This window comes from Drosophila willistoni (genome assembly GCF_018902025.1).
Source record: "Drosophila willistoni isolate 14030-0811.24 chromosome XL unlocalized genomic scaffold, UCI_dwil_1.1 Seg141, whole genome shotgun sequence".
Taxonomy (NCBI): domain Eukaryota; kingdom Metazoa; phylum Arthropoda; class Insecta; order Diptera; family Drosophilidae; genus Drosophila; species Drosophila willistoni.
Window position 1 is genome coordinate 14,329,375 of NW_025814052.1, and position 288,358 is coordinate 14,617,732.

General features: G+C 38.9%; 14 protein-coding genes and 1 long non-coding RNA gene across 23 annotated transcripts; 10 read left to right on the plus strand and 5 right to left on the minus strand.

The window, feature by feature from the left end:
• Window positions 1–4,468: 4,468 nt before the first annotated feature.
• Window positions 4,469–20,839, minus strand: LOC6641185 (uncharacterized protein DDB_G0271670). 2 transcript variants are annotated; one of them, XM_002064374.4, is made up of 7 exons: window positions 20,686–20,839; window positions 11,602–11,656; window positions 6,174–6,269; window positions 5,670–6,105; window positions 5,057–5,603; window positions 4,807–4,980; window positions 4,469–4,647 (listed from the first exon to the last, which is right to left on the minus strand). In XM_002064374.4, the coding sequence occupies exons 3-7, from the start codon at window positions 6,220–6,222 to the stop codon at window positions 4,537–4,539; spliced, it is 1,317 nt and encodes a 438-aa protein (XP_002064410.2). In that variant the 5' UTR covers window positions 6,223–6,269; window positions 11,602–11,656; window positions 20,686–20,839; the 3' UTR covers window positions 4,469–4,536. The 2 variants fall into 2 exon arrangements, with proteins under 2 accessions (XP_002064410.2, XP_023031060.1); XM_023175292.2 differs by having other exon boundaries at window positions 4,801–4,980.
• Window positions 8,880–10,862, plus strand: LOC6641186. The gene is made up of 2 exons (XM_002064375.3): window positions 8,880–10,533; window positions 10,595–10,862. Exons 1-2 carry the CDS (start codon window positions 9,124–9,126, stop codon window positions 10,718–10,720), a joined length of 1,536 nt encoding a protein of 511 aa, XP_002064411.1. The 5' UTR covers window positions 8,880–9,123; the 3' UTR covers window positions 10,721–10,862.
• A 728-nt stretch (window positions 20,840–21,567) lies between the features above and the next one.
• Window positions 21,568–23,466, plus strand: LOC6641187. The gene is made up of 4 exons (XM_002064376.4): window positions 21,568–22,025; window positions 22,525–22,576; window positions 22,639–22,781; window positions 22,842–23,466. The coding sequence occupies exons 1-4, from the start codon at window positions 21,726–21,728 to the stop codon at window positions 23,319–23,321; spliced, it is 975 nt and encodes a 324-aa protein (XP_002064412.2). The 5' UTR covers window positions 21,568–21,725; the 3' UTR covers window positions 23,322–23,466.
• Window positions 23,467–24,218: 752 nt separating this feature from the next.
• On the plus strand, window positions 24,219–35,929 carry LOC6641188 (nucleoprotein TPR). Of its 5 annotated transcripts, XM_023175204.2 has the most exons (12): window positions 24,219–24,549; window positions 24,630–24,816; window positions 24,883–25,527; window positions 25,611–25,717; window positions 25,815–25,922; window positions 25,993–29,256; window positions 29,371–30,807; window positions 32,074–32,169; window positions 32,246–32,607; window positions 32,683–32,785; window positions 33,267–33,566; window positions 33,928–35,526. In XM_023175204.2, the coding sequence occupies exons 1-12, from the start codon at window positions 24,511–24,513 to the stop codon at window positions 35,437–35,439; spliced, it is 8,160 nt and encodes a 2,719-aa protein (XP_023030972.1). In that variant the 5' UTR covers window positions 24,219–24,510; the 3' UTR covers window positions 35,440–35,526. The 5 variants fall into 5 exon arrangements, with proteins under 5 accessions (XP_023030972.1, XP_046867262.1, XP_023030975.1 ...); XM_023175203.2 differs by having other exon boundaries at window positions 24,220–24,549; window positions 25,993–30,807; XM_023175206.2 differs by lacking the exon at window positions 33,928–35,526 and adding an exon at window positions 35,580–35,929 and having other exon boundaries at window positions 24,221–24,549; window positions 25,993–30,807.
• A 1,821-nt stretch (window positions 35,930–37,750) lies between these two features.
• Window positions 37,751–40,862, plus strand: LOC6641189 (tyrosine aminotransferase). The gene is made up of 4 exons (XM_002064378.3): window positions 37,751–38,551; window positions 39,449–39,963; window positions 40,023–40,316; window positions 40,377–40,862. Exons 1-4 carry the CDS (start codon window positions 38,185–38,187, stop codon window positions 40,740–40,742), a joined length of 1,542 nt encoding a protein of 513 aa, XP_002064414.1. The 5' UTR covers window positions 37,751–38,184; the 3' UTR covers window positions 40,743–40,862.
• Window positions 40,764–41,996, minus strand: LOC6641190 (plasminogen receptor (KT)). The gene is made up of 3 exons (XM_002064379.4): window positions 41,581–41,996; window positions 41,267–41,507; window positions 40,764–41,206 (listed from the first exon to the last, which is right to left on the minus strand). The coding sequence occupies exons 1-3, from the start codon at window positions 41,773–41,775 to the stop codon at window positions 41,073–41,075; spliced, it is 570 nt and encodes a 189-aa protein (XP_002064415.3). The 5' UTR covers window positions 41,776–41,996; the 3' UTR covers window positions 40,764–41,072.
• A 122-nt stretch (window positions 41,997–42,118) lies between these two features.
• On the plus strand, window positions 42,119–51,010 carry LOC6641191 (sodium leak channel non-selective protein). Of its 2 annotated transcripts, none has more exons than XM_023175293.2 (16): window positions 42,119–42,242; window positions 42,603–43,842; window positions 43,899–44,011; window positions 44,070–44,180; window positions 44,248–44,391; window positions 44,453–45,985; window positions 46,052–46,183; window positions 46,241–46,606; window positions 46,667–47,417; window positions 47,483–47,782; window positions 47,884–48,078; window positions 48,267–48,453; window positions 48,639–48,893; window positions 48,960–49,233; window positions 49,293–49,455; window positions 49,516–51,010. In XM_023175293.2, the coding sequence occupies exons 2-16, from the start codon at window positions 42,688–42,690 to the stop codon at window positions 50,335–50,337; spliced, it is 6,501 nt and encodes a 2,166-aa protein (XP_023031061.1). In that variant the 5' UTR covers window positions 42,119–42,242; window positions 42,603–42,687; the 3' UTR covers window positions 50,338–51,010. The 2 variants fall into 2 exon arrangements, with proteins under 2 accessions (XP_023031061.1, XP_023031062.1); XM_023175294.2 differs by having other exon boundaries at window positions 46,268–46,606.
• A 451-nt stretch (window positions 51,011–51,461) lies between these two features.
• On the plus strand, window positions 51,462–59,531 carry LOC6638091 (mucin-2). Its single transcript, XM_047011209.1, has 3 exons — window positions 51,462–52,438; window positions 53,159–53,313; window positions 53,530–59,531. Exons 1-3 carry the CDS (start codon window positions 51,462–51,464, stop codon window positions 59,394–59,396), a joined length of 6,999 nt encoding a protein of 2,332 aa, XP_046867165.1. The 3' UTR covers window positions 59,397–59,531.
• Window positions 59,532–59,569: 38 nt separating this feature from the next.
• LOC6638011 (antigen 5 like allergen Cul n 1) lies at window positions 59,570–60,640 on the minus strand. The gene is made up of 2 exons (XM_023175660.2): window positions 59,999–60,640; window positions 59,570–59,941 (listed from the first exon to the last, which is right to left on the minus strand). The coding sequence occupies exons 1-2, from the start codon at window positions 60,592–60,594 to the stop codon at window positions 59,647–59,649; spliced, it is 891 nt and encodes a 296-aa protein (XP_023031428.1). The 5' UTR covers window positions 60,595–60,640; the 3' UTR covers window positions 59,570–59,646.
• An 18,131-nt stretch (window positions 60,641–78,771) lies between these two features.
• Window positions 78,772–197,824, plus strand: LOC6638049 (zwei Ig domain protein zig-8). Its single transcript, XM_047011299.1, has 9 exons — window positions 78,772–78,947; window positions 106,771–106,793; window positions 137,906–137,974; window positions 158,389–158,560; window positions 167,781–167,950; window positions 184,685–184,895; window positions 192,207–192,334; window positions 193,728–193,896; window positions 197,373–197,824. Exons 4-9 carry the CDS (start codon window positions 158,512–158,514, stop codon window positions 197,678–197,680), a joined length of 1,035 nt encoding a protein of 344 aa, XP_046867255.1. The 5' UTR covers window positions 78,772–78,947; window positions 106,771–106,793; window positions 137,906–137,974; window positions 158,389–158,511; the 3' UTR covers window positions 197,681–197,824.
• On the minus strand, window positions 125,439–127,727 carry LOC124460464. Of its 3 annotated transcripts, XR_006954365.1 has the most exons (3): window positions 127,324–127,727; window positions 127,207–127,260; window positions 125,439–127,145 (listed from the first exon to the last, which is right to left on the minus strand). It is a non-coding gene; the product is annotated as an uncharacterized LOC124460464 (long non-coding RNA). The 3 variants fall into 3 exon arrangements; XR_006954364.1 differs by having other exon boundaries at window positions 125,439–127,122; window positions 127,207–127,727; XR_006954363.1 differs by having other exon boundaries at window positions 127,207–127,727.
• Window positions 128,889–130,195, plus strand: LOC111518562. Its single transcript, XM_023175763.2, has 2 exons — window positions 128,889–128,984; window positions 129,084–130,195. Exons 1-2 carry the CDS (start codon window positions 128,944–128,946, stop codon window positions 130,075–130,077), a joined length of 1,035 nt encoding a protein of 344 aa, XP_023031531.1. The 5' UTR covers window positions 128,889–128,943; the 3' UTR covers window positions 130,078–130,195.
• Window positions 130,933–132,301, plus strand: LOC111518567. Its single transcript, XM_023175770.2, has 2 exons — window positions 130,933–131,010; window positions 131,106–132,301. The coding sequence occupies exons 1-2, from the start codon at window positions 130,976–130,978 to the stop codon at window positions 132,154–132,156; spliced, it is 1,086 nt and encodes a 361-aa protein (XP_023031538.2). The 5' UTR covers window positions 130,933–130,975; the 3' UTR covers window positions 132,157–132,301.
• Window positions 197,825–211,738: 13,914 nt separating the features above from the next.
• LOC6638050 (extensin) lies at window positions 211,739–214,906 on the minus strand. Its single transcript, XM_002061099.3, has 2 exons — window positions 213,674–214,906; window positions 211,739–213,600 (listed from the first exon to the last, which is right to left on the minus strand). The coding sequence occupies exons 1-2, from the start codon at window positions 214,904–214,906 to the stop codon at window positions 211,873–211,875; spliced, it is 2,961 nt and encodes a 986-aa protein (XP_002061135.1). The 3' UTR covers window positions 211,739–211,872.
• Window positions 214,907–235,864: 20,958 nt separating this feature from the next.
• Window positions 235,865–237,032, plus strand: LOC6638038 (glycine-rich cell wall structural protein). The gene is made up of 3 exons (XM_002061100.4): window positions 235,865–236,027; window positions 236,319–236,561; window positions 236,914–237,032. Exons 1-3 carry the CDS (start codon window positions 235,943–235,945, stop codon window positions 237,030–237,032), a joined length of 447 nt encoding a protein of 148 aa, XP_002061136.1. The 5' UTR covers window positions 235,865–235,942.
• The last annotated feature ends 51,326 nt before the right edge of the window (window positions 237,033–288,358 follow it).

Sequence of the window (288,358 nt, forward strand, 5' to 3'; positions counted from 1 at the left end):
CAAGTTAACTTGATCGGAAAATATGAATTCCTGTCGATTGGGCGACATTATATCTAATTTTCCGACTTTGAATACTTATTTTTTTCTTTTAAGGCTTTTCTTTAATTGACTTAAGCAGAACATTAAATAATTAACTTAGAAGAAAAAGCTTTTTCTCAATTTATTTTAGACACTTTCATTGTGAATCAATTTCTCACAGGTTTTCTCATTCAGTTTTCGAAAAGCAAAGTGCACTGTAAAAAAATAAATAAACAAAAACAAAATATACAACAAAGGACACAAACGACAGCTTCAAACGAATACGCGCAAAAAGTTGATCAATAACCAATTATAAGAAATAGAAATAAATAAAAAATATGCTTGTATATACATACATATACAAATCATACATACATAAATATGTATGCATATTAGGAGATGAAGTTATTTATATATATATACATACATATGCCTAAAAACCAAACATGCAAGAAAAAAAAAAGATTAAAAACCAAATATTATATACAGATTGATATACATACAACATATGCATATACATAGAATCGGATAGTGTATATATATATATATACATATATTTATTTGTTTGATGAAAAAAAAACAAGAAAATTCAAATAAAAATCGTAGAAACGCTACAAAAGGTGTTCTTTTAACTAATAAAACTTGAAAAAAAACAACAACAAAATTTAAAATAACTAATAATATTTATACAATATACAGACAACAAAAACAAAATGCAAGAGGCATGTTGAAAGCTTGAGAAAAACCAAAAAACTTATATTATATATATATATGTATAAAGACATAACAAACATTTTTTTTACAAAACGCTGTAAATTTCAAAGCCACGAAAAGAAAAACAAAATAATGTAGAAGTAACATACGTGTTACATTGTTTCATAACCTTGCATCATCAAGCTTAGCCAGAGATCTTTAATACCCCTAAAACATTCCCCAACCCATCCTTTGCTGATGATCCCATCTCATTGCCAAACGAAGGACATGTCCGTCTGATTGATAACCCATTGAACATTTGCATTCAAAAAAAAAAAACTGGCTAGCCATATATTTCACATTCCTTCATATCTGTATGATCAGCTAAATACATGGCTACAAATACAATTTTTTTATAAATTTATTTGGGTTAAAGAACATTTTGTTAAATTAGGACACCATAAAAGAAATGATCCTTCGTTCATTATATATGGAAATCGGAACGAATTACAATACTAGAAATTTTTCATTAACAAATACACATATACTGCCATATACATAGAATCGAAATCAGGTGATCACATATGTATGTATATTATAAAGTTACTGTAGAAGTTGGTTCCCTGTTCCTTCGTATTACCTTCAGCCCGCACAGAGCTGACCTAAGAGCTAATCCATGGTTGAATCTTGGTATATACATATGTATATATACGATCAATAGTTTGGAAATTGGACAAAAACATTTGGACTATTTTGTCCGCGTTTTCCACTCATATAGGTGCACATTGCGTATACGTAATTTTAGAGTTCCATTAAAGTATTTACGTACACCTTCAAGTTAGGGGAAAAGGTGTGTCCAGGTTGGCTCCTTCTCCAATCAATGGCAGCCATTTGAAGAAATGGCCAAACGGAAATTGATATCACTCAACTATGTAATATTCGATGGGTAAAAAGTTGCGGTAAAGGAAGTTGCATTGCATAAAAGTTTGATTCTCTATTAAGTCGATGTATCCTTTGAACTTCTCTCTGTCCTTTCGCTTCCAAATCCAACAAGAAGGAGATCCTAAGAAAAGCTTCACTCCCCTGCCCCTCCCTCCTCTCCCCAACACACTCACAGCAATACTAAAACAATGTGCTTTAATATTAAAAAGAAAAAAAATTAACAAAACAGAATAATAAAAAACATAATACAAAAATATACAATAATGATAATAAAACAAATAAATAAACCAAAAGCAACATTAAACAAATAAATGAAAAGATTTAACTTTGTTAGATGCAAAACGAAATAAACTTTGTTTTCTTATGAACAAATAGTAAAATAAAGTTGAATACAGAAATAAAAACTATTATTAACACGAAATACATATATATATATATATGTATTTGTATAGGTATATCATATGCATATATATCCCGATATGCTTCTTTTATACATCATTTGAAACATACAAACAATAAAATTAAATAATGACCATTTAAACAAATTATTTATATATGTATATTATACATATATCTACAAAAACATTGATATATATAATATATATATCTACAAAAAATAAACTAAAAAACCAAAAAAAAAAAAAAACAGAAAATGACAAAATTTGTTCAATAGAACATATTAATTATGATGATTTTAAAATCCTGTAAAGAAATTCAAGGACAATTCTTAAGTTTTTGAAATTAAAATGGTTATTTTGCCGACATGAAAATTTATAAGAAAATTGCTAGAGGAAAACGCGCATTATTATTAACTAATTTACAATGAAATATACTCTCTATAATATATATACATATATGTATATATACACACGCACACACACACACACACACACACACACATTATGAGTATAGTATATACATACATACAAATACACATTATATCTATTATATTGCAAAGAAAACAAAAAGAAAAGAAAAATAGTAAGAAAAAAAGGAAATCAAGCGAAATAAATTTTAAAACAATGAAAAGAAAAAACACTAAAATAAAAAACAACAAAACAAAAAACAACAAAAAAAGAAGAAACAAAAAAAAAACATAAACAAGTATTTTGTCTTTTTAAATTGGGGTAATTACAAACAACTTATAAGTACATAGACAAATTTAGAAAATATCCTTTTTAACTTAAAAAGGATTAACAAAGGAAATCAAGCTTAAGATTTAGAAATTAAAGCAGTCTTAGAGTTAAACTACAAAAAAGTATGAATAGTTATTGCCAAAGGAAGTTTTGAGGCTTCATGAAATTAAGGTCTAATGGAATATTTTTCAGTTCTTTGGCATTTTTTGATGTCGCTGGAAAAGTTAACTTGATAACTTTCGTAACTCAGAGCTGAAAGCCTTTGCTAATCCTGCTATTCAGCTAATCCAGCACTGGCCCAATATGGTCTTATCCTAATTACTGTTATCATTGAAGCTCTTGTAATAATAAGTATACGAAACATACAGTTATCTCTGTCTGAATGTGAGAGAGAAAAACAAAGACATACATCAAGGTCATCTTCATCTCCTCCGTCAGCATCAGCATTATCACTATCATCTACTTTTGATAGATACTTTATGGCATTTAATCATGAACCTCTTCCCTTGCTCCCTCAATCATAATAAGATACTTAGCCGCATTGGAATACTTACGATTGTTTCTACCTATTATTGCTTTGTGGTAATTGGACTTCAGAGCAACTTATGGCATAGCTTCCTTATGAAATTCAAACAGATATAGATCAGTTTAAGATTGTATGTATATTTACCATTCGATTTTGACATAGTTTTGTTGTTGTGGCGTATGCAACGAGTTTTCTCTGTGTGTGATGTGTGTGTGTGTGTGTGTGTGTGTCCGTGGATTGGTGGTATAAAACTTTGTATGAGCAAAATTGACAAAGAGACTTTGTGGCAGTAAACAGTTGGTATTTTTGTTCATATAAGTAAGTATATATTAAATATTGAAACAATTTCGTGTATTTATTTTGTTTTCTCTTTTTAATTTCTTTCTTTATATATATATATATCTACATATACAGACATAAATGTGGGTGTGTGTGTGTATGTATGTTTTAGCTTTTTGACGTTGCATTTGCTGTTTAAATTTAATATAATTACATATATCTTTGCACTATATGCTAAACTGGAAGGAATGATTGCATTTTAATTGTTGGACACACAAAAATTTTAAAATTAAATAAAATATAACTAACATATCTATAGTTCTTTCTGTTAACATAAGGAAAAAAATTGACAAAACCAATTAAACATAGTATAAAAAATAAATTAATTTTCATGCATAATGTAAAAGTAGAGAGAGAGAGATATGGATAGAGAGATTTTCAATGCTGTTGTCATTAAGTCATTCTCGTTTTGAGTAGAAGTTTCCTCCTCTTATTTGCAATCCAATCAACGAGGTTGACAGCAAAACTCAAGAGATATACATAAATAAAAACGAAGAATACAAATTTCTGACAATGAGTAAAAACAAACATTGCTTACTTAAACATAGTTTTGGTAGTTTTCTCTTAAAACTAGTTGCTCGGTTTGGTTTTTTTTTGTTTGTTATCTGTTTCTCTTCTTTTGTTTAGTTAATTTAGTTTGTTGTTTATCTAGTAATAGTAAATACATACATATTTCCTTTTTTTGGGATAATCCCATTTAGACTTAAATGCTACGCAGCTAATGATTATGATGTTTATGTTTTAACGGGGAGGAGTATAAAGAAATTAAAAATTGGGAGCAAATAATAATACTAATAATAATAATATAAAAAAAATGATGGAGGATTTTTTAAATCGTTAAACAAATATACATTCTAACAATCGTCGGCCGATGTAGATAAATTAAAGCTTTGTATGTTTGACAGTGTCCGTCCAATAGTTTTGTATTGTCATCGCCTCCAGGGAATTGAGAAACGAATCATTGTCCAGGCTATACATCTCATCCGAGTTATCCTATACCAAAGAACAAAGAGACAAAAATATCGTTGATTAGTATTCACATTTACACATAGGCAAAGGCATTCAGGAATCGATTGATTATGATTTCTGAGCGTGATATCGATTGGTTTTCTGAGTGCCTTTGTTTGTTGTTGAACGAGTCCTTACACTCACCCGCATCGTGCTATCGTCAATATAGACACTTGAATCGGGTTCACTCAGTGCTTGTGGTTTATTGAGATATCGCCTGCGATATAGGACAATGCCAATGGTGCCCACTGTGCAGCAAATGCCAAAAACTGTAAAGCAAATGGCTGATATGGCCCCAGCATCCAGAAAATAGGTTCTCTAAGGGCATAAAACACAAATATTTATCACTCTCTCTCTCTGTCTTGTTAGTCTTTCTATCTGTAGTTTGCCTTACCTGTATGGCCAGTGCCTCAGAGGAAATGTTACCCTCATCGTTGCCGCCACCATCATAGCCGGATGCGGCAGCAATACTTGGGGCTGCCGATGCCGAACGCGTTAACAGACTTTTGGTATCGCTGGAGAAATTGATGTAACGATTGATGTGCTTGTATTCAGCGGATAAGACTTTCGATTTACGCGATCGATGTTCACTTTCGGCCCGTCGTAGTTCATCCTCTTTGTTGGCATTCTCCAAGGTAAATGGGGCCTTCTCACCCAACAGTTCATCGCTTAGCCATTCGGTATTGATTTTTGGTGTTGATGGAGTTGCCGATCCCCCACTAATCAGTGGTGATATTTTTGTTGTTGCTGACGTTGCTGCCGTTGTTGTTGTTGTTGTTGTTGTTGATGTAGACAACGATGAATTTGATGTGGATGATGATAAGGGGGAAGATGATGATGAAGTGGCTGATGTTGTTGTCGTTACAATTTCTGATGCTGAACTGGTTGCAGCCAAAGTTGTTGTTGTCTTTGAATTTGAGGTATTGCTGCTGCCATTTGTACTGAAAATTAAATGTATTGTTTACTACCTTGTTAATGTTATGTTTTATAATAACTTGATAACTTACCTAAAATTCGTATAATTGTTGAGTTGATCTAATGTAAAATCAGCTGAGCGCTTAAACTCATACTGAGACAATTGTTGTTCATCGTTTAGCTCTACAACGGCTTGATCCTCGGACTCATTGTTCTCGTCCTCCCCGTCCTCGTCCTCCTCCTCCTCCTCGTCTTTGTGATCAACATCTGAAAGTGTCTCTCCCATCGACGTTGTGACCATTGAAGATCGACTGGCTGCCGTTGTTGGCCTTAAAGTCAAATCCATGATGTTACTCTGTGTGGCCGTTGACCAAGTTTGGCTCGCCGTTGTCTGATATAATTTTGTTGTATGTAATAGACGGTCTTCTGTTTGTCCCATCTTAATAATCTCTGAACTGGCATCATCTCCTTGTCCCACTTTAATAATCTCTGAACTGGGATATGTGTGTGCGGCAGGCAACAATTGGACTAAGTCAAAAAAGAAAAAAGGAGATGATTTGTACTAAATTCTTCTCAAGAATAATGAGATCACTCACCACCTAGCCAGGTTATCCAAAACCAATGTGACCACCAATAAAACGTCATGATGCGTTGCGTACTACGATCTTATGACAACTATATGGGAAACAACGCTGTAAGAGATAAGGAGAAAAAGATTCGTCGTATAACTAAATGAGTCATCATATCAATATGCCTGATGCCCCCTGCCCCCTGCCCCCTGCCCCCTGCCGATGCCCATGCCGATGATGAAGTCATCGACAATATTCTGTTTTGCTCACAAAAAACGAGTTTCCAGACACGATCTGAGAGGAATTGCCTTTTTTGGCCACGGGGATAACCATTGCTAAAACTGTTCGAAGGTCGTCGACTTCCTTTTGTCTGCCATCATCTCTGTGGGCTCATCTTCTTATGCCCAACCCACATACAGTAACAATAATAATAACTAAATTAAGAAGTTGTTGTAACTTTTGTGCTTAATTATAATTGTTACTTGTGCTATAAATGGCATTTACCATTTTTGGAACATACCCCCTCCACCTCACACACACACACACACATACACACACACCCCTTAGACCCAGCTGAAGCGTCTTTATTTGCGTTTCAAACGAAACAAACGAAACGTTTCATTATTAAGAAAAAATTGGTATCTCCAACTTAGTATTTGGGTTAATGTCGAGACCAGGCATAAAAGCCAAACTGAACACGGGACAACTGAACCGTGGATTGAAGTGTTCTAATTTTTGGTTGTTGGTCTATTTCTCGTGCTATTTTGTTTTTAGTTTTTTGCCAAGCTGATAAGATATTGTATAGATAAAAAACAATAGGTTGATGTGTCGACAAGACTATGAAAACGAAACCAAAATTGCACAAATAGTTATAGGGATTTTATTTAGAGGTAGAGCCCAGTGTAAAAGCCAAGTTTAGAATTAATATAAACATCTAATTCATTTGGAGGACTGGGATTTACAATGGATTACAATGATTCAATAAAGTTGAGTGACTATTTCGAATCAATTCTCAAATAAGGAAAGCTTTTGAGATATTAAATACTACTCTGAACTGAACACTCGAAGAAATGCTCCATCAATGGCTGGGATCACTTTTTTTATGGCCAAATTATGAACTCTTTTTATTGACCTAGGCACTGCTTACATACATTTGTATACACACATGTATGTAGGTACTTATTGTTGGTTTTTATGGGCTCATGAATATTGCGTATACGCCACATGGTCCATGAAAAAAAACTGCGACACTTTGTGCATAGCATGAGGCGTTAAAGGTCAACCCGAGTGAGTGTGTGTCTCCCTCTTCCTCTCTCTCTATCACTCTCTGTGTGTCTATATTCTGTTCGCTTTTTGTGGCATAATGAAAATTCTAACAGTTGGTTACAAATTGAAAACAAAAGCCACAAGAATAAACAAAAAGAGAGGGACAGAGAGAGAGAGAGAGAGAGAGAAAACGCACAAAGCATAAATTAAAAAACTTGCGAACCGTAACGAATGACACCATACTCCGAAATCTTGAATCTAAAAGTTGGATTCGGAATCTGAACCCTGCTTTAAGCATGAAACGCTTGAGCAAATTGACGAAAAGCCAAGATTTTTGTGGCCAAATGAAATGGAGTTAAAGATGGTTAACTAAATAATAATGGTTAAAGCACAAAGCTCATCATTATGATCATCATTAGATCATCTGATGACCAAGCTGAAGGCAATGAATAACAGACTTTGATACATGATACCCATAAGACTATTTGTGAAAACGAACTCAAGGCTAAAAACTTCTCTCTTGCCCCGTTTGCCACACAAAAACAAAAACCCTTTGTTTGTGGCTCAGAGGCTTCTCTTGTGTCTGAGACTTTTTGCATAATGGCAAAAGCGAAAACCAGGCAAGAAAACTAGAAAAAGTCTAGCAAAAGCAAAAGGTATGTAAAAACCAGATGCACTTTCATATGCGAAAGTTAAGTACACGAAAAGTGGAACAACTGGCAAGTGAGGAGGGGGCACAGTGCAACAACATTCATTCAAATGGTAGAAACAGAAAGGGAAAAATTAAGGCAATGCAACTAACAAACGACGACCACCACCATCGGTAGAAAAGCCAACCAACCTTCAAACCTTCAAGCGACACACAAAAATGAAAACACAAGCAAAAATTGAAAAGGCGGCAACCAAATTGAAATAATTAGTTGCAACAGCACAATTATTATGCAAATGCCAACAACAACAACAACTTGGGAAAGAAGGGCCTTAAAAGGGGGGAATGGTGATGGTGGGTGCGGGACGGGGGCGGGGCGGGGGATGGCCATACATACATATGTTAGATGTCGTATGGGAAAGTTCACGTTTACTTTCTAATGCCAGGCCAGGCGGCACGCGATGTCACAATGGAAAATGAAAATGGGAATCGGTTTGTATGCACATATATATGATTGGCAGTAACTTGGCTAACTATCTAACTGCTAACTAGAAACGTTAATCTCAATTTAAGACAAAAACTAATGTGGCTTCTTAATACAATATTAAATATTAAGGACATTGTTGAGTCTATTTTGATGATTATGATGATACCTTGATAGAAGAAAAGATTTCCAAATTAGACCCCAAAAGGAAACAACACTTGATTAAGCATTTTCTCGCCACAAAAAAATGTATTTTCAAAAACAAAAAACAAGCAACCTCTGAGATCTAGTTAGATTTGGAATAGTAGTCATAATTTCAAAAGATTTTTAGGTATAAAGCTGGGTGGGTTTGGAGATTTCAATCAGTTCTAGATACTCTTTAAATACAATCGGTCAAAAATATATTGTAAAACCTTCTTAACTTTTTTTTGGGTTTTTTCGTATGCAAACTTTTTGCTTGTTCTCACCTTTTAAACCGCGTTAACACGAATATTTCTCACCAAGTGAAACCGCAATTGAAACAAAAATCTTCTTAAACTAGGCTAAATTTATAGATTATATTGATCCATTCATTCAGAATGCAGAGCGTTGCTAAACAAATACGAAAATCATCAATTGATTCGCGACATTCAAAATCTTCATCCTCAACGGGATGGCAGACGATTTCCGTTTCGGATACAACAGCACAACAATCACAAGCCGAAACTCAGGTCCTTTCCGAACTGGATTCACCCTTGCCGAGTGCCATTGACGAGGAGCCAACCACTGTGGAGGATCAGAGGCTAAAGCAATTGTTCCGGAATCTATCCATCAACGATCAATTGATATTGTACAATGAATTTCGACTGTTGCCGCAGGCCTGCAATGCGCTGTGGCGTGCCAAGTACAAGAAATTGGATTTTCGTGAATTGGAAAAGAAACTGAGTGGCGGATCTTTATGCTATTTTCTCAACTATATGATGGATCATTTCAAGTATGTATACTTTCAGGCCGATCGTTTGCAAGCCAATCTCAATGTGCTAGAGAAGGCCGGGGTTAAAACTTTGAATAGCGTGCAACATTGTGAGCTCTTGTTGGAGCCATCGGGAACGCGATCCGCGTCCGACTCCGAATGCGAGTCTGTGTCATTTCTAAGGTCCAAGTTGATCAAAGGTGGCGATGGCGAGGGCGATGTGGCAACGGAGAGAAACTCATTCACCATGGCTCAATGGCCATTGCATGCCTTGCCGAAGCTTCTGCGCAATTTGCGCCGTTTGAAAGTGCACTGTGACGTCCAAGTGCATTTCATAGAGCACTTTGAGAATCTGCAGCAACTTATTCTCTATGCGTATATCTCCCAGACGGCCCTTACTGGCATATTGGAACGCTGCACTCATCTGAAGCGTTTCTTCCTGAAGGCAGACACCAAAAATCTGCATATCCACAACATTGGTAAGTGTCAGGAGTTACAGGATATCTCGCTGCCCACACGCATCTTCCATATGGAGCGCGAGGCTGTAATGGCTCTGCCCGATCTCCAGCTATTGGAGCTCACACACTGTGAACGGGATCCCAATGAGACATTGGAGTGCCTCCGTTTCGTATTGGACGAGCAGCGGACTGCGAATATTGAGATAATGCAGTTGGATTGCAGTTGCTTTGACGGACCCCGTTGGATGCGGCAGGTGGGCCTGAGGCAGTGCAGCCGTCTACGTGGCCTAGTTCTAATCAATTGTCAGTTTAATGATCGTGAGATTGCTGACTTAGAGATGCCCGCTGTTCAAAAGTACTTGGTCTTTAGCAGCTGCCACGATCTCAAGGAATATCAACTCTTGGACATGGTCAAACGATGCCCAAAGCTATGTGAACTCTATCTAATCGATTGCCCTCAATTGACTGGCCAAGTGCTGCACGGTATCTATCGCATACGCCGTAGCGAGACTGTCGATTTTCCTCTCAACATTGTTCTTAGTCGCTGTAACCAATTGCGTGAAGACTATCAAAAAATGGTAAGTCAGTCATACAATATGGCCAAAAGCCGATTAACCTGGCATTTTCTTTATATTGCAGTATGCCAACTATTGGTACTTTAAGTTGCCTTTTATTAAAGTGGAGCGCATGCAAGAAGAGAATCGAGCCATTGAGGATATACAAATTTTCTTTTACAAAAAGGATCAAGACATGCCAAGTCATTAAAAATGAAGTTTCATCTTTTAGTTAAACCAAAATGCCTGAAGAACGATTATCTCTTAACATTTACGTTTTATTGTTAAACTTTTGATCTCAATGGATAATTATCCTGAAATATAAATTAGTTAAATAGTTCCAGTCCAAGAAATTCAAAACTTTATTTATTTTCTAACTCAATTTTCATCAAGGTAAATACATGCCATTATGCAGTTTCAATTACAATTACTTCCTCTACTTAAATATTCATGTTTCTTTCTTTTCATAATTATTTTGAGAGTATTTGGTAATATTAGAAAATGAAATTGTCAACTCACTATGCAATGAAGATGATGGACACAATTGATTTCTTTCTTGAAAGCACTTTCTTTCACATTGAAAAGTGAAATTTTTTCATTTTGTTTATTGTTTGTTGGTGCTGAGATTTATTTCCGATTTGTTTTCTGAATGGAGTAGAAGATGGGGGGGAGGGTGGAATCTACGATTACAATGAAGCTAAAAGTAGCAAAGCAATTCAACACTAAGACATTCTTCTTTGATATAACGATAGATATCATTTTTCTGAACTAAAGCCAGCCCACTCACTATGTAAGATCTAGTTTGATCATTTTGCATATGGTTTTTGCTCGTTTTTGTATTATTTCGATTGCCGTCTGAACAATGCTTTTGTCTAAAGACTGTCTGGGCATAGCTACATACATACATAGTTTTTGCATTTCACAATTTTTGGCCTACACCATTGGAGGAATGGAGGAATTGTTGCACATATTGTGAGGTCTTTGTTTTTGCATTGCCGGATTGGACATCTTCGCATAGTACGACTCAGATTATGTATGTATGTACATACGAGTATATAGTCATATACATATACAATATAGATAGATACTTACAAATTTTTCTATTAGTTGGTAAATCTCTTTTTTAGTCCTTCTCTTTGCTGGCCAACTGCAAGGAAAAATAGAAAGAAGAAATTCGATGAGAATAAGAATCTTGAGTAGAGAAGGAAAGGAATGCAGCTGAGTTGATGTTGGCCAAAATGTGAATATACTCAGTTTTTACAGAGTATAGATAAAAGCAGTCTATCATATAAGTATGTACATATTTATGTAGACAAAAGTAGATTCGTCTAACAATCTAAAGGGGCATGCGTTTGTATAATTTTTGTTTTTGCTGCTGCTGCCTGCTGCCTGCTACGCCAACTTTGATACACTCAGTTGCGCTACACTGCGCTCGGCTGCGGATTCTATTAAATTCAATGATCTTCACCAGCCGGTATAATACTTAATTCCATACCGTGGAGCATATGTGTCAGCAGGCAAAAACTAAAGACGCAATAAGGTAACAAAAAAAGTTAATAACGAAAACCAACGAGAGAGAAAAAAAAAAACCACAAAAAACGAAGGAACGTCACACCTTTTGTTACTTGAGAAAGTGAGCCAATTTTTGGTTGTTCTACTGCGATGACTTTAAACATTGCTGCGAGTCAGGCGAACCCCAAAACTGACTTGGACGTGACTAGAATTCTATATAAGGTGTGCCAGAGACACGCCAATATATATATATGTATATATATACATGTGTATATATAAATAGAAGTGGAAGTAGATATGGAAATGGGTTTGGGTTTAGGTCTGGGTTTCGGAATGAAGATGTTCGCTCATAAAAATAAACACTCAATTTATAATTCTTTTGGTAAGGAAAAGGCTTCTTCCACCCACATAAGTTCAATTCTCGATGTCTCGATATCTAATAGTTTTCTAAGAAACAAAATATATATACACAGCTATGTGTTCAGTGTAAAACTCTCATTTTTGAAATTCAATCTTGTTTGTTTTCTTACAATTTCAGAGTCTTATTCAATCTTTATGACTAATAGTTAGTCATGCCACTTAAGGGCATGGGGGATATTTAATGCGTAAACAATTAAGTTTACAGCAAGTCTGATCTCTTGATCTGGCAAATATATTATATTGTAGTAAGAAGTTCATCATATAGCAATGATGAATCGACCATATAGACTTTGTAAGCTAATATCTATATATATTTATCGTATATAGTTGGATCCAAAATGGTAACAAGTGACATCATGCAAGAATAGTTGTTGAATGCGTTAAGTATTGGGTATTTGCTGTACTTTAGCAACAACAACAACAACAACATATACTCATTGTAAAACAATTCACCAACAAAAGTATGCATTGTAACACAAATTTCAACATCATCAACATCACATAGCGTTAATTTGTGAATTTCTGTATTCCATAACCTGATTTAGCACTAAACAGAGAGCACTAAATGGAAAGCCAATGCCCTGTACACATGTGTACAATGGGACGTATGGGTAGAATGTCGCTTCCGGGCTTTTGCCCTCGGCCTGGGCCAACTCGAATCTTTCCCCATAGTAAATAGACTCTGTTTCATTTTCGATCGAAAAACAAAGGGTAGCAAAAAGTGAAATTCTAAGTCATCAGAAAACGACAATACACAAATTTGAGAATGAGAATGCAGAGCACGTTCGTTCTTACCCTAGGCACCAGCACCACCTTCAACACAACAAAAACAAAACACACCAAAGTCGTATCGTCGTCGTCGTCGTCGTCGTCTGTGCTTCCAGCTAAGTAAAGAAGAGCCAAACCATCGAGCACTTAATGTCAGACGTGAGGCGAGATATGTAAAACTACTTAAAACCAGAGTTTATTATTTTTTCTCTTTTTTTTTCTTCTGTGTCTCCATCTCAGAGACTGGAGACTGAATTGAGTCATTTAGCGCGCTTTGTCATTATTATTTTAATTTGTAAATTTGAAATTTTTGCATCTCTTACTGTTTGGTGGCTAATACATAGTATTGCATTGAATGGCAATAGCCAATTGGTTCATTCAACTTGTTAATACGACCGACGCGGCACGCTAATGATTTGGCAACGGTAAATGGCCTTAAATAGTCTCCCCTCAACCCCCCCGACACTTTATCTTACACTACTACTAAACAGTTTATATTTATGGAGTCAAGAAGAGTATATTAGGATTTCTGAAATTCTACTGACAAAAGATTCGGCCATTTGTGGAGAATCAGTTTTATAAAAGTAGGAAGTTTTACATAATTTTCATTCCTTAGGCTCACTCCTATTAATATGGCCAAGAGTGTATATTAGAAATTGCTAAGAAACTCTAGAAAATTGAAATACTAGGTATTTTAGTCGTCGTTAATGGCATTAAGGTTTTTTTTTTGTTTTTGGTTTTTTATGTTTTTTTGTTTAAGCATTTGCCAAATTTTTAATAACCATATAATTAAGACAGTGGTCAGTTGCATAATATGTGTGTTCGATAGCCAAGTACATACACACATATGTATGTATGTATGGGTGAGTGAGAAGTGCCTAATACATTATTCTATAACCCTGTCCCCTCTTTGATTCTGTGGCTAACACAAAAACTTTCATTTGAAAATGTTTAATAGTTAAATGACTACTTGCAATCTAATTAATGAAAAGCCATTGAATTGTTTGATATCATTTGGCACGCAAGCACAGTTCAACCTCAACCTCACCCCTCCCTAGTACCGACTCTCTATTATATTTCAAATTGCAATTGAAATTTGATGTTATGCAAACCGTAACAGAAGCAACTCTATCAGCAGCAGCAGCAGCAGCATCGATGGCCAAAAAAAGTAAAGAAAAAAAAAACCTTTCTACTGGAGCAGACTTTTACTTTCGGCATTTCGTTAATTGCACTACTTAGCCAGCGGGCGGTCGACTTTCCCAACAGCAACAAACACAAAAAAAAAAAAGAAGAAAAAAAAGAAGCACAATGAACAATAATACATAAATTTGTTGGATTGTAAAACTTGTCAATAGTTTGTCTTTGTGCAAATTGATTGATTTTAAGTGACATAATATGAATTTGCCCCTCCTGCTAGACATATCCCTCTCTCTCTCACTCTCTATCTATCTATTATTATTAATTATAATTAATCAATTTGCCATCTCATGCCTAATCATAATCATAAGGCCTATACATGATTTCCTAAGTAGATAATTGCTGCCCCCCCCAAAGAAGAGGAGTGAAGAAAATTAAGTATGAGGTGAGGGGGATGGGTATATAGGGGGTATATCAACAACTTGATCATTAGTCAAAATGGTTGGTAAACATACATCACAAATACATAATGTATAAGCAGATATACATATATATTTAGTTCCTGTTTTACGGTTTTGGCCTTCTCCATCTGCGTGTTTCTTTTTTTGCCTTCGCATCCCATTGTATTCCGTTGCGGATATAAAACTTTAAACTGTAAATTATATACCTAGATATGAGACACACACACACATAATATCAGAGATGTATGTTTTTTTCTTTCTTCCTTTTCCCAATTATTGCAACTTCAAATAAAATTTGCCGAGATTCACATGGAAATTTTGCATACATCTGCGAGATCTATCAATATCAATTATGACTTGTATAATAAGTTCTGCTCTTAAGGACATTATGATATATCAACAAGTGAAGGTTCACATTGATCAGATCTGTCTGAAAATATACTTAAAATTCCATCTAAAATATATACTTAAAATGTCTTATATCAACAAAATACATCAATAAAGTAAGGTTCACCGATCGTTGAATATATCCTGCATATTTTGGATGGCGTTTTGAGATCAATTGGATCGACAAGTGTCCTAAAAATAAGAAAAAAGTAAGCTGTACGCCCACTTTGAAATCTTTCTTCTGGAATGGGAAAAACGTCTATCAATTGTGGGGAAAATTGTTGCTAAAATATATTTGCATATGCATATTGATTTGAACATTAATTTTCATTATTATTTGATGTTCGATTTCAATTTTGGACCAGCTCCAAGGCACGATGGGTGGAAAATGTTGACCCATGCACGAACACTCATATGAAATACTTAAAAATATGTGTATGACTTTCTTTTGACTTATTTATGATTCGGTTTTTTCCTAGGCAAGTGCAAGTGAAAGTGTCTGCAATTGCAAAAATTATGTAAAATAATCAATCAATGAACAAATAAATCAAGCAGTCTCCTTCCTAAGAGAGGCAGAGAAAGACAGAGAGAGAGAGGCCTTAGCTAAACTATCTAATAAAGTGTTTGGCGTTAATTTTTTTGCCATTGTTTTTTAGTTTTTTTAAGGGAAGGGGAACAAAAGTACAAACAACTAGGCAAAAGTGTCATGGATATGAAAAAGCACACACACACACACACCATAAACCCAAGCTAGGCTAGATAGATAGAAAGAGAGAGAGAGAGAAAGACAGAGAGAGCGAGAGCCAAGCGCAGTTACATCCGCTGCACACAACGGTACGTATGAATAACGTCAATTGAATTGACAGTTTAACAACAATTACATAAGCGAAAATAGGTTGGGAATGGAATGGCATGGAATGAGATCGAATTATAGAAGGGGGTAGAGTGCAAAATTTTCATTCACGGACTTAGCTAGGCCAAGTGGTCAAGTGAAATTCAAAAGAACTTTATTCTAACCCGAAAACTTGCAACTGACTAGACACAAAGAAAGACCATTTGCCCCTCCGCCACAACGCCCATGGATAGGGTTGGGGTTGGGGTTGGGATGGGACCTCATTAAATGCTTTGAGTGAAACGTAAATTAAGCTAATTTTTAAACCCCTACCCTACCAACCACCCCATGCTTCCCTTGCGATCTCCATTGCTGTTTGTTATCTAATGCTGTGCAACATGTGTATGTGGCACAGTGGTTCAAACTTTAGGAATCAAATAAAGTAAACGCCTCATCCAACTTCTGAGCACTTTTTAAATGAATGAAATGTGCATCTTTCTTTAAGAAAATAAGCACTTTAGTATAAAACACGATTCTAAAACGAATGCTGGGGCTAAATTCAACTTTTTAGATATGCTGTTTATCTTATGTTAGATTTCCTAAATCTACAACTTCTTCAAAGAGTACACATATAATAATAACTGAGACAGCACAAACAAAAAATAAAAGTATATTTATAAATGATTCTAAAGTTATCATTAACTAATACAAATGTCTATAGAAATTTACAATAAGCAAATCTAATCTTGCCCACTGTAGCCTCATTATAATTAATAAATTGTTTACAATTTGTAACCAAAAGAAATGCAAAACATAAAATCTCACACAGGTGACGATTGTTACACATTTTCTATCCCCTGTCCCCGCCTACTCAAATTGCCCTTGGAATCGAATGGATTTTAAAACCGTATTAACATAAATTTCCGTCCGTCGGGCAGATCCAATCATTTTTTGTTTTCCATAGATTTTGTGTGTTTGAGGTGACAAAGCGATTAATCGTTACAATATACAAAAAAAGATAACAATAAATACCATAAATAAGCATATCATTGCTTTGATGGAAAAATTATGATGAAGACATCAACAAAGATGTCTTTCTGTTGTTGTTGTTGTTGTTGTTAATGCGATTTGGCAATACTATTTTTTGTAAAGAAAAAAAAAACCCAAAAGACAATGAATATTGTGCATCTTGCACCTTTAGTGCAACGGCATTTTTCAAGGCTCTGTCAAGTTTTCCCATGAAGCCCCATGATGATGGCCAAATAAATTTGACGGCTTGCTCGGCTCGACTCTAGTCAGTCGGAAAAGTAAGTAAATGGTTATTAACAAAAAAGAAAAGGCTATATAGTTGTAATATTGTTTTTACTTTGTCACCTGACAATGACATTTGAGTTCGAATCGCAAAACGTTAGTTAGTGTTTCCTCTTAGCTTTTTGTATCAATTTAGCATGCGTTTCATTACTGCAAATCATTGTTGTAATCTCTGAAAGTTAATTTAACTTTATATGTGAAAGTGTTCATTAAAATCCCTTAAAAATCTGAAACATTAAACCTATGAATATATTTTCATTATATTATATAGATATTTGAGTTACTGATCTGGCTAGACAGACCGAAAAGTCTGATGAAAATTAACAATACATATGTTCAAAAAATGCTTTTTTCGAGAATGTCAAATTTACATTCGATGTCAGCTAATAAATATACAGGTTTTCATTGTTGTTGTTTGTGGTCTTATCTTGGCGGCATACACCTGTACGAGTAAGTATTAATCAGTTATGACTCAGAATCGGTATTGGGAAAGAGTAAACTTTTTATCTCTGACATGCATATATAGATTGTGGATTAAATCGATTAGATTCGATGGGGCCTAGTCAAGTACATAAACATACAGATATGTATGTATGTTCCTTTATGTACATATATGATAAAAATGCATGACTTTTATGGCATTCGCGTAACACAAAAACAGATTTGGTTCATCAGATGGCACGTGCTTTTGTTATACATCTCAGGCCTGACACAATTCGGTTTGGAAAATTTGTTTGATAATAAGGCGGCTTTTGTTTTGGATGGCGTCTTGAATTTTTTGGTATTGTTTTGTTTTTTTTTGGATAAACGGCCTTGATGAAAGTGTAGCCCTATTTGATATTGATTGCAATATCTTGAGATGAGTTGAACGAGGTCAATATGAGGAGATCCCACTTTTGGCCAACATCTCAAGTTCAAAGTCGAGGAGACGAATAAGGAAGTTTACTTATGCGCAAAGTTAATAAACAATAACAACAACAACAAAATTAAAATTAAAATATGGAAGTGGACACGGCTGTTGCTGCTGTTTTTTTTCAAAATTTGTTCACACGATTGAAGAATTGAAATTTGAGAGATTTAAGAGTCAAACCTTCAGGCCATATGATGTATGTTCATATGTACACAGTAGCGGATCTACGGGGGGTGAAAAAGGGGAAATTTCCCCCCCCAAAACTCCGAGTCGGATAGACAATCAGAGTTTGGTTATGAAATTTTACGTGGTCAAACAAATTTTTGACTTCGATTTCCCCTCCCAAAATCGAGCGCACGATCCGCCACTGTATGTACATATGTATAATTATGATTATTGATTTTGTACATATTTAACAGTTAACAATTTGCTTATTAAACAATTCATGCATTCTTTCCAATTGACGGCAATTGACGGCCTTGGCCTCAATTCGGGCACGGAAGACAAAGCATTAGGCAAGCAAAGATAAAATCAGGACAGAAATATATTGTCATTGTCCATAGAAAAGGTTCTTAATCAAAAAGGGTCATGACTGAATTAACCCAATTTCATAGTTTTAATTTCAATTACACTCAAACTTGGCTGGATTTTGTCGGATATCTGTGGGATCTAATTGCTCTAATTTCATCAGAGAATGTAAAGAGAAAACCAAAATACGATCGCGATAGCGATAAATATGTCCAAATAGTTATTGGATTGTAATTTGTTTGGCAAAATGATCTGCCTAGAATAAGTGCATTATTTGTAATTAATTGTAAGACAAATGCTGCTTAATAAAATGCTCCATTTGAGGAAGCCAACTATGTTATACTTGGCACGCTCCAGCAACGGCAGCGGCAGAGGCAGAGGCAGCAGCAGATCTAGCAGCTGATTCAGCAAACTGTTGCTTCTATTTACTTGACTGGCTGCCTGCCTAACTGAGTGGCGTCTATAGAGACCCGGCCCAGTCATAAACTGGTTTAACGACTTTTGGTGTTTGTTCTAGCCACACATATACATATATATGTATGTATGCTATTAGACTATAGTAGAGTACTTGCTACACACACACACATTCTATTCTCTAGATGGCGGCAAAACATGGGGATCTATTTCTTGCTATCTGTCTCATTTTTGCTTGCACTATATTGCACTTGGACTTGAAATATATGTAAGTGAATTAAATGAATGGCAGCTAGAAGCATTTATAATGATGACTTGGAACGATTAACTTCAAGTTAACTCTCATCATCATCATCATCATCATCATATAAGTATCTACTACTAAATGCACCCATGTATATGTGTATGTATGTATGTTGCTCTCTATGTATTAAGTTTAAAACAGAATCAGTGCATGGAAGTTGGCAAAGTGTAAATGATTTAATAATACAAGTAATCATTTTTAGCTTTAACGGTAAAATCAAAGGCTAAGCAACAGACAATTGCAGTTAACGTAAAACAGTTAACAATACTGTAAAAGCAACAAAAACAAAACGAAATAAAAGTTCAAGTATATTGTCGATCGTTTAACACCTGCAACTAAACTATGCTGCACCCTCTCCCTCCACCCCCCCTCTTTCCACTCTATTGATTCCGGTCTGTTGATTGATATACTTATTTACAAACACTCAAAACATTCGTGAATTGGAATATTAGGCCAATTATCACAACTACGTTCTAGAATATAAACTATTCTCAATCTATTGCTGGGAAAGTAACTAACTACTTTAACCAAAAAATTAATTTATCTATCGAATCCTTGTTTAACTAAGCTTTATAAATTGCCTACAAATATATGTACTGATAGAGGTTTAATCTTATCTATTTAAAAGACATAGGTACATATATTAAAATAGGAACAACTACGCTCCAATAACAAAAATGTTAATTATACGCATATATCAAGAAAGTAGAACTTTTTTTCCCTTGTCTTTGCAGTTATCAAGTAGTAAGAATAAATTCCTTCAGGCATTTCCTTGTACAAAATGTTTAATATAAATTAACGTTAATTCTGTTTTTCTGTGTTAATTGTTGAATTTGTTAATCAGGAGCAGTCTTCCTTACGCACATGCACACAAGGACATTGGCACTTTTGTTGTTTGACTTTTGACTTTATTGATTTTTTGTTTTTGGCTAAAAGACAGAGACAGGTTCACAGCCCACACATATACACACACACAAACACGCACACAGTGACAGAGAAACACATACATACGCAAACGCATGCAGTGGCAAACACACCCTTTATAGCCTGTGTATCCCTGGGATACCAAAATTCTCCAAACAGGCCAATTAAATGCATTTGCGGTGTCAAGTATCAAAGAAGAACAAAAAACAAAAAAAAAAAGGATAAAAAAAATAGATTCCTTTGTACTCGCCAATAAATTGCAACTCACTTTCTGCTATTGTTATTGATAACGCTTTTTATTTCGGCTTAACCCCTTTTAGATATTCAATTAACACACATCGCGAAATAACAATAACAATAATAATATAATTTGGTTATTTTTTCGTAACAACAAACGCGCGCGCACCCGTGCGACAATGGCAAATAAACAAATAAGTAACGACTAAAACAACGTACTACCAATCGATTATAACGACACACAAGTGTCGATACATTATCGCCAGGCATCGATAAGTATGTGAAAAGTCGATTGATTATCGGTGCAATCAGGCTTATCGACAATGAATTATCGACGTGTGCATATTTATCGGTTAGGTTATCGATATAAATTATCGGAGATGGTTATAAATAAATGTAACATACTTTTGGGCAGATGGTCCGCTATCACAAGGTGGCGTTATCATTGTAACGGAAATTTAAAAATCAGAAATTCTTGTAGATTTCTTTAAACTAACTATTTATTTATGTTGTTACTAAATTCAATGAATATAGGTATATTTCTTTATGGAAAGTTCGTTAACTGCTTATGGCTGTGCAAAAATGTAACAAATATGAATACAAGTAATTTTTATTTAATAACAATTCAGATTCAGCAATGATAAACTTAAAAGTATGTACATATATACTCGCAAATGTATAATTGTTGCGAATTAATAGACTCATATATACAATCGCACAGACACACACACACATGTATAAATTATTTACTGTAATGTAAATAAACAAAACCTATTCGAAATACTTAGCAAAATGCTCTTTTACTCTCGGGGTCGGCCCGTAGATATTTCACACGAATGGAATCGCCAAAAACGAAACAATAACAATTTCTGGAGGAGAGAAATACGCTGCTTTTCTGATTTTTCACTCGATCCATGATCATTGGCCGGTCGTCATCTCCATTCCAAAAAAAAAAAAAATATAACAAATTCTTGAGTTTCGGGATTTTCCATTTGTTGTTGTTATTGTAATTTTACATACATATATTTTTGTTCGCCCCCTTTTCACAACCTGCAATTGTTGGTAATAATTATGGCCATCTCCATGACTTCTGCTGCTGCGTGGCATGCAACAAGTCGCCTCAAGCGTACCCCAAGAATAACCGTTACAAATATGGATCGCAATTATAATGGAACAATGGCAGCTGCCGTAGCAGCACCAACAGCAACAAGTGTCGGAGGCGGGGGAGTGGTTAAAGCAGTTACCAGTGCAGTGCAACCCAAATCTCCTGACAGCCTGACAGCTCTAATGGCCAAAAAGAGTATAACATCCATGTCCGATGAGGAGATCATACAGGAGAATCTTAAGGAAATCCTCGATTTGAAGTCACGGGTGAGTAGAGTTTCGATTTGAAAATGAGTCATCATGGAATATTGGTTTACCCTTGGAGATCAGGCGAAAGAGAGATTTGATATGCGCGCTCTGGAAACATTAGGGAATGTGGCTGCAACGTTCGTGCACGTTCCCCGTTTCCATGTCCATGTCCGTGTCCGTATCCATGTCCGTGTCGATGTCGGTGTCCGTGTTCATGTACAACGCCATCGTTTTTGCAATTTGGCGCCGTATGCAAAATATTTACTATATCTATACCTATTGTGTGTATATTTGTATATATGTATGTATGCATGATCATGATTTTCAACTATAAACAATACAATTCGAATTTGGTTTTTATGGCTCGCACGGTTAGCCAGCTAGCCAGGTCCACTCGTTGCATGAAATGAGTCATAATTCTGAGACATTCCCTGCCACAAATTTTTCAGCAGAGCATCAATGAGAAAAACATATCAAACAACTTTTTACTATCATCTATTTTTTAATTTACCTTTAGGAGGAGCGGAAGGCTAACGGACGTCTGGTGGCCGTCATAGTGGCGTCTCTTGGTATTTAGCAATTTAAACAATTGATTTTCATGTATATATATTCCTGGTAATTCCATGTTTAGTGATCTTTCTGGCCATTTATCACGCCTGGATACAAAATTTGGGAGCCATGGCCGGGGTTTTAGTGCCAGCTGGAATTATGCTCTCGTATGGTCTTTGGGTTGTTGTTCTGGCCAAGAGGGATAAGCATAAACGAGCCATGTTTGTAAGGAATAAAACCTTCAGTATTATTGGCAAATCTTAAAAACCAAAAAAACTCTTGCAGGAACGGCACATTGAGGAGGTGGCTTTGAAAAACAAATGCGAACTGGAGGACAAACATTCACGTCTGAGACATTCATCCCCGGAGGCAGATGCAAGTGCGTCCAGTAGTTTACACTATGTCAATGAACTGTTGCCAATGCCAAAGAAACAGAAGCATAGACGTCACAGGCAGCGCCAGAGGCAAAGAGATTTAGCCGGAACAGGCCATGGCCACGGAAACGGAACCGGAACGGATGCTTCCTCGTCAGAGGTCACTGTACATCGGAGCGGTAAAAACGGAGCCAAAAGGCCAAGTTTCAGGCAAAAGCTATTCGGACAAACCATCGCCCATGTGAAACTAGTTGAGATGCAGGGCGATAGCATTGATTCGAATTCTACAACGGATACAAATTTGGATCCGGCAGAGAAGCGAAAACGATTGCAGCGTATGGACACAATGCTGCCCATGCCGCAGGTGGTGCGTATGAGTTCAGCGCCGTAGAACGATTACCTACGAGAGGTGTGGAGCAGGGGTCGCGGGGGACATGGCCTTGCTATTGTATCGAGAGAGTAAATAAATGTATTGTAAAAAATATAAACAGGAAGTACGATTTTATAAATAGACAAGAAAAAGAAATAAAGAAACACACAACAAATAATAATAAAATGAATCAAAGGAAGGAAATTGAATCAAAGAAACTAAAAAATTAATTCCTAAAAGGAATTTTGTATATTTTTGAAGTGGCAGATTTTATTTTAGTTTTCATGTTCTTCTATCTTCTTGGCAAACATTATTTATTTAATATTGGCATTACAATAGATATTTTTATAATAATACAATAATTTACTATTAATAAGCTGTTAAATCATTTAATTACTAACAATAAGATTAATTTGTTTTCTAATATTAATTAATAGTTTAAAAATTATTGATTCTATTTTTGCTTTAAGTGAGTTAATAAGATTTCCATAAAAATTTAGTTCCTCAATTTCCTTAACTATAATTATTAATGTTTGTAGCCTTTTGTAATTTAAACAATTTATTAATTATACAAGCAATATTATTGAAACACAATTATCAAAGGCAATCACACTAAATGCATGATATTTGAATAAAATAAATACATCAACATATCGCACATATTCGAATTTAATTTTAGACCTAGTAGTTTTGATTAAAAATGTTTAAACAAATTTAATTGTCTTTGGAGTACCAATGTTTATCGATAACACATTTTTTGAGAGTATGTACTCAATTTCGCGTTTGCGCGCTCATCTATCGGTTTATTTAGCCTATCGATAACAAAGTCGAGTGAATTTTCCGCCTTTATTTTGAGCGTCCTTTCATCGGCATTTGCTTTTCTCATTTTGAATTAAAACGAAGTTTCGAGTTTAATGTCGGCATTTTTTTTTTGTTTCTGTTTGCCGTTGTGTTGTTTGTCAAAATCTAAAGTCAGAAAATTTACTTTTTAAGTTAGCATTTGATATTATTTAGTATATGCTAACATTTCAAGAGAGAAGGGTAAAATAAAAAGAAAAAAGGATATAGAATTATTAGTTTATGTAAAACTCGTGTGTGATAGCTTCATAGTGGACAACATAATATTGGATTGCAGCGCAAGAGACTCCGTTGCAATTGCGCACTTCGAATCTTTCGTTTATTTTTCACATTTTTTTTCGTCGCATTCACGATGGATTTGCGTAGCTGGAAAAAGGTTTTATTAGAATGGGTAAGTAGAAGCATCTCCACTCTTTTGATCTCTACTAGATTCTTGCTTCTTCATTTGTGCATTTGTTAAATTTCTGCCAGGTCAAAGAGTGCAACTTTCTAAAAAAGAGTTTCCGAACCCTGGAAGAATCGGATTTGGAAGCGTTCTTTGAAATATACCTCCAGCAGGATGAGGTGACCCTTATGTTTCAGCAGAAGCAGCAGGAAAAGTTAGCTCGGAAATATTCTTCCAGCCAGCACCTGTCCTTGCTTGCGACCTTCCTGCGATGTAAGCAAAAAGAAACTGGAATCCGTGAAACTTTGTATATTATTATTTTTTTTTTTTTTGGTATAGCAATTTACCCCGATTTCAACCCGCATTTGGAGAAGGGAGTTGTTGTGGGCTCAGATTACCTATACGTGTATACGCTGCTTATGCACTATGCCTGCGTTAAGAATCCAACTGAAGTTTTTCACAGCATCTGCAAACGATTGCCCGATCGTACGCAAGAATGCATTGCGAAATTCTTTGAGCAGACTGTGGAGAAGCCACAATTGTCTCGGGAGGAACTGCGGCAGGCTATAGTCAATGTGTCTGTTGTTTATCGCCGAGGTGACACGGAATCGCCCCAAATGAGTGAAAATAGATCGAGACGTCAATCCACTTGTGGTTCACCAAAGAGTCTTAATACCAGTACCAGCAGTAACCGTAGTCTCAACTCAAATGACAGCATCCTGGAGATTCCTGAAATAAAACAGATTGTGCGTCTACCAGAGGATATTCCATCACCACCGCCCCCGGATAGCACTCCGGTCATTCAGCAGCGTATGCAATCTAGGACGCAAGTACCGCCGCCTACGCCCAAATCCGAAATGCTCGAGCTGCAAAATCGCGAACTTTTGGGACTGAGGGCTGAGTTACAAACAAAGGATTATGAGAACATTGTACTGGAGGAGCAGATAATGGAAACCAAGCACTTGGTTGCCTCACTGATCAAAGGTAGGTGATAGCGAATTGCTTACTTTTGGATCTTGGAGAATAATGATTCGGTATATTCTTGTTTTATTTTTTCTTTGGTTCAGTCAATAATGAAAAGCAACAACAACTGGACGATCTTAAGGCAAGTGTGCAAAACGAAGAGGAAGGCAACGGCGACATGCACAACCATGTGCCAAATGAGATCGAACATGTAGGTAGAAAGTAGGCCTTGCTACCTGCTTCAATTGCTTTTAAAAACTAATGTATTACCTGCTTCTACTTAATCCATTATATTTATATATTTCCAGCTAAAGCGTAGCCTGGGCAAAGAAATTGCTCAAAAGGAAAACGTTATCACCGAAATGTCTGATCGTATACAGGATTTGCAAAGCGAAAATTGTGAATTAACCAGCAAGGTAAGCTGCCTGTAAATATAAGAAAGTCCACGAATAGATTTTGTCAATTCCTCTTTCACTTTTGTTTTAGTTGAAGATATCTGAAACACATTTAAATGTCTGCATGGATCGTATTGGTGAGCTAGAGACTCGCTTGGATGAAACCTCCGAAGCTCTCAATATTCGCACAGAGGAATTGAATTGCCTGGAACGCGATAAAAAGGAGCTAGAGGAATGCCTACAGCAGACTCGTGATGAGCTCCATCAACGTCGCGAGATACTAAATTCCTCATCCGACTTGCTAGATACTAGTATTACTGCTTCGACCGGTTCGCACAATATTACACCCGAAAATCTGGCCACTTCGGTCATTGATAAACAGTTGCGTGAAAAGCAACTGCAGAATGACGAGTTGGAGTCTCAATTGCAGACAATGATCGCGGATCGTAAAAAATGGTCAGAAAAGCTAAAGGGACTTCTGCAACACTTCTATGAATCTCTGGACATAGATGAAGTGCCAACAGGGGACAATCTTGTTTTGATTGAGAAAACCTTATCGCACCTGGAAGTGAATTGGCGTCATGAGCAACAACGGACGATGCAATTGGAACAGTTGCGCGATAAGCAGTCAGTAACCCAAGCCCAATTGCGCGATCGTATTCAAGAATCGAATAGCAAGGTTAAGAAGCTGGAGCAAATGTTGAGCCAGGCACAGCAGGATTGCCAAGAACATAATCAGCGGCATAAACTCGAGTTGGAACAGAGCCGTAGCCAGCATATCAAAGAGATGAATGACTTGCAGGAGAAACTAGAGCATGAGGCGACCAGACTCGAGGCTCATCAGAAGCAGTTCGACAATTTGTTATTCCGCTATGACGAGCTGCATGCCAATGCCGCTGAGGCGGATCATCACCTCTGCCAGGTGCGTCAAGAAATGGCCGAAAAGGAGCAGCAAATTGGTCAGGTGGGTGCCGAATTACTTCAATTGCGTAGCAAGAATCAAGCCCATGAAGAGCGCATCGATTCGCTAGTAACGGAGCGTTCCAGCGAGAAGCAGCGATCTGAAAAGCAGATTGATGAACTGAATAAACAAATAGAAGATCAAGAGCGTGCCATAAAACATGTTCGCTGCAAGTATAAGCAGTGCAGGAAGGAATTGAATCTGCACTCCGGTAGAATGGATCAATTGATAACGGTATTGCTACAGGCAGATGATTGGGATGAGGCCATTGCGAAGGTTGATGCTTTAGTTAAATACAAAGCCGAAATGGAAGAGAAATATACGACTGAAATAGCCAGTTTAGAGGAACGCCTGCACGATGCCATGTGTATGTCGGTAATAAATGAGCAACAGATCAGCGATCTGCGGGAAGAGCTGGCCTTGACCACCGAGCGATGGGAAGACCAGCGCAACCGTTATAGCGAGTTTAGGCAACAAGTTCAAACGGATCTCCATAATCGCGAAGCCCAATTGGAAAAAACGATAATGGAACGTCAAGCTAGCAGTGATGCCATAGTGATAAATTTGCGAGAACGTCTTCGCAATACAAGACTCCAGTTGGAAAGATTTTTGAACACAGCTTCTAAATTCCTCCGTGTGCCCAGAGATGACGATGGCCTCGGCGGCGGCGACGACCAGGACAATGTCGACCAAGATGGCGATGATGGCATTGACAGTGAGAGTGATAGTGATTCCAGCGGATCTCGATTAACAGTATATCAGAATAGAATCGATGAGGTAACGGCTCGAATTGAGCGCAATATGTGTAGTAGGAAACAATTGCTGGAGAGTATTGATGAGAAGACGGCAGAAATCAATGAACTGACCAAGCAGCATGCATTGGCTATAACCGCGAATCAGCAATGGACTGCCAGAGTAAAACAGGAGCAGGAGGCGAATAGTGAACAGATGCGCGTTGCAATGGCAGAGAAAGATGAGGAGCTGGATGCCAGAGATCAGCGTATCAGTGGCTTGCAAGATGAATTGAGTGAAGAGCGTTCAAGGGTCGAGCAATTGATGGCCAAATTGGCTAAAACTATGGAGAAAATGGAGTCTCAGGATATAGCTGCAATTGAAATGGTTGCCAGTCTTAATAACCTAATGGCCAATAATTCAGTAACATCCACTATGCAATGCCAAACACCACCACCTACTGCCAGTTCATCGGAGTTAAGCTGGGCGTCCACTAATTTCTCTCAACTGCGTAACAGACTGTTGCATTTCGAAGCCGGCTTCGAGCAACTGGAATCCAATCGTCGATTGTTGGATGAACAATTGGCCGAGGCATCTCGAGAGGCCTCAGATTTAGCCAGTGCGAAGGTTGAGCTAGAGCGACAGGTGGTTAGCCTGGAGGAGAAACTGAAGATCCAGAATGATCTTGTCAATTGCAAAATGGCCAATCAACTGGAACATCTTAATTGCTCTCTGCAGAATATGGAGGAGGCCAATGAGAAACTGAGCGCTGATAATGAGCGTTTGCAAAGCTTGCTCTCGGAGCTGGAAGAAACTCGATCCGAATCTCAGGTTCAGATGGCAGCCTTGCAAGCGGAACTGGATCAGCGTAACGAGCAGTTAGCCGATTTACAACAGACGCTTCAATCAAAGGCTGATGAGATTGAGAGCGTTCAGAAACAGTTTGAGGAAAAGGCCAAGGTAAGCAATCAGGTCAATGTGGAACATGAGCAACGTCTCCAGTTGGTGCATCAGCTGAAAGATGATCTCGAGGTGTTGCGTAACCAATCGTTGAAAAGTACACAGCAACGCGATGACGCCAATTTTGCTGTGGAAAGACAACAAAATGAAATACGGAGATTGGAACAACACAACACCGACACATTGACACAACTAGAGCAGGCGAATGCCGAAAAAGAACGTCTGGAGCAGGAACGTAAGGAATCGGAAGCTCAGGTGGTCCAGCGTGACGAACAGATCGCGAAGCTCAACAACGATCTTAAAGAGAGCGAGCTTCGCATTATTGCGGAAAAAACAGAATCTGATCAACAATTGAAAATATTGCGCCATGAAATGGACCTAGTGCAACAGAAATGGGAGCTTTCGTTGCAAACGAAATCCGCTATGACCGAGGAAATTGAATCTCTGACCACTAAGCTGAAACAACAGTCTGAACTCGTAGTCAATGGTGAAAAGGAGTTGGAGAAATTACAACTTGAGATAACCAAGGAGCAAGAAAAGACCAAAGAACTGGAGCTGCAAATGGCTAAACTTGAGGAAGAAAAGAAGGCTTTCGAAGAGCAAAAAGGACGCTTGCAAGCTCAACTTGGGAAAAATAAAGAACAGATTGAGAAGAATCATGATCAAAGCCAATTATTGCGCCAAGAATTGTCCAAAGAGCAGATGGAGAATGAGCGACTACAGCAAGAAACGTCACGGCTTGAGGATGAACTGCAAAACGTTAAATCTCAGATTGAGAAGAATCATGATCAAAGCCAAGAATTGTCCAAAGAGCAGATGGAGAATGAGCGACTGCAACAAGAAACGTCACGGCTTGAGGATGAACTGCAAAACGCTAAATCTCAGATTGAGAAGAATCATGATCAAAGCCAAGAATTGTCCAAAGAGCAGATGGAGAATGAGCGACTACAAAAAGAAACGTCACGGCTTGAGGATGAACTGCAAAACGCTAAATCTCAGATTGAGAAGAATCATGATCAAAGCCAATTATTGCGCCAAGAATTGTCCAAAGAGCAGATGGAGAATGAGCGACTGCAACAAGAAACGTCACGGCTTGAGGATGAACTGCAATACGCTAAAACTCAATTGGAGACGAATATCAATCGAAACGAAAAAATGGCCGTTAAGCTGGGCGAACTTCAATCCAGTCATATTAAAAAGCAAAATGAACTCGACCAACGCAATAAGGCTCAAGCAGAAACAATTGTCATCTTGCAGCAGGAGAAAGACCACATGCTTAAGGAGCTGGGCCAGCTCAACGATCGTTTGTCCAAGACCGAGCAACGCGAAGCCATTCAGATGAAACAATCCCAAGAAGCTCACAGCGAAGCAGTTGCTGAAATGCGGCGTGAAATCGAATCTCTGCAACAAGAGCTAAATGAGGCTTTCACAAACTTGTACAAGTCCAAGACGGAGGCTCAAACAAGGATTGAGTCGTTGCAAGAGCAACTAGACGGTGCTCAGCTTTTGAAACAGAATGCAGAAATCGAGCGAGCCACATGCAATGAGAGACTTTCCAAGTTGGAGAAACTGCGGGAATCCCAGGAGAAAAATATTCGTCATCTTAACCATCAGCTGTCCACGGCCGATGAAGTAAAAGTGCAGCTAAATTATGAAATTGGAGGCCTCAATTCCGAGATCGAGCAGCATAAAAGGAAAATGACTGAAGTAAACGCCCAGCTTCAGGAGTCCATCGAAGCTGTTGGCGATCTGCAAATGCAATTGAAGGCGGCTCAATCAGAACGGGATCAGGGCAAAAAAGAGATCGCCGAATTGAGCGACAAGCTCAGTGAGCTGCGCCAAGAGGTTGTCGGAAACCGACTAATCCATGAATGTGAACTAGAAGAAAAGACTCGTGAACTAGAAATAGAACGTCAGGAAACTGCCGAACGTATTGCTCACTATCAAACTCGTGTAGATGAACTGCAACAGCAGTTGGCTGAAAGGAACCAAGAGCTAAATGAACTCAATACCAGCCGCAATGATCTCTGTGCCACCTACACTAAGAACAGTGATCAGGAAACAAATGCCAGAGAACTGGCATTGGAGCAATTGCAGCAGGAGCGCAGTGTTAAACAGCAACTCGAACTCGATTGTCAAATACTTCAGGCCAAGTATCGTGAAGCCAAGGAGGAAGTAATTCGATGTGAACAAAAAATCAAGGATCAGCGTCTGGAAATGGAGGGCAAATTGGAGAAAATGAAAAATAAAATGGTAAGTCCCATTAAAAGGAAAAGAGGCAATAGAAAGAAGAAAAGAGTAGATGGGAAAAGTATGTATGTATTTTGTTGCATGAGCAAAATTTGTTGGTGTCATCTCCATTCGTATTGTTGTTCTTAGTGTTGTTGTCCTTGTTGTATGTCTGTGTGGTGTGTGTTCCAACCGACTGATTCATACCTACATTCAATTATGCGTCTGCATTCTCTTTGAGTAGATACATTTAAATCCACGCCCAAAATAAAATCAGGCACAGCGAAAAATTCTTTAAAATCTTATATCGTTGCTTCTTCGAATGGCTATGCATAAACCCATTTAAATGCATATTTTCTCTAGAGGATCACACCACATGCCATGTAAGGTTGCTGCAATAATTACATATTAATAGTGTAGCCCAAAACTAAAGATACATTTTTTGCACTTACTACCATAGTCATATAATTCAATTTTTGTTTTCTCTATTCTGTCTTTTTTCTTGTCTCCCTAACCACCCACCCAATACCTTATATATACACACACGCACATACACACACCTTACATATCCCGACTACACGATATATAAAAAAAAAACGAATCGGTTTCAATCGTTTAGGTCCAAACCAATCTTTCTGCTTTTCCGGTTGATTCTGAATGCGATGTGGAAGAAATTGCCACAACAGAGGGGTCACACAACACATTGTCAGATACAACAACACTAATTCGGGTAACAACACCGGGAACATCATCAGGTCGTAGAAATCGATCCTCTCCTAGCCTTGGTCATTTACTTTTAATGGCAGGAGTTCAGGCATTCTTTTTGGGCGTTGTGCATGTGATTCTATATAGTAATGAGACAGATATTGAATTACGTTCTCGTAATCCAACTGAGTTTTAAGATTGTTCCCCTTTTTTGTTTTTGTTTTTACCCAATCCTATTTGCATATATATATATTTTTCTACCTCAACACGATATGCAAACGTGTCACAAATTGTACTTGTTATATTTCTGGTTTATGTATATTTTGTTTATGTAACTTATAAATTGGCATGTGTCCTGTCGATCCGTTTTATAGTTAAGTATTGTTGATTAAGCTAAATTCTAGTATCAATTAGTCGAAACAGTTTTTATCATATATAAAGATGCATCATTTATGTCAATGTTGTCCTGTTGTTCTGTTGCCATTTAACACACACCACATTCACACCCACACAACATACATACACACCCAAAACCTACGCTTACACACACACACACAAACACCAAAACACATTTGACAACTATAGCGTACCCTCTATACGGCGGAAGTCACTCGCATGAAAGAGAAACAGGAACGAGATGCATCTAACCATCAAGCAAAATTGGATGTCCTTAATACACAGGTAAGACAGGCCCCCGCATCATCATTTCTTTGTGGTTGATTAATTCCTCCTTTTGTTTTTAACAAAACATGTTTAGAACGCAAAATATGAGGAACACACACGCAAACTTTCCAATCAGATTGTTCGCTTAAATGACAAAATTTTGGAACAACAGAAACAACATGCCATTCTTAGCACCAAATTGCGTCATCTGCAGACAACAGCAACAACCTCAAAGACCTCGACATCACCGACGGGAACACTTAATGGTGGTGAATCTCTAAATGGAGCCGGAGGCGGTGGTAGTGTCTGCGATGATTGGCAACCGTTCAAGCGTCCAAATATACCATCCTCAAATCTGGGAACTAATTTGGCAATGGAAGATGAGGAAGGGGAGGTGTTCAATAATACGTATTTAACAGATTTAAAATTGGGACGTGTTCCCGACTCAATGATGACGTGAGTTTCGATCTGATACGATTGAGTGAGATTTAGTTTTGATTTTACTAATGTTTTTTTTTTTTTTCATTACAGTGCCGAGGAGTTAAATTATAGAAATTCGTTGCAACCGCCACATTTGAGGAGCACCTATGCGGCACAATATGATTTGGGTGGTATTCCCGATGATGATCTCAGAGTAAGCAACAATGGAGCAGCAGGATGTAGCAGTAACAACAACAACAACAACAACAGAAGTACTCCCAGACATATGAAAGCTAAGACACCGCAATCGGCAAAAAGAGCTGCAATGGAACGTTTCTGGCTTAATCGACGCAGACGATAGTGATGAAAACAAAAAAAAATCAATTCTAAACAAGAGTGACGCGAAATTTTTCCATAAAATTTTCAAAATTAATCCCATTTTTACACATAGTCGAAAAATTCAATACTTAGACATAACACTGTAAGAGTTTTGTCCTTTTGTTATGGCGTCCAGTGTTGTTGTTGTTGTTGTGTATGGACATGTTTTCTCAATGTTAAATGTTTTCATGCCCTTTTTAACCTTTTTTCGGCTAATGCTCTAATTAATTTCTTCTAATATTTTCTTCTCTTTGTTTCCTTTTCTTCCCTATTTATGTGTTTGTGTGTGTGTGTGTCTGTGTCTGTGGTGTTTGTAGGATGGTCCACATAGTTGTAGCCTGGATGACAGCATGAGCGCTTTACTGAGCACAACGGGCACAAGCACTGGCACACGGAAAAAAACTATTGGAACCCATTATAAACGTCCTGGCCCACCGACACCTAGTAAAAATGGCGGACGCTTATCATTTGGCGGCACTTGTGAGCCGCCTCGAGAAATTCTAAGGGAGACTTGCGATAATGGTACATCAAAGACGCCAGCACGTTTCAAGATTTTCTCATCACGTTTCAGTCTCGGCAGCAGCAGTAGCAATAGCAGCGCCCTGCCACGGGATGAGGTGAGTTTTGTGGAAAGAGCCAGAGAGAAAAGTGTTTCTCCTGCCTCTAGCTTTTGTGTCTGTGTTGTAGAAAGTGCATTGCTTTGTGTGTGACAAAAGGTAACACTACTTAAATACCTAGATGGGAATATTTAAAGCGAGAGGAAGATAGAGACCACCTACACTTAATACCTTTTAGGCCATCATGAGGCATTTTGGTAGTGTTATCTTGTTAGTGATTTAGTTCTGTGACGACTAGAAAATGTGCGTTCTATTAGGTAGAATCTTCAGTGTGATCCGTATTCTAGTTTCATGTGCCCAATTTATGTTGTTTGCTCAGCTAATTTGACTTAACCAACCGCCCACCTCGATCATCGTTTAGCCACCGCGTCGTAAGCGCCAAAATCAAAATCTTTTAACCGGCTTGCATCGTCGTAAGCTTCAATTGCGTGCCATGAGCGATGCCATTCGAACATCAACACCAAGGAAGAGCCGCTCGTACTATGATCAGCGGCGTCTGATCTCTATCAGCGATGCGGTGTCCGATGAAGAAATGGATGTAGAGCCAGTCCAGAAAAAGCCGCCAGAGAAGGCGCAAATACAAGAGGGGGAGAGTACCACCCCGCATTTATCAAATGCAGATCTGCATGCCATGACTCGTGGTTTGGGTAGACGTTTAAGCACAAACCATGGCTACACGGGGCAAAGCAACACTACTACCACTTCCGGCAGTAGTGGCCAAGTGATGGCCAATGCCAATGCCAGTGGCCATAGACAAAGAAAAAAGCGCATGGGAAATTCCAGTAGACGTGTCTCTCTTAACCTGCATGGCAACATATTTGCCAAGATGACCTTTTCAAGGAGCAAGAAAAAGGTAGTATCTGCCTTTTATGCTCAACGGCAACAGCAACGCAAGAAGATCAGGCAACAACATTGCTTCGATCGGGCTCGTCAACTGAGTCCCAACAATGCTACATATAATGTGGATGATATCAATCCAGTTGAAAGCCAAACAAAAACTATTTCACCGGATAATAATAATTATAGTCTGCATAATCGGAATGAGAATCACGAAATGATGGGTCTGGGTCAAACTGTTGTCGTGAAGAAGCACGAGCAATCGGAATTTGATGTGGCCTCATCATTCAGATTGAGTGAAAACAATGTGGCAGCCACTTTTAATGTAATGGAGTCGTCGCATCAGCAGTCGGTATTTGGGGACAGTACAAAACAATTGCAACAACAATTTGAAGATGAAAATCTGCAACGCTGTTCGTTCTGGCTGGCATCAAACACGTCTGCTGCTGCTGGCGACGAGATTATTGACGACAACACCAATCATGATTATCATTTTGAGCAACTTTGCAAGGAGACAGCTTCCACAGCTCCCTTTCACCTGCAGCCTCTTTGCTATAACGAGATGGAAGAGGAAGAAGAGGAGGAGCAGGAGCAGCAAAATAGGAAGCATCCCCCTTCAGACTTAGGGATGGAGCTAGAAATGGAGCTGAAGGAGCTGGAACTAAACGAGAACGATAACTATGACCATGAAATGGAAACCCATCATATATCGGGAATCACCAATGGCAGTTGCGCCACCAATGTAACTACCATGACCAGTGCATCATCACACAGATCGTGTACAATTTACTCGCTGGGCAATATTCAGACGCATCGCTTGCCACAAATCAGTGTCACCCAAGTGCAACGTTTAAGCGGTTTGGTAGAGCAGCAAACGAATAATCAAATCGTCGATAACAACCAGCCCATTGGACCAAACAATAGCATTTCCCTGGGCGAACTTTTGCAAATGTTTCGTCTTCTTAATCTCACTGGGCGCCTAATGATCACACTGATGTTGTCCCTTATAATCGTATTATACTGCTACGGCAAATAGAGCAGTAATAGAGACAAGAAGATCACAAGTCAGAAGTCACGCCACAGGATAATTGCATAATCCAAATTAAATTTCTAATCCATTGTCGGTTTTTTTGTTTTTGTTTTTTTTTTTTTTTGTTTTGTTAAATTTAATTGCAGAATTCGCCGCCCAAGCGACGTCTAAGCAGCATGTTTAAGCGCAAGTAACCGCAAGCCGGATATGCAGAGAGAGAGAAAAAGAGAATCCCTCCCCTGCCATCTTCCCCATCACATCGTTTCGAAATAAAGACAACTAAATAAATTTAATGTTTGTACAGTAACCGTGCATATAATGTATTGATAAGCTTGAATTAATGGACAATCCTTGTGTTTTTTTCTTTTTTTTTTTTCTTTTGTTTTCATTGTGAAACATGAAACCACATTAAATTAATATGTATGTACCATAAAGTCCAAATATATATTATAGTGTTGTATGCTTAAAGAAAGATATGATATAATGTGTACCTAAGCAAATCTACCGACTATCGACTACTAACTACAATATACTCTAATTGATGTTACTTTGTATTTGGGCCAAGTCAAGCAAAGCGATTGCCAAGAGGCAAACCTAAAACGTTATGCAACAATAAATCCATATATTACTAACCAAATCAATGTAAACACACAAACACACACCTACAAAAAACACTCATTTGCATATAGAAAAAGATATATAACTAAATACACTATTTGACTATATAAAAACATATAGTGAATAAATTCAGAAAGTAGTTTTTATTATGCTTAATTTCTAAGAGAGAAGCACTTGTTGTGTTTGTGTTATGTCTATATGTGTGTGCACATACATATGTATGTATTTTCGTTTAAACCAGATCATGGCAAGGTGAACAGGAGGCTCGCTTGCTCGATTGAGCGAACCATCCAACCAATGCTGTTCAACTGGCCGGTTTGAACTGATTGAAATTTTTTGTTATGATGGTGCAATGGCGAGGCTAAAGACATACATACAATATGATACAAAAATATTTTTGTTTATCGCAAATCGTTGCAATGCCAGCAACAACAACAACAACAACGACAACAACAACTACTCTACTCTGAGGGAGGAATAACCGGAAGACCCAGACCCAGTGCCCGTGGCAGCTTCGTCACTGGTTCAATGGTGTATCGGGGCCCGTGATGATGATTCGTGGCCAGCAACAATCCGGTTACTAGATTCTCTTTTATTTTTTCCCTCGTTCGCTTCTTCTTGTTTTGTTTTGGGCTCAAATTTCTAGTTTTTCCCTATTGAATTGCGCATGCAATAGACACTTGTGACGCACTGCATCCTAATTATTCCCATTTATTGCGTTGTGGTGTATGTGAAGGGTTTGGGACTAATTAATGCATATTCATATATGTATATAGATCTGGTGAATGAGCGCGTGTAGGGACCAGATGTTACAATTGGAATGTTGTAATCGAGTAGGGAGATTCTATATGGAAAGATGATTTCCTGATATCATAGAAATAGATGTTTCAGATGGCGACCCCAAGGTCCAGCTTCGCCCTCATGTAACTTGGATACTTCTAAGGCGATTTTCGTGATCTTTGGTAGAATTTTAAAAACTGAGAAGTGCCGAATTTGATAAGGATAGTTTAAGTATTACGGAAAAAGGGAAAACGGGAACGAACGTGACTAGATCTACTCGGTTGTTGATGCTGATCAAAACTATATATTTATGTCTATTATGGAATCGGACATCTTAGCGACTTTAATATACCATTTAATTCTTTGGATGCTATAAAAACTGCTCTGGATTTTCGAGGAACTTCACATGAATATGTATAACTAACATGTCGAAAAGAAGATCCAAATGATTCCGAGAATATATCATGGCTTCGAAGAAATATATATACTAGAATAGCATCCATAACTAATCTTTCGAAAATAAGAGATTCGGCATTCTAAGAAGGAGATATATAAAATATATTATATTATATTTGAAAGATCAGAAAATGGAGGGGATGGAGAGGGGAGGCGTATTATTGTTGTTGTCTAACGACGTTATAGACAACTTTTAACATATTTTAAATAAAACTGTTGTTGTTTATCATATTGAAATCTGGTTATGAATATACATATATATGTTTATAGTTACTTTCGTCTCGTTGTCGGCAAGTATTCAAATCAGAGTTGTTGCTGTACGAAGTGAAACCAAAGCCAGGCGCGTGCTAAATATATTTGTATGTGTGCCATATAAGCCAGCACCTATATACATATATATATATATATGTATATATATACATCGGTGTAGCCAAGCGACAAGTCAAAGCCAGAGACAGAGTCCGAGCCAAAGCCAAAGCTAGCAGAACCGATAAAAGCCCAAAGAGATCAGCAATGTAGATCAGTTTAACTCAGAATTCGCAAAAAACCGCTTTGATAACCAACAGAGAGATTTTGTTTTTATTTCTCGAATAACGAAAGGAATTTTCCTATATCCATACAAACGTACATATATCTCTCCGGAACACGCTTACCCACACACTTATATCTAATGCTGGTCTGGAACGAAAAGCAGGATACAAATTTTACCTTCATTTGAGCATTTGCCGAACGCAATTCGTTGATTTCGGATGAAACTAAAACCCCTTTTATAGGATTGGATTTTTTGAGTTTTTTTTTTGCGTTTAATAACCCCTTTGTGGTTGGTTTTTATTTGTGCGACAAGTGATTTATACACATTGAGAACTACGGATTGACTTTTGTCCTTTTTTGGTGATAATGCCCAGTAGCGTTGCCAACGAAGGCTTCAAATTTCCGACACGGCGGCAAATAAGTGATTCGTCTGCCGGATTGCCAGCAAGCCGACAATTATCGATTGGTAGCCCAATAAATAGCCCCCAACCGCCAGCGGATGTGGTGGATGAGGCTCAATTGCAATCGGAGCAATCCGAAAATATAATATTGCAGAAATCTTCATCTTCATCAACGACTTTGGCAACATCTTCGGGCCAAAAATGTCGTCGAAATGGTTGGCAAGTCAAGGGATCCAAACTATCCCTAAATACTCATAATCGTATAAGGAACATTGTGGAATCATTGAAAATAAAGCCGAATCCAGCTAAACCTATGATACCTCTGTCCATTGGTAAGTATAAAGTGCAGGTCAGGAGAACAACATTTTTATAATAATTCATTTAGAGGCAGAACTAAAACTTTTTGCCTTACACCTGTCATCGGCCAATTTACCTTCTATAGATTCTCATCCTCTTAAAGTCATTTGAAACAATTTTTTTTATTGAAAAACAAATTCTTAGTAAAAACTTCCCATACATAAATACATACGTTTTTTTTTTGTTGTTTTTCTTAAAATTTTTAATTAGCTAATTTGCGTAAATTGAAGTGAAAAACTTGCTTGGTTACATGAATCGAATTCCAATTCATTGGCCTGTTTCGTTCCTGTTTTATATACCTACCTACATATATAAATTTATGTGAATATATATAAGTATATGTATGTATATAGCATTTCATGATCCAGCATATGGACTTGTACACACCCACAAAAACTAGCCAATCAGCGAACGCTAAAGATTCCTGATGAAGTTCGAGAGATCGATCGAATGATCGGCCGATTTGGCAGAGATTTGGTCAAGTGTATCGTGTGTGTATGTGTGTGTGTGTGTGTGTGTGTGTGTAAGTCGGTGGAGTAAACAGATGAATATGCATTATCTTCTTTGGAAGATTTCTATTTCTGAATTTAATTTATACATTTAACTCGATGTTATTCTCGTTCTCGAACCTCGTTGTTGTTGTTGTTATTATGAATTTAATTTTCGTTATCATTTGCATAAAATGTAGTTCCACCTGTTTTTTTTAATATTATTATTTCCCCCCACATTTATTTTTGGGCCGGCATGATTTGATTTGAACCCATTAAGATGCATGTGCTCGACATGCCATTGGGCCAATTCTGGCCATGCAGTTATCACATGCTGTAATCTAATTGTTCTTCCGTTCCGTTCCGTTTTGTTTGTTTCGCCAGGTGATCCAACAACATTTGGCAATCTCAAGGCCGCCGATGAGACCATGAAGGCCGTATTGCATTCGCTGGAGAGCGGCAAATATAATGGTTATGCCCATACACAGGGACACGAGGCATCACGAATCGCGGTGGCCAAATATAGTGCACATCAGCGTCCCGATGGTGAGATCGAACCGAACGATATTATCCTATGCAGTGGCTGCTCCTCGGCATTGGAATATTGCATTTTGGCATTGGCCGATCGTGGTCAAAATGTTTTAATTCCACGTCCTGGCTTCTGTTTATATAATACCTTGGCCGAAGGCCTCGACATTGAGGTGCGTCACTATGATCTGCTGCCGGAGCAGCAATGGCGTGCCGATCTTGTCCAGCTGGAGAGTCTTATCGATGAGAATACAGCAGCATTGCTTATTAATAATCCAAGCAATCCCTGTGGCAGTGTATACGATGAGAAGCATTTGCGTCAGTTGATTGCCATCTGTGAACGTCACTATATACCCATCATAGCCGACGAGGTGCGTTTACTTGTCTATATCGTAGATCATCACGTAACTAGATCACTTTAATTTTCTAGATCTACGAACATTTCGTATTTCCGGGCTCACGTCATGTGGCCGTCAGCAGTTTGACTCGTGAAGTGCCTGTCCTATCGTGTGGTGGTCTAACCAAACGTTTCCTTGTCCCTGGATGGCGCATGGGTTGGATTATAGTTCATGATCGTCAGCAAAGACTGGGTGATGCCCTCCATGGCCTCAAGAATATGTGCGGACGTATTTTGGGCTCCAATACCATAATACAGGGAGCTTTGCCTGATATATTGACCAAGACACCGCAAAGCTATTTCGATGGCGTTATCGATGTGCTTTATGTAAGTTCGATTGAACATGTATGTATATATAGGAGCCATTTCACAATTGTATATTTGTAGGCGAATGCTAAGCTGGCCTATAATATGCTGAAACAGGTGCGCGGACTGAATCCTGTGATGCCCAATGGAGCTATGTATATGATGATTGGTGTGCTCATTCAACATTTTCCAAAGTTCAAAGATGATGTACATTTTGTACAGGAATTGGTCAATGAGCAGAGTGTATTCTGTTTACCCGGCAGTTGTTTTGAACTATCCGGCTATGTGAGAATTGTGCTCACTGTACCCGGACCCATGATCGAGGAGGCATGCACCCGTCTATCGGAGTTCTGTGAGCGTCACTATAAGAAAGAGGATGATACAAATGATCGACGAATTATTGAGCATGGCTTACTTCTGGATGATGATGAGGTTACTCCCTACTAAAACAGAGAGAGAGAGAGAGAATAAATGTTTCCAACTGGGAGCTATATATTTTATTAGATTATCTAAGCTACAATTGTGTTGTTCAATCATTAACTATATATATATATATATATACTTATATTTGTATGTGTATATATATTTCATATAAGAAGTATTGTCTTGACAAAAATTGCTGCAAAAACTACATATAGACGGATAGAGAGAGAAAGTTATGTGTAGTAAGAGCTAGATAGATGTAGGTACTATATATCATATATATATATGTATATAATTATGCGTATGAGCAATTCAGTTTAGATCAGATCAGTAAGAAAGAAACAATTTTTAGTTCTACATGTGATGTGGATGCATTTTCTTCTCCATCTCAATCTCAACTCTGGCCTCGTCTATACTAGAGACGGTTGGTAGACCTCCAGGCCAATGAAGTAATTCCTGTTCATGCTCCATTATCATATTGGCCTCAGCTAAAAAATGAGAGAGCTGATAGTCGACAGATAATGGTAAATAGTCTTACTTTAACTTACCCTGAATCCGATGCAATTTACTGCCATAGGCCCAATCTGTATAATAGCCCATGACAAATGTCAGTGGCAGTAATGGAGCCAAAGCTGAAACCCGTTTAATTCTCTGATAATAACTGGCACAACCATAGACGGCGCTTAAATAGAAACCGCCTAGCCAATAAAAGAGTTCTCGATGTTTGGCTATGGCCAGTGCTTGTTCCCGTTGCTTCATTTGATAGTGCATCTGTATCCAGCGCTCCATCTAACGAGTAAGAGAGGGATAGTGGGGGCTATTTTAGCCTTATGTAAATATGGTTGACCCCAATTAGACTTACCTTCAGCTCCTGACATTTCCGATACGCGGGATCATCGTGCTCGGGATAGCCACTGCCTGATGAGTTCTTACACGAGGCTGTGGCACCCATTTTTTTTGTTTTTAAATTGCTCCTTATTGGGTGTCTATGACGTTCTGTAATGCTAAATAAATGCCATCTGTCTGGTTTTGTCATCGACCCAGGATTCTTCACCATTTCCCAATGCGCAGGCGCTGCAATTTTTTCACCATTTTTGACAGCTGTGCGTTAGACAGAGAGGGAGAGAGAGATAGAGAGGGAGAGAGAGAGAGGACAACTGACAGGACAATGTCAGTTGCCATAGTTGGCTGGCTGAGGCACTGCCTTTGCCTTTTGCCCGTTTGCCTTGCCGTGTTTAGAGTACAAAAAGTGAAAGAAAATGCAAAATTTCAACTAGGCCTTCTCAGAAAATATATATATATATATATATTTATCATAAAAGTAAAACTAACTCAAGGCAATATTTGTTTGTGTTTTTTGTTATTAACATTGTTGTCTGTTTGTCGTTGTTGTTGATGTTATTATTGATGATGATGTTGTTTGTTAATTGCGAAGGCTTCTTTTTTGAATAATGTGGCCTTTGTTTTAAGAAAACTCTTCTCGGTCTTCAACCTCCTTTACCCCTTCCACCAAATAGGAGGCAAGTGAGTAATCCTTCGAAATGGGGGAAAATATATGTTATATACTTGAAATGATTTCGCGTTTTGTCTGAAGTCAATACTAATCTATACTGTGTATATATATAAGTAGGGATAAAAATTGGGGGTTGCAAATTGTGTGTGTGTCTGTGTGTGTGTGTGTGTGTGAGGGGGAGGAGGTGTGTGTCTGGACTCCCACCATCCCTATTTCCATGCCCACTTGAGTTCATTTGCTCTTTATGTGGGGCAGCTGTTTGAACTTGGCATGTAAATATTGGCCAAAGGTGGGATATATAACTAATGGGTCAGCATTGTGGGTAAATTCATGCAAACGGACATTCAATTTCCCGTTTTCTTGTTTTGCAGTCAGCAAAAAAAACGAAATTCATAAAAGAGGAAGAAAAATTTGTCACGAAATAGCAACCCAGGAGCAGAATGCACTATAAGATTGATGATTGACCGCTTACAGATACGTCGCTTAGGTGCAGCTGCTAGAAACAAACGCACAGGAGGCAGCGGAAGCGCCAGCGGCAGCGGCGTTGGTGTCGGCGTTGGTGTTGGTGGCGCCGGTGGTGGTGGCCCTGGTGGCGGCAACGGCAGCGGCAGCTTTCATTCTCATACACCGCATTCCGCTAGTGGCATCAATACGCCGGCCACGGCCAGTACCAGCTCCTCCAGTGGCAATAGCTTGACGCCGCAACAACAGCAACAACAGCAGCAGCAGCAGCATCAGCAGCAGCAACAGCAACAGCATCATCCCCATTCGCATCTGCATACGCATCCACATCCACATCATAGTCACGGACAACAACACACGGCGCATCATCAGCATCCCCACCAGCATCAGCATACCCATCATCCACACCAGCGATCCTCGCAAGCACCGCAAGCCTTTAGCTTTAATCCATCGCCAGGAAGTAGCCCTGGTAACGGCTTGGAGGCAACATCACGCGGCGGCCAGCATGCGGTCAGTGCGCTTAACAGTCCCATTGTGAATTCGGCCAGCAGCACAGGAATGCAACAGCAGCAGCAGCAGCAGCAGCAGATCGGAAGTGGATCATCGACAGCAGCCACAGCCGCTGTAGGTGGCTCCAATGGAGCGGGAACGACAAGCGGTGCCTTGCCTGTGGGTGTCGGTGGTGGCGGGCTCAATCTACTCGGCGGCATTGGCGGCCTGGGCGGAATGGGCGGTGGGGCAGCTGCTGCCGCCGGAATGGGAATTTGTGGTGGCATTAGCAGTACGGTGGGCAGTGCGGCAATTACGGGTGTGCCACCGCTTGGATTGGGCATTGCCACGGGCATTGGCAACAAAATTATGCTGGGACGGAAACAAAGTCTCAAAGGCGGTGAACCTTTTCTCGCTGATTATGGACCGGAGGAGTCTCTCAACGAGAGTGCCGACATCGAATGGGTCAATAAGCTGTGGGTGCGTCGCCTAATGCGTATGTGTGCCCTAATATCGTTGACATCCGTCTCGTTGAATACCCCAAAAACGTTTGAACGATATCCGGCATTGCAGTACATTACTTTCGTATCGGATACGGCAGTGACGTTACTATTTACGGCGGAAATGATTGCCAAAATGCACATACGTGGAGTTCTGCATGTGAGTAGAGTGAGTGCGTCGTTATGTAATCCATTGTAAGTGCTTCTTTTTTATAGGGAGAGGTGCCTTATTTGAAGGATCATTGGTGTCAATTCGATGCTTCTATGGTTAGCTTTCTGTGGGTTTCCATTATACTGCAAATTTTCGAAGTGCTCGAAATAGTGGCCAAGTGAGTGGAAGAAACGATCTTCTTACTGTGAGTGTTTTTTATTTGCATACTTTTGTAGATTCTCCTACCTGTCGATTATGCGGGCACCACGCCCTCTCATTATGATACGATTCCTGCGCGTCTTTCTTAAGTTCAGCATGCCAAAAAGTCGCATCAATCAAATTTTCAAGTAAGTAACAGGTAAAAGCATATCCATAATTTATTATATGGAATTTGTTTTCTATTTATCCGTACAGACGTTCAAGCCAGCAAATCTACAATGTGACCCTGTTCTTCTTGTTCTTTATGTCACTCTATGGACTGCTGGGAGTTCAGTTTTTTGGTGAACTCAAGAATCACTGTGTGATGAACAATACGGAATATGATGTTCTGGGAAGACCGTAAGTAATGAGCTCTCTCAATCACCGTTCATCTTCAATTGTCATATTTTGTTTTTGGCAGTGTGCTGACCATCAATTCACTGGCCATACCGGATACATTCTGTTCAATGGACCCCGATTCGGGCTATCAATGCTCACCGGGCATGCGATGCATGAAAATGGATTTCTTAAGCAGCTATGTCATTGGATTCAATGGATTTGAGGATATTGCAACGAGCATTTTCACAGTTTACCAGGCTGCCTCACAAGAGGGCTGGGTATTCATTATGTATCGTGCCATCGATTCGTTACCAGCATGGCGTGCGGCATTCTACTTCAGTACCATGATCTTCTTCCTGGCCTGGTTGGTGAAGAACGTTTTCATTGCCGTGATCACGGAGACCTTCAACGAGATACGTGTGCAATTCCAACAAATGTGGGGCGCTCGGGGACATATACAAAAGACAGCTGCATCGCAGATATTGAGTGGCAATGATACGGGATGGCGTCTGGTCACAATTGATGATAACAAGCATGGTGGACTGGCACCAGAGACATGTCACGCCATACTGAGATCTCCGTACTTTCGCATGCTGGTGATGACGGTGATATTGGCCAATGGAATTGTGACAGCCACAATGGCCTTTAAGCACGATGGACGACCCCGTCATGTGTTTTATGAGAGATATTATTATATTGAGGTGGTTTTCACTTGCCTCCTGGACTTGGAGACTCTATTCAAGATCTATTGTTTGGGTTGGCGTGGCTACTATAAGCATTCGATACATAAATTTGAATTGCTACTCGCTGCTGGCACTACCTTGCATATAGTTCCCATGTTCTATCTATCCGGATTGACATATTTTCAAGTGCTGCGTGTTGTACGCCTGATAAAGGCTTCACCCATGTTGGAGGGATTCGTCTACAAGATCTTCGGGCCGGGAAAGAAATTGGGTTCGCTGATCATCTTCACAATGTGCTTGCTGATTATTAGTTCGAGCATTTCAATGCAGCTATTTTGCTTTCTATGTGACTTTACGAAGTTCGAATCGTTCCCAGAGGCATTCATGAGCATGTTTCAGATCCTTACCCAGGAGGCCTGGGTGGAGGTTATGGATGAGACAATGATACGAACGAGTAAAACATTGACACCGCTGGTGGCCGTTTATTTTATCCTATACCATTTGTTTGTCACTCTCATCGTGCTCAGTCTTTTCGTGGCTGTCATTTTGGATAATTTGGAATTGGATGAGGATATCAAGAAGCTGAAGCAATTGAAATTTCGCGAACAGAGTGCCGAGATCAAGGAGACATTACCGTTTCGTTTGCGTATATTCGAAAAGTTTCCCGATTCACCGCAAATGACGATACTTCATCGGATTCCCAATGATTTCATGTTGCCCAAGGTGCGTGAGAGTTTCATGAAGCATTTTGTCATTGAATTGGAAACGGAGGATCCATCTTTAGTGGAGAGTTGCAAACGACCCATGTCCGAGTGTTGGGAATCAAATGTGGTTTTCCGCAAGCAGAAACCGGTGAGAATTATGAACAAAACGGCCAAGGTACGTGCAGCAGGCAGTAGTCTACGTAAGCTGGCCATAACCCATATAATCAAGTGAGTAGTCACATCATCCATCAGGCCCAACTTCCGCCTATTAACAAGTTTATTCTCCGTTTACAGTGATAGCAACAATCAGCGTTTAATGTTGGGCGATTCGGCAATGTTGCCCGTGGTGGGTACTAAAGGAGGCGGCGGTCTGAAGTCCCAGGGCACGATAACACATTCGAAACCATGGAGAGTGGATCAAAAGAAGTAAGTGCATTGGGATTCTGGTAATCCGTTTGATTTGTGTACGCTACAAATTGACAGGTTCGGCTCACGTTCAATTCGTCGCAGCGTTCGCTCCGGTTCGATTAAGTTGAAGCAGACGTACGAGCATCTTATGGAGAATGGTGATATAGCAGCAGCTCCACGTGCCAATTCGGGTCGGGCTAGGCCACATGATTTGGATATCAAGCTATTGCAGGCCAAGCGTCAGCAGGCTGAGATGCGTCGGAATCAGCGGGAGGAGGATTTGCGTGAGAATCATCCGTTCTTTGATACACCATTGTTCCTGGTGCCACGTGAAAGCCGTTTTCGTAAAATCTGTCAAAAGATCGTTCATGCCCGCTATGATGCCAGACTGAAGGATCCCCTGACTGGCAAGGAGCGTAAAGTGCAATACAAAAGTTTACAGTGAGTATGGATAGAAGCAACGCTTTCCAATTCCTTTTGTAATTCTCCTATCTGTCTTAGCAACTTCTTGGGACTGGTAACTTATCTGGATTGGGTTATGATCTTTGCCACCACACTATCCTGCATATCCATGATGTTCGAGACGCCCACATACCGTGTGATGAATCATCCGACTTTGCAGATAGCTGAATATGGTTTTGTCATTTTCATGAGTTTGGAATTGGCGTTGAAAATCCTAGCCGATGGTCTCTTCTTCACACCGAAAGCATATATCAAGGATGTGGCAGCTGCTCTGGATGTGTTCATCTATGTGGTGTCGACATCGTTTCTATGCTGGATGCCGTTGAATATACCGACCAGTTCGGCTGCCCAGCTCCTGATGATATTGCGTTGTGTGCGACCTTTGCGGATCTTCACATTGGTGCCGCACATGCGAAAAGTTGTTTACGAACTGTGCCGTGGCTTTAAAGAGATCCTTTTGGTATCCACGCTGCTTATCCTGCTCATGTTCATCTTTGCCAGCTATGGAGTTCAACTGTATGGTGGTCGCTTGGCACGCTGCAATGATCCGACAATTGGTAGGCGCGAGGATTGCGTTGGTGTGTTCATGCGTCGTGTCTTTGTGACGAAAATGAAGTTGACTCCGGGTGTGGATGAGTCCTATCCGGCTATGTTGGTGCCACGTGTTTGGGCCAATCCCAGGCGATTTAATTTCGATAATATCGGTGATGCCATGCTAACACTCTTTGAGGTATTATCTTTCAAGGGTTGGCTAGATGTTCGTGATGTATTAATCAAAGCTGTGGGTCCGGTAAGTCTATCAAATCTGAACCAAATTTGAGTTAAATGTTGGAATAACTTATGCTCCTTTCGTAGATTCATGCCATCTATATACACATATATATCTTCTTGGGCTGCATGATCGGCTTAACTCTGTTTGTGGGCGTTGTGATTGCCAATTACTCGGAGAACAAGGGCACCGCATTATTAACTGTCGATCAGCGACGTTGGTGTGATCTCAAGAAGCGTCTGAAAATTGCCCAGCCCCTGCATTTGCCGCCACGACCCGATGGACGTAAGATACGGGCCTTCACCTATGACATTACACAGCACATTATCTTCAAGCGGGTGATTGCTGTTGTGGTATTGATCAATAGCATGCTGCTATCTATAACGGTGGGTTACACTCTACTACATGGGCCAATGTCCTGTGTGTGTATGGGTGTGTGTGTGTGTGTGTATGTTCGTTCGTGTGAGTTAATCTATTTCCTCTACAGTGGATCAAGGGTGAGGTGCACACGGAACGTTTGGTGATTGTCAGCGCGGTGTTGACCTTTGTGTTTGTGGTTGAGGTGGTGATGAAGAATATAGCCTTTACGCCGCGCGGTTACTGGCAATCGAGGCGCAATCGATACGACCTCCTTGTCACCGTGGCCGGAGTCATTTGGATCATTCTGCAGACCATACTGAGGGTAGGTTTTTCAGTTTAATTTTTTTGGTTGGTTTCTTATTGTTTTAGTTGTAGTTTTTTTTCTTTTTTGGATTAGTCCGCATTACATTTTATATATTTTTGATTTTCTCAATTCACTCAAACTCATATTCACAAGAAATATATGTATGTGATGTATGTATTTATGATGTTATTCACTTGGTCTGGCAGAACGATTTGTCCTACTTCTTTGGCTTCATGGTGGTCATCTTGCGTTTCTTCACCATTACCGGCAAGCACACCACACTCAAGATGCTAATGCTGACAGTGGGCGTGTCTGTGTGCAAATCATTCTTCATTATCTTTGGCATGTTTCTGCTCGTCTTCTTCTATGCACTGGCGGGGACCATACTGTTTGGTGAGCTTTCATTTTATTTATTGTTTTTTTTTTTTTTTTGTCGGGGCGATACTGGGAAATCCTTCTCTGTTTCTCCCCCCCCGTCTATCACACTACCATTCTCTCTATTTCACTCTCTCACACACTTTCTCGCAGGCTGTCTCTGTCATTTTAATAATATATTCTTATCTTCTTTGCAAAAACAGGCACCGTGAAATATGGCGAGGGTATTGGACGACGTGCCAACTTTGGTTCACCTGTCACAGGAGTCGCAATGCTTTTCCGCATTGTCACCGGCGAGGATTGGAATAAAATCATGCACGATTGTATGGTCCAGCCACCATATTGCACTTTGGGTGGCAACTATTGGGAAACGGATTGTGGCAACTTTACAGCGAGTCTCATTTACTTTTGCACCTTCTATGTGATAATCACATATATAGTGCTAAATCTTCTAGTGGGTGGGTTTTAAAACAGATCGCTTGAGTATCGTATGGTTGTCACTTTGTTTTTATATATTCCCATAGCTATTATCATGGAGAACTTTTCATTGTTCTATTCAAATGAGGAGGATGCTCTGCTCTCGTATGCGGATATACGCAACTTTCAGAACACATGGAACATTGTGGATATCCATCAACGCGGTGTTATACCAGTGCGTCGAGTGAAATTCATTTTACGCCTTCTTAAGGGTCGTTTGGAATGTGATCCGCAAAAGGATCGTTTATTATTCAAGTACATGTGCTACGAGCTGGACAAGTTGCACAATGGTGAGGATGTGACATTCCATGATGTGATCAAGTAAGCGCAAATACCACTAAAAGTTAGAGGGAAATAATGATTTTATGATTTGATTTCAGCATGCTGAGCTATCGTTCAGTTGATATACGTAAAGCACTGCAACTGGAAGAGCTTTTGGCACGTGAGGAATTTGAATATTTGGTAGAGGAGGAGGTAGCCAAAATGACCATACGCACTTGGCTGGAGGGCTGTCTCAAGAAGATTCGGGCGCAGAATGCAAGTGTATGTATCATTTAAGAAACTCATCTCTTTGAGTCAAAAATAACTTGTCATACCTTTTAGAAGCAACAAAACTCTTTAATTGCTGGATTGAGGGCAACCAATGAGCAGCCTGTAATGCGCCCCAATGTATCACAAGAGGACAAGGCGCCAAGTGGTGTCGGTGTTGTCGATAAATCGGCCATAAGTACAATAAGCGGCGCCGTGGCTGGCACCTGTCCACCCACCAGTGATGCCTTTTCACCCACCTTCAGTTCGACGGAGAACGAGGAAAAGGATGGCAGTAGCAGTGCCGCCGTCATTGTTCTGCCCCATGCGGCTCATGCAACGGATACGGCCATGGGATCCCAGGCGGCTGCCGCTGCACGCCACGCCATTGCGGTGGGCAAACGGGCCTATGCTTTAAATCGTTCCGATTCGACGGGAAGTTCCGCGGGTCGCAAGTTTTTGGCGCCCACTTCCAGTGATCCCCAGCAGCGTTCGACACTGAGTGATAAGGAGCGCTTGCATATCAGTAGCCAGCAGCGTAAGAAGAATTCAATGACCACATTGCCACACTCCCAATTGGGCCAATTGGGTCAGCTGGGGGGAAAACAGCGTGATGGCAATAAGACGACCAATTTCTTTGCCCAACTGAACAGCGAGATCGCCAGTCAGTTTCATTATCCGACAATAAACGCAGCCACCGCTGCCGCATTGCATGGGGATCATCAGCATGTGCACCATCATGGGGCTCTGGGCAGTCCATCGGCCATGATGAGCCAATTGATTGGCAGCAGTGGGAAACTATTGCCCTTCAATAATCAGGCGAATGCAGTCTATGAGGTGCACGATTGGTGGCAAGAACAGGTCCTATGCACCCAGACAAGCGATGATGAAATTTAGCCGAATGTAGCATCCTCATGTATACCTATATATGTACACATATATATTATGTAGTTAACTGCTGGTGGCCTAGATTTTAAAAATATACACATCTGTAAATGTAAATTACATCGACTCATTCAATATTGAGGCCGATTTGCCTAGATCACTGCAATACAATCGATTGGGTGGGTGGGTGGTTGGGTGATTTCCGATCGATTGTCTTAGCATCATGAATTTTGTTGTTGTTTATCAGATCAGTTAGTAGTAGGTTTGTTATAGCTTAAATCTATAAATAAAAGTTTATATATAAATTTATAAATAGATATACATATGTATGTAAAGTGCAAATTAATGTGCCAAACGAATGGCATCCAATACCTGTACCATTAACTAGAAACAATTACAAATTGCCATAGGTGAGTCAAAAACTATCGAATCTAGCCAAAACATTTGTATTTCCATAATAGCAAAAACCTTTATAGTCTCAATTTGATTCTAGATATAGCCAAAAAAAGCAAAAAGCACAATATTATGTTTAATGTAATAATTACCTAAATTATTATATAATTAATTTAATTGTAAGCCAAACCCAATTACATGCAAAACAACAAAAAACACAAGAAAAGTGCACACACAAACACAAACATAAAGAAAAAAGAACACCAAACCCAAAGTCGTAATAAAAAATCGTTGAAATTGCAAAACGTTTTAAAAAAAAGAACTTACAGTGTGTGCGGGTGAACGTGTTAGGCCCTATAGTTCAGAAAGGTGTCTGGCAGTTGTAAAGCACCAGAACACAGACATGTCGATTAAATGACGACGTCCCAATCTCACACCTTCCGTCTCCGTCTCCGTCTCGACGGCTTGTGTGAGTGTCGTCACGGCAGGCTTACCGGCTAATTGAACATACGCGTGTCATGGACAAGCGTACGCATCCGTCTTATTTTAGGTGGAATGCAAATTCCCGCACAAACCAAAAACCTGACTTAAAAGTGACTCCTCAAAGCTCTAGAATTCGATTAAAATTCTGTTTAAATACTAGGCTTAGTGCGTGTGGCGAGGCAGTATAGAAAGTTTCGTTCAGCTGCACTGATCGAACACAATTCAGGATACTTGAAATCTAATAGCAACACGTTGACAAGATGCAACTGTTTGTTCTATTTCTGCTGGCGGCTAGCAGCGCAGCCTTTACTCTCTTTGGGCCTCACATTCGCATAAGTCCTGGCCAACAACCCAATGAGATTATTTTGCATTTTCGTAATCCTTGCAATAACAAAACTAGCTCAACAACACTGAGGCCACCACCACCGCCATGTAAATATCATCCAACCACGCCAGCCTGTGAGCACCGCATCACCAGCCCTGCTCCAACAAAGTGTGGCCACCAAACGACAACACCAAAGGATTGTGGCCACGAAACAACTACGCCGCACAATTGCGACCACGAAACAACAACTCCACATAACTGCGGCCATGAAACAACATCAACCAGAGCAACAACTTTGAAGCCAACATTTCAAACAACAATAAGCACTAAAGAAACAACAACTCAAAAGACAACTCCAAAATCTACTGAGTCAACCACACCCAAGACGACAAAGCCTACTACAGTAAAGACTACGGAATCTACAACTCCAAAGACCACCAAGACTACCACAGAAAAGACCACAGAGTCTACAACTCCAAAGACTACTAAGCAGACAACTCCAAAGTCTACTGAGTCAACCACACCCAAGACGACAAAGCCTACTACAGTAAAGACTACTGAATCCACAACTCCAAAGACCACCAAGACTACCACAGAAAAGACCACAGAGTCTACAACTCCAAAGACTACTAAGCAGACAACTCCAAAGTCTACTGAGTCAACCACACCCAAGACGACAAAGCCTACTACAGTAAAGACTACGGAATCTACAACTCCAAAGACCACCAAGACTACCACAGAAAAGACCACTAAGCAGACAACTCCAAAGTCTACTGAGTCAACCACACCCAAGACGACAAAGCCTACTACACTAAAGACTACTGAATCCACAACTCCAAAGACCACCAAGACTACCACAGAAAAGACCACAGAGTCTACAACTCCAAAGACTACTAAGCAGACAACTCCAAAGTCTACTGAGTCAACCACACCCAAGACGACAAAGCCTACTACAGTAAAGACTACGGAATCTACAACTCCAAAGACCACCAAGACTACCACAGAAAAGACCACAGAGTCTACAACTCCAAAGACTACTAAGCAGACAACTCCAAAGTCTACTGAGTCAACCACACCCAAGACGACAAAGCCTACTACAGTAAAGACTACGGAATCTACAACTCCAAAGACCACCAAGACTACCACAGAAAAGACCACTAAGCAGACAACTCCAAAGTCTACTGAGTCAACCACACCTAAGACGACAAAGCCTACTACAGTAAAGACTACGGAATCTACAACTCCAAAGACCACCAAGACTACCACAGAAAAGACCACAGAGTCTACAACTCCAAAGACTACTAAGCAGACAACTCCAAAGTCTACTGAGTCAACCACACCCAAGACGACAAAGCCTACTACAGTAAAGACTACTGAATCCACAACTCCAAAGACCACCAAGACTACCACAGAAAAGACCACAGAGTCTACAACTCCAAAGACTACTAAGCAGACAACTCCAAAGTCTACTGAGTCAACCACACCCAAGACGACAAAGCCTACTACACTAAAGACTACTGAATCCACAACTCCAAAGACCACCAAGACTACCACAGAAAAGACAACGGAATCTACAACTCCAAAGACCACCAAGACTACCACAGAAAAGACCACTAAGCAGACAACTCCAAAGTCTACTGAGTCAACCACACCCAAGACGACAAAGCCTACTACAGTAAAGACTACGGAATCTACAACTCCAAAGACCACCAAGACTACCACAGAAAAGACCACAGAAAAGACCACGGAATCTACAACTCCAAAGACCACCAAGACTACCACAGAAAATACCACAGAGTCTACAACTCCAAAGACCACCAAGACTACCACAGAAAAGACCACTAAACAAACAACTCCAAAGTCTACTGAGTCAACCACACTCAAGACGACAAAGCCTACTACAGTAAAGACTACTGAATCCACAACTCCAAAGACCACCAAGACTACCACAGAAAAGACCACAGAGTCTACAACTCCAAAGACCACCAAGACTACCACAGAAAAGACCACTAAGCAGACAACTCCAAAGTCTACTGAGTCAACCACACCCAAGACGACAAAGCCTACTACAATAAAGACTACTGAATCCACAACTCCAAAGACCACCAAGACTACCACAGAAAAGACCACAGAAAAGACCACGGAATCTACAACTCCAAAGACCACCAAGACTACCACAGAAAAGACCACAGAGTCTACAACTCCAAAGACCACTAAGCAGACAACTCCAAAGTCTACTGAGTCAACCACACCTAAGACGACAAAGCCTACTACAGTAAAGACTACGGAATCTACAACTCCAAAGACCACCAAGACTACCACAGAAAAGACCACTAAGCAGACAACTCCAAAGTCTACTGAGTCAACCACACCTAAGACGACAAAGCCTACTACAGTAAAGACTACGGAATCTACAACTCCAAAGACCACCAAGACTACCACAGAAAAGACCACTAAGCAGACAACTCCAAAGTCTACTGAGTCAACCACACCCAAGACGACAAAGCCTACTACAGTAAAGACTACTGAATCCACAACTCCAAAGACCACCAAGACTACCACAGAAAAGACCACAGAAAAGACCACGGAATCTACAACTCCAAAGACCACCAAGACTACCACAGAAAAGACCACTAAGCAGACAACTCCAAAGTCTACTGAGTCAACCACACCCAAGACGACAAAGCCTACTACAGTAAAGACTACTGAATCCACAACTCCAAAGACCACCAAGACTACCACAGAAAAGACCACGGAATCTACAACTCCAAAGACCACCAAGACTACCACAGAAAAGACCACTAAGCAGACAACTCCAAAGTCTACTGAGTCAACCACACCCAAGACGACAAAGCCTACTACAGTAAAGACTACTGAATCCACAACTCCAAAGACCACCAAGACTACCACAGAAAAGACCACAGAAAAGACCACGGAATCTACAACTCCAAAGACCACCAAGACTACCACAGAAAAGACCACTAAGCAGACAACTCCAAAGTCTACTGAGTCAACCACACCTAAGACGACAAAACCTACTACAGTAAAGACTACGGAATCTACAACTCCAAAGACCACCAAGACTACCACAGAAAAGACCACAGAAAAGACCACGGAATCTACAACTCCAAAGACCACCAAGACTACCACAGAAAAGACCACAGAGTCTACAACTCCAAAGACTACTAAACAAACAACTCCAAAGTCTACTGAGTCAACCACACCCAAGACGACAAATCCTACTACAGTAAAGACTACTGAATCCACAACTCCAAAGACCACCAAGACTACTACAGTAAAGACTACGGAATCTACAACTCCAAAGACCACCAAGACTACCACAGAAAAGACCACTAAGCAGACAACTCCAAAGTCTACTGAGTCAACCACACCTAAGACGACAAAACCTACTACAGTAAAGACTACGGAATCTACAACTCCAAAGACCACCAAGACTACCACAGAAAAGACCACAGAAAAGACCACGGAATCTACAACTCCAAAGACCACCAAGACTACCACAGAAAAGACCACAGAGTCTACAACTCCAAAGACTACTAAACAAACAACTCCAAAGTCTACTGAGTCAACCACACCCAAGACGACAAATCCTACTACAGTAAAGACTACTGAATCCACAACTCCAAAGACCACCAAGACTACCACAGAAAAGACCACGGAATCTACAACTCCAAAGACCACCAAGACTACCACAGAAAAGACCACTAAGCAGACAACTCCAAAGTCTACTGAGTCAACCACACCTAAGACGACAAAACCTACTACAGCAAAGACTACGGAATCTACAACTCCAAAGACCACCAAGACTACCACAGAAAAGACCACTAAGCAGACAACTCCAAAGTCTACTGAGTCAACCACACCTAAGACGACAAAGCCTACTACAGTAAAGACTACGGAATCTACAACTCCAAAGACCACCAAGACTACCACAGAAAAGACCACTAAGCAGACAACTCCAAAGTCTACTGAGTCAACCACACCTAAGACGACAAAACCTACTACAGCAAAGACTACGGAATCTACAACTCCAAAGACCACCAAGACTACCACAGAAAAGACCACTAAGCAGACAACTCCAAAGTCTACTGAGTCAACCACACCTAAGACGACAAAGCCTACTACAGTAAAGACCACGGAATCTACAACTCCAAAGACCACCAAGACTACCACAGAAAAGACCACAAAATCTACAACTCCAAAGACCACCAAGACTACCACAGAAAAGACCACTAAGCAGACAACTCCAAAGTCTACTGAGTCAACCACACCTAAGACGACAAAACCTACTACAGTAAAGACTACGGAATCTACAACTCCAAAGACCACCAAGACTACCACAGAAAAGACCACAGAAAAGACCACGGAATCTACAACTCCAAAGACCACCAAGACTACCACAGAAAAGACCACTAAGCAGACAACTCCAAAGTCTACTGAGTCAACCACACCTAAGACGACAAAGCCTACTACAGTAAAGACTACGGAATCTACAACTCCAAAGCCCACCAAGACTACCACAGAAAAGACCACGCAATCTACAACTCCAAAGACCACCAAGACTACCACAGAAAAGACCACTAAGCAGACAACTCCAAAGTCTACTGAGTCAACCACACCTAAGACGACAAAACCTACTACAGTAAAGACTACGGAATCTACAACTCCAAAGACCACCAAGACTACCACAGAAAAGACCACAGTAAAGACTACGGAATCTACAACTCCAAAGACCACCAAGACTACCACAGAAAAGACCACTAAGCAGACAACTCCAAAGTCTACTGAGTCAACCACACCTAAGACGACAAAGCCTACTACAGTAAAGACTACGGAATCTACAACTCCGAAGACCACCAAGACTACCACAGAAAAGACCACTAAGCAGACAACTCCAAAGTCTACTGAGTCAACCACACCTAAGACGACAAAACCTACTACAGTAAAGACTACGGAATCTACAACTCCGAAGACCACCAAGACTACCACAGAAAAGACCACTAAGCAGACAACTCCAAAGTCTACTGAGTCAACCACACCTAAGACGACAAAACCTACTACAGTAAAGACTACGGAATCTACAACTCCGAAGACCACCAAGACTACCACAGAAAAGACCACTAAGCAGACAACTCCAAAGTCTACTGAGTCAACCACACCTAAGACGACAAAGCCTACTACAGTAAAGACTACGGAATCTACAACTCCAAAGACCACCAAGACTACCACAGAAAAGACCACAGAAAAGACCACGCAATCTACAACTCCAAAGACCACCAAGACTACCACAGAAAAGACCACTAAGCAGACAACTCCAAAGTCTACTGAGTCAACCACACCTAAGACGACAAAACCTACTACAGTAAAGACTACGGAATCTACAACTCCAAAGACCACCAAGACTACCACAGAAAAGACTACTAAGCAGACAACTCCAAAGTCTACTGAGTCAACCACACCTAAGACGACAAAGCCTACTACAGTAAAGACTACGGAATCTACAACTCCAAAGACCACCAAGACTACCACAGAAAAGACCACAGAAAAGACCACGGAATCTACAACTCCAAAGACCACCAAGACTACCACAGAAAAGACCACTAAGCAGACAACTCCAAAGTCTACTGAGTCAACCACACCTAAGACGACAAAACCTACTACAGTAAAGACTACGGAATCTACAACTCCAAAGACCACCAAGACTACCACAGAAAAGACCACTAAGCAGACAACTCCAAAGTCTACTGAGTCAACCACACCTAAGACGACAAAACCTACTACAGTAAAGACTACGGAATCTACAACTCCAAAGACCACCAAGACTACCACAGAAAAGACCACTAAGCAGACAACTCCAAAGTCTACTGAGTCAACCACACCTAAGACGACAAAACCTACTACAGTAAAGACTACGGAATCTACAACTCCAAAGACCACCAATACTACCACAGAAAAGACCACTAAGCAGACAACTCCAAAGTCTACTGAGTCAACCACACCTAAGACGACAAAGCCTACTACAGTAAAGACTACGGAATCTACAACTCCAAAGACCACCAAGACTACCACAGAAAAGACCACAGAAAAGACCACGGAATCTACAACTCCAAAGACCACCAAGACTACCACAGAAAAGACCACTAAGCAGACAACTCCAAAGTCTACTGAGTCAACCACACCTAAGACGACAAAACCTACTACAGTAAAGACTACGGAATCTACAACTCCAAAGACCACCAAGACTACCACAGAAAAGACCACTAAGCAGACAACTCCAAAGTCTACTGAATCCACAACTCCAAAGACCACCAAGACTACCACAGAAAAGACAACGGAATCTACAACTCCAAAGACCACCAAGACTACCACAGAAAAGACCACTAAGCAGACAACTCCAAAGTCTACTGAGTCAACCACACCTAAGACGACAAAACCTACTACAGTAAAGACTACGGAATCTACAACTCCAAAGACCACCAATACTACCACAGAAAAGACCACTAAGCAGACAACTCCAAAGTCTACTGAGTCAACCACACCTAAGACGACAAAACCTACTACAGTAAAGACTACGGAATCTACAACTCCAAAGACCACCAAGACTACCACAGAAAAGACCACTAAGCAGTCAACTCCAAAGTCTACTGAGTCAACCACACCTAAGACGACAAAACCTACTACAGTAAAGACTACGGAATCTACAACTCCAAAGACCACCAAGACTACCACAGAAAAGACCACTAAGCAGACAACTCCAAAGTCTACTGAGTCAACCACACCTAAGACGACAAAGCCTACTACAGTAAAGACTACGGAATCTACAACTCCAAAGACCACCAAGACTACCACAGAAAAGACCACAGAAAAGACCACGGAATCTACAACTCCAAAGACCACCAAGACTACCACAGAAAAGACCACTAAGCAGACAACTCCAAAGTCTACTGAGTCAACCACACCCAAGACGACAAAGCCTACGACAGTAAAGACTACGGAATCTACAACTCCAAAGACCACCAAGACTACCACAGAAAAGACCACTAAGCAGACAACTCCAAAGTCTACTGAGTCAACCACACCTAAGACGACAAAACCTACTACAGTAAAGACTACGGAATCTACAACTCCAAAGACCACCAAGACTACCACAGAAAAGACCACTAAGCAGACAACTCCAAAGTCTACTGAGTCAACCACACCTAAGACGACAAAACCTACTACAGTAAAGACTACGGAATCTACAACTCCAAAGACCACCAAGACTACCACAGAAAAGACCACAAAGCAGACAACTCCAAAGTCTACTGAGTCAACCACACCTAAGACGACAAAACCTACTACAGTAAAGACTACGGAATCTACAACTCCAAAGACCACCAAGACTACCACAGAAAAGACCACTAAGCAGACAACTCCAAAGTCTACTGAGTCAACCACACCTAAGACGACAAAGCCTACTACAGTAAAGACTACGGAATCTACAACTCCAAAGACCACCAAGACTACCACAGAAAAGACCACTAAGCAGACAACTCCAAAGTCTACTGAGTCAACCACACCTAAGACGACAAAACCTACTACAGTAAAGACTACGGAATCTACAACTCCAAAGACCACCAAGACTACCACAGAAAAGACCACAGAAAAGACCACGGAATCTACAACTCCAAAGACCACCAAGACTACCACAGAAAAGACCACTAAGCAGACAACTCCAAAGTCTAGCACGTCGGGATCTACGAAATCTTCATCCACAACGGCGGCAGCTGAGACTACTTCATCGTCTTTACCTCCATTCAACATTTTTGAAGTCGAGACATCCACTGTGGAAAATGACGAATCCGATTGAAATGATTATTAATCTGTAAATGACATAAATATTTATAGTTCGAGTTTTCTTTTAATGATATTGTAATGGTATTGTAATGTATTAAGATTTGTAAAATACTAAACTAAAAAAAATATATCTGTCTTATTAAAATAATTTCTTGATGTTTTGATATTAGTAAAATTTAATATGTCATGAATGTGTGATGTTAATGAAAAAAAAAATTACATACATATAATACAGATATGAAATCATGGTAAGATGGTGATATTTAAAGGGGTACATTGTTGTCCAGCATATTTTCATCTTCGAGACTTTCCTCGCTGTCATCATCAACTTTCCAATCGCATAGTGATGGAAACTTCTCACTGACATGATTCAATTGACACTTAGAGGCTGGGGGACCCGTCTGATAGATGGGCTCATTGAAAATGTTATTGTAGTCGTAGTTGCAAGTCAACATGAATTGGAAACGATTGGATTTGGATTCAAGGAAATGCACTGCAGCACAGCCAACACGATGCGCACGATCCGAGACCAGCATTGTAAAGTGTCCAATTTTTTTACTAAAAGCAAATATTTTAGATAATCGGCCGAATTTAGATGTTGCATTAAGGACTCACTTTTCTGGATGCAAATGATAGCTATCAATGAAACTTTGATCGGCATCCAGATACTCTTTAAACCAATTGAGCACGAACGATTTCATGCGCTTGGAATGCGACTTGAATTCCCGTCCTATCCAGAAATAACCAATATTTTGTCCACTGATCTTAAAACGAGGTGTATTCCGGCATTTATCATGAGCGAACTGACAGCGTTTGGCATGTAGTCCGGCCAGGTATTCCAGTTCGGAGTCCCAGCGCATCAGCGGCATATGAGATGCGCTCTTATAGCCAGGTAAATCACCGCTAGCTATTTTAGATCTAGCCAAATTATGCATATCCAGTAACAGCTGTTTGCGGCGATCACTCATGTCCAATAGCTTTGGCTGGGGGCCACAACGAACGGCATCAAAGCTGCCATTATTATGGCAGGCAATGTGTGGCACTTGCACCGTATGGGTTCCATTATACAACGCGCACAAAGAGTCGAGGCAGTAATCGGAAGTCTGGCCCTCGGTTAAATTGATTGCTTGAAGGATTATTAGTAGCACTGCAGCCGGGACGAGGAGGTGGTTAAAGCCACCGGCACTGCACTTGCTCGATAATCTCAACATCTCGACGTTTAACCAGCAACTGAGCTTAGGTCGTATGCCGCTTTGGGCTTATGAATGAATGAATGGGCTTTTAGATGTACTAAACTCACCTGCGTTGACGATTTCTACAACGACGCGTCGTCTACTGCTGCCGTGTGTTGATGCCAATGCTGTTGCTGCTCTCTGTTTCGGCTTCGTCTTTGGACCTCTGATTAGGGCTGGGAAAAGTGGTAACCGTCCCTGGCTTCGTTAGAATCTCTTGCGTAGAATTCCCCTTAGAGCTCCAGGCGGTGCACTAAACCGGTCGGAAGCAAAATCGCGGCGTTCGTTGTAATCAACACCCAGTGTGGGAAAAATGCTTGCTTCAAGGCAGTTGGTTTTAAGTGGTCAAGTTGGGGGAATTATTGGCCAGTCAGCGATTACAGAATAGCGCAAACAAAAAAAGTAAAAGAAACATAATAATGCCAAAAGAATAATCAAAAAGAGAGACGTCAGAAAGACCGAAACAGAAACGTGCCTCACACCTAATCGGCATTAATTAATGCTTCGCCTCATTCACACTAAAAATAAAAAGCTACAAAAAAAAAACAAAAAAAACAATAACAAAGTATGCATAATAAAAATAGTAATGAAATGAATAAAAAAAGCATACTAAAAAAATATATATATGAGTATAAATGTATGTATATATAAACATGAATAAACCCTCGAGTGACAGACGACTCGAGAAAAGAAACGGTTCATTTCAATGATCCACATACGATCAGATCGTAGGGCATTGCCATTGATGCTTAACGAGATAACTTTCAGCATTTGTTTGTTAACCTACTTGTTAATCATATCATTTTACCTGTTATTTAGTTTTCTTCCTATCTTTATAAATAGTCAGACAGTAAATCATAAAACTGAGTAAGTTGTTTTTCCATCATATTTCCCCATCGTTAGACCGTAAATAAAATTCTCATTATTGAATTCCCATTTTCAATGCAATATTCAATGGGGTTTTTAATTAATGTTTTTTTGCTAGCCAACTGTTACCCTGTATATATGGAATGTTGAATCATTTGAAATACATATTAAGCTCGAAATTGAAATCAAAATGTTAAAAATTAGCCAACTTGTCGTATGGGAATACTACCATAAAAATATGTAATTTTTGAAATCGACCTATTAGCTAGTTGAATATGTTCTTAATTTATGATGACTTGGATAAATAGATAAACTATGCAAGATTCAATTGCAATTTTCAATATGAATATATGAATGGTTAATCGATCGGTTCATATTATTAATATATGATCAATAAACAATCACTTTAATTGCTTTAATTAACTTGAATTAAATCATCTTCGAATGGGTATAAAAATGTCGACCAACAAATAAAAATCAACTTGACAATCAACTCCAATATGAATTGATCAAGTCTTAACCATAGTAATCATACTGAATACATATGTACATATATACTTATCGTATCTGTACATGTCCAGATTATCACCGCTGCTCATAATTCATATGAAAAGTTTTAAGTACTAATGCTTTTTAACTGCTTTCACAATAAACTTTTAGCTAATTTGATATTACTGCAATTGCAATTAAAGATCTCTTTTTAAATGACCCCCGCCGACTTGACTCAACTTTTAGCTGAACTCACACCGACTCAACTTGACTGACTTGACTCGGTCAAATTAGCCAAATGTGGAAATGAGACTGAGTGAACAAGCTAATGAGTGAATGCGTGAGTGACTAAATGGGCATGTGGCTACTGACTACTGACTACTGACTAGGGTATATAATTTGCATAAAAAATGATTAATCACGCAACAATTAATCGCTGACGGCGCTTTCTTGACGCTGCAGTCTTGTACTCGTACATATGTACATACATACATACACATGGCAAAATTTGTTAAAGTTGTATAAAGAATAAGATACAATATATTCTTTTGCTGTCTCGTTTTAGATGATATTTGGTTACCCTCGACACTTTATCATGGCTCTCCTACTCTTGGTAAGCCGTACATTTTGCCTATTTGCAGTTATTTCTTTAAGTGTATTATTAGCTATTTATAGAATTTTCAAAATAATGAATACATAGAGAAGATTTCGGACAGAACAAACAGTCAATATGTATTGTTGCTAGTGCTGAATGATTGGCAACATAATCTTCGTTTCATGTTTTAATAAGTGGCAATCAGCATATTTTGTGTTTTGTTGCACTTCCTTATTTGTGTAAATTGTGAAGAAGGCGGGAAGCTCAACGTCACGTTTAGCGTTTCTATACAAAGATTGGTGATGGGGGAAGTGGGGGGTTGAGGCAAGAGAATAAAACGAATAAATAACCAATTGGCTGACCCTTTCCCTCGCGGGAGGGATGGGATATTCACGTACTTGGGTAATTAGTAAAAATATGCCAAATATATGTACATTTTATTGCTGTATAAAAATATATTACAATTCATTTTGAAATTTTTACTTGACTAATGCAAATTTATTCAATTTATAAAATAATCCAACACAACTTGGCCCAGTGATTAGATCAGTATTTTATTCGTTTCAATCATAATTACATGTTTGAAATTTAATTCATAGATTTAAATGGGAACGAGGTCTTTAAAATTTAAGTATGTAACATTTCGTTTTGAAATATATATCAGATAAATATCCAAATGATGAGATATTGAATGATTCTCCAAAGGGATTCTGTTGATTAAATTTGGCTCAGTCTAATCACAAGCAAACTAAAAGGTATTCTAACAATAAAGTTAGGGTAAAGACTTTTCAAAATCACTCATTAAATAATAAAATAACAGATTTTGTCCGATTTTCATACTACAGAGGATGAAGAGTTATAGAAAAATGCTTAACCGAACATTCTTTGATCCCATTAACTATATTAATTTTCGATTAGCACATCAGTCCCTCTGTCCCTTGGGATGTATGACCACTTAGATCTCGGAGACTTTTGGGAATTGAGTAAGAGTAATGGTTAACTTCCAAACAATGACTTATGGATCGAGCTGCTTTTGATTTTGCGCAACAATGTGGCGACATAACGTGATGTGTTTATGCAGTTACATAGTATTTATATAAATGGTAGGTTGTATGTACATGCAAGTGTGTATATGTATGTGTGTTCTTACATAAATGGCAAATTGCTGGCTTAATGATGATTGACAGCATAATTAGCATTGTTTGCCTTCGATGCTAATGATCATCGTTGGTAGTAGCAGTCAACAGCCAACAGCCAGCAGCATCTGCACTTCCTTGTTTTATCATCATTATCGACTTTGTCATGGTCGTGGTCATGTATCGTATCGTGTCGTGGCCTGTGACCTTAGCAATTAGCCGCCAAAGCTGCCAAGACATAATTACACTATGCGGCCCTCTCTTGTGGTCCTTGCCACCCCTTCCCTTCCCTCCCTCTCTCCACTACATAATACAACTGGTTGCCTTAGCATAGTCTTCCCTGGAGAACCCTTTCCTTTCAAGCATTACCCATTGGTTAGTTATTTGTGTGTGTGTGTGTGTGTGTAAAAATTTGTCATGGGTTTTGCACACACACACACATAGCAAATTACGCATACGTCAAGTGGGTTTTGTGCTGCTGGTTTTCATATTTAATATTCCAAACCCTATGTATATTTTTCGGTTTGCTGGTTGTCAGCCAGTTGTCAGGTGTTTGTTCTTTTCCCAAAAAATGAGAAATTTTTGTTGGCTGCATTTCATTTTCATTTCATTAAATTTAATTTAGCTTTGTTGTGTCCGTCTCTGGATATGCGTATGTATGTGTATGTGTGTGTGTGCGTGTGAGAATTTGTCTATTTGCACTAATTAAATTCATGCTAAAATTTTTCTAATTAAAAGTTTACTAATGAAATTTATGCAGCTGCTGTATGTCTGTAAGCCCAAAAGTCGCGCTTTCAATTAAAAATCGCCATGGCAAATATATAAAAATATGTGTGATGAGTGGTTGGTTCGTTGGTTGGCTGAAGAGAAAACGAATGGATGGGGTTAAGGGGATGATATCTTACACACCAACACATACACAAATTAGATTTGTATTAAAATTGCATTTTTGTGGTTAGCATTTTGCACTGCATTTTTGCAGTTTATTTCATTTGATTTTCACAGGCCACGTAATGTGCTGGATGTTGTTTTTCCTTTTTTTTTTATCCACGTTTTTTTAGTGTTTGTGTTTTGGTTATTTTTTAATGGTTTTTTTTTTTTTGTCACTGTCGTTGTTTTTCGTCGAGTTAATGCAATCAAATGTGGCATAATTAAAAACTAATATCATAATATTAGCCGTCTGTAAATAAATGGCACTGAATTTGATTTTAATTTGCCATACGACTGGCACATAAATCAATCACAAAACTAGAGAAACAATAACTACAAAATTGGTAATTACGTTTTTAGAGAAATAAAAAAACAAATATTGGTCAATTTTAAACGCTCTTTTATCATGGAATATTTCAAAGAATTTCCTTTAATTTGTGAAGAACATTTATTTCGTAGGTAGATTTTGCTTTAATTGCTTAAAACTAATTCTTAGCTTTGTAGATATATATACAAAATGTTATAATGTCGCTCGTGTTGGTTTTTTTTTTTTGGTTTATATTCTATCGTTTTCTTACATGAATTTGTACATACTTTTGATCAACCAAAAGGGAAAATACCTTTTATTCCGTAATGTCGAGAGGGAATTACGCCTTTTCTGTCTCACCACCGACTCACCTCCTCCTCCTTTCCCCACCAACACCATTTTATATGTACGTATGTCTGCTCGAGTACGTGAGGCAGACAATGGCAAATGTATATTTCACAAAGATATATATGTATAAATCGAATAACAAAATCTCAGCCATTATTTGGTATTATTGGTTGTAAACGAATTTTTCCAAATGCAAGCCAGCAAAATGTCTTTAAAATCTGTCCCTTTCTCTTTCACTCTCTCTCTCAAGAAGAAAAACGAAAAGGCATAAAAAAAGAAAAGCTAAGGGAAAAGAACGAGTTTAGATTAAAAAAAAAATCAAAATGAAACAAGGGCGGGAGAGCGGTAGAGCGGTTGACCGGTAAGGCGCTGGAGCGCTGGGCATTGGGGCAGCCTTTGCACGTCTTTGGCTTGTGCCAATAAAGCGCAACAAGAACCTAAACTGGCCAAGCTCAATACCAACTACAGAAGCAAGTGCAAGACTGAGACCCCATACCAGACCAGACTCTGTACAAAGTCGTGTCAATATTTCGGCATTGGTTCTTAGTATGTGTGTTTTCCTGTCTCCGTTTCCCTTTTGCTCTCTATCTCTCTGGAGGCGTTTGCTTCTTGTCCAGCATCAGGAATATTGATGCCTGCGAAGCGTGCCGCTGGGAATGCCATGTGCCATGTGCCTTCAGCTCGTTTCCCTCCCCAAATACACCGGGAAGGACTAAGGACTAAGGACTCTAAGACTACTGTCTGACCGCAACACTGGGCTACATAAATTAGCGACAGGCTGTTGTTCTTGCCTCGCTGTCTTGTGTTAAATCCATGTGCCTGTATGTTCATATACTTAATGTTTGTATGTTTGCATCTAGAAACGATGCGTAAAAAATTTTGCGGCCAGCTAGGCAGCTGCCTTATATTGCGGCAAGTAGTTTATCAAAGTGTCGGTGTTGGTTGTTCATGATGATGGTGCGTTGTGTGTTCTGGGGGCCATCACTGCGTATACGTTACGTTATGTTATGTTAGGCAGCAGAGCGCTGCTGTTGCACATCACGTGACTTGCCAGCCAAATGAAAGTTACTTTCAGTTCCGCGTCAGATGGCCATATAACCAAAACATAGCCAAAAACTATGCTGTAATTGACTTGCCCTCTGTCTTTGAGAACCTTCATTCGGCGTGTGAACAGAATGAAATAGTAGTCATACTTTCTTTAATCGTCCGTTTAATTTCGAGAGACTGATCAAATCAATTGCCATTTATCTAATAATTGCTACTTATTCATATTTTTGAATTTTTACTTTGCCGCATTCAAAAAGTAGCTATGAGTCGATTAATTCAAGTGATTTGATTGTTATAATATAATTAATAGATTATCTAGTAGTAAAAACTAATCCTTATGAAATGCCATTAAATTAAATAAGCATAATTAATACGCACATAGAACAAATGAAAATCATCTGTAGTATGATGCTTTGGTCTAATTTAAGTTGATGGCATAGTTTATGCGTTGACAGAGGAACTTATTTGGCTTCTTTAGTGAGGCGGACGCGACGTTAAGGGGCAAGCTAAAGAAATAGAGTCTGTCTCTGTGTAATAAATATGACTGTGAGTCATAAAAATGTATGAGACGCAGTTGTCAGTCAGAGGGCATGAATTTTATGGTAAGTCTGTGTGTGTGTGTGTGTATGTGCGACAAGGACAATCATTACGTGTTGGCGCTGTGGAGCAGCTGAATACTCCATCTCTCTACATCTCTCTCTCTATCTCTCGCCCATCTCTTCTAGTCTTAGAAGTGGCCACGTGTTTACATGCGTTCTAGCCATAAAGTAACGCCAACAAACGCACTTTACAGCCGCCGACACTTCCATCGACACCGCCTTCTTCTTCGTCCTTCCTTCGAAATGACCGACAAATGGTATACGGAATAGGGATAGCCTGGCTGCTGTTTCTTACTGGTGTTCCTTAGGTGACTTCTCAGGGTTCATGTTAAATTTTTAATGAAAAGTCGCAGCATAGAAAATGGCAAAAGTTAAATTTATGACAAGGATCTGCTAGACACACACACACACACAATCAGAGGGAGAGACACAGAGAGGGACTGAAAATCTTTTTTCACCGCTTTTCTTTTTTTGTTTTTTATATGCAGGTCATGACCAGCTTTTGATTAGTTGCGATTGGTCGCAGTTGTTGATGGAGGCAACAAAATCCAAAATAAAGACTACCCAAAAGAAAATTGTTGATGAAATGCGTATAAAGGGAGAATCTTAAAGGAAAATCCTTTACCCTTTATCACCAACAAAAAAAAGACATGAATTGAATATCCGTGGAAATGTTCTTCAAATGGTATCAAATGCAATCTATAGATTGAAGATATTAAAATACTGAGTACTCAAAAAATTAATTTTAAAGATTTTTAAAAAAAAATTTTTATAAGTTCATTTTATCTAAAAGTTATAGCTATTTGTTCCATAAGTCATAAGGATATAAAAAAAAAAACTTTGGTAACTTTTCCGTATCCAAAAGTTGTGGGCTTATATTTATCTTCTTATACACTCATGACCTTATGGACATTCTCTCTTGTTATATATTAACCTAACAAAAGATTTTCGATGAAATGTAGATCTTAAATCGAATTTATTGGTAATTTTTTTGATGATTGATTTTTGTATGGGCAAAAGCTTTATCACGTTTTTCGATTAGGTCATAGGTCAGGAAAATTCAAGAGCTTCTCCCATAGCCGCTTTTCTACTCTTGGAATTTCCCGAATGAATGAAATGAATTGAAATGTCTTTTGCATTGTTTGTGTGTGTTTTACCCAAATGTGCCGCAAATTGTAAGCATTTTATGCACTCGAAGTTGCTCATTAATACACACACATATGTATACACACATACGTAGAGCTACACAGATTATTGGCAACTTCACTGAATTTGACAGTGAAATATTCTAGTTATTATAAATCATTTGCCATTTGTGCCATTGTTTTTGTTCTTATTATTGGTTGTTGTTAGTTAGGATATTGCATTTTGAGTGCTAGGCACATCAATGAGAAATTTGCTTAGCCAATTTGTTAAATGCGTCAGCACACACACACACACACACACACACACACACACATGATGTATTTATGTATTACATACACATATCGAACACAAAAAGGAAGGAAAATCGGTCAAAATACCAAAAAGTGGACAGGCTGCGGCCAGGCACTGAAGTCCATCCATGTCCATGTTCATGTTCGTGTCCTGGCTGTTAAGTGCAGCACGCAAATAAATCATAAAATATTTAGTTGGGAAATTTATACACAACCTGTGTGTGTGTGAGCGAGTGAACGATAGTGTGCGAGCGAGAGTAACATATAGCAATATTTTTGGCAAACAGCCAAAGAGGCAAAAAACATTAAAATCTTTGACTTTAAGCTTATATTGTTGCTATTGTTGTTATTGCTGTTTTTGTTGTTGCAATTGCGTTAAAGCAATTAAGTGCAACTTTGATGCACAACAAACACACACACAAACACACACACACACACACGCTTTTGAGCAATAAAACGTGGCCAGCATATGGCAGCATCCGTGCCCACATCTTTGCGGCAAATGGAAAATTATCAAGACGCATATCGTAAAAACAAACATGTGAAAATATGAAGATAAATTGCATGCCCCACGACCTTAGGGCGTGTCATACAGTGCCACCTGTCACAGTCCCACCTCTCACCTTGTAACCTTTCCTTGGCGTCTCATCAGCATCAGAAAATATATTCTGAGTTTGCCTTACAAATGCAAATTGTATAATGCAGATCTTTGTTTTAAAGTTTCATTAATCGATTAAAATCGGTATATCATCAGTATATAACTTAACTTACACTTCAACTGACAAGTTTGTATACTTCTCGCACAAGACCTAAAGCATCAAAGGGGTGAAAAGAAGTCTGGACCAATGTTATAAAATGAAAACTGAAGAAAAGGCAAATCAAAGCATTTTAATCTTTCACAATAAATCTTCGTTGTCGATAATGTACAGTGGCGGATTCAGGGGAGGAAGGAACATGGCAATTATATATAAAATTTAAGAGCTTAAAAACTTAATAAGCCGCTCTCAAGAGCAGATATCCCCCCACCCATTTCCCACACCTGAAAAATGTATACTAGTGTTTGCTTCTTCTTTTTCTCTAGCACAAATGCATTGACATTTATTTTGGGGTTTTCTTTTTGTCCTTCTCTGATTCAAGTACTTGAAACGTATTCGTATGACTTTATATTCACCTCAAAGACTAAATGGTCAATGACTCCAAAATCGACGATGGCTTCTTTTGGATATTATTTTTGATTAAATTGAGTTTCAATCAACTTTAAGTCATTTAGGTATGCGTGGGAAATGTGTGTGTGTGTGTGTGTGTGTGTGTTGGTGTCTATGTGTGTGCAGATTTAATACAAAAAGGGATCAAAAATGGCGACAATTATCCACTTCGTCCGTATATATGTATCTATGATGTGTGAGTGAAAGGCTGTATGTGTGAGTGTGTGTGTGTGTGGGCATAGTCAATACCGACTAATTGCGCTTAACAAGCCAGGGGTGGGGTAAAAACCGATGTAGAAGTAGAAGCAACCACAGGCAGTGGGCAAAAAAGTAACCAAAGATGACCAAAGATGACAAAAAAAAAAAAAGGACACGAAAAAAAGAAATGGGTAGAAAATGGAGAGAAAACTGGCCACAGTCTGGATAGAAGAAGCAGCAGCAGCAACTGTTTGGTCATGCCAAAGTGGGTGTAGATGTGAGTGTGCGTGGCTGACCAGTGGCTCTACGGTGGTTGAATGGAGCGGGGTGGGCAGGAGGGGGTGGAGGTGGGGTCGCACTGTTGGCTGGCCAGACTGATGATAACACGCTCCTAATGGACTTGACATGCAAATTGTCATCATCAGCAGTTGCAGCTGCAACAGCATCAGCAGCATCAGCGTGGGCCAAGGGGCGTGGCAAGTTGGCTCTTGGCTTGGATTTTCGATTGTTGATTACCTTGTAGTAGTAGCAGCAGCAGCAGCAGCAGAAACAGCAGCAGCCATTCCAGCAGCATCTGCTGGTGGCAAATTGCATTAGGCAAACAATTGAATCCAGTTTCGTGTTCTTGAGTTTCTCCTCCTGACATCGCCAAAACGTTCTGGTTTTGGTTTAGGTATTCGAAGCGTTGGCAACTTTTAATGCATACATTTTGTGGGTGGATGTGGGTGCTAGTGGATGGGGTGTGGCATATTCAGATTCGATTGGCTTAACGAAGTCGAAATTTCATTGTGGATGAAGGGGCTATTGTTATGGTATGCCAGCGGCAAGGCAATTCCGGGCAAAGATTAATTATAATTGCTGCTTAGCATTTGAAATTGGTGAGCGAGTTGGGTCTAGGGAAACTATGGCCCTAACTCAACTGATCGATGTATCCAGTTGCAGTCATCGGTTTTAACTTAAACACTTTCAGTTAACTCAATTTATGCATTCTGCCTTGGCCATGTTGTTCCCAGCTCATTTAAAACGCATTTGAAATTTAAATAAAAGATTCAAACTTAAAATAACCAAGCTAATTAGGGTTAATGCGCAGTGCTTTAAGCTGCTGACAGTTATTTATTCACCATTATATACACGTGCCCATATGAGCGGTTTAAAGAAGGACACAGATACGCAAACATGCACACACACACACACACACACACACACACACAGAAACACACGCAGGCATATGTATGTTATTATGTGAAGGGCTGTTTGCATTGAATTTGTTTCATTTTCCAGGTGGCAAAAGAAAATTTCAATTAAAAAATTGATACCATTAATTAAAAAGTCAAAGCACCAGGCGCCGCCACCAGTAAATGAAGCTGCAAACACCATCAACACGCACACACGCACAAACACATTTACTTCCAGTCACATATATGTACGTATGTATAGGTAGACACACCTAGAGAAGATTCATTTAAGGATTTGCATGAACACACAAAGTGAAAGCAAAAGAGCGAAAGAGTGCGGAATCGATGTCAAAAGAAAAAGTTCAAGTAAAAGTAAAAGCTTGTTGCTTAATCAAGACTCTCCACACGCACACACATATACGCAGACACACACGCACACTTGTATGTGGTTAATGTTCAAATGGGCATCCATGTGGTATACTTAATATGTTTGTAAAAACAATCTATATCAAGATATGTTAAGCAAACTGAATCTGAATTTGGATCTATCGACTAGATATTATTTGTCAATTATTTATTTACTTTACTTCTGACTAAGAAACCATTATTTACAGCTTTTATTTATATGGGGAAAAATAATTTCAAATGCAATTATAATTCGTAGAAATGTGAAGATAATTAATCACCTGACAGTTTTGAGAAATGAAGTTTCCAGCTAAAGTTTCAAAATCAATTAAATGATATTTGTTAACGAGTTGTTACTTGCTACAATTCTCAGTTATTTAATTAATAATTCATTTTTTTTAATTCATAACATCAGACTCTTTACGAAGAACTATATCAATTCATTTGAAGTATTCTAAGAACCTGAGTTTCGCTCTCCGAAATGAGGACTCAAATTGGTAGCTCCTCTCCTTCTCTTTTGCTACAAGGCTTTAATCGTCTGTGTCTTCTAGTTTGTCAACGTTTGCCTGATTATTTCCTAAGCGGAAACTGGTTACTTCTCCCACCATCAGCAACAGCAGCAGCAGCAGCAGCAGCGGTGGCAATTCCTTTCCCCTAGGCCTAGTCCGGCTCTAAGGTGTGGCGACCTCGCCCCGTTGTTTCAGCAATGGCAGTGGCAGTAGCAGGAGAACCTTCGCTTTGTTCTAATTGAAAACGAAAATGTAATTAGTTTGCCTACAAACGACAAACGGCAAAACGACAAAGCGACACTGACAATGTCGACGACATACAACGATTCAGGGCGACGCTCTCTTCAAACGAAAAACGCACGCAAAATGTCGCAAAGTTTGTTTAAAAATTACCAAGGCAGCCAGCAAAAAAGAAGAAAAAATGAAAGAAAAAATAAAAGAAAAAACGAAAAAAAAAAAAACCTCAAACCAAACCAAACCAAACCAACAGAAAGGAAGAAAAACCATGTAACGAGTCAAGGCAGTGAGACAGTGAGTTTGTGGCAACAATTAGCAGCAAACAGCTGAATGAAGCGGCAAGAACAGCTTATTAAGGAGCAACCTTCAGTCCTCCTCCTTCACTCATCACTTTTTCCCTGGTTAACCAAAAACGAAATTTACTTTAGACATATGGCGGCAAATATTTACTTGCATACGTAAAGTAACCAGACTAAAGCTAATGCCAACTAATTTTAAACGAGGACCCAGAAAGTATGCTACATAAATGGAATCTATTGCTTAAATAGGAAATTAAGAAGAAAAAAATTGATTTAAATCGATCGTGAGCTTAAGTAATGTTGAAGCAGAGTGCTTTAGTTTCCAATTTAATGTTCTGCAACTTCTTTTAAGGCAGCTCTCTGGATTCTGTTCTCGGATCACGAAGGAAATGAGCGGGATAGGCATAGAAACAGGGCAAGGGCACGTCGAATGCCTTTTGCAAAGTGTGTTATGCCAACAATTTAGCTCTGGTTCAACATCATCCGAGAGCTATCTACGCCTATGGCTTATACTGGGAAGCCAACAAAAGCTGACTTGCCTCAACCCCACCATTTTAACAGTATGCAAACAATTTTCCAAGTTTTGCAAGTGATAGGCACCGGTTCGGCATTGATTTCCGGTAGGGCTACCCACCTACCTACTTTTTCAGCTTGATGATGATGCTGGAAAGCTGCTTTGAAGTCAAGTAAGTAGATGGTGAAATTGTGCAAAACAGTTGCAAAGAGTGACCAAAATTAGAAAGCGAAATCAACTTGGCAGCTGTTGCTGTTGCATTTTGCCAAAAAAAAAAAACTACTACATACATATATATGTATGTATATTGGAACTGTCGGGTATTGATGCCGCTAGGCAATTAGTGAAAAATATCAATTTCAACGTCAATGCCAAAATGGGGAACATTAGAGACAAGAGAAGAGCGTCCAGAGACCGGAGACCGGACAACGAAGGCTCCTGAACTCCGTTGTAAACCCGTGCTAAGCTATGGGTAAACGCGGTCATAATTATGCGATGCACATTGCCGATTGCCTTGTGCGGTCTATGGCTATCATTTTGCCGGGCGAATGAGGCGAATGAGGCGTGGCATGTCCTGGTCAACGCTACTGACCACAGAACGCGCCGCTGCGTAAATGTAACAGCAATGAGCGGTTTTACAGTTGAGTGAATTAATCCAACGTATTCCACCATATTCACCGATTACACTCAGCGCTCAAATACATGAGAGCAAAACTAATAGTCAAATATTAAATAAATCAAAATTAATCACTAATTATAAGTGTATATAAAAAGAGTGCTTCAGTTTTTAATTCAGTTTTTTCGCACAGTGTCAGGACTATTGATGTGGATTTTAAATTTTTTAGCTTTAAGAAATTGATTATATTTTTATTTTAGCTTTGTACTTTATTTTCACACTTAAAAAAAGAAAGAATATTGTGAGTCTGTGCTTGAATTTGCTATAATATTTCTTCAAGTGTACATTCTTGCAGTCTCCCTCTCTCACCCACACATACATACGTACATACATACACATGCGCCTCATATATACTGAGACCAATTATCATGTTTCAATTTGCATTTGTAAGCACTGCAGTTGCAGTGGCAGTCGACGTTGCCGTTGCCGTTGCTGTTGCAGTTGCAGTTGCAGTTGCAATTCAGGTCTCAGTTTTCACCATGCAGCACAGAGAGTAGAGTAGAACCGATTGCCGCTAAAGTCCGGACGTTTGGTCCTATATTGTGCATTGGGCATTTGGCATTTATTACAAATGGTCGTAGAGTCTGTCGTTGGGTCGGCCAGTCGGTCGGTTGGTTGGTTCGCTTGCTGTTGGGTCTGTCAGTATGTCAGCCTGTTTGTTGCCTTCTACCTCCTTCTTTCGCTCTCTCCGCCTCTCTGTCTCTGTCGTGCATTCATCGGAACACACCGAAAATGGCGTCATTTCCGCACCTGACGCGTTTTACAAATCAACGCAAATTTCTCAAAAAACGTTTTTGGCGGGCCAGTTGGGGAGGGTGATGCGGGGGGGTAGTTGGAGGCGGCAATTTTGTTAACGAAAAAATATGCATATTGCCCTCCCCGTCTCCTGTCCCGTCCTACCCTGCCCTGTCTGCCAGCCAGCCAGCCAGCCAGGGCATTCGTTTAGCATTTTGTTTGCCGTTGTTGTTTCTATTGTTGTTACTATTGTGGTTTGTTATTGGCCGCTGATAAAATCATCAATAAATTAAAAATGAAACTAGGTAAAGTTAACCAACAACCCCCACCCACCCCCTAAACAACTGGTGGGCCTCATAGGCCGTCTGCCACTTGGCACAAGCCAGGGACACGCCCCTCTCCTCTCAGTCAGTCTGCCGACCATAACATCCGTTGGCAGTTAAATGCCAGAATGCTGCCTAGTGGCGTCTGTGGCCGGCGTCCATCTGTGTGAATGTGTGTGCATGTACTTGTGTGTGTGTGTGTTGAAAGGCATTTGTATTTGACCAAAAGGTCGTCGCCATCACAAAACTTTTGGATAATGCCTGGGCCCAAGCAGTTGTTGCACTTGCCATATGCATAAAACTACCAGTTAAGGGCGAAAAGAAATATTTCCAACAATTTTCTTTTCTTTTTTTTTCGTGTTGAGGGCATATTAAATTTGCCATTAAATTTAATGCGAAGAATTGAAGTTAACTTACGAAATTTGATTTACCTTGATTTGATCATTGCAGCAAAATTGAATCTTTGTGATAATCAGCCGTGCCAACTATTATTTAGCAAATTACTGTCAAAAGAGGTAACTAACTTAGCTAGGTATCCTTCAGTGCCATACGAGCGGATAAATCTGGGCAATTTGATAAACCATATCCACCACATGATACATAACTTCAAATCAGATTGCCCAAGAATCAAAGACTATAGTATATATTTATAAGATGTTTATGTGTGTGTTTAGTCATTGCATTATATTTAATTTTAATAGATTTGGTTTTTCTTTTGTTATAATTACCGTAAATTTGAATTTTGCATTGATCATCTACAGATTTGATGAAACATTTGAGAAAGCGTAAAATTTAATTGATTTACATACAACAAAAAGTAAAACAGACAAAAACCAAATGGCAATTACTTGCAAGAAATGAATGCAAAATACAAATTTGTCATTATGCTTATCTAAGTACATATGTATAAGTATATGTATATGGATTTGAATAATTAAAGTAATTATAATGATTACTATAAACACATATATGTATATACATAGTCATGGTAGAATCTTTTTGTCTCATCGACAATGGCCAAGTAAGAAATGAGAATTGGTTGGCCTAGTTCTTTAGCTGCTGTTGTAGATGCTTTGCTTTCTGTTTAATCAAACCTGAAACGCAATTAAATGTGCGCATCGTCACGACGCGTCGTCCGCCAAAAACAAAAAACACAATGGACCAACCGACAGGGCGACCGAAAGACCGACCAACCGAGCACCCAATCCATTCCATTTCAAGTCCAAAAATGTTGCACTAATGAGGCGCATGCCTCTGCGTTCTACAACCGTTTCGCCTCGCAACCGTTTCGCAGTCGTGGAATTGTCAACAGCAAAACAATATACAAATAAATTGTATTTTATTTCACTTAAGTTGAAAGGCATAGCGCGCCAAGGAGTAGAAGAAGAAGAAGCTCGTCCAGCTCCTCTGTCTTTTGGCATCTTCCAAAAATAAGTAAAGACACTGTAGCAGAGTAAAACGAAACGAAGATGTTGCTATAGTAAGCTATTGAGGATAAGGATGGGTGAGGGGTGGTGTAGTGTAGAGGCGGTGCGGGAGTATTCTGAGCGCGTGAGTACTGAGCCATAGAGTCATGGTCGCCAAGGCGTCCAGGTAAGCGCCAGTTGCTGACAATGCCATGTCGTCGGTTGTCGGTTGTCGGTCGTCGGTTGTAGTTGCATTTCGTGGCTGTTGCATTAAGACAAAAGAGGCGGCCAGAACAATGACAATGGATGGTGGCACTACCAGCAACAGCAACAGCACCAGCAACAGCAACAGCTCCAGCCACGCGCTACAGATAAGCAACAGCAACAATGCAAAAGTCAACGGCAGCAACAACAACTACAGGAACATTAAGAGGCAACACAGAATGTTACCTGTTATTCACAATGGCAAAAGTGGCATACACTCATAGAAATGAATTACAACAATTTGCTCATTGAAAATATTTCGTGATTTCAGATAACCCCTTGACTGGCATCACAATTTAAGATATGCAGACAGATGCTGTTGCAATTCTCGACAAAATGTCAAAGTTTTATGTTCTGTTTTTAAAAAGTGGAATTCAATAACAATAAATCATCTCGTTAATTATTAAATAAATTATTTTCACAAAAAAGAAAAGCCAAATGGGCGAAATATTAATACTCCAGTTTATTTTAATCGCGCCAACTATAAGAAGAGTAATCCATTTCGATATATCAATCACCGGTATATACATTTCAATATTGACATGACAAATTAAACTGTTTAACAAGCTTAAGTCTTGGTATTAGGCAATTTTCAAAGGGCGAATTGAAGACAGATCTCAGAGTGTCAATATTATTAAGCAATTGACTTCGATTAATAGTTTATCGGGACTCTAAATGATCGTTTTCTGCAGTTACTTTCTGTTAAGAATAAGTGTATTGCCCACATGAATCCGAAAGTCAAGTGAATTTATTGCGGTGAAACGCATAAATGTTGAAAGTTTTCTTCAATGTTGCCGATGCTGCCGCCCTTTTTGCATGCATTCAACTCCTTAGCGACTTACCAGCAACAGAGTTGCTCAAGTTGCCAAGTTCTCAGGCTTTTCGCAATTTTCTTAATGACAAACATACTGTGGGAAAAAAAAAAAACACAAAACCAAACGTGAAACAAAGTGAATACCCTGCCAAAAGGCTTAGGAACCGGTCAACTGAGGACCCCTGAGATGCATACGCAAAGTGAAGTGCGCAGTGATATATAAGAAAAAGAAACAACGTTTCCCCCTCCCTCAACCACCCCTCACCCACCCCTCACCATCAATGCAATGAGCAAAAGTGGGCGTATAAGTGTACTAGGAGGTGATGCCTGGCATCTTAATTTGCATGCCACACATACATAAATGTGTACGTGTGAGCGGGTGAGCGGGTGTGCGTGTGTGTAATTTATTTGTTGCCGCTGACGCTAAAAATTCCCTTGAACTTGCCCAGCCAACCAACCAGCCAGCGAGCCAAAAAGGAAGCCAAAGGCGCGACGACTCCGCTATCAATGCTAGCCATAGTCATGCTTCCCGAAATGTCCTAGACGCACTGAAGCCAATCGGTTCCACATAGGTTCCACAACAGAGATGTTGGTGTTTAGATGGTTAACATCTTTGATAAGACACCGAATGTAATCTATAGAGTGAACTAGTTTTTCCAAATTCCGAGTTGATAGTCAATACAAACGATATTGTCCACTTTCAATATGCTCTACTTTCTGAGTTTTTGTATTCACAAAATGAAATATGCGAATGTATTCGTTAGGTCGCTCATCTCCAATGTTAAATGGCATCCACAGTTTGGCCTGTTCACGGCTGCGCTGTAAAACCCAACGCCCACACGATGGCCATTCGTTATGCATATGACGAGCCAAAAACCGACGACAACAAGGAGTCGCAACGGCCACGATGAGGACGATAAGGACGACGACGCTGACGCTATGATGACGAAATATAACGACGATGCTAGGGGGCCGCCAAAGTCTCTCGACCTGAGCGGCAAAGGTGCACCATATACACGTCCGTGAACCGGACCGATTGTGTGGAACGCATTACGAGCCGCATGCCGCGCTGCCATCATTGTACCCATTGGCCGAGTTTTGTGTCTGCACGACATTTCAGTTTCGTTTAGGATATCGAACGTAGCGGTTTGCCTTCCATGAGACGAGCCCGACATTCTAATATAGAGTATTGCTTGCAGTCAGTCAGTCAGACTAGTGTGTGTCATCATATATTTCAAATTGCCGCCGCAGTTCGTTCGTTTGCTCGTTCGCTCGCAGGCACGCACGGATATTGTTAGACAGTCAGTCAGTCAGTAATTCATTTCCTCGGTCAGTCAGTCAGTCATCTAATCGGTGTTTACGGTGTGATTGCCGTGTTACGGTTCGTCGTTTCGGTTGCTTATTATCGTGCCGTAGTTGTTCTTGTTGCCAATTCGTAGCCGCCTTTTCTTTGTTGTGTTTGTTGTTATCTCCACTGTTTTTTTTTGTTGTTGTTCTTCTTCTTCTTGTTTGTTTGCTTGTTTGTTTTGGGCAAAACAAAACAAAACAAAAAAGGCAATAAATTAAAAAAGCCAAAAAAATTCCAAATAAATAAAATTAAAAGCCCTTCTAAAAAGCGAAAATAAATATAGAATAAATAGAAAGGAAAGTGAAATGTAAACAACAATGAGAAACGGCAAAAAAGTGTTAAAGAAATTATTGTTGTTGTTGCTGCACAGCAATTGCCGCCACAGCCAGAGCTTTGAAGAGTGCAACGACCATCCGCATCAATTGCAGCGAGAAGACAGCAACAAGGCCAAGGAGAAGATCTAAAACAAAGTGTGTAGCATACTTTTTTGGGCCTAGCCCAATGATTATCTTATTCCATACAGGCAAACTAAATGTGGGGGTGTTTCTCTCTCTCTCAAGTTCTGTGTGAGTTTGTATGTGTGTGCATGTGTGTGTGTGTGTGTGTGTGCCTGACCAGGCCCAACAAATTTAATATTGCTTAACCACTTGAATAGAAATTATAAACAAGTTTATATTTATACCAAACCCGAATCAAATCAAAAGAAACCAAATGAAAAAATTCATTCATTCAACTGTTTCATGGAAATTGTAGACCCACCTGGGAACCCTAAGGGCATCAAAAATCAAGTAACTTTTTCTTTAGCATTGCCTACTTTTTGTTTTTTTTTTTTTTTGCTCTCTTTCCTTTTTTTTTTGTTCCACCATTTACTTACTTGTGTCGTTTCGTTTTGGGTTTCTTCTTTTGTTTTGTTCCATCTTTGGCTACTTTCTATAAAATTGAAGGCAAATCCGATTTTGAGGCAACAACTTTCAATGAATTTATTCGAACTTTGTTGGCATTGCTGTTGTATTTCATCGAATCAACAACGATAGCAGCCAACAGGAGCGAAAAAAGGAACAAAAAATTGTGATAATTTAATCTGGTTTTCGAGGCCTCCGAGTCAGGGAGTCAGGGAGTTAGACTGAGTCGTCCTAGCCAGTCATCCCCATGGGGGTTGTAGGCCCAGACTTTTGGTCGCGTCTAAGCAAATTAAAAACTTTTGCTCCCGGGGTTTGCTCTTTTCTTTTCTTTCCACTTTTCTTTTTTTTTTCTCTCTTTATTTTATTTTATTTTTTATATTTTATATGCTGCCAAAGACTTTTGTCATGTCGACAAACAGACAGAGAGACAGACAAATACATACATATATATATATTATATATATATGGTTTTATTTGGTGTATATTGTATATGCATAAATTCGTTTGGTTTATGCCAAAAAATCCAGTCAGGGGCCATAAACTCCGCCTTCAATTTGAAGCAATAAAATAAGCAAAATGTGAAATAAATGCGAGGCAGCTGACGAAATATGTTGAATAGATGACTTTTGGGTATTCGTATATGAAGTGCAAATGTTAGGCAAAAAAGAAAGAAAGAAAAAATAAAAAAAACAAAACGAAAATAAGAAACACCAGCAAATATATATGAATGTATGTAGCCACATTTATACATACATATATCGATATAATATACATTTTTGCACTGCCCATAAAAGTCACTCCCAACTAGAGTGAGTCAAATGATACGCTTACGCATAGATATCGCAGCAGAGGCATATAAATATGCAAGAGGATTTTATGGCCCCGAAGGTGTTCAACATACTATATTCCATTCCCTTCCTTTCTACCATCCCAGCCATCCCCCTTAACATTTACAACAAGAATAACAGCAGCTGCAACACCTGCTCAGTCTGCTTAGATTGGTGTTAGCTTTAGGCTTGCTCTGGGTATCATCCTTATTCTTATCCACCGTTCATTTGCTCTTTTCTATAGGATAACAGCTGGCATTGCCTGATTAAAGTGCCAGTACGGCAAACACACACACATACATACACACGCACACATACACCTTACATACACAGAATCGCAAATTCGCTAAAGTCAAAACTCAAACTCAAAACTCGAAACTTTTCCAACCGCGCGTTGACGTTACGCCTTCACCAACGCCTACGCCTATGTCTAGACCCTTGTGCCCCCTCTTGCCGCACTTTGAAAAGCCACGCCCATACGGGCGAAAAACGCAAAAGCAAAGGCAAAGAAAGGCGGCCGCTAAGTAGCAGGTAAGTGCGGCAATAAAAATAAATGGCAATCGCGAGATGTGGCATCAAATTCTTGTTACGCTGCTTTCTCTTACTTACCCACTCACTCACTCACTCACACTCTCTCTATAACTTTTTCTGGTAGAAGAACCGAAAGGCGAAGAGTCATGTAACCTATCGGTTGTTAGATCAAAGCGTTTTGGGGAAAAACCTAAGACAATTCAAGTTGAAGCTTCCAATTCACGAAAAGTTGACACAAAAAATAGTTGAAAGGCTTCGCATTTCGAAGGACCTAATCAAAATCGAATAAGCTATATACTATCTATAATGAATTAAAACTGAAGAACTATATATTCGTTTTAGTCAATACAAATGTCATGGATATGGAAACAAATATTGTTGACAGCCTCTAACGGTAACACATAGAGATTAGAATTCATTTTTTCATATCTCGGTACTTAAATTTTCTGCTAACAAATTCTGTGTATGAAATCGTTTGAAATTGCGTCATTGTGCAGCTATGTTGGCATGTGGTTTAATCGGTTCCACTATATTTTTGATCCACTTTGTCTTGCATTACCGATTGTCAGATATAACCACACACACACATACACACACACACACACACACACAACCACTCACACAGGCTGTTTGTGACGCAGTTTTAATGCCAACTGAATTTATTTCGAACTACAAATGGAAACGGCACCTTAACCTGGCCACAATCGACAGTTGTTATATACTCTACCTGTGCGTCAGACAAAACTGACTAACTGACTGACTGACTGCCTATCTGGCATGGGTTTTGGGGTTTTTGGGTTTTGTTTTTTTGGCTTTTGCTTATATTGTAAATGCCATAAAAAGTTCCATTATGCCGCTAAATGTGTTGCCGTATTTCGTATTTCGTTTGTCGAGTCGAGTGGGGGCCAACTGGAATAGCCATATGGGTAATAACTGTCTGTCTTCCTTTACCAGACTCTCTCTACCTCTTATATGATTCAACTGCTCCGCACTTATTTGCATTGTAATGCCAAACTGTGTGATCACTCATACATACAAACATATGTACATACAATCGTCTCTCTTTTCAAATGTATTTCAGGTTTCGCAGGTGTCGACAGTTTATGTCCTTTATTTTCTTTTCCTTTTTCTCTTTTTTGGAATCGTATTATTTGAATTGTGATTGCTGGCGATTATGACTGTGGCTGTGGATATAAAAGATCCCAAAAGATTTATATAATGCATGTATTTGTGAGCCAGCAAATGAATGTGTGAAATGTGAGAGCTCGGTGAATGAATGTACAAAATCCTGAGAAACTAATAAATTACATTTCTAGAGATATATTTAATCAATTGATACATCCACTTAGGATTTGATTAAATACTAATTGCATAATTAAACTTATTTAGGTGTCAATTTCATTTTTAAATTAAGATTCTATTTTGTAATGAGATTCTCAAATAATTTGAATGGTTGAACATTTATTTGGTGATCATAGTTGCTTTTATTCGAAAATATTCATTTTGCTTAGTTTAATTATTTTTGCCTAGAAGTATGCAAAGCTTTTTCGACTGTTGTATAAGTACGACAAAATGAGTTAATGTAGTCATGTTATATAGAATTGACTCTGAATTATAGGAATAATAAATAGCTTTGGATTAATAGCTTGTTCGTTATTTTTTCAAACGTGTAACCGATTTTTTTTTTTTAGAAATTTGATATACATATTTCGCTCTTTTGACACAGAAATTGATGATAACACCAAACATTGTGCGATAGAATATAATAGTCTAAATTAATAGACATGGATCAATTAAAATAAGAACTTTCAGTATTAAAATGTCATCTTCTCTCTCCCTGATTTATCTGATTTTTCTCAAATAATTTGATAGATTTGAAAATCAGTATTTAATTAAGATAAATTAATCGTTTTTGCCATAATTTCATAATTTTGTATACCTGATATGTGTTTTTATCTAGCATTACGCCTTCTGCTCTTCATTATGGATCAATCACTGAAGTCATTTCATTTCTATTCTCATTTTACTCATTTGCTGGAGAATATGCTAGAAAGACAGATGGGCAGTCAGACTGAACAAACGAATGAATGAATGAATCAGTGAATGAAAGAACGAATGAACGAGCAAACGAACGAAAGAAAGAGAGAAAAAAAACCAATAAACTTGTTTGTATTTGTATTGCACTTATGCGCTGATTGCTTTTCAGCGCAATTTGCTTTTAAGCGATTTCAGCTGCCCCACGCAAACCTAGCGAACTAAACTGTTTCATGCATTTTGGTTAGTTAAGACGAAGCTCATCAGCGCTTTGCTTTCACTTTTTTTTGTTTTCTTCTTTTCCTTCTCATCCTTATCCTTTTGCCCTTTTTCTGAATCTGCTGTTCACTGCATTTCTCTCTCTCTCTCTCTCACGCATTTTCTACCTCTATGTGTCTCTGATTCCGCCCAACTCTATCTCATTACGAAGTGAAGTGAAGTTTTTTCAAGACAGCTACAAAAGCACAAGGTCCAACCCAGTTTCTGGCTATGACCTGTTGTTTTATACCCTTACCAATTGGCCATTGTTCTTTTGATTTATATAATATTTAATAAATTGTGTCTTAACTTATTTATTTTGCAATAAAAATTTGATTAGTAGGGCTTTCAAGTTTCCTTTCACTCTGGTCAAGTAAATCTATATTTTATATAGTCGATGATGATTTCGTTGTAAAATTGCAAGCTTCTAGCCAAAGTGAAACTAATCCATTTCGGAACGTTACAAAAGTAACAAAAAAAGCATTGATAGAACACCTTACCACTTGGCGTTGTTTGCTAACTCACTCCCACTCACATATAGTATAAACAAACCTCCATCCCTCCCTTGATCAAGCACACAAACACATAGACAAACACAAACTCTCACTTATATGCTATGCACTGTGTCTATGTCTATATCTATGTCTATGTCCATGTCCATGTCGGTGGCCATGTTCACTTCGCTTGTTCATTTTCAATTTCGTTTACAGCATGAAGAGAATTTTAGTTGTATACCCTAACCAAAAGGTATATTCATTACTTTATATATTTATATGCTGAACTAATTCCAGTTTTCTTTTTCATTTCTTCTGTTTGAAATCATCTGCATACCTACTTGATATATATTCGACATAGACATTTAAAAACTAACTTTACAATACTTATAGATGTCAGGGTATAAAAACAATGGCACTGCGTTATTCTATCTTGTTGGATTTCTTGTACGTTTTGTTTCATTTTACTTCATCTTCATTTTCTTTTTTTTTTTTTTGCGCCAACCGCTTGCCGTCCATCCTTTCTTGGTTGTCGTCGTTTTAGTTTCAGCCCAGCCTGTCACTGCCTAGTTACTTTAAAACATATCTATCTTTTAGATAGAAAAACAATTTCTCTTTTTTATTTTTTAGTTGTTATTCTTGTGCTGGTTGTGTCTCTCTGCTTCAGCTTTTGCTATTTCTGTCCGTGCCATATTGTCAGTTGTTTTTGTTGCTGGGAATAGCAAATCGAAATCGGATCTATAATTTAACTCTCTTTACCATGATTTCACTTATTTGACCGATGTTGATGCCCCTCGGTATCGACCATGAACGTTGAATTAATGAATAAAATCAAACTGAAATGAAAACGAACACTAGCGGCGAAGCGTAAGTTTGAAAAGTTCGTTTTTTTTTTTGTTTTTTGCAGTTTTCATAAATGCAACTTATGTATGTTGCCACATTTTGTTGGCCCCGAAAACAAAATTGCACAAAAATTTGCAATTACATTTTCTTTTTCCTTTTTTTTTTTTGTAATTAGCAACGATTTAAATGAGTGTTGAATTGGTTACTGCAGGGCTTGACAAGGCACAGCGAGATAAGAGATGTAGAATTTATGGAATGAACAATATAAATTAAATTTATGTATATCTTTAGTTAATGGAACAATCAAATTCCAACGATTAAACATTTAATTTATGTAATAAATGAAATATTTTAGTTAGCGTAATATGGTAATGATAAAATATTTTTCATTCAATATATTTATTTAACATTATTTTATTTTCATTGTCGATGTTCGAGCTCATGCAGTGGCTCTAATCGAAGTGCTGATGTTGTTTGGCCCAAAAAAGTATGCTATAAGAAATTGTTGCCATTGCTGTCATTGTTGCCATGTTGCGATTTCAATAAACGGCAAATGCAAAGCGAAATGAAATGAAATGAACGCGAAGAATAAGAGAGGCAAGAATCGCAAGACCGAAACGGAGCGGGTGAGAAGAGAGAGAAGTCCTACAAAATGAAAAAGAACAACATTTCTGTCATTCCAATTGCTATTACTTGCCAACTTTCGCTCTTCCACTTTCTCTCTGTCTCTACATATTTCTATCTTTTTTTTTTCACTGTATCTCCTTCTCTCTCTCGATCTCCGTCTCCATTTTCGGCATTTTTGTTTATTGTCATTCCTGTGCCTGGACTTTTTAGTGCTGCAAAGAATGCTGGTGGAAAGCAAAAAGAAGGTTGCAATTCCTGCTGCATTATCCTTTATTATATTGCCGGCATTAACGTTTCCGTTTGTGGATGCTACACATACACACACACACACACACACAGACACACAGCCCTTCGTGGCTTATTCTTGCCAAGGATTTAACCAGCTTGTATGTTGTATGTTTATCACAAACCAAAAAAAAAAAAAAGAAGTGGCCACATTTGGTTAGAGTCTACATTCCTTTCTACTTTGTTCGTTTTCTCTCTCTCTCTTTCTCTTTCCCTCTCTTTTATGCTCTCTATCATTGCTTAAACACGCAATTGCCGTCTTTAAATATTAAATAGGCCAATGCACGCACACAGCATGAGGCCAAGATATTCATAACCTCGACCTCATCTTCCCTATCCACACACTTTTTCCTGGGTCCAGAAGCCGAGTCACAAAACACACAGAGAACGAATCCGTGAGAGAATAGTCCGACGAGCCCGTCTATTGCTCAGCTGGAGTCTGGGTTAAGTGCGGCATTAACAATCAATTACAAGCATTACGAGCCGTAAAACTGACGCATTGACCAAAAATAATTGCACTCCATCGAGTGAGAAGTCTGTTTGTGTGTGGGAATGTGATCTATATATAGCTACATATACATCGAGAAAGATGGAGTGGGAGTGGGAGTGGGAGAGTGAGACAGAGAAGGGACATGAAACAAAAGGGAAGAACTCAGCAAAGTGAAAAATGTTGCGTGCTAAAACGAACTTATGAATGCCTACAGTATGCCCTCCAGTTGGTGTACATTAGGTAGCCAACCCATATGAAACACAAATAATTCAACAACTGCAAACTCTTTTTTCATTCAATGTATTTCAGATTACAAGATATGAGATAATATATTTTCTTTCAACCCTTTGATACATATACAATCCCTTGAGTTACATTTCAATTCAGTTTTGTAGAAACTTTTTCTTCAAGTGCATTTTCTATTCGATGATAATGATGATAATTATGATGTTGTTGCTTTTCCTAAAACGGCATAAAAATAAACGATGTTGACCAACAATACAAATAAATTTTGTTGTGGCCACGTTAACACACACGTAATATACCAGCAGAAGATGAAAGCAACAAAGAGAACCGAAAGGACACAGCAGATGAGACAGAGAGAGAGAGAAAGGCAGTCATCTGGCTAGAGTTCCTTTGGCATTGTGTACAGATTTATGTCTGCTATGATTCCGTCTTCATCTTGGACTTCAGCTTCAATTCTGTCTGGAACTTTAACTTCAAACAAAGCTCCACATATGTATCTACCCCATCGTCGCTATTCCTTCTTAGTCCCTAACAAATGACTCCTCCTTTTTCTTGTCCATGTTTTCTTAAGCCATAAAAAAATGAGTTGCTTTGCTTAAGTTTGGACCAAGCAACTCGGCCACTTTAATGGTCACTCTCTTCTGCCCTGTTATGTTGATTATAACCGGGGATGATCCCCGCTTCATCCGCACCATCTAAAACCAGGCGCCGTGACAGCTTCTGACGGCTTTTTTATTCACAAAAATTGTTAACAAAAATACAACAAAAAAAAAAAAACAGAAACGGAAAAGAGAAAAAGACCCAATAAATAATTTAGGAAATTTTAAATATTCTGACTGACTGTGCGGAAAGGTGTAAAGCCTGATGAGGGTTAAGCGTTCCCTTCATGTGTGTCTGCGTGTTTCTGTGTGTGTGTGTGTATGTATATTTATATATATTTGTATGTATGTGTGTCTGTGTGTGTGTCTGTATGCTGTGCCAGCGGAAATGTTTGTTCCGCTGACAGAGCACAAACCAGTAATAACAACAGTCCAAAGTGCTCGCACTATGGGACAAATTTTGCGCTATATTTTCATATTGCATATCTTTTTGGCTAATAGTTTCGATCCATGGTAGCTGGCGAGGCAAGGGGGCCAGCTAAGCCTAGATGTAAGAGGTCAACAATGGCGTCCAGCAGTTGGTTTTTATACCCTACATAAAACTCAACTTATAGAGTATACTAAATTTGTCATCAAGCATATGTATCTTTGGGAAATCTTTAACTTATATGAAACCATTTCAATGTTCCCCTTTTTGGCTATAGAGTATCCAAACTTCACTTAATTCCATGGAATGCATACAATTTTTTGTTTCGCTCTTGGTTTTGTTTTGTGTTTCATTTCGGTTATATTGAAATATTTCTTTCGGGCCTCATGCAAATTTAATGCGCCGCATACCAAAAGCCAAAACCAAAAACCGAAACTGAAGCCAAAGACCGTCTCTTGGCTCATGTGTGCTAATTGGCCGTTCCAACAGGAGGGAGAAATGCCGTGAGAGAGAGAGAGAGAGAGGGATGCGGAGGGGCAGCTAGATGGTTGGATGGGAGGGTCAGTGGCTAGGTATTATGAAGCTTCAGCCAAAGTCAGTTAATTATTTAACATTCTGCTAAGCCGTAAAACGGTTACATGCAGTTCGACCGCAATCGACCAACTAAGCAGATTATAAACCCCTAAAATACATACATATATGTTTTGTGTTCCCTACCTAAATCGGTATACCTAAGAGATGGAGGTGCCTAAAATATTTCAATATCTTTAAAGTTTTTTTAAGTTTTAATTCTCAACTAGTTTTTGCATTGGCAATGAGTCATTTGCCTAAACTGTGTTATCGGTTATCGATATGAGCAATTGTTGTTGTTGTTGCTATTGTTGATGAACAAGTTGAACAAGTCCTTTACCCTTTAGATCACAGATAACAAAGCTGGCATTTAATTCTGTCATAGACACTCCCGTACCTTTTGGCCCACGCCCACGCCGATGCCCATGTCCATGTCCACGCCCACTCCCACGCCCCTGATTATGTTCTGTTCTGCGGTTAAAGAGGACAAACAGGACATTGGGGCAAAGGCTGCCAAAAGCTGTGCGGTTTTCTTTGCTTTTCGGTGTATTTTTATATACTCTTTTGTTGTTGTTTGTTGTTGTTTGTTGTTGTTTGTTGTTGTTGGCCTGTCACTATCAGTGAAAAGGAAGCAAATGGTAAAATGCTTGAAATGGTAGGACTGTATTTTGTTTTTTAGCCTAAGTAAGGCAACCGGAAGCGCAGCACTGCGTTTACTTCCGGCTGCCTTATCCGCATCACCATCACCATCATCATCATCATCATCATCATCATCATCATCATCAGGCATCTGCTTTGCCTTTGCTTTGCTTGGCTTTGTCTTGTTCAGTTGCTTGGTCTCTGACTGCACAGCTCATTTAACATGCCATTTGTTGGGCAATGCCAAAAATGGATTTATTGTTGTAGTTTTGTGTTGCATAAATCATGTCGCTCTTGCCACTTGCCATTTGCCACGCCACGCGCCACGCACTTTTATGTATGGAGCCTTTTTGTTGCCACTTTGATTGATGCACTCTTGCAAAATGTTTATCCTTTGACCATTTCTCTTTGTCAAATTTGTTTAGCATAGTTTACAAAAGTTTTGTGTGTGTGTTCTGTAAGCGTTTGCTAAACTAATTAAGTATTATTTTAATGCTTTGGCATTAAATAAAAGTTTTATTTTTATATTTCGAAATAAGGAAAAGCAAAAAAAAATGGGTGAGGTAAATCCGAAACAGATTCCAAATCTATTTAAAAGTTATGGCCGCAACTATTTGTGGCCAGCAATGGGAAGCTGCCCACTCATCGTGAAGAGAGCTAGAGATACTTTTTGCAGGACATGGTGAGATATATATACATATGTGTGTGTGTGTGTGTGTGTGTATCTATGTGCTGGATAGATAGAAGTGATGCATGTATATTTGACCAGGGGCTAAAATGCAAAACTGCGACATGGACTGGACACGGTCTCAAGTGTTGTGTCCAGTTCTAGTTCACTTTTCTCTTTCTCTCACTCCCTTTCTGTCTCTCTCTCTCTAGATTTGAAAGTGGCGCTGTTGATGATGCTGGGTGACGTTGCCAAAACTTTTTGACACTTTAAAAACTTTGCTTAAACACACACATGCTCATACCTCCAGTGCGACAATTCACATATTTGCCTAGCCTGGTTTTGAAAGTTAACGTTAAATGGTTTTAAAGGTTTCGGTTCTACTACATACACATATGTATATGCTAGGCCAACTTGTTGGTTGGTTGCTTGCTTCGTTGTTGTTGCTCTCATGTAAAGTTGTCCATTAGCAGTTGCCTCACCTTTTACCCTTCTTTCTCTTCCATCTCCTCTTCTCTTCGTTCCATTTCTTTTTGGTTATTCGGTGTTTTTTTTTGAGTCGACAGTTTGTGGCTTCTTCCCATCGGCTTCTGTTGTGTACTCCTCCTCCTCTTCCCGCCGCTTCACACAGCTTCTAGTGTTTCCTGTGCCCATGTTAGTTTGGTTTTACCCTCAACTGGCACATTTGCCAATAACTTTACCATGCAATGCGACAAATTTTTTTCTATTAGCCAACCCCAACACAAGAAAAAAAAAGAAAGAGAGGTAAAAAAAAAAAACAAAGTGAACCAACAAAAAACACACAACAAAACTAAAATTTTGTATACTACAAGCATGTTTCTTTTGCTCGTTTTGGCATATTTGAAGGCTGCTGTCAGGTTTCTTGACTGGCCTTTTTTTTTTTGGTCCTTTTTGGCCTTTCGGTTTGTATGTAGCAGCTTTTTGTCTCAGCTTTGGTTTTGCCTAATGAGTTGAGTTGATGTGTAAACGCGGGGAGGGGATTTGTTTAAAGTAAATGGCTTATGCCCTATTTAAGTCTTCACACATTTTTTTGATTAAAAAAATATCCTTGTTCCCATGATACAATACAATTTCTCGTCCTCGATAAATTTCTATTTGAATTATAATCCGGAAAAGTTGCTAAAAGTTAAGCTGACTTCAATCAAACGAATTATTTACCTTTATTAAAAGAATTTTCTTCATTTTACATTTCAATATTTCCTTAGATATCTTTGAGGTAGTTAAGTTAAATAGTGTGATCTATGAAATGCATTCCTTACACTATCATAATGAATGGGAACAGAATGGTTCATACATTACTCAAAATATAGTCCTAAAAGTAATGTAATTATAATAAATTTCTTTGACTTCCTTTTCATTATTCATGATCAATTCCCAGAACTCTTTAGGCTTTTAGATTAGTCTATAAAATATTGTTGGTAATTTTTGTATTTTGTTTTTTCATTGTTCCGCGTTTTTGTTTTTGTCCTTTTTGTTATGTCTATATTTTCTTTTGTTTTGACTTCTTGCTGTTGGGTTTTTTGTTTTGTGTGATTTTAATAAACTTTGACATTTTTCTGCGTAATGAAAAGCAATAACGTTTTTATAATAATCCCCCACTTGCCATTTGTCTGTCCCTAGATGGCTCTCAGTCATGTTGTTGTTTGAACATCATTCAAATATTTGCCTCAATGGTTTGTTCGTAGGTTGGTACGCAAATACCCAATGACCATATATTTGTCCAACAGGGTATAGTCAGCTATATAGAAATGTTTGCAACAGTTGAGGTATTATAACTTTTGAAATCTAGTGACCCAATGGATAAGGCAATTGAATGATGAGAAAATGGCAGAGTATCCACAGGTCTAGGCGTCTTCTTTCATTCATACATCACTAAAAATTTCCATGTGCCGATATGATGTATTTTTTTTCCTTCGATTTTACAGTTTATTCAGTTTTGGCCTGGACACATCATAAAAAAATGTTTATACATGACAAGAGCGAGCGAGAGAGACAAGCAAATGAAATCTCGCAAATGAATCGCTTTATTATGGCCATGTCCTGTTGTTGTTCTGCCTCCACAATAACACAATAACTACTCTACACATACATACATACATATATAGTAGAGTATACATGTATGTAGAATGGTGGCAGTTTTTTTTATCGACTACCATTTATTATATATTATTTATTTTTGGATATGTTGGACTCGTTTTTTGTCATCTTACAAGCATTTTTTTGTTGCCTTCATTTCTTGATTGTTGGTTTTGGTATGTTTGGTTTTTTGTTTTTGTTTTTTTTTGGTTGGTTTGCTTGTGAAATTTATGCTCAATAATTTAATAGGACATCAGTTTTATGGCTTTGCTGCATGCAGCATTAAAATGATGGCAAGGGGTTACACCCAACTGCCACGCACCTACCCACCTACCCACCCCTCACCGAGCCGATATGAGGCGCCTACGCATTCGCTTTGCCTATCAATTTTATGAGTGAGAAGGCTTTGGCCAATTTTGCGAAACGCAATCAAACAAATAAACAGCAATGGCAATAACAACAACAACAACAAGAGCAAATAAAATATATTATATACATATACATACATATATATATATATATATATATATAGGAAGGAAAGGCGAACAAGCTGAAGATATACAAAGTGCTAGAATAAAGAATGTGCGGGATGAGGTAGGGGGAGGTGTGAAGAGGGGGATGTGACCTCGACAAGTTGTAAATTCACGTAATTTACTTGATTGCCTTAACACCCTGGCAACCCTGGCCACCTGCCAAGTTACTGGCGTTGCTGTTGCCGTTGCCGTTGCTGCTGCCATTTTCTGTTGATAAGCTGACAATGGCCCATAATCAACGAAATCGCGCATTATTAAAATTGTGAATAAAAATATCTTACGACTTTTATCTGCCTCCTACACACTTACACACACACACACACGCCGACATATTCATATAAATAACATTTACACTGAAAGAAAATGCATTAGCTTAGTTTCTCTAGCTAATTGTAAACCTCTCATATTGTCCTCCGTTGTGCTTGATTACAATGGAATCCCATAAACCTTTAACTCAATTTTCATTACCATTACAAAATGGCCAAAGACACAGAGGGAGAGAGAGCGAGAGAGAGAGAGGATGTGAGACAGATAGTAAGCGGAAACGGAAGCGGGATCTTGTATTAGCGGAAGTTGTTCTACAAGCGACAGACACTACGTGGGCGTGTGCTACACATTATCATGGCGTGTCACTCCCCTTCCCCATCCCCCGTCACCAACTTTGCTTTTCGTTTCGTTTGTTTTTGATTTTGTTTTCCTGTTTTACTTTTTCTTCTTTTGTTTTTGTTTTTGTTTTTGTTTTTGGCAAGTTAGTATCAAGCAACTGATTGCCAAGACACCCACACACAGACACAGACACACATGTGCCCCCATTTCGATTTCCACTTTCTCCTGACCTACCCGTTTGTCATATTCATAACAACATTTAAACATGTGCGCAATTCAATGCCAATGTTTGGGAAAACAAAAGAGCATATTGGACCGAATCTCTTGTAAGAAAGATATTCTTACAAACTGTTTCAAACAGAATAACTTTTATTTTGCATTAAGTCTTTGATATTTAACAGAAAAGATTCTCTTAACCAAAATGAGAAGGACAACCAAAAGGTAATATGAAGGATATGCATAGAATCAAAGATTCAAAATTGATCTTCAAGTCTTCTGTTTATGAATATTCTGACTTTCTTCCAGTGCTGTTGTTAAATGTCTCAATTGATTCCTTTGAAGCCGCCTTTATTACCCGAGACTAACATCTTCACACATTTAATTTCATTTCTTTTAGTTGATTCCACTGATTACAGGGTATTCAATTGTCTAGATGGCTATTTAGTTAAAAAAAGACAGCAGCATTGCCGGTTTTGATTTCTTGTGCCTTTGCTTTTTTATCCCCTCCCCACCTCGGCTCCCACCGATCCTCTCTTCATGCTGCGCTGAGGCTGCTTTTGACACGTGCAACGTTGACTACCACAATTCCCAGTCCTCTTCCAACATACACACCATGCCACCATGCTACCATTTCACCAATCCCATTCCGTTTATTTATGATGTTCATTTGCAGAGCTTAGCATAACTGCCGCAGAGACAGAGATAGAGACAGAGACAGAAACAGAGACAGGGACAGGGACCAGCAACAGTAACAGAAAGATTGTCAGAGAAACAGAGCAAGCAAGAGGCAGTGAGAAGAGAGAAAAGAGGGAGTTGCTGCTGCTCATAACTCAGACAGAAGCAAAAAAGGGAACCAACTCCTGCTCCTGCTCCTGCTTGAGCTCACAGGTAGTACTATAAAAAGAAGTAACAATGCCGCAAAACAGAAAAAAAAAAATAAAATAAAACGCAACAACATGCGGCATGAAAATGGGGAACGTTGGCAGTAAACAAAAGGCAAATTGTTGTTGCCTGTTGTCCTTGTTGTTGCCGTCGTCGCCGTTTGCCATCGCCTCTAAATTATGTCACGTAATTAAGCTGCATTAATATGATACTCGTCTATCTCACTTGGTCTCTTCCCATTCTCATTCTCATTCTCTGTCTCTTCTGTTCCTTTTTTGGCCTGCCATTATTCCAGTTTCGCATTATCTGCGTGTAGAAATTGTTGAGCCCCGGCCTCGGTATTTAATTAAAATATGCTCATGAGTAAAAGCCTCGAGTAATTCTGCCATCTACAAAATTTCAATATTATACCTACAATACTTACACACACACACACACAACACATACATATGTAGTATGTACTTGTGTATGCATGGTCCTTTCACTTAACTGCATTCTGCAATTGAAAACATTATTGTTGCTGCTGATTTCCCTCTCGACAAAGTGGCCAATAGTTAGATTCAAATCGAACAATAGCTAAATGCAAAAAACACCCGAGGTGGTAGATACAAACAGTTTCTAACGAAATTTCTAATACCCCAAACAGTAAACAGTTTCCCTCATATAATATATTTTGGGAGGAGCAAACACACAGCTGATGTGAATGCTGTTACTTCCCTTTTGTAAGGGTATGTTAAAAAATTCGGAAATGATTTCAAATTTGAATTACATGTCAAACAGAAATGCATGCAAACAAATAAATAAATTATCATCCTAATGCAAAATTTAAAACAATCAACAAAATGGCAATATGTTCAAATACACTCACACGTACACACACACACACACACACACACACATAGATATGTGGCAGTAACAAGGACAGAATGTTCACAAGTCATTTAAAAACTGTCAAAGAAATTTTCTAATGGAAACATGTTACCAATGGCCAAATGGCCAAATGGCCAAATGCCCATAACCTATAATAGATACATACCTACATATATAATTATGTCAAGTCCAAGCAAGAATGAAAGGTGGTTCGGAGAGGGTAAGCAAAGGAAAGGAAAGGAAAGAAGGTTCAGTGGAAGAGGTCAATGGATATTCCTGGCATTTACGTGCCTATTGTGACAGTTTAAGCGGTTTAAGCGGTAATTTAACAGTCTATTTTATTCACACACACACACACACTAACACACACACACTCTCTATTTTTAGTCAACACCAACTCTGGTTCCAGCCTCAGTCCCTATTTATTTATGGCCCTTACCAGAACCGGCTGGCTTGTATTCCCAATAATTATATTCTATTTATAGGTTTGATTGAATTAGATATTAAGGCGTTTCTACTTAAAGCAAATTGACACGAAATGGTTAAGCCACGCAGATGGCAGTAAGAATAGACGAAAGGGTATGGAATTGATGACTGAAAAGCTAGAAAATAACGAAAGACCAATTGAATTGAATTAGATGGCTTTCATATAATTTTATTTAATCAATATGATTCCAATGGTGAAGGCAGAGTTGTTTCAAATCAGATGAGTGGAAAAGGGGAAAGAGAAACGGAAGGAACGGATGGGAATTTTACAATCAACAAATAACAAGCTTTAGGCTACATGGTTGGTAAATTATAAACCAAATTGAAATTAGTTCAAAATCATTTTGTTATGAGCTCTTGAAACAAGACTATACATTTTTGTTAACATTCATGTGGATACTAAGCAATTAGTTACCAGTTCGTTGCCAGGCACATATAAACTTGCCATTCAAACTAATTTGTGTACTTAGTATATAAATTTTGTGCGTTAGTCAGATTATACATACATATATTGCCTTGTTCTCATTTTGAATTAGGTAAATGGAAATAAAAAGGGTTTGAACATTTTTTAACTTTTCCTATCAGATTTCTAAATGCATGGCTAGTTTCCATTTCTAAATTCTAATATTAATTCTATGTTTTTTGATATTTGCTTTGCATCAGCTTTGAGCTACATACACACTTATATACATTACAAGTGTACATTTCATTATCAATCCATTTTGATATCCCGCCCATTAAATACGCCCCCCCCTCCACTGATATACCCCTTCACACATCATCATCTCATGTGTTTGTATTGCTCTAACAAAATAGTAATAGCAGACACTTCATTATTCTATCTAGCCACCTTTATTACCATCATTCTGTCTTGCGTTTATTTTTTCTCTCTTTTGTTTTTACTTTTGAACAAAATTTCCATAGCATACTTATGAGGGCGAAGAGCTAGCAAAGTTGACTGTGGCGTTGCCGTTGCTGTTGCTGCTGTGTTTGGCGTAAACTAAACATTGAAATTAGTTTTGAAATTTGTAACAGAAAACGCAACGTACACACACTCAACTCCACCCCCCTCGCACCACGCCGACAGCACACACACACACACACATAGAGAAATTCATTGTCTTTCAATGTGAAAATTTAACTTGGAACGCAGCTGAGTCAACAGCGCGAGAGAGTCTGTCCGCTTGGCTGTGTGTATGTGTGTGTGGCGAGTGTGTATGTGTTTGTGTAGCCGCGTAATTTCGCTCGAACTCCCCTGCCTCTGCCCCTCACCCACAACATCCCTTTCTAACGACACACACACACTCTGGCTGGGCAGTTGGCATTGTATTTTGATTGTAGCTCGTTTGCTTTAGCATTTTTCGCTCCCTTTTCTCTTCTATCTATTGTATTTTTGTTGCCTTCTCTGTGTTTTTTTTGCCTTTTCTATAACAGTTGCATATTTTATTAATTTTCTTCTTTCTTTTGTCCCAAGCGAGTGGAATAAAGATATGTGCAGTGTGTGTGAGCGTGTGTTATTTAAAAAAAAAAATTTGTTTAAATTCCATTTTAATTTCCATATTTTTGCCGTGTGTAACAAAAATATTATCACTGTTGATTTGCAATTTAGACGTAGCTATTCACAAAATGATGAACTGAAAAATAAATCGAAAAATAAACAATAACCACAAAAAGAAAAAACAATTAGGTGAAAAATATTTAAGAGAGTTCTGTCCTGTCCCCTCAAAATAAACGAACCGATGTCAGGACTTTCATTTAGTCCATGTCTGGCTGTGCTTGGACTGGCAGGTGAGGAGTGCCAGGTGATGAGCTGGGCTTGAGATTATCCAAAGATGCTGCCCTGCAGCTGCTTATTTGTCAGACTCTAAATGATTTTTAATAGCGCAATTGACAGAGTCGCCAAGTTGACTTAAGTCAAGTCACTGGCCCCGCGGGCCAAAAGCAAGAAACACGAAATTGTAGCAAGACACAGGGAGCACTGTTAGGTGGAAATTGAGGTGGGGGGAGGGGTTGCCATTGCTGCTTTACAGTGTTTGTCCTTGAATATGAAATGGAAAACTCAATGGCGCAAGCAAACAGACAAACAAACAAACAAACAAACAGACAGATAGACAGCCAGACAGATCGACAGACACGAGTGGAAAGAGAGGACAACTGAAACAGAAACAGAAGTAAAAGCAGACAGGATGCACCTCAGGGTTGTCAGGTCGTTGTCGTTGTTGTCGTCGTTGTCCTCGTCCTCGTCGTCATTCTCGTCGTCATTCTCGTTGTTGCATTGTTTTTAGCTTTGAGTGGCTGTTGTTTTATCATCCATTTCTCCATTACCCATTCCCTCATCTCCCCATTCATCCTCTAGAGTTTTTCTATGCGCTTCTCAAGCATGCAAGCATCCATATCATCCAGTCATGAGTTTGACATTTGTCGGTTTGGATCACTCTGTTAACTGAGTTGACTTGGATGCGCCCGATTGTCGATAGCATCACCTGATGATGTCTTTACCAATCGCTAAAAATGGCATCGATGGCGAATATGATATATTCTATAGCAATTATTAAGTTCGCGTAACACGAATGAAACATTGCAATAAATTTAAAGCACCCAAAAAAAAGAGAGAGCCATTTTCAAACGCTAATGAGCTGTGATGAGCGATGGTTATCCATATCTCAGCAAACGAAATGAAAACTCATGCATTTCGTAAAGCGAGATGTTCAAAAACCATAGTCAAGTTGGCATTCAGGATTAAGAAGCAACGTGACAAACAAACGAAAAACGAAAAAAGGAAAAAAATGAAAATGAAATTTCCTTTTCACATCGCATTTCTCTTAATTCCTAGACAAAAGGCCTGCAGCAGGAGCGCAGCAGATGGTTTGATTGATTGATTATTGGCATGCTTGATTGATGCCCCCTGTCAGGAAGGCGCTGATTGACAAGGTGTGAGGGTGTAGACTGAAATACGGAGAAGCCAAGCTGAAATAAAGTCTAGACACTTAAGCTGATGACAGAGGGGGGGAGGGGGAAAGAGAGTGGGAGAGAGAGTGAATACTTTCTTTTCCTTTGCTTTTTTTGCCAACTGTCATTCCTAAATGGCTTGTTTGAACGCCGTTAAGTGCCACCAAGAAGGCCCACAAATAAGACTTTGGATTTAATGCAATACATGGCAGAAGGAGAAAGAGGAGAAAGCAGAAGAAAGTGAAGCAGACTTCTCTCTGATGACAAATAAACTTCTGGGTCATAAGTAGGCGGTGATATGTAAGATGTGCGCCATATGCGAGATATGAGATGGCATCGTGACTCACTCACGAATTTTATATGTACATGTATGTGTATACCAGCATGAGCTGGAACTCAAGGAGTTGTCCTCCTCCGTCCCATGTTCAATTCTTTAGACAGGCAATACATAAGCTTGTCGCTTGTCGCTCATCTTTGTTGCCATTGTTTGTGGCAAAGACAAACACAATCACACATAAAATAGCTTCAGTCAACATACTCAAACTCAATGGGTGGATGGGTGGATGGGTTGGACGGAATAATGGAGGGGAATCAGGATCCGGGCTGGGCTGGGGACCGAAACTTTCCACTTTTCACCGAAAAGTGGTAGCAAGAGAAGGAGGAAAATAAATAATAAAAGCAACGAGCCAGACAGACAGGCAGGCAGAGAGTCAGTAAGGCAGCTGCACAAACAGAACGAACAAACGAATGGAACGCGAAGCTCAAATGAAAGCAGAGGAAGCCTTCTGGCAATTATATGCCCACATGGCCACGCCCCAACCTCAGCTCCAGCTCCACACACACACACACAAGTTAAACCAAAGTGTTAAAAATGTTGAAAGAAATGAAAGACGGGACGACGAGAACAGAACAGATGAAATGAAACAAACGAAAAACTAAGTGGAAGATGAAACACAAGTGGACAAAAAAGAATGGCAAAGCCAATCTAAAAGATTGTTTTGTACTGCAAAGTAAACCGATGACATTGGGGGTCCTCCCAAAAAAAGGGATTAGTGTGTGTGTGTGTGTGTGCGAGTGTGTGTGGGGAGGGGAAGATGGTAAAAAAGAACATTTGTTAAGTCATACGCTCGATTCGGTTGTAACAAGCCAAAGGCCGTCTCCCTAGCCCACTCTCTACGACACCAACTTGCCCCATTGCGTTTCAAGTGTTAATTTGATATCCCTGTGGCATAACACACACACACACAGACAATCACCAAACGAATATATCTACATGGGTAAGGGTTAAGGGGGAGCCTGGGAATAGCGTTGCCATTGTCGAAGCGTGGAAAGCAAAAAACGAAAAAACGAAAAAAACGAAAATGGGAAACGAAACGAAATGAAGAAACACAAAGAAGTTGAGTCAACTTGAGTCGTGTTGAGGTCTTTTCAGCTCAAACGCTGTCAACGGCTTGGCCATCTTCCACAACCTTCGACATTCCCATCATTGCCTCTGCTTTGCTTTGCTTTGCTGTGCTTTGCTTTGTTATTCACGTCACTTTGTCCTCTTCCCCTAACATTTCATCCCATATACACACACACACACATAAACTTTCAAGTGTCCATCTCGTGTTTGAAGTATTTTAAAAGCTTCAACATTTTGAATTGACCAAAAGTCTTTCTTTTCCTGTGTGTGTGTGTGAGTAGTTGAAGGAGCAGCAGTAGCATTGATTGTTAAGCATGATTTCTAATTGGGTAATTCAATATGAGTATTGAAAAATATGGTTATAAAACTCATGAGAATGGTTAGCCACTCGCTAGTGATTTGTGTTTGGTTTATGCCAGGGAAAACTGAAACAGGTAACAAGGTGCCCTCTAGGCACTATGAGCTATGTATATCTATGACAGGCATGTCGATATTGTTCTAGCCTAGGCCTTTTCTTTCTCTCTCTCTCTAACCTCTCCTCTCACTCTCCTCTCACAATCAGTGGCAAAAATTCTTTCGTTTGACAGCGATTCGGTCAGCGGTTGCATTATGTTGACGTTATTGTTTTCGTATAATGGACTACACTTTGAAGTGCATTAGCGCGTAATTGATTGAATTGAAGTTCCAGTTCCAGTTACACACACACACACACACACACACACACACACCCCCACCACAAACACACACATACGCACGCACACATTGAGTCACGGGGCAGCCATTTTCGTTTATGGCACATTTTGTATGTGCGTCGCATGGTAAAACAAAAACTTGGTCGCTAACCAAAATGAAACTGGTATGGAATTTAAATTATGTGCATAAAGAGTGAAAGAGCCAAGAGAAACACACAGAAAGCGAGACAGACTGTGAGGGAATGAGGGGGTGAAGTAGAAACGCAGTGGATTGAAGAAAAATTTAGGTTATCTATATAAAAGCAAAACGAACAATCAAATGCACTGCCATTCAAACAAAAAAAAAAAAAAAGTAGAGAATAGAGAAACATTCAAATTGATTGGATATTTGATAGGTTCTTTTTGTATATTTTCAAACAATGCCCGAAAATCAACAATTATTTAACGAATTTTTAATCGATTGAGAAAGAAAAACAAGCAAATCGCTGCAATCGATTTCATTATCGAACTGATATTTTATGTCAACTGTAATCAACTCTTCACGTTCTATATATATATATTCCTCATAAACAGAGTTTTCTGTATTGCTCTTCACTTACCGTTAGATCGAGTGTAAAAAATCGAACCTATTTATCGATAGATATCGCCTTTAGATTATAACCCAAATGATTTTGATTAACGTAAATCTCGTTTCCTGCTCAAATTGTATTGGAAAATCATTATACCCGTTGTGTGGTGTTTGTGTTTTTTTCGGTTGCAAGTTTTGGTTGGCGTTTTCCGCTGCCGTTGCCGTTGCCATTACAAAAGGTTTTGCTTCAGTGCCAGGCAAAGCGTTAATATTAAACGACGCGTCGGTTTGTTTGTTGTTGCTGTGGCAGGTCGTTTTAGTTGCTGTTATTGTTGTTTAACTTGACGCTTTCGTGGTGGTCTTCGGGTTGAAATGTCAAAAGGCCATATAGAGGAAGGCGAATGGCAAAGGATACCCGCCTTAAGGATGAAAACGTTGAGAAATTTCAAAATCACTTAGGGGAAAATTCAAACATTCATATATAGAAACTAACGTACGACCTTGACATCCTTTCGATTTGTATTTGCCTTGAAGGATTTGCTCTGAACTTTTTGTCTGCTGGTTAGCTGGTGTCTGGTTTTTTTTTTTTTTGATTTTTTGTTTTACTTTGCTATAAGTCTTTTGCTTAATTTGACTTATCTTACTTTTCCATTTCTTCGATTGATGTCTAATCAAGGCAAATTGCCGCAAATTGCCTCCACACACACACACACACAAATACATATACGAATTGCTTAAGTAATTAAGTGGTAAAAAGTTATAAATGGATACAAAGTTTTTATATGGGTATTTATTAAACAAATAAAAAGCAAAAGTTGGATTTTAAAACCAAAGAAAAAGAATAAATTTTTCGATAAAAAATAAATAAATAAACTTGATAGAACAGAGAGAGAGAGAGAGAGAGAAACAGAGAGACAGAGAATGAAGAAGGGGGAAAATCGATGTGTGTGTGGATGTATTTTTAAGGCTGAGGATTCATATGTTGGTAGGTAGGTGAGAGGCGTGGTCAGGAAAAGAGAATATTTCGAACGTTTTATCATAACCGTTAAGCACATAAAGAGACAGAGAGAGAGCGAGTGTGAGAGAGAGAGATGGCACGGAAGGGGTTCAAATATAGGTAAAATCCTGCGTTTGCCTTTCCTAGTTAAAAATAAATAATTAAGCCAATTTCTCTGCATATACGTATATATATATATATGTGACCATGTGAAGAACTTTCAACAAAAAACGCCAAATTAATTCCGCCCACCTCCCACGTCCACACACACACACACACACACATGGACACACACACATATCACGCTCTAACACAAGGATATCCCATTCGACACACAACATAAGAGAATATTAGTGTGGGCAGAGGTAAAACTCAATTAAAAATCCATTGAAACACATACATACATATATAAACATTTATATATATATGTATATATTTATATATAACAGTAAATAAAATGGAAAGGACAAATCTATCAGAGGCTTTCATGGCATAGACAATAGGTAAATGTAGATGAGTAAAGGCAAATGCGAAGGATTTCTTGTCAAAAATTTGTTTTTATTGGAATCTCATGTGCTTAATTGCATTTAGCTTTAGTCTGAAATTAGCTTAATGACTCTGGGATCAAATCTTGCAGCTCGAGGTCTCTTCTGAAGTAGATTGTTTCAATGGCAGCAGCAGAAGAAAGTAGACTTTGCTAATAAGTCTCTCCAGAATTGCAGAATCATATAGTTTAGTTATCGATCTACTGATAACATATGATTTTCAAAGTTTACAGATAATAAATGTAATAAATGTTTGAGAATATCGAACTTTGCTTAGAAAATGTTTACTATACCGATTGGTCAAGGATTGGGTTATCCAAGTTTAACGATCTGAACTATCTCCAGTTTAAGTAAATAAAGTACAGACGGAAATTACTTATTTATATTTAAATGAATACCATTATTTATTACGCTGCAGATTTTGCTTAAATGACGAGTTGCGTGTTGTAAAGATAAAACGGATGTAATTGAATCTTTTGTCCGAGCCATCGGGAACATTCAGCTGCTGTGGTCACTGAGGCGTTCACTGAACTTTTCTTTACTTTGCCTCTCTTTCTGTTTCTCTCTCTGGGGCCACTTTTGCTGCAATTTCATAGGCATCATCATATGGCAGGCAGGCCTGACAACAGGCCAGGGCAGACATTCTGGGACCTTTAAGTGAGCACTTTTCTCCTCCTTTGGCTATCCCCTTTGCCTTGGTGTTGGGTGAAATAATTTTAATGCGCTTGCCACGCCCTTCACACCCAAACCAGAGTGTGCCCTTGGACCCGGACGCGTAACCGCATCATGTAAATAAAAATTATGAAAAGTTGTCGCAGCAGCAGCGGCAGCAACAGCAACAGCAACAGCGCGTGGCAAAAATCCACATAAGTATGCATTTAAAAATAATTTATGGCGAACGAACGAAGAAGCAGAAAAAATGATGAGGAGCAGAAGGAGGTGGAGGAGGCGGGGGGGTGGGGATGTCAGTGGCAACCAGCGAAACGCCTTTAAATGGACAAACCGCGGCAGAGGCAGACAAAGTGCGCTTAATGAGGCTCAACGCAAAGGCAGCAACAACAACAACAACAACAACAACAACAACAACAACGTGCCACCAAATTGCGGCTCGTTCGTTCAAAGTTAGCCACTCTGCCTCTCACCTCTCACCCACCATCAAGTTATATGCAAAAAAATAGGAATTATATTCATATCAAGTAAATACTATATAGTATTCTTCTATATATAGTAAAAATGATTGATTGAGGCATTGGTTTTTTGTTTTTTGTTTTCCTTCTAAACTCGTCGGTTGGTTGCTCCGTTTTTTCTCTTCCAAAATATTAAGCAATGTGCGGCAAATAAACATGGAAAATGTTTTCTCTACGCCTCGCTAAATCCGAGAGGGAGTGGGATGACAGCAGCTTTCTCTCTCTCTCTCTCTCCATACCACATCATTATCATCTTTATGATCGTGATGATCATCAACATTTTGGCGGGCTTAATTAATGATGCCAAACAACGTTCTTCATATCCTTCTGTTGTCGGTTCAAGCTGCTTTCCACCATATGAAAAATGCGCATAAAAAATGGGCATAAAATATTCATAAAACAACAACAACAACAAAACACACACACACGCAGAGAGAGAGAGAGAGAGAGAGAGACATGCACTCACACATGCGTGTCCAGCAACGTTAACTGTCATTGCAGTTTGTGGCTCTTTAAAAAATTGCTCAGTCTTTAAAAGGGCCTGTCTGCCTGCCACAAACAAGGATTTGACCCACTCAGCACCAGCAACATGAGGTGGAGGAGGAGCAGAGGGAGGAGGCAGAAGAGGCGGCAACGACAGCAGCATTATTAAGAGGCAGGCAGGCGAACATGGCCGGGTGTGTGTGTTTGTGTGTGTGTGTGTGTGTGTTGCTTGTCCAGCGTTGGCCTAGAGCCGGCAGCGTAGAAATTACATTACATTTTACAAGTGAGGACGAGGTCCTTGCCGAGGTCTAACCACAGCAGCAGCAACAGCAGCAGCAGCAGCAACAGCATATTGCTGCTCTCACAGTTTGTTCGCCCACAGTTCAGCTGCCAACATAAAAATTTAAAATATTAACATAAATTTTTACAATGAGGCAACAATTTTTGCCATGGGCGTCACTCTTGTTCACCTCTCTCTTTCTCTCAGACACGCCTCTATGTTGGAGGAGTACGAGGGGGAGGGGTCCCCTTAGTATTGCTGGTGTTAAATATTTTGTAATAAGCATAAACCAAAGGCGAAACAAGTTTGAAATTTATTCATGTTGGCGCAGGAGAAGGACATACAGACACACACACAGACCAAGGCATTTGACGTGACGAAGATGATGATGATGATGAGGTGAGGAGGCAGTAGACACACACACACCATGCCATGGTGTTGCTGCTCCTGCTCCTGCTGCTATTGCGGCTGCCTGATAATGGTTCAATTATTTTTCCGCCCTATTTAACTGCAAGTAAAACGGGCAACTGCCAACCGACAACGGACAACGGACAATGGACAAGGGGTAACGAGCAACTGAAATGTAGAATAAAAGTCGACCTGCTGGCTGCTACCGGTTGACGGTTGCCTGCTGCCTGCTGCCTGTTCCCTGGTTTTGGATCTGGATCACTCCAGTGGCCACCACAAAAAGAAGAAGAAGAAGAAAAAAAACACAATAGCCAGCCAACCTCATCGCTCCCGGATATGTTGAACAATTTTCCGGCCATAGACGAGAGAGACGTGCAACACATTTGACCGACCCGACCGCTTCTTTCTTCTGTCTCCTGTTCGCCTCGTCTCTGTCACTCCCTCTCTCTCTCTGTCTCTCTTACCCCACCCATTCCGTTTATGCCTTCAGTTACAGTTCCAGTTCAGTTCTATGCTTCATGCTTCTGGCTTTGTCCAACCGCAAAAATTTGTCACACGTCATATGGCCACGCCCCATTTTTGCTGAATGAACGAGGGGCGTAAAGAACACACCCATATTCTGTGTGTCAGAGAGGGAGGGGAGGGAAGTGGTGAAGGTGGTGTGGAGTAGAGTGGAACAAAGGCTTTTTATGTATGCCGCATTGTCAGCTCGTTTAATGTGTGAATCGTTTGTTTGCCAGTCCTTAAGGCACCACAACTGGTTAGAGGAAAGGAATCTCTCCCAAGGTGAGCTAGAAGCGAAGAGGGGAGAGCTTCAGAATGAGGATGAGTGGCGGGGTGGGAGGGATATCACTGAGTGTGAAAAGTTGATGGCAGAGTTAAAAACAGTATTTGTATAGGAGGAAGACCATAATTGACCCAAAAGATTGACTAGAATATAAAGAATTGTTTTGTTAACAACTCTTGGATTGGAGGGGGCGGGTTTGGGGGATTGGGGATAGCGCATTGACTAAATCGATTGCCAAGTGAAATGGAAATAAACAATGTCTGTCAGACAACGAGTCCTGCGAGCAGTGTCTCTGCTATTTATGTCATTGGCGCCCAACGTTGGGGCTAATTTCAAATTATTAATGATGTCCTCGATAATGATGATGATGACGATGCTGCTGATGGCCAATTGAAGGCATTACACAGCCACGCGCAGTTTCAAGCCAAAGAAGACGCAATGAAGCCCCAGACAACTTCGGTGGGTGACCCACTTTTCAGTCTAAACGGACGAGCGGAAGAGCCCAAGCAAATGATTTTCTTTACTGCGTTCAAAGTATTTAACATTAATTAACATTAATATAGCTATCTTCCGCCCTTGGAAGCAAATCGACTATCCAGATCCTGTAGTCGTCCTCCAACTGGCTGCACCTTTAGAACGTTCAGTCGTTCGGTCGTTTAGCCGTTCCGTCGTTCAGTATCCGCGACCTGAACTTTAATAACTCAGTTAAACAGCTTATGGTCAATTTGATGGGTGAACTGCCCCCTCGATGGGAGGATGGGAGGAAGGGAGGGGTAGCTGAACAGAAGATGGAGGTGGCCACAAAGTGTTTTCTGAACAGCCGTTGTGGCGGCACATCCGTCCGTTTGTCCGTCCGTTTGTCCATCGTTTCCTGTGTGCAGGTTTTTTTGAAATTCTTCGCGGATACCGAAATTTAATTTCCTTTGTAGCATTTTTTTTATTGCTATTTATTATTATGATTATTATGTAGTTGTAGCACACACACACACCCACACACTCCCACTCACATACATCTATACATTTTGGCCTCGGTGTTTGTTTGGTGTCGAACGTTGGCTGAGGCCCGGGTTTTGGTTTTGGCCCTGAATTGGCCAACAACGGCCGTCGTTGGCCGTTGTTGGCTGTTAGCTGTTAGCTGTTATGATGGTCATAAATTTGTTTGCTCTCGTCTTGCTCATTGTGTGAACGACAACGAACGGCCACCATCAACATCATGATTATGATGATGATGATGATGACGACGGCGAGAAGGGTTCGATATGCAAACAACAATATTTGTACAAATTGTTTGAATCCTGCCTTTCTGCTCAGCCCCATCCCTAATCTCTCCATCCTCATTTCCCCACACATTGATTCGCCAATTGAAGGCTGTAAAATTTATGTCCACTGTTGCTTCGCCTGATTATACTATTATGTATGTTTGGTATTAAATGTCCAACTGCTTGTAAAACTATAAAATTTCATGATTTATTTCAGAGACAAAAGCAGTGAGCAAGACGCTGTGGTAGGAATGTGAGAAGTGGCGGGGTGGGAAAGTGAAATCCTTGCCTTGGGGTGTCCTTAAATCTAAATTTGAAAGGCAGACCCGAAACCCCTTTTCTGATTGCCGGACCTAAGCTTAGTCTGGCTTGGGGCGCTGTAAATGAAACCACAAATAAGCAGCATATGAATATTTCCCATCTCTCTTTCTCTCTCTTTCTCTCTTTCTCTCTTTCTCTCTCTCTCTCTGTATATCTATCTATTTATCTCTCTGCTTATGTTATTGTTGTTGTCTCGGGGCTTGACGTTGCCTTGTGGTAATCTATATATTTATCTTACTCTACTTCTTTTTCTCATTCGTTTCTTTCCCTCTCCTTGCAGGGTATCGAACTTAGCTGAATCGGGTAAGTGGAATCATGCCAAAATGTCCAGCCTTTTTTTTTGTTTTTTTTTTTGTGTTATTCTTCTTGACTGGAACCTAGTCGATAATGAAGTTGAATGTGTTGACAAGTTTATTTGCTTAATTTCTGCCTGGCACGACATCGTTTTTTTTTTTTTTGAGTTTTTCAGGTTTCTAGGCTATTTCCACCCCTCTTACAATACAAAAAGAAACCGAGGAAAAAACATAACTGAAATAAAATACCAACAAAAATTGTAATCAAAAAGATGCCACGGGGAGTGGTCAGTTGAGTTAACGCCCACCTCTGTTCCCACCGGGGCGTATATGTCGGCAGGGTGTGTTTCATCACGAGTAATTTGAATTTCCAATTACCAGCAGTTGCAAATATAATTACTTTCCAACGTAAGCCTACCGAAATGATTGTAGTTTCAGAAAGATATAAAAATTTAAAAAAGGATCTTGAAGATCTTACAAAAAGGGAAATAGAAGCCATTTAAAAACACGAAATGGGTTTAATTATAGGAGAAGTTAAGTTCATTTAGTTATTAAAATTGCTGAAATTTTCAATCACTAGCAACTACCCACTGAAATATATGTATGTGCATAAAGTAATCCACAATCTTTGGTACTTTGATTCCCAAATTTTGTTGTTCACTCAGCGCACGCAAAGGCTGTTGATTGGATTTGGGGGAGTAGCCAGTTCTTTCTGCCCTTACGCCCTCAAGTCCGCGGACTACTTTGCGTGATATTTGCTTATTTATGCCTTTGAATTTCATTTCATTAAAATGACGCCCATAATGTTGTAGCTCCCGCTCGAGCACTTGATGTTACTTGGAACAGCAGGGAAGGACTATGCATGAAATTTCAATTCAGAAATAAAACATTTTCACTATTAACTACGTTTTGTTTTAACCCATTGGCAAGAAGAAACTACAAGTTCGTCAAACTGCAAACATTTTCCATTCATTCTTCTCAGTTCTTCCCAGTTTTCTGAGTTGATCACGTGCTAGGCAAAAAGAAACATTTTCCTACCATGGTGGGTAACATTTTCTAATCCTCCTCAATTTCATCATCATCATCATCGTCGTCGGTCAGTACTAGAAATGTTGAGGGAGCAATGGTCGCAACTAAGTAAGCTTCCCTCTCTCTCTCTGCTTGCCTTTTTACCATTTCAGCATTACGGAAACGGAAATAATTTGTCATTTTATTTCTATTTTATGATTATTTATTTTATTATTGTTTTGTCCTGCACCAACCAAAATAAGGAAGAAAAAAAATGTATAAAGACTTCGCTTACTCACTCAACGTTTGGCTAACACACATAACATTAGCATTCTGTGGCTGTGAAAGCGAGTGTGTGTGTGTGTGTGTGTGTGTGTGTGTGTGTGTGTGTTGTATTACCACGCTAACGGACTTCCGTCAGCCATCATGTTGGCGGGAAGGGGTTGCAACGGTAGGCACTGTGGGGCAAATTTATTGCGCAAAGCACTACAAAAATCGATGTAAGGTTTAATGAACTTTCTGTCAAATGCAAAACGATCTCTTGAGACTTTTTATCTTGTCCTCAATTCACCATTCTCAGTATTTGTAAAAACGTTTTTGATCACCATATATGTATACCATAAGCCATATTAGCTACTTTTAACTGTTTCGAAAGCAAGTGGGAAATACCTAGTTAAGTAAATTAAATTAGTAGAATGCTCTTTTTTTAGCTCCGATTTTGTTCTACTGTAGATAAAGCCGTTCTCTTTTTTTTTTGTTTTGCCTGGTTGGTCCCTTCCGTCTGCAACATTTGCCTTGTCTCCGTTGACATTTGCAATGCTCGTTGGCTCAGTGACTTGGGGCCTCGGGTCCGCCATTCTTCATAGCATATCGCTTACTTGCGCATACTTAGTGAGTGGCCAGTGACCAGTGGCCAGTCACCAGTCACCAGACGCCTCCTTGTTTGTTGTACACACTACATGTCACATTTTGTGTCTTTTTTTTTTTTTTGGGTGTTTCTCTTGTTATTTTCCTTTTTTTTTGCTGGTTTTTTTCTGTTTTGTGTCCTGTTTTTTCGTCATTCCTGTTTGTTGGCTTGTTGAACAAACTTGTGCGTAATTTTCGTTTAGAGATAGCCTCTCATCCCAGCTAACGTACTGTCTCTTTGCACACGTTTGTTTAGTGCGTGTTGTCACTTTATTTATGGGTCTCAGCTTGGCCAATCTCTCTCTCTCTCTCTCTCTCCCACCCATCCAATCCTTCGCATAGACCAAAGTCTATGCCTATGCCCAAAACGTATTCCTGTTAGTGTTCCCTCTTGTTTCTGTTTCCACTTCAACTTCAGCATCTGCATCTGACCACTGATACAGTGATTTTTCATGTGATGATTAATTAACTCAACCTCAGTTTTTCATTTTTCGTTTTCCGTTTTGGTTTTTCGTTGGTTTTTGGTATTGTATATACTCTATCGAAAGTGGCTATATACCTTTTAGACAGAAGTTTACAACACTATTAGTAAAAATTACTCTCTTAGTTGTTGAGATTATTATGTTCATCGTTCCCACGATTCTTTACTGTTTATCTATTTAATATACATAATGAATAATGGACAGAAAGGAAAGCAGGTTGTCTGTGTAGCAAGTTCTATCATCAGCAGACTTTGCTAAAGAACTCCAGAATTGCAATAGCCATATCATGTCGTCAACGCAAAAACTAGTTGGGAATTCTTTATCAATTTTGATTTATGGTGACTGCTTGTACCGTGGGGCAAAACTAGCCAGAAAGGGTATTAAAATTTCAGTGTTACACATTCATTAGTTTTGGTTTTTTCATTGTTGAATTTTTTTTTTTTATGTATATATTTGTGGTAATTTATTTAAGCCCCGAAGCCCAGCCACATAAATAACTTGTTGTTGTTGTTTAGCCAGATTTCACCTGGCTGAGAAGTCTGCGTGTGTTTAATTTCCACACGAGCACCTTTTTGAAGGCAAAAACAGAAAAGTACATAAATATTTATTCTGCCCGGAGTATAAAAAGAGACGAGGAACAAGAGACGAGAGATATGTATCCATATATATATAAAGTAGTCTCAATGAAAGAGAGAGAGAGAGAGAGAGGAGAAAAAGTGGTAGTATATAGCGAATTACTCTTAATGAGTTGGAAAATGCAAACAAAGCACTGCATAAAAACCAAGACTGTGTGAGACAGAAGGTCAACTTGAGGCCAAGTAGGGATACTCACTAACTTCTATTGCTCCTGCTATTGCTCATGCTCTTCTGATCCTGGGCCTGGGCCTGGGGAACTCGACCAAAGCAGCGGCCGGATATTACAATATAAAATGCGGAAGCTAGGCAAAGTAGTCGGGGAGCATTAGGCAAGGTAACGCCAAAAGGGAATCAAATTAATGCAAACAGTTGAGTCAAAAAGAAAAAAAAAAAAAAAAAACTATGAGCTATATTTAATCCGAATGGAACGACGGCATGGAAAGCTGTGAAAAGTGAGTGACTTTAGGTCTTTGTTGGCCATTGTTTGCATTTGATTTGAATATTATGAAAAAAGGAAAATAAAATGAATGAAAATGGACATTACATGAGCAAAGGAAAAAACCCGAAAAAAGAACGAAGCAAGGCAACGACTTGCTAATATCCTAAGAAGGGCATCAAAATGATATCCATTTTAATCCGTGTTAGGTCTGGCGGCCATCAATTGCAGGAGAGAAACTAAAAGATTTATTAATGATCAAATGACCATGATGGTTTCATTTCCCAACACACTTTTCTTTCATCTCTTGGCAAATGTGAAGGTTTCTTAAGCATAATATATTTCCTTTAAGGGGTCGGGGATGTTGGTTGAACGGAGATTCAAATTGGCCAGTCATGGTCAGTAACAGTAACAACAGCTTTGGCTAGTTCATATTTTGTTTTTTTTTTTTTTTTGGTTGGCCATGTTTAATAAAAAAGTTAGGCGAGGCTCTCTAACTTGAGGGAAACAGCTGTGGCGGCTGTTCATAGTTGATATCAGTTAATTATGTGCGAACATTTTGTGGTCTGTATATGTGTGTGTGTGTGTGTCTGACTGAAGTCATTTATAATGGGGCAGTGCTTATGGCCTAACCGTTTCGTCCTCCCAGCCAAAAGCAACAAGGTCATACATTCTATGCCGCTTCGCGATTGCCGCAATGTAAATCACAAGACACTCAATTGGGATAGAATGAAAGGAATAGGACATCGTCTCTCTCTCTTGCTCACTCACCCCCTCATTCGAATGGCAATGTGGTAATTTCTGGTCACACTGTGGCCATGAAGCAATTAGTCTCGTGCATGGCTTGTGGTTGACCAAAAAGAGGCCAAAAGACGACAGAGACGAACGGAGATTGAGAGACAAGCCACATGAATAAATAAAAAGAACAGATGAGATGAGAAGGAAGAGGGTCCAGAGTATAGAGGGCCAAATGAATGTGGTTGAAAGGCTAAGAGAAGTAAAGTCTTGATGGAGCGTTGAAATGAATAAAGTCAAAATAATCAGAAACGAACAAGTCCGATTTGCAGGGAAATTTGTCAGTGATTCGTCAAATAGTCGGAGTAACAACTAATCTTTATATAATCTATGTATTAAACTCTTGAACTCAACTGCTTACAAATCTTTAGGTTCTGATAGTTCTCTTAGACATTTCGTAGATACATCTGCATATGACTAACTGGCATAGCTTCGATTTAGCTGAGATAGATGAAGGATATTTGAATCTTTTAGATATTTCACAAAATATTGAAAGCATCTATTAAAGCAAATTGAAACGAAACTAAAACCAATGCATATTGTATATCTATGGAAAGCAATTTTTTTTGGCTTTTTATTTTCGCTCCACATTTTCCGTCCATCGCTGCAGCTATTCAAAAATGAGAAGTGAAATGTCTCCGGTCTACATGTACATGCCCTTACCGTATACTCCCTGACCTCCTCCCCACACCACCACCCCGCTTTCCGCTCTCTCTCTCTCCCATTTGCCGTCTGTGCCATGTTTTTAGAGATACAAATTTTATTTGCGCTTTTGTTCTGCTACGTGGATGATGATGCATTTACCACAGCCACATTTTTACTGCTTGCAACGGGAAAATCTATATGTATCTATATATACATATATATATATAAATATTGTGCATACAAAAACAAATGGAGAATGGCAAAAAACGAAAGGCGAAAGGCGAAAGGGCGTGGCACATGGCAAGCTATTCCATTACGCCCTGCTATGGTTTTATCCATTGCCGATGATGATTGTCGAGTGCTTTATTCGATTTTGGTCTCCTTGCCCCTTTACCATTTCCTCGCTCCTCATTTTTATGCTCACCAATGGAATGTGTTTCGGGTTTTTGATGTTTTAGTTGTTGGTGTTGTTGTTGCTATTGCTGTTTTTATTACTATTTGTTGTTACTTTAATTTGCAATGGCGTGGCAAATCGTTCATCATAAATGTCAAGAGACTTTCAACAAGAATGAGGATTATAATACCAGCGAATGCGTTTCACTGGGTTAGGACTAAAGAAACAAGGTCAGTGGCTGGAGTCAGTTACAGTCAGTTAACCCCACCCCCTCCCTAGGTTTCTTAGTTTGTTTGTCCAGACCAGAATAAGACCAAATCAACATCGAAAATCAGCTTTCTTTTGCTTTTCCCTTTGCGGCATTCGAGCAAATACTCAACAAAATACAAGAAAATGCAGTGAAATATATAAAACTTTATGTAAACTCCACTTAAGTGCATTTTAACTAAGGTTTTCAAGGGATTTGATACGGCAAACTAGCTCAGCTAGAAAGTGTTTAAAAGTGATATCAATTTTAGCAAATAGAAGGCAGGGGAGAGTAGAAGGGGCGACCTAGAAAATGACAGATGTAAAATGAGTCAAATATATCGCCCGTAAATTTTTATTAATTCTACTTCTATAAAATTAATCGAATATTTTGATCCTCGTTGCAAATATTATTTATAGGCATTATCTAAGCCTGAAAATGAATTCTTTGATTGCTTATTGCATATATAAAGGGGCATCGGAAGGATTCTGAAAAAAAACCAAGTTTCACATAAAAATCTTCAGGGCATATTTTGATTTTTGATTTTTTTTTCACATCACTTAAATTAATTTTTTAGCTTCAATATCTTTCCTATTTTTGGAAATATAAAATAAAGCAAAAACTAAACAAGAAGCAGACAGAAAATCAACAAATATATATATACATGTGGAAGTGTATACCTACATAGATATACATACATACATACATATATGTATATGGAATACTTTTTGATGGTTTTTTTTGGTTGTTGGTGTGGTTGTTGTATTTTTTTTTTTTGATGAGGAGGAGGAGGAGTACGAGATGGAGTAGGTGGAATGGAATGAGCAGAAGGAAGGATTCGTGCGTGATGTTTGCGGCCTTTGGCAGCTTTGGCTCTCGGGCCTCATAGCGTTTGCCGTAATTCAACTAATAAAATATTTACAATTCTCGGCCTGGGACCCGCAGCATACAAACAGACACTGACACACACACACAAATACACACGCACATACACACACACGCCAAGTGAAACAATCGACGCATTTGTGTTTATTTTTACTTTCAATTTTCTCCCAGTTGCCCTTTTCCTTATATTTTTCCTTATATTTGGTTACTTTTTTTTTTGCGCTTCTCTTTTCGTTTTGTTGTATACCCTTCAAAAAAAAAAGTATGGGGTAATATTGGTAGTTCAAAACTCGCTGCGTTTTAACCTGATTTTAAAATTTATAGTTTTAGATCCATTTCAAACTTGTATTTCATTTACATTTGATGTGTCATCTGTTTTGGAGTGAATAAAATTTGTCAGCCAATCTCTATTCGATGGTTTTTCAAGCTCAATGACAGAGTTGGAGTCAATAGCAGTCACTTGAACCCCCTTTTGATATCGATAACTATTCTATTTCGTCATTGTTTGCTGAATTTTATTTTGTCCAAATATTCAAGAGTATTTGTAAGTCGATGTCCAAATGAGGAAGTAAAAAAATATATTTTCCTCTTCCTTTTTGTATTTGGGGCATTTCATTTGTACTTGTTGTGCCTTTTTTTGTTCGTTATTCCTTTTCTGTTTCATTGCCGTCGTTTTATAATTATCAACGCATTAGTGGGCGGTTGTCCCTCCTCCTTTTTGTTTCCTTTTTTCCATTTCGGGTTTTCTTTCTATTTTTTCCTGCTGTCGCTACCTGGTTGTGTGGGGTGGGGTGGGGGTTGGGGGACCAGCATTGAGGAAATGTTCTTGGCCGCTTAATTATTCACGTTTTGGCTTGTAATTTCCCGTAGGAAGCCCACGGTTCAAGAGGGGCGAAGGGCATGTCGTAGAGGGTTGTGTGTCTGTGTGTCTGTGTGTGTAAGGTAGGACACTTGTTGCCATTGCGGTTAGGCGATTAAACACGGAGCTGGGTGGACCTACACCCATAACAACCGTAGCCAGACTCGGACCCGGACCTGGACCCGGTAAAACCAACATATTTAATTAAATTCTAAATGCAGCAGTCGAAGTCTCTAAGAAAAAGAAACGTGGAGAAAACCTAAAAGAGCACCTATTTGCATATGTCAGATACCCACGAAGCCGGCAGACAAAAGGGGAAGGAAGAGAGACAGAAAGTGTGAGGGAGAAGGAGCTGTAAGAGTGTAGTGAACTCTGAAGCTACCGTTTTCATTACTTTCTTCCTTCATGTTTCTTTTTTGTGTGCCTGAACTTATGCAGAGAATTTTTTTTCTCTCTCTCTCTCTCTCTCTCTCTTCTAGAACAAACATTTTCACTTAATTTCGCGGGCATCGTTAGTAGACCCCCCCCATGTTGCCCCCCGCACATTTAGCCCGCTGAAATCTGCAACTGATTTTAATTACATTTAATGTGAGACAAGCTTTTTTTCCTCAACTCGGTCTGTCTTGCTCTCTCTGACTATTTCTTTCTCTGTGTTTTGTCAGTGTGCTTTACCTGCAGCTGCTACTGTGGACAACAAATTTTTATTAATGTTAAACGCTAGTTATGTGCCAGCGTACCACTCTCAGCCTGCCTTTTTAACTCCCTGTCCCTCCCCTTTGTCCACCTCTTATCATGCCATTATGGTGCCACAACTATTACTTCTTTTATTCTTTTCTTTTTTCCACTTTTCTACCTTCTTTCTCTCTGTGTGTCTGTCTGTCTGTCTGTCTGTCTGTTCGTTTGCTCTGCATCTGCAACTGCGACATCTGCATGTTTGCATATTTATGGCGTTAACAACAATGTAATGGGCGTGGTGTGGGCGGCGGTGGGGGAGGGGTGCAACTCATCCGAGGATGCCTTCTTGTCCGTCAAGTTAATGGCTCTGATAGAGTTCTGTCAATGTAAATGCAAATGCAAATGAAAAGGTAAAATGTTAAATGTTAAATGTTAGAGAGCATCAGAAGAAAAAGTTGCCCAACTTTATAAATATTATGAATGGCATTCAACTTTTGCATTCATGATTTTTGTAACATTCACTCCAGCATGAAACTTAGTTCATCCATCACGAGTCAGGCAAGTTGTGAATGATTATGAGTAATGCTGATCATGGTAAATACACGGATTGATAGCTTTGAGTGTATTCAAAGAATGCCTCAATCGAAGTAAATTAATATTCAGGCAGGGTTCGTAGCATTTGCTAATCTTGCTATAGGGATAAAAAATTGCCTACTTTTAGGCTGTTGTATACAAAACTAAACTTTAACGCCATTTAAAACAGAATTCTACAAATAATTTCAGACTTTCTACTACAAAAACGGTTAATTACAGTTGTTGTTGATATAACTGTGACATCTGCATGCTACTATACAATTTGAACATGCTCTGAATACAACTTAGAACGTTGACAGTTCCGACATTTGAGATCCTCCTTCAGATTGTTGAGCAAGCAAGTGAACACGCCCGAAAATGAATATTTAACAAGCATTCATTTCAACCAACTGTCAGTTAAGTGGCAGTCAAGACAAGCCAACATTTTATATGGCAATTGGTTGATATTAATCAATGCAACCAATGAATGCCAAGTTATAGAAAAATGGTTTGATTTTCCCTTTATTTTCCACTGAAATTAAACTGAATGTGTGTGTGGGTGTGCGTTTTTATTGCTTTGTATTAGTGTGCGTGACTGTGGATGCATTCAATTTGTTTTCACACTGCGGTCAATGCTCATTACAATCGCATTGATTCTCCTTTAACACGCTTTGATTCGGGCTCTGATGCGGATTCGGATACGGATTCGGATTCTGTATCTGATGTGATCCACTTTTTTTTATTTGTGTATTCTTTTTCACACATTGCATTTGCAGTTAAATGGTTTTGGTTTGCGTGTGGCGGGTCAGTGGAGGAGGCGTGGGGTTTTTGTGGATTGATATTGGGTGGTCTTGGCAAATTATATTCTTGCACAATGGCTGCTGAATGACAATGAAAATGGCGGCGAGAGAAAAAAAAAAGCTTAATGCAAAATAATGAGCTACGCGCGGCCACTGGGCCAATTTTCAATTTGCCATTGCCAATGCAATGAAATTGTTTCAATGATGGGATGATGGGGACTCAATCGATTGATGGCAAATGAATTCATTTGGGAACTACTGTGAAATGTTGCATTTTGTGCCCAAAATTTTGGTTGTATGTATAAATGAATTGGAAATCATTATGGAATTGGCTTTTGGTGTGATTTTTTTGTTGTCAGTTTGTTGCATTCATTTTGCATTTTGCCCATTTTGTCACTCATTAAGGGAAAAGGGGAATCATTTCACAATAAAATGTATGTATATATACATATATGAATTGGATCCTTTATCTTTCGAGTAAACCCAATTAAAATGCGTACCAAGCTCCAAATGTATCCGTTGGGCTGAGCCACTGGCAACATACACATACAAGACATGGCCAGGATAAGGACACGGAGAGAGAAAGGATATTGAGGCATTGCAGCTGTGTTGCGTGTGCTTCCATCTTACCGTGACTTACGAAGCGAAGTTGGTGTGCGTGATTGGAAATGAGTTGGAATTAAATTGCGGGCGGCAATTAAATGAAATGAAATTTACTTCTTTTTCTGTTTTGTTTTTTTTTTTACCCCCACTGAAAAGTCGGTTGCCGTTTAAATTGAACTCACCCATACATTCAAAGATGCACACAGATGCACTCACTAAAAAAACCGACATGATTATACCCTAACTGAAACAATTTGTGAGATTGTGAGACATAAAATTAAAAGCCCATTTTTATAATAAAACTTTAATTACCAAAAAAGAGAAGTGCTAAGAGCAGTTTCTGAAGAAAATTTAGATACAAAAAGTAACATTATTTATATATTCAATCAAACAGTATAGCAAAGAGTAGAATATTTATAGATACCCCTTTGGAGTAGGGTATACAAAAAGATAGAGACCAAACAGGAGGCGAATACTAAAGAGAGAGGGAGAACAGCAAGAGATAAACTGAAATCAATGACAAAAATATACACAGCATTGAAAACGAAGAAAACGATAAATGCAGAGAGGCAGGCGGGGAGGCAGAAAAGCAGAAAGGCAAAAAGACAGAAAGACAGGTGGAGTGTGGCTTTTTGGATAAAGAGCAATGCCATGGAGAAGCGGAGTGGAACGAAGCAAAGAGATAGGGATAGGAGAAAGGTAACAGCGATGATTGCCGGCTTCTCCATGAATTTATGTAGTTGTTATTGCTGCTACTGCTCTTGTTGTTGTTGTTGTTGCTATTGGGTATCTGGTTGCCGTGTTAATCTGCTTCCTTCCGCCATATTTGCGCGGCATATTTACGCGTCGTGGCTTCGCTGTTGGCGTCGCTGATAAGTGCAGGCAGCGTCGCAGTCATTGTCGACAAACGTGCTGACAACACAACAAAATCAACAAACAGAGAGAAACAGAAAAAAAAGTGTGAGAGAGAGAGAGATAGGAGCCTAGACAAGGGAGAGGGCTGAAGAGATAGAGTAGGACTGGCTCACTCATATCCAAGGACTGGCTACATCTGCAGATCCTGTCGCCGGCTTTTTTTCTTTTTGGCCTTTTGGAATTGAATTTTATTTTATTTGTCTGCTGTTGTTCTTTTTTTCCCCCTTGTCTCTGCTGGCTATGGCTAAGGAGGTTTCTGTTATCCACCAGGGCAGACGAGAAGCTGCTTAATTATACATTAGATTGCAGACCCCATCGCTTCGTCTGGCACTGCAAAAGTCAAACAAGAAAACAAAAATGATAAAACAGATGCGGGCGTTTTATTCTTGCCATCTTCTTCGAAATCCGCTTTTGTGTGACCAAATCAGATTCGGAGCATTAAATCACCCTCACCTAGAATGATTGATGGAGTACACCAGATGCAATCGATTCTCCAATACTTTTGCCAAATAGACGCATGTCTTTATTTTTCAAGCTCGATATCCTTAAAACTTCTTATTAAATGACAAATACAAATTTATGACGGGCCATGCCCCTCAAATTTCACTTTCTTCAGCCGGTCCTGGCAAGGCTAAGACTATGTTTGGGGCTAAGGCTAGCTTTTAAATTAGGAATAGAGAAAATAATAGAAACAAATTGATTGTCAAGGTCGGCCAGTAAGTGCAAGGAATAAAGAAACAGAGAGAGAGAGAGGAAGAGAAGGAACTTATCTACTCACTCATTCGTATAAGTCAATGCATTATTCATTGAATGCTTTTTGGGGCATCGGCTCATCTAAGTAATTCAGTTGTGGCTTCACTTTTTGGCTTTGGCATGTCAATATAGGACATACTTTTATATATCTTTCTTTTATATGTATAGCCTTGTTGATTTTGGAGCCAAAAAATCGATCGATTTCTCGAGGCCTTATCTCTGTAGGCCATAAGCTGATTTTTCGATGACATACCTTTTTTGGGTTCTTCAAATTTAAGTCTATCGATCTCCATTCAATGATATCCTTTTAAAAAATACTTCTCGGCAGTTGAAAAAGAAACAACCTTATAACTCAGATTGTCGATTAGATTGACAGTATAAGTTACTGAGAAGTTCTTTGGGATGCTGAGACAGCTCCAATAAGAAAATTAAGACGCAACCTTTCAAAATTGTAAGAAGTTCAATCGAAATAAATTGGACACATTTAATGCAAATTTCGTTGTATTTAAAGACATGAATTAAAATATTTAGTTAATTTGATATGCTGCCCACCTGCGTAACGTTTATTCAATAATTGAGAGCTCACTGAATGTTTATTGATATGTAAGCGTTTCTTATTCTCTCTGTTTGGTGTGTGTAGAAAATGTGTAAATTTAATTACATTTCGAAGGTTTGTTAAGTAATTAGTCTCGTCCTGGTTTTCGTTCTTGTCTTGCCTTGTCTCCCGGCACCTCGTTTCCCCCTTTGCATTGACTTTCTTTGCCTGCTCACATTACAATCCAGTTATTTGTCTTAATTAGTTTATAATGTTCATGTCTGGTTGGTGTTTTTCTTCTTCTCATTTTACTTGCTTCCTTTTTTAGGTATTTTTTTTTTTTTTGTTGCCTGGCACGCGTCAAAATTCTTTGTTACACACACAGGGACTTAAATATTTTTGCGTTACATCAACATTTCTGCTGCTGTTGTTGTTGTTGTTGTTGTTGTTGTTGTTGTTACTGTCTTAGCTAAAAACTTCCCTATCAACTTTTTTTGCTGTAAAATTTCGAAGAATTTTTTTTGCTTGCACAAAATTGTGGCATGTCGTTGGATGGGTTGCTGGGTTTTTGGGGAAGGTTCAAGGGTTTCTTTTTGGCTTCCATCAACCTTGTTGCACAACACAAAGAGTCAAGGCCATCTAAAACCACCCCTCTCACCCTTCTCACATAAACCTACATATGTTTGTTCATATGTAGGAATATGTACATATGTGCGTATTAACTTGCCCCATTGGCCCCCTTTTTACATTTTGCCATGACATGTGCTTAATGTTGGCACAAAATTAAAATTGCGTTTTAATAGCAACACAAGCATCCACACACATAGACACACACACACACACACACACACCGTGGAGAGAGAAACAGGTTTTTGGGGATGGTAAAAGGGAGGGTTAAAAATAAATAAATGGGTAAACAGATTTTTGAAAAGTTCTCCATATTCTCAGGCATACATAATTTACACACAAGGACAAGGACAAAAGAGAAATCAACAGAATCTTACACTTATGATGAGGCCCTTCGATAAAAGTGTGTATCATCTGGGTCTATGGTATATTGATTAATGATTGGTTTATAATTAAGACAAAGTTCATTAAAGATTTTTTCATCTTGTTCCTAAATATAGAAAAGTATTTCATTACTTTAAGCATTTTGTTTGCATTTTTATTGTACAACATGTCGTATGTGTAATGTACTAATACCATTGAATTACATGTCGTATGCGTGATATTAAAAAAATTAAGTCAGGACTACATTTAATTAAATTTATTTTCGACTAATTGCCAAATGTTTCTACATGCAGGAGCTTTGGAGAGAAAGGAAAGTTTAAACTTTAGCTTAGTTGGCTCTGAGCTTGAAAGAGTGAACAAAATAAATAAATCTACACGTAGTTTACAAGTTCATCCAAAATCAGACTCTAACTAGAAATAACATTGAAACTTTGCAGTTAAGTTTGTTACCATCGTTGTTACCCACTTCCGATGATTCCATTGCCACACCCCACACCCCACTCCCCCTTCAAACGGCACAACATGCCAGTTTATTAAATTAAGTTAACGCAAATTTTGCAACAACACCAAGGAAAAGAGTGTGTGCATGAGCGAGAGGGGGGAGGGAATGCAACTAACCCGATCAGTTCGGACCAGACCCAGAACCAGACCAAGCAATGCCCAAGCAGGATGGGCCAGTGGAACTATGTACATGAAATGGCACGCATACTAATGCAAAATTGCTGTTTGTCTGGTTGCCTGGTTGCTGCTGTCGCCTGGTTGCCAATGAACGCATTAGAGAAGCCAAAATGTTCTTGCAACAGCAACAACAGCGATAACTACTTAACAGGGGGCAAACGTACACACACACACACACACACACACACACAGCATGTTATAAATACACTCTACGAATACACTCAGCATTTACATTTACATTTACATTTTTGTGGCAAGGCAAGGCAAGAACCAAGACGATGAAGCACCATCAGAGCCAAAAGTGGAGTCGAGTGGAGGATATGAAAAGGGACATTAACCTGCTTGTTTGTTAGTTTTCGCCTGTTTTAGTCCAAAGTGTTTGCTTATGTATTTGTGTAAGCAACAACAAACAGACGAACAAAATGCCCCTGCAAAGTGATTAAAGTTGTCCTCTCTCAGGAAGTTGCTTGTACACCAGAACAGGTCATTAGAACTAGAAAATGTTCAAATTAAGTACCAAATGTAGCAGAACAACATTATAAACACACTCGTACACATCTGATCGATAGAATCACATTATTATAACTCTGCTCAACATTTTTAAATTTACAATTTGATTAAAAACTCTGTCAACAACTGTAACAACAGCTGCACAAACAATCGCTGAAAGTTAAAGAGAAATATTTATAAACAAATTTGTTGTGTTTACTTCAATTTCAACTACTCCATTTCGGCACGAAAACTATTTGCAATTTCCCAACATTTTTACAATAAATTAGAGCCTAAAAAGGACTCAAAATTGGATAAAAATCGTGTCCTATTCACCATGCAGGTCATAAAATTAACAAGGGCCAAATTTAACTTTCATCCTACAATCCTTTTTTTTCTTTGCTTTTAGCTTCGCTTAAATCGATTTTATCGGCTAACAGTAAAAGTATTTATACATAGATAAAATGTAGGTACATACATACATACATATGTATGTATGTAAAGGTTATCTGCAAAGCATAGAGGCACACAAGAAGAACATATTAGATAGATAATCATAGCTTTAGCTTGACTTTGTATAATACTTGATTCCAAAATGTTTCTTTGTATTAATGTACCAACAAAATGCATATAATTTGGTGATAACATTGCCTAATTTGATGGATGAGTTTTTCTTATTAAATTTTTTTTTGTTCAAAAGTTTCAAAGCTCCTTTTCAGTTATTTTACTTGGAATTTCAAGAAATATGTCCTCGTAGGACCTGTCATATGCAGAGCAAATAAGAAAGGGTCCTTTATTCTCGACGTGTGAAAGTGTTAGCCAAAGCTTTCTGAGAATCCTATGATAATACCTCACGAAAATCGGCTGAAAATATTTATAATGGTTATTATTATTATTGAAATTGTTATTTGTAATTTTAGATTTAGTATTGAGGGAAAATGTATAAATACTTTGGCTCTCTGAATATTTATGTATTTGTTTTTATCAATGCTGTATCCTCATGGGGTATTGCGTTTGTATTGGTTATTGGTGTGTTGGTGTGCTGCTGAAATTTTTCAGTCAATATCAATATGTGGCCATCCATTATATGGAAACTCCCCAAACTCCCAGCTATATCCGTTTCTTCTACCTCTGCCACATCAGCCCCTAAAAATATTCGTTTTTCCACATGCAAAAAAAAAAATAGAGAAAAAAACCGAAAAAAGAAAAACGGAATTCAAGCGACGCCGTATGGATAAGAGGGGAGAGCGAAGCATAAACAGAAGTGGATAAAGAGGGAGGGAAATGTGAAAAGGAGGTACGAAATGGAGGGCGGAGGATGGTAGATGGGTTGGGCAGGGCAGGATGATTCTATGACAGCACTAAAAGCGCATGAAGCATAAATTTCGCATTAACGTAAAGCGCGAGCGAGCACACGGTTGGAAAGTATATACACACACACACACACCCAAACACACCCAAATAATCACATATGTGTAGATGTGTATATGTGTGTGTGTGTGCATATATAAACCGAAGCGAACAACACAAAATATGCAATAATAATACCGAAAAAAAATACCAAGTAAATAAACCAACACAAGAGCAACAAAAATGCAAGGGAATGATACGAGGTGAGCATGGCATAAGGATTGGAAGGATGCAGGGAATGGTGGAGAAGGGGAAAGTGCTGTGAAGTGAGCAGAAAGCGAGGTAAATGCAAATCTAGTGGCTGCCTAGTTCACTCTGCTTCAAATATATGGTACACAAGCGTATACAGTATGAAGGTAAAAACGACTAACACGAGAAAGAGGCAGACAGACAGACAGAGAGTGAGAGAGGGAGATGCAAAATAACTAACTTAAATGGGCGTCAGCCATCTTGAACTGTGTCTTGAACTCTCTCTCTCTCTCTCTCTCTCTCTCTTTCTGTCTCTCTCATTGTCAGTGAATTTGAATCACACTGAGATCACAAACGTGATTCGAAGAGAGCTTATTCCTACTTTCATGCTAAACGATTCTTACCGAAGGACAACACCAGCATCAACACCAAACTTGGCCCATGATACCCTTACATAAAGGGTATGTGGATATTTTTTAGTGTATTTTGTCCTCTTGACAAACAACAACAACAGTTCTTGCAATAATTATTCATCCGCCATGCGAGAATTTTATCGCGTTCCTACTACAAGTGTATAGTAAATCTTTTTGAAGTCTCTTTCAAAGCTTTATGGCCTCAAATTATGCACGTTTAACTTTAAGTAAACTAACTTGCCATAAAAAAGTAGTAAGTAGACTAAAACTTTTTTTTATTATTCCATATTTGCCCAACATTACACAAAAGTAAGCAAGGACTTGACATATAAAATTTAATGGCCAATCTCTGAAAGGATATAACTGTCTTTGAATAAAACAGATTACAAATATTTGAAGAATCTATATTGTTAATGTAATCGATTACCAAATAGATTTTTTCTGAATCACTTGATATATTTTGTTTCGAGCAACTATTGTTAGTATATATCTCTCACCATAGGAAATGCAAATTAAAGGAAAGATTTTTCAGTTTATTTTGTCCTTTGTCTGGGTTAAACATTTTTATACGCTGCCTTTTCCAACCAAATGTTCGTTTTGCTCTGTTCTTGATAGTTTTTGGAGCGCATTACACACTCACACACACACACTAAGACTGGACTGAGGTGAACTTACATATATGAATAGACATACATACATACAAACTCGTATGTGAATATTTTGCACTGCCTTTGGTTGTTGACGTTGTCACAGTTGATGCTGCTGTTGCTGCTGCTGCTGCTAATGTTGCTGATGTGGTTCTCCACCGACCATTTCTGACTTTGCCCTTTGCCCTGCTCTAACCACGTATGATAAAGAACAACATGCCCTGGAGGGGGGGACGGGCAGTGGGGATGGAGAGGCATGATACGCTTATGTTTAAGTTGGCAAATAACACGCTTTTTATGTTGTGATATCGTTATAAATGTGCTGCAAATAATATACTCAAAGTGATGCATACAGTGGCAGCGTTGAACGCGGATGAAGGACATGGATGGAGGGGAAATGTGGTGGTGGTGGTGTGTGTGTGTGGGTAGGTCTCGTGCGGTAAGTAAAGCTCATATAAAAAGAGAGAGAGAGAGAGAGAGTAAGTGAAAGAGGGAGCTGAGTTACAGTTAAGCTGAGACTTTGACTACACCTAGACGCAAATATCAGTGGCAGAGTCAAGCGAAAAGAAGCAGCAGAAGCTGCTTTGTATGCAAATGGTTGTGTGTGTGTGTGTGTGTGCTCTGCATAATGGCTCACATGTTGTCTTTAAACATTAATGGGCCACACTGCCAAAGTAAACGACAAAAGCAGAAGGAGCCCACCGCAAAATAATTCTCTTTTATATATTTTTCATAAGTCTTACGGCCTGACTTGCTCGACCCACTCACACAATGACAAAAATGGCAAAAGACACATTGATTTGACTTTGTCATTAAGTCAATCAGTGAGCTTATTACTTGTGGTTTTTATTTATTTTTTTAGCTACTAAGCATATTTCCAAGAAGCCTTCACAAAAAGTGTTTGAAGTGAACAGGTGTCATTTACCTATTTTTTGCAAATTAAAAAACGAATCATGTATTCCATGGGCGATAACTATCAAAACCAGAAAAAATCATTATAAATCGGCAAGTGCTTAAAGTGAGTCTTTTTTTTCGATTGTTTCTATGGAAGCCACTTAAAAGGATATTTTAAATATATTAATACAAAGAATAAAAGAATTCTTTGTGTGTGTGGATCAATTTTTGACTTCTGATGGAATGGTAGGATAGACATTTAGTTTCTTTACTTTTAAATACTTTTCCAAGTAATATTAGTAATAGAATATATAACATCAGCTTCGGATGATTGAATAATTATCCAAAATTTAATATTGACTGACATTTTTTTTTGATTTTTTAATGTTTTTCATTTGCTGCTAACTTTTGTAAAACTTTGATTGCTCTCGCTAGTTATCATTATTTCACATATACATAATGTCCTTCACACACACACACTCTCACACAGCCACAAATACAATTTGCTTAACTTTGGCCCATATTTTTATTCCATTTAAAGCTTCACCCTCCCAATCCCTTTCCCTTTCTCTTAGCTCGTTCTCTCAGTTTCCACTTGTCATGTTTTATGCCGATTTCTGTTTCATTTGACTCGCCACACGCCACGGCAGGGCTAAGTGCATCAAGCTGAGTGTGTGTGTGCCCCATTTTGTAAACTTTTCAAATACACACATACACACACCTAGACACACACACACACACACTCCCCTCTTGTCTTCCCTTGCAAACCCCTTGAAATAATAATAAAAAGCGGCATTGGAAAATTTATTAAGAAACTTGGGCACTAAAAATAGTTGCTGCTGTTAGCAAACGGATATATCAAGGATGTTTTCTCCTTGCTGCCCCCGTTCCTGACTTTTGCCACCATAATGAAGGCATCTTTTGATTGCCATAGATACGATCCGATTTCGACATGTACATATATATAGATTAAGCCAAAAAAAAAAAAAAACAGACCTTGACAACAAAAAATCTGCCGACTTGTGTGACGGTTTCTCTTCCTCTCTCTCTGAACAATTTTTGGCATTTCTTAGGCAAGTTTAGGAAGTTTTTTTTTTGTTTGGCATTTGGCAAGGGTATAAAAATGTAGAACATATTTTTGGCTTGCCACGTTCATTAACCAACCATTGCCCGAGAGGGGACGACGGAGGGGCGAGGTGGAAGTTTGACTTCAGTCGTCTGTGAAATCCTTTTAATGGCATAAATGGGTTAAGTATTTCTCTGATGGTGACGTAAATATAAACAGATACAGCAGAAGTAGTAGCAGTAGCAGAAGGTCGGTCCAGTTACGTTCTGCATTGGTCTGGATTCCGGATTCGGAATCCGGATTCGGGATTGTGTAGGGACTAAAAACCCTTCTCCTTCCTTGCCGTTGCTTGTTTAGCCCATTTTGTAAGCCTTTTTGCTTAGCTTTAAAGCCTGAATTTCAGTTATGGCATAATCGTGAGAGCTCTCCCACACACTCTCCCTTTGCACTGTGTGTGTGTGTGTGCATTGGGCATTTTTCAAAATGGCAAACAAAGCGCGCGTGACAGCAAAAAACGACCAGTTCTACAGAAATCGCTTCTCACACTCCATGTCAGTCCCTCTCACGCGCCAAGCCTCAGGACTCCCAATCCGAAAAACCATTTCCACCATTTCCCACTTCAGTTTTACTCTCTTTACAGTTCCCTTTTGTCTTCAATCCTTGGGTGCGTGTGTGGGCATGTGTGTGTGCCTCTGTGTGCGTGTGCGTGTGCGTGTGTATGTGTTCCAGACAGTTTGCCAGCATTTGCTTAATTTAATTTCGGCTGCCTCAGCGACTGCTCTAGCCCAGTTGGAATCCTGTGGGATATTTACTCTTCTCTCCCTTTTTACGCTTTAACGTTGGATTTACCGTGCCAAAATAATCGAATATTTTAAGTATTGAAAACATTTACATTAATTTCTCTAGCAACTATTTCGGTTTGTGTTGTGTTGAAAATTTTGCAATTAATCAAGTCCTTTCTGTCACAATATATCTCTCTCACTGTCTGTGTTTGAGTTAAATGAATTTTTTCTCATTTTGGTCTTCTCTTTGGCCGACTTGAAGATGACGCTTTAAGATGCCAAGCTAAGCCATAGAAAAACAGTGATTACTTATACATATCGTATTAGATATATGACACCTTTCTATTTCCTGTTGCCATTAAAATTGTTGGGATTTCGTTCAAGATGAACGAAGCCAAGTGAAGCCAGAGAGTGGTGGGAAGGGCCAGGAGACATTATGTTCACTCACTTGACCAAACCCAAGATGTGGCTTCTTCTTCGATTTAGCCGTAGCACTTTGGCCAGTGGTCAACAGAATCAAGCTGCAGTCATTGGATAGTTGGCACCACCGAATACCAACGTCCCAGCCCTCTTCATACGCTTCCATCTCCTTCTCCACCTGTGCATCTCTGGGCTGACAGGCATTGAAAACACAAACTGTAGATTATGCCAACACTGAAAGACCGTTTCCTCTTTCGCCCTTGTCTCGCCTACTTACCTATATATATGCACAAGTTTCTTCTCCCTCTCTCTCTATCGCTCTCTACGTTCTCTGGAATAAATCACAAAATGGGTAGAAAATAGTGAAAATAAAACAAAAGGAAAATCATCTAACATCGTTTGGAAATTGCAACTGTGTAGTAGTAGTAGTAGTTGTAGTTGCTCGTAAAATGGGGGCGTGGCATGGCCAGGTAACTGGTAACTGGTAACTGGTAGCTAAATGTTGCCCAGCTTTCTATTCTCGGTACAAAACAAAAACTATTTTCAGCCAAAATGCCGAGGCTGAGGTCAGTTCCTTTTGCCTTTCTGGTCAGTTTGGCAGTTGGTAATGCGGTCAACGCCACCTCGAGCATCCTCCTTCTACATTTCGTGCAAGCCGACAACCATCTCTAACGGTGTGTGTCTGTGTGTGTGTGTGTGTAAACGTAAAAATGACCACATTTTGCTTGAATTTTTCTTTTTCTTTTTTTCTAACTTATATGTTTCGATACTCTTTGCCAAAAAGTTACTTGTCATTGACTCGAGAGATTTAGATTTAAAATGTTAAACTTTATTTTGTTATCGATGAGTAGAACTAGTTCTAGTCTCAGAAGCTAGAAGTATTGAAAGAGTATTTTGAATTCTATATTACCCTACCTTTTAAATAGTTGAGCCACCAAAACATAACAGAAAAAACAAACTGAAATAACCGAATTCAAAATGCAACAACAAAGTTAAACTTCTCCTCCGACGACTATTGACAATTTTTGCAGCTTTTGTGGATGGGCAAGGAAAGCGATAGAGCAAAAAAAGGACGTAATGCATGAATCTGTAGGTGTGTGAGTGTGTGTGTGTGTGTGTGGGGGGGGAGAGGTATCTCACATTCACACTTACATTCACACTCGCACTCAAGCACTGACACACATAAAGACCCAGTCAAATGAGCAGCCCAAAATGCCGGCAGCATTTTAACGCGGTCGACTGCAGCGCCGAGAAAAGCGGCGAACAAACGAATGGACAGACCGCAGGATAGAGAGACAGACAGACGGACAAATGGACAGACAGAAGGCAGCGGCAATGTAGGCGATGAAAAAAGCATTCCGTTGCGCCAAGTAAACAGCCAAAGGCCAATTGAAGGAGCATTGGACGGCGGGTTGGACGGATTTCTGCTGCTCTTGGGCCAGCATCAAGCCGAGATGTTGGTTGCTCGTTGCTTGGTTGAGCAACCGCATTAAAACAAATAAAATCAAATAAAATGTTTACAAGGCGAAATTAAATTCACGCTTTAATAGGCCCATTTGCCGCAGCCAAAAGAGGCATAAAATTGGGGAAATGGGGAATGCGAATCAAACACAGAGAGAGAGAAAAAAAGAGAGACAAGCTGAAGGGAAATTGAATTGTTAGGCAAATAGAATTAAGCAATCGTCATGATAAACAAAATTAAAATAAAATTAAGTCTAGTGCACATTTTCTTCAATTGATCCATTCACTGGTTTTACTTTGGCCTATCGGTTAATAGAAAACTTATACCGTAATCGCAACCATTGTTTACCCAAACCGTTTGGCCTCGAAAAGCATTTCGATTAATCATGAGACTCACCTCAATCGATTAATGCTTCCGATTTGCCATCACTAAGACCTCGACAAATCTAGTCATCATTGACTCGAATAGTTTTTGACTTGAAGGTGGAATACTTTCAAGGTAGCTCATTCGACGCTTACATCTGAAACGAGAAAGATTAGTGAGAGAAAAATTATGGAGAAAAAGAATTATTCGAACAGAATTCCAATTGCTAAGTAAAGTATCAACTTTTCTTATATACAATTGTGTTTATCCTTCTTGTGTCTACGTGTGTGTGAGTATCTTTTAATTTTTATATATTTTGTAAACTGCAGAAAACCCGAGAGCAACGACAACAATATGATGAAATCTGCTAAGCTAAAGAAACTTGAGGATCAGGTACGGATTGGTGGTAAGGGAACGGCTCGTCGTAAGCATAAGCACGTCCAGCGGACTTCAGGCTTTGATGACAAACGTTTGCAAAGTACATTGCAAAAGTTGGCTTTGACTCCAATAAGTGACATACAAAACACTACCTTAACTCTGGACGATGGCCGAGAAATGGTTATCAACTCGCCCAAAGTTCAAGGGTCGGTAGTCTGTAATATGTATACCTTTAGCGGTGAAATGTTCGAGGTTCTGATGAAAGTACCCAACAATGATTCCATAACTTATAAGGATGAGCTACAACGCAATTCAAAGCAGAAGAAGCAAAAGCAACTACTAGAGGAAGATGATGAAGCCGAAGACAAAATACCGCTGCTGGTGTCAACTGCAAGAAAATTGGAGACCATTCAAGAGGAGGATTTGATGTCAAACGAGGAGATATTGAAATTAGCTTATACCAAGAAAGTCGAGATAAACTGCAACAAGGAAGGCAACTGTCAGAAAAATAATGTGCAGCAACAACAACCACAACAAGAGCAACTTTCAAAGGACAAGAAAAAGAAGAAACCCAAAAAACCACGGAATCGCATCCGTTCACGTAACAAGACTGTGGCGGATGGTTTCGACAAGCCAAATAATAATGGCCCGGACACTAAAAGCCTTGTCCTATTGGATGGAGCCGGCGATGGACCAGCAAATTATTTGAACCAGAATCAAAGCAATTTAGATTCAATTGATTGCATTTCGCTAGGTGATTCGGATAAAACAAGTATTTTTTCCGATAGTTCCGACAGGGAACAGACTATAGTCGGTGATAATGATTCATATATCACTCTATGTCCCAACGATGAGGGCGATGATGAGATCGTTTCTAATGGTGAGAAGCAGATTATGGGTAAATCCACTTCCCTAGATGCTGAGGAGGTCAATGAAGCCGATTAGACCTGTTGTCGAAGAGGAGAAGAATTGCAAAAAGCAGAAAAGACTCGTTGGCGATCCAAAATAAGCGTATAAATATTGAATTTAGAGCAAATTAATAAAATCAAATGAACGCAACATATTTAATATCATAGCTGTACTTTTTCTTTAAATGAATACATTAAAGGACAATTCTCATTCACACACACTCATTCTCACACACACACACACATTGAGCTTTTGACTTATCAGTAGCTGTAAAAGAATGCCAGAGGGGGGGGAGGAGAGGTGGCTGGCAGTATGAAACTAATCTGGGCTCCGAAAAATGTACGAGAAATTAATCAGCACATAAATTAAGAATTAAAATTTTATATATTTGTCTGTCCTAAAAGTTAGCAAAATCTGTGTATTTAATACAACTACAAAACAAATAAAATCAAAAAAAATGTTTACAAGGCGAAATTAAATTCACGCTTTACCAGGACATTTGCCGCAGTAAAAGAAGCATCAAATGGGGGAAATAGAGAATGGGGATCAAACACAGAAAGAGAAACAAACGGAAAATTAAATGGTTAGACAAATAGAATTAAGCAATTGTCATGATAAACAAAATTAAGTCAAATTCACATTTTCTTCAATTGATCCATTCACTGGTTTTACTTTGGCATTTCGGTTAATAGAAAACTTATACCGTAATCGTAACCATTGTTTACCCAAACCGTTTGGACTCGGAAAGCATTTCGATTAATCAGCGATTGAGACACACCTTAATCGATTAATGCTTTCGATGTGCCATCACTAAGACCTCGACAAATCTAGTCATCATTGACTCGAATAGTTTTTGACTTGAAAGTGGAATACTTTCAAGGTAGCTCATTCAACGCTTTCATCTGAAACGAGAAAGATTAGTGAGAGAAAAATTATGGAGAAAAAGAATTATTCCAATAAAATTGTTAAGTAAAGTATCAATTTTTTTATATACAATTGTGTTTATCCTTGTGTCTACGTATGTGTGAGTATCTTTTAATTTTTATATATTTTGTAAACTGCAGAAAACCCGAGAGCAACGACAACAATATGATGAAATCTGCTAAGCTAAAGAAACTTGAGGATCAGGTACGGATTGGTGGCAAGGGAACGGCTCGTCGTAAGCATAAGCATGTCCAGCGGACTTCAGGCTTTGATGACAAACGTTTGCAAAGTACATTGCAAAAGTTGGCTTTGACTCCAATAAGTGACATACAAAATACTACCTTAACTCTGGACGATGGCCGAGAAATGGTTATCAACTCGCCCAAAGTTCAAGGGTCGGTAGTCTGTAATATGTATACCTTTAGCGGTGAAATGTTCGAGGTTCTGATGAAAGTACCAAACAATGATTCCATAACTTATAAGGATGAGCTACAACGTAACTTACAGCAGAAGAAGCAAAAGCAACCACTAGAGGAAGATGATGAAGCTGAAGAAAAAATACCGCTGCTGGTGTCAACTGCAAGAAAATTGGAGACCATTCAAGAGGAGGATTTGATGTCAAACGAGGAGATATTGAAATTAGCTTATACCAAGAAAGTCGAGATAAACTGCAACAAGGAAGGCAACTGTCAGAAAAATAATGTGCAGCAACAACAACCACAACAAGAGCAACTTTCAAAGGACAAGAAAAAGAAGAAACCCAAAAAACCACGTGATCGCATTCGATCACGCAATAAGACTGTGGGCGATGGTCTCGATAAGGCAAATTATACTAAAAGCCTTGTCCTATTGGATGGAGCCGGCGATGGACCAGGAAATCATTTAAACCAGAATCAAAGCAACTTAAATTCAACTGATTGCATTTCGAAAGGGAATCCGGATAAAACAAATATTTTTTCCGATAGTTCCGATAAGGAACAGACCATAGTCAGTGATAATGATTCATTTATCACTCTATGTCCCAGCGAAGGTTCCGATATGGAACAGACCTTAGCTGGTGATAATGATTCAGTTATCACTCTATGTTCTCACGATAAGGGCGATAATAAGATCGTCTCCAATGGTGAGAAGCAAATTATGGGTAAATCCACTTCCCTAGATGCTGAGGAGGTCAAAAATGAAGCCGAATAGACCTGTTGTCGAAAAAAGAAGGGAAGAATAGGAGGTGCAGATGGGTGGGTTTGGCCAGCTAATCAGATGACTCACTGGCGTTCCAACAGAAGAGTATAAATATTCAATTCGAATCAAATGAATAAAATCAAATGAATGCAACAAATTTAATGTCATAGCTGTGTTTTTTCTTTAAATAAATATATTAAAGAATAAAGGTCAGTCACCCATTCTCACACACACACGCACACACACACATACAGCTTTTGACTTATCAGTAGCTGTAAAGGAATGTCAGAGGGGGGAGGAGAGGTGGCTGGCAGTATGAAACTAATCTGGGCTCCGAAAAATGTACGAGAAATTAATCTGCACATAAATTAAGCATTAAAATTTAATATATTTGTTTATGGTATGTCCTAAAAGTTAGTAAAATGTGTGTGTGTGTGTGTGTGGAAGTAGAAACAAAAAGGGCAAGTCGCCCCCTGTGTGTTTGTGTGTTTTCTACGCATGTGTACATATACGCTCAGTACTAATAAATAGCAAAAGGAAGGTAATAAAACGGGGGCATAGCTACCATAATAGACAAAAGAAAGTTACTGATAGTGAGACGAGGACAGGCACAGGGACAGGAGGATAGAGCGAATGAATGCCCATTATCCTATTAGCACATGCCGTCAGTCAGTCAGTTAGCCAGCCAGTTTGCTGATCATTATGAAGTATGACCTTTTGGCCCATCCAAATACCCCCAATCAAGAGCACATCTCTTTGCATGTGAGTCTAATTAATTTTGCACCAGACATGGCTACAAATTGTCTGCATCTTGACCTAATCCCTCCCTCCTCCCGCCACTCAAAGATTACTCGAAGTTTCATTTTGTAGATTTTCCTAGTTAAGTTTTCATAAAAACTATACAAGTGAAAATATCCGATTGTTAATTATTTGTAATACATTTTGCTCTCTCTCTCTCTATCTCTCTCTCTCTCTGTCTCGTGCATTCTCTTTCTCGCTTTCTCATTCTCTGCTTTAAATGAAAAATATGTCATACATGTGTTGTCTTCTCACGCTTCCTATTTTTCATTACAAATTTCCGTTCGTCCGCATCTATTGTCTTTTTTCCTCCATCCAACTGTCCATTCATCCATCCAGCCATCCATCCATTGGGCTGTGTATATGTGTGTGTGTGTCGTTCTAATGAAATACGCATTATTTGGCAACCGTCTGGGACAAAATGAATTTAATATCTGTGAACCAAGGGCATCTAGCACCATCCGCAAAACGATGTCATTCATTTCGTATGTCACATGTGTGCGTGTTTCGTGTATATGTATGTGTGTGTGTGTGTGTGTGTGTTACCATCATTTGACCATACATTGATCCACTTTGGACAGAAACTCGATGTTCCATTGTCTTGTGGTTCGGCACGGAAAGCAATGTCCTAGGTTGCCCTGCTTTGGCCTGGGTTGGCCTGGACTGGGCTTAAGTGTTTATTAATATCGACTCGTGCGAACCCGGACATGTGTTGTCGGTAAATTGACTTTGCCGTAACTGATAAGGCCACCCCAGCTCCAGATCCAGCTCCTAGACCCCCAACCCAACTATTCTCCAACTCTCGTTCTTTATTTTGTTCTCCAAAGAATTTCCTTTAAAGACAGAACTCAAGTAACCATCTAGTTAGAAGTAGTAAATGTAGTCAAGTTCGTTTTGTGATTGCTATCGCAAAGTGTACCTAACCAAACAAAGAAAACAAATTCCACAATGTTTGTATGTAAACAGCTGCTTCTAGTTATTAGTGTACCCTTTAATATGCCCTATTATCCTTTAAGTAAAGGGTATAATTACTGGAATTGGTCACCCAGTATACTTCGAGTACATGAAACATTTTCTTTGTTCAGTGGCTCTTGTTTATGCTTGAACATAAGCTTATTGAGGACCTTTTATTCGGAAATCAATTTGAAATTGAATTAATCAAAAGCCGCATAGTCTCATTTAGGTATTAGATGCAAATATACTCAGGTTATTCAATTAAGATTCATATGCATCTAGTTTAAAATTATAATTAAACTTCCGTTACACCAATGACCTGTGCAGTCAAAAAACTTATAGCATATTTTGGTTAAAAGAAATGTTTAATTCTGCAGTTCTTTTGCTTGCCAATATATTTTTTTGTTTCCAAAAAGTTTCGTTTTATTTTTAACTTATGTCTCGAGCATCTAACAACTAACCTTGGCAAGTCCAACACAAAGTATACTGCACCATACTTTAGGCCTTGGCAGCTAACTCTCACACACACACACACACACACACACACCCAATATCTTTATACATTTTGAAATTGCTTTGCTAAATAAACGCCGCGACGCGCAACTTATAAATTTTGTTTGAGAATCAAGTGATACAAAAGCAATGGCAGAGCAAAACGGTCTTAGAAAGATAGAAAGGAGAGAGAAGGAGAGGGAAGGAGAGATCAAGCAGTTACCTAAACTGGACCAAAACTGGAAATGGGGACAAAAAGAAGCCAAAATAAAGGTGAAATGAAGAGAGAACGAGAATCGAGAACAAAAGCGTAAGACAAACACGAAATCTCTGCCATGCCCTGGATTGGTTGCCACTGTGAAAATAGTAGGAGAAAAGAGGAAAAGGGATAATAAATTTAACTTTTACTTCGCCATGTGTGTGCGTGTGTGTGTGCCACGATAAAAACAAGGCTCTCTCAGGGTCATAAATAGCAATGCAGGGAAATTTTCTTTGGGCAATCAACAAGAATTTCTTTTTTTTTTTTGTCTTGTGCTGCTTTTGTTATTGTTTTTGTTTTGCGTTTTTTTCCTAAGGGATCTTTTTGCGGTTGCGACTTTTAATTTAATGCCCAAGGTTCTTTCGATGGTTTGTGAAAATATTTTGCTGCATGCATGTTTACGTACAGACACATAGATATATGTATATCCCATCTGTCGGGGTCAATTGTCTGCCCCGAAATATGGGCGGGTGGATGGGCTAATAATGGAGTTCAGTCGAAAGGAAAAATACAAAATTAAGTTCAAAAGTTTGATTGCCTACATAAATGATTGCCCCAATCTCTAACCCCTAACCCGCCCCTGTAATACTATTTGCCAATACGTGCATCATACATACATACATATGTAGGAGTGTGTAATAAATTGTCTGGATTTCGATCAGCTAATTTTCGTTACTCGCCCGCATAAGTATGCTATGAAATAAAATAATCTTCTTTACTCTGCATTAGGAATATTCAATTTCCTTTCATACTGACAATTGATTTATGCTAAATGGTCATTATATATTTAAATAAAAGGAATGTAAAGAAAGTAAATTGCATTTCAATCTGTGTATGATTTTTAACAAGCATTGTTTTAAAGTTTTCCTTTCCCAGTCTCATATGCTCATTGGCAACTTAAAACCACTTCGCTGACGATGCGTTGGGGTGGAGTTTCTTGTTCGTTTCAGGTTGCCAGGATTGCCAACGCATTTACACAAAATTGATATCGGTGTCTTAATGAAAATATTTCAAGTGAAATGTCTTTCCATGTGACATGCTCAGCAGCAGGCAAAACCTCGCACCCCGCACACGGCACCCCCACTTGTATTGAACCATTGAACCATTTTTCATTTAAATTTAAACATTTCAATTCAATTTCGTTTGCTTTTATTGTCATCAATTGAAGTCCTCGTCTTGTTCTTGTCCTTGTCATTGATAAATGTAAGTAAGTTCAGCTCGCTCGCTGTCAAATGAAGTTGTTGAAAAATTTCAATTTTTGTTTTCTTCATTTTGCGATCGAATAACTCACACACAAAAACTCCAAGCTGATTAGCCGTTTTATTTCCTGTTTCTTTCTGGTTATAGTGGAGCTTGCCATTTTGTGGTTCATATAAAAGTCAACTGAAACTTTTTGGCCCTCCACCCTACGCTCTCTTCTTTTGCTTTGGTTCTTTGTTTGTTTTGTGTGTGCTTAATGTAAATTCATTAAGCTCTTAAGCCTAAGCTGACTGCGGCTTAGTTGCCTACCTGATGTCCCCCAACTCCAGTGACTTCGCTTCCCTCCGCACCGCTTTGTGCCGTGCTCCGTGCTCCGTGCTCTTCTTGGGTGCTTGGCCAAATGGCAAACAGCAGCAAACAAATTGATAGCCTGACGTCGACTTTTACCTTGCATATTCTCACAATGGCGTGGAAAACTTTTGCATTATGCATGTGCAGCAGGAACTTGGCAAACAAACCCTTAGTTGTGGTGCGGTGGATTTGGGGTTTGGTGGGGTTAGTTTTGGAGAGAGAGTATAAAACTTTGCCTTAGCTTTGGCATAATTAAAATGTTTATGCATTTAATTGCAAATGAATGGAAATGGAAAACTTGCAAAGAATCGACAAAAGGAATTGGTGTATCAAATTGTTTTCCGGCTGTTCTTTTACTCGTTTTGTTTTGTCTTTGTGTGTTGTGTGTCCTTCATGGCATAGGGCAAGAATAATTGGCAAAAAGATTGCTCAAGTGGAAAATTGTCTTTAAAATTTAATCATCTGTGTGTGTGTGTGTGTGTGTGTGTGTGTGACAGTTAACCACAATGAAGAGACGCTCATGTCCAGCCTCTGCTGCTGCGTTAATTTATGTGTCGCTAATCCTGACACCAAGGACTCGACAACAACAGAAATGACTTAAGCAGTGTTCGGCTTGCCGCACCATTTCTCAGAGTTGCCAACTCCTAAAACCACACAGACACACACACACACACACACACACATATATATATATAGAAAACCCAATGGGATAACACACTGATGAGATGACACGCCTACTTGAAGGAGACATATTAAATGGCTTCATTACCTGCAAATTCTCAAATAGAAACCACAAGCCGAAAACTTGGCAAAAATGTCCAAATCCCCAAAATGAACATAATGGTCAGTAGGTGTCCAAAAGCCACCAAAAAATGAACCAAAGAGAAGCTGTTTAGTCTCAACTCTACTACAAACTGACACTTACAATTAGACAGACTGGCAGACCAGATTTATGATATCGATCTATCGATATTGACTATCAAGTCAAATCGATTGGTTTAAAAGAAAGCTAATTGAGAAGGATTCATATTTAATTCACTTGTCAAACACAGACACAATTGATTATGATCTATGCATTCCACTCGATTCCGTTCCCATTCCCATTGCCAGTTCGCTTCGTTTCGTATCAGTCTCGATGGACATTAAAAAAGAAACATTTAATGCATTTTTCTGTGTTATCATTGTAAGCCAGCAAAAAACTTTGCCTATTCCACCTGTCCCTAAACTCCCGTGCGACTTTCTAAGATAAGTCTCTCTACCTCGGCCTGTCCTAGAAGAAGATGGAAAAGGAAATGATAACGACGAAAAGAGCATAAAAGTAACAAAGGGAATAAAAATGGTGACTGAATGGCAGTTGAACTCAAAGTGAAAGTCAAAGTCAGAGCCTGAGCCTGAACCTGAAACTGAGTCTGAGTTGAAATGAATTCATCCCAGGGGATATGTTTTTTGGTTGTATTTTCTTTTTCTTCTTATTTTATTTTATTCATTTTGGCTGAGCAAAATTTGTTTATGGAATTGCGATAGAATTTACTTTGCTCTCCGCGGGTTGTCTCTAAGAGCTGAATAAAATATGCAAATAAAATTTGTAAAAGCAACAAGGAAGCATTAAGTTTTGTGTGAGAGTATAAAAAAGAAAGTGCGTTAAACTACTGATATGGCAAATGTTTGAATCCGACTTCTTTTCCATTTGGTTGCTTTCATTTACAGAAAATACAGAGCTAAAAACCCAAGTAAAGGCAAATAGCAGCAAACAGCCAGCAGCTAGCACCCAGTCAGGTAAGTACAATAAAATTAACACAAAAGGTAGATATTTTTCGGCTCAAACTTTTTCTAGGCCAGATGGAAGGGGGGTTGAAACTTCAAATTCAAGGGAATGTGGCCAGACGAAAGGAAGCTCTCTCCCAGCAAGTTGAGCTGCGTTCAAGCTTTACTAACTGTCATGTACTTCAGCGACGCTTCAACTAAGCCACTTAGTTTAGTTCAGGAGAGCAAGAAAAAAGTTCAACCAAAAAAAAAAGAAGTAAAAACTAGCGGAAAAAGGAAGAAAAAGAAAACCTTGACTAAATAGAAACTATAACATGGGCTTAGTAAGCTTATAGACTTTAAAGTACCCTGCACTGAACATCAAAATTAACTTGTTACTATCTTTGTAGATTATTTTCTCAAGTCACCAAATCCTTAAAAAAAAGAAGTCTGTCAGAAGAACGATAACATATCGATAATAATCGGTTTGTCTCTAGGGAAATGCATTAGGCAAATGTTTTCTAATGTCCAAGAGTAAACTAAATTCCATCCGTTCTATAGAAACTTTAAATTATTTGAAGCTTACAACAAACTAATTTTAACTAATCTCAAAAATTTCACTGTATTGTGGAAAATATAGATTATCCAGGCTCGGGAAATTGATCTTCTTTAACACAAGGTGCACAAGGCAAGTGGCAAACGGCTATAAAAAATATACTTATAGCTAATTTAGATACTTTTCCGATATCCTTAGACATATAATAGCTTTATCTGTAGAATACTAGAACTTGTAGTGAATAGGAATCAGAGAAATTTCCAAACTCTATCATCTATTTATATCCTTATATCTCTCTTCCCCTCTTTTTCTGTGTGTTTCCTTCGTCTTCTTCTTTTAGAAGCGGCAATGTAGTCTATGTAGTTTTGTGTTGGCTCTCCATTTATCCCTCTCCATCCACTACGCTATCTAGTCTGTCCTTCAGTCAGTCAGGGAGACATACAGTCAGAGATTTAGCTGCTTAACGAGGTGCACTTGGTGGGGGAGAGGATTGAAGAAAAAACTACTTTACCAGCGGGCGTTTCGCCTTTTTTTCTCTCTCTCTCTCTGACTCTCAATATTTTCCTTCTGTATGCTAAGTGAAATTTAATGCTGTGGAAAATTGTAAGATTTCAGTACTAATATTTATTTTAATATTTCTCTTTGAAGAGCCAAGGGAGAAGAAGAAGGCTGGTTGGTTGACTGTGTGCAATAATTTCATTTGCAATTTTCCTTTTACTGACCGAATTTGCTCAACACACAGATAGACATACACACACAGAGAAACACACACACACACACACACACCTTTATTGTATTTGAAAATTAGTTTTGGTTGGCTCGTTTTGTGCACAAGTTGATGGTGAATGGTAGTCGGCGGTAGCGGCGGGGAAAACTAAATTGCGAAATGATATTACCACAATATTATTACTAGTTTTTCATTGTTATACCAAGGGCGTGGCAGAAAGACTATGGGAGAAATCGCATAGGAGAGGGCCAAGAGACGCAAAACCAATGAACACGTATGAAAAACATAAAGTACACAAACCAAAATGGTCAAATGATCGCACCTCTCCAAATGGAAATAAAAGATGAGAGCAAAAGAGAGAGAGAGAGAGAGAGAGGGAGAGAAAAAACACACGCGAGGTGTGCTAACTGAAATTGAAATTGGCTGCAATTGGATTAGATGTTAGTGGTGGGGGAGGGCACAAGTTTAGACAGAAATTGGCTAATGGCTCATGACAACGTGACTGAATGGTGGGTCCGGGTCCGGGTCTAGTTTTTGGCTGTGTTTTGGTTTCTTTTGGTATGCCTGATGCCCATTCGATGGGCCATTTGGTTTCAGCTCCGTTGAACAATTTTGTTAAATTTCAAATTCAATAAATAATAATTATAATAATTCCATATGCTACAGCCATACAGGAATCGACCTTGTGTTATCCTGCATATATGTAATTTTAACACATTTCATCTCAGACATCTGTTACTCTTTGATTCCTAATCAAATTTCCTTTTTCCTTCCGGCATGACAATAAATAAATTCCAATTATCTTCGATTTTGGCATTTTTCCGACCTATCTAACTGCGTAAATTGAGGTCAAATGTATCCCTTTTTGTTTGTTGTTGCGTTTTGTGCAGGATATGAAAATAATTTCAATGAACAATTAAATGAAATGTTGCAACCGCAAAGTGTGTGGGAAGTAGCAGAAGTAATTGCAAGTTTAAAATTCATGAAATTCATCAAATAATATATAATTAATAATACCCGTTCAACTGACACCTGTATAAATTGATCAATTATATTTTAACGGCTACTGAAAACGCCCGAAAACTTTCTACAAGTTTGGAATACAAAATATAACAGACAGATCTGAGTAGTTTTCAGCATAAAAAGTCTTTAGGTAGAGAGCATATAATCTTTATATAGTGCACCACTCAATGGGGAAATGTGTGCCGAGGCAATATTTTTTGTACCATTTTCATTATTGCTTTTTCTTTTCGTTTGCTTTATTTCGGACTGATTTTTTTTTGGCACTTGCTTTGGCCAACAAATATTTCTGCTTTCCGTTCTCTCGCTCTCGCTCTTCTTTTGGTCGCACTTATGCTTGTTCACCTTCAGAGCTTACTGGCTGAATTTTTATAAATGCATTACGTATACGCGGCGTATGCAATGCAATCACGCCGAAAATTCGTTTCTCTCTACACACACACACACACACACACATACACAGAAAGATAGTGGAAGGGGGGTTCACTGAAAAAGAGATATGGGTAGGAGTTGCAAAAATGCTTTTGATTGTTTGGTCCTGGCAGTTATTTATATTTGTATTGACTGCATTTTTGGTTTATGCTGCAAAAAGGGGGAGGAGGCAACCCATTTGGGCAGTGGAGAGATAGGGGGCAAAAAGTATTTGTGGGCAATGCGGACGCTCAATTTCGTTAGCTCTGGCAACAACAAAAAAACTGCATACATATATATGAATAAACCGCCTCTTACTCACAAATCCTTCTTCCTTGAAATTCTTCTCCCTATGCTGCTATACCATTTTTTCGCACATTTGCTATATATTTTTCATTTGTAGGGTAGATGCAGGGTATATTTGATTAAAAATTTGTTTATGCTGAAATATGTGTAAATCATTTCTGAGGCAATGTTATTGTGTGCAGGGTATAGTAAAAGTCGTTGCCATCTTTCAACTTAATATACATATTTTCGAATTTTCCAAATTGTTGTTGCGCTTGTGTGCGTTTTTGGCAAATTGGTTTACATGGTAGCTGTGGTGCGATGTGGGTGGGGGTAAGGGTGGGGCTGGTGCTGGTGGTGGTGGGGGTTTACAAGAGGAGCAAGAATAATAATAACAAAAAACAAGAACAACTTGCCGACGGCTAGAAAACTGCGTCAGAATTGCCCTGGTTGTTGTTTTCCTTATTGTTGTTGCTGTTGTTGTGGTAATTGTTGTTGTTGTGTTTGAGATTGCAGGCATTATAATTATTATTTTTGGCATCGCCTCCCCCCATACCACTTGCCATTTAACCCCCTTCGATTGGCAAAAGCTTCATCAACAACAACACCGCCAAATTCTCCTTGAACCTCGACATTTTTCACTTGCTGAATTTGAGTTCAATTCGCAGAAACACACAGAATATACACACATACATATATTCGTTGAAAGTTGTTGTTTTTTTTTTAGGCAAATTCTTAATCACAAGTAAAGTGTGTGTGTGTGTGTGTGTGTGTGTGTAAGGCTTGTGTGTGTGTATCAGTGTGACTATGTGGTGCTTTGTAAAATTTGACAAATTTTTCAATTAAACTTTTATTCGCATCACCATGCTTATAAGAGAGAAAGAAGGGGATAGGAAACAGAAGAAGAAAAAAGATAAACCCGAAGATTAATATAAAATTCGAAGAGTATATTAAAAAAAATTCTACATTTTTTTTGCTGACTTGATTACTTTAAGCCGTTTTTGAAATATCAACATTAAGCTAAAATTATTGGCGTTTCGCTTGTCTTTTTTTTTATTTAGAGTGCAAAATTTGTTATACTTACATATATAACTTCATAACTTTGCTTTTTTTTATAAAGAATATTTTTTCACTTTGAAATATCAAAGACATTAAAGCAAATCAATGACAATTAACTTAAGCTAATTCGTTGAATGAAATCTACTTCTAGTTTTAGCAGACTTTCGGGAACTTTTGAATCAAAATTGCTCAATTTCACTTAAAGTGAAGTCTTGTAAGATCCATTTCAACTTAACTGCCATGTTGAAAGGTCATTGACCCAATGAAAGCAGATACAAAGGGGGTTCAATGACCCATTTGAATTTTATATTGATGCGACTAGTCAATCTCCATCATTCGCATCTCAGATTTCTTTTTGTGGATGAAATGACCATGCTATTGAATGGCCAGCGGTTTCATTAGCTAATATTGTGTGTGTGTGTGTGTGTTTGTATTCGAGAGCGGTACAATACAGTGCATTCAGAAATCAGGACACTATAAAACTACAATTTGAAATCGATGATGACACAAAACATTTGCGCTGTTTGGCTTTACGCTAGCTATGTATATTCAATTTTCAGTATATTGGAAAAGTATGTATGTATGTAAGTGCCTAAGTTTGGTTGTCAGAATGGCAAAACTGAAATCAGAGTCAATATGATTAGAAAGATATTCAGGGGGAGAGGGGGAGAGGGGAATGAAAATGGTGTAGAGCGTAAGCGTAAGGCCTTCCCTCGACCCAAATTCAAATTGGAATTGTAATTTTATACAAATCGCAAATGTTGGAATCAAATCGTTGCGAGGCCAAACAGCAAAGCGATGGCATGCAGGACTTGAATTGGGATGCGATGGGATGGGATGGGATGGGATGTGAGGGGAGTAAGATGGAACCCAAGAAAGCAGGAGGAGTCACTATACGTGCTTTGGTTCTTACCTTTCGTTTTGCCTATCTACCGCTCTCTCCCCCTATCACTCCGTCTCTGTCTCTCTTGGCTTGTACGTGACAAAGTAAATCTTTGCCGCGCTGCCTACCTTAGATGTGCTCCTACTATTTCTACCTCCTCCTGATGACCACAATTTGTAGTCATTGAGTGTGCCAAGAAGGCGACGGCCATGACGACAAATGGCGGCAACGGATTTCGCCAAAGAACATTGAGCGAACGAAACGAAAGCGAAAACGAGCCACTTGTGTTGTTCACTTAAATAGTTGCAAGTTAATTAAGTTAAAATATGGCCAAGCAGTGCCAGCATCATGACTACTGTGACTGCTGGAGAGAAAGACAGAGAGAAAGAATAAGAAAAAGAGAGAAAATAAGAGAAAGGAAACGGAAGAGTGTCTATTAAATGAAAGTGCACAACTTGAAAAGGCAAAGTTGGCTCAGTGCGCTCAGCCATCTTAGTATCCTTGGTAATACTGTGTCCTTGTGTACGTGTGTGTGTGTAAACGTGTATGTGGGTGTGTTGTCTCTTGCTGACTAATAGCCAAGATGTATTTAAACATCCAAAGGCAAGAGCAAGATAGATTTTATTACTAAAAGACTTGACAGAGAAATGGATGTACTTATATATATATACATACATATATTTATACTGTGTCTGTGTTTGTATGTTATATGGCCTGCATTAGACATATCATAAGGCGTAAATTAAAGATGATTGAGAATGTACGTATATATATATATGAGTATACCCATCTAGAAGCAAGCAAAGTGAATGAATGACCAAATGAGTGCTAAAACTACAAAAAGCAGCAGCTTGAAGCAACTTCCACCAGCTGATGATAAGCGCAATCAACTTTTCAAGGACCCTGTGCACTTAGCTGCTCGACACAAGTTAGATAAAGAGAGAGAGAGAGAGAGAGAGAGAGAGAGAGAAAGGGAGAAAACGCACAAAGCGTGAGAGAAATATATATAAAACTTGTAGGTGGAATACGCTAAAAAGTCGTAATAGAATAGAAGAACAAAGACCACAAATGGCAAATGTAAATGAACATAATTAAAAATCTGAACATAGTCTCTAAATCAATTAAAGTATTGACATTTCCCCATCACAGTTATCATATTTACATATATGTAGAATTCAAACTGTAATAGTGATTAGTAATGTGTATTATTGAAACTTGACTTGATTGACATATCCCTTGCCAATGTCAATTGTGATCAGAAACGAATAGAAGAAAGCTTTTTTGATCAACTAAAGGATATAAATTCTTGATCAGCATGACGCGACGAGTTTATGTAGCCATTTTCGTGTGTCTGTCTGTCTGTTTGAACGTCCATTTAGATTAACACAGAACTCCTCTCAGATGTCTGAAGCTATAGCGTGAGGGCTTTATATCATGAGTACCTGCCATATGAACATACGACAAAATGGCTTGCTATGGCATTCCTCCAGCTCGAGTTTGTGGGGCAATTTGTAGATAAAGGGTGTACAAACTTCACCACGACCAAAGTTAGCCCTCTGGACCTTTGTTTTTTCTTCCCCCTCTGCCTTGGGAAAAATATTTCAATGTAAAAGATTTTCTCGAAATATTTTTTTGCAAAATTCTCAAAGAATTTTATTTACACAATTTTCCTTCGAGCACTTAAGGGTAAGTGTTTTCTACTTTTACAAAATGAAGAGAAGCAACATTTTTGTATTCTCTTGTTCTCCAGCTATTCAAGTTGATTGAACTGTAAACTTATAGTTGATCCATAATTGCCATTTCCTAATTAGTATTTAAACAAACACACACACACACACACACACACGCACACAGCTACACAGACACATAAAGAGAATAACAAAGTTGGTTGAAAGAAAATCAGAGCACAGACAACTCAAAAGTTTAATTAGTATATGGCATAGATATATGTTTATGTACATAGATACATACATACATACATACATATATAAGTATTTGAATGTAACTGTATGGAGTGAAAAGTGTAGTAGAGAGCAAGAAAGGTCACAGAAATATTTGCAATTTCAATTGAAATGCGATCAAATCAAATCAAAGTGAATTAGGGCTAATTATTATTGTGTGTGTTGTTGTTGTTTGTTTTATTTTTACTTTCTGGCCATTGCCTAAAAGTAAAGAGAAATGGCCCCCCACCCACTCAACCGATGGCCTCTTTAGTTCTTGGCTAAAACTTTTGCGACATAAAAATAAATGTGACTATTTTTATATGTTTGTGTTTGTGTTATTTTTCCTTTGCCGTTTTAGTTTCTCTTTTTTTTTCTGCTTGTGCCTCGGTTCGGTTTTGTTCTGGTCTTTGTTGTTTTGCGAACTGATAAAAACAACGTTTGGCATTTGACAGCCGTTTGATGGTTCTGTTCTGGCTACAAAATTTGCTGTGGTTAGCAGTATTTGCCACCCTCCTGCCCCTGTCTCACTCACACTCCACACAAATACAGAGACAAACCTAACTCTGAGCAGTATTGCGTGACAGGCATTTGTCTCCTATTGCCAACTCCCCATCAGACACTCCTCCTTTTGCTTTCTGCTTGGCTGTTTCATCTTCTGCTCCTTCTTCTGCTACTTACTCTTGACTGACTGGCTGACTGACTGGATGACAGCGAAATCATTGAAATGTCACTTGTGCTGTCACTTTTGTGCGGTGTGGTAAAACAGAGGCGTGGCTATCCTCTCAGTACCCAAAGCAGGCCTTATCTCTTCCTCTCCCTCCTCCCTCCTCCCACAGTGTATATATGTGTGTTTGTGCCTCGTTTTCAATTTCAGTCGCCAAAAAAAAAAAAAACCATTTCCCCGGCCAAGTCACTTAATGTCAGTTAATTGAGAAGCCTCCCCCCCCCCCGCATTGCTGCTGTCGCTCCTATTGCTGCTTTTAGTCTCGTTTTTGGTTTTATTTTGCATAGGATTAAAGTATTCTGAATCTGGCATATAGACGAAAGTACAAACGGACGGCCTGACTGACTGACAGACGGACAGATAACGAATGAAAAAAATGAAGCTAGTAAAAATATTTTCACATTTAATCTGAACTCCAACAACATTTCTTTCTATGTGCGTGTGTGTGTGCAAAAGTTTTTGCTCTCACTCTTTATCTCTATGGGGAATTTTTGTATTTTATTAATTGATATTGCATTCGTGTCATCATCTATCATCATTTTTTATATATGGGTATTTCGCTTTTTGGATTTTTTCCTTTTTCTGGTTTGTCAAATGACTAAATTAAATTGTAAGCCTGCGGCACATGTCCACCAAAAAAAAGAGAAAGAAAAATAAAGAGAGTATGGAATAAACGAAATGATAAAAAGGACAAAGGCAAAACACCAATGTGGTGAAACGAGAATGAGAACGAACGAACGAATGAGAAAGCGTACAGAAATGAGAAAATTCAGTTTTTCAATTGCAATTTGGCATTTGGTGTACGTTTTGCTTGTTTGCCGTTTGCCTGGCTTGTCATTTTCCATTTACGCAAGCCTTTTCGGTGGGAAGAGTTGCCAGTGAAAGAGGATCTACAAAAGATGTCCGCAGATTAGCCATAGTCTGCGTAGTGCCTTCGTTTCTATTCACTTGTTATCCTAGCAGGCAGGTGTGCCTATGCGTGTGCCTATGCGTGTGTGTGTGTGTGTATTGCAGCTTTCCTTTACTGTTAAAAGCCTTCGTTTGGTTTGCTGGGTCACGGCTGCCCCTAAAAGCATGCTGCATAATTTTTAACGCTACAGAAACAGAAACCTAAACCCATGCAAATGCATTACGTGCCCTGTGAGCGCCCCTTCACTTCACCTCTTCACCAAGTTTTTGGCACGTGTGTGTGTGTATCGAATGAGTATTGCTTCCAACCCCTCCGCTCCGGGTATGTGTGTGTATAGAAAAGAAATATTGCCTGTCAAACATATCTTTGGCTTAATTCATGCGTTACCTTTTGCCACCTCAATGCCACGTTTGAAACCAGAATCTAAGCTCAGAAGCTCAAGCTCAATCTCGCGGCATATGGGAACGTGCGTGCCAAATAGCAGGTAAACCACACACACACACACACACACACACAGCCAAATGCATACTTACATACACATATATGGATTCTCAATCTAAGCTATCCGACACTTCACGTGAGGTTAAGCTTATGAAAATCAAATTTCTATAGAGAAATAAACAAAATGTTTCAATATGTAAGTGTATATGTACATATATATACTAACCGACTTGGGGATACACTCACAACATTCGCAAAAAGTAATTTGAAGTTGCCATCTTGCCACGTACCGATGTATCCCTGTTAGGCTTCCTTGGGATATGTCAATGTGGATATATTTCCAGGTCACAAAACACAAAATCAAAAAACCAAATCAAGAAGTCCTGAACCCCAACCCATCGCAACCCTTCCCAACCCATCACAACCCATTCCAACCCATCCATCAAGAAGTTTTTGGACTTGTCCTGCGTGTTGGATCGCATATTGTGAGATCTCGTATTTATTATTCCACTTTGTGCGGGTTAAATCAAATTTGCATATAAGACATCATCGACATTCACATCGACAGCGCTGTGAGCTCCTGTTCCTGTTCCTGTTCTTGTTCTTGTTCTTGTTGCCACTCCTTGTGGCGCGTGCGACAGTCTGGGTGGATGGATGGGTTGCTGGTTTTGTTGCTGGCTGGCAACTTGATGAAAGACTAAAAGCTCCCGCGTATTATAATCAATAGAAGCAATGTGGATGAGGGTGCTTCTGTTTGCCCAAAAGTGGGTTTTCCTCCCAATGAGTATGTCTACATACATATATGTATGTATGGGCGCCACTTCCCAACCCCCCCGCATTCTACCCATGTGTGTGCTGCATTGAGGTTTTCACTTCAAATTGGTTTGGTTTAGTTTCCTGAATGGATTTCGGTTAGCGCGCCAAGTGATGCGGTGGCAACCAAGCCAAGTCAAGCCAACCTAAGGAGGCTCTCGCTCTTTTTTCCCCTCCTCTCTCACTCTCTTTTTGTGGTGTGTGTGAATGAGTGCGGGAATGTTGGAGATGTGTGTGTGTGTGGGTGTGTGGGTGTATTCGTGTTTGCTCTCTATTTACACTTCTTTTCTTATCCTTTAGTTTCTGCCTTGTACTTTTGTCTGTAAAAGGGGCACACTCAATTTGTTTAGATGTTGGCAACGTTTCGTACCTAAATTTATATGTGTATCCCATTTACCTTTTCTTTTTTAGTGCAAAAATTTATATGTTATTGTATCGTTTGCAAGTATTATTAGCAATACAATTACAGTCCCTCTAAAACAGTTGAATTACTTCATGTGGTTCATTATTTTTATACTTAGAAATAACTTTTAAATTTTTATTTGCCATTGATTTGATTGATTAAAGTAAGTTGTCTCATCGAAAAGCTTTCTACTTTCTCTTAGTTGTTTGATCTGAAGAGATTTCAGCAGTGTTTGAATTTGTTTTGCCTTTACTTGGACTTTTACCTAATTGATAGTTCGCTTAGAGCTTAATTTAAAGTACGAAACTCGAATCGAAAATATAGTAAAAAGAGAATAATTATTTATGTGATGTGTGTAAATGAACTTATGCCACTTTGTGGTTGTTTAATATTGTTGCGGGTAGTTTTCTCCTCTGAGAATATTGTAAATTTTGAGTTTATTCATTTGTTGATTTCATTTCGTGTTGCTGTTGTTGCTTTTTTTATTTTTTTTTGTGTGTGTGGCAATCATGGGGATTTGTTTGTGAGGGGTGAGGGAAAAGAAACTTACTTAAATCAAGTTTTTGGTGTTCCTACGTAAACTTGGCTTGTTCCACTTGTGCCACATGTTGTTCTCTTACCCGTTGTTGTTGTTGTTGTTGTTGCTCTTGTATTAACTGCGAGTGTGGCCCGTAACTAATATAAACATGCAAGCCAGCGGGCAGAATACCCCTTAAACACACACACACACGCATCACCCCTCTCATATGTATGTGTGTGTGTGTGTGTGTGTCTAAGTTATTGAAGTTGATTGTGGCTGCTGTCCTTGTTTAACTGGCTGCAGGGCTGAAGTAAAGTAAGCGGTTTGCTCGATAGAGGAAGAAACAACTTGGAAACGGGCTGAATATGTGTGTGTGTGTTTGTTTGTGTGTGTGGTGTGCGTGTGCGTGTGCCTGCAGAGTGCGGGGAAGTGAAAGGCGTCCACAAAATGCGTGCACGTTATATTTGCTGATTGAAGTTCTAAGCGTTGGCCAAATTAAATACAGCAAACTGGGCAGCAAACTAAGACAAGAAGAACAACAATAAGAACAGACGAAGAAGGGGGTTAGAGCAAGAGAGAAGCAATGGAGAACACACATCTACATACATACATACATATGTATACATATATATATCAAATATGTAAATGACAGTGCTAAACGGCAGCCATGTAGACTCAACTCAACTCAATAAACTAACAACAGCAGATGAAATGGCACGAAGTGGGAGGGGGGTGAATTGGGTGACAGTGGTTAGGAGGGAAGGCCGAGGGATTTGTAATGTACGAAGGCAGGAGGCATAAAAAATTGCTTGGTTAGGGAGCATGGGCGTAGAAGTTGGTTGAGGTTGAAAGATGATCAGCTTTTGAGGTTTGATTCAGTTTATATCACCTAAACCCTTCTTCTTAAATCGTTACTACGTCCTTGGGTAAGAAAGAAAGAAAAATGAAGGCAGACAGAGATAGAAACTAAGCCAGAGAAAAAAGAAGAGAGAGCGATAGAGAGAGAGAGAGTGGGAGAAAAGAAGGAGAAGGACGAGATGGAGATACAGTCTGGTAACAAAGCGATGCTACTTCATTAAAAGCGTTTGATGTTTGTCTCCGCATCTCTCCAACTGTGTGTGTGGTTGTGTGTATGGCTGTGTCTGTGTGAGTGCGTAGGTCACACATATGTCACGTATTTGTCTGATTGTGTGGCTTGCAAAGAGAGAAGAAACCGAAATGGGAGAAAAAACGAATGTTATATATTTTTGTGTATTTAATGAAAATTGCGCAGGTTGCAGCAGCAGCAGCAGGCATAAAAACGTAAAACGAAAACGAAAAATAAGAGAATAAAAGGGCAAAGCAAAAAAAAAGGAAAAAGCACAGCCGTACACACAAATACACTTGCACTCACATGTATACGTTTCGGTTTCGTTTCTTCCTCTCCCTAGCCATTTGGTTTTCTCAGTCTTCGTTTCTCTTCCGCTCTCTCACTCTCTCTAGGTGGAGATCTTCTTGCTTCGGCTTGGTTACCCTTTCCACCTGAAGCGTACACTCAACTGAAAGTTGCACTTTTTTTTGTCATCGTCTCTACTCTTTCCTTTTCCTCTTCGGCTTTTTGTGTGTGTGTGTGTGTGTGTGTGTGTGTTTTTAGTTCGTTTTGCAATTCTGCGACACATTTCAATACAAAAACCACTGCAAAAAATTCAACAAAACACACACACACACACATATATATATATATATGTATGTAGATAAAACTGACTGAAATTTATGAACGAGATTTGTTATACTCTAACTGATATAATTCAAGTGATGTTGAACACATTTCTTTGATACTCTTCACTGATATTTTTAGCTGATTAACTCTATGATGAAAGAGTATTATAGAAGAGGGAAACGGTGGGGAGGAGACGATGCAAAAAAAAGGGAATCTGAACGTGCGTTCCACTTACGCAGCGACGACTCCAACGAAACGACTTTGGACTACGTTGACGATGCTGGCGACGCTTTTAGCAGTCGCATTATGCATGCAGCAATGTCGCTTGTATGTGTGAGTGTGAGTGTGAGTGCGAGTGTGTGGGTTGACTACAGCAGCAACAGCAGCAGCGGGGGGGAAGAATGAAAGAAAAAAACACACACACACAGATTCAAAGTAGGGCATGGCACTTAATTGAAAAACTTTTATGCGGTCGACAACGCAGCAAGCCAGCAAATGACAGAGAGCCAGAAAGACGGAGACAGAGAGAGAGAGCGTGAGTGAGAGGGGGAATGGCAGAGGAGACAGAGAGAGAAGGAAAGGGCTAGCAGAAAACGGACAGAACTAACACCTCTTTTACTTTAGCTACTGCTGAGGCTGCCTCTAACCTCCTGCTTGGCAATAAAAGATAGTTTATTATGGCCATGGCCAAAACAAAAGCCTTTTGTTCTTACACACACACACACACACACACAAACTCACATATGTATAACTACTTCTTCTACTTACTTATGTGGTGAGGCATGTCTATTTATATCAACGTATATAAATCAGGATATATATACATATATATTCATGTTTGCACTCCAATATAAATGTCAAACTAGTTGCCTGAACAAAGTTTAAAAGTGAATTTTAATAAAAATTTAATTATCGAAATTTTTGACAGTTTTCTTTTTTGGATAATTTCTTCTAGTTTTTAGTTACTTTTCCATACATTTTGCAATTTTTGTTTTGTTGTCTTTGCGCTTGACAAAGTACACACAAATACACAGACACACACACACACACACATTCACATAGTTTATGTCAATTCATGCGTATACATAATAATCACATACATTACGCATACGCCATGCATACACTTAAAATTTTACATATGTATGTATTGTATCATTTTATTTGTCTGTGTGTGTTTTTTTTTTCTTCTTCTTGATTTGCAATTTTTAAATTTGCATTTTGCATTTGCCATTTTCACAGCTGCTGTTGATGCTTTTGATAATACAAAAATTATTGAAATATTGAAAACGAAAATGTTTTTCAATTGAAATTCATATTTAATTATTGTTTTCTCTATGCCAGACGATGACTTGAATATTTATTAGCTGACAAAATGTATACAAAAAGTAAAGTGTGAAGAATAAATATTAAAACATTCAATCAGATCTAATAGAGAGAGTGAGAATGAGAGAGAGAGGGAGATAGAGTGAGAGAGAGAGAGAGTAGTTGGAGTTAGAGGTAGTTAGCTAGAAAGTATCTATATAGAGATATGGGCAATGCAATGAAATTTTCTCATTTCATTTGACGATTGGTGGGATTCGCTGATTTTAATTACAAAATTTCTCGTTTAACGTGGAATTCATTTTCGTAGAGTGTGTTGTGTGTGTTGTGTGTGAGTGTGTTGCTGTTGCGTGTGTGCGTGTGCCTTTTTGTGTGAGACCTTTTAGGTAAATTCCTATTATCGTGCCCAACTCTCTCTCTCACCCTCTCTTTCTCTCCTTCTTTGGTATCCCATACCTTTCGGTATGAGGCAACTTCCAATTGGCATTCCATCGAGTCATCAACTTCTGCTTCTGCATTCCTGGCGATTTTTGCCAATCTATTCGCATTGCCATCTCTTCGTGCCACTCGTTGCCGTCGCTTTATCTTTCACGCATTCGAAGTGGCATCTTTTCAGCGCGTGCTTTGCATATTGTGTGTGTGTGTGTGTGTGTGGGGCAACATTCAACTATGCCACACAGTGACACACAGGTGTATGCCTGGGCCTCTCATCACTTTGCTTCTTAGTTTGTTAGCCTTTTGTTGTCTCAAAACAAAAGGTCCTTGGCTAGGGCTAAGCCCATCATCCTGGCAAAACTGGCAATAAACTGCCAATGGACGAGCAAAACAAAAAAAAAGGCAAGCTGTTTAGCTACTACTTTCTCCATATAATGAGGACCAACAATTTAATTGGATATGCATTACAGAAACCAAGCATCACTCAATAGAATGAATTTCGGTTTGGCTTTGCTGTGAAAAAGGAAAAGGAAAATAAGTCGAAATTGAGATATTATCATATCGAAGCAGAGAGTGCGAGAGTGGGGGGGGGGGGGGGATGTTAATGTCACTCACTCACACACATACATAAATGCAGTGAGTGCAATTTTCTGTCAGCTTCATCAGCCGCACATTTGCGGCAAATGAAATGGTAGAGGAGAAAAATCATTACGATTTGAATGCCATGAAATGCATTTTGTTCGTTTCGCAGCGCTTTTGTGGTCGGTGAAAGGATGTCGAGGAAAGTGAGAGGAGTCAGAGAGGGCAGAGAGTTGAAATACTGGAGAGGGAGAGTGGTTAAGAAAACATAAAAACTTTACTCTTGCATTCTCCTTTCCATGTCTTTTACGAAATAATAAACTTAACTGTGACTGACAAGACACCACGCCTTCACACCACACCGCAGCCAACCACCCCAACCACCCCAACCACCCCAACCACCCCAACCACCCCAACCACCCAACCCACCTCTCGATCTAAACACACAAAAGGCGTCAGTTGTATGTGGTATGGTCAGTTAAAAAGGAAACAACATACCAAAAAGCTAGTGGGGCGGGGTCAGCAGCCCAGCAACCGTTCCACCCAAGTACGGCTAAGACTTACTCTCTCTCTCTCTCTCTCTCTCTCTGTCTCTCTCTCTCTCTCCACCCTGAAATCTCCTCGAATCAAGCAAGAAACAATCAAATTCAGCTCAACGACAAGCACTTGACTTACATCCAAGACCATCGAAGTCTTTGCTTTGAAGTGAATCGAAAGGATGCAAACTGCAGTTGAAATGTTTTCACATCAACCCAACCTTCAACTCCCCTCCCCCCAGCGTCTTATCCTTGCTTACCCACTTGCCTTCTACGCCATAAACTTAGCTCAACTCAACTGAACTCAATATCCTTGCCCATGGCCAAGACCCTCGCGCATTCTGTCCAAATGCCCAATAGAGGAATGTTTTTTCTTTACATCCAAGTCCCCACCCACCCTTGTTTTTTTCCCCACTTGTGTATACATGTGTATGTACATACGTACACCCTGCACTTGAAGAAAAGTTCATTGAAATTTTATTTGAGCATTGGCTCTAAGTGACTGTCCTGGCCTGTCTTGGTCTGGCCTTGTCTTGCCTTGCCTTGCCTTGCCAAAGGCAAATCAAATCGGAAACACAATCTTAAATGCAGTTTTGGCCAACAAGAGAGATGCTCTGCGGCATTCAGAATGGTCGATTGTTGTCACACAACAAATTGATGAACCATTTGACGATATCGAATCAAATCAAAACAATTAACTAACAAATAAAGTAAAACTGTTTCACTCAAAATGGAGAATCGTTGTCTCATATGGGTGTGTCTACAGAGTTATCTATTGCTTAATAAACTTAACTAACGCTACAGTTAAACACTTCAACTAAGATGCTGATGGAATGTAACTAAACCTTTGCTATCTGTGTGTCATTTTAGGTCGAGTATCAACAAGTTACTCTTCTTCATAGTTAGTTTCTCCTCGAAATCTGATCAATATATCAACTTTCATTTGATTTAAATTGTTAAGCCTGGCCTGAGTTACGTATACGCCGTGTTTCACGCGCATTGCGTTAGCTTGATTGATAGTATAATTGTACTAATATATACTTTTATTTTATTCCCCCCTTCTCCATCTATCCTTGTTACTTAAATATGTCTTCTACTTTTTTTTTTGGTTTTGATTTTCTCTTCCAATTCACTTTTGCGGGTAATCTATTAAAAATGTGAATTTAATGCCTTCTTAATATCCATTCAACACACTCACTTACTCGGTCTCTCGCTGACTGATGAATGGTAAGCGATATGAAAACACAATTTAAGGCCAACCACACACACACACACACACACACACACGCATACACACCCCAGAGAGAGAGAGAGAGAGAGAGAGAGGGTGCCGAGACAAGGCAAATGTAACTCAATATTCCGTTTTCGCCGCCAACCTACAATTCCTCCTTCTTCTTTCTTATAATCCTTTCGACAGAGTGAATTATTTTTTCTTGTTTCTTTTTCCTCGACTTTATATTTTCCTTCATTCGCCTGGGTTATTTATGGGCGCAGCTGTCGCCCCAAAAGAAGGAACATTAAAAATGTCAAATTATCTTGTAAATATTTTTCCATTTGAAATTTCATTTGTCAGACGTTTTTAAAAAATTTTAATGAAAATTAAAAGCCAATTAGATTGCATCATAACTCATATGACCCAGGTCCTAACTAAGACAACTCCATAAAGGCCAATCATTGCATTGGCCTGGCCAGGACTTTGCTAAACGCTAGCAGGGCAAATAATAAATCGAAAGGAGCAACAGAGAGAAAGAGGGGAGAGAAAGAGAGAGAAAAAAAGGCATGCCCGCGGAACAAAATAACAATTCAGCTTTTAATTTCATTGCTTTGAGCACTCTCTGGGGGATTCGCATGATAAATGCTCTCAGACTAAAGAACCAAAGGGACACGGCTAAGGACTAGCGAGGAGGTGAAAATACACCAAGTTCATTCACACTCAAAACTCAATCTAAAAATTGTTATAAATCGATTGCTTTATAAAGCAAAAGAATACTTATGATCCGCATAATCGATAACCCTCAATGTTTTCTTTTTTTGTACTTGGGAGGAAAATCGATTTCCTTTTGCCTTGCATTGCTTGTTTGAGATATGCTTTTAATGAAATTTGAATTGCCTCGAATTTTGGTTTGGGGGTCAACCATCATTCACCACCGCCAGCCAGCCAGCCAGCCACGCCCACGCCCACGCCTCTAGTCAGCATTCCCACTCCACCCAATCCACTCCTTTATGGCAGCCATTTTGCATTTGCCTCACCATTTTAATCTAATTTCAATGTTCTCACCCAAAACAAACAAATAAAAGCGTCAGAAAGGCAAACGAAGCGGAAATGTTGAAAACTTTTTCTTTCGGTTTTTTGTTTTTTCTTTGGTTTTCTTTCTTTCTTTCAAGAGGCAAAATTTTGCAGAATTTATGTCTCGAATATTCGCTACTGTGAGACGGAGAGAGAAATGGAGAAATGGAGAATTCTGGCATTGCTTATTATGCGTCCAACGTTGCCTCTAAAATATGAATTACAAGTGAGATTTAAATAAATTAACTCACACACACATAGACACACTTACACACACACATGTATATAGAACGATTTTGCCACACAAATTGGAGTCGTAGTTTCTTGTTGATATCCTTGTAAGCCTTAGTTGGATTTTCAGTGTGCCCCACATAGGGGAACTAAAGGTCACATACAATGCTCCACATGGAAGGATATCACATAACGGGTGTTTGGCAGTACCAAAAGGCTACACAATGCTATTCCCTTTCAATCATTAACAAACGCATTTGAATGCTAATGCTCGATTTGTGATTAATGAGGAAATTTAGTCAACAATTTTGGCATTAAACGCTTCAATTGAATCTTTAACAAAAGACATATTTGTATTAAAAAATGAAATTCATTCTAAGCAAAATAGCATTTCCAATTGTACGAAAATGTTTAGAATTCTCGTGGCTACATTAGCTTCTTTTTATCATCTTATTGTCCTTTAAATACATTAAAGAGATCTAGCTGAAAATGATTTTAAAGGAACTACTCCATAGGAGTTTCATTTGGGCAATTACAAATATCGTTTTCATGGCCAAAAGATTCGAGGTGAGATAATTATTAAAGTGTTTTATATACCTCCTAATCACACTCTCCTTTGTTTCTTCTATATTAATGAATGGGAGTTCAAATTCTTTAATTGGAGTTCAAAATATTCACTTCAATTCTTCTTTCTTCTTTTTGTATTCATCGTTTTTGGTTGTTTTTGTTTTCTCTTACGGTTTGCGATTAAGCCGAAATTTCGCGTGCAACATTTTGTGGTCAGTGTGTGTGTGGGGGGGAGGGGGAAACTCTCATTCCCTTTCTTTTATTTTCCATCCCCATTGACTTTGGTGGAAAATTCATTCATTCATTCATTGTTTCATTCAGTCTCGCTCTCTCTCTTTATTTCTCTCCCTTCCTCAGCTGGCTAAATGTCTGTCAAAGCGGTAAAGTTAATGTCAATTCTTAAATGCACTCAATTAGCTTTGATTAAATGGCCAACAAAAAAGAAAATACTATGCCCTCCCCCCACCACCACCCCACTACACTCTTTATTATTGCCATAAATTCAGCTTAGTTCTGGCATTGTCGCTTATTCGTGGCCAATTGGCAAGGAATTTCCATTTAACTGAATTGAATTCAGAAAAGTTTATTTCAGACATCAAATTCAAAGCTCACTAGTAAAATGTATTAACCTCAAAGCGGCCATTTTGATACCCTTTAACACTCTTGGGTTTCAAGACTGGGACTGAGCTTTTCTTGGCCTTCTTTGGGGCTAAAAGATATTAGATTTCAGTCTTTGCTCACAAGAGAGTATAACGAGTTCGTTCTTAACACATACTTTTTTCTAATGCTTAACATTTTGGCTTTGACTGGCCTGCCCTGGCTTGGCTCATATTTGTGTTTTCTATGTGTTTTTTTGTTGTTTTTGCTTTTGCTGTTGGTGTCTTTGTGATTTGCATTTTGCAGCTGCTTTTTGGGGTGCCTAATTAAGATGGCCAACTATGCAGGCACCGGGACACTGCAGCACTAATGCAGGATCCCCTTTTCCACTCCCCGCCAGCTTTTTGTGCCTTTGTGGGTCTGCTTTGAACGGCTTATTATCTCATCTAGTTCACGGGACTTTCCCTTGACTCGAACTCTAGTTAAATGAAATGAATTCAAGCCGTATAAAAAGCACAAAGTAGAGTTCATAATTTCTCTCTGTTTTTTGCAAAAAAAAAAGAAAAGGAGGAGAAAAAAATCGCCACACTTGGCTTAACCACCATACCATGTTGTTGGACTTTCTCTCTCTCTCTCTCTGTTTTTGGCCATGCATCTTGGAGATTTTTTAATAATATAATTTCGCACATTTCTCGCTAGAGAAATGAGAAATTTTTAATTGTTGCACGCTGTCGACACATCCGGATGAGCAAGTGAAGCGCCTGCAGCGAAATGAACAAACAGGACTCGCACACACAGAGGATCTACTTCAGGATAAGCAGAAGGGCCAGCGGGCATCATCTGCATCCCTTTCTCTTACTCGTTTTCTCTCTCTCTCTCTCTCCGTCCTGTTTGTTAATGTGGCTATTGTGCTGGTTGGTTAACAAAACCAATTTGCCTTAGTGTATATTTTTATATGCACTTTTGGTTTGGTTTTTGTTTTTCTGTATGTGTGTGTGTGTGTGTTTTTTTTTTTTAGTTTATTGTTTGCGGTTTGTCAGTTTGTTTGTTTGTTTCTCCTTCCCTCCTCTCTTCTCTTTGTTCTCTTTTGTGCTATTTCTCTGTATTTCTCTCACTTTCATTCTGTTTGTTTGTCGCTTGTTGATTGCGTTCTTTTTTCTCTGTGTGTGTGTGTGTGTATACTTTTAAATGGCTATAAAGTTCTGCCTAGTTTTGTAGCCAGTTTTCTGCTCTCTCTTTTCCCCCACTTCTTTCCCCTTTCGCATCTGTTTGTTGAGGTCATCACGAGTTGCGTTTTAATTGCAATTTGCTGCGGGCTTCTATGCCGAAAGCAGCTAACAAACAAGCAAATGGTCAAGCCTCGAGAATAAAGGGTTTTAAGGTCGGAAAGGTATTTCCGAAAGTTATTAATATTTCATTGTTGGATGGATGGATGGATGGATGGAAAAAGTTTTATCAATTAGTTGTAATTAATTTGTATTTTGACCTTTTTCCATTGCAGCTATTACTGACTGACCCAAAAAAAGTTCCTGATCTCAACCTACCAGCCAAAAGGACACAAGAAGAGTGAGAACGAGAGAGAGAGAGAGAGAGAGAGAGAGACAGAGAGAGAACAAAGTCAAAAATGTCATCCAACTGGCTACTATATCTCGGCCTTGTCTGGCTACTAACAGGTAAGCATCTTATGACCCAAAATGCAAATCTCCTAAAGCAAGTCGACGCTTTTCTATAGCCAATTACTGGGCGCTCTCTTACATCTATATCCACATGCATATATATATAGGTACATATATATTTTTGTTGTTTTTATGCAATTTGGAGTTGGGCCAGCAGTTGGGTCGGCTTCGAGCTTGGATACCTCCTTCTGTTGGCTTGAGTTTCATTCTTCTCTCCGGCTTCTTCCTGGTAATACTTTCTGCATGCGCGGCACGTAAAAACAATTTCGCCTTGGCTTGGGCTTCGCGGAAAAAAGGACGAAAACCGTTGTGAAAGTCTCTGTAACTCAAGTCAGGGCTGGGCTTTTACTTTCTTCATTTCGTTCACCCGCTGCCCCCCATTCATACATCATCATCATCATCATCATCATCTACTTGCCATATTTTTCCACCTCAGCTCCGTTCTCCTCCTCCTACGCCTTCTTCGTCTCATCTCATCATTCTCATCTTCATTCAGTCTTCATCCGTCTTGCTTCTACAGCTGCAGCTGAAATTGTTTTATATCATCTTCTCAGCCATCTATTTTATAAACTGAAATTTAAAATAACAAGCCGTAAGCGTGCTTTGATTATTGTGGGGCGTGGCATCAGCCCACTTTTATTCATGCCATACGTTCGTCCATCCATCGATGGCATTGCAATAAAATAAAGGCAACATTTCAGCGCATTGCAAATTGCAAATTGAGCAGAAAAACCACTGGTGTGTTAGTTGAGTTGGAGGAGTAGTCGATAACGTTGCTTTGAAAGTGGTTTAGTGGATGGGTGGTTAGGTTAGGTGGTTGGCATAACCATCCTACCTACCTACCCAGTTCATATGGATGGGCCTGTCCTGTGTCTATGGGGCACAATACACAAATCCTCGTTAAAAAATATGAGTAGTTCAATTGCACTCGCAAGGATTGATAGCTCGAAAGGCTTTACTCCGCCGTTTTGTTTTTTGTTTTTCTCAACATTCTTTGCAAAAGCAAAGTATGTAAAATTCATACTGCAGGTGAATTGCATACATGTATGTAACTTGGGCAACCATCTTCTTTGGACGAGTAAATATGGGGCAATTACTTTTACAAAGTGTACGTATAGATATAGGTAATCGAATCAAGGAATACCTATAACTAAATCACTGAACTCCAATTGAAATTCAATCATAATCTAGACCATCTAGTGTGAGTAATATCTATTTCATTTACCTAGCATAGTCTTGAATTCTAAGCATTTCCAGTTCTAGTTTAAATACAATAAGACACAGATTAGTTGTAGAAAAATGAATTCAGAAAGAAACTGGGTGGAAGAAATTTTCATCTAAAAGAATTTGAATTCCAAAGCGTGCAGAAATTTACGCGAAACGGCAAAAATGTCATCTGAATGGAAGATGGGTGAAGGTAGGGAATTGGTTTGGTTAGTAGTGCATGTTTCGGGCTTTGGTGGATGAGGTGGGGGCTTAGGGGGGAGGCGGTGTCATCATTGCAGGTGAAGCTCATGTGTTGAGCGAAAAGCAAACACAGAGCAAACGAGAAACAGGAGCAAATTTTGTGAAATGAAAATGGCCGCCAAAAATGTTGGCGACATTTGCAAAGTGTTAAATGCCATTTGGGTAAAGCCGCTCCAGTAGCCATCTCTTCTCTCTACCCCTCTTCTCTCCCAATTGGTACTCTGTCTCTTAGCTCTTCAGAGTGTGGGAGTTAGGCAGGAGCATCGGTTTGGTTTGGTTTGGTTTGGTTTTTTTTTTTGCGTTTTGTGTTTGCTGCTACGATTACAATGACGATTATGCTGATGATATGGAGGTTGCTGTTGCTCTTACTGGTTCTCGGTCCGTGTCCGGGTCCGGGTCCTCCCATTTGGGGCCTTGGTGAAGGCAGCTACGTGGCTGCCAGCCAATTAAAGGCAAACATTCCTGTATGGGTGACATATCCTGCCTGTTTCTCCCTTTCCTCCACTCTTTCCTCATTCCTGGCCGTTTATGCTGATTCTGTAGCTGCCCTTGGGCTGTCGTCAGCTGATTTATGGCCAACATTCGCATGCACAACGGCAGCAGCAGCATATACCGCCATGTCTGACTCTTGTCCTTTTCGTCCTTGTCGTCGTTGTCGTTGTCGTCGTCGTCGTCATCGTTCTCGTTGTCGTTGTCGGTTTTCGGTTTACAACTTTGCCAGGACGAATTATGTTATGCAAACGCACACATGGCCCTGTTATCCTGACTTCTGTTATTTGTTCAGCATTTTATGCACTCCAAGAGTCGCGTTGCCCAACCTTCTCCCCACCCTAGGTGACAAGGTCTACTTCCTGTTTCTCTTCCTGTGGCTCCAGATGCGGCTCCTTGCCGGCGTAATTGAAGTTCATAATTTTTTTATTAAACACACATCACCCCTAACACACACACACACAGCAAGACACAGTTACATTATGACTCCCTGTTTCTTGTTGGTTTTCTTTGTGCATTTTTATGCTTTTCTCTTCCTTCTCCACTTTCTCCACCTTCTCCCAGCTGGTGCGTGTTAATGTCTTGAGCATGGCCATTGAGAAGGCAGCGAAAGCATCGTTAAGTTGTCAATTGTCAGAATAAGATGCGCATCTCGGGAGCTCGGGAAAAAAAGGAAACGAGAAAATAAAAAAGCATTCTTTGCGTTGATAGTGAAAGTCTGAGGCTTATATGAATTTTACAATTTCCCCCCCATTTTTCTAGTCGTTTTTCGTCCTTTTTGTGGCCCACGTTTTTTAAGAGCTGGCAGTTAATAAACATGAAAAAACGCAACATCAATTATACTTTCCCATTTGCCATTGCCTCAAGGTTAAATGGGGCAAAAATCATTTTGGCTTTTGTACCGGGGCAAAAAGCTTATTTTCAAATTGTTGAAAGATCTGGAAATTTAACGTTTCTTTCTCTCTCTCACACACTAGCCACTTTTTATGCAAGACAAGTGTCTCTGTGAAGTTTTCCTTTAAATTTAATGGTCATTTTTATATATGATTGCCCCGCGATTTGTTTCCCTGTCTACCTGTTGGCCATGCTATAAAATTGCAAAGAAAATATGACCCCAACCTAGAGGGTGACAGAGACACAGAGTGGCAAAAAAAAAGACAACGACGACGACGACGACGATGACGATGAGAGAAAAAAAAAAACCTCATCATACCAAATGGCTGAAATCGGCAAAAAGCCGTTCCAGTGTCGACTACTCTTCTGTCCATTGCTTTTAACATTTATCATACGCAACGTGGGCCGTGTTCTCATGTCCATTGCTATGTCTGTCTGTTTGTCGTGTGTGTGTGTGTGGGTGTGTGTGTGCTAAGTGTGCACTTAAAAGCTGGACAAGGGGCAATGGGTGCCCCTTGGTGCGGTGAGAGAGAAGGTGTTGGTGGAGAGAAACATGGTAGACAGGCCAATTTTATGGTTTTTAAAGCAAATAAAATAATTTATTAGCATATGGGGAGAGAGAGAGAGAGTGAGATTTTTGTTTTTGGATGGAACGTGAGTTCGCATTTTGCAAAAAGATTATTAGAGATGGGGCATGGGGTGGCTGTGCTGATACCCTTCCCATATTAATGGCCATATGCACTAAGCAACTTTCCACTGATTCCAGGTTTAGTGTGCAGGGTAATTTACAGTCGTTACTTTAATTTGCAAGATTATCGCAAATTATATTTAGATATTTTTGATATACCATGTATTTACTACGAATTTTTGAGATTTTCTCAATGTGTTACCATCTTCTTTTTGCCGCTCTATGCATGTATGTGCTGTGTGTGTGTGTGTGTATGTGCATGTGGCAAAGTTTTGCTACGTGACTCTGGTGACCCTGGTGGGCATTTGAATGACACCCATCCGACCATATGTTGGGGCGTATCTGTGACAACATGTCAACGTTCCAAAGCAAAGATATAGAGAGATTGAACTGGTGAGAAGGGGAGAGAGAAATACAGAGGAAGAGCATGAGAGAAACCAAAAGCAAGTTGCAGCAAACTCTTTAATTGAGTTGGCAACAAAACTCGAACGTTTCGCCAAAATGTAAAAAAAAAAATTGAAAAATGTCAAAAAGAAAAACCTGAAAGAAGAGAAGAGAAGAGGTGTAGATACATACATATGTATGTGTACATGGGTGGAAGACGCATATGGAAGAGTGGGAGGATGCGGTGGCTATAAACGCAAGATGATTGCTTCAATAGGCAAACAAGTTGAAGTCAGTTTTGAGTAGGATGCGCGTTATCATCCCAACCAACAACCACAATCCATCCATCCATCCATCCATCCATCCCACCTCTCCTCCTTGTTGTCATTGCTTGGCATGAAGTTCGCCGGAAAGTATGCAAATAAAATTGTCAACGAGGCTGAGCGACTTTCAGAGTCTTTTGGCATTTTCTTTTTCTACTTAGCTCCTCAACTTGTCTTGTGCTTATCATGACCAGATTCCTGATGCTGACATTGTACCACCGATTTAACCCCCTTAAGTCACACACACACACACACACACACAGCTCTTTTTTACTCATCATCATCATATTCTTTTCAGGCTGATTGATGGAATGAGACATTTGATAGGTATTTATGTAAAAGTTAATCGCATGATATGCTGATAAAAATTGCAGAGCAGCAAAAGAAATTAAAAAAAAAAAAACCAAAAGGACATAGAAGACCGAAAAGCTAAAAGCAGGACAAAAATTGTTAACTTATGATGCGAAACTAAACTTTCTCCAGCAGTTCACTTTGAAATCAATCAAACGAAAAATTTCCTCATGCTCTTTCTCTCTTTTTATTTTTACATTGATTCAATTAATTACTTACGACTTGCTGATCTATGTATTTTAGAAAAAAATATTATTTCAAATTGGCATCAAGTAAAAGTTTGCGGATATTCGCATCAAAAGTTTTTCTCTTCTCTATTCTCTCTGTTCCCTGCTGATAAATCCCTGAATTCGCAATTCGTCTCCATTCCCTCTCTCTCACTCTCTCTCTCGTTGATGGCATAATGTCTTTTTCGGTTGGTCAGGAAATTTAACTCATTTGCATATAACCGTGTAATATATATTGTTGAACTCAACCTTTTCCAATCTCCCCACATTCCGCATGAGTTGAAGAGGTCTGTCGCCTAATGGGCTCTGGCAGCCAATCAAGCCTTGACATTTATCACAAAAAATCGAAAAAAGAACTCAACTAAACTGTGAGAAGGAAAACGAAAAACTAGTTCTAGCAAAACGTCACGGTCACCCAAGTTTATTCTCGCTCCCTCTCTCTCTAACTCTCTAACTCTCTGTGTGTGTCTGTGTGAATTTTCTTCGTTCATGCCATTTGAATGTCAAATGAGTTTTGTGCCAAGTTCAGCAATTTTACATTTTCAATTGGCTCTTTTTCATAATTTCCGTGTCATTTCTTGTGGTCATTTAATATTTTCTGGTTTTTTTTTTTTTGTTGCTTTAGAAGCCATTGATTAAAGCTTAGGACAGCAAGAACCATTTCGATAGATATTTTTGCTAGTAGCCTGGGCTACTTTATCACTGTCATCTAATGAACACCACAAAATGAGTTTCTCGACTAGTCGTTGCTGACAAACTGCTGCCAAATGGGCGTGTCTATAGCAGGACATAGTTACCAGTTAACAGTTGCCAGTTGCTGTGCCTGTTCCTGTTCCAGTTCATGTCGCCAGCACACACACACACTTCCAAAAAGAATGCGTTAGGAGATGGGGAGTGGAGGAGAAAGTATTGCCACGCCCATAACGCATGCGCAACAAGCTAATCAAGAGCTGAACTGAACTGTTCTGCAGAGAACTAAAAACTAAAATCATTCTTCAAACTCCCCTTCCCGTTCTCTTCCCCTTTTTTACTCCTGCAAACGAGTGGCCATCAAATGCAGTTGCAGGACTCCTCTCATTGTGTTCTGCCTGATTTTCAATTTCAGACGATAAATGGTTAAGGCCGGTTTCAAATTTCTCCCTCCTCCCACACAGACTATCTCGTTTATCATGAACGCATATTGCTGACCGCAGCATGCAGCGAAATTTATGCTTAGACCGGCTCATCCTGAATTCAACCACAATCGCTGGATAGCAAGCTGACTACTCGAAATGCATTTCAAAAGTTTCCAAGTGAAATGAAAATGCTTAGAGCATAGAGAGCATATTACATTGCTGTCTGATGCGCAAATAGATTAATCTGTGTGCAAAAGTGTTGCCTACTTATTTGGGGCGAGAGGTGGCAAAATCTGTTCAATCTGTGAGTTAAGGGTATTTGCTTAACGCTGTAAGTCTTGACGTTCTTTTCCGATTTTTCTTTTGTTTTCGCCTTTTTTTTCGATCCGCGGTGGTTGTGTGTATCGTTTTTGCTTTTCGCCTTGTTCACAAGAGCCTTTTTCTGCATTCCATGTTTCGGTCCATTGCCCGACGCTTCGCCTATGTCTATCCCCGTTCAGCATGTCATGTCAACGTTGTCATTGTTGTCAGTGTCATCACAGCAGCTGGAACTTTTCGAAGGGTGGGACAAGAAGAGAGATTGTCCTTCCGTCTTCCGTATCCCTGCCCCGATTCCCGACCTTCTATACAATGACTGCTGTTCCTGGCGGTGGCTTTGCGGTTGCCCAACGCAATCATCGTCGTTCTGCTTGTCATTAGACTTATGTCATTGTTCAGCCAAGTGCGCCGACGATGCCAACGACTACGTAGCTGCAACTATTGTGCCATATTTACTGCGTTTGGGCTTGCAACATGTGCAGCAGCAAGCCACGTTCATGGCCACGCCCATGCTCACTAACCGCCTACCCATCATGAATGGAATGAATGTGTATGTGTCGCTTTGCGTTGGCATTTTACGTGCGCGCATCTAAACTGACATTCCAATTATTCTTATCGCATCAAGAGAAGCAAACCAAACCAAACCCAACCAAACTCTGAACCCCTCAACTTGAAACCAAACGAAACCCATCCAAGCCAAAACGTAGATGTACCCATACCAATGTCTGTGGCAACGTCTTTTCCAGTCTCAACTAAGTCACTCAGTCAGAGTCAGCGACAGAGTCTGGATTCAGTGTCATAGCCAGAGCCAGACCCACAGCCAGAAAGAAGGAGAGTTCATTTCGCGGCATTTCTCTTTGACATTTCTCATATTTCTTTTGTGACCATAATGGCCGGACTCAGAACTATTTAACTCGCATCGTACCTGGCATCATGATGAAATGATGAAGAATGCGAACTCAAAAAGTGAAATATACTTTCTAAACTCGAACATAAACTTTAAGCCGAAAAGTCCTCCGAAATGCTCTTCGGGTTTCCATTGAGTAATTTAATATTGGATTTTTTATAAAATTTCTATTGATTGCTTTGTTTCATACACTGTCTCTTTGACTTTGCTCACTTTCTTTTCTTTTTGCACATCGCATATAAATACATATACATTTATGTATATACATATATATCTATATATATATCATTAAACTTACATCATTTGCCTTACAATCATCGGGCTGCCTTTTGATCTCCGCCGTTTGTCAGGGGCAATCCAAAACGATTTCTGGTCCTTCTGACTCATACTCTCATCCGCTCCCTTCTCTCCAACAATTCACGGCAATTGCTTCAAGCAAATTCAAAGTCAACTAAGCTGACTTTAATCAGGCCAACAATTTTTCGTTGGTTGACATTTTATTGATTGCTGGCAGTTAAGTTGCACATTAATTTTTGTCAAAAAGTCTGTAGGGTGAACCATTAAGCGAGCTACGAGAAATCATCAAAAAGCTCTGAGACAACCAAAGACAGAGAGAGAGAGAGAGAGTGAGAGTGGGGAAAGAGAGAGAGAAAGTATGTGCAGGGGAGTTCTTCTTAATTTGTTTTTCCAGTTTAATCAATGAATTGAAGTTATTAAATTTGCATATAAACGGATATTGCTTGGGAAATGTGGACAAACTGACAACATGATGATACAATTAATATCATCTTAAGGCTTTACCTCAAATTTAAGAATATTTTCGATTTGAAAGCAAAAATATTATGAAATTAAACTAATTTTAAAGCCAATATTCTTCGTACACCAACAAAACTCATTCGAAAGTGTTAGTTTGTCTATGTCTTGTTTCTTTCTTTACTTTCACCCAGCTGCCAATTTTATAAAGTCTTTAAAATGTAAATAACAGGCATTCCTTCCTGCAATTCGTCTATACCTGCAAGTTGCGGTATCTTCATTTGCTGTTACCCTTTGCTTGAGCTGGAGTACTTGGTCTATTTGTTGCTTTTGCCATTTATCGGACCTAGCCTAGCCCATTTTCGTGCCTAGCCGAAGCAGAGTGGGCCCCACCTACCCATCCACCTACCCTTCCACTGCAACATAGCATTGGCTGTTGAAAACTGGTATATAAATTCCTTAAATAACTACAGACAAGTTTCTGGTCATATAATATGGCGTTTATCATTTAATTAATTGCCTTTCAGGGCAATTTTCATTAAGTAATTTCCGCCTCCTGCTCTCGGCTTGTTTTTCTCTTGTTTTATTGTTTGAAATTCTGCTCTTTTGTATACTCTATACGAATGGGGTGTATACAACATTTTAGACTTCTTTGTCTTTGTACCTAGGATGTGTATAAATGGTACATATAAGTTAAATCATTGTATAGAGTGTAGAAATTGTGACAAAGTTATAGGTTAGCCTCTGGTGTTTCTTTTTTTTTTGCAGTTACATACAACAGCTGCGAACTCAGTTATATATATAAAACTGCTTATATTACATAAATATGTTGCTCCTGTTGTATGTGTATGCATTCGTTAGAGGTAGACAGGAGGTGCCGCCCGAGGAGTAGTAGAAGGAGCCCTGAGGGGTAAAATGGGAGTCATCTTTCGATCGGTTCCAAATTGCCACTCGTTGTAAAGTGGCAATTAACGCCACATGACGCTGTCGTTGCCTGTCAACAAATGGCCCAGGCTTGGCGTTACACACATAAACATACACTCACACACACACACACACCCACCCATACATACATACAATATGGCACTTACAACACTTGTTAAGTGCATTTTTAAATATATGTATAACTGAGAGGGAAGGGAAGTGCCATAAAAGTGCTGCTTGATTGCACTAATTTTTCAACTATTTCTTAAAATAGATGTCAAATACTTGTGCCACGCCCACATTCTTGCTTGTAACAGCTTTACAATGACTTTAATTGTGTTCTTTCTCTGTCTCACGGTTCCTCTTTCTCTTTACAGACTCTGCGGAGGGCGCTTCAAAGCGTTTCTTTACAGATTTTCTACAGGATCTGCCCACACCAGGCACTGGAGGACCCACATTCGATACAACAGTGGCCACAAATATAACGGGACTGGTGGGCAAAACGGTTAACCTTACATGTCGGGTCAAAAATCTGGGCAATCGCACGGTATGTAATTCCTTACATGACTTAGTTTTCATTTCTTCAAAATCAATTTTGAAGTGCTCCAAAAAAAGAAAACAAAAAAGCATCCAGTTAGGTATATGTTTAATGTTATGGTATATAAAATGAAAATAAAATAAATGTTCAAGTGGATGTTGAAGTAAAAGTAAAAGTTTCGTGCAGTGCAAAGTTGTCAAAAAGCGTTACGCTTGACAGGGCGGTGAGTGCGGCAACAGCTTGAGAGGGGAGTGGGGGAGGGCATCTGGACCGGCAGCTGTCGCCTGTCGTTTTCCTCTCTCATTGCTGCTGCCTTTCAGCTTTTTTCCCCTGGAAAAAAAAAAGGAAAAGTTGTAAGCCGGCTTCGGCCTGGACTTTGCCCGCTTTTCATTATGAAAATGCAGCAGCCACCAGTTGTTGCAGCTGTTAAACAATTAGCAAATTAAACTTTCAACTTTCAACTGGAATATCAGAATGTGAGTCTGAAAGAGAGAAACAGAGACAGAGAGCGACAGAGAACTAGAGCGAACAATGGAAAATTTTGTTATCGTTGTTTTTGGCTGGAAAATGTTTAGTTTCCTAGCAAGCGACCCACTGCTGGGTTGGTTCATCGCACTGCATCCTTATGAGGCGAAAAGCCCAACAAGTCACCAGCTACTCACCCACCCATCCACATACCCCTCACACACTCACACACACACACAAACACACATATACCGAAAAATTTACCCCCTCCAACAACTCGCCTCAAGTGTCGCGCGGCCATAAAACTTTCCAAATTTTTACGCTCTACTGGCTTATTAGGTGAGTGCTGCCGCTGCTGCCCAAAGTCCTTTCCACAAAACATTCTCCTTGCTCCTTGCTGTTGACAAGTGAGCAAGACCGAGAGCTAGAGCGAGAGAGAAAACAACTTTTTTTTGCCTCTCTTGCCGCTGCTTCCCGTTTTAATTTCAGTTTGACAAAGTGAATGAATGCGAATGCCATTCAACTTGAAACTTGAGTTCCGCCGCTCACAGTTTTCTGTTTAGTTGAGTTCATTACACGACATTCTTCAGAATCCCCGTGGACTCTCTCGCATCGAGATGCACGGCTCACAGAGGCAACAAACACGTTATGACTCTTTTGGGTAATTACATCAGCTGTATACTAACTTTCGATCTAATGCAAAGGCATCTTGTCTTCTCATCAGACGCCTTTTAATTGCTAAAACTTTAAAAGATTTTACAATGTGTTCTGAAAGTCCTGAATCTAGTTTACTAGAATATAAATTTATCTAATTTAGTTACCATCATCCAAAGTCAAATCAAAGGTGTTTAAATGTCTCATTTTGTGTGAATGTTGATGAGTTAACAACAAATGAACCTGTTTGCCATTATTAATCACGAGATTTGTTTACCTACTCGAGATGCCATTTATTATACCCACACACACACACACACACGCGCGCACCATAGATATATGTGTATGTGTAGTTATATATTACCCCGATCCTAATTACTCACAAGATGCTAGTTCATGAGTTACTTGCAATACATGACAGTGGCCAAGATACATATATGTGTGTGGAGAGAAACTGAAATTTGTCCCTTTACTGCATTTCTCTCTCTCTCACTGTCTCTCCTTACTGTGAATGTGTGTGTTCTCTCACATCATTCGTGTCTCAGTTTAATGGCGACAATTTTCCATGCGATTTGGCAATATTGAAATAAATTTTAATGCTAAATACACAACGAATCATCATGGCATTAAGTTGAAATCATTGCGACATGGAAAGACTTGAGGCAACAAAAAAACAATTTTGATTTTGCTTTTCTTTTTTAATACCCTTTTTTCCATCCTCTTCAAGTGCAAAGTATTTTAATGGAGGGTTAAAGATAACTATATGAATAAACTGAAAATAATTGAATTTCGATTTGTAAATTATCTTTCGTCTGATTTTATATGTGTAAGAAAAGTCATTGAGAAATTGTAGGGTATCTCTAAGTACAAATATGTTGCTAAAAGTAAAGGAGAAAAAAAAGGCAGATTTTTCAACCTATTCCAGCATGGATTACAATGAAATCGAAGCTTATTAATAAAGTCGCCGCACGCAGCTGGAGGTCTACGTGTGGCACTTAAATTGATGTCAAATATGAATGGTAAGATGGTTGGAATTGGCAGAATGAGAGAATGGGAGAATGCCAATGGCACCTGCCTAACTGAAGACGCATGTCATTTGTGGCTTTTGGCAGCACGAGCAGCAGCAGGAGCAGGAGCAGGAGCAGACCACAAAGCTAAGGTTGTACCTCCATTCGAATGGATGGAAAATTGAGATATTTTGGTAGATTGAGAGTGTGGATTTGGTCGGATGATGTTGAGGAATAGAGTCGGATTCGAGTCCATGCTCAGTTCATTAGTATGTAATTGCAGCTGTGTGTTTGTGTGTGAGTGTGAGTGTGTGTGCGCATCGATTTGCATCAATTGAATTGTCAATGCCCTGAGCAATGTCCAGAACTGAGCACAAAGAGTAGAAGACAAGGGAAACGGAGTTCAACTGCTATCTATGGAATGGAATGCATGTGGACGATTGGGTAACTGCAATTGAAATTGTTGCGGTTGATTTTACAAGTAAATTGTCACAGCCAGACGCCTCCATGGCGTCCCCCCCCCCCCCCCCCTCAGTTTTCCCCTCTTTTGGAATGGCAATTGAAAATGCAATTTGGCGTGTGAGCCGCTTCGCTTTCGTTCTCCTCGGTTTACTCGATTGTTCTTTGGTTTTTAACCCAGTCGGGTTATTTTCCCCCTTTTTTTTGGCTGCCCTTTTTGTTTTGTCAAACAATTCGAAATGGCAACCGCAGGACCCAGCCTTCCCCCCGACTTGCCCCGACCTTTTGTCCAACCCACTTTTTTTTTTTTTGCTTCCATTTCACAGACACAGGTATATTGGATGCGATTTCGATGATTTTCACGATCTCTCGTTTCATTTCGTCGCCTTTTGCGTCGGTGCCACAAAACAAAAAAAAAACAGAAAATAAGAAAAACGTTGCTTCACTTGCATCACCTAGTTTTCTTTCTTTGAGTGAAAAAATTTCAGCATTTTCGTTTGGCTTTCCCTGCTTCTTTTTTTTTGTTTTGTTTTTGGTTTGGTTTCGGTTTGTTTTCTGTTTTGCTCGAATGTCTGTTTGTTTGTTAGTTTTTGTTAGTTTTAAAGCCGCGGAGATGGCAGAGAGTTCGAGGTAGAAATTTGCGAAAAGTTGTAGCCTCTTTTGACGAGAAGTTAAAGAATGTCAACTGGCTTGCCCATCCTTTTTTTCCACTCGTTCTCTTTTTGGCTTGCATTTTTTTCTCTTGGCCAAAAAGGGAATTCTTAGTGCATTCATTAAATTAGTTTCAATGCAAAGGGAACGAGTAAGAGAATCTTTGGCTCATTACGCCCCACAGAAAAGCCGAAAAGAGAGAAAAAAAAAACGGAATAAAATCACTTACACAACCTGAAAGCAAATGGGCGTTATAGAGGGCGTGTCTGTTCTCAATGGTATAAAGACAATTTTCTTGTGTGTAAAGTTAAGTAGGAGGTATGTCCCTGTCACGCCCATCGTCAATTCAAGGCAATCAGAAATCTGAATAAATATTAAAATTGAGACCGAAAAGAAAATGGATGCGTGGTGAAGGGGGAAGCGAAAAAAGAATATGTATATATATATATAAGTATGTATATATGTATATGAAATAAGAATAAGGATACAAGAAGGATTTCATGTCATATTTTGCCTGTCGTATGTTGGTGGGGGCGAGGGGGAGGGAGGATATGGCAGCCCACTGTGCAAAAGCAAATCAATCAAACAAATGTTTAATATTTTGCGCTAGACGCTTCACAGGACGCGTGTTGACACACACAGACACACACACCTCAAAAAAAAACTGGAAGCCATGGCAGCAGCAGGCAGCACAATAACAACAATTGATGCCTGCCCCCCGAACTCATGTCCTTTGAGTCTTTCGGTAGGTGACGACCTACCATTGTATCAGCTGTCAATTTTTTTCAAAGCTGACATTGGCGCCAAGGGCAACGCCAATGACAATAGCCAGCTTTGGCTCTGTCTGCTTTCGTTAAGTCAACTGCAACAACAAATACTTGGAGGACTTTGGACCTTAACTACATAGTTAATCGGCTACACTAAAGAAGACCCTTACCTTGCTCCAGTGCAATTTAACAACCTGAAAGTAAAGCGAAATACATATATAGGGTTTCTTTGGTGAAACCTTCAGAGTTTCAGCCATAGAAGGAACTGGTCCTAATCCTGCATTCCTTGATTGCAATTAATGTTAAGCACTAGTAAAGCTTTTAGCTTTACACTCAATCTAAAGTCTCGACTGATTACCTCGTGATGGTGTGGCTCTTTCGTCTTTCCCAGGTGAAGATGACATTGGCTTAAAAATCTTATTTCATAGAAGACAAAGTGTATTGCCAAACTAGATCTACATACATACAAATTTAACTGATCTTGATGATTCTCAAATGATCTTCAATCCGCTCTATGAAGAAAGTGACTCTAAAGGATTTCCTCAGTAATTTCAATAAGGTTAACTACAACTTATAAGGGGTATCCATTGCTTGTGCTATATATTGGGCTGTATATGATGTATTTCGATATGGTGTGATGGTATGTTGCATCTATGTATATCATTTATATGCGAACATGGTGGCAACTCTAAGGAGAGCACACTTACACACACACACACGCACACACATACGACCACCTTTAGCATCGTTTATCTTCGTCAATGTGTTTTTTGATTTACGTGCTTGGTGATTGCTGCAGCACTCAAAGCCGGCATATCCACCCACCCACTGGACCCATCCACCCACTCCACCTACGGCTCATGCCACGTCCATATCGTGCCTCACTCCGTTTCCCATTTGACTTTCCGTTTTCGCTTACCTATGGCAACCCTATGTCAACTAATGTGCCAGGTCAAAGGCATTTAAATACAATTTCCTTTAGCGTCACCAGTTTAGCTCTCACTCTTTCTCTCCTGCTTGCTCTCTGTCGCACTCTTTGTTGGTTTGAAAGCAACAAAAATTGTGTTACGTGCCGTGTATCCACGTTTCAAGCACGTGGTTTGAGGGGCTGCTCGTTGCATGGGGGGGAGGAAGGAGTCCTGGAATTGCTTATTATTATTTCATCTTCCACTTGTTGTTGTTGTTATTGTTGTTGTTTTTGTTGTTATTTTACGTAGGCAATTTCATTCAATTTCGTTTACGAATTTTTCGCGCCGTCGGCAATTGAAGGGCAAGCAAACAACAACTGCGATAACATCCAGCCAGACCCTACCCCAACTTCCCCCCATGACCCCCTCAACCCCAAAAACTTAAGCCCAAAACCGAAAACCAACCCCAACCCCCATCCCAATCCTGCTTCCCTCCTCTCTTCCTATCATCATCTTCAACTTCAACTTGAACTCACCTTGCTCGTTAGCATTTGGACATTTGCGGTTTACAATAAACCCAAAGCTGTTGTCCTCGAACGTGTCCTGTGAGTGTCATTAGCAAAACGTTGCCAAATCAAACAATTTCGGTGGCAATAAATTATAAGCGGCGGCGGTGGTGGCGACGATGCCGGAAGCCAATGGGGTGATGCCTGTGGTTAAAGGAACTACATGTTCGTGGTGGGGGTGGGGATGGGGAAGGGAAGAATCCTGTGTAACAGCCTCCATTGATGGCCTTCTTATGTTAATTTCCACAAACAAACTCTTTTCTTTCCGCTGCTGTTGCTTTGTTTTATGGCCTTGCCGCAGGGACAAAATATGATCACAAAACATCATAACAGACGGAATATATACCCACCTATATATTTATATACATATGAATATAATATGTACCATAGAAAATGTATAAAAAAAACCCCAAAAAAATGTTCATATGTTTCGTTTGTCTTCTGCTGGCTTTCCATTCAAAATCCACATTCGTTTGCATTGATAAATTATTCTAAATGCAAAAACGATGCGTATTTTTATATATACACACGTACATATCTATATGTATGTATATCAAGTTCTATATAAAAAAAATATATATGAATAAGTACGTATACATATATATCCATTGGATGCTATGTGAGTGTCATGGTGAATGAGGTTTTTGATGTGACACTATGTCAGTGGCGGGTAGACAAATATTTAATACAAATCTTGAATAACAAAGGTTAAAGGCTTAATATTTTATTCATCAAGCATATTAAATGTGCTCACAACGACAAGGTTTATCGTATCAAGTATTACCTATAATATTTTGTTATATAAAATATATTGTAAAACAAAATCATCTTTAGTTTCATATTGAAATTTTAAGATGTGCTCAGACTTTTGCAAACTTGAATGATTTAATCGTGTTTAGCTCCCTTTTTTGAGACTACGCCTCTGCATATATATCTATATATATATATCTGTGCAAGTTCCACGCTCTCAGGCATTGACCATGAGCATGAGTGGCACTTATCTTGTCTCCTTTTTGACGGTTCTTTCTACCTATCTTCCACCCACCTGCAGCCTTTTGTTTCATTTTTGCATATTTATTGCTTTTCAACACACACACACCCACACGCTCTCTCACTCAGACCCACACACACATTCAGAGACATTATGTGAATATTTCCATCATCCTTTTTTCTATTCACATTTTATTCATCTCAATTTCGCATTCAATATGAACAGTTTGTTGCTTTTTCTCTCTCTCTGAAGATCGATTCGAATAGCAAATGATTTATCGATTACATCTCAACTGTTGGCTCAGTCATATAGAATTTTGGCAAACGGATGGGCCAATTTGAACTTGGAACCGATTCCCAACCAATTGTAGCTTCAAAATGCGACCTTCTTGTCTTGGGGTGGGGGGAGCGATGATGAGTGTCTCTTGGCTTTGTTTCCTCTCCTTCACTTCCTTCACTGTTTGCATCTTATTTATTGCTTTATTAAGCAACAGCAATGGCAACAACAACCGACGAACCACAGGCAACACATTATGAAGGAGAAGGAGAATCATACGGATAACCTCCTTATATTGCCTTTCCATTTCTTTTTTACCCGACTTTAGCAAAGCAAACAATGGCCAAACGGACTTCACACAAACACACACACACACACACACACACATGGACAGGAATTTTAACGCCTTCAATCAAAAACGCTCAAGCATGAATGGTCACGCCCACCTCCCAGTCATCCAGCCATCCAGACATCCAGCCATCCCATCCATTCCACTAACTCACAATTCTGGCATGTGACTAGTTTTTATGGCTTAGGTGTGTGTGTGTGTCTGTGTGTGTGTGTGTGTGTGTGTGGAGGGGAGGTGTGGCCAACCCTTTTCTAATTTACTTACACTCGAAGAGTTTTCAAACGTGAACCCAAAACCGAAACCGAAACTTCTGCTTCATTAGTGGCTAAGGCCCCAATGGCAAGTGAGCGGAATGCCAGGAAGACAGGAAGAGAGAGAGAGAGAGAAAGAGAAAACAAGAAGTAAGTGAGCAATAGAACACAAGGACACAAAGATAGACAAACATACTTACATACATATATACATATGTCTGGGTCTAAGGCAAACAAAAACTAACCAACCATCATCAAATGAAGAAGATTAAACCAATTTTTTCTCCTTCCGCTCCAACCACCTCGGATTTTGCATTCTTAAAGTTGAGAAATCTGGCCATTTATATACATACCTACCGACTATATGTTTTAAGCGAAAAGAGCTGAATCAATTATTCAACCGAATTAGGCCAAGAAATGTTCTCTCAAAATCAACGTCAATGTCAACGCGACTCATTCTCATTCTCCTTTCTTGGGTCCCATTCTCAGTCTCAGTCCCCCAATCCCCCCATCCCCATCATCAGCAGCAGCAGCAGCAACAATTTTAATTGTGAATAAATATTAAGTCAGAGCCAATTTCCAACTGAAAATGAAAATGTCAAAGAACATTTGTTGTTGTTATTGTTGCTGTTGTTCTTGTATTTGGGATGTGAGCCGCTGACGCTAATGTAGGCGTGGCAGCGCAATTATGTTGCCAACAACTGTTATTCCAAAATGGCATAAATCATGAATTACACGAGCTTGTCAGCGACAGTTGTTATACTTGCTCCTCCTGTTCCTGCCTCCAGCCTCGGGAACCTACCCAAAAATTGTATAAACATAAATTGTTGCCGTCATCATCATCGTCATAGTCGTTTGAAACTAAAAACCCAAACGACGACCGCAAAAAGTGAAAGACGAAAAAAAAAAAAAACAAATATATATACTTATATAGAGGAAAAACTGTCATAAAAGTTGTTGCATTCCAACAGGCTTACTCACTCACCCTCTCCCCACTCTTTCTGACTCAGGTTAGTCCTGTCTCTGACATGGTATCCCTCAAGCTCATATGACAAGTTTGGAGGCGGTGGCGAAGAAGGTTTTGTGTTTTTTTTTGGGTTACTAAAATTCCTTGACTCCGTGCAGGTGATTTCCGTTTGTCGCCAATGGCAATTTTCCTGCCAACTCAGACAACATTTCAGTGCGCTTTCGCGTCTTTTGTATAAACTTTGTCAATGCCCACCCACCAACTGGCTGCTCGACTCCCCTCCTTCTCACCCTCTCGTTCTCCCTGCCGTTTAATGTCATGTTGGCTAATCCAAGCTCGGACTTGGACCGTTTGGCATAAAATGTTAAGCGAAACACGTCTCCATCTACTACCCCACACCCCACACACCCACACAAGGTCGGTCAGGTCTCCAGCTCCGATTCTCGTTGTCATTCCGTTGGAGTTGTCGTCGTCTCCTTGCTGTGCTTACACTTGATAGGCTTCACGTGAAACGTGTACGTATCCCCAGTCTCAGTCCCTTCAACATCGCTCGACAATTGCCAAGTAGAACTTTGTCAAGAACAACATACCAGAAGCTGGAGCTGGAGCTGAAGCTGAAGCTGAAGCAGGAGCAGGAACATGAACAGCAGCAGCATGTTAAGCTAGTGGTGGTTACCCCCTACTCTCTCCTGTGTCTTCATTCCTCTACCTACCTATGCCACCTCCCGTTGTTTCACCATCAAGCAAACAAAAGAAAGTCGCTGGAAAAAACATTAGAGGCGAAAGTTTGCTTTTAACGAAGCGTTCAAGTGGAATAAGTGGAACAAATGCCAGCAGGCAAGACAGAGACAGAGTAAGAGAGAGAGAGAGAGAGATAGAATCTAAGACAGAAACAGATACATAGAGACACAGAGGAAGAGTATGGAGAGTGAAAGAAAAAACTGCCTCTTCGATATAATCAGCCAACATCGTCAGCCGGCCGAAGCCGAGGCCGAGGCCCAGGAACGAACAAAGGTGGGACCCAGCTGAGCCTTTAAGAGCTATAAGAGCTGAGGACAACAAAAACATGGCAGTGCAACATAGAAATTGTCATAGCCCGACACCCACCCGATGGAGGGGTTGGGGGGGTGGGTTGCCTTTGCTTTACTCCTTACAAAATGATTGTAAAATAATTGAACAACGTCCAGGATAAAAGAACAAGCTAAATACTTATAGGTAGCCCTTCCGCTCCCCCTCCACCCAACAAGTCAATGGGTTTCATAGACAACTTCAACATTAAAGCTAAAATTTCCCATACCAAATACTAAAATAGGTTAACGAAAATATAAAGAACTTACCAAGAAGATGGAGACTTTTCTTTTCATAACTTCTCATATTCAAATTACGGTTCTCCCCCTCCCGCTGCCATAGCTCATCATTATAAATCCGCTTTTGTTCAGTAAGGATGTGTTTTTTTTTTCTTTTCTTTTCTTTGAGGTTCACATGCAAATTTCTAGTCGGCCTTATTCCTGTTTCTCCTGCTAAACTAATGAGCAAATGTGTTTCCAGCAAATTGAGCCTGCTGTTGCCTAAGCAGTCGGCCTAGCACCCTGCCCCTCTGCCACCTACTCCACCAAGCTATATTTATATTGAGGGAGGGAGAGAGGGAGAAACCAACTTCGAAGACATTTATTGACCAAATTAAAAGAGCAAACAAAAGCTTTGTCATGCTCCTGCTTCTGGCTGATCTCTTAAACTTGACCGACTTTTGAGGAGGGCGTAGGCATAAATCATTATAAAGAAATAGCCCAACCACAGAAGGTGCGGGAGGGAAGCAGGAATGACATTTACGTCAACTAAAAGTCCGAATAATGAAAAACTTTTCACACAAAAACCAAAGAGAAAAAGCACGAGAACAAAAGTGAAAGAAAGGCAGACCAGGCCATACACATATAAACCAATCAATTTGCAAAAATCAAGTGAAAAAAAGTAAGAAACCTCTATCAAACAATTTTGAAAATTTTCGTAAATTTTTGTTTTTTGTATTGTCCACACACACACACACACACACACACACACAAACACACACACACGTACATAAATTACAAGTTTTGCAGTGCTCGAAGTTCGCGTTTGAGTTGAAGTCAGAGTCAGAGTCGAAGTTCGACAAAAAGGAAACTTTTAATCTTAAATCAAAAGCAAAAAAGTAAAAGAAAAAATAAAAATAAAAAGACGACAAATGCTCACAAGCAATTTCTTGTGCTTAGCAAATATTTACCCAATAAATTCCATTAAAACTAACAATTGGTTTACTTTTTGGCTTAAACGGCAGCCCCACTCGATGGTGGTAGGGGGTAGGCATGGAGGGTGGTGGGTGGTGAGGGGGAGGAATGGATAGGAGGAGAGTTGACTATGTAGTTTTACTGTTGCGGTGACAAGAAAGCAAACCACAACAGCGGCAAAAGTGAACAGCAGCGAAAGCAATGAAGAAAAGGATGATGAGAAGGCGGAGGAGGAGGAGGAGACCATGACCAGCATGATCCACTCCTGACCATTCTACCCACTTTTACTAAGGAAATGAAGAATGAGGGAATAAGAAAAACAACAATACACCAGAGTCATGGAAGAAGGGGAGATGGAGACTGACTGTTTGGGTGGTGGGATAGAGACTGAAATCGTGGCCAGTCGCCACAGTTGGCCATGTTGGCCATGTTGGCCATGCGTAGGTGTCGTTGTAAGTGCCGGAAGTGGCTTTTGTCCACAGTTTGGTAAGGCGATGCGCGACATGCATAAAACAAAGCTCTGGCCAACACTCAAACCTCCTCCCCCACCATGGGAATGAGAGAGACTCCAAGAAAGAATATGAAAATAAATAAACTCTTCCTAAAACCGCAGGAGATGTGGCACTTCTCAGGGCAGCCAAGGGAGAGAGAGAGAGAGAATCTTGTGGAATTGGTTTGGCTTGCCCTGACTTTGCCTTGGTTATTATTTCAGTTTCTTTTTTCTTTCGTATTGCAAATTGCTTAGATTATTGGACAGTCGGAAGTCCATTGGTCTTTAACATGAAATTCTATTCTCTCACATTGCCTAGAAAGATTTTGCAGTTCCTTAAAGTTTGTAGGAGAGTAGTGTGTGTGATGTGCGTGAAAGTGTTTTGAAAATTACATGAAGGAGAGAGGAATTTCGGATGGTAATTGGGCTGCTGCAGCCGCTTCATTTCCCTTGTCAATAAAGAATAATGAAAATCGCATTACATGGGCAAACTAAAACGGGGACAAACGCGCAGCGATAAACTTGCTTTTGGCCAAAAGGGATTTCTGGTTACGTTTCTTTCCTTATATTCTTTTTCACCCGTTCCTCTGTCGATACACGCACACACATACACACAGACAACAGCCGCAGGAGCAGCAACCTCGCCCAGATGATTGGCCTGGCTTGGATTGGCGGTGGCAAAGAAATCGCTGGGGTTTGATAGAATGGGCCGCGGGTTGGTGCAGGGCCGGAGCATTGGGTGATCGGATGGGGGAGGGGGGAGGGGGGACCACGACCACTGGCATGGCGGACTGTTGCGGCATGTGCTTCATGTGTCCCCAAAGCCACGCTGACAAGTTTTGGCATTTTTTTTTTTTTTTTTACTCTGCTCTTGTTTGCTCTGCGTGTTTTTTTTTCGTTTTTTTTCCGTTCTTGTTTTCTTTTTCGTTAGCTCTGACGACACTTTGTTTCTGTTTCTTCATGTTATTCACTTTCTTTTTTATTTTCTTTTGGTTTCTTCAGTTCGTTTTTTCTTTTTGGAAAAACTTTGCCACGCTGCGTGAAACTTTTTAGTTGGTTTATATTGCACAGAGCACCAACAGACACGACGTGGCTGGGGGAGAGAGGGAGTGTGGAGGGGATAAAGTTGTGGGAGTAGAAGATAGAAACGAGTGCAAATTATGAAATGTCCTTGCTTTTGAATATGTAAGAAGAGAATCCCCCACCCCCACCCACTCTGCCATCTCCGGTCTACATCATTTTCATTCTCCCTTTGCTCTGTCGCCGGGCATTCTTGAGTTTTTTAGCTGGCAACTGAGACATTTGTTGAGTTGAGTTGTTTGCTTAGTTTATTGTTAACATTCCCAGCAGAAGTCTCCCCTCTCTGCTGATGTCTCCTATTTCTTGTTCCTTTCCTGAATCGCTGTTACATCTTATTGTTGTTGTTGTTGTTGTTGCTGTTGTTGCTCTCCAACGGCACGTGAGAGGTTGCTGATTGAGACTACCTGACGATGAGCAGGATGTCAGCAGGAGCATGAACCTGTTTGCCACGGGCGGACCTCCTGCTGCCTGCCTATCCTGTCCTGTTCTGTGTCCAAGAGCACAGTGGCGCTCAGCATCGGCAGGCGCCAGATTGCAGTCAAAATGAAGTGCCAATCAGTGCAAGAGACTCGAAGAGACTTACTACAAATACATATATGTCTGTAGGTAGAAAGGTAGAAAGGTATGTCTCCACCATGTTGAGCACTGACAAGTGAAAATTTTGCTGCCCCACCCCTTAGAGTCCGAGGAGAGAGAAGAAAACACTGGCAAATAACTCTCAAGTCATGCTGGGGCCAAGTGTTTTGTGTTTCGCTTCTATTTTACTCCTTGTTCTTGTTTTTCGTCTTTTTTTCATTCTTGTCTCCCAATCAGCGTAGGTAAGCTGACAAAAAAGGATTTAAATCTCTACACATTTACGAATTGAAATCGCTGATGGACAATTTTAAGCAGAATCCCTGCACACACCAAATGTCTGAGGCCCTAACCCCGTCCAAGAAATAGCTAAAAATAATAATCACATAAAATATATATATACATATATAAGAAAGTGCAGCACTCATAATTTGCAGCTGGCTTTTGCTTCCTGCATTTTGCAATTTTGCCGTTTTGTTGTTTAGTTGTGCTTCCCGTTTTTCGACTGTTTTTTCTTGTTTTTGGCATTCATTTGGCGGAAAGAGCCGTGTGGATGATGCCAAATGCGCCAAAAGGCACATTGGAAATAACAGTAACTGTAACTGTAACTATAACGGCAACTGCAAACTGTTTGTTTTATGTGCATGTATGTGTAATTGTCTGTGTGTCTATTCTATATGTATATATAGACAATTTAATCCCTTGGACTTGGTGCCCTGAAAAGTAGGCAACACTAACGACAGCAACAGCAGCCAAAGCGGATTGAGGCAAAAGTTTTTCACTCGTAATTGCTATGGCAATGGTATTCGGACTTTAAGCAAATCAAAGACAACATAAAAATCCAAAATCAAATTGAAATCGAAATGAAATAAAGTTTTTCTGCTTACTCAAGCAAACGTTGGAAGAAATCCATTCGCAATTTATATTCTCGCAATATACATCATATATTTCCCATTATGTTCACTTTAAAGAGCGTATTCTCTTACTCTCCCTCTATCTCTCTCTCTCTCTCTCTCTCAATCAAAAAAACTTTATTTTATACTTAGGGCCAGTTTATTTGATAATCAACTTGCAGCCATGATCTATGATTTTGCAAGAATTGTAAACTTAATAACCAATAAACAAATGTATAAGGCCAACCTCACCCCACCCTCCTCCACCACACACACACACACTCTGCCATCATTTCTCCGATTTTACTATCCGTTTTAGCTTCATTTCTGCAAACGATTTTCATTCAATGGTCATACAACGAAAATAAATGAAGGTAAAGGAACGAAAGCAAAGGAAAAGCAAAAAGATGGAGATTTTATTTATGCCTGCATTGCTTGCAATTTACTTGAGAATAAATGGGACAATCTTTTCGAACAAACCCAACCCACTCACCCACACTAGCTCCTCTCTCTCTCCCTCTCTCTTTATCTCTCTCTTTTGCGCTCACACAGCAGCTGCTACTCATTCTCGCCCATTTCCCTTTTGCTAAAATGCTTTGGCTGAACGCCAACAAACTGCAATTTGGCCGGAAAAATAAACGAAAGCAATGTGGGGAATGGGTGGAATGGAGGGTATGGGGGCAAGGCCTGGGGGCGGGTGACGGGTAGTTAGCGAACATAAAATCAAAATTAATTTGCTAATAATGTTGTCGTAATTATCTAATTGCCCTCAAATCGCACTGGCAACCCATCTGCAGTGCCAGCAATTGCAAGAGTCACAACAAATTCATTAACCGAATGCAGCGAAAAACCGCTAAATACAAATAATTACTTTACAACAACAACAACAAAAATAATGAGTAGCAAAAAAAAACTATCGGTAAATGTATAAAAATAATTATCTATGTATATATATGTAGCAACATGTATTGCACAAACAAAGAAAATCGGAACATAACATTAACTAATTCAATTTTAATTAGTGAATCAGCAGCAATTTCTATATAACTTATGATCTACATGGAAGAAATTTTGATTTCAACCAACTTTTCAAAAATCGAATTAAATTGAGAGAACTAAAATTAAATGTCAATCTTACGGGGGAAAGCAAAAGTGATTAAATGTGTGCAAGTTTTTAATTTAATACGGATAATAAGTGACTTTTTCTATTTAGAATATTTCAATAGTCTTATCTAACTAGGATGTACTCCCTTTTGCTTAATTGACATACAAATTGTATACCAAAAACAATTTGGGCAAACGACATTAAAGTATGACACTATATGAAGAAGTTTCTTTGTATTAAAGGGCAAAAAGTTTTTGTTTAAAATTAAATAAAGAAATCAATTTCAATTAGAAATAAAATGCAACGACTCTTCGCCCCACACACAAGTGCAACTTAAAACTATAATCACAGGGACAACTAATGCTTACGCCGCACTCTCCATCTCCCTCTATGTACCTCTCGCTCTTCTTCTGTGGCTCGTTCTGTGTGTGTGTGTGTGTGTTTTTTTGCGTGTCAGTTTGCAATTAGAGTTGAGAAATAGAGGTTGCCCAGGGATCCAGAGAAAAGAAACTGTGAAGAGAGAGAGAGGGAGAGAGGGAGAGAGGGAGAGGAGGAGTGAAAGTGCGGGAAATGTGGGGTGTGTGAGGGAAGGGGCGGCAAGAAAAAATTTGAAAACAAAAGTTCAATTAAATGCTGCACACAAATTACAAAACAAAAACTTAAAAACAACAAAAACAACAACGAAATTGAGAAGTAACCGAGAAAAACCCCGAAAAATAATTACAACTGCCAATGCAAAGGGGGGAAGTCTGCATGTCTGTATGAGTAAGTGGGTGTGTGTTTGTGTGGGAAATATGAGAACCATAACAGAAATGTAGAGAGTCAAAGGACACGCAACACGCAACAATTATGGCTAACGAGAAAAAAAGGGAGAAAACAACAACAACAAAACATCCTTTTTTGTAGGAAAAACAAAATATTGGCCGCCTTGCTCATCAAAATTTCAATTTCAATTTTCATTTATACATGCAAAAGCCAACAGAAATACGAACTTCACATGCACACCGCATTCGAACCGCTAACCCCTGACCTCACCCCCCCCCCCCCCCCCCCCCCTCTCCACTCAACAGCACCGCACCGCACCGCATTGCACTCACCAATCCATGAAATGCGGGACAACATGACTAAGTCAACATAGCATCCAACAAATCCCAAATCCCAAATCCCAAATTCTCAAACGTCCACAGCATTCGATTGTTTCGCACCATTCCACCATTTCGACCGCATTCGATGTCAACAGCAACAACAACAACAACACGAGAGAAAAATCCTTTTTCCGCACACGAAAAGCGTTGCATGGCGTTTTGTTGATTTGTCAGCCAGCAACAGCCAACAACACCAACATCCAACTAAAATTGGATATGCAACTAGAATTTACCCGTCAACCGCCAGCAAGTTAAGCGGCGCGTAATTATGGGCCACCATTTAAAGGCCATGCCAAATGTGTTGCCGTTGAGTTGGCCCCATAAAACTCAAAGGGCATGCGAAAGCAGGATCGCGTTCCTCCTATCTCCACCATCGTCATCATTGAGCCACGATTGCCATCGGGGAACGAGCCTTAAGCCGCTTCTCAGCCTCAGTGGCCACATTATTTTATGGGTAACTCCTTTTTGCTGTTACGCCACTGGCAAACATATTTGATTTCAATTTGAAGTTTAAATTGTTTAGTGGCCATCACTTGTGTCTTTCTCTCTCTCTGGGTGTGTGTCATTTGTGGCCGTGTGGCCGGTGTGCCTTATAATTAGAGTACCTGTGCGGTGTGGGTAGCTCAAAGTCAAATCGATAAGCCTCCATCCGCCGTTCTATGCAATGCGTTATCAGCATCACCATCATCATCGTCATCATCGTCGTTGTCGTCGTCCACAAATGGCAGCTAAGCGCCTAATTAAAAGATCTTTTCTGCAATCCCAGACAGCTCTCCCTCGTGTCCGTATGTGTGTGTGTCAGGTCTTAACCAATTGAAAGCAATGCACTTAATGGGTTCCTTTCATTTACCTTTCATTTTACTCTTGTTCTCGTTTTGGTTGCAGGTCTCTTGGGTGCGACATCGGGATATACATCTGCTAACAGTGGGTCGTTATACATATACATCGGATCAGCGTTTCGAGGCGATGCATTCTCCACATGCCGAGGATTGGACATTGCGTATACGCTATGCCCAGCGCAAGGACTCGGGCATCTATGAGTGTCAAATATCGACAACACCGCCAATTGGACATTCAGTTTATCTTAATATTGTTGGTGAGTATGGAAATCTATCTATCTATCTATTTTGTGAAAAAGTAGCCAAAAATTATCAATTAATTTATTATTTTTGTTAAATTTAAAAAAAGACCCTGTTAGGGTTTGTTTGTCGTTGTAAGTATAGGGAAAACGCGCGTTTTAAGCATACCTTTAGCAATTTGTATTCGATCCATACCATTTCTGTTGCTCCCTTGCCCCCTCCCCCCATAGATGCCTTTTATTTGGCTACGTGTGAGTGATTTGCCAACTACTTTGATGTTTACACTGATATCCAATCTGGTAGGAGTAGAAGGAAGAGACACAGACAGAGAGTCACAGCCAACGAATGTTGACCACTTGATGGTGTATTTATTTCCGGATCCACTGTGCCCCCATCCACCTCACCACCCTCCTTCACGTTCACGTAAAGACCGTGTGCCAGGACCGTGGCCCAGCATCATTGGTGTCAGTGTCGGTTGGTGTTGGCTGCGCACATGTTTGTGTCGTTTTATGGCAGCTTTTTGCTGTTTGATGATTCCCATGGGCACCATTTGCACTTTATGGCTTTTCACAGGCCGACGCCAACAACAACACCAGCACCGACTCCGACTCCGTCTCCGTCTCTGACACTGATGGCAACATCGAAGCCGCCTCCAGCAGCAGCAGCGGCAGCAGCAGATAGCCAGTCAGCTTCATCTTCATCTCCTTGCTCTGACTGCTCCGTTGTGTGATGACACTCGAACGGGATACCAGATGAAAAAAAGAAGAAGAAGAAATGTAGTATATACTTATATAGAGAGCATGATGATGGAGGAGACAGCAAAAGACTTTCCTGTTTAGCTAGAGAGATGTCGGGTGTTTGGTGTTGGTCCTGGTGTTTGATCTGGATGGTTGCCTCGTCTCATAAATCACAACTTGTGAATGAGAAGCTTTTGCGGCGCCGCCAACCAAACTGATGCCAATTTTCCATCGCTCTTCTTTTTCTATTACATATGTGTGTGTGTGTGTGTGTGTGTATGTGTGTGCTTTGTGTGTAAAAGAAAATTTAACCATAATTAATTGATAAAGAAATTTTCATAAAGAACTTGCCAGAGAATTAAATATGAAAATCCATAGAAATTCCTTTTTTAAAAAGCTTCAGTTCGTTCGTTCGTCCGTTTTCCGGCTCTACATTCCTAAACTGTCCCTTCCCTTCCCCCACTGGCAATCCCCTTGTCAACCTTGTTGTTGTCCTCTCATTTATTAGGCTCTTTGTGTATGTGAGAATATTATGAAATGCGCAATTTGTAAGATTATTAATTGTTGAAAAATTACAGAAACTACAAGGCGAATAAGTGTGTCGAAGGGGGGGAGGGGAGAGGAAAGTGACAAAGACAACCTAGGGGACCGGACCTACTGTCAGCCATGGCAATAGCATCAGAGCGACACACACACATACACACACACACATACAAATATGAAAATAAATAATGCAAATTTGTTTATTTTTCACACTGTCACAATATTTGAATAGTAATCAAAACACACACACACATACACACACACACACAGACACAGTCAGACAGACAGAGACACAGTGAAATAGACAGACATACAGATATATATAAGAACAAATATATAAATATATATATAAAGATATGCATATATATATATATAGAGAGAGTGTAAGCCCAAAGTCGAAGACATAGCAAGGGCAGAATGGAGAACTGAGAGGATGAAGGACGAACATGTGTACGGTTGCATGAAGCAGACTATAAACATAAACCAAACCATTATTATAATGTCAACACAAACACACATAATTCCACTTTCAACACTTTTGCCTTGCCGCTGCCGCCGACTGGGATATGTGTGTGTGTGTGTGTGTGTGTGCGTGTGTGTGTGTGTGGGATAAATCGTAGACTCTCGAAGAGGTGGAACAGAAGTTGAAGGCGATATCTGGGGCAGAAAATGTTCAGCAATGGGCGTGGCAATGCTTGAAATCACGCACAAACACATTTGCGGTTTGTTTGCATGACAAGATAGACAGAGACAGAAGCACAGAGAGAAGAAGAGAGAGAGAGCTAGCAAGCAATTTGCAGCAGAACTAAAGGAATATCTACTATGCTCTTCCTGGTGTTAGTTAGTGGCAGGCAAAACGTTAACATGTCCTCGCCTTGTCCTCAAGTTCTCAGCCCTTCATTCTCATCACAGTTTTCATCCCAGTTTCTCTCAGTCCCCGCCACATTCCTACAATCATGTCCTAGACGAGGAGCCAGGGGGAAGAAGCAAGGCGGAGAGAAGCGCATAAAAGCAGGAAATAAAACGACGCCTCGTCTCACCATATCACCATGTGCGTGCCAGTTTTTAGCATTTGTCAGCGACGCATAGACTGAATGCCTTCAATGGAATGTTCATCATCAACGTGACTCGAAACCCCCTTTTCCTTACCCTTACCCCGGTTCCTCCCAACCCTGTTCACCACCATCGCCATTGAGCCCTTCGAGAAAATGAGAAATTGGTTTGGGTTATGGGCAAATAGTTCAAGTCAATTTCAATAACACGAAATAGGAAAACTGGTAAAGTGGCTACAGAAACTTTGGTTTCTAACGAACAAACGTCGATGGGCAGACACGGGACAGATGAGAGGGTGGGCTGCGGGGCCTCGGGTAACTATTAATGTTCTGTGATGTGTAATGAATATGCCGGAGAATCAATGGATGCAATCTGAGATTGTTTGCTAGCCCAGGGGTCAAAATAAGTAGAAAAGTTCAAATTGTCTATTTCCCTTTCATCTTGTATGATTAATTTCGATTCAGATTTCAGGTTAATTTTGCTACAAAAGTTTTTAAATTTCAAATAGTTTTGATACACGAAAGAAATCATATATGTAAATTGTCACGAAAAATATTTTAGAATTACATACCAAATTTAGTCTCTCAGAACTAGGTGTTTATAAAAAGATCGATTCTTCTCTTCTTGCTGATAAAGAATATATAACGGAAAAGCTTCCCATTCTAAATGAGACTAAAAATTGCCTTTGCTTTGCCTCCGTTGGCAATTTCGGTCGAGATATCTGATGCAACGACATTATGATCACATAGAATGTACTACTATATAGAGTGTGCGTGCGTGTGTGTGGGTGTGTGTGTGTGCATTTTGGCCTAAGCCTTTTCATTCAGTTCAAATGCAAGATAATGGTTTTGTTGTTGTTGTTCTTCCTCACACAGTTTTTGGTTATTGTGTCCAGCATATTGAATATTTAATGCATTTTTGATAGTCCTCCTATTTCTGTTTGCGACAGCTCCACCCCACCCCTCTCTCGTATCTAGTCCACTACTCTCACTCTGTTGCTTGTTCAAAGCCTTTTGTTGTCGATAGCCAATTGTTTGCAATAACAACAGCAGCAGCAGCAGCAGCCAAGGGGAAAAGTCAATCAATGGTCGTTCGCATAGTTGATTTTGCATTTAATTTTGTGTTCAGTTCATCTACATACAAACAAATATATAATAGTACAAACATAAAACAACAAAAACAAAAAATAAAAATAAAAAACTTTCCATCACAAACGTTTGAAGCAATCATCCAGCAATGAGTCGATTCGTTTCGATCGATCGAAGCAACCGATTTATGCACGTGCCACATGTCTCATAAAGGGTATTGTTTGGCAACAAATGAAAACAAAAAAACAACAAAAATACTTTCAACACATTTAACTATCCACAAATGAAGTCATTTAATTTCGTTTACTCTTCCAATTGATCCATTTATGTTTCTCTCTCTCGCTCTCTGGGTGTGTGTGTGTGTTTTATATGTGTTGTTTTGGGGGTAATGACAACATGTTGTCGCTATCATAAAATCGCGCCTCGTAGAACAATGACGGTAACAACAAGAACTTTGACAACGACAACGAGAACGACAGCAACAACAGCAAATTTTATTACCCACAACAAAAGATGAAGGCTTTATTTCCTTCCATTTTTACCTCACCTCCTTCATTTTGTTGCTAGCTTTGGTCGGTCTCTTTCTCTCGAGACATTTGAGACAATTCAATTGAAAAGGCATAAAGGTTTATGGGCGTATAAGCCTTTTTTTTTGTTCTTTCTTCCTTGTTTACGGATATGTGTGTGTGTGTGTATGTGTGCGTGTTATGGGCGGCATTATGTTAACCTTTATGATGGCAAAAAAAGAGAACAAATTCCAAATACAAAAAGTCAACGAAACACTTTGCTACCCTTACCAGGCTTATTCATATTTGTATATATATATGTATATGTATTTATGGTTTAACTGTTGCTTTCTTTTTGGCTGAATTATTAATCTAATGAAAGGGGAAGAAAAACCTCATTCAATCCTTTTTATAGACAGTTTGCCCTAAGTTTCGTTTGAAACATAGAAATCGAAAGAATATGATATATCTAAATATATATAAAACTCTAGATGAAGTTTTGTTTTTAAACAAGAAAAAACTCTTTGTGTATTTTTCTTTCGCTTTGGTGGTCCCCAAAGATGGACAAGACATTGATATGGACATCTGTTGTCTATATTTGTGGGACAACCTTTCTGTAATTCCAATGGGCTTTTTATTTGTATTTTATTGAAATTTATTGTTTGATTTACATGAGTTTAAGTGACACACCCATACAGAGACACACACACACACACACACGCATATTGAAGCGAATGCGCAGACACATTTACTTTTATGGGTGGCAGCTTCGATTTCGACCATAAATCACATTTGAAGGCGCCGGCATAAAAGTTGCAAATTAGGCTCAAATGTTTGACATGGCGATTAATCAAAGTGCAAGGCTAGCAAATGCAGCAACTAATTCGATCACAGTAAGTGTGTGTATGTGTGCGAGAGAGACAGAGATATATAAAAGGAATGAGTGAGTTAGAGATACTAAGGAGTCATGAATCATTCATAAGCGACTCCCCAATTACGTTGATTAATGAGTTGAAGTTGGTCTTGGTCTTAGTCTTAGTCTTGCTCTTGCCCTTAGTCTCTCGCATACCGTTTACAGTTTGGTCACGAATCGAAAAAAGAAGAGGAAGAAAAGGAGTGGAAAAAAAGCAAAGACTAGAAGAAGCCTACTATGAAAATGAAAAGGCAGCAAAGGGACCTAAAGCAGATAAAGAGGGCAAGAACTAGAAAATCAGCAAAGATAATCAGGAATGCTCCCAAGGAGCTCTCTCTGTGTGTGTGCATAACTACACATGCCCAATGACTTGAGCACGGCAATGAGAATTAAAATGAAAATGAGTATTAGATTGGAATGTCCTTGCCGCATCTCATTTTGGTCGTGCTTTTGACTTTCCCTTTTTTGGCCAAAATGACAAGTAAAAAGGTCATAAATTCCTCTTGGGAACATAAGCAGAGTCAGCGGGTTATTTGAATTTCGCCGCTTTTGCAGGCAATCCGCATGAATGGCATTAATAATAAAGCTACTGCACACACATACGCACATGCCAATATATACATACATAGAGTGAATCCAGCCCGTTTGATGATTTTCATCTGGTCCCACGTGTCGTATGCGCAATATTTGTTTAATATTAACTCGCCGCTTCTAAGCCACACTCACACCCACACACGCACAGCCAAACGCCCATGACCACACCCACCCACGCCCGCAGCATAAGCTTTACGTTTTTACCCCTTCTATTTGGTCTATTCTATGTTCCTTTGCTCCGTCCCTCTGTCTCTTCTATCCCTTTGCTTTTGGCGCTTTTTGGCTTTGTTTTCCCATTTCTTTTGCGTTTTCTCGAACATCCAAATGCCCAGGGGGCATTAGACGATAATGGATCAATAAATTAAATTTAAAGTAAAAAAAAAAAATGTAAGTTATCATAAGCAATAGATAGAAGTTTTTTCTTGCACTTTCGTATTTGCACAAAATGTCAGAGGAAGACAGAAGAAGAAGAGCCAATCGAAAACGCCGTAGAGGAAGCCATTGATGGGTAGAAATGTGAAAAAGGAAATTTCGATCACACAAAGATAAAAACCTGCATAAAGCACTCCAAACGAAGATTGAGAGATATGTACAAGTGCAAGTAAAACGAAAAAGATTCTTACTCTCAAGCTTTCTCTCTCTCTCTCTGTCTCACTCTCTCTTTCGCTTATCTTGCTCTGCTCATTCTTGTCCTCATATTCCAAGAGTTTTGCTTGCTTCCAGCCATTTGGCAGTACATAACTTTCACTAACCTTTAGCGGCATTTTGGCTACTGAAAGCGGGAGAGCGCACATTACCGTTACTACACACACACACACACACACACACACACAAACACACACAGAACCATTGAGATGAAAGTCAAACTGGCAAAAGTTTTTCAAGCAAACGGAAGGCGCTAAAGCAGCCATTTTGTGTGAAGAAGACGCCAAAAATGTGGATGGAGCAGATGTATCCAAAGGATCTTTTAGTGTGGGAGCGAACACACACACACACACACACACACACAAAAAAAAGCCCAATTTATTAGCATTGCCAAAACAGAGCAGAGATAGCTGCTGTTAGAGGGGGTAGGGGGGCCCAAAACGAATAAGAAGAAGAAGAAGAGAACAGTAAGTAAGTACAATTTTCCACTTTTAGTTACGGCCAACCGAGATTTCAATCAATGTCCTTGAACTAATGACACAATTTGTTGCTGTTTCTTTGCATTTGAATTTCGAATTTGAAATTCTTTTCTTGTTTCCTCCCCCCACCCCTTAGAGAGTGTTTTTTGTGTGTTGATTTTGCTTCGCTTTTCTTTTTTTTTGCCTTATTTTCTCATTCTGTCTCTCTGTCTCAGTCGAAAGTCAGAAATTGTTTTACGATGAATAAGAAAGTAAACAAACGTGCAAATGTCAAATACACACGCACACACACACACACACGCGTACATAGTGTAGGCAATTCTGTTGGTGGATGGAGGGATCAAGGGAAATTGGGTATGAGAATGCTGTATGTGTGTGTGTGTGGGAGGGGAAGAGATGCTCTCGTCTCTGCGGTACACACGCTCTGGTTACGCAGCAGGAAAGAAAACAATTTAACGCAACGGTAGATAAACTTTTTCTTAAACGGCCAGGCTCGAGAAGGACGAAAAAACGAAACGGAATGTCCTTGGACCTTTGCCACGTTGTGCTTTTCCTTGTTGTTGTTGGTTTCGGTTTTATATTTTGCGTATTTTTTTTTTGTTTGTTTCACATTTATTGTTGTTAGGATTTAACTGAAATGAGCTTTCAAAATGTTTTATGCGCCCAACAACTTATGCAACATTTTTTCCCCCATCCCTGCTACCCACCCATATCATCATCATCCTATCATCCTTTACTCACGCCACGACTCTCTCGTTTCGTTTCGTTAGAGCCCATCACCGAGGTCATTGGAGGCCCCGAGCTGCATATTAACAAAGGATCCACCATCAATTTGACTTGCATTGTGAAATTTGCACCGGAACCGCCACCCACCGTCATTTGGTCCCACAATCGTCAGGTAAGTTGCGTTGACTTTATGCAAAGGACATGTGCAAACGTATAAATATATATACATATACATATACATACACTATACAAAAGCATAAAAAATACAATATATACATACATATATATATATAATCATAATAATTACATTTGACAAGGGTCGTCTTCATCCAATGCCAACTGTCTGCTTCTTACCTTTTTACGATTATTAAAAAAAAAAAAAAAAAACAGAAAAGAACACACACATACAAAGAAAAGGAAGGAAAAATTCATATGCCATTCAGGCATATAAAATTCTTAAGGCCCATGTGAATTGCGGTTCTAAAACAAAAATTCCCAGAATGATGTTCCAGCTGGGGGAAAGGAAATTGAAATAAAACTAACATTAAATCGGATAGCACAAAAAACAGAACAAAACTATTTCTGAGCTGATTTCGAAGCTGTCATTTTTTTTAGCTCAAAAATAATCGCATTTCTTATCCTGTTCTCGGTCATTTTCCATTCTAAAATGTGAATGCCACACGTTTTGTTTTTTGCTTCCTTCTCATGTCTTTTAAATACCCTGTAACAAGTCGAAAACTATGAAAGTTGAGTTGGGTATTTGAAACATAATAATTTAGATTACACGAAATGAATTAAATTTATCCATTTGAACTTATTTATTTGCTTATTGATTCAGGCCTGATGACTGATTGATTGACCACGAAACGTTTTTATACTCATCAGTCAAAGTCATTTGAATTTTAATTCGAAAACGTGAACAGAATCGGCCTGAATTCTTCAAAATGAGATCTTACTCTATCTCATCTAAATAAACGTTATTAAGCAGGGTAACCAAAAGGCTGTTATCATTCAAATTTAAGAAAGAGATATATGTAGGTCCTTTTTTTGTTTCTTTCTGAATTTTTCACTGCTTGTGCAAATGTCAAGTTTTTGGGAGTTTTTTGGGTAAGAGAAAATATGAAAATTCCAGAAAAGGAAAAACGAACTAAGCACCCAACGCTTGACTAACATGATATCATTAATAAAAATTTAACTAACATGAGCTTTGTAGGTAAGGGGGACTCTATGGGGCTTAGGTTCACAAACAAAGCGCACTCACACACACACACACACACACACACACACACACACACACCCACACACAGTGGCACACTGACACGAAATATATGTACATGTAAGAATACGAAGTAAAAAAAATAAAAACTGTAGCAATTTTGCCACAACTCACCAAAAAAAAACAAACAAAAAAAGCACAAGAAAGATGAAAAAAAAAAAAGAATGAAAGAAAAGTTGTGTCCTGACACTAAGCTATTTGCTCTGCTCTCTGCTTAACTTAACCGTGTGCCGTGTGCTCTGTGCTCTGTGCGCTCTGCGCTCTGGTCTCTGTGTGTTATTCATTTCAGGTCATAAATTTCGATTCACCTCGCGGCGGCATATCATTAGTCACCGAGAAAGGTGTGCTGACCACCAGTCGTCTCCTGGTGCAGAAGGCCATCCAGCAGGACTCGGGACTCTACACATGCACACCATCCAATGCCAATCCGACGTCGGTGCGCGTCCATATCGTCGATGGTGAGTAGCCCGGTATGCAAAACGCTTTTGCTTTACCTACGAAAAGGAAACAAAAAACAAGAACGAAATAAAAAAAAAAAAACAAAACACAACAGAAGGCATAGTGGGGCAACCGGGGGGTCGGGGGGGTAAAGACAAATGTGCGGCGCCCAAAAAGTCAACTAAGCTTGTTTGGCTTTATTTGACAGACGACCATAGAGAAACAGAGAGAGTGAGAGGGGAGAAAGTAGTGATTGACGACAACTTTTTCTAGGTTAGCCCCCCTCAAAAAGAGGAAGTATAATTTGAGTGGCTACCCCCACCAAAAAAAATATATATATATATATATCGGACTTTGACTTGAACTCACAATTAGCTGAGATATATAGCAAAAACCAAAGCGACGAATACTTTTTGGGGAAATAGTTTGCCTTTTGCTAGATAAGACTAAGGACACTATCGAACTAAATTAGGCACAAATGTTTAAACTTCGATTTCATTTCTCATCCTTTAGAAAGCAAAGAACTCCACGGATCGTAATCGATCTATGTAAGAACCAGCAGCTGATCCTTGAGATCAAAAGGAAAATACTTTCTTAGTCAGCTCTTGCCAAAGTTTTCCTTAGACGTTTGCCATTTCAAAAGAATTATTATTTGGATTCTTCTATCATATTTAAGTTTATTCTAATTTATTTTACCAATTCCAGGAAGATCACAAATTGGGAAAAGAAATTTATGTCTAGAAATCAAGTTCAATGGATCCATTAGAAGGAAAGCAAAATTAATCGAAATAATTTTTGTGTAGTGAATAAGAAAATCTTGAAACCAAAGGTGATCCTTAAATATATATGCAATATGACCCTTTCTTTGTCAAATGGAACAGGGCTGTATCCGAAATTCCCTTGGACCGATTCGAATGTTCTTCAATTCTCTGGACAGACTTTTTAAAGTATTTTCAAAGATGGTCTTATTATAGATATAGTATACAACATAGTAATAGAACTTGGTATTTTGCATCTCTCAGTGTTGGTTATTACGAATCTTTCTTTATATTTACCATGTAAGACCCAAAAAATTGAATATAAAGAATATACTATACTATGTTAATAAATATTTTCGAATTAGTGAATATTGCCCTGTTCCGTTTGCCAAAGATGGGGCCATATAAATATTTGCTTAAGGTCCATCTAGAGGCTTTTCTTGTATTCGTTGTTTTTTTTTCGTTCTTGAAAAGAACATCAAGTGTGTGAGTTCTACAATTTGTTGCTTGGTGTTGCGGCAATACTTGTATCTTGAAAGGAAAAAGTAAAAAAGAAGCACACACACACGCAAGGAGGAAAATTAGTTGCAGGGGGGTAGAGGGGTAAAGGAAAACTTTGAGCATCAACATTTTCGTAAGTTTTGACTCGTTTATGCCACAGCTCAGACAGAGCTTCCCCTCCCCCTCCACCGTATTGCCCCGTTGCTACTTTTCTTTTGCTCTACGCTTGATGTTGCTGCTCGCCGCTTCCGCTGAGGCCGGAAAAAAGCGCTTACAAAGCAAAAAGTTTAACAACTTGAGCGCAAATGACTTTGGCGTGTAAGCGGCACGCTACAACAAATACAACAGCAACAGCAACAGCAACAGCAACTACAAATACAAATACGCCATGGAATTAGACTAAAATAATAACAACAACAACAGCAACAACAACAACAACAACTTGTTAAGTGGAACAACTGCCTGAAACTTAAGTAATTAACACAAGTTGTTTGCGCTCAACGTTGCGGGCAAAAGCGTTCTATATATATCTATCTCGCTTACTCCCACAGACAGGATAGCGGAAATGGCTAAGAGGCTCCTCTATTGGCAGAATGTGAATGCTAGAAGGGAGAGAATTGTGAGATGCCATTGTGCCACATTTCTAAGTAGTTTATTTAATAAGAATATCTCTTCGAATCGACATTAGGTCCTGGTCTTTGAGGAGCAGAAGCCAAATTGAAATCGACACACAGACAAAACACAAAACACAAAACAGCCAAGACTCCGAGCACATCCTGCTCAACTACATCTAACAAATTCTCAATGGACAAAAGTGAAAGTGAAATTGTGCCTGGTATAAGAGGATGGGGGGGTGGGGCATTCTATCACAGATCATTGTCAGTTGAGGCGGCAAAATTGCTTAAACTTATCTTTGACCAACAAGGCATAGCTAAGACCACAAATGAGCTTGGCAGAAAACATGAGACACAAAAATGCAATTTAGATCATGACAAACCAGTAAAAGGAGAGAAGGCCACAAATTGTCTTGGCAAATTAGCAATTTATGTCTCCCATCGATCGATCGGTCCCAACTCAAGTTCAAAGGGAAAACAAAAGCAGCTTACGCTTATTGGAAACGAATCTTAATTGAACCACATCTTTGTGGGCAATCCAATCATGTGGCGCTTTTATTTTCGTTTCGTTTCTCTTTTTTTAACGATCTTGGAAATGGACCATGGAGGGAGGACCTGGCAAAGTTGTCATAAGTGACATAATCATTCGTCTCATTCGTATTCCCCTCAGCTAACATCCATATCATTGTCGGCGCGAGACTTAATTATGTCAAACTGTATTAACTAAGAGAGTGGAGAGCCATCAACATCATGAGCAACATAAGCATCCGCAATGTGGTCCACTTCGTTTTGGCTGGTTTTAATTAGTGGCGCTAGTGGCGACAAAGTGGCATTTGCATAGATTGCAACCACTGTGCCTGAAAACTGTTTGGACACTTAAGTAACAGCTCATGATGGGCATCAGCGAACTCGTAAAGGACGAATGATTCAAGCTGAAGATGGCCCAGTCTCTCTCTCTCTCTCTCTCTCTCTCTCTCTCTCAATGTATTTCATGTCCAAATTTATGGCTCCCTATCTGCCATCTGTGCTCCATATATATGTATATACACCTCTACCCACTGAGAATACTTTGGACTTAGTCCCTGTGTTATGTTTCTTTTTTTTTTTTTGGCAAAGTAGTTCTGGCCAGTTGTGGAATGCTGCGTTTCTGTCTGCTTGTTTCTTTGCTCATTCTTCTCGTGTATATTCTTTTTTTTTATTTTATACTCGTTTTTAGCCAGTCTTGGCGTTTTTATTGCCGGCAATTAAGTTAATAGGCAATAAAGCTTTTGGATTTGCCAACCAGGCTAACCAGTAGCAACAGCAGGCAACCAGGGATGCAATGTTCAAGAAATATTCACTGGAAAAGTTGCAAAAAGAATGAAATGGGAATGTTAGTTGGATTTAGACAAACATTTGACTTTGGATTTGAATTAAGACTGACATGAAAAGACTTCAGCGGGGTGTGGTAGATGGAGGGCTTTCAATGTGTTGTTGTGTGGTGTTTTAATGTTGCACGATTTTGCATCCCTATTCAATGTATATTAACTCTAAACTTTATTCTCTTGTGTTTAATCTCTCTTAATGCCATCTTGTTTCACTCTCTCCTTTCCTTTCTTCTTATTATGTCTTTTGTGTTCGCAGGCGAACATCCGGCGGCAATGCATCATGGCAACTCGGCGCCGCTGCAACCGCCGGCAATGCTGTCATTGCTCCTACTCACATGCGGTGTACTGCTGCTATTGCAATCCTCCGCCCTGGCGAGAACCGATACTAATACCCACATCCGAAACCGCACTCATGCCCACCAACAACAGCAACACCAACAGCTCCAACTGAACTCTAGACAACGACAAGAAAAAAGAATTCAAAGTTGTTATCAGCAACAGCAGCAGCAGCAGCAGAAAGAAGAGCAGAAGGAGCAGCGGATTCTGGTCCTGCCTGGGACATAGCTGACTGGCAGGAATATTGCAACAGCAACCAAATTGCCAACTGGAACCACAAACTAAGTTCTAAACTTTTGTGCAATTTCCTAAAAAAAATAACAAAAAACAAAAAAAAAAACATTTGAATACTTTCTCTCTTTGAATTGAAAACGATTTGATATGTTTATTGATTCGATTCGATTCAACAATTCATTTCATTCGTTTTTTTTTTTTTTTTTTTTTTGTAATGTTTTTTAATAGAAGCTTAGAATTTATTCGCTGTTATCACTAAAATTAAGTAATCAGTCACTAAAACTGGTCCACAAGTTGACCCCAAAGAGGATACCAAATTGTATCTGGTCACATGTTCTTGGGAGACATGTAAAAAAGAAAAACAAAAGTAACTTAAATAAATTCCCAAAACATATAAATGAAACCAAAAATCATTGTAAATACAGCAACTAAAGGAAAATTTGGACTATGATAAAACAAAAAGGGGGAAACGGAAATCGCTGAATAATGATAATTGATCAGACAAAAACAAATATGTTCTCAATCTCTCGATGTGAAAACTTTTCTTTCACTCTGATCCGATCTTATTAGCATTTTCTGATTCCCAAGATTTGCTTTCCATTTTGTGTGTTGTCCTCAAACATCCAATATCTGCTACATCTTCTCACATTGGAACTATAGATCACTTCTCTTCTAAAAAGCCACATAGCAAAAAATTTTCTAGTACAAGGTTAAGCTATAGATGTCTAAATATATATATATATACATATATACTATAACATTATGAAACTGAAACCCAAAGAACCGAGACACACACAAACACACACACACACACACGCAAAATAGTTTCTCATCTAAGAAATACAAAGAAAATAAGATACAAAAAAAACAAATTACGAAAAACCATTCAGAAATCTTTAAAAATAAATGATATTTTTTTTTTGTCATTGTCGTAATATTTAGAATTAAGCTCAAGACTATATAGTATAATTTAAGTGAATGGCAACTAATTGTAAATAAAACAAAAATAAAAAAAAACCATCATGAAAAAACAAATCATTTTTTTTTTTGCTGTTCTCTCAAATATCAGATACAAAATAACAAAAAAATGAAGCAGAAATACTTAAAGTACTTTAAACTACTTATACATATAGAAAACACTTACATGTGTGTTATGTGTAAGCGAAAAATTAATTGATTACTTGATAAATTGTTGTTGTATGTTTGATAAAATGAAAATAAAAATGAGGAAAGCAAACCGAAAATGTATGAAAAAGTATTCAAAACCAAAACAAAAAAAAAAGAAAACTAGGCCTGGAAGATTAAAATAAGTAAAAAAGTAAAGGCAAAGTCAAAAGTATTTAAGTGTCTCTCTCTCTCTCTTTCTAACTCTCTTCCTAACTAGTCCTATCACTAACATAGACACACATCCACACACATTCACACACACACAGCCATACTAACTTTCTTTCGCTCTGTAACTTTCTCTCAGCACTTGGGTCTACTTAAACTTTAAGATTTTCCAGCAAAACATAAAACCAAATCCCACCCCAGAAAACAAAAAGGAAAAAAACTAAAAAAACAAAAAAAAATAAAACTAAAAACGAAAATAAAATTTTGGGTCTTACCCAAGGCAAGGCCCTTCCTGCGTTTGTTTCACCCGCGCACCGCTCTCCCTTCCACTAATTCTCATACAGTTTCAGTCTTAAAAAATACAAAAACCAAAAAGTGAATACCAGAAGAAGAAAAAATCGTAAAATATACAAATTACTTGACATACTCCACATGAATATAAATATGAATATGAATATATTTAGTATGCATAAACTATTCATAAACAAAACAAAAGAAACCAAAACATAAAAATATATTTTATAAATGTGATGACGTTTAGCAAATTAAAAATTTATTATATATATATACATATATACCAATAAGGTATAAGAAAGACAAAAATCGAATTGAGGAAAAACCAAAGACCAAAAAATATAAAAACCAAAAAAAAAAAAAAAGAACATCAAGAACCATCAAACGAGAAACGAGCAAGAAAATTCCCAAAACCAATCCCAAACCCAATCCAAGCAACCAACATGAACAGTGCTGTGAAAAAGAGCTCGGACAGCCGATAGCATTTAAAAGTTCTTTCAAGTTTTTCTGTTAGTTATCTTTTGCTTTCTTACTCTTACCCATTCCAATTGGTTTTTGAAAGTAAAGCCAAATATATAAATCAATTCCTCATGCAATGGCGGATCCTCTGGAGAGAAAATGAGGGAAACTTTCTGCCCCAAAAGCGATGTTTTTCTTTTTTAATTTTTATACAAAAATTCAAGATGGACCCATATCCTTGGCCTTTAGGTCAGTAAATTGATAAGTATAATCTTTTAAACGTTTCATAACGATTTGAAAACGAGAACAAGCCTGATTTCAATTGGAGATGAAATCAAGATATAGGTACATACAACTAGTGAATGCATATTTAGAGTATACTCATTACTTTGAATTTGTAATTGTATAATTGTCTTTTAAAAAAGTCATGTGGTTAAAATGTGGTTAAATATTTAAGAGGTTGAAATTGTGATTAGATAAAATCGATTCACATAAATTTAAACCTTTTGTAATGTCCGTTTGTTTATTTCACCAATGTCAAAGAGTAAAAAGCTAAAATTCGTAATGGAAAATTTGCAAAGAACTTTCACTCACACACAGATACACACACACAAAGGACACATACATATATCTTGATTAATATAGCTAAACGAAAACCATATAATAGAAAAAATGTCTGTAAACTGTTTTTCCCCTTTTTTTTGTTTTTTTTTTTTTGATTTGAAATCTGCATGTTGCAAAAACACAAAAATAGTCGTTTGAAATGAAATTTTAAATCAAATGAATGTAAATGGAAGAAGGATATGAATAGCTTGTTTGACTTGAGACTATTTACACACCGAATCGCAAATGAAACTTGAAGTGGAGAATAAAAGAAGAGGGAAAATGTTGATAGATAAAATTGAATGTGATTCAATGTTAGCAACAACATTTAATAAAATATATATATGTAGGTATACATATATATGTATGTATATATAGGTATATGCATCAAGGTACTGACCCCAGATTAAATCCTTTCATTTTTGTATACTTTGACCTTTTATGCAAAAGATTCCAAGTTTCTTAGGATTCTTTGATAAGTTTCTTACAGCTTCTTCTTTATTTTTTTTTGCTTTTTTCCACTTTAATTTCTATTTTAAATATATATATTAAAGCTAAAATGAGGGGCATTTTTTTCTGCAAATGCATAAACATATATGTATGTATATATATATATGTATACATATATATGTCTTGACATATATGAAAAGAGATGTGTGTGTATGTATTAAATAAGGTGAAACAAAAAGAAAAAACAAAAGTCCATGTGTTTGCAAGCAATGCAAAAATCTAACTATGAATATATATAGTAAATTATAATTGAATAAAACAGGCATAAATATTTAAATGATAAGCCCATAATTAAAAATGTGTTGACCCTATTTAAAAATAGTTTTTTGTTTTGTTTAATTTTGTTGATCAATGTTTTTTGCATGGAAATCTTTTTTCCAGTTTTGTTTTATTTTCTCCACTTTTTTTTGTCTCCTGTTTTTATTTACATACATGTGTAGAGTTAATTAAAGAGCAAAGGAAAAAAACAAAAGATAAAGAAACAACAACAACAACAAAAAACAAGAATACAAATTAAAAAGACAACAAAAAAAAAAAAAAAATCCAACAACAATTTTAACGTAAATATGTTAAATACAATTTTAAGCATAAACAAAGCGATGGAAATGCAAACAATTTTAATGTGGTTAAATACGAAAATTTTCAGGCGGGGAAAAACTGCAAAGATGCCGCTGAAAATTGAAAATTATTAAAAACACAATAAAAATAAAAAAGAAAAAAACGTAAATTTAAATGTATTTCAAGTCGCTGGATAAAAAGCAAAGACAAAAAAAAAAAGAAACAAACAAAAATCGTCATCATGGATAAAAAAGAAAACAAAAAAAAAACGAAAGATTTTTACCATCAAGTGGTAAAAATGATAAATAAATTGCATAAAATTTAAGTGAATTAAATGAAGGCAATTAATGCCCAGCAGAAAGAGTGTGTGGAGGACAACAACTATGAATTCAATAAAAGTGTAAAAGAAAACAAAAAAAAAGTACTAAAAACAAAAAAAAACAAACACTTTTCTTTTGCCACCGAAGTAAGGACAGAGGGGGAGGAATATACAGAAAAGGTATGGCGGGGAAAGGATAATATTTTTCTCCTTTCACAAGAATTTCACAATTATCAATTGGTAAGTACTAGACTCAAAAGTTTTCCAAAAGATCCTTGAGGTTCTATTGAATTAGTAAACTTCGTATATAAAGGAAAGACGTGCTAAGCTGTCCTTTCTCTCTCTTTCTCCCTTTCTCTTTCTCCTTCCTTTCACATATAATTAATTATAAAACCTTTTTTCAAACTTTCAGCTTCTTGACAGTTAGGACATTTAGAGCATTCAGGAATATATTTCATTTAATTGCACTACACTTAACTGCCATAGCAAAAAAATATACAAAATAAAAACAGAAAACCGAAAAAAAAAGAAAAACATCAACAAAACCTGAAACTGCATAAAAACAGCAACAACAACAAGTGTAAATTTGTAATTTATGCACACAAAGTTCATTTGTTTACATATGTATGTATGTATGTATTTGTTTCTGGTCTCTTTTCCATGTGTTGTTGTTGTTGATGATGTGCATCATTAAAAGTTCATGAGAGATTGGATATTCATGTAAATGCATTTCAAATGATGTCAACTGGACAATTAGTTAAGTTCATCTTTCCAATCAAATTGCCAGATAATGCAAATGATGCGAATCACTTAAATTGAATGTATATATGTATGTATGTATGTATGTATATATGTACATATGTATTTACATACACATCGCTGTTTCCCATTTCCAATTCCACACACTTAAATTTGTAGGGTTAAAGTGTTTTTAATATCAATGCAAATGAAGGCCCTTGAAATTTGAATAGTATTAATAATCTGGCCTTGAAATAAAAATCAGGGAAATTGGTTCTTGGCAAATCTTAAAATCTTTCTAGAGTTTCGCTTTGTCTTTGAGCTGAGAAAATGAAACTTAATCAATAGGCGCAAATTCAGAATGAAAGTGATAAAGTGAAAGTTTCATTTCGGCAATCATTTTCTTGAGCTCTTCTCGATAAAGATTGCTTTGCTTATCAAGACTTTCTATACTATGCCCAGCACATAAAAATTGTTTGAAAATTTATTGAAATAATGTTGGACAAAATTGTCCTCACTTGTTCGATTCCTATGTCAAGAATTTGCTAAATAGGTATAACATCTTTATTGAATGATTTTTTTAGATTAAATAATTATGAATTTGTTTTTGTCAATAGGACGCTCTATTGTTAAGCTTAATTTGCTAGGCCTTGAGCTAAATTATTCTAGATAAGTATACTTTAAGCTATGTTTAAAGAATGATCCATGTAAATCGATTTTATAGACAAAAATTGATCGAAATGGTATGTCATATTCAATATATTTAAAAACAAATAATTTCTTACCAGACTATTGCATACTTTTCATTGGATTTTATAGATAAGTAAGGTGTCATTGTAGGCCCTACAGTGGATACTCTGCCATCTTCCTGAAAATGTAAGTGGTTAAGTAAACGATAAAAGATAGATGGCTCAAGTTACTCCAGCCTTTATAGTTGTGTGTATGTAGTTATTCCGTCTTCATAAGTATAGTAATTAAATAAAAGCCCAGACATAACGTTTACATCACTAACAAACAAATCGTCGTCTGTTGATATACAGATTTTTAGTTAGCCGTTAGAGGTAAGAAAGGTAGATGCAAGAAATTTTAAAATGGTTGACTATTCAAATCCTGTTAACACTAACTTTATGTTGAGAAGGATATGTCCAATGTATAGCTAGCCATGATTATTGAGTAAATTGAATGAAATATTAAGATCCGATCTTAAACATCTTGCGTACTAAGTCCGCAGTTATATGATTCCTAGAAACTTTCTGCAAACTCTTGCCCTATTTTCGATAGGCTTCACTTTAGATTCAAATGCAGTAGATGCATATGTATCGCATAGCAAATCAAATTTGCGATTTGTCAGATTCATGTCATTGGTCAGATTGTCAATCGCTGCAACCATATACGAATGTAAATAGGTACATGCATACCTATATACATATATCCATATGTATGTATTGCTCATGACCACATTATCCACCTCAGCCCGTTCGTTGCGTTGTCCCAAAGAACCGCAGAACGTTTCTTCCGGACTGTTGTTTGGGCATTCTGTCCGCAAAGTGTCCTTCACTTTATTTGATTTATTGTAATTAATTTTTAATTTACTAGACCGCTTCCAATGGCCCAATGGGTGTTCTGTGTGGCTGTTGCTGTTGCTTTTCGAATTGAATGTTGCAAATGTTTTATTTGATTGCTTTTTGCATTCAACATTGTCAGGCTGACTGGCTGCTTTTTGTCTTGCCTCAATCGTTGTGGGTTTTCGCTTTCATTTTGTTGTTGTTGTTTTTTACCCTTTTTTCACACACACACACACACACACCGAATCTTTTATGGTTTTCTTTTTGCTTTTTGTTTTGTTAAATTAATTTCCATAATGCATGACACTTTTGAAGCATTTCTCTTCCTTCATTTATGCTCAGCAATTTATGTAAATGTAAAATGACCGTAAATAAAATTTCCCCTTCTCATCCATTGCTCTCTGCCCACATGTCTCTGCATATTAACTTAATTAGTTAAGCATCGGGCTTTTTTTGTTGTTGTTGTCATTTTTAACTTTAATCGCAATTGTATTTAATGTTTTTATAATGAGAAATCGAGAGAATTCGAAAATGCTTTTTTGTCTTTTTTTATTGTTATACGTTGTTCTGTCTATATGTATAAATGAAACATTTAAGTACAATAAAAACACCCAGATCATTGATAAATCAGCAGGGAAAGCATTGCCATACAATGGATGGTGTAAAGAAGGGAGAGGGGGGCAAAGAGAGGTAAAATTGAAATTGCTGCCATTGTCCGACAGGTTTCAATGAGCGACTTTACATGATGTCCCAAACAATGCAAGGGACATGCATAGTGCGTCTGGCTTTGTGGGGCTCATTTTGATTGCATTTCAACCAGAATGAATGAAGGACAAGAGATTCTGGCCAAATATATATATATATATATATAGGATGTTAATGCCACTCAAACAGACTTCTCAATGCATTTTTATTGTTTCCTTAATCATATCTCAAAATGTCATATCAAAAAGTAATCGATGGATCATTATACACGAAAGTAACACCTTAATCGATGGGGACTAAAGTTCCACTTAATTGATAAGTCAAATAAGTTCCAGGTTAGTTTCTACCTTTCTTTATACCTTAAACACTCGACCCAACCGGAATCATTTGATGAATTTCAACAAGTCTCTATGTCTCTTTCTCGTATGTATCTTCTATCCCTCTCTGGACCCTTTTGTGTCTTTTCTTTTATTTTCTCTGTTCTATTTTTTCCCCCCTTTTGTTGACTAGTTACTGGCATTGTGTGCAGCTGCTATCTCTATGTAAATTTACCCTACCTCTTTACCCTTCGGCATCAGGACGTATTCCAGTTGCCTCCAAATAGCGGCATTTCCCTCGGCCACGGCACTTCGTTTGTTGTCCATTTGTTGTTGCTTTTTATATTATTTACGCTCGTTTAATTTTTCGCATGCTTTCTTTATTCAGCGCGTTCAAGTATTTTAACAAATTTTACAACTTTTTAAGCGGGCCTAAGCGAGTACAGACGATACCCCAACCCTCCTCTGGCCCTGCCCCTTTTAGATTCTGCTTAAGCCCATGCTCCTGCTCCTGCCCCCTTCACTTGAGTGGCCTTTCAGCCCAAAACGACACCGACTTGGCCTTGGCTTTTGGCATGACGCCCATCCCATTTTCGAGTCTTTTTTTTTGGGAGGTGTTGGGAGGATGCTCGGTCTCTGTTTAAACGTTTTACCGAGCATATTTGTTGGCCATAAATTAACACGCCGCTCGCTTGCTTAATCTTTTTATGGCCTGGCTAGGCATACAAACCCCGGTGACCCCTGACAATCCCCAACACCCCGACATCACACCTCCATTCCTTGTACGGTTGTAAAAAAAAAAAACAAAAATAACAAGCAAACTTGGTTGAAAAATTTAATAATTTGCTCAACATTAACCACTTGGTGGCCCTCTTGTGTTGTTGTTGTTACTGTTGCTGTTATCCTTGGTCCTTGTCAACGTGTTTTGTGAGCGCTTTTCATTTCGTGTCCTGTTTGCTGCTAATTATAAGGGGATTATTTGCTTATCCTTCGAGGTCGAAGGTGGGCGCTGCATAAATAAATTTTTCGTCTTTGTGGACCTCTTCGCCCCCCTCCGCCGTCAACGCCTTCAGGCCACCTGGCACTCTGGCAAGACAAAGTCCTTTCCATTCTCATTTTCATTGTCCACAACGTCCTCGCCCCCTTTGACTGTAAATTAGCCAGAGATCTTGCTCTCCACCTCTCCACCCATCTTCCTCCTTTCCTCTTTTTGGCCCTTAAGCTCAATGAGCGAACCACTTGAAGTTCGCCATAAATTCCCAATTAAAAGGTGTAATAAGCGTTTGTTCCACTTCAGCAATGAATAACATTTTAGGCAAGGCCAAAGGCCTATCAAGCCCACTCCACTCCACCCCACCCCACCCACTCACCCCCAACAAGCACTTGTCAGCAGCTGTGACTTTGTAATGCAATTGCAATAAAACAAACTACGAAATGATTGCCAAAGCACAACACAGAGGCCTCCAAGGCAAATGGGGAATATGTTGAGGGGTCACATTGGATTGGAGCGACAGTGAAACTCAAGGTAATGTGAAATCAAGATAATGTTGAAATCGAGATAAATGAACACGACCCTAAAAGGATTTTTACTTACGAATATGTTTTTTGGTTTTTTTGCTTCTGTCAGGTAAAAGAGTTCTTGATTGATGTGCATTTCAACTAGGATCCAAGAGCCTCTCGGCCCACTGTGTCATGCTGTAGGGCAATTAAAAGCTGGTTCAAAGTTCAGTCTGGGTTCACAAATTATATGCGCATTTAATGAAGTGTGCCACGCACACAAACATGGATGGACACAATTCACACATGCGACTACGTGCAGTCATTAAACAGCCACGCCTACCCACCCACTCAACCCATTCATCCCACTTACATACATACCTGGTCTCCCTCTCTGTGGTGAAAAGGTCACGCGCTTCTCTGGCCTGACTTGGCCAAAAGGTCACTTTAACAAAATGAAATGAATAAATGCATGAGTTAAGATAAAAATGGAATGTATGGGGGGATGTGTGTGTGTGTGTGAGGGGGAGATTCTTTGCGCCCCCCCCCCCTCAACGAATAGCCAACTAAACGTTTTGTAATGGACGCCTTGGCTGCCAGGATTGAAACTTAATTGCGAAATTTTAACAAACACTCGGAGCAATAACAATAATTTTAACAGGTTGCAGTCATCGTCGTCCTCGCTGTCGTCCTCCAGAGGTGCAGATGTTGGTGGTGGCCATACGCGAAGCAGGAGTAACTCTCCAGGGAGATTTATGTGCGACAGACTGAAATTAGAAACGTTTTTCTTGCTGCGCTTTTTTTCTCCTTCTCCTTCTCTTTCTCTTTCTCTGTTTTTTGCTTTTTGTTGCTCCCATTTCCGTTTTTGCCTTGCCTTCTTGTGTCCTTGTTATGGCTGGACTGAGCTGCGCTGGACTCGACTGGGTCAGGTTGGGCCAGTAAACAAACAGTGAGGCCAAAAGGAGGAAGGAAGAAGAAGTAGCATCTCGGACAGCACTGCTATTGGCCATTAGTTGTTGCCGTTGCCGTTGCCGTTGCCTTTACCGCGACGACAAGTGCACTTTATTAGCGCCTTACCATTTCGGCCTCTTGCTGAGCATTCCACGTCTCCGGCCTTTCGTCTTCCCCACCGAAACATTTGCCATTTGGCATAAATGCGTTCATTAAAAGCACATTGACATGCCGTCCAGACATTCACAAAGGACACAGTGGATTACCCAAGAAAAAACCCCTCACTAAAAGTTGAGAGTATTTCATGTTTGCTTTCAATTTCAGTCCAAGTTGATTTAGAGCTTTAGATAACTAACTTGACATTGTATTCTCATCTGTAATTAACAATGATCAATCAATAGAAAATTAATTTGTTAACCTAAAGTGTTTGAATCTCTCAACTCCGAGACTCTAGAAGATTATCTGCAATGTTGGCATTTCAATTGGCTTTCGCTTGGCTTTAAATTAAGATTATAGAATAACTAAACCACTGTATGGATAAACGGTGGGTGGGTTGATATGGTCTGGTCTGGTTGATATCGTCACAACCAACTGCATATGTATGTATGCATAACTATGGCTGGTGTTGCCTTGGCCTGTTATTTATGTTGGGCATCAGCAAAGTTGTCGTCCTGGCTAAGTGCTCATTCGCTGTACAAGTGTGTGTGCTATGTGTGTGTGTGTGTGTGTGTGTGGTGGGTGACATTTGCTGTGACATTTATAAAATTGTGCATAATTTAAACAGGCAGCAAGCAGCTGGCAGCAGTTGCAGTTCCTAGGAAAACCACATGAATGATTGCTCGCCCAGTTGGAGTTAAAGTTAGAATGTAACGATAAGACCAAGATGAGGGATAATAACAATACGTTGTATCGTAGTTGTAGTTGGCATAGTTGCAGCTGAGCGGGAACAGGAACAGCTGTTATTGTCGTCATCGACGTCGTCGTCGTCGTTGTCGCCAACACGGCAACTTGAAAAGCATAATGAAGGATAATGAGTTCTTGATTAGTACAAAGTGGAAAATTGTGTATTTTTGCACTGTTGCTGGCATCCACCCTCTGTCACCAATTAACTGTAATTAGGGGCGCCACAATCTGCGTGACCAGAAGACCAAAACAAACAAAAGTATCCAGAAGGCCACAAAGTAGGCACCAAAAGAAACTGCATAAAAATGAAAAAACTGAATGTGAAGCAAAACGATGCAAAGCGACAAAGTGAAACGAAACGAAAGGATAAAAGCGAACAGATTGAATGAGCGATGCATTGAGCGAATAGCAAATAGTAACAAACACACACACACACACACACACACACACGGACAAACACTTGCTTACTCGTTGTGCCCATATTACGCATACGCCATGTAAACACTAGCACCGGCTGGCCAACAACACTCAAATGCAAATAAAACAAAGAAAAACATTGAAGTAAAACGCTGAAAAATCAACAATTTTCATTGGACTTTCTTTTATTGTTTTGTGGTGCATTTTTCACTTTACTTTCTCTCGTACAGTTTCTCTTTCCCTCTCTTTTTCTCCGTAAGGATAGGTTAAGGATAGGATAAGGATCGCATTCGGCATGATTTTTGCCTCAAATTCCCCGGTTTTTTTTTAATTTTTCCATTTGATTTCGAATTCTCCGTTTGTAGGAATAAGAAGTATCAGTTGCACGATACAAAGGCATCAATCAATCCATTTTCATCCTCTGGGTTACGAAATATATCAAATTTTCAGTTTTAAAATATGGCGGAAAAACGAATTTTTTAAATATTTTTGGGCTTAAAACTATTATTTTATCTCTTTAACTGTGCGTCTACATTATTAATTAGCAGAGCTAGAAATCAGTTATCCATTATTGGTTTAAATTATAAAATAAAGAATTTATTTGGTATTTTTCGTTTATCGGGGCTTAAAACATTTTGCTTAATTCAATAATAAAAAAACTCCTTGGTTCAATCACAATGAACTTCATATTTTCAATGCAAAATGTGAATGAAATCTTGCTCCATTCAGTTGCATTAAATTACAAAATTTAATTATAAACAAAGTGCCTCAATTGGCGACTCTGCCCTACTTCTGTTACAGGGTATGTGAAGATCGTTGGCCCAATTTATATTCTTTCATTCTTTGGTCTGTAGGTAGTTAGGTAGGTAGGTAGGCAAATGCAACACAAGAGGCCTGCCACCATTTTCTTGGGGGCTGCAGCTCATTTCGACTTTTTAATAACATTAATTAAAAGCGCGCAAACTGAAAGTGAAAACGCCTTGTACCATCAAATGCCACCCACCCACTGGCACCACCAACTTTGTACGCCCATTGCCTGACCGCCCTCAACAAACAAAAGTCGCAGTGTAGGCGATGGCCAGAAAAATTGGCATGACTGACTGACTGAAGGGGGGAGTAGGAACGGGTGAGAGCAAATCAAAAGCAAGGCGAAAACGTTCGCCAAGGACCCAGTCAGGACCAAATATTAATGAATGAGCAAATAAGGCACGGAAAAATGAACAAGAGAAAGGAGAAAGCCAAAGTGAGAGGGGGCAGATGAAGGGGAGAATAAAGTCGAGCCACGCCCACTTCAGTTGGCTGCACAGCCCATTCTTTGGGCACGTCTTTTATGCCTTTTTCCTCCGTTCGTGCGTCTGCCTTTCCTGTTCGGCCGGCTTGTTATATAACGGTATAAATTTCTAGTTAATTAATCACCTTTCGCTTTGTTTATGGCTAATTTAATTAATTTTATGTCTTTTATTGTTTCTTGTTGGTTAGTCTTGGCCAAATGGGAATCAAACTTGATGCGAATACGGATGCTATGGGATTGGAATTGTGCATAACCGTCGGTGACTCCACCCCCCCTCCAACGCCTTCTCCATACCACACCACGATCCCCTAAGCAGCCTCTTTCAAGTGAAAAAAAAAACTTGCCGCTAAATCACAAAAATTATTCATTAGCTATCACGATGAGATGCTAAGGCCATGAAAATGAATGTACAGCGAAGAAAAAATCACAATAACGGAGGGAGGTGAGGGTCATGAAAGAAAGCAAAAATAAAAAAGAGAGAAAATAGTCATTAGAAATTATAATGGATATACATATAGCTGCATGAACAATGCATAAAACATCATGGCAATTGTTAATTGCAAAAACTCATGTATTTAAGTGACCGCAGGAAAATCAAGGGCTTATTCCATGGCCCATCGCATGGCATAAGCAAAAAGTGCATAATCATTGCACACAAACCTCACTATTGGTTAAGCCAAAATTGTTTCTAGCTTAAAATATCAATTTTTTTTTTGTATTCGATATTGCATTCGCGAATAAATTTTCCATTTGTCATGATAATCAAGGTAAGCAACAGCAATCAATTAGCCTTTAGAGACTTTAGAAGAACTCAATAAGTTATATCGATTAACGACCTCAGCGAAAATACAAAAAACTTTAGTGAACTGTTAAGTTAAAGAGATGAAAATTCAGAGTCTTTAGAACTCAATAACTCATATCGTTAATCGATCCAAAAATTTAACCAATAGTCTTTATTAACTATCTAAAGTTAATGGATTATTCCTCACTTTTAGTTTAGTTTGGAGGACAAGGTCAAGATAAAGGCATTTGAAGTATTATAAAAGGGATAAACCTTTCCAATCAAATGACTGGCAGTGCAAATTATCCCTATAGAGGATATTTATGATACCTTTTAGTTGAATGTAGATAGTTTTATTTTTTTTTTATAATTATTTTTGTTTTATTTTGTTGCTCGTTTAAGACATACAGTACAATGTAATAATAAATAAATTATTTAGTTTAAATAATTTTTATACACAAGCTTAAACATGAATTTTGCTTTACTCAATTCTCAATTTAGGACTTGGATCTCGATATCGATATATGTATTTTATTATCAATATCATTTTCGACTCTCTTGTTTTAGCTTCTATTGTTCATTTTGAGTGTATCTGTGTGTGTGGGTGTGGGTGTGTGTGTATCGTTCGTTCCTCCCTCTCCCGTGTCCTCTACACTGTCTCTTTATGGCAACTTATGGTCACACACGAGAGAGAGAGAGAGAGAGTGAGTGTCTATGTGTGTGAGTGAGACGAGAAAAAAATATAATGGGGAATAGCATAATAAGAGTAACAATAATAATTATAATAATAATAATAATAATCGTAACGAACATAGAAGAATAGAAGAGAAAGAAACTCGATGATAAGTATGTGTATGTGTGTGTGTGTGTGTGTGTGATGAGGCAGCAATAAATACGAATAAAGCAGCTAAATGAGGATTTCGAATGATAACTAATGACTTAGTGCCTAATGCTTGGCATTCTCCTCCTCCCCGACATCGGCGGCCACAATTGGCTCGATTTCCTTGACCTCCGCAGGGGTCTCCTCCTCCTGGGCGTCGCTCGGTGGCAGGACACGCACCTCCACGCGATTCGAGGCACTGTTCGCATGATCATGCTCATCTTCATCATCCAGGGAATCCACCTGGTCATCATGCTCTTCGTGCTCATCATCGGAACGGCTTTGGGCCTTGTGGTTCTGAGGAAGGGACTGGCCCGGCTGTTGCTGTGGCTGCTGCTCAATGGCCGTCAAAATGGACTGGAGAAGACCCTGTGAGAGAATCTCCTCGTGATTGGCCGACTGATCACCGTGCGCTGTGGCTGCTCCATTTTGTGGATTATTCAATGAGCCACCAAACTGTACTTGGAAGTTCTGGGATGGAGCGGCAGCGCCATCGCCCAACTGTATGCTCTGAGATTTCTGGGCCGAGATCACATTGAGGCCATCGAGACCGGGCAATTGCTGAGGATCCGTGCCATCGGGCAAGGCAGCGACTGCATTCTTCTGAGAGGCATAGCCGGTGTGGTCGAAATCGATGTCATTACCAGAGGCGGGTGGTCCATAGCTATCAGCTAAGAATTGTGTATGCTGCTCGGCCACGGGAATGCTCTGCGAGATGGCATTGTAAGCACCAGAGGAAGCAGCTGATATGCTGCCGAAATGCTGTTGCTGCTGCTGCTGCTGCTGCTCCACTTGATAGCCATTGCTGCTCACTAGATTGGGTCCATGTCCGCAATCGTGCACCACCAACGGTTGTTGGGGTAACTGCTGTGGCAACTGATTGAATCGTGGAGCTTGCTGGGACAAAGGCAGACCCTGAGAGTGGACAAACTGTTGGTTGTACTGGGAGGCACTGTAGCTATTCTCCGAGTGATGATGCTGCTGCTGCTGTTGCTGCTGCTGCTGCTGGAAGAAGACTGCCTGAGGGGGTGGCAAGTACTGCTGAGTGGGACGTGCTATCGCAGATTGTGGTGGTGGTGGTGGAGGCAAGTATTGAGGCTGTGGTTGTGGTGGTGGTGGTGGGGGTGGTCCGAACTGCTGTGGCTTCGCATGGTGAATGAAAGCTGGTCCTGGCTGAGGTTGTGGCAATTGCTGCTGCAGAATTACCTGAGGACCTTGCGATACTGGCGGTGGTGGCTGATACAAAGCCTGTGGAGCTGGCACCGGTGGTGCAGGTGGTCCACTTAGAGCAATCTCATGGGCAGCTGGCGGTATGTAAGTGGGTGCTTGCTGTGGTGGCTTAACTCCGAACTGATCCAAGTGCTGGACAGTGGCTCCGATGGACTCAATCAGGCCAACAGGTACCGGGGGACGGTAGGCTACAGGTTTGTTTGGCTGCACGCCTCCGTGTTGCACAATTGACTGTGGGTTACCTGATGGTGGTGGACCGTATTGACCATTGGGACTGCCTCCTGTGAGGGCAGCAAATTGCGGTGGTGGTGGTCCATAGTTACCACTGGGTGGTGGGCCATATTTGCCAATGGGTTGTGGTGGTGGTGGTCCATAGTTGCCACTGGGGGGTGGTGGTGGTCCATAGTTGCCGCTGGGTGGTGGTGGTGGTCCATAGTTACCACTGGGTGGTGGCGGTGGCAAAGAGTGTCCGATAGTCTGGTACTTTTGAGCGTGCACCGAGCCGGGAGCATAAGAATCTGACGGTGGCTTGGTATAGGAGTCATCAATTGACCCAAGAGAAACCTACACGGAAGTTGAAAACAAGAGAGGCTATATTAGGAGAATTATGTCTACAAGTAGCTTAGCTCAAACTCACCTGAAGCGCTTCCGATTCAATGGAGTTAATGTGTGCATCGAGAGATGGGCCAGATGGTCCAGGTCCAGATCCACCACCAGTTAGAACATGCACATTATCAGCACCAGCTCCGCCCTGTAGAGCCACTGCAACCAATTGTTCGTCGGTGAGGCCATCGACAATGCTGCCACCTGACCCACTGTACCCCTGAGCCTGGGCCTGAGCCACGTTGCTGTAGCCACCCTGCGTCTCAATGTGGTTTTGTTCAACGTAGGCGCCAACTGGAGCCGGAATGGGTTTCCAGCCGTCACACGCCGTGTGGAAGGGCGCCTGTGACCCACTCACACTGTGGGTGTGGCCAGAGGCATCAATTTGGATTTGAACTTGCTTGACGGGGCCGTGACCAGGTCCTCCGATAAGGGGTCCAGGACCGCTGGGTCCGTGGCCACTCAGAATAATGGTGGTCTCGGGCACACGGTTAAAGGTAGCCGGTTGTGGTCCAGGCAAACTGATTGGCAGTGGTGGTGGTCCATAATTGGGTGGTGGTGCATCGTACAATGGCTTAGGTGGCAAATTAAGGGGTCCCGAAGCGGGTGGTCCATAGGATGTAGCCGGTTGATGAGCTGGCTTGAACAATGGGGCGGAATGGGGCAACGGCAGTGGTTGCGGTGGTGGTGGTGGTGGCCCGTACTGTGGTTTTGGTGGTCCGTACTGAGGAGCTGGACGATGTTGCAACTTCAATGGCGGTGGTGGTCCATACTGGGGAGCTGGCTGTGGTGGCGGTCCATACTGTGGAGCTGGCTGTGGAGGTGGTGGTCCATACTGTGGTGGTGGTGGTCCGTACTGTGGTTTCGGTGGTGGTGGTCCATACTGAGGAGCAGGCTTATGCTGAATATGAGGAGGTCCATAGAATGGCTTTGGCACACCGAAGTGTGTCTTGATTTGTTCATGCAACGACGAGGAACTGGAACCACCGCCGCCGCCGCCACCTCCCAAAAAGTTAAGCTTTGGTGGTCCGTACTTCAGTGCGGGTGGACCGTATTCCCGGAATGGAATCTGCTGTGGCACACCATATTCACGATGGGGTATATGCTGTTGCTGCTGCTGTGGTGGCGGTCCATATTGTGGGGCTGGTCGTGGTGGGGGTCCATAGGTATCGAAACCCGCTTCGCGTCGTTTTAAATCTTTGCCACTAAGCACCGCTTGAGCGGCACAAAAGCAAAGTGTTGTCAATAATGTGAAACGTAACAGCATCTAAGAGAAAGAAAAACCGAAAAAATCGAGTCAAATCAAGATGCATATATGTATGTATATATGTTCTTTCCGCTAAGTAACACACAATCCATTTATCATAAGCGAAATGAAATGAAATGCCGCCAGAATTGAGTGAGATATTATCCAAGCGGCAGTTAAGAGCTTTTGACAATGGCTTTTTGTGGCCTCGACCCTTGACCGCAACAAACATTTGTCAGAAGTGCCCACCTACAACCCTGTCTAAGCTCCCCCCCACCCCCCACCCAAACAAAAAAAAAAATCAACCTCAACCCTTTTGACTTTATTTGTGACCCCAAAACGCTCGCGGGGTTTAGCGGTGTCAGGTGTCATTATATATGTATTAAAACACACACACACACACACACACACGCACACACACACGCATACATATATCTTTCTTTTTGTTTGTTGGTTTCTGTGTGGGTTATTTACTGATTTCAAACGAATGTTATATAACAATAATTTGCGCTAATTTGCACCCTGCACCCTTTTTGTGGTGGTGGCCAAAAGAGTTTCGCTCTCCCCTAATTGTCATATTATGCTCTAATTAAAACATAATTGAGATGTCCCCTCAGTTCCCTCTCTATCGCTCTCCCTCTCAGCCCATTCTGCCCTTTCATCATCATCATCATCACTGTCATCGTTGTCGCCGCTGTCATCATCATCAATAATTCAAGAGGCGAACGGCTACTTCGTGCCAACACCAAAAAAAAAAAAAAACAATACAAAGAGCAGGCGGCGTTTAATTGGTTTTATGTTGTACAACCAAACAACAGTATCAACATTAACTATTTTTTTTTGGTTTTTGTTGTTATCGTCTCTTCTCTCTACACAGCACGCGAATTAGCTAAATTTTAACAAAATTTAAGGCAAAAATGAGAAGTGTGAATGGAAAAACGAAGCCAATTTGGCAAAACGAAAAGAAAAACCGAAATGCTTTTAATGGACTTTTTGATGCGTTGTAACTGAAATACGTACGGAATATTATGCATGACAGGCATTACGAATATGGAAAGTGAAAGATTTGCTGTAAATTTTAATTGATACATTGAAAAGTATGCACATATAATTGTCGAAAACAACACCAAAACTAATGACAAACGAGACACACATAAAAGTCCAACCGCATTTTGTTTTCCTGCGTGGAAAATTGTAAACTGATCATAAATTAAACAAAGCTAAGCAACTTATAATTGCTAGGCTAGTTGTTATAATATTGCATAGACTAACTATACTAACTTTAAATCATAGAAGCAGTCTAAATCTTGTTGAAATGTTTGCTATTTACTGATCTTATTATCTATTATCTTCTTAGTGTTTTCGACGCATAATTATAATTATTATAAGTCAAACTTTGCATTAAAATTATATTATTTGGCCCATTTGACGTCAAGCTGGCAAAGACGATTCTTTCATGATGAGAATATTGTCCTTATATATATTTCTATTATCTAATAGTGGAAAAATGGCTATTTTAGCAAGACTTAGATTAGTCTTGCCTTATTATTTTTGGTAGTAGGTTATTTAAACAATAGTTAAAGTCGATAAATTCTATTGCTATTTTTTCGATCAATCCCACTTACATAATATACTCTAAACAAATGGCTTAAAATAATACAGAAAGACACTTGAGTTATTCATCAACTTCAACTTCTTGCCCTTGCGGCTAATTCATTTGAATATTTAAACAATGCTAATACATATATATTTTGGATAACAAATTCATCGGTCAAAACAGATTGTATATCATCTAAGTGCATCTCATTACGAGGCAATATACATGCATAACTATGAAGATAAATAATTTTATTTATTATACAATAAACTCTCTCGCTTCTCTCACTCTTTCACCGCAATTACATAAGACATTCGCAATTGGTTGAAGTGATGGGATAGGAATGATAATGGTGAAGGAGGTGGAGGAGATGGAGGAGGAGCAGAAGGGGAGTGAGAGGTAGGGGCACCTCAATGGTAATGGTCAACGATGCGCATTGAATATCACAATAAACCACAAAACAACGAGATATAAACTTTTTTCTTCTTCTTCGGTATTTTGGTTTTTTTTTTTGGCCAGCGGCGTTAAAATGTCATAAGACGTAGAGCTGAAGAAGAGACCAACGAAAAAGTAGAAGAAGAAGAAAGACCAACAACAACAGCAACAAAAGAGCCCCACAACAAAAGAGAAAAACTTTCACTTTGCTGGAGTTTTGAGTTGTTTTTTTTTTTTTATTTAGTTGAGGCGTCAGTCGTGAGGATGAGTAGGTGTCACAAATGCTGCTGGCAGTGAAATTATAATGAAAATACATTATAAAAGCCAAGCGCAAGAAATGGCAAAAACAATTAAAACTAGGGAAAAAGAGGGACGGCGGACAGGAGGTGAGTGGTGGCGGGCAGAGAAGGGATAGTCAGGTAGATGGTAGTATAGTAGGTGAAGCATTGTGTCTATGAAGCGTGTGAAGTGACCCGCATGTGGCCAGCAGCCGCAGCCGCAGAAGCAGCAGCACTTCATTGAATTGTTTTTATTTTCGCAATCAACTTTTATTTTCAAAGTTACTAAGTCAGTCGGTCGGTTGGTCGGTTGGTCGGTTCGATGGTGGCAAAAACAAAAATACGGGCAAAAAGACAATACAAACAAAACACAAACCATCATTTGGCATTATCTTGCAATATCTATATCTAGTTATTGATTGAGTGAGCGAGTGAGCCAAATGAATGAGTTAAAGTTTATCTTCTACCTGTGCCAAAGAAGACTTTCTGTTGCTCCCTTACCAATCGGTCACTACTTTCTGTTCGTATGCGTTTCGATCTTTTTTTTCGTTTTGTTTTGCTGTTCATTAGCATAGCTTACAAATATTTGTTATTGATGCTAAACAATTGACAAAAAAAAATGGAGAAAAAACACATACACACTCATATATACATGCCAGCAATAACAAACAAATAAACTGAAAGACAGACGGATAGACGACAGACCGACAAGCGGACAAAACAAATGAGCGCCAGACAGCAATAATACACAACAGCAGCAGCAGCAGCAACAGCAGCCGGCGAACTTTCACTCTCGTTAAGAAAACGACAAAATATTCAGTTCGAAGATGAACAATTCGCACAATCGACTGGTTGAGCCTAGGAGGCTACCCTTCCCTTCCCTTCCCTTCCCCTACCCAGCCAACAACAAAACAAAAGGCAAAAAAGTTAAGAGGGTAGAAACAAAAGGAAGGGTTTAGCAGATACATCCTTCTTACAATTCATTACTGTCTTGTGGGACTCATTGCTTATGGCCTTAATTTGGGCCACAGCTGACACGCCCCTCTCTCTCTCTCTCGCTCTCTCTACCTGTCGTTACCAAAATGTAGACCCTGAACGAAAATCGAGAATCGTAATCTGCGTTAATTAAATTTGCGCATACAACAACAACCAACCAGCAATAGAACATGGCCAAAATGTGAATGCTGAAATTATTTATGAATCAATTTCGATAATGAATAAATTATGTTTTTGGCTGGGTCTAACAAAAAGGCTTCTATGGCTGCTGCTGTTAAGGCAAATGAATAATCTGGCTAACGGATTTATCTTTTGCTTGGGATTTGTTGTCCTATATCAATTTTCATTAAACCAAATCAAAATGGAATAAAAAAAGCAACCGAGCAAAGAAAACTAAAAACCCTTATCAATTAATCAAGGTCGTGGGCAAGGTCAAAGATGTTCCTAATGCTGCGCAGGCGTAGCTACCACAAAGAACAGAAACAACAACAAAAATATCTCATTAGATAATGAAAGCCATTTTCATGGTTTCTTATCAGTTTTTGTTCTCTTTATCTCGTTTTCTCTCCTTCTTATCATTTGGCCAATTTGCAAATGTTAACATTTTCCTATTTCATTTCATTTGCCACTTGTATTTGAGTTTCGTTCTGTCATAATCCTTTTTTCTTGTAATTAATTCCAATTAGCACAATTATTTCATGTCCTTTCTTTGGCTTTTTACTTTTTGTTGTTGATTTTCTTTTTCAGTTTCGTTTGCTTTTTTACCATGAATGAGATGAGCTGCTTTCCTGCTGACGATTATTGAAATGATTTATCCTCGGTTATCTTTTTGTTGATTTTTCTGATTCGCTTTCTTTTCAAACTTTTAACTTTTAAAGAACAACAAGAACGAAAAAAAAAAACAATAATTTTTTCAACACTTCACTGCAGGATAAGCTTGGGTTTTTTTTTGGCTTATATCAGTAGACGTTTTTTTTTGTGTGACGAGGAAAAAAAATAAATATAGATATTAACCGAAATAACGCGGAACACGGATCACGGATTCGCACTCGACGGGATTGGAAGGGGGAATTTTAGATATATATATATATATTTGATATATATATATATATATGAATATCTATATATTATATAGATATTCGGTCCGTCGCTTGTCACTCTCGAGTTCAAAATGCTGCCGCACAGATGATAACGCCAGCTCATATAGGTAATAGCCTCAGCCCCAAAAGCTCGGGCGTCGATGCCGATGCCAAAGTTGGCTGCGCAGTTGCAGCGGAAACCGAAAGTGAAGAAATTTCGTAAACAACACACACACACACACACACATACAGACAGCCAAGGCGAGAGCCATCAGCCAAGAGCCAAGAGCAAGGTGCCTAGTTAAAGGGACAGCAGCATAGAGAGACAGAGAAACAAAGAGAAAAAGAGCTCGCACTCTTTCCCTCTTTTTTTCTCTCCCAATGGCTGTCTCTTTCTCTGTCTTCTGGCGACCAGTTTGGCAATATGTGGCCAATACTTGGCATGTCAAAATGCAAATGCAACCAGATAAGAGGAGTCTTTGGAAAAGCCCATGAGCCATCAGCCATGGTTAACGGATCTAGCTAAATAGGCGTATATGGAATATAGATATTCCATATATAATTTGCTATTGAAAATCATTTGACCTATAAATTTAAGACACGATCACTAACATTTTGAGTGCCTGAGGTCAGAGTTCCGTTTCAGTTAACACAATTGACTTTGGGTAGAACAAAGATTATCACACTTGTCGGCGGCATTTGTCTCTATCTCTTTCTACCTCTCTCATTTTATCCTCTCTCTCTCTCTGTTTCTCTCTTTCTCTCGGTCTGTCTGTCTCTGGGTTTTTGTCGAATTTCGTTGAGTCATTCATATGCACAGCATAGCTAGGTAGTGCAGAGATCAAGTTTTCTTTTTAAGCGCTGAGGATGATGATGATGATGACGATGACGATGACACCGACAGCGACAGCGACGGCAATGGCAGCGTTGACTTTGGCTGCGACGTCGGCGCGTCGACAGTCGGCCTTCGCGTGATTCGATTTCGCTTTCATTTGCATTTCTTGGGCCAAAACTCACAGTCATTTCCCCTCCTACCCGCAAATCACCGTCGCCTTCTTCATATACCTTATCTTTGGGCCGACTCAGAGAAGCACAACAAACTTGTTGTTGCTTCTATGGCTTTCACAGGCATAAAGCCCGAATCGGCTTTACGATGATAGCGGGGCACGGTTTGTTGGGGGGTAGGGACAACAATGCTGCTCCTTTAGCCTTATTGATTGACTTAACCATTGGCCTCCTCCCGCCTCGCCAAAAAAGAAAAGAAAAGAAACAGAAAACAAAAAAGAGTTTAACTAAAGTTGCACCGTATCAAACCTGCAACTTTGGTTGCATCTTTTGGTCAGGTTTCTGGCCAGGTTAGTTAGTTACTTCACAGTAGTTGCTGCTGCTGCTGCTGTTGGATCCAACTTTGTACTTCCTGTTGTTGCATCTTGCGGGTGCCTCATGGCCAGCATGTGACCAGGCAAAAGCAACAACAACAGCAACAACAGAAACAACAACAAGTTAAGTGCCAATATTTTCTGCCGCATCTGTTGCCTGCTTTTGCTTTTGTCATGCTTGCTGCAGGTTTCTTGTATTTCTTCTTTTTTCGTTTTTGTTTTGTCGTATTACTGTGTATTCGGTCGGTCGCAATTATTTGCGCTTTTACTTCCTCGAGAGCTTACAGTTAAAGGCTACTTTCGTTTTGTGTTAAAATGTGCAAAAGGGTTTCAAGTACCATTGCTCCCTGCCCACCCCTCTTTGGCCAACAGCTTTTCGAGCACGGCCAAAACGGCAATGCCAAAGCTGAGCCAATAAAATGCATTCGACAATAATTAAATTGGACATTAGCCATTACAATTCCATTATTTGTAATTAAAGTTTTCATTTTAACAATTATTTTTTTATAGCAATAGGTAAAATCCAAATCAGGTTGAAAAAACTTACATTTCTAATGCATTTTCCTTTAATAAGTACTTGCTTAGGTAATTACTCAATTTGGCAAATTAAAAGTAAACTATGGATATAAAACTAAATTTGTAGTTAACCAAGCTAACGTAAATTGAGCGTAGGCACTCTTTAATTAAGTATTGACTTTCTTAAGTACTCACACAATGAACTAAAAATACTTGACTTTTGATCTTTTCTTAATCATTTTTACTTAAAATCTTTATTTTTATCTTTTAAACCTATTATTGAAAGTAATATTTCTGCAAGGGACTTATTTGTCGCTGAAGTAATTAGAGTTCATAATGCTTTTGTGTTGGCTGCAAAAGAATGCTAATCATAATTAATAATCGACCCCCTAAGTGGCTTTATTTTTGCACACACAATAAACACGTTAAGTGTTTATCAAAAAGTAATAAAAATATAATTGAAATGGCCCTCAGTATGTGTGTGTGTGTGTGTGTGTGTGTCTCAAAAGCAAATTGAATACAATTTCACATTTTGGTAAAAAGCTAAAAAAAAACAAGTCGCTATATATTTAATATTTCTCTTATTACCAGCGATCTCGTCTCATCTGATCTCACACCTCCACGAAAAAAAAAAAAAAACAATTGAGAAAATATTTAAAGAAGTGAAATTGCATTCCAATGTCATGAGACGATGCCAGCATAGGTGATGGAGGCAGAGGCGGAGGCGGAGACAGAGCCAGAGTTAGCAGAGACAGAGACACTGCCTGCTGCTAGGCCTCGCCCACATTTGTGCTAAAGTGGGATCCCGGGTATATGAGCAGGGGGGGTTTTTTTTGGGCCTCGGTTTCAGGTGTAGCCGCAATTATGCGAGTCCATTCCTCATCGTTGCTGTATTCATCTCCATCTGAGTCTCTTCATCTTTGTCGATATTCATCGGCGGCAACGGCAACGACAACGACAACGACAGCAGCTTCGACCACGGTCTCAGTCTCGCTTTAGGCCATGACGCAAATATTGCGTAATCCGCTTTCTTCTTGCTGTCTTTCATTCTCTCTATTCAGATGCCGCACTGTGGTGTCATTTAGCGTATAATCTGCTCCAATTTGGCAAATTATTGGCCAGCGATATGATTTCAGTTAATGTTACCACTGTACCGGACTTCTATGACACTTGATATTGGGTCTGAGTTTGGGTTTGGGCCTTGGTGTTGGCGTTGGCAAAGTGTTGGCATCCGCTTCTTAACCCTCTGCCAATCTCACTCTCTCTCTCGCTCTCTCCCTTTTCTGTTGGGTGTGGGTGTTGCTTTGAATGTGCGTGACAAAGGGGGTGGGGAGTCTGTAGGGGGGATACGCAATTTGTCATGCCGCGTGCTCCAAAAAAATCTCATTGATTGCGTTTGTGTAGTTACAATTGTCATTGGCATTGCCTTACTTTCACAACTCGCTATGCTACCATTTATGGGACTCTGGCTCCCCTCCTCTTACTCTTTGTTACTTCCTCCTCATTCTGCGCCTCTCTCCCTCTCTCTCTCTCTCTCTCTCTCTCTCTCTATATATATGTATATATATATATTTCTTGTTCATTGTGTATTGCTGTTGCCTGAAAGTCTCGCAATTTGCTTTAATTAATGCTAATTAAATGCGCTTATCGCCGCGCCTTGGCTTATCAGTCAGGTCCCAGGCCCAGTTGATTCGACTGAAGTCGAGTTGAGACTCAAGTCTCAAACCCATTTTGCCGCATTCCTTTTGAACGCTTAATTTTATGTTAATCAGTCGGCACCCCTCACCCCTCACCCCTCACCCCTTCCCCAGTATCCACACTCTAACGATTTTCCACTGCCCTTCTAATGCAAATGAGTGGAAGCAACGCGCATCTCATTCATACGCATTCGTTTATTTCGGAAGAGCAAACTCAGAATGCAGAATAGAAAATTCATAAATATGTTTTTATATACCACAATTTTTGTATAAAAAAGAGAAGTGTGTGTGTATTCCGAGGTTAGCTCCACAAGTTGCAAATTATAATATAGATATTAAAGACTTTGCCATAACCCAAAGAACCCATCTCGTTATCAGCAAGCAAAAATTACTGACTTCTGTGAGTGTCAACAGCCCAACCCATTCCACCCACTCTTCATGTCCTCCCTTCCTTCCTTCCATTTCTCCTTTGCTTTCTAGTTACCGACTTAGAAATAGAAATTGGGCATAAGAATTGTGTGGCTGATTCGCATTTTCTACATAAATATTTTCTTGATTAACTTTGAGTTTTCCTCAAGTGTGTGTGTGTGTGTTTGTGTGTGTGTGTGTGTGTTTGTGTGTTGGTTCTTGCTGTCAACATTTGCCATTTCAATTTGAGCGCACGCATCTCATTTGCATTACCAATGAGCAGCACTAGGAACTGAAGGGAGAGCTATACATAGATGGAGATGGAGGCAGGAGAAGCACAATAGGTCGAAGGTCTCTTTCATTATGAGACACTCCAACCAAAGATCTGTATGCTCATGTGTGGGCATGAAAACAAATTTCACCCACTAGTACTTCAACTACCAGTCGACCTATCCACTGAACACCCCACACCAAAGTCATCCCCTTCTCTATCATCATTTTTCCAGACGACCTAAAGCTTGTCTGCGGATTTATGTTGCGCGTTGCGTTTGCCTTTGGAGTCGGCCATAAATTATCATATTAATCGTCTTCAGTTCAAGAGTGGAAAAGACTAGAAAAAAACGCACACAAAATATGAGAAAAAAGGTGTTAAACTTTGCTTTCAATTGCGGAAACGTTTGTCGAACGCTTTTGAATTATGCAGCTGCCTCATCATACAATTTGGTTTTCTTTTGGTGGTTTTATTTTTTTGGTTTTTGTCGACTGACGGGCCAAAAAGAAAATCATATTTTGAAGCATCTGCAAAATCAAATGTATGTCTAGTGTGTGTGTGTGTGTGTGTGTGGAGTGCGAACGATGACGAGATGACGCGATGACGCGACTTGGCCAAGAGGCCCTCAACTTTCACCCATTGCGCAAAATGGGCATACACTACTAGAAGGAAAGGTGACTCGCTAAACGGCACTTATGCGTTCGGCACACTGTGCTCACATCGATTAATCGATTAATTATAGAAAGATCATCAAACAGATCCGGTCACTAGATGACCAAAGCATCGCGTGTATCTTCAGTTTCCCATAGTCCCACCCAGTTCTTTATAGAGATGACAAAAACTGTAACCATAACTCATTCCAACTATGAGTGGGCAACACAAATAACATGTTGTTCAATTAGAAATGGAATGCCATACGAGCACTAAAACATAAAACAACAAAAACAGGCGTGTTTAAATGTTTTTTTTTTGGTTTTTTGTATGTTGTCTGACATTTTCTCACATTAGCTTTTGCTCCACTGTACAAAAATTTGTGTCGCCGCTTTTAAATTCGCAGACATCTTCCTTTTCAAGCTCGATTGTTTTGGGTGTGGGGAGGGGAGTGGAAGTGGAAGTGAATGCATGCACTTGTCTTAATGAGGGGAGACTTCATTATATAACAGAATTTCCTTCATCATTTTAGGCGACCAATTTGCATCTCTCTCTCTCTCTTTTAAAACAAAAAGTCTGTCAATCGTTAATGCTAATCACTCAAATCTTATGATGATGGTGAACGGTGGGCTTGGGGGATAGGGATAGTAGCTAGGAATTGGTTATCGATCTCACAGTAGCCAGTTTAGTTCCCACTTCCACCTATAATGTGTGTGTGTGTGTGTGTGTGAGTATGTATTTGTTTGTGCGTCCGTTCAATTAACTTTCACTGGTCAAGCCAACGCCTCGAGGCGCCCTTCTCAACTTTGGACCTGTGTTGATTTTTGTTTTTGTTTTTTTTACTTTTCTACAGTTTGTCGGGGGGATCAGTTAAACTATAGAAACAACAATAACAACAACAACTGAAATTTCATTGCGAGCATTACTTTCGATTAAGGTCTGCTTGGGGGCCAATCAAACTATAGAGCAAGAGATAGTTGGGCAAGAGGAAATCCAGCAATCAGATTCAAAGCATCAGCTATTGTCTAATTGTGTTTATTGTGACCCAGAGAGTCCCAAGTGCTAAGCTCCAGCAACAGCAGCAGCAGCAGCAGGTTACTAGATACCTAACCACCTGTCGAACTGAACCCACCTCCGTTCCAAATTGCGATGTCTTTGATTGATACACAAAAGAGATGAACTATTGTGACTTCAGAAAACGAACATACTTCATATGTACGAAGTGGAATGCTGTCTAAAGAGCAATGTAAATCCAAACGACAGAAACACAAAGGCGTCCCACACAAACATGGATCCCTGATGAGGAGGATGAGCTTATTTTGTTTAAGTCAAACTGTCAGAGAAACAAATTTTACTCTAGTTTCTTGTAAATATATTTTATTATTAGCTTTTATTGTATTTTCCTCTTTATGAGCAAAATTTTAATAACAAAATTACCCAAGTAATAGATACGAGTCTCTATACCCAATTGGTCAAAAGGAATATTTAGGACTTAATTAAAATGGTCACGGCAACTTCTATAGCTTCAACTGTTCGACCACTAGATCCAACCACTAGATGCTGCCCCACTCGAAACACGCTTCACTGCGCCATCATCTGACCACTGGACCCCACTCGTGAAAGACCTGAAGCACTACCAACTATTGGTAGTTGACAACATGTTCAGAGTTTTGTCTATGCTCTCTCTCATTTTCTCTCGACACACTGTCTCTGTCCGGTAGACCAACTTTGATCCCGTCAGTTCGCTGTTATGGCAACTTTTGAGAGCCTTTCAGCAACAACAGCAAATACACAGAGCAAAGAATTGCGGCTTGGATCCGAGAAGGGTGGAGGTAGCTACATATGTGAGGGTTGGATGGATTCCTGCAACTGAAAATGAAACTGAAACTCGAACGGCAACTGATTATGCGATATGTGCTTTTGGGTTTGATATGTGATAAAGCTTGTCTGTTTGATTTTTCTGTGAGATGCAGTTCGCATTGTAGTCAAAACTGGTAGTTCCCGTCTGTCGGTTATCCTTCTCTTCCATTATACATGCTAACCATACGTCCTCATCGGACGTAGCCACATTTGAATAATTTTTGCCCAAAAGGTTTTTTCTTTTCATTGTTGTTTGTAGATTTTGAGCGAAAGCGCAAACAGCAGCGAACCAAAAACCAGCAAATAGCAACCGTATAATGCCAATTCGAGTAGGATTATAGCGTGTGTTCGTATACCAGATCCCCCTGGGCCCCCCCCCTGGAATATCAGCCTGTCATTCAACGTGGCCCTTTATGAGCTTAGAGCTGAGATGAGATATGGTGAGGTAAGGTAATATTAGGTGATGTTTGAGTGGTTAACAAAATCAAATAACATTTGCTATAATTACACATAAGTATTTCAACTATAGTTTTGCTTATTTATTTACACCCAAACTTACACACACACACACACACACACACACACTCTCTCTCTCTGTTTCTCGTTACCTCTCCTCCAGCATCCATTTTACCGCTTTCTTTGCCACATTTTTGCGTATGCAAATATTTTCGCATCTTCATCCGGGCACTTCCGCACCTTTCGCCTTTGATTGTCAATACCCATGGCAAACGGGTATACTTGCTATTACAAACATTTTGCCATCGCAGCAAGACAATAAAGTTAAGTTAACTATCAAGTCCAAGTCGGCATTGGCATCGATGGGAACGATTATTCACATAGTGATTCATTCTAACTCTAAAGAAGAATGAAGAAAACTTGAATGCATTTCTTAAAGACATTTTTTTGCTGGGTATGTGAAATTCGTTTTTGCCCTTTTTTTCATTGCCATATGTTTGTATGAACCTGTCCTGCCTGTTGCCTTCGTTGCCTTCGTTCTGGGGTGTTGGTTATTGACTTAGGTGCGCTGCATCTTCATGGAGCAAAATATCCAAGACACGAGATACACAAGGCATAAGGTACAACATCATCATTTGGTTTCCAGCTTCATCATCGTTTGGTCGTTTTGGCCACGCTTTCTCGTTGCCCTTGTTTTGTTTGTCTACCTGTTGTCTGTTTAGTTTTGGCATTGCTTTTGCGTTTGCTCGTTTACCTTGTCTACAGTTTGGTTTCGGGGTTTTGCTGTGGGTCTTGGTCGGGGTCTCTATCTCTCTTTCTATCTCTCTTTCTCTCTCTCTGCTGCACAATGCATAATTGAAATGCAAATACTGAGTGAAAGAAATGAGAAGAAGAAAATGAAGAAGAGCGAAGAGACGGCAAACCAAATCAAAGACATGCCAAATGCGTTTCATATTAAGGGCTTGCCCAACCTGTGACTGTTGCGGCTGCTGCTGTTGGCCATTATTATGCAATTACCGACAATGGGCCAGTTAACACTTGGGCGTGATCGCATCAACAATATAAACAGCAAAGATTGCATAAATGCCAATCGCATTGCTTACATTTCTTTTCTCATTTTTTCTTTCTTTTCTCTTTGACTCCGGGATGCGTTTACAATGATTTGATAATGTCGGAAGATTGCCCAAAATTTAAGCAAGGCCCAACAAAAAATTAGAAAGACCGTAACAAGTTGAGCTCATTATAGTTGGTAATGTTTTTCTTTTTTCAACTTCTTTGGGCCATGTACTCATTTTCTTTCCCCACCACACCTTCTGTGTCTCACTATGCTGGTAGTTTTTTTTTTTTTTTTTTGGTCAATGGGCCCATTTGTAAAGCTTGTAATCAGTGGTAATCAGAAAGGAAATGCTGGCTAGTGTCGAGGTAATAGCTAATGGTTGGTAGGTAAATGAAACGGGAGGGGCAAGTGAGTTAAATGGTGATTATTGTGGGCAATCGTTAGAGGGGACGAAATGTATATATTTTACTTGTTAGACAACTAAAATACATATTCATCTTCCAATTTATCTAACGTGTGAGACCAAAATATAAGATTTTAAGTAATTTCACAAATTACTTTTAAATGTGAAAGTTAGAACCTAAATTAAAATCGAGAAATTCACAAAGACAATCAATCAAATTGGAATTAAGTATATTTTTAAATGGCATCAAATATATGTGTCGATAAAAGGGCATTACTGCTGCATATATTGATAAAGTGAGTCTCTGCATCGAGCATTTTATTTTATTTATAAACCATTAGCAAAACAAGATTAAAAGTCCATCAAACCAACACTAATAGAAATTAGTAAACATTTTAATGGGTATCTGTCTACGTTTATTACTTAGATTGTTATATTGAAAACTGCATTCAAAGTTTGACTTGAGTCTGATTGTGAGTGATGTGAAAAATCGTGACCAGAAAAACTATCAGAATTCTAGAAAACAGATAGTTGACTTCCACTTTGACATCATTTTGTCCCTGCACTTGTTAACTTATGTAAATCTAACCATGAACTGGGAAAAAATGAAAATCTTGAAATCGACCTACACAGCCAAGTTGACTTAATCCCTCGCCCCTTTAACCCCTTTGTGCAATAACCTGCAGTTCATTCAAATGAAAATTGACATACAAAACAAAATAAAGCACAATTTTTGCATTTATGTAATCAATTGTTGTTGCCAAGATTGCCCAGATTGCCCTATGTTGCTGCACTTATGTACATTGTGAGTAAAGAGTACAGAGAAAATTTTCCCATCTTCAGTGTGCCAACTCCCCGGGCTGTGGTCTAGAGGGGAGGCGGAGTGTGGGGATATGGGTATGGTATTTCACTAGTTCCTCTCTTTTATTATTATTTATCATTTGCGGTTTGTTTGCCCATCGATTGTGTTTGTTTGACACACTTTTGCATAATTTTATTAGCGCCACAATAGCGCTATAGCCATAGCATTTTCAATAAAAGCAAACAATTAAAAGACAAACAAATGTCGCCAGCAGCAACAGTGTCGGACAACAGCAACAACAATCTAAAAACGACAACGGCAACACAAAATCAGAGCTAAGTAAAGCCAAAGCCACAGCCAAGCTCGTTGAATGGTCATTTTTATTGTGTTGACTTTGTAATAGTAGCAACAATGAGCAAATAAAATTATTTAATCGTCGACTGTCATAATTTTGTATCTCTTAGATACATACATATATACATATATATGTATATATCTATGTATACCATTTTATCTCATTTCGTGCCGTCCCTTTATCTGCGTAACTCGTAAATTTGCAAATCAATTTCACCCAAGTTGCAAATAAATTTTTGTGCCCAAAGGCATTTCAAAAGTACATACAACTAACCAACGAAGAGAAAAAGAGACAAAGTAAGAGAGAGATGGAGAGATAGATAGAGATAGATAGAGATTGGCGGGATTGAGGGGGGCAAAAGTGGAATAAAAGAACATACAAGCAGCAAAACTTCTTTTGTTATCGGCCGTAAAAACACTCCCACATAGACCCATTCGAGTGTTAAAAACACATGCGAACATAAACACAATCGAAACTTGAATCTTGAGTGAATATATTTGAAAAAGTATCTGCCACTTTAAAATGTTGAAATTGTTACATTGTATAATGGTAAAATCAATGGAAATCCGGCCAGAAATTGGCAATTCGAAAACTTTATAGGAGCAATAATATTGAAAAATAAAAACTGAAAATAAAACCTAAAAATAAAATCTTTATGTTCATATTAAAGTATAGTTCAAATTAATATCCTAGAGATGATCCAATCTCGCATTGTTTCAATAATTTCAAAATGCAACTCTGATAAATTCGGGTAAACTGCCCTGGGAAATGGTTTTAAGACTATCTTTCGATTAACAACAAACTAACAAACGATTTTGTCGTACACACACACACACCCTTCTTAAGCCTATGTAGTTACAATTTGTTGACTTTTTTGTTACTTCTGGGAGGGGGGCCAACCCCGCCCTACAGTATTCACCCCACACCAACAGCCTGCCCGTTCTTTCGTCGTTGCTGTTGTCGCCCCAACAACTTCATCAATTACTTTGTTTAGTCTGAAACTTTGCTGCTGCTTCCTTAACAACTTTTATAGTTTTCCATGGCACTTAAAGGAGACGCAGATACGGTACTTAGATGCATACATACAAAGATAGAAACGAAATGGTAAAGAAACACTCGCAGCTAGAGTATACATTTGGGAGTGGGCCAGCATAGTGTTGGTAAGGGATATGTGGGTGGGCAGGGAATTTGATGTTGCCGGGATGAACCAAAACTGCTTATATTTTGTTTCATTTAGTTTCCCTTCAATTTCTTTCTTTCTCTTCGTCTTTGTTTCTGTGTGTGTGTACTTTTTTTGGTGAGTAATTAAGTCAAGTGCGAGCTAGTGCTGGGCAAAAGTATAATTTGTCGTATCCATGAGTTGGCCACTGAACTTGGAGTAAGGGTGGGGCGAGAGTAATTGTAACTTTAACTGTAATAGTAACTATATCAGTATCAAGAGATTTGCCTTCTCATCATTTCATCTCCCTTTCTCTATCTCTCCCTTTCGTTCTATCTGCCTGTCTGTTGGTCTACCCATCTCCTTTCCACTTGGCACATTTGCATGCTTATTACTTATTCTTTATGCCATTTTGGCTGTTTGTTCTGCCTTCGCTTTCGGTGCTGTTTCCATTTCAGCTTCGACTCCTTGTCGCTTGTCATAATTCTGAGCATTTAACATGTTTCTCTTGTCAAAATTGTCAGAGTTGTCAACTTGTTTATTGCATTTCAGTTTGTCATATGTATGTACATAGGTATGTCGTAGTATGAGTAACTATGTATGTATGTTTGTTTCGTGGAGGATAAAGAGCAGTAGAGCAAAAGTAGGTAGGTAGGTAGAGCTGATGAGGTGATTTCTGAGATGGAAGAGCGGGATGTTGTAGGTGCCTTATACATTTCTACGCTGGATGGACAAGTTTATGGTTCCCCAGTTGCTCTTTCTGTTCCCTCTTATCTATAGTTTTGCCACTGTCTCTGTCTCTGTCCCTATCCCTGTCCCTGTCTCTCTATCCCAATCCCCCCAGCAGAAGTTTCATTGACGTTGATGAAGTTATTGTTGTTGTTGTTGCTGCTGCTGCTGCTGCTGTTGCCTTTTGTGGCTTTTGCATTTTATAGAAACTGTCAAATAATAAAGCTTATTTGCATATTTTTCGTCATTTTTGGCAACTATGCGAACGTGTGTGGACTTTTGGTAGTCATCGTACATTTTGTATCTCCATCTGTATCTTATATCCAGCTTATACCTGCTACAACTACAACTACAACTACAACTACGACCACATACTACACTAAGCGAAAACAAAAGGGGCTTTAAAAAAGCTCTCAAAACTTTATGGCAATGAATGGTATAAAAGTCCCTTTCTACGGTTAAGTCCCCGAAGGGATTAAGTTAGTATATTTTTTTTGTAAAGAATTTTTTTGTATAAGATTTACAGAAATGAATTGTTCAATTGTAGGGATGTAAAATGTATATGATATAGTTAGGTTTAATACTTTTAAAATGTTTTTTGTTTCAACATATGCTTTAATTTGGACTCATTGCCCTAAATATAAATCTTTCTATCTTTATCAGCTTGAAACCTTCTAAATCCAAAGGCATACAATATATGTATGTCACAACAGAAGTTTACATTAGTTGAAATGCAAAAAAGGGTTATAATTCCAAACTAGTTTTAGCTTTACAGCTCTAAAGTGGTTAGCAGAGTCTGCCAATGAGATAACATGGCAGACAACCTGCCAAAAAAGTGCTTATTCACATAATTAATATCAAAATATTTTCTCATACCAAAACTTCCTTACTTATTTTTCATATCTTTCAGTGTATCTGTGGCATGTGCCAATTTCTTTTTCATTTACTTAATTAAATTAAAAATATTTTTCATTGTTGTTCATATTGTTTTCCCTTACCAATACGTTTAACTTTGTTTTTTGTTTTAAGGTTGCATTAAGGTCACTTTTTAGTTGGGTTAAGTTAATTAATGTTGTTTTCCCCGTTTCAGAACCTTTTCGGGGTTTTCTTCTTCAATATGATTCAAGTAAAACAGTTTTATGGCTCATCAAAGTCAGAGAATACAATTTTATTTAAAAGTAGGCGAAACGCATAAACTTTATCAGCACTAGAAATAAATCAAAATAGCCATATCCGTTTTGCGTTTGGTCTTATAATTTCAATGCATGGTACATCAAAGTCGTTGAAACGAATTACTTTACTTCCTTTTTTTGTTCTTCTGACAAATTTTCATCTGAATTTTCCATTGTTGTTGCTGTAGTAGTAGTTTGTTTATTTATTTATTTCATTTATTTGATTTTGTTTTATTGGTTTTTTTTTTGCTTTTTTTTCTTTGTATGTACATACATATGTATGTATGTAGGAACTGAGTGAGATATTTTTGGTATTTGTATACCAACATTTTGTTTTCACTACCTAATAACTTGTACAAATAATCGAACAAACATTGAAAACTGAAACAATTCGTGAGAGTACAAATATTGAATTCATACTAGGCGACAATAATACAGCAACAAAAGCCAAAAGAAGAAGAGACAACACAATTTTGTTGTATGATTATTATTTATAATAAATCAAATTGTTGATAAATTGTTATTGTTGGCCAACTACATATATTTGAAGTTGAATCTACCTAGTGGAATACTTTTATGCACTAACGAAGAGCTTAACAACAAACTAATAAGTTTTTCGATATGGAATTATCTAATAGATATCACTCCAATTGTTAATCTGTTTATTTTTATTTAAGCATGTTTTTTGGCCAACTGCTATAACCGAGTCAATGTTAGTTGAGAAAGGGTATCACATAAAACACAAGAATTTTATAAATGTCATGGCGGAATTTGGGCAATTTAAATATTTACATTTCCTTTTTTTCTCTTACTGCCATTCCTTACTATTTTCTATAGCCCACCACAAATGTCAGCAGCAATTTGAATAAACATATAACTGGCTAGCTGACTGACTGACTAACTGGCTGACTGACTGAACTGATGTCAACTAGGCTAAGCCTTTTTTTGCCATACTTTTGCAATGTCAAAAGGAATTTTGTGGTCATCAAATAATGCATGACCACAAGAAATGTTTAAGGGTCTGAGCTAAAGTTGCAGTAGGAAGCAAAAAATCCGACAGAGAAAAAGAGAGAGAGAGAGAGAGAGAGAGAGGGAGAGGGAGAGTGTGTGTAAAAGAGAGAAAGACAAGGCAGAAGGTAGGGCAGGTGTGATAGCTGGGCGTGGCATGCATTTAATTGAGGTCATTGCTGGAAAGTGGCCTGTTTGCACCAGAAGCAAAACTCGCAAGACGCCGACAATGTCGAGGCAAAGAGATAAATGCGATGAAAAATTCCAAACGCAAGCGAGATACCGAAACGAAAACCAATAAATAAGTCAGCAATGTGGTAACGGGGAGAGAGTGTTAACAGAGAGAGGGTAAAAGTGCGGAGCGGGAGGAGGTGTGATGGCAACGCGCGCGGTAAAAGTAATGCGGCATCTGCGGTTACGTCACAAGTATCTCACAGATACGCGACGCACGTAGCCCAATCGACAGGGCCAAAAACTCAGATTCATTCACGCAGTCGACGTCAAAGTCGACGTCGACGTCGACGTTAGCGTACGCGTTGGCATTGTTCTGGTATTGTCAAAAGGCCATTTGCTTATGTTGTTGCACTTACAAATTGAGATACATGGCCATAGATACATACACACATCGGAGGGGGGACGGTACACACAACATGATTGGCTTACAGATTTAAATTGTGACATTATGCGTGCTGCGACAAAAAAATAGTCCAAAATGATAAGAAAAGTCTTCAACATCACAAACAGAGACAAAACCATTCAACACATTTTTGGTCTTGAGGCAACATCCACATTTTGCTTGCCCTTTGCTGACCAATGCTCAATCAAAAATACATGCACATAACCGCATTTATACATATATGTATGTATGTATGTATGTGTGCTGGGCAAAAGTGGCCAGTTAATTAAATGAAATTACATTTGGTAGTCATTTATGATTGTGGCCCACAACCAGGCCAAAGCTGCACCACCATCACACAAGACAGAAAACCAGAAAAATGAACAGAGAAAGACGAAACAGAAAAAGAAGAAGTTACGATTGTATGATGATGATTACAAATACAAACTTAAACTCTGAAAACTCGAGCTTGATTTTGGTCTGAAACTACAAACAGACATACAAAAATGGGTTAACTGGGTTAGGTTTTTCAACTTGTATGTATGCAAACAAAAGTTATATGCTATTCAACAGATAAATGAAGTAAGTATGACCAAGCAAAAGTTATCTCTAATAGAAAGAATGATAAACTTATCGAAAGTATCCACAAAGCTTCATCATTTGGAGTCTTTGATTAGCCAAATTATCGTCTTGTCCCAAGGTCGTTTTTGAGTCCGAGTCGCTTCTGAATAGCTTCTCATTTTGAACTCCAACACAGCTTTGGATCAGCCTTAATCTCTGGCAGAGCTCAAAGGGCTTACCACTTTTGGGAGTTACATTGTAAAGACAAGATCCTCTCTCTTTGCTCCCAATAACCTCGTCATTATAATTTCACCTATTTTGCATTTTACCATTTACTTAATCTAAAGCCATCAATCGCATCAACAAGATCAAATCTTGAACCAATTTTCGTGTATTTTTTGTTCACTTCTTATATTGATTAACATCATTTCTATCAATTAACATAATGAGAAAATTCCGACCTAGATTATAGACCAACGATCAATTAGCAGGTATCCCACATGAAGCGCCAATCCGTAGTGCCTCAACCCTTTTTCGTTTTTTTTTTTTTTTTGTTGTGGTTAAGCTCTCTGTCAGCGGGTCAGTTGGAAACACTTTTACTTTGCGTTTCGCTTTAAACGATAAACAACAAAATCGTTTCTTATGTTTGTTTTATGCGCATAATTCGAAATTTATTTTTATGTCTTATTAATTTTACATAAGCGGAGACGAAGACCCCTTCAATTTGTTTTTTGTTGTGTGTGTGTGTGTGTGTGAGTGTGTGTTGTGTGTGCTTCCGTGATGCTGGGAAAATAACTGATGCCAACCAAACATGTTGAGAGATGAAGCAATTAACAGATGAAGCACCAATGTTGCCTGTTGTAAAAGAGAGTGAGAGAAACAGAGAGGGAGAGATATAAATGAAAAGTAAAAGTTGAAAAGGTTGCAACAGCTGCAGGTGGCAAATTCCTAAAACCGAAGAGCAACATTAATTGATTTTCCCAAAAATTCAAACCAAACGTGTGACAAACGAAATGAGAACTCTGATTGAAATTCAGATTGCATATTCCAAATTTTTGTGTTGTTTTTGGTATTGATTTTTGGAAATTGAAGTTGAAGTAACAAAGTAGATATGATGATGTGTAGGAGTCTTTGGCTGAGTTTTGCCAATCAACTTGTCATGGGCATCTACTTAATCGACACTGCCTCCTCCTACATAACTTTCATTAAACAAGATTTTGAAAGCTTATAATCAGAAATTAGAGATCTTTTCGCCCCATGTCAATCAAGTCAGACTAAGGTGCCATCAAATTTGTCACAATAAAATCCAATAGAGAAAAACACACACAACAAAAGCCACCATAAAAAACAAAAACAAAAAAAAAAAACAAACAACACCGAATTGAAAGCGAAGAAAGCCATGTGTTCCATCAATAAATAGTCAAATAGATGGATAGATAAATGGATTTTAGATTGGTGGTTAGATGGACTGAATGGACAGATCGATGCTTGATCAGTTGATCAGTTCACATACAACAGTCTAAACAGCAGCACCAACCTAGAGACGGGAAACATTTGTATCGTCACACGGAAATGATTCGCATTCACAGTTTGGCCATCATTGGCCTAATGGCAATGATCAGCTGCGGCAACGTTTTGGCCAAACAAGATAGTTCAGGTATGTTCAAAAGTATCATTACGATTACGTTTCTTCAAATTGTCATAATTGTGGTTAAGCTTTAAATTGAAATATAAAAATCATTTTCATATAGCCTAGAAAGGTATTCAGGTCTTGGCCAAATAAAGCTTTGATTCTGGTTAGTTAGTTTGTGCCCTTTCTTTCTGTCTCTTGAGTTCATACATTCATATTGCAATGCTTCTTTAAATCGTTATTAATTAAATATTTCATTAGATGGTTACAGGAGTGTTTTGTTTTTTGATTGACTTTTATTCTATATTTTCCTTGCAGCACGTCAGTTTGGTGGTCAAAACTTTGGTAATGGCCTGGGACCTGTTGGCTTGGGCGGCATCGGTGGCAATGGCGGGTTTGGTGGCGGTAATGCCATCGGTCCCGGTGGCTTTGGCTATAATCCAGTTGGCTATCCCCCACAACAGCAACAGCAGCCTCCTGGCTGTCCGCTATGTGATTCATCCGTTTATAGCTATTGCTCACACAAGATGATACACGATGCCTGTTGCTGCGATTTTCCAGGTAATTAATCAATAGTGGTGTCGGCTGCTGCTGCGGCTTTCAGACCAACAATCTCTCGATCCCAAAAACCCAATAACTCCTCATCACCATCATCATCATCAGCAACAGCAACAGCAACAGCAACAGCATAGTCCTGAATCCGTATACGAATACGAATACGAATCCGTATGCCATTAATGCCTCTTTGGGCAACATTATTTATGTGCGATTTTTAATCGCTTTGCATTTATTAATTTTATTCAATTTTCCAACCGCTGAAGCTTAATGCTTTTCTTTTTTTTTTTTTTTGGACCCAGCCGTGTAACTGGTGAAATTAATTTGTGCTTGACGTTTTACGCTCGTTTCGTTTTAGCTGCCACACCGCAGTTGCGTCCACAGCAATGCAACTTTTACGATTGTTCGCTACTCTATGCCAAATCCTGCTACGAACATGCCCTCATTAAGAACTGCTGCTGCAATAATCCCTACTGAAGAGAAGGTCTGACTGCATGGTACTGGTATTTGTCCTGCTCCTGCTCGGGTTTATTCTCTCCAATTTTTCATGTGTAGTCTAAGCTTTCGCCTGAAGTGTGTACCTCATGACACTTTAGTTAATTTATTTTTTTTTCACAAATTCTGTTCAAGAATATCTCTTACATTTTCACTTTCTGGTGTAATTAGATGTAATTAAAATATAATTATAATTAAAAAAAAGAACTAGTTATAACAAAAAACTAAGAGAAAAAAAACCATAAATATATATTTAAATTCCATGTAATTGCAAATGTTTTTCATATATTTTTTTCTCTTTTTATTCATTTTTATTATCTTTCTGTTAATTGTCTTTGCTCTACTTTATCAATCGGAAATCGTTAAACTAAGAAACATTGACAGGAGTTCAAAAAATCCTAACCAACTGCAAGCAAAAAATGTCTACCTTATCTTTCAACTGGAATCTTATTCCCAACTTTCTGGTTGGTTTAAATATCTTTTACATACAACTTGAAAAACCATTAAAGAAGGATCACAAAAGCATTTCAGATTGCTATAGTGAATCGTTGTCGCCCAAATGAGAGAAATTCATTCATTCGTTTTCATGAAAAGATATGTATTCCAAGTCAGAAAATATGAAGGAACAATCCCCCTTGTGCCTGCAATTGCTAGGAAATATTTATGGCTTCTATTTTCAGTAGTTCAAAAGGTCAGCACTGAGGTATATGGCATATAGAATATAGCAGCCTTATATACAATAAATAAGTAACCGTTTTCTTTTACATTTTCTAAGAGTATAGAATATTCGGCATTGATTATTGATATACAGCAAAACTGTGATTATTCTTTGTTTTTTTTTCTCTCGGTTTTTTCTTACTTTTGTTAGCCTATAATAATCAAATGATATATTTCTGGAGATTAATTGATTTTTAATATGCAAACTCTTTTTTATATTTATTGCTCTTTTCTTTTTGTTACCCGACTCTTAGTTATCTAATCCGAAATTATGTGCATTAATAAATTGTTTTAAAGCGATTCCAAAAAAAAAACATGCTAATAATAAAAAAGACGAAAGCAAAGCACAAAACAAAAAAACGAAACCAATAACTAAAAGGTAAATAGATGCATAAATATTAAAAATAAAATCGCATAAAACTTTCTATTTACACGCACATTTAAAATTTAATTAATTAATTTGAGCGCAAACATGGCTAAATGTGCATAAATAAATAAAAAGTTATATAGAGATCACAACAACAACAGTCTGTAATAAATACGAGGGGTGTTCCAAAAGCCTTTTTAATGATTTCTTTTCAGATTGATCTGTTTTCATTACTTTTTTCAACATATTTGTTACAAAACTTTACGTTGAATATAAAAAATTTTAAAAGGTTGTAAAGCCCCATTCGCATAGAAAATAAATTTGTCTTAAGTAACTTTTCAATCGCACCTCGCATATATATATATATTGCCTGTCAATTAATAAATTGCCCAAAAAAAAAGAAACAAAAATATAATATAAATAGGGGAAAAAAACTTCTTTCCTCGCTTTCTCGACACAAAAAAACAAAAAATCTCTCATAGTCCACACACCCAACAACAACAACAACAACAACAACAACAAAATTCCGAATCTCCAAGAGGCGCGGCAAGAAATATTAGCATATTACATAAGAATTTTCACTTTCATTTTGAAATGACGACGTTCCCCACAGTCCAGTCCAGCCAAAGAGATGACAAAGAGATGGAGATGAGACACAGAAACGAAGATGAACATGATGAAGACTTGGTTTTAGTTATGAAGAGGGGAGGGTAAGGGGAGGCTTTGGAAGAATGGCCAGGGCCATCGCTCCCTTCCCTCTGGCAAATACTTTTTGCTTGATTAGCATAAATCTCTATATTAAGTGGGCCCCCTCCTACGAGGGCGAGTAGCGGCGACTGACAGGCGGCAAGGCCACCATTACCACCAAAATCTGTTTTCTTAACGTCAATTCCCCAAAACGCAGATCACAAATGGCGGGTATAGCCATTTTATGATCAAATTTGCAGTAGTGTGGTTCCAACTTCGATTGGATAGTTGGGTATAACACATACCCAAACGAAATAGTCCATAAACTAAGCTACTAACCAGAAATATGAACTGGTTGAGAAAAGAAATTTAATTAAATTAACTATACATTGAAAATTCAATTGGCTTAACTTTTGTAAAACATTTCGATTTGAGTTCCTAATAAAAATCCGAATATAGTGTCATGCTTAAATGAATTGAATCATAAGGATTATTAAAAACAAAACACTCAACGCTCTAGTAGGAAGACAATTGTCCTCCACTGCCCAACTCCGGCTAAGTCTCAAAATTTCATCTTTTCTACTGTGTGCTGGCTTAAAAAAGAAAAACCTATGATTGGAAAATTTAGTTATGGCAGAACCATTGCAATTCTGAAGTTCCTTCGCAAATGACTCTGCCTCTCACCTTTTTGCGCTGCCCTCAAGTCAATTTTCTTTGTAAGCATGACTTCGAGCCAGCTTATGTGATTTAGGCTTAATGAATTTAATATGCATAGCTTCGAGCTTATTTACATTTCAAAAGTTTCATAATTTCGAATTAGAAATTGAAAAGAAATATTTTAAAAATTATTTTAAATATTTATTCTTATTTATTGCACTTTCCGACGCTTAATGAAAAAACAGGTGTAACCAAATACATATTTTGAAATATTTTGGGACTTATAGTTTTTTAACTTTATTTGTTGTTATTTTCAATACTTCAAATATTTGATTTTCAATACTTCAAATATTTGAAGTTGTTAAACCTATATGTGTGGATACTTAGAGAATTAACTTAATAATTGCTTCTGTATTACACTTAACTTTAAGTTTAGTGTCTAATATTGTTTAATATAAAAACCATAAGTGAAACTAGTCGCTTACCCTTAGGTTCATCTTCATCTCGATCAGTAGATTCTCGATGAGTTCAATTCGAACACTCAATTCCTACTTCACGATCTCCATCTCTCAGTTATTAATGAAACATTTTTTGGAAGTTCTTCTAGTTCTAAATTCTCGAAATTTTCTTTAGAGAAAATTACTTTAATCATCTTCTTGTTATTTTTGAGTCAATTAGAATTGTGGCTCATTAAGTTAGATTAAATTTAAGTAGTGCGCGATCTAGAGGCATAGATATTGCAAAAGTTTTTGTTTCCGGTTTGCATGATGGTGACATAATCCCGATCGAGGGAGTAAGCCAATCCCAAGAAACGAGCGAGTGTTTTGGCTGATTCAATTTATATTCGTTGGGTATTTTGTGTTTCGGTTAGTTGCTGTTGTCCTGCCACTTCTTGTGGCGCGCAACAATTGTCGAAAGCAATCGAGCAAATGGCCACGCCCAAACGCTTGCCGCATTGACAGTTATTGGGCGAAACAAATTTAACTTTTCTTTTTTTTTACTTCAGAACTGCCGAATAGGCAGACCTACTATAAGGATGGCAAGGACACCATGAGACGAGGACGGTGACGGTGGGGAGAATGTGAAGAGTGAGAAGAATGGCCAGGGGACCAGGTCGAGGGCAAGGCAACCGAGATAATCACAAAAGTTTTGTAATAATTTCAATTTTTCTTTTCTTGTGTTGTGTTTTTTTTTTTTTGCCCCGTTCTTTCTTGAGTTTTGTTTTTTTTTTTTTTTTAGCCTACTCGTCTTTGCTCTCATCTCTCTTTGGGTTATTCTTTGGTATTCTCTTTTTTTTTCCACTTTTCTAACAATTTCCCTCTCAAATGGTGGGTGGTATGGAATGGGTGGTATCGGTGGCGGGAAAGGGAAACCTTTAATGGATTTCAAAAGGAAAATTTATTTTGACAATGACAATGAATTTTCCTTGCTCTTACACATTTTATTTTATTTATTCATCTTCTGGTATGTTTCTTTCTGTCGCTTTTCGCTTTCTCTTCGAGCTTTTTTTCTTAGTTCTTTTTTCTTTTTGTTGTCTTGTCTTTGGTGTTGCTGTTGTTGTTATTTTTATTCCTTTTTTTATTTTTATTGCTACCAAAGTTTTTAATGAGCGCCGTGCGCGTTGAAATTTTATCTCCAAACGAAGCGATTTTTTTTTTTTTTGTTGCTGCTCCTTTTTGGATGTGTATTTTCTTTCTTTTTTTCGTTGTTCGGTGGTTGTTGTTGTTTCCTTTATGAGTAAAAAACTCGGGACACGTTTACTTCATCAAATGCGCTTAATTAGAATTAGCATTGGAATTTGGCTCTGTTGAGAATGAAATGCAAAAGAATAAGCAACAACAACAGCAACAAAAAAGAAAATCATGAGGAAAAACTCAATGCTAAACTATGTGAATCCAAGGCTGTAGGAATGGGGGTCATGGGGGCCATAAGCCATGGGTTATGGGTCATGGGCCATGGGCGAACAAAACGAGTTGAAAAACAAACGAAACAAACAGCACAACAAAACAAAAATTTGAGAAATTTGTGAAAAATGTCAAACGGATTGAAGCTGACAAGGATGGAGAATGTTGGCAACCAGATAGAATAAAGGTAACCAAAAAGAGAGAATGAAAACAAACATTTCCACAAGGTTTTCAACCGGAAAATGTTTTGATAATGAAATCGGAGAGCAAATCCAAAAAGATAGTGAACCAAAAACAGATAAATGGAAAAAGAAATGAAATTTTCTACAAATTGTTTTCTCTGCCTCCTCCCGCAGTTGCTAAAAGTTTTTTAGCTCTTATGTATGCTTTCTCTAAAACGAAATGGCCTTATGTAATCAGCATCTCCCCCACTCCTCATCCCGCCACAACTAACATCCATCAATTGCCAGAAATCAAAACTCATTATCACGAATAATTGAAAACAAATTAACCAAAGCATTTTGGCCAATTGTTAGATTTCGATTGGCAATTTACGAGAAACAAAATATATGTATATATATATATGTATGTATATCTGCAGTTCCCACATATATATGTGTATATATGATCATTAATATCTGATGATCAATGCTCATGGCCTAATGAAGGTAGATAAGCATTTCAGATTTTTGTTTAAATGAAGATAAAGTCCCATATGAATAAGGCCTTTGCTTAACTAATCTAACAAACCAATTAACTTGATTGATTATATGTGTGTGTAGAGTATACCCGAGTCGATTCTGATTGGCCACATACATATTTTTCATCCGATTATAATTACGATCGCGTGAAGCTAATGCAAGCTCAATTTGTTGGCTACGGGTTTCGGGTACAACGCTCCATAGATTGTCTCTCTGTTGCGGTGAATTAAATTCGCATAAGCAAAATCAGCAAGAAAAACGTCGTCAATGGACCATAACAATGAGCAGAAGTCGAAATATGGCTAAAAGAGAAAAACGGAGACAATAATTCCATTCCATTTTCGGGTCACTCTCGATATTTACCCTGCGAAGTAATGTGAATCGCAAAGCATTATTATTGAAGGAAAATATTCAAGGCACGAAGGCAAACGATATGCCCTTTCAATTTGGTTTTTGAGGTAGCATCGATGGGTATTGAGAAAAGAAAAGCAAAAAAAAAAAGAAAAGAAGGTAGTAGCTGGGTCAATTGCGCCAAGTCATCGGAAGTGCTCACAATGACAACAATGTCAATGATGAAGTCAATAATGATGATGATGATGCCAATGTTTGTGGCGGAAATAAGCTAAATGTTTGCTTCGCATCACAAAAATAAACAATTAAATATAAATCAAATTAAAATTAAACAAACGTGAAGAATTTTTGAGCACAAGTTTTCTCCCCTGATGGATATTACGCAATCCTCTTAGTTATTGTCTGCCAACTAATTGATAGATGGATAGTATGTTACTTCCCTTTGAATGATATCTCATAATAGGCTCAATGGGACAATGGACACAAACATATACAGACACACATACACATACAATTTGTTCGCTATGCCACAAAAGATAAATGACTAAACAAAGACTATCATCTCTGCCTAAAGGCTACATAAGAGCTGCGGCAGCATCAGTAGTTGTAGTTGTTAGCTTAGTCGTTCGACTAAGGCCACAAAGAGCGAATAGGAAGAAGCATCCCATCATTTTAGCATCTTGTCCGGTAGATAGGACATTTTGTAGCAACATCTTCCAATAACAATGAGCTCAAATTAAGCTTAGCAGCTGGTTCCGACTAAACTGAAACCAGAAACTCTGAACTGTGTTAGACACAAAGGGCAAGTGCAGCTCGGGGGTAAAATGAGGCTGAGTTGCGTTTAAGTGGGTGCACGTGTCGCTGCCTTTTCAATGCTACTACCTACCTACATATCTACCTTTTTACCATGACTCTTAGTTTTTCTGCTTTTTGTTGAATCGGAAGACGGAACAGGAAGCTACCTCTCTATATAAATATGTAGACAGAGAAAGAGAAACGTAGAGAGCTCGACTACTAAATGCCGCTTAATAACATTTTGGTGAATAATCTATAAATCAAGTGAAATTTTATCGTTTTATCTATTTAAAGGAATAACTATATTGAAAGGGTAAAGTTCATGCTGATGAAACAATTGATCCAGGCTTAAACTACTTAGTAGTAAATGTGCTATAAGCAAGAGTTAAAGGCATATTAACGGACAATCAAATCGCAAATAGAAATGTAAGTGTAAGGTCGTAATAATACAAATATTTGCCAAGAAAATTAAATGCCACATCAAAGAGAGAGAGAGAGCAAAATCAAAATTATACATATTTGAAACAATTAGAGAATTTTGAAGTTAGTTAGTGCATACAACAAAAACAGATCACTTTAGACTCTAAGGACGACTCAATGGCTTAGAAATTATATACCCCTTTTCTCTTTGGGTTTCAACAAGAAGAACATGAAGTAAGTAAGTCGTCACCACGACTATATTGTACCCTGAGCAAAACTTTAAATCTGCAGCAATGAGATTCCTACATTCATTTCTACTGGTCAACGACCCTTGACATGAATAGATTGATTTAAAATCGTTTACAAAGCCATTATTAGAAGAACTGAAGAAAGCTAACATAGAATTGGGACTATGATCTCCAAAAATTGTAGAATACAAACTTTGTGTATAGCTTGTCTTTAGTTGGTAAGTACTTAGTCTTTGAAAGTGTATAAAAATATGGGAAGATGTAAAAGATGACACTGCAAATCCGTTTGGGCTTTTGTGAGGTGCAATTGTTTTATTTTTTTGTTCTTTTTTTGGGTGGGGGATACCCCTTTCTCCGCCAACAATATTAAATGTTGCTACCATTTCTATTTGTTTCTTATGCTCATTGTTTCTGGGTCGTTTTTGTGTTTTTTTTTTCATCTGCGCTCATTTTCTAGCCGGCGTTTCTTCTATTTTTTTTGTCATTTGCTTCCATTCGTGTGTGCATTCGTTGGGCTAGGTTGAGTTGAGAGTCCTGACAAGTGAGTGAGGGAGAACCTCACTCCTTTTTTACACATATACATACATACATATGTCTCTCCTCTTTTTTGTCTCTGCCACTCTTAGTCACTGACTCTGTCTCACACTCTATGTGATGTGTTTCAAGAGCTTAGCAACGAAAACAACAACAACAAGAGCGGCAAAGGCAACTACAAACAAACAAACAAACAGACAAACTAAATGTAATTTTTCCTAAGGACATCAACTAAACAAATACACGACGAGTGGCTTTAGCTTTGTCCTGTTTGTCATTGTTCTTGCTGTTGTTGTCTGTTAAAGCATTATTATTATTTCATTTTTCTATTATACATGTTTCGTTTCGTTTAAGTTCTGTCCTATTTTGTTTTGTTTTCTGTTTCCATTTTTTTTTTTTTTTGAAATATTACATTTGTTTTTGTTTTTTTTTTTATATGTCCTTTGTCATGTTTCGTGAAATGCTAGCTGCAAAAATTTGTTACGCCAGTTTGTTCCAATCTACCTCCAAGTCTTCATCTCCTTCCCCCTTCCTCTCTATTCTGCCATTGTCTCTGATTCTGTTTCCTCCTTTTTTGTTGCCATTTCATTCAATTTCAAATAAATATTGATAGTGCAAGGTAAATAAGACTTAAGTTGGTATTTGAAACACTATTTGTAGCAATATTTTATAGAAAGCTATATGAATTGATTAAATTGAATTGTTATTGAATATTTCATATTCAGCAATACTACATAAAGTCCCATGTTAACCCGATCGTCAAAATATATATGTATACATTTGCCAGAAGATATTAGATCGACATTTTCTTATACTACTTATTTTTCCCTGTTAAGTTTGTAAAAGAAATTTTCACTGCAATGATGCAGCTGGTTTTTCTTGGCCCATAAATGGAATAGTTTTTTTTCCAAATATTGTGATACTGCATTGGCTGGCAGAATGAAGGGATAAGGTGGGGGCGGTAGGACATAGTCGAGAAGAAGTGCATATTCCGTTTGCTACTATTTTTCAGCAGAACGTTCAGAACGTTTTGTTTTTCTCATCGTGGCAGTGCTTGGACGTCATTTTGTGTTTGCTGGTCACGTTGTTGCACTTAATTGTCGAAAGTTGTCAGCAGCACGATGATGCCACGCCCATGCCCACAACTACCACTAGCACCATCGCCACCGCCACCGCCACCGCCATTGCCACAGCCACTGCCAACGCCCACATCTCTTCATGCCTTTCGCGCTAATTGCTTGCAGTGCGTAAATTGCGTGCGTTTCTCATTTGAAATCAAATGGCGGAAATTGAGGAGCACACGAGAGGAAAAGGAAGAACTGAGAGCCACAGAGAGAGAGAGAGAGAGATATAGATAGGGAAACCGAGAGACTGAGAGAGGAGGTAACCAGAGGGTAAAGGAGCCTAAAAGTTGGCCATAAATTTCATTGCGCTTTTCTTCTTCTTTGCCTTATAAACGAGTATATGTTGTTCCTTATTCTTTTTTACTTTTTTTTTTTTTGCTTTCTTTCGTTTTTTTTTTGTATTTTTATTTCATTTTCAAGTTTTGTGAAAATAAATTTATGTTCTTGTTGTGTTTTATCAGGCGGAACACGAGACAATTGCCTGCAATCTCTCTACATGGCCTCAGAACCCCTACCAAGTCCAAGTCCCCCAACTCTACCCACCCCAAAACCTTCGCCCCTTTCTCTCCCTCAACAGCAGCAGCAGCAGCAGCAGAAGCAGGAGCAGGAGAATCCCTAACCATTTGCTGTACTCTTAAAAGGAGACGAAGGCATAAAAGTTGGCTTTGCCATCGCCTCAATTTGTGTTGCTGTCTCTTGGCATAAGAATGTATATACATACATACATACATACATACATACATACATATATGGAGGTATTTTATTTCATTTCATTTTATTTTTTATTTATTTCTTTCGTTTTTCGTTGTTGTTGTTGTTGCTTTTTTGTTCCACACATGTCAAACTTTCTTTCATATCATTGAATCAGAGTAAAGTTATAGAACAAAAAAAAAAAAAGTTGCCCTTCTTCGCCTGCCTAGAAAATTATATGCGAGGGTCACTTAAAGAATAGCCAATGCAATTATTTGTAAACCTTTCATCTGAGATTTCTAAGCTCAACTTCTAAGTGATGTAATTGATTGGATTTCCAAGTTGTTCCTACTTAGAACCAAAGTTTACTTAAAGCTCTTCGGCCAAGACATTTGACAAGCACCTTGAACTTTGGTCATAACTAAATAGATACACACATAACAAACTGCTTGACTGACCCTCGTTCATACAGCTATATCGAGATGCAGCAGCAAGATTTCACAAAGAAGAACAAACTTGAACGCGTTTCTCTGATCGAAATCAAAAACAAATTGTAAGAAAAAAAAAAACGAAAATATTCGAAACAAATTTGCGAAAAAAGAAAAGATAAAAAAAAGGCTGACAAGCAAAAATTCCAAAAATCGTTCTTTTTGAGAATTCGATTATCAGTTTTTTATTTTATCTTCTTAGTTTAGTTTGAAAAAATTTCAAAAAAGTATTTAAAATATTCAGTCAAATGCGAAAAGGTAAGCACAAATGTCAAAATATCTATCCAAAGTATGTGAATGAAATTGTTTGAAGGATAATGAAACTTTGTATAGACCTTTAGATCTGCATTGTATTGTTGTTGGTGTTGTTGGTGTTGTTGGTGTTGTTGGGGGCTTGAAACTATATTAATCATGGGGTAGGATTCAAGTCAAAAGAGGAGAAAGTGCAAGAGTTGGCAATCTTTTCACAACATGCACAATCGAATGTATTTTGCATGTCGAATGCAGCAACAGAAAGCAGTTGGCAATTTATGCTTCTACCGCTGATGACGCTCCTGCAAGGCCTCCTACTGCTCCTGGAGCTGTTGCTGTTGCTGTTGCTGTTGTTGTTGCATCTCTCGTCGATTCCGATTTCGATTGCACTTCGGTTTTTCGGCCAGGTGCCCGCCAGCTATATTCAGCGATGGCGGCAATAAAACTGTCAACAGTGTCAAATGAGGAGCCAACCAGACCAACCATTGATGCCGCCCCAAATGCCTACCCCATCCCGATGCCCCTGCACCAACTCATCTAGCGGCCGCCCATTCTGATTGCCGCCCACCAAAAAGTTGCTAAAGAAAAATGAAACGATTTATTGTTGGTTTCACCGCCGCCGCCAATGCCTTGGGCCGTGGTAAACCTTGCAAGGACCATAACCGATACGTTGCACACACACAAAAGAATCCCAAAAACCGAAAGATTCATGGCAATGTGAATTTAACAGTCCACAGCCACGGTCTCACTCTGTCCTCTCCGCTGAGAGTCCGCAAAGGATGCCAACTGGCAAATGGCAATGAACCAATTCTGCCTTCTGGCGCCACCGAAGCCAATTTCAGTTTCTCTCTTTTCATGTTGCTTCTTCTTTTCTGTGTTTATGTTCTTTCCTGCTTGCTTTCTGTTGTTTCTTCATCATTGGACAGCGGCGCTCATTAGCGACGACCTACAACGATCGATTGGAATTGAATGGATATATGAAGAGGGCTTCCATCGAATTTAAGAGCTATTAGTCCTCACACTCACACACACACACACAGAACAAAGGGCATTTGAGTCTTCTGTGTAGGCTATTCCAAGAGAGAATAGCCGAGCGGCTAGTCAACGCTATGAAAGTAAGACTGAAAGAAAGTCAATACGAGTGTGAAGCGAAAAGGACTTCAAGTGAAATGAAAGTGAATTACTTAAATCAAGGTTTAAAGTGCATAGAAAGAGAAATTCATAGTGAAATGAAATCAAAATATAGCAAAAGAGCTATGAGAAAGAATAACCTGTTGTGGACATCTAGAGGAATATTCAAATTGTGAACATCTAGAGGTATACTCAAGAATATAGGAAAATTAGATCATTACTTGTCAATTCTATTTCATCATGTGTTTTGGAAACTTTGATATTGTTATGCTCTTATTTTGGGTATGCTGCCATTACACTTTGTGTGTGTTCCACACTAGCTGAAATATTGGAGATGGACCGACCGAGCGACCGACCGGTAAGCGGCTTAAAAACGTTGGAGCAAAGATAACGACACGTTCGTTGTCAGTTGCCTGCGGGCCGTGGCTCCGCCTGGAGACCACCATCGATTCGTGGCGCTCTGCTACACTTATCATCATGCAAATTCCTCCTTCGCTGACCATAAAACACCCACACACTAGGGGCATATTGAAGTGGCAGGCACTCATCCTCTGCTCAACTCATACTCCCATGGGAGGACACGCTTGTTGTCCTTTGTCGTTTCTTGTAGTCGCTGTTAAATGCTACAATTTAAGCGGATTTTACAATACATAGAACATGAGGAGTACAGGCATACAACCACATACATACATACCAACACACTTAAAATACATATACACAATATAATACACAAAGGCATGTGGCAAACAGGTAGTTGAAGCTACCCTGCCCTCCCTTACGCCCATCCCATGGCCACGTTGGAGTTGTATGGGGGTGGAGGGGGGGTGGGGGAATATCCATTAAACTTGCCTTGTTTGTGAAACTTGTGACTAAACATTTGCCTAAAGATGTTGTTGAATGGGGGGGGGGCCCAGCTGGGGGCGGGGATGGGGTCGTTTGGAAGTATTTTGGGTCAGTGCGACTACGACTGGGTATTATTATTGGTATTGTTGCTTCTGCCTTGACAGAATGAGGCCATAAGGGAAGAACACTGAAAAAACGCCAACAAGTTGAATCACCGTAGAATCAACTCCAAACCGCAGCAACAATACCAATTCCTGTACTGAGTATAGGCTCTTGTAGTTTTCATTTCATTTCGCCTTTTTTGGCCAAAATAAATTTCTCCTAGCAGATAAATCACATTTTGGCTTTAGGAAAACACAAAAAAACAATTGCCTTTGCCGTGGGTGGGTGTTGGACTTTCAATTGAAAATTAGATAATACCTTATTCGTTTCGCTTGGGCAACCCTCGCAAAAGTTTTTGTTGCTGATTTTCGAGCCTATTTTCAGGACTTCCTGTGCTATCTCTCTGTCGCTGTCCCTGTCCCGCTCCCTTTTGCACTCTATCTCTGTATTCTGTGTGTTAGCTTTCTGAAAATTCCAACCAATACACCAAGGAGTTATTAGTTAAGTTTTGGCCAGCAACATGGCTATGGGTTTTGGCCATCAAAGAGGACCTAACCCCCTACCTCTCTCTCTCTCTCTCTCTCTACAGCCCACTTCCACTCCCTATACACTGTCAGCTCATGATGCTGAGATTGAAAATTGTGTACAAATTTTTGGGTTTTTGTTTGGACCTTGGTTCTCTTCTGTTCCTGGTCCTAGTCTGCGTCTGGGGCTGGGGCTGGGTCTGAGTTCGGGTCTGGGACTAGGCATTGACTTTGGTTTTGGTTTTTGGGTCGACTATTTGCACACAAAAAATATTGATTGTTGCATGTAAATTGACTTAAATATGGCTTGGGCCACAAACACATTTACACACACACATACAAACACACTCACACACATGAGGAGGGGAGGTGATTTTATCAGCTGGTAGTTGGCATTGATGATGTTGCCATTTTTGGGGTTTGTCTGCTGGAATTAATCACAAACAATAAGGGTGAGAGAGAGAGAGAGAGAGAGAGAGGGGAAGGGGGATGGGCATAGTCAAATAGAATTGATGGTAGTCTCCCACTCTATTCTAGACAGACCTCTCCCTACAAAAATCTATATATAGATAACCTTTCGAGCTATTGAAAAATTCAAATTTTGTCTTTGCTTAAAAATAAGTTACATGGGAATTCAGATATTCTCTTGTCTAGATAATCTTTCGTTCAGTAGAGTATACACAAGTCGTTGTGTTTCAGTTTCGTATCAAAATGCTTTTTGCATTGATTTAACATTTACTGATTTTTGCGTGGCATCTGACAACGATAAGTAGAAGTCGGAGTCGGAGTAATAGTAGGAGAAGGAGAGGGAGTAGTTGCTTCCTACTCCAATTGGTGAATGTGCTCGCCCAGATCCCCTCAAAGACTCCAGCTGTTACAACAACCCCTCTCCACTTAGTCTACACTCTTCCTACTGTGAAAAGTTGTTGTTGCTTTTGGTATAATTCGATTAGATTTTGTTTCAGATTACAGATTCAATTTAAATTTCAATCATGAATTGTAGCATTTTGCAATGGAAAGACCAGAGGGGATTCTTTGTATATATACATATATAATATATATACAATATATGTACTGAATTGTTGAAGGGGGCTGAGGATAGGTGGAGCTGTTTGTGGTTTGATTTGGATTTCATGCTTGTTAACACATCGTTTGCTGGGAATATAGTTTTTCGTTTCGTTTCGTCTCGTTTGGGATTCTATTTTGATTTTTTTCTTCTTTTTTTTTTTTTTGCTCCCATCCAAGCTTTAAGATTTTGTGCCAACGGAAATTCATAAGCCAAATGAAAGGGGTTTGAGGTTAGAGGGTAAATCCAATCAACTAGCAATTGCGAAACGCAATGTCAAGAATGGAAAGAGAGAAAAGATAAAGGGAATCAAGGGGAAGAGAGAAGCTGGCCACCTGCCGCCTGTAACGCCTTTTTACAAAATGGGGGGGGGAGGGGGAAAAAAGGTTGCCGGGATGCCAGCGAGGACAAAGTCTCCGTTTCCATGCTCTTTCTCCTACTTTTGTGCCTTGTGGCCTTGTCTCCGGCCTGATGGAGGGCAACTCCACCACCACCGTAAAAGTTAAATTTTGTGGAAAAATGCATTCATGTGCATCGAGCAGTGAATCCGATGGAGCTTGCATCTACTCGTCGCGTCGGTGTCCAATGCCAGACATTTCAGTGAGGAGCGTCTCCCCCTCTTTGTGCGCTTACATGTGTCGAAGTCTCATCCGCCGAAGCTCATCCACACATCCGGCTACCACGTCCGCATCACCCTTTCTCCCATTTGCTCAATCTAGGCTCCAGCTCCAGCTCCAGCTGCAGCTCCTATAATGTTGCCATTGGCAACATTCCATGAAGTATGATGATGCGTTGCAATAGAAGAAGGAGAGGCGCTTAGAAAATATATTAGGCAAGCAATCCAACAATCCTCCTTCTCAAACCAATACACTGAGAAAAAACGATCGAAATTTCCCCCAATTTCCACAAAATTGTATTGAAAGTGAATATTTTTTCCACTCCAAAGTATGTGTGTGTGTGTGTACTTATCGTGTTGCTTTTTTCAGCCGTATATATATTTACTACAATCCTTTGCCACCCACATTTTTCCACCATCTCCTCCTTTTCCACACACATCAGTCTAATGGTCGCTGCTGTTGCTGTCGCTGACGTTATTCGCGGAAGTATTGAAAACATATTGAATGCTATAAATCTGCCTCGACTATCCTTTTTGGGTGCTTCCTGTATGCCTGTACCAGTCTAAAAACCCACTCACACTTATACTCTTTGGTATTAATCAATACTGCAGCAAAAAAGAAAGAGACATAGAGAATGAGGTTTAGTTTTGGGTGCATTTCACTTCGTTTTTACCAAATTATTGCCAGGGGCGGACTTTGTCCACAAAAAAGCAAAAACAACAAAAAAAAAAAAAGCGAAATGAAATGAGGAGTGAAATCAATGAAAATTAGATAAATATTTTCACAGTAAATGGAACGTAATAAAAATCATGGTTCAAATTGACCAGTCCAAGCACCAAGGCAACGAAAGGACAACAGGCAAAGACAAAGACAAAAGTTGAAGAGGATGCTCTGTGCATGGGCTGATAACAGGGCAAGGCTTATCGAAAATGTATATAGGAGGCCTGGCAGCCAGTCAGCCGATGACCAGAACAATTAATCACTGAGGTCAACCATGGTGATAAGAGCGAGAGAGAGAGAGAGAGAGAAAGAGAGGAAGAGAGAGACCAAAAACAAAAAAAAAGACTAAACGAGAGGAAGCCAAGGCAAAATGCCAATTAATTAAATGATGCTCAAGACGATAGTCAAGTGTTTGCCTTAGCGAGTGTCCACTGTTGGATAGTGCTTGATATATGATGAACACACATACACCACACACACACATACACACGCTCGCTCACTCACTTGGCTAGACAGATGAGCGTGCGAGTGAAAATAACGAAGACAAAAGCCGACAACATTGGCGACATGCATGACATATTATTCATTTCGCTCGAAATTGACACAACCACTTTAACTGAGAGGAAGAATGGTGTGTGGCAAGTGTGTTGGTGTGGCTAAGAGGGCAGAGGACACAGGACAGAGGATAGAGGGGACAGCAACAATAACAAGCGCCATTATTCATGTAACAAATGTATAAAGTGTGGGAGAGCAAAAGAAGAGCCAAAGATTTGCTGCTGCTGCTGCTGCTCCTCAAGTCTAAAGTTGTTTGCTGGCCATGCGAAAAACAAAAGACAAATGTCGAAGCAACAAACCCAAGTGCCAAGGCGGAGTGGAGTGTAAATGATGGTGGGATGGATGGATGGATGGATGGGGGGTGAGCAGCCCACTCATACACAATATGTTTCCTTTCCGACATTGGCGTTACCATTTCCGCCTTCTTCCGCTGCCAACTGGTCTTTTTTTTTACTTTTTTTTTTGAATGAATACGGAAAAGTTAGTCTCAATACGATACGAGAAATAGGAAAGCCAAATGCCAACAAGAAAGTTGACTACATTGACATTTTCCTGGGCTAATTTGCTATAATCTCATATGGATGGGTACCGAGGGGTACCGAGGGGGATAGAGATCCCATGTATGTGCCAAAAAAAAAAAATGTCCACAAAAATCTTCTCATTGCACTTCAATGAATTTGCTTAGTTAGTTAACTTGTATTTACTTAGCAAAAAGCATGCAACTTAAATTGTATTCTCAAATTGCCAAGTAACCAGCAAAATATGTACATATATATGTATGTATGTGTGAGGGGAACTGATGCGTTATTCGTGTTATTATAACAGAATGGAGACAAATTCTTCACTCTTCGATTGCTACCTTGCCACCATCAAGCTGAAGTCGAAATAGAAGTCGTCGATGTCGATGTCGACTCGGTTTATTGACAAATACGCAATTGACAGTTTGCAGCACGTAGCCAACATACAATAACATAACAGGCACGAACGGGACACACACACACACACACACAGTGTCAGAGGAGGGGGAGGAGCGGAGGTAGAGGCAAACACATGGCAGCACACATATGTGAAATATCCTTGTAATAGTTGGCATTACAACACGTCACATACAGAGACACACACAAAATAGAATGATGGGAGGCATAAGTGTGGAAAGGGGAGCGGGGGGTGGCGCCAGGAAATTGATGGGCAGAAGATGGTTGCCAGCTGCTTTTAGCTTCATTCATGTTTTTGGTTATTTTCTCTGGTCTTCTCTTCACTTTTTTTTATTAACTACACGATAGCTAAGCAGTAGAAAGAGAACCTGGACAAACAATTATCAGGTAGAGAAATCCCCTTACCCCCTTACCTTATCCATAATCTCACACCCTGACTTGCCACTCACTCACTCTTTTGATTTTCCAATCAATGGGAATGGTCGTGAGGCATCTTTTGCCCAAACTCTGATAACTTTTACCGTTTGCAAAATCCCTAACAAAGAATATGAATATAAAAATAAATAAATAAATGGACAAAAAAAATGTAAGGGAAAGGAAACGAGAAGGTGCCCCCCGGCCGGTTCAGATTCTTGCCAAAATTTATGCTCGCACAAACATACACACAGAGAGAGAGAGAGATAGAGTGAGAGAGAGTGAGTGAGGTTGAAGCATACGCACATGCACGAGGCAACTCAAATAGAAGCTGCGCAAATAAGTATGCTACATAAATTGCGCTCATTTGTGTTAGCCCTGAACTGCGCTATGTGGCAAGGTAAGGCAAAGTAAAGGCAAGGCAAGACCCTCTGCTCTGAACAGCCAAGGACAAACTTTTAGCAATTTGCCTTGGCGTGACCCAAGCAATTGCAGCTTTACCTCAACCAAAAAAAAAAAGAGAAAAAGACCCAAAAGTTTTTATATATAGACATACATTTGTTGTTGCAACAACAACAACAAAGATTTGAGGTTTAGGGTACCTCAGGTGTCAACTTTAATTCCAAGTCGCAAATACACCGAAAACCAAAAAAAAAAAACAGTAAAAACATGGCTAATATTCCAATATGGTTGTCGGTCAAACGTTTACATACATATGTTTGTATATCTGACTAGCAAATGCCCTTTTCTTTTAATGTATAATGGGTGATCATAATTCTAGACTATAGCTTGGTAAATTCCAAAATGGTGACCTCGTTGTCACGATCCGTATATACTCATACTTGTGCGTGGGTCGGAACCACTGACGCACCACCACGCCATCGCCAAAATCACCAGTGACGCATGTTGCTGGAGGCTTGGAGCCAAAAAATATGATTCATGTCAGAATTGTCGTGCGTATAAATGAATATTTGAATTATTGTTGTTGTCAGGCTACGTGTTTCGATGTGCCGGTGTCTGATATATATGTGTTTGTATGTCTATGTGTGTGTGTATCTGATTGTGTATGTTTGTGCAAGTTCATAAATAATGGCAACTTCCTGAGACACGCCAAGCCACGGAATCTCATGTCGAGAAAGATCCCCAGCGTCCGTCTGTCCAAGAGTTTAGGACTTGGGCGATAAAGACAACAAGAAGGTGAACAAATATATAGAAAAAGAGAGAAAGGAAGAGAAAAATATTAATATGCGAACATGTCTGTGTGTGTGTGTGTGTCTCACCTTTTTAACCTGGCATGGGTCATCTGGTACTGCTGCTTATCATGAAGCTTTGCTTCTTGCTACCAGCTCAAAACACAGGCACTTTTAATGGCCCCGATATTAGCCACAAATGATGTAGCGAAACAAAACTGTTATAGCAATCTAATTTCTTTAATATCAACTTGAAATTCATGTTAAAAATCTTTAATTATGTACATACACATAGATATATGCTCTGTTGCTTATTTTATTAACTGTTATACGCCTGTACAAAATGTTATACGTGACATATACATATGCACTAGGTATGTATGTATATATGTACCATATATTTCTATGAACAATTTTCAAGGCTTATATCGAAAAGGAAATAAGGCACTTCACTCACTTGCCCAGGTGCCTACTTTCTGGGTGTGTGTGTGTGTGTATATATATGTGTGTTTGGAATCACTTAAGTTTGGTTTTGTTTTCAGTTGCCAAAACTCGCTTTGAATGCATAATCAGCATGTGCTTTATGGCCTCAGGGTTGCCACTGTGGAGTGGGAGGCAGAGCTTCAGCTAAAACTGTTATGCTCCTACTTGGAGCTAGAATATGTGTGTGTGGGGGGGGGGGGCGAGTTAGCAATGTGGGGATCTTTCACTTTATGGCAGTTCTTGTTGCTGTTGTTGTTTTTATTTTTGTTATATTATGCTGAGTGCTGGCTATTAACTTACACGGAATGAACGTGCAAGCCACACGCGGCGTATGAGTGATAAATAAATGATGCGCCGCCAACAGCTCCTCAGCGGGCCTAGAATAAGAGCCAAAAAGGAAAAAAAACAAAAAAAACAAGAAAAGCGAACACAACGCAAAAAAAAACACAAAATAAAATAAAATAGAATGGAGTGTTTGTTGTTTTTGCTTCTCATATTCGAAAATAAATTAAAAACTTTTTTTTTCAATTGCACTCTCCTCTCGCCACCCAACACACAAAACAGCACAGAACTTCTTTCTTCTTCGTCTCTTCGTTTACTTTTGGCCCTGGCTTATGTCTTTACATATACACACACACATACATATACATATACACACACATACATAGCATCTTTGCCCAGGCACAGGCCTCTTTGCCTGGAAATTCAATTAGGCTTATGAAAACTTGAAGCGCCAAAATTTAAAGCATCATTAACACTTTCGTATGGGCGTGTGCCATATAATAAAATTAACAACTTTATTTCCAGAGCGGCAGCAACAACACCAGAAACCGAAGAAGGTAAGCAATCTCTTTAAATGCCTTAGGTACAAACACTTAGAGTAACAGCAATAGAACCCCAAAAAGGAGCTACGAGTATTGACAAGACATTGGAACAATGGCCAAATAGCCAATAGGAACTTAGGCTCTTATCTCAATTTTCAAGTACCGAGTACTTCTTCTCCCAATTAGATGCCAGAGCATTTGAAGGACGAGAGGACCAAGTCACTTATTAGCACCTGCAATAAGACTTAAGTTTAAATTTTTGTTTCCATTCTATCCATTTTTTAATTAAACTGCGACTTTATAACTCCTTAAACTTATCATGCACTTGATATACATATATCTAAATAACAGATTGCCAACTTTTAGGCTCCGTTTTTGTTGTTTTTGGCAACTAATTAAAGCTTTAAATAGGAAATAAAAAGGTTGAAATTGAGCCAAACGTACGGACATAATTCCCTACTGTTTTCTTCTGTATACAAGTTTTTATCTACCTTTACTTACATAAACCATAGGCGGATCTTGGGCTATAAAATGGGGACCAACTTTCTAAAATTAGTGTGGCGTCTACAGTTCAAGCAATCTATTCAGCTGAATGTTGTTAAAAATTAACTTCTTTGAACACAAATAGTTTATTATATTATCAGAAAATTTTGTTGTTTTTTTCTATGTAGGAGTATGCATTAGCCGAACAGGGCAGATGGGTATACAGACTGATTGTCCTTTTAAAGCTGCTTTTGGACCTTCTGGCACTCATGCAGATTTAATGCCAATCATAAAGGCATAGCATCCATTGATTTACGCTAATGCATTTTTAAATGCATCTTAGGAACCGAGCCAGGGAGTTAGAGCTGCTGCAGCTGAAGCTATTGCCGGAGCAGACAACAAGGTAAGCGCAAGAGTTATGAGCTGCTAAGCACAAATACACACACACACACACACACACACACACACACACACATACACTCACCCATACATGAAAGAGAGAGAGAGAGAGCATGCCACATTTCCCGTTATGTCTCCGGTTCCCTCTGCTTCATAGCCAGACAGAATACTTTAAGTCACCTAAGTGCAAATAAATCAGCAAATTGCCAGACGATGACAACGTCGAGTGCAACCAAGAGACAGAAAGAAAGAGTGAGAGAGAATGGGAGAGGGAGCGAGAAAGAGATACATGAAGGATGCAGTCAGAAGCAAGGCGTTCAGAAGCTTGAAACGAGGGCGAGAGCGTGGAAAAACACATTATAAGCTAAAATTATTATAATCGTTGCATACTTGCAGGCGCGTCGAGTTCATAAATAATGCTTGCTTTTGCCTCAGTCCTCAGTCCTCAGTCCTGCCACCTCATCTCGCCAGTCGTTGCCATCATCTAGAAATGAAATCCCATAAAAACGCACTAAAGCAAGTCAAAAGACAAAAGAATGAAAGCATAAAAAAATATACTAAAAAACACACAAAAAACACTCCCACTAGAAAGTGGAAAATTGTCAGGGTTTTGGCTAGTTGTGGGTAAAAAGGTTATGTTAAGTCAGGTCAATGCAATTTCTTTCCATCTGGTGTGTGTGCCAGCTGTCGCCTAGGAAATCAGAATTCGAAAAATTTATTCTTTTCGATAAGTCATAATGATAATAGTGACAAATAAGCATAATGCAAATATTGCAACTAGCAAATTGCTGCAAATATTTTATACACAAAAATAAACATAAAGTGAGTAAAAAAGCGTAATAAAATGGATGACAATAGTTGAAATTCTATTTTCCTAACATTGTGTCAAGTCAAAATCGGTAATCAGCAATCATTCTGGGTTTGAATTCGATCAATTAGAAAATCTATCGAAAGGGCATGCACATAGCGACTCGACTTGAGTTTGTTTAAACTTTTTCCACGCCTTCCTTTTTCAGCCTTTGGTTGCATTTGGAGGAAGTGGGGAAAAATATGTAACTGCTGTTTTTGTTGGTAGCTGTTGGTGTGTGGCTTGCTCATTGACGCGCATTTCCCACAATGGCCATTAATTTGTTTACAATTACATGGATTTTTGCTTTACGTGAAATTTTGTTTTTGTTTTTGTTTTTGAATGTGTGTTGTTTTTTTATTATCGTTATTTGCTTGTTTGTTTTTTGTTGCACAATTATCTTATTGTTTGTTATTTACTTGTTTGTTGGGGGAGAGAGTACGGGGCGTCTAGTTGAAAAGTGGAAGTGATAGGGGAAAATAAGCAGATTGTATTTGTATTCAACAATTGAGATTAATAAATGTACTTAATAGCGGCAAGAATAATAAAGGAATGAATTTTCTATTAATTAAATGCAAATTCCAATTGATGTATTCATGAGCAAGTAACAAAAGGACAAAGATTGATCTAGGCTTTAATTGAAATCATCTATATTCTTGACTATACGAACTTTCAATGACTTTCCTAGTGAAAATATTAACCAAACCCAACCAGTTTTTAGTTAAATTTTTCAGTCATAGAAAGTGCGGTCTTTTTCCCATTACTTTCTCTCCCTTGCACTTATTGTTTGCGTTTATTGGATAATTTTCCATTATTTTTTCCTTGTCGTTCTTGTTTATATTATTGCTTATTATGATTATTATGGGTTTTTGTTTTTTTGCTCGCTCACTCTGTCACGTTTCTGTTCTCCCTTTTGGCCATGTTAATAAAGCCATAACAATTGAGACATTATAATCATCGATGTCATTGTGTGTGTGTGTGTGTGTAAATAATTGTAATTAACCCCAAAATTATTTTTTAATTTATTATGATGGCTCCTCGCATCCATGACGCCGCTTTTAAAAACTTAATTTTAAAATATAATAAAAATCATATAAATAAATAAATGAATATCGTGAAATATCGTTAACTAACCGAAGTCTTTACACAGTTTTCAATTGATACAAGCTGAATCGATAGATTATTTAAAGAAAAAAAGGATATTCGACTTGTGTGTATTGAGGAAGAATGTAGTTTTTTATGAACAAAATTAATATAGGTGAATCCTGGTGAAATAACTGACTTAGAATATATACTGTATGGTTTGTATGTTCCATACTTATTAAGTGAGTAATACTTTTTTTTTTAGTAAGGGCATACAAAATGTCAAGAGAAATCGGGAGGAAGAGAGATTGAGCGAGAGTGAATAAAAGGGCAGCAAATAAACAACAAACTGGCAGACAAGGCAGGCAATTTAAATATAATAATTTGTTGAATTATTTACTGAATGCAACAACAAATGATGTTGGGGCGTGGCAGTGGCTATTTGAGGATGTACATATCCGTGTAAAAGTGTGCGTGTGTGCAACAGTTTAAATGATGCCACTTGATTTTTATTTGATGAACAATTCCTTTCGTTCTTTCGGTTTACGTTCGTTCGTTTGATTTTCAGTTCTTTTTTTTCAATTTGATATTGTTGTTGTTATTCTGCAAAAATAAAAATAAAATGAAATATTAATTGTTATGCAAAGTGGCGTTAAAATAAATTCGATTTTCGGTTTTCAGTTTTCTTCTTCATTGTGTGGCAAAGTGGTTTACCCGGCGTATACGTGACATGGATAAAAATATATTTCTGTGGATTGCATTTGTGAATAATTGAAATGCATTATTGCCAATGGAATAGACTATAGTTGTTATGACAAAGGATTAGCTTGGCAATATCTATTTCTACAAAAAACGAGAAACATGTAATTTTTTGAAAATACAAAATTATGCGAATTATGGAATGGAATTACTATCAACCTTAATGTTTGTGTATGTCAAAGAATGAATTGCAAAGGAAATTCAACGTTTTGGGTATGTCAAAAAAATAGTTACCTCTGCTGACTTGCTTCACTTCACTTCACTACACTTGTTTGTTGCTATTCAACTTCATAGGGCAAGGAGTTTACTTTTTTCACTCTCCCTGGAGTCGTTCTATTTTTCGTTTCCCTTACTGCAAAATGTTTCAGTTTACCTCGCTTACTTCTCAAATTAGAGTGAAAAGAACAAAAAAATATAAAAAGCATCATTGTTTGACGACAAAGGATGCCCCTTATGACCGAATTGAAAAAAAAAGTAAGAAGAACAAAAAAATTATATAAACCATATAATACCTACAACTTGTACGATACCCGTTGATTAGCATTTACATTAAACAAGTCATATTAAGCTTCTAAAAACCTAATCTCAATTCGATTTGCCTAAATCAGTAATCTTCTATGTCCTAAAATTTAATTGACATAGCTAATAAATGAAGAATAATTTTATAATTCATTTGAACAAATTTGGAATATTCTACTGCCAATTTCGAGTAAGGTGCTTTATGTTAAAATGTCACTAAAAGAAAGATTTAAAAACTATGTTACACAATCTCAATTCAATGCCTAACTCAAAGTCAAAAATCAGCGCATTAACTTACTGAATTTAAGCCCAAAAAACCATGTGGATTTTAAAACAATGTTTTTTAAATATTTTAGGCAGCTTAAGTTTTAAGGAATTTCTGCACAAAGTTTAATTGAATATGCTCTTTCTTACATTTCCTAGAGAGATGGCAACTTTGATTTGGTTTAAACCCATTCGCCCATTCGCACAAACATTTAATGACAGTAGTGAGTTTTATTTTTAGTGACGTAAAAACTTCAAACTTTTGTTCCTTCCTACTTCCCTCAGTCTGTCTCTGCTCGCACACACATGCAACATTTGCATTGTTAGAGAGAAGAGACAGCTTCAGGAAAATAGCAATGCCACACTGAGAGAAAAACTAGCATCACATACATGTTCTTTACTCCTGTTCAGAAAGATCAAAATAAATATTGTTATATAAAACCAAAAGCTAGACTGAGAGTCGAAATGATAACCTTAATTGTTACCATATAGGAATATATATGTACATACATATATATTTGGGGTTTTGTCTCCAATGCGTTTTCACACTGTAGTTTATAAAAAAGAGGCCACAAAGTTGGTAAAGGGTTCAAACACGCTGTCCAACCTGCTGACTGCCTTCTCTCTTTTGGCCAACTGGCCAGCGGTTCCAGTGCCTTGCGGTTCATCCATGTGGTGAGCGTACCATGTGTGGGGGGAGGGTACAGTTAAGCTGCTTAGCGGTAGCTCTGCTCGTTGTCATTTCCGCTACACTGACGCACACTTGCCTTTGGGAATATATCCACAAAAACCTCCAAAAACTCCCATTTCTGCCTTCCCGCCACCCAAAATGCAACTGATGACCACATTTACTCAATTAAGTTGCAAACTCATGCGAACAGAGAGAAAAAGTGAGGGAATAGAGGGCGACAATTGCATTAGCTAAAGTGGGAAAAGTCTTGGATGACATTTAAGTTAAGGATTATGCCTAATATGTTGAGAATTTATTTTATTTTTTCTTTGACGCTTGACACACTGAAAACGTTTCGAGGAGGTCAGTATGGAAAACTCAATTCGTCTATCATGTAAAACCGTACAAAGTTCTCTCGTCCTTAGTAGGGCTATCATTCCGGCACTCTTTGGCCGTGCTTTGGCCCATTGTTTATTGTTGGCTTGCTCATTCATTTACCTTTTGTCGAATGGTGAACTTTTTGTGCCATGGATGTTGCAGCACATCATTGTGTTTGCCATCGGCCAGGACGAAGGACCAAGATGAAAAAGTGAGCAGCCTGCAAAAAGTTTTTGCTACCCATTCATAGAAAATTTTCTTGCAATAATTATTTTGTGGCCGCAAGTGGAAGGCAGACAAAGACAGAGCAAAGCAGCATGCATAGCCACGAATGGAGGCGGAACTGGAGCTGAGAGCTAAAGCTGAGAGCTGAGAGCTGAAGCCGGGTCTGAGAGTCTGGACTCGAAGCTGGACTACGTTTATGTGCTTTTAATTAAAATAACCAACACAACAGGCCAAGGCGGGCCTTCTGAAAGAAGGCACAAAATCCTTGAATTGTGGGCCATAGATATATAGGTGGTTGGGGAGGGGGAGGGGGAGGGGGAGTCTGGGGCCTGGTGTATTCGTAGGAGGCGGTAGAGGTTCTTGTCGTACTCTAATGAACTTTTTGGTAAAATTTAGAGGCCAGTAATGGCTTGGGACGGACTGAAAGATGTGATGTGGTGGATGGTTGGATGGTTGGATGGACCCTTGGACCGAAAACGTCTTCATTGCTACATTTCAAGAATTTCATTAATTTTCCGTATTCTTTGCGGCAATTGTTCATTTGTGGTGTCGGTCAAACAAAATGACCAAGCCAGCAGTGGCATTGGACCTTCTGACTTTGAGAGAGTTACACGGAGAGGGACGGAAGGAAAGAAAGAGGGAGCAAGTTTATGTAGTGCATTCATTTGAAATTTTATATGCGGTTTTCGTCTTCTCTATATGTAAGTGTATGTGTTACTGAGGACTAAATGAATTCATTTGTACAGCCTCTAAAGAATGTCCTTTGTCAAAGGATATGGTTGGAGAGGGCAGCAAGTTTACATTTCGTTCATGCTTTTTGGGCCATAACGTTGAAACTTCTGGACCACAAATAAATTTCTCTTACATATACATAGTTATGGATTAATTATAAACACTTTGAGATTCGATATGCAAACTAATTTATCACAATTATGCATCATTTGCAATTATCAGTAATCACAAATTACAATTTTCAACTGGCCCAATAGTCAAAATAGCCAAAGTAAATAAGAAGACGTAAAGAGCGTTTGAGTATTTTCATTAAATTCTATGCTGTTTGGTGAATTTGAAACTGAGACAGTATCCTTAATATCCTTTGAAGTTTATTGAAGTTGATTTTATATATTTGACTTTGGCCCATAGAAAGAAAGAAACTACTGAAACTATATGAGCGAACTTAAAACCTTCTCTCAAAAGCCGGTACACTAATGAGCAACTCTATAAAATTCATCAGTTCGAAAATCTTCCTTATGGAAGTAAAGTATTTTTCTTTTGGCCTTGCTTATGGAACATTATTTTGTGCATTCATAAATTCTTAGAATAATATGTATATCTTGGCTTGTGCATTCTTTTTAATTCGTTTCCTCTCTCTCTCTCTTTCTGTGTGTTAGTTAGCTCTATTGTTATCCATTTCATGGGTCTATGAGTGGCCTTGTTGTTTTTGGCAACATTTGCACAACTCACTCACTTAGTGAGCAGCGGCGGTGGCGTTGGCGGCGTTGCCTCTTGCCAGCAACACTTAATGGCTTGCCACACCCACATTTGTGAAACGCCTTAAACCCTAACTGTTTACAGCTTGCCTGCCTGCGCCCACGTTAAATGCGCAAATAATGAGTAAAATAAATAGTTGCATAAAATATTTGTAAATTGCCTGAAAAGTTTTGTTAGAGCGTTTCTCGCGCTGAGTGAAACTTTTCATAGTTTTCATATTCATTGCGCTACGGAAACGCAAAAACGATGAGAGAGAAAAAAACAAACAAACAACGCAAAAAACAGAAATGATGGAGGATGAGAGAAAAGTAGAGTCTAAAGGATGCAAGAATCTCAAGTACCCTTGGTCTTGGTCTTTGCCAGAGTCTTTGCCAGTCAACACAGTAGAAAAGTTAATTGGCAAGCGTCAAGTGTTTGTTTTTTTTTTTCGTTGTTTTTGGCCTCAGTTGTCGTTGCTGTTGTTGTTGCTATTTCGTTTCAATTTCAAGTTTTTCTTCATTCTTCCAATTCATAATCTCTTTGCTCTGTTTCGACGCTTGTCGATTTTCCAATTTTTATTCTTCAATCTGTTCAATATTTTAGTGCATCTTTAAGTTGAAACATAACTTGGAATTTCTTCTTTCTTTTGCCCTTTTTTTTGTGTTGTTGATGTGGTTGTTGTTGCAATTTTTCAGCTTTTCATTTAGCCATTAATGTCGATGTCAATGCTGTTGCCTTTGCCGTTGTCGTCGGCATTGGCGTCTAGACGCGATTTCATTAAAAAGCAAACAACAAACAACGAATCAAGCCAGTCAAATGTTAATATACAGAGTGAGGGCGGGCATCACGGCCACTCCCACACCCACGCCCACCTAATGCCATTTAATTTTGCGCACCCCAAACTCCTTAAAGTATGCATGTGAGGGCTTATGCGTATGGCTAAGTGTGTGAGTGTGTGAGTCGACATTGCTGAAAAATTTTTAATTGATAATAAAGAGTTTAAGCAAACATTAAAAATCACACATACGCCATGTTGGCCATATTTGGCGCCTTCCGTTTCACTCAAACCCAACACTTTAGGCTTAATGGCTTCATTTACGCGCAAGTGTGTGTGTGTGTGTGTGTGTGTGTGTGTGCCCCTTCTGTGTGCTTTCTTCTCTCTCCAATGTCATTTACTGATTGTCTGACTGCTGCTGACAGCCAACAGGCAGGCAGGCAACAACAACGACCGCAAAATGTCATTTTAATAGACTAAACAAAAGGCTCAAATAAAAATTAACAACATTCGCGACTTGAAGGAAGGATGTAGGCAATGAGGTGTATGCTTGTGTGTGTGTGTGTGTGTGTGTGTGTGTGTGTGTGTGTGTGAGTGGTAAGGGGTTGGGGTAAAAGGCGTGGCTATGGATTTTATGACAATACTTTTGTGTCATAAAATTTTGCTAACGTTGACTTGACTCTTGCTTTTTAGAAACATGCACACACACACACACACACACACACACACAACAACAAGTGGCAATTTGATTAATTTATGAGACAACCTTTGCTAACCACACCCTTTAAGGCATGACTGACAATTTGAGTATTTTAAGTTTGTCAAGTTCTTTGCCACATTCAAAATCAAAACAAACATTATAATAAAGAATTTATATCAATCGCCACAGAGATAAAAGTTAATGTTGTTAGCCAATTTAATTTATTTTGCCCAATAGTAAGGGCATTTAAAAGTCTTCTTAAGTTAATTTGAGCTGCGACAAATAATTTTTATTGTTGTTGCAGGCGGTGGCCACATCAAAGCCCCATCAGAGCATACAATTACTTATGGAAAATTGATTTTGCGATTCGCTCACTTCCGTTGCTTCCCTCGCCTCTCTTTGGTGAAAGGCGCATTGTAGGTCCCGCATAATTGACATGTAAAACATTTTAAGCGGTAATATTTGAATTTCATTGATTTCCAATTGAATATGCATGTAGAAAATTTAAAATGTCTTTAAACTTTTGAGTAAAGCAAATTCAAATGAATTTTGATCTAAACGAATGTTCAGATTTATTTGAAATTATATTTGGTTCACTTTAACTTGAAGCGGCCTAACTTTAATTGAGTAGAAAATCATTGAGTATGCGTATGCCTTTAGGTAACGCTTATACCTTTCCCCCTTTTCATACCCATGCCTCATATTCTTACTGTTTCTTCTCTCTTTCTCTTTGGTTTTGCACACAATAACAAAATTTTCCTATTGATTTTCACTTGAGGCTAAGTTGAAGTTCAACTTGAAGTCCGAGAAGTTGTTCTTCAAACAACAACATACCTATTTGCATTTGGTTACAATTCTATGTGGGAGGATGTATATGTGTGTATGTGTGTGTGTGTGTATAGCAACAACAATGCCTGAAGTGCAAGCCGAAAGTAATTTCCTTAAGTAAATTCAAAATCATGCGAAACGTAGAAGCCTTTCGTCTCTCCAATTTCAAGATTTCTTTCTCTTTCAAACTATCTGTTTCTCTTTTCTCCTTCCACTTTTTTACTCTCTGTTGAAAAGAAGAATGAAACTTGAACTGTTTATGGACTAACTGACTGATTGACCTGCTATGTGAATAGGTTTGCCACTCGCATAGCTTCTTAGTATGCCACTCGTGTCAAAGTGAGTCCAGAATTCAAGTCATTTTCTACGTAGTTCCAGTTCCATACACACACACACACACACACACACACACACAGAGAGAGAGAGAAACACACTCAAGCGCGCACACACATCTGTATACAAAAGAGAAAAATAGAAAAGTTGGCTCGTTTTTCAAATTTGAATTTACTGCGGCATTTCTGTTACCCGATTGAGCCAAAGTCAAAGTCAGCCATGCAGAGCCAATGCTAGAGAATGAGAGAGAATAATCGTAATGGAGAGACAGGTGGTGGAGCATGGGGAGATTGGGTGTAGGGGTGTAGGGGGGTGGGGAAGCAAAGAATTTGAGTGAAGAGTGTCTCCCTTTCATTTTCTCTGACTTCACTTGGTTTCGTGCTCACTCGTTCATTCATTTAGCCGCTAATCAAACAAAATTGAGGCATGCATTAGTTCAGTTTTCCTCCTCCCCTTCACCCCCGCCCCCCGCTGAAAGTCTCTTTGCCAATGGCACTGCTGCTGTTGCACGCATCACGAACCACGCACGCATACACACACACACACACAAGCATAGCATTCACACACAGCTATAGAGAACAAGAACAGTGGAACAAATGCCATTACTATAGACAAAAGTTTCAATTGAATCAGAGTTGAATTTGTTGAATTCCACTGTATGAACGCACTCAATGGTGAGAAGACTGAGCCAAATGACGAAGGACAATGGTACACGCGCTGCCCGTTAATGGCCGCTGTCACGCCTCTACTGCCTTTCAGACTCTTCTTCTGGCTCACCCAACTTGCCCGTTTAAGGGCCGCACACGTACGCAAATAATGTCGCTTTTTGGGTTCTGGCAGAAATGGTGGTTTTTGCAGTAGAGAGAAAGAGCGAGACAGCGAGACTCTGAGAATGGCCGAGCAGAAAAGCAAAAGCGGTTGTCGGTTCTCGGTTCTCAGTTGTTGGTTGGGTAACTTTTCGCCAAGTGGAACGTGATTTGCCACAAACAAATAATTTTCTACGGCCAACTAGTTTGTTAGACCAAATAGAAAGACAGGAAACGGTGGAAGAGGTAACTGAGTGTCTGGGAGGATCGTTGCCATTAGGCAATGTTAAATAATTAAATCAATACACTCAGCAGACGACTTTCCTACATTTCTCTTGAAATGGGAAGCAAAGTAAAATGCATGGTCGTCCAATCAAAGTCTGATTGAAGTGAATCCTTGAAAAAAAACACATAGAAATTCTAGCAAATTCTGGCTATCTAGAAAGTTGATTAAAATATGTCTATGTATGTACATAAGTGTGTCTTAGTATCGAATGTAACTAAATTTAATATGTCAAGCTTCACAACAAAGCGATTTATTAATAATTGGATTTCGATAAGTTTTTGGCTGAGCATTAATTATTGTATTAGTAACCATGCCAATCCACTTCAATCACCCCACCCCGCCGCATTTGACAGGCCACAAAGACCTTCAGACTATGTCAAAGTAATGGATATTGTTTGAGGTCTACCATGAACAAATTTCGTTGCCTACTTTTATGGGTAGCCGCAAGCTAAGCTTAGCTTATTAGCATGAACGACCTGCCAACACTTGCACACAAATACACACTAGTCTCATATAATCAGCCAACCAACCAACCCCCGCCCAACCTACCAACCAACTACCCAACCGCCCCTCCCCTAGCCTTTGGCAACAACATGAGCTTTCTCCATCGTTTTGCTAAGTTCGTTGAGCAATTATTATACTTAAAATGCTGTCAACACTTAAATGTGGCAGGTGTCCTGCCGCTGTGGCTGCTGTTCATGCATCTCCATCTCAATCTCCAAGACAGCCGTTATATTCCCCTTATCTTTGCCATCTCTGTTTCCGCATCGCGTATCGCATGTCCCCTTATCGTTGTGTGCGTTGATAGGAGAGCTTAGCTCCAAGACAGATTACAGCTTAAATGATGCATTAAAACAAACCGACAAACAGCAAAATGGTTGATGCTCACACATGGTAGGCCCGCCTCTCTCTCTCCCTGTCTACACCCCTCTCTCCAAATACACACTCTCTATCTTCGCTTCTCTAGCTCTCATAGTCGCTTATTATTGACTGCTAAAGAGCCAGCCAGAAGGACTAAGCCCTGGACAATTCGACCATGAGAGGAGCAGCGTCAATGGCAAATGCCTTGACATTTAAGAGGATTTCGGTTACCCGACAGACACTCGACAGTTAGAAAGAGAAAGAGAGTAAGGGATAGAAAAAGACAGAGATAAGTTGGGACTAGGTGTTAGCAAAACATTCACACATACACAGAGAGAAAGTGGGGATATACATATACATATACACCCTAGACAGACACACACAAATTTACCAGAATCGAGCATAAGCACTTTGTGTGGCGGCTTGGCAAAAAGTCAAACATTAAATGATCGCAAAAAGATTTCAGACTCTTTCCTCTATGCCTAACGAGGGCCTAAAGCCTAAGCTTTGAAATGAAAGAAATCAAAAATCAAATAGAAAATTGTATTCCCCCTTCTTCGTTTCGTACGATAAACCCACTGCATAAAAATCGTATAGAAAACTTATCATTACACAGTTTTTCACAAAAATATAGCTACTCGCTTTATTCTAATCAAGTTGAATACTTTAGTTTGCAAATTAAGCTCCATTTTTTTTGCTTTTTTCTGGTGACAAGTTGTCATTAAGGTAAGCAAATAATATTTTTATATATATTTATATATGTATCTCACTTGATACTCTGAAAAAACCGTAGAGTATAATCACAATTGGTTTATTTGAAGTATTTGGCATATATATTATCATTATTTCCTTTATTTTATTTCTCTTTGCTTTTGGTTTGTTTTTGTTTTTGTCTTTTTTTTTTAGCTTTGTAGTTTGCTGCTCCTTGAGTTTAATTAAATTACCCGAAATGACCAAACGCTAAGGGGGAGCTTACTTTCTCTCTCCCTTTCCTCAGTCTCTATCTCTGCCTGTCTGTCTGTCTGTCTATCTCTCTGTGTGTTCTGTATCTATGGTCGTTGTCGCCGGGCACATACTGGTGGAGATATAGGATATCCTGTATTTGACCCGACTCCCCTAATGTGCGTCACATTGTCTTAAGTGTTTCTGGCCAAAGCAAAATGAAACAGTGGGCGGTGACTTGGATGGTTGGATGGTTGGTTGGTTGGATGCTTGGATGGGGGGTAATCTGGAGGAGATTAAATAAGGCGCTTTTGTCGGTCGCATGTCGTGGTGAAATTTTCTAATGTGAGTCTATAAATTTTCCACACAGCAAACAACAGCAACAACAACAACAAAAACAACAACAAAAAAATGCGTTTTATGCACTCTAATAACTCAAGGCAAACAGTAGGAGCACAACAACAACAGCAGCAGGAAGAGGAACAAAAACAACAGGCAAATAGCACTTAAGCGGGTAGCACCACCACCAAGCTAAGCCACCTTTCCACTCTCCTACTTCATAGCGTCTCCTTTTCGGCCTTAAGTCTATTTGAGTGTTGAAAACATTCGTTATAAAGTGCTAAAGTTTTCAAGTAGCTTGTAGTAGGTACCAACTACATAGATACATACATACATACATACATACCTTAAGCCAAATGAAAGATGTGCAACTACCAAAAAACCTACCAATCCCTCCCTCAAACTTAACATCTCGTCCCGCTACTCCGCCTTATTCCACTTATCTGCCATTCCCTTTTTGCGCCCCAAACAAGTTGAAGTTAAGGCTAAAGGAAAATTAATTATTAGCATGGACTTCAACGTAGTTAAGATTAAATAACTGTGAAAATTGCTTAGCTTTAATTGAAATTAAGCAGCACTTCAGTAGACAACCCCCTGGTGGATGTGGGATGTGGGATGTGGGATGGGGAGGGGGTTGGTTGTAAATGCGGGTACCCATTTTCCATTGCCCATCTCACTTTATTCTGCCCCCCCCGCGCTATTTCGTTTACTTTCATTCTTTATGTTTGCCAGTCGGATACTTTGTAGTTCCTTCTTTTCATTTTTTTTTTTTGTTTTTGTACTCTTGCGGATTAATTTAAATTTATTTGCACAGCTTTTTAAGTTGCATTTACATTTTTCTTTTGCTCCCACAATTTCCACCCACATTCTTACACTATATTCTCTTCATAATTTATGCCCTCCATGCCTTAAAAATTATTTGGAAAATCAGCTTAGTCTTAATCTATAACTTTATATTTTACTTTCAAGAAATGCGTCAAAAAAAAATCAACTAAAGAAACTTATAAAAGCTCACAAAAAGCTAAAAGGAATAGGCCGAGACTTGACTATACTTAAACAAAAAGACTCGAATATTCTTTATGCATTATAGTAATTACAATAGTTATTACAAATTTTGAACATTTTGTTTCAATTATAAACATAAATCGATTTCTATTTCCCCACATTTTGTTAAAAGAAGTAAAACTTGCATTAATTTTAAACTTAACAAACTGAAACTGTTTAGAAAAGTTTTTAAAAATAATCTTGTAATCATTTAAGAATAAATTTTCAGCTAAGATTTATAATTAAATTTTTCAATCCATTGTTAATATCCAACTTTTATAAGTCTTGAAGAAGTCTGACTATTTCGATGATTATAAATTACAAACTTGCAAAAATTTCTTTCAATTTGGAAAAGTTTTTAAAAGAAAAGCAAATTGATATTGCGAAAACAACATAATTTTCAGAAACAGTGATAAAATCTATCATAAAATAGTTAAACGTAGGCAATGGTGTGGCTAATAAAATAGAGAAAGAGAGAGAGAGAGAGAGAGTGGGTGGTAAAATGGATAGGAGAAGCCCTTCTTTGAGAGCCACAATCGTTAAGCTTCAAGTGTTGACAACTCACACAGAAAAGTTTGCACCAAATGCGTTGAAGCAACACAGTCAAACACAGTCACTTAGTCAGTCAGCCAGTAAGTCACCCAGCCAGTCAGTCACTGCCAGTGTCTTCTCCTTCATTTTGGCAGTGAAAACTTTCTAATAAATAACTTATTAAAATATTAAAGTGAATGAAAGGCAACGGCATGGCATGCCCACACACATGCCTCACTTCCCGTCTCTACGCCTTCTGCGTTTCTCGTCTTCACCGACTTCTTTTACACCAACCAAAGGCCTTTTAAGCCGCCCTAAGCCAAAGTAACTTTTTAAGTTCGTTTCTCCAAGAGTTGAAAGAGAGCAACAGCAGCAGAAGCAGCAGCAAAAAAAGAACAAAGTCAGCTAAAGTGTGTAAAAAGGAATGGAAAGAGAACGAAAATGGTAACTGAAATATTCAAAATGAAATAAAATATTGATAGAGCAGCCTAGGAACTATAGAGTAAACATAGTTTTAACTAATGGATACAAACTTGTGAATCGAAGATGTTTTCAATAAAGATGTTGATGGAGCTTAAGTAGTACATATTTACAGTAATAATTTGGGCTAGTATCCGATCTAGTATCTCGTCTGAATCAAACACACTTAGAATTTTGAAGAATTAGTTAGCAATAATTAGAATTATTAAAAATTCTCTTGAAAACGAGAATCCCATCAAACTTCTAATTGAAATTACTAACCAAAAAAAATAACGAAAAAAAAAAAGAAAACACTTATATTTCTCTTCTTGGTCAATATGAAACTTTTGGGAAATTTTTGCATAACAAAAGTTTTGAAAACTGCCCAGGCACACACCTACATAAATGTGTGTGACAATGCTCTTAGGCTTCACTCTCTTGTGTTGCTACCAAAAACTTTGATGGAAATTCCATTCAACAATTTTTGATATTGTTTTTAATCCGAATATGCCACAAATTCACTTCTATTGACTTTATTCACAACCCCAACAACCAGAGAGCCCATTGTGGAGTAGAGTAGAGTTAAGTGTTAGTGTTTTGAGTGTGCGGAGTGGTGGAGTGGTCGGAGGAGACCTGTCAAAATCGTCGACAATCCGATGACATGGCTAAAAAAGTTATGAGTTTTGTTTAAACGGGAGAAAGGGAATGGGAATGGGAATGGGAATGAAGTGAAGGATTTTTACCACTCGCCCCATGCGCCATAGGAATTATACAAAAATTTACTTTACAGCTTTAGATTATGAAGGATGTAAAACAACCGAAAAACAGCAAAAACAAAAAAAAAGAGAAGAGAAAAACACAAAATATAAGAAGAGGCAAAAGCATAAAACAACAATAAGATATGGTAGCCATGGGTATGGTCTGTTAAAAGAAGTCGAAGTGGCTGGAACGAGGGCAACACCACCATATTTTGTGTGTGTGTGTGTGTGTGTGTGTTGTCTCGCTTAACACGTAAAAGTGGCAATAATAAAAACGATAACAATGCAAGTACGTGATGGGCTTTAGAAATATGTTATTTTGGCCAACTGTCATTTACCTTTCAACATCCTCCCTTCTGCCCATCTTTATGCACAGCCAACCCAATTAAAACATATAGTGGGCGCAGGGAGGGGTTGGTATTTATGTTTGGCTAATCCATCATTAGTCCATGTAATTATGACTGAAATTAACATGGACAAATGAGAGAGAGATACGTACGGCTACATAAACTTTTTGAATTCTACCGTTTCTTTCTCTCTTTTATTTTTTGTTCTTCCATTTCACTTGTGTCGATCCACACAAGACAAATAGTTGGCTCTAGCTTTAGCTTCATCCTATGTAAAGTAATAAATTTTACCATCTGCCAGCAACAAACAAAATGGCGCTAGATACCCTTTAGCTTTGCCTCCTATACACTTTACTCCACACTTTCCTTTTTTGGGGGCTCACATTTATGCAAATTGAAAACTTAACAGCATTTTTAGTGCTGCATATCCTCACAGGATCCGAAGCCGTGGGTCTGTACTTCTACCAGTATATCCATACATACATAGTAAATTTTTAGGCGCAGGCTCAGCAATTAATCGTCCACTCTAGTACCGGAGCACAGGAGATGGTGACAGAGGGAGAGAGAACGAGGGAATGTTGCCAGCTTTTCATGACCGCTTTTTACAGCAGCAAAAATGGGTCCAGGCAGCACACTAGAGGGAAACACCAACGGAAGGATAATGTCAATGCTAGTTCTTGTTGTTCGACTTAATGCCAAAAAAAAAAAAGAAAGCAACAAAATTCGTGTCAAATTCAAATCTAAAATTTATTCTCCATCTAACATAACAAAGTTCACCTGTTTCCCCATAAGCAATATTCCAAATGAATTCAAATTGTTAAACCGATCACTAAGCATCTATAGGAAATATGATGTGTTAGGTATGGCTTTTCAGTGTTTTGTGAATAAGGTTAAATTGAAATGATGAGAAGAAATAAATTGTCCACGAAAAGTGATTATAAGAAAAGTATTTAGACAATTAAAATTGAAAACCAAGGCGCTTTTATCTTAGACCTAGAAACGGCATAACCAAAGGTTTGGTATACTTAAAAACTTTAAATATAATTTTAAAATCCAATGTTTTTATACTTTTTGGGTAACTTCTTTCACAAGGGTACAACAGATACATATTTTGCCTTATCCTCAGCTGGCAGGTACATTCAAAAAAAAAAAAAAAAAGGATAAGAAAAAATGGTGTAGCAATATGCATAAAAGGAAAAACAAGCGAGCTTCTCTTTACATTTTCAATTAAATTTTTGCGAGTTTTTTTTTGCAGACATTTTTATGAGCCATTCTTCTTTTAAGCCCTTCCACTTGGCCCACTCATGCGTTGAGCGCAATATGGTGAGTTAAGCTAAACTGAAAGCTAAAGGAATGGAGTGAGCTTTGCATTTAAAACGTCATTAATATTTCATAGATTCGCATTCGCTTTCGCTTTCTCATGCCTGATACTTATGTTTTTCCTGTTTTTCTTTTGCTGAAAATCTCAACTGTATAAGCTGTTAAACAAGGCTCATCCTAAAAGCTACAAAACGAACCCTGACCCATGTCTAAAAACTACGACTATTTCTGTTGTCCAGCACCACCACCGACCATCATCATCATCAACATTATCCCAACCCAATTCCTTGGGATCCTTGGGACACTTCTTTTTAGAACAGAAAAAAATGCCTTTGTTTCCTTTTATGGTGCGGATTTTCTTGACTATTGAATTGAAAAGTTTATTTACTTTGTTTTGTTTTTTGTCTATAGTTTTATTTTTCTTATTTCCTCCTTCTTTTGCGTATGTGTGTGTGTGTGTGTGTGTGTTTTGTCGACTGTGTCCTTATCCACGCACCTTTTCTTTTACCTTGACCATGACAGTATGAACACATGGTCAGTTACGGCAGCCGAAGGATGAGCAGAAGGACCTATATATTCCACACACACACACACACACACACACATAAACACATATACTACCATGACCGGGGTAGAGACTAACTCAACTCACGACATTGTAAAATTTTTTGGCATAAAGTTAATAGCATTTTTGATTACTATCTAAATAGGTTTTTGTCCCATTGACCACAAAAATGTTTTTGGCTATGGCTATGTTTAGTTGTTGTTGTTGTTGTTGTTGTTGTTGTTGTTGTTGTTGTTGTTGTTGTAGTTACGGATCCATGCATGGATCCCCATGACAATCCCAGTAACTGTGAACTGAAAACCAGTGAGCCGAGCCAAATTGCGATTCATCTTGTTTGCCAACGAAAAAAAAAAAACAAAAGCAAACAAACAAAAATGAAAAATTTCACAAAATAAAGAAAAGAAGTCAAACGGTGAATAGAAGAATTACAAATACTCTATAGAATAACCAATATATTTTAGAAAATTAACTCGACTTGGCCGTCTTAAATAATATTGGAATGGAAATAATGTGACATTTTTTTTTGAAGGAAAATCATTTCAGAACAACTGAAATTCAATGGTTTTTCTCGCCAATTTACCGTTAGAATTAGTTGAATTTGGTTAGCATTCTCTACTTCTTTGATACTCTATATAATTTTGTTATTTTTTGTAGTGTTCTTCCTCCTGGTCTCATCTCGCTACCTCTCTATAGAGAAAAATCTGTGCCTAAGCCTAATTTGGTCCATTTTGTGTGTGTCTCTCTCTGTGTGTGTATGTGTGTGTGCGAGCTTTGTCAATTTTTTGGCCAAAGGTTGTTGGAGTTGTCAGGAAGGCATATTATATATATAGGGTGGATGCTCCTAGAGGACTGTCTGTATCACCTACATCTACTCCTACTGCTTTTAATCCCTGCTGCAATTGAATGGCACACCCCGCCCATGTAAATACATCAGTCTGAGGGAAATTGGAAGAGCAATTTTAGACTCTCTCTATTTGTATGGGTGAGGGGAGTGCTAGGGGTTTAGATGGGCAGCAAGAAGGTCGAGAGCTCTCGTTTAAATGGGGGAAAATTGTTAAAACTAATTTATGGTATTGTTGTAAATTTTTTTTTTTCATGTATTTTCACTTACTTTAAATTGAGAAAACGAGATAGAGATAGGAAAAAAAAATAGAGATAGAGAAAGCGAAAAAGAAACCTGAGGTAAGGGAAAGCAAATTCTTTTTTTGGGTTGTTTTTTTCTTTTTGTCCGATTTCTTTTTTCTTGTTCTTGTTGTTGTTGTTTTTGTTGGTCGCTTGAAAATGAAGGCCAATTGCCAATTGCCATTCGCCAACATTGTTATAATATAACCCACCTGACCGAAGACCCAACTGCCACTTAAATTGGAAATGGAAATGATGATAATGATGATGATGATGATGTGTTTGTATGGTTGTACATACATATATATATAAGGATGTGCATGTGTGTGTGTGTGTGTATGTGTGTGGAAAAAAGGGCATAAATCTTCAGTGTTTAAGTCTCGGTTTAACATACGAGATCCTAAAGTGTTGATAGGCACCAGACTATAAACTATATATATGTATATGCACACACATGTGGGTATCTGTGTGTGTATATATGTGTGTGTGTGTGTGTGCATTTATAACAGACATTTCATTGCCTCACTAACGAAAGGGAAATATTCAATGAAGCATGGCAGCAAATAAAGGTGGAAAACCTTTTTCTTTGCCAACAGCATATCCAGCCAGACACTATGTTGAAGGATGGGATACACATACATACATACATACATGTACATATGTGGTACAGAGGAAGTTGGCTATGGGCCCTTTGGCTAGTTGGCAAATGGAAAGATGCTAAATGCGAGGGCAACTTGTTTAGTTTAACCAAATCAGATAAAAGTTCTATAAAAATTCAATTGAGAAAAATAACTGAAAGTAAAAACTTTTTACTCTAGCATTTACCAAAGACATCGAATTACTATATAGAAAAACTTGGGTTACAGATAACATATTACTTTGAAGTCTTTCAAGGACTATTTTCCTATTCATAAAGACTTAATTACTAGGACACAATGATTAATTTATATTGAAGTATATATAAACATCCCTACTTGCTGCCACTCGTTTTCATTTCTTCAGTTGTAAATTTTTCTTCGTTTTTAGAGCATTGTAAAATAGTTGGCCAAAGTTTTCAATCTCACCCCTAACCTAGACAAGTTTCTTTCACTATTTGGCATGGATGGATGTAGTTTGGTAGGTACATAGGTAGGTAGGTAACCCTTCGAGCCCGTCATCGTCACCTATCAGCTCATGCATTGCTGCTCTGGTTCTTACCTTTTGTACAATGCGTATCGAGGCATATTATTCACACCACCCATAATGAATAAAGGAAGTCAGCAGGCGAGAGAGACAAAGAAAGAGGGGCCTGCTGCCCAAGAGATCCCCCAAAGAGTGCAAACAACGCGGACGACGATGACACAATAAAAGTTCCTGCCATTGTCCCCACTGTTCCCAGTTTCCATCATTCCCCCCCGTCGAGACGCCACACCCCGAGAGAAGAAAATGGAGACCTGGTTTAACCAACAAAACAAGGAAGAAAAGTAAAATCAAATGAACTGCAGCCACTGTTCTCGTTCTCGTTTGGATTCCCTCTTCCTGGTTTCTTTTACCATCATACACGGGCTACCTCTCTCTCTCTCTTATATCGGTCTATCTATCTCGTTCGTTCGTGCTCTCGCCCTTTCCTGCGCTTGCTGCTTGCTGATTGTCCGGTCCCAGCGGCTCACTCACACACAGAATGCGCTCAAGCGTTATTTAAGACACTTTGAAATCCTCTTATATTGAAGCTTATCAGTTGCTCTCGAAATAAAAATGCGAGACAAGCAATGGTGTGATGGCGTGTATGATGGCGATGTGTGTGTGTGTGTGTGTGTGTGTAAAATATTCCTGTAAAAGTGAAAGAACTAATAGAAACGGCAAAGGGACGAAGGGAAAGCAGTAACAAGAAAAACAAAGAAAATGAAAAGAACCAACCGGAACCAGGCCAAAAGCGGAAGTGTTAATGTGTGTGTGTTTGTGTTTGTGTGAGTGTGAGAGAGTGTGAGAGGGGTGTGGCATATGTGGGTGTGTGATGTGGTGTGGTAGGTGTGACCATTCTCGATTCGCCACCCAAGCAGCTCTAGTTAAAATTTCAAGTTGCCTCGCTGTAAATACTTGAGACGTGGGCGACAGAGAATACACACACAAACACACACTCAGACAGTTGAGTTTAGAGGCGGGCAAAGGTCAATAGCTCCTTCGCACACCGAACCACCCACCCACCCACAATCAATCCATTTATCCCACTACCCACCGTTTGCCAACGATCTTCTCTGTTCAAAGCAGGCAAATAAATTTCAACTTTTGCCAAAGCATTCAACCAGCTTCCAAACCTTATCCCGCAGACGCCACTCTCCCCCCCACCAGAACCAGAAACACTTGCCCCCCCTTCAACGGGTTTTTTGCTTTTATACTTGCCTTGGCTGGCACAATATTTATATGGTTTTCTTTTTTTTCGCTAGAGACCGACCCTTCCCCTAAATGCCCCACATCAACCTCTCCTACGCCATGGCGCCCTCCCCTCCCTCCCTACGATGCGTTGCTTTGCATTGCTTTGCCAATAAAAAGCTGACCAAGTGAAATACGGGATACAGGAAGAAGACAAAAAAAATTGTTTTGCTGCGCTTTGACTCCACTTTGGAGATTGAGAGAGTGAGTGGAAGAGAAAGGGTTTTATAGTTTCGTGAAGAACTGCTAAAGGGGGCTGGGAGGATGGAGCCTCTTCAAAAAACATGCGAGACACAGAGGGAGTGAGAGAGACAGAGAGCAATGCCTTTGGCTTGACTATAAATCCAAATTACTTGTGGCCTGCCAAGCTCAGCTTTGATTTAATAACATTAAAGTAAGCGACAGATAGATAGTGAGTGAAAAAGACAGAGAGAGCAAGCAAAACAGTAAATGCAAGTCGAAGAGAGAGAGAGAGAGAGAGAGAGAGAGAGAGAAAGGGAGTGAGAAATAGTGATAAAGTATTTTTGTGTCCCGCATTTCTTTCTTTCACCTTCTTCTTTCATCCTACGAGAGCAGCTTAAGCGTTTACTGAAAGTTTCTTAAGATACTTTTTTTTAAATCCAGTAAGTTTATTGATTTTGTTTATACAAGACCAGAATGATCTGAAAAGAAATGAACACGAAGATTCATTCGAAACAGTATGTAGCTTCTTGTATTTCTCAATATCACCGATTAAGAATTTCTTAAACATGTGTCTCTCTCTCTCTAACACTTTCTACACTCTCAACCAAAAAAAAAAAAGGGTTATTAGCTTTGTCTAGAGCTAAAACTGATCAAACTGCTCTCGTTGATGTTAGTCAGTGGTTTTTTTGTTTATCCTATATAACTCTTCACTGACAGATGAATAAACTCGCTGCGAGTTAACTGTGTCAATAAGGCAGAGCACAACTCTCTTCAATTTGCATAAAGACAGAGAGAAACAACCATAGAGACAATCATGTGAATAGACAAAGGGAAAACGAATGAAAGAAAGAGGGAGACAACATTTCTAGTCACACTTTTCGGGCAGTGTTGCTAAACGAAGAAAATATTGAGTTAAGCTAAGATTCATTCTACGACTAGTATACCAATGTGGCCTAAAGCATTACAACTTTGTTGTCTACACATACATATATGTATGTATGTATGTCAAACTTCATATGTATATGGGTCGTTTCTGTCTCACTCATTGCCTCTGTGTCACTTTGGCATATGTATGCAAACTTGAATAAATAGACAACAGCCTAAATAAAGCAAACAAAGGCAGACACACGCACGTCCTTAAGTGTTGAGTGGGAGATGGGAGATGGGAGATGGGAGATGGCAAGAAGGGTCATCAAGATGGGTTCTACGAGGAGAGATATAAAAAAGGGAGATAGAGTAAGAGAGAGAGAGAGAAGCGCAGTTGTTGCGGCAGCTCAGTTACCCTGGTAAATTGGCGCTGAAAATTGATGCCGCTGGCAAATGTTTTTGTTTTTGTTTTTTTCTTTTTTTGTTTCCTTTCCCGCTTTGTCTTTGCAATTTTTCTAGCTCGCTGACAGTCGAAAATATCTGTGTGTGTGTGTGTGTGTGTGTATACATGTAAGTGAGCGTAAATGCAAGGGCGTAGAGTTCAACTTTTGCAATAGCATACCATCAGGGCAAGTTGAAAAAGTTAAATGGCTTATTCCAAATGACTTCTTTGGGCCATGTTTTACAATTCAACACTATGTTGAGAGAAAATCCTGTGACCTGTGAAATAAAAACACTAACCAATCACTGGAGACTCTCTCACTAAACATTAAACTATGGCAAACAATTTAACTGAATGAATTGCTCGATATACATTGCTTTACACTCGACTCGATTCATTTTTGATTTTTTGAAAAGATCATGAACTTGGCGATGGCTACACCCATGTCTGTGGAGTATTCGTTTCTATTAGATGCACGAATATTGCCCTTAGGCGTACACGCACAGACAATTCTCATTGACAGTTTAATACAAAAAGTTCATTGCTTGTCACACTTGACACGTGTAGAGCGACTGTTGTAATAGCAAACGGGTTTACAACACACAACACAACAATTCAACAGAATTCAGCCAACCAATTTTACAATTAGAGAAGTTCGCGACATGCTTTTGACTTTTAAAAGCCACAATTGGTGCCCCATCTCTCTCTCTCTCTTTACCGATGTCTATCTGTAGGTTCCACTCACTGACTGCAGGCATACACACACTTAACATGCAACTCTCGCATGAACAATGTCTGCAAAGTTTTTGCATTTGCCATTTATATTTGACACTGCAAATAAATCAAAGTCTAGTCCTTTTTCTCTTCTCTCTTCTCTTGCTCTCAGCCAACAGCCTCATTGCTTAAACTATTTTAACAAATGCACTCAAGCGTCTCCAGGCGAGCCCATCAAAATGTTAATTGCTTTTTATAGGAATATATATTCCATACATACATACATATATGTATATATAGAATGTGCATGGTGAAAAGTTCAACTTCTTTGCCATGGTGGAATATCCAAATGTAAGTACATTTATGTATGTATATATATTGAATCCTTTGCTAAGATAATTATTAATGGTCTGCTCATAAAATATATACATCTATCTCAAGTTCTTCAACGCCTCTTTTTTTATGTTTGAACTTTAATGGTAACATTTGTGTATTATTTTTTATTGATCTGCAAATCTATTAGGATTCATTGTATCATAAAGTTTTATTGATATATTGATAAAGCAAAATTTGTTAGTGGACTTTGCAGCCAGTTTAGTTTAGTAGCTACTCTTAAGCCTCTCTCTAAGCCCAGGTATTTCGAGTCGTTTAAACAAACACCGTGGCTAAACTTTGTTTAAGGTATTGCATTTAAACTTCTTTTAGTTGTTTCCCTCTAGAAAATCATTTTCTGGATCAAGAGGAAATAAAGAAGAAAAACCATTTGTCACTTTGTAACCGTTTAGTCAGAAATATATTCAAGTTGCAATTACTCCGACTAGTTATGTTGCTTTGCCTAATGCAAATCGCTTAAAACTGCTGGTTGGGTTGCCCTCATAAGTATGCAACGCTTTTTGTGCTTCGTTACTCCGCGTTGTGTGTGTGTGTGTGTGATTTTTTCGTTTTTGCATTTATTGCGCGCTTCCGTAAATCATTCACATTTGAACTTTTGGTCATTTGCACAATTTTCTTTTGCTATTTTTGTGTTCTTTTTCTCTCTCTCTCTCTTCTTTCTTTCTCTACTATGCTCCAACTTTACCTTCACCTAACTGGCTCATTCTTTTGCCTGTTTTTTTTTTTTAGCTTTTTGCCATGCATATTTTGCGCTCTTTTTGGCTCAATGGGAATCAAAAGCAGCGCATAACGCGGTAACCTGAAGCGTTGAGCTTTACCTTGTAACAGTAACTAATGTAAAAAGTTGCAGCAGTGAACGACACAAGGACACACAGACAGCAAAAACCCAGAGAGTACGAAAGAGAGAATGAGAGAGAGAGAGAGAGAGAAGATCGAGGTAGCAACCGACTCATTAAGAGTTTGTGGCATTTTAATTAAATGCAAATTTAATACGCAAAGAAAATGCAACATACAAAGTTGAAAATGCTGCAAAATGGCAGCAAAATGATGGCGCCAGAGGGTCACCGTGGCAGCGGCAGCCACAGCCGCAGCAAAAGTGCATGGATAACATACACTCTCACTTTCCACATCTCTCCGAAGAAACGCCTCATCCCAATGTTTCCCATCGCAATTGGCATTGGCAACCAATTTGGTTCTAATTATAAGGTCATATAGCTGACAAAACGCTTGGGTTAACTTAGTTTGCAATATTTTTATGCCAACAAGTAAATCGTATTCAAGACAACATTTGTCTATATGAAGCTAAAGAACTTGGAATATCTATTAAGCATCCAAAGATGCTCTAGTCTTTTGCTGTTTCTATGTACATTTTGATCAACCAACCACATTTCCTGCTTAACATTAGACGCCATGAGCTTTTCTTCACAAGAATCAATTTTATCAAATTAGTAACTAAAACAGTTATGAATTATAGCGCTGATTATAGCTACTTTTATTCCTTGTAATTACATTTGGTAGTCTTATGAATATTAAATTTATAATCATTTCAGGTATCATCAATTAGGTATTTGGCTTAAATCGATCAATATTTAAATCTTTTATAAAAAAAATATACATATTTTAATTAATGTTGTTGCTCCTCGTCCTCGTCCTTATCCTGCATCAGCCCTTTTGGACCTCTACCCAATTGTGTCGTTATTCCTGTCTCCATACCTGTCTCTTTGGAAACTTTCCATGTGGACGCATTTTGCCTGTCAGACTTGTTGTTTGTTTTTAATTGAAAGCAATTAATAATATCGACGCTCGAATATATTGGCAGACACCTACAAATATGCATACAAGCATATATCCACACACACACACACACACACACACACTCATATGACAAATGGTGTTTTTAATTAAAGGTAATATATTTTGAGTCGCGGTAAAAACACACACAAAAACTCCTCCCAAAAAAATAAAAAAGAAAACAAGAAAAACGTAGAATACAAAACAACAGCAAAATTAAAGCTTTCCCTTCATTCGCTTGGCATAAATCAAAATCACCACATACACACTACATATTTGTACCCCGTAACTATTGAGTACAAATGGGTATATCAAGATCAACGAAATCTATGTGGAAAATATAACCTGCTAGACCACGAGATTAAGCAGAGAAGTGTCCTTTCACTAGAGAGAGAGTCATAAGGCTTAAGGCCTAAGACTATGTATGTACATTTTTTTTATTTTAAGAATTTTTCGACGAATTATATACCTATTTTTATTTGTATATTAGAAGTTCCAGGACTGATTTATTAAGCGGTCGTGCAAGTTTTAGATATGTCACAAGGGAGAGTGCTGTAAATCTTTACGCGGGAGAAGGGAGACGGGTGTCAAATCTAACATTATATGTTTAAACTTCTCTTAAATCGGTTTTTAATCAGTTCAAAGAAGCAAAAACATAGATATCGTTTTTTTTTTTCATATTATAATTTATATTTAGGAGAACATTTTTTTATGCTTTGTGTGCTGGATCGGTCACGTTAAATAAAGCAGCGCATTACAGTGTAACGAGGGGAGGTAAAAAATTGTCTGAAATTGTTTATATTTGAACGGAAGTCGTGCTTATTTTCAATATATACGTTATCTTTGTATTGCCAAACCATTTGGCTGTATTATTATAAATATTTTATTTGCAAATATATATATCAAGGGGAATTCTGCCGACTGAAAAGCTTTTGATTTGATAGTCAGAGCAACTTAAGTTGTATACCCATAATAGGCATTTTAAGGTTTTTGCATTCACAAAGATAATAGTTTAAGATTTGTTTTCAAATTGAGCCAATATTATGGAAAATTGCGTTAAATATTTTTGAATTCCGTTGCCGAGTGTAATATCTTGTGGGAAAATTTTTTATTAACGTATCGACGTAAGTAACACAATTCCAATTTCAATTTATTTTTATCGAATTCGGACATGGGAACTGGCCTGCTTGTTTCACTCTCTTTTATTGTTTTTATTTTCTTTTTGTTGTTATCTCAAACATATTTGATGGAGAAATATTTTAAAGGCAAGCAAGTTTACATGGCAACCGAGTGTAAAACTTGAAACAATTTTCATTAAAAATTGAATTTCCTTTGCATAATTAAATAAACATGCACACAGACAAGGGTTAGGATAGGAGGGAATGGTTAAAGGGATTAATTTGTTTTGCCATCATCTGGTTTGCTAATGCGTGCATATGTATATGTGGGAGTATGTGTGTGCAGATGTATATGTGTGTGTGTGTGTGTGGGCGACCAACAAATCTAATAAAATTTCATGGAGCGAGAACAACAACAGCAACTCGCATATTAAAAGGAAATTAAATAGAAAGGAGATGTGAAGGTAGAAGCCCGACGAAGGGTGAAAGAGAAAACGGGAAATCAAATACTTTCTCTTCCGTCCTCTTATTCATATATATACATACATAAATGGTTTTCTTTTTTCGATCTCACTCGCCTTAGTTTCTTTTACTGTTAATGCAATTAATTGATGAGCTTAAATGGCCAGCCCGCAGGCCATTAAATCTATTAGGCCAAAGAAAGTCAAAGAACGGGTCAGCAATTTGATGAAAAGGCATGAAAACGAAATGAAAAATAATAAAAACCCCAAGGAAAAGATAAGCAAAACCAAGGATATTTTCAATTCTGCTTGACAAATACTTATTCCTTCTAAAAGAAAACCCAAAGAAAAATGCATCTTCAAAAGCTATAGCATATAGCTTTCATATGATCTATCAGTAAGTATAGAAAACCTATAGATAGTGAAAATAGTCAAACATTAACTTGCAAAGGGTAAACAAGTCTATGCAAGTCTATGTTTGACTATTGCCAAGTCACTACTTGTTTGGTTATTAACTCGTCTCGTCGTGCTAACCATGAATATATATACTTTATATGCTATGCATTGCACAAAGTTCTTACCAAAGTTAATATACCCTTTTTGGAAGAGTATAAAAACTCAAACAAGCACTAAAGTAAGCCATCAACCTAAAGCAATTTCCATGAGTGATTTTGCTAAGCGCTTTACTCAATCTAAGTATAAGTGTCTTTAAATCGACTGACATCTGGACAGCGTTAAGTATAGAAAATAGATAAATACCTATAAGTGATTGCTAACGCCGGTCAAGCTTGTTTTTTGTTTCTGACAATAGCAGAAAAAATTTATCATCACAATCTTTTTTTTTTATCTTGTCCAATCTTAAAGATGTTTTTTTTTTTTGGCACTCTATGTTTGATCTGGAGACAAGACTTTATGAGGGTCTTTATAAGGCTAATAAGGTAAGCAAATCAGCTAATGAAATATAATAATAAAACATTTAGATTCATTTCTAAGCAAACATTCCTACGATGCAGTTGGCTATTAAAGAAATTAATGAGTTCGATTACTACGTTAGCACTTTTAAGCATTCAATTCATTTGAATTCTCAGCCTCGGTATTCCAATTGACCTTTAATCAAGTAATTTTTGATTTCATAAGTGACCTGAAAAATCTCATCTTGGACAATTGTCAAACTAACTACTTTGTAATCACTTATTTCATTAGTTTGAGATATTGGCACTTAAAATGTATTAAATTGGCCATAGAATTCATTGCATTGTTTGTATATATACATAAATGCTCTCGGTTGACGTTCATTTCAATTTTCATTTTCAATTAATCGTGGCAAATGAATCACAAGTAATAACCAAGCTCCTGCTGTTGCTTTTACTAGGACTAGGACAAATGCCAGTCCATTAGAAATGAGCGATTTGTAGTCATTGCTAAATTGCTGGCAATAAAAATGAGATCAAAACAAATAAATTCGCTTCATTCCATTTCCCTTCACAGCTCCTCCCCTCCTGTTGTCTCGGTTGTTACCCATTTTGGCTATGCTCTGCACATCATTTGATGTCAAGTGGCGTGTGGCAGGGTAAACCTGGGAATGGACGGCAGCGGGTAGCGGATTGAGGATTGAGGATTGCGGTTTGTGCTGTGACAGTTGTGTGTCCACATTTTGTGTCCTTGGGCAAACAACAATTGCTCACCAAGTGAAATAATGATGTGGCGACATCGACATCGACATCGCTTGCACCTTGGCTGGCCACAAAAAAAAAAAAAAAAAAAAACGAGAAACAACTGCAAAACTGAAAAAACGAAAAGCGAATCCTAAGAGCAAAGTGTCTCCACACATGTTGTAATAGCACCATGTACATTATGTGTATGTGTGTGTGTGTGTGTGTGTGTGTATATCAACTCAAGGATATATGTATTTGAAGATATAGAGAAGCTGGCAGCTAAATGAATTTAGTTAGCTCTTTAGCTACTTCTATTCTCCACCAACCTCTAGCCATTTATCGTCTTCCACTACTTGCCTTGTATCTTGGCTGTTGGCTGGGTTAGTTGTTGGCTGCTTCTTGATGCTGCCACTCAACTGTGGCCAAGTTTCTGAGCTAGCTTTTCATTCTCGTTCGCATCTGCTTGGCTGGACTTACTTGACTTGGACTTGGGCCCGCCATAACTTTGTTAGACGCCAGATTATCAAAGGAATTTCCTTTTATACACATACCCTCACACTGAGAAAAAATAAAATGAATCAAGAAACAAAAAAGCAATAATTTTTTATAGATTATAGTTCTCTAAAACTAAAGTTAATGTTACATTAAATATAAATTAAATGAGAATTGTCACAGAAAGTGATTTGTTTCGTTTGAGGAAAAATGAAATGATAATTGCCCTGAATAGTATGCTATACCAAAATGTCTAATCTTTGCCTCGCACAAGAAAATTTCTTCAAGTGCCACCGCAACAAAACAAAAACACACGCAACAACTTTTGCCACGAAAGTGAACAGGAAGTAAACTGCTCAGTGAGTTTGTATTGCTGATGTTGCTGCTGTTGCTCAGTTAGCAAACAAGTTCAAGTTCGGCGCAATGTGCGCTAAACAAATTGCAAGTAATTGAATGCTTAGGCGGGTTCAGTAGGGCAACAAGAGCTAGAAAATAAGAAAACAAAACAAACACACAGATGAAAGCAAAGTGAAAGAGAAAGAGAGGGGAAGGGGAATGAAAAGTGTGAGATGTGCAAGGTTTAAGTGGCAGCAGGTGCCAAATAAACAAACGCTGATGATGGTCAGCTTTTGGATGGGTCAAAAGTATTTTGAGATTGAATCAAATTGGTTGATGGTCAGCTTTTAGTTAAGCTTAAGTATTCAATTTGTCTTAGGGAAAGGAGAGTAACAATACAACAAAAAAAAAAATCACAAAAACCAGCACAAAAACGTTTCCTCTCTCACTCTTCCTTTCTATCGCTCTCTTTCTCTATCTCTGTCTTTCTCTCCATAGCTTTTCTCTCTTGCTTAACTGCTCATTATATGCAGCAAATGATTTTTTAATTAACTTGCAAGACTTTCTCTGTTTCTGTGACTTGATATGTGTGCTTGTTCGTGTGTGTATGTGTGTGTGTGTGTGTGTGTATGTTTGTCTATGCATCTGTATGCGTGTAATTATCTGAAAGTCTGTGAAAATATGCTGCAGTTTCTGTTTCCATTCCATTTTTTGTTTTTTAATCGAGTCCTAGTCAGTCAATGAAGCTCAGGGTTTTTTTTCTCTCTCTCGCTCTCTCTCTCTCTCTCTCTCTCTTTCTCCGGTTTATCTCCAAACTGCTTCTCTCAGTTAGTCAATGTAGCTGTTGGCTTTTTGGCAGGCGGCATCTGTCGTCGAGCTGCAACTCGCAGGACGATGAACATAAACGATGCCGTACACACACACACTTATACGCCGATATAGGATGCCCGAGATGCCAAAAACGTTTTGTGTCCTTGCAAACTGTTGGCAGAGCTTCTCTGACTGTGGCAATTGTAGTGAGTAGAGAGGTCAGGGTAGTCACTAGTAGTTGTAGTAGACAGAATATTGCATTCGCAAAAGCGGGACAGGCTAGCAGAGAGGATGCTTAGGGGGAAGGCAAAACGTGCCTCACACACGCGTACACACACACACACACTCACGATCGTTTATGTACAATGGGTGTGCGTGTGTGTAGAGGCAAAACAATTTCCGTGATTCGGCAGCCTGTCACAGTACGCTACTTCAAATATGTAACCCCCTACATACACCTACTCCGCCCTCTTTTGCCATTGCGGTAGCTGTGTGGATTAGTTCCCTTCACCTCTCCCACTGCCTCTCACACGCCTTTCTCACGTTCTCATGTTGCAACTCTTTGGAAAATATTTCACACTTGTGGCGCACAGTCAGCAGTCAGCAGTCACTTTCAATAGACGCCATGCGACGACGGGCAGCTGCTGCTGCTGCTGCTTGCTTCTCTTTTATTTCTTTCTTCACCCTCCTCCGACCCGAGTCATCCACCTCCACCGAATCCTGTTTTTTTTCATCCCAATTTTTTTTTTTGTGCTCTCGGTCTCCTGTCAGCCAACATCAGCTCACGAGCCCCAACTTTTACCCCCTTCTGTCTCAAACTGGCCCATGACCTGTCGCTGTTGGTGTTGTCAGGGCCCCCTTAGGCGCGTGTGCTGCAACAATTTCTCAAATGGCCGCCAACAGTTGCAGTTTGTTGCAACCAGCGAAAGTGTAGAATAGAGCTTATTTTGAATGCCCTTCAGATACCATTTTAATTTATTTATTTAGTTCATCGCAAACAGATTTTTAAAGGAAAAATCTATATCCATGTAAAAATAAAGGCAATTTTTTGTAATTTTTTCTCTTTTAACAAGTTCTTATTTACCGAATTTGACATATGCTACACAAACAAATTCTCTAATAACTTGAACTCACACATAATATTAGTAGAATTTTAATCAATTAACTCAATGGATCAGAATTTTT

What these genes read in the sequence shown, in the direction of transcription:
- LOC6641185 (XM_023175292.2), bottom strand. Translation starts at nt 6,222, where the DNA reads ATGACGTTTTATTGGTGGTCACATTGGTTTTGGATAACCTGGCTAGGT. An exon ending in TTGGATAACCTGGCTAGGTG is followed by an intron (nt 6,106 to 6,173) that starts GTGAGTGATCTC and finishes TTTTTGACTTAG; the next exon opens with TCCAATTGTTGCCTGCCGCA. An exon ending in ATAGCACGATGCGGGTGAGT is followed by an intron (nt 4,648 to 4,800) that starts GTAAGGACTCGT and finishes TCTTTGGTATAG; the next exon opens with GATAACTCGGATGAGATGTA.
- LOC6641186 (XM_002064375.3), top strand. Translation starts at nt 9,124, where the DNA reads ATGCAGAGCGTTGCTAAACAAATACGAAAATCATCAATTGATTCGCGA. An exon ending in GTGAAGACTATCAAAAAATG is followed by an intron (nt 10,534 to 10,594) that starts GTAAGTCAGTCA and finishes TTTATATTGCAG; the next exon opens with TATGCCAACTATTGGTACTT.
- LOC6641187 (XM_002064376.4), top strand. Translation starts at nt 21,726, where the DNA reads ATGGCCATCTCCATGACTTCTGCTGCTGCGTGGCATGCAACAAGTCGC. An exon ending in TCCTCGATTTGAAGTCACGG is followed by an intron (nt 22,026 to 22,524) that starts GTGAGTAGAGTT and finishes ATTTACCTTTAG; the next exon opens with GAGGAGCGGAAGGCTAACGG. An exon ending in AGCATAAACGAGCCATGTTT is followed by an intron (nt 22,782 to 22,841) that starts GTAAGGAATAAA and finishes AAACTCTTGCAG; the next exon opens with GAACGGCACATTGAGGAGGT.
- LOC6641188 (XM_023175203.2), top strand. Translation starts at nt 24,511, where the DNA reads ATGGATTTGCGTAGCTGGAAAAAGGTTTTATTAGAATGG. An exon ending in ATTGTGAATTAACCAGCAAG is followed by an intron (nt 25,923 to 25,992) that starts GTAAGCTGCCTG and finishes CTTTTGTTTTAG; the next exon opens with TTGAAGATATCTGAAACACA. An exon ending in GCGCCCTGCCACGGGATGAG is followed by an intron (nt 33,567 to 33,927) that starts GTGAGTTTTGTG and finishes ATCATCGTTTAG; the next exon opens with CCACCGCGTCGTAAGCGCCA.
- LOC6641189 (XM_002064378.3), top strand. Translation starts at nt 38,185, where the DNA reads ATGCCCAGTAGCGTTGCCAACGAAGGCTTCAAATTTCCGACACGGCGG. An exon ending in TACCCATCATAGCCGACGAG is followed by an intron (nt 39,964 to 40,022) that starts GTGCGTTTACTT and finishes TTAATTTTCTAG; the next exon opens with ATCTACGAACATTTCGTATT. An exon ending in GCGTTATCGATGTGCTTTAT is followed by an intron (nt 40,317 to 40,376) that starts GTAAGTTCGATT and finishes GTATATTTGTAG; the next exon opens with GCGAATGCTAAGCTGGCCTA.
- LOC6641190 (XM_002064379.4), bottom strand. Translation starts at nt 41,775, where the DNA reads ATGGTGAAGAATCCTGGGTCGATGACAAAACCAGACAGATGGCATTTA. An exon ending in GGAAATGTCAGGAGCTGAAG is followed by an intron (nt 41,508 to 41,580) that starts GTAAGTCTAATT and finishes CTTACTCGTTAG; the next exon opens with ATGGAGCGCTGGATACAGAT. An exon ending in TAAATTGCATCGGATTCAGG is followed by an intron (nt 41,207 to 41,266) that starts GTAAGTTAAAGT and finishes CTCATTTTTTAG; the next exon opens with CTGAGGCCAATATGATAATG.
- LOC6641191 (XM_023175293.2), top strand. Translation starts at nt 42,688, where the DNA reads ATGATTGACCGCTTACAGATACGTCGCTTAGGTGCAGCTGCTAGAAAC. An exon ending in TTCTGCAGACCATACTGAGG is followed by an intron (nt 48,079 to 48,266) that starts GTAGGTTTTTCA and finishes TTGGTCTGGCAG; the next exon opens with AACGATTTGTCCTACTTCTT. An exon ending in ACATTCCATGATGTGATCAA is followed by an intron (nt 49,234 to 49,292) that starts GTAAGCGCAAAT and finishes ATTTGATTTCAG; the next exon opens with CATGCTGAGCTATCGTTCAG.
- LOC6638091 (XM_047011209.1), top strand. Translation starts at nt 51,462, where the DNA reads ATGCAACTGTTTGTTCTATTTCTGCTGGCGGCTAGCAGCGCAGCCTTT. An exon ending in ACTAAGCAGACAACTCCAAA is followed by an intron (nt 52,439 to 53,158) that starts GTCTACTGAGTC and finishes GACAACTCCAAA; the next exon opens with GTCTACTGAGTCAACCACAC. An exon ending in CACCAAGACTACCACAGAAA is followed by an intron (nt 53,314 to 53,529) that starts ATACCACAGAGT and finishes CTACCACAGAAA; the next exon opens with AGACCACTAAGCAGACAACT.
- LOC6638011 (XM_023175660.2), bottom strand. Translation starts at nt 60,594, where the DNA reads ATGTTGAGATTATCGAGCAAGTGCAGTGCCGGTGGCTTTAACCACCTC. An exon ending in TATCATTTGCATCCAGAAAA is followed by an intron (nt 59,942 to 59,998) that starts GTGAGTCCTTAA and finishes ATTTGCTTTTAG; the next exon opens with TAAAAAAATTGGACACTTTA.
- LOC111518562 (XM_023175763.2), top strand. Translation starts at nt 128,944, where the DNA reads ATGGAGAAAAAGAATTATTCGAACAGAATTCCAATTGCTAA. An exon ending in AACAGAATTCCAATTGCTAA is followed by an intron (nt 128,985 to 129,083) that starts GTAAAGTATCAA and finishes TGTAAACTGCAG; the next exon opens with AAAACCCGAGAGCAACGACA.
- LOC111518567 (XM_023175770.2), top strand. Translation starts at nt 130,976, where the DNA reads ATGGAGAAAAAGAATTATTCCAATAAAATTGTTAA. An exon ending in TATTCCAATAAAATTGTTAA is followed by an intron (nt 131,011 to 131,105) that starts GTAAAGTATCAA and finishes TGTAAACTGCAG; the next exon opens with AAAACCCGAGAGCAACGACA.
- LOC6638049 (XM_047011299.1), top strand. Translation starts at nt 158,512, where the DNA reads ATGTCATCCAACTGGCTACTATATCTCGGCCTTGTCTGGCTACTAACA. An exon ending in AGTTTATCTTAATATTGTTG is followed by an intron (nt 184,896 to 192,206) that starts GTGAGTATGGAA and finishes TCGTTTCGTTAG; the next exon opens with AGCCCATCACCGAGGTCATT. An exon ending in TTTGGTCCCACAATCGTCAG is followed by an intron (nt 192,335 to 193,727) that starts GTAAGTTGCGTT and finishes TATTCATTTCAG; the next exon opens with GTCATAAATTTCGATTCACC.
- LOC6638050 (XM_002061099.3), bottom strand. Translation starts at nt 214,906, where the DNA reads ATGCTGTTACGTTTCACATTATTGACAACACTTTGCTTTTGTGCCGCT. An exon ending in TTGAATCGGAAGCGCTTCAG is followed by an intron (nt 213,601 to 213,673) that starts GTGAGTTTGAGC and finishes ACTTCCGTGTAG; the next exon opens with GTTTCTCTTGGGTCAATTGA.
- LOC6638038 (XM_002061100.4), top strand. Translation starts at nt 235,943, where the DNA reads ATGATTCGCATTCACAGTTTGGCCATCATTGGCCTAATGGCAATGATC. An exon ending in GGCCAAACAAGATAGTTCAG is followed by an intron (nt 236,028 to 236,318) that starts GTATGTTCAAAA and finishes TTTTCCTTGCAG; the next exon opens with CACGTCAGTTTGGTGGTCAA. An exon ending in CTGTTGCTGCGATTTTCCAG is followed by an intron (nt 236,562 to 236,913) that starts GTAATTAATCAA and finishes GTTTCGTTTTAG; the next exon opens with CTGCCACACCGCAGTTGCGT.